The sequence below is a fragment of the Salmo trutta genome, chromosome 34, assembly GCF_901001165.1.
Source record: "Salmo trutta chromosome 34, fSalTru1.1, whole genome shotgun sequence".
Lineage (NCBI taxonomy): Eukaryota > Metazoa > Chordata > Actinopteri > Salmoniformes > Salmonidae > Salmo > Salmo trutta.
Window position 1 is genome coordinate 21,140,336 of NC_042990.1, and position 288,358 is coordinate 21,428,693.

At 43.8% G+C, this 288,358-nt stretch overlaps 7 protein-coding genes across 18 annotated transcripts in view; 5 read left to right on the plus strand and 2 right to left on the minus strand.

Moving 5' to 3' along the window:
• Positions 1 to 33,546: 33,546 nt before the first annotated feature.
• On the plus strand, positions 33,547 to 158,282 carry LOC115173784 (retinoic acid receptor beta). 2 transcript variants are annotated; one of them, XM_029732180.1, is made up of 8 exons: positions 33,547 to 33,832; positions 89,114 to 89,262; positions 110,469 to 110,610; positions 133,479 to 133,639; positions 147,704 to 147,880; positions 155,708 to 155,912; positions 157,011 to 157,169; positions 157,309 to 158,282. In XM_029732180.1, exons 1-8 carry the CDS (start codon positions 33,589 to 33,591, stop codon positions 157,539 to 157,541), a joined length of 1,470 nt encoding a protein of 489 aa, XP_029588040.1. In that variant the 5' UTR covers positions 33,547 to 33,588; the 3' UTR covers positions 157,542 to 158,282. The 2 variants fall into 2 exon arrangements, with proteins under 2 accessions (XP_029588040.1, XP_029588041.1); XM_029732181.1 differs by lacking the exon at positions 33,547 to 33,832 and adding an exon at positions 70,183 to 70,994.
• Positions 158,283 to 162,202: 3,920 nt separating this feature from the next.
• LOC115173783 (DNA topoisomerase 2-beta) lies at positions 162,203 to 192,374 on the minus strand. 5 transcript variants are annotated; one of them, XR_003871664.1, is made up of 37 exons: positions 191,538 to 192,374; positions 188,510 to 188,749; positions 188,136 to 188,226; positions 182,357 to 182,420; positions 179,502 to 179,647; positions 179,146 to 179,243; positions 178,489 to 178,701; positions 178,070 to 178,243; positions 177,727 to 177,828; positions 177,444 to 177,581; positions 177,053 to 177,191; positions 176,707 to 176,864; positions 176,270 to 176,395; positions 175,868 to 175,978; positions 175,546 to 175,651; positions 175,214 to 175,323; positions 174,826 to 174,918; positions 173,786 to 173,900; positions 173,309 to 173,430; positions 171,580 to 171,728; positions 171,116 to 171,347; positions 170,650 to 170,784; positions 170,216 to 170,416; positions 169,614 to 169,809; positions 169,424 to 169,515; positions 169,149 to 169,304; positions 168,762 to 168,845; positions 168,274 to 168,471; positions 167,852 to 168,017; positions 167,384 to 167,545; positions 166,214 to 166,504; positions 165,946 to 166,038; positions 164,101 to 164,139; positions 163,632 to 163,772; positions 163,203 to 163,303; positions 162,782 to 163,080; positions 162,203 to 162,629 (listed from the first exon to the last, which is right to left on the minus strand). XR_003871664.1 is itself a non-coding variant. In XM_029732178.1 (36 exons), exons 1-36 carry the CDS (start codon positions 191,577 to 191,579, stop codon positions 162,892 to 162,894), a joined length of 4,995 nt encoding a protein of 1,664 aa, XP_029588038.1. In that variant the 5' UTR covers positions 191,580 to 192,374; the 3' UTR covers positions 162,203 to 162,891. The 5 variants fall into 5 exon arrangements, 4 of the variants coding, with proteins under 4 accessions (XP_029588038.1, XP_029588037.1, XP_029588036.1 ...); XM_029732178.1 differs by having other exon boundaries at positions 162,203 to 163,080; positions 188,510 to 188,731; XM_029732177.1 differs by having other exon boundaries at positions 162,203 to 163,080; positions 163,632 to 163,769.
• Positions 192,375 to 195,477: 3,103 nt separating this feature from the next.
• LOC115173787 (peptide-N(4)-(N-acetyl-beta-glucosaminyl)asparagine amidase-like) lies at positions 195,478 to 197,738 on the minus strand. 3 transcript variants are annotated; one of them, XR_003871666.1, is made up of 5 exons: positions 197,382 to 197,738; positions 196,977 to 197,052; positions 196,507 to 196,674; positions 196,011 to 196,194; positions 195,478 to 195,739 (listed from the first exon to the last, which is right to left on the minus strand). XR_003871666.1 is itself a non-coding variant. In XM_029732186.1 (4 exons), exons 1-4 carry the CDS (start codon positions 196,889 to 196,891, stop codon positions 195,678 to 195,680), a joined length of 498 nt encoding a protein of 165 aa, XP_029588046.1. In that variant the 5' UTR covers positions 196,892 to 196,896; the 3' UTR covers positions 195,478 to 195,677. The 3 variants fall into 3 exon arrangements, 1 of the variants encoding a protein (XP_029588046.1); XR_003871665.1 differs by lacking the exon at positions 197,382 to 197,738 and having other exon boundaries at positions 196,977 to 197,249; XM_029732186.1 differs by lacking the exons at positions 196,977 to 197,052; positions 197,382 to 197,738 and adding an exon at positions 196,808 to 196,896.
• A 231-nt stretch (positions 197,739 to 197,969) lies between these two features.
• On the plus strand, positions 197,970 to 206,167 carry oxsm (3-oxoacyl-ACP synthase, mitochondrial). 4 transcript variants are annotated; one of them, XM_029732182.1, is made up of 6 exons: positions 197,970 to 198,178; positions 202,418 to 202,610; positions 202,841 to 203,416; positions 203,617 to 203,849; positions 204,015 to 204,242; positions 204,492 to 206,167. In XM_029732182.1, exons 3-6 carry the CDS (start codon positions 202,880 to 202,882, stop codon positions 204,892 to 204,894), a joined length of 1,401 nt encoding a protein of 466 aa, XP_029588042.1. In that variant the 5' UTR covers positions 197,970 to 198,178; positions 202,418 to 202,610; positions 202,841 to 202,879; the 3' UTR covers positions 204,895 to 206,167. The 4 variants fall into 4 exon arrangements, with proteins under 4 accessions (XP_029588042.1, XP_029588044.1, XP_029588043.1 ...); XM_029732184.1 differs by having other exon boundaries at positions 202,515 to 202,610; XM_029732183.1 differs by having other exon boundaries at positions 202,528 to 202,610.
• A 15,846-nt stretch (positions 206,168 to 222,013) lies between these two features.
• LOC115173788 (leucine-rich repeat-containing protein 3B-like) lies at positions 222,014 to 235,836 on the plus strand. Its single transcript, XM_029732188.1, has 2 exons — positions 222,014 to 222,209; positions 232,987 to 235,836. Exon 2 carries the CDS (start codon positions 233,186 to 233,188, stop codon positions 234,005 to 234,007), a length of 822 nt encoding a protein of 273 aa, XP_029588048.1. The 5' UTR covers positions 222,014 to 222,209; positions 232,987 to 233,185; the 3' UTR covers positions 234,008 to 235,836.
• A 6,942-nt stretch (positions 235,837 to 242,778) lies between these two features.
• Positions 242,779 to 245,055, plus strand: LOC115173187 (DNA-directed RNA polymerase II subunit RPB1-like). Its single transcript, XM_029731109.1, has 2 exons — positions 242,779 to 242,838; positions 243,364 to 245,055. Exons 1-2 carry the CDS (start codon positions 242,779 to 242,781, stop codon positions 245,053 to 245,055), a joined length of 1,752 nt encoding a protein of 583 aa, XP_029586969.1.
• A 24,987-nt stretch (positions 245,056 to 270,042) lies between these two features.
• The window catches only part of LOC115173789 (septin-7), a 50,541-nt gene continuing 32,225 nt past the window's right edge, over positions 270,043 to 288,358 (plus strand). For both annotated transcript variants that reach the window (XM_029732189.1, XM_029732190.1), the window contains exons 1-3: positions 270,043 to 270,208; positions 270,787 to 270,788; positions 278,337 to 278,439. In XM_029732189.1, coding sequence (XP_029588049.1) covers positions 270,154 to 270,208; positions 270,787 to 270,788; positions 278,337 to 278,439 — 160 coding nt within the window. In that variant the 5' untranslated portion in view covers positions 270,043 to 270,153. The remainder of the gene's footprint in view (positions 270,209 to 270,786; positions 270,789 to 278,336; positions 278,440 to 288,358) is intronic.

The following is a 288,358-nucleotide window of genomic DNA, read 5'->3' on the forward strand; positions in this document are numbered from 1 at the left end:
TTGATAGGCTTGAAGTCATAAACAGCACAATGCTTGAAGCATTGCAAAGAGCTGTTGGCAAACGCACAAAAGTGCTGTTTGAATTAATGCTTACGAGCCTGCTGGTGCCTACCGTCGCTCAGTCAGACTGCTCTATCAAATCATAGACTTAATTATAACATAATAACACACAGAAATACGAGCCTTTGGTCATTAAAATGGTCGAATCTGGAAACTATCATTTCGAAAACAAAACGTTTATTCTTTCAGTGAAATACGGAACCGTTCCGTATTTTATCTAACGTATGGCATCCCTAAGTCTAAATATTGCTGTTACATTGTACAACCTTCAATGTTATGTCATAATTATGTACAATTCTGGCAAATTAATTATGGCCTTTGTTAGGAATAAATGGACTTCACACAGTTCGCAATGAGCCAGGCGGGCCAAACTGCTGCATATACCCTGACTGCTTGCATGGAACGCAAGAGAAGTGACACAATTTCCCTAGTTATAAGAAATTCATGTTAGCAGGCAATATTAACTAAATATGCAGGTTTAAAAATATATACTTGTGTATTAATTTTAAAGAAAGGCATTGATGTTTATGGTTAGGTACATTGGTGCAACAACAGTGCTTTTTTCGCAAATGCGCTTGTTAAATCATCACCCGTTTGTCGAAGTAAGCTGTGATTTGATGAAAAATTAACAGGCACCGCATCGATTATATGCAACGTAGGACAGGCTAGATAAACTAGTAATATCATCAACCATGTGTAGTTAACTAGTGATTATGAGTGATTGATTGTTTTTTATAAGATAAGTTTAATGCTAGCTAGCAACTTACCTTGGCTTCTTGCTGCCCTTGCGTAACAGGTAGTCAGCCTGCCACGCAGGCTCCTCGTGGAGTGCAATGTAAGGCAGGTGGTTAGAGCGTTGGACTAGTAACTGAAAGGTTGCAAAAATTAATCCCGAGCTGACAAGGTAAAAATCTGTCATTCTGCCCCTGAACAAGGCAGTTAACCCACTGTTCCTAGGCCGTCATTGAAAATAAGAATTTGTTCTTAACTGACTTGCCTAGTTAAAATAAAAAATGTTTAAATTAAAACAAATCGGTGTAAAAAAATACCGATTACCGAGTATTATGAAAACTTGAAATCGGCCTTAATTAATCGGCCATTCCGATTCATCGGTCGACCTCTAATAGAGAGAGTTAGAGACAAAGTTAGAGACAGAGTTAAAGAAATAGTTAGAGAGACAGAGAGACAGAGAGAGAGAGACAGAGAGAGAGAGAGAGAAAGAGAGAGAGACAGAGAGAGAGACAGAGAGAGAGTTAGAGAGAGAGAGAGAGAGACAGAGAGACAGAGAGAGAGTTAGAGAGAGAGATAGTTAGACTGTTGGAGACAGAGTTAGAGAAATAGAGAGTTAGAGAGACAGAGAGAGTTAGAGAGAGAGAGTTAGAGATAGTTAGAGAGATAGTTAGAAAGTTGGAGGCAGAGTTAGAGAAATAGTTAGAGATTTAGAGAGAGATATAGAGTTAGAGAGACAGAGAGAGAGTTAGCGAGATAGTTAGAGAAATAGTTAGAGAGAGTTAGAGAGAGAGAAAGGGGAGAGGGAGAAAGACAGCTCTGACAACTGGGTGACTTCTGCATTAGCAAAAATAGCAGTTAAGTGGCTCGTGTGCTGCAAACGCACGCCCACAGCCTATACATTTCCTCCATCTTTGATCATCATGATTATTATTATCTGTTACTCCTCTCTGCTGTGTACAGTAGATAATGTTAATCTGCATCACATCATGTTCTTTTTGTCTCTTAATAGGACAGAACAACAGAACCATGGAATGGAATCATTATCTTTATGTTCCCTCCTAATCTCTCCATGCTCTGACACCTTCAGAAGGATCCTTGCTATGGTTACGGTGCATGATGCTCATTGTGCTGTGTTTCATCACCACCATCACCCTCGGCCCAGTTTACTATGCATCACTAATCACTTACCCTGTTTGTTTGTTTGTTTAAATTGTTCATGGTTATAATCATCTACTCAGGTGTGATAAATGTGGTAGTCCTAAAGATCATCAGTTGCTCATTCAATGGGAGAATTAATCTATTTAACATGATCATAGAAGACCCAGCAAATGTCCCTACCACTGGCCAATGTCATCATCTGCAATGTTAACCACTGTCCATCTAAAATACTTTAGGTCTGAATACCAGCTTTTTTTGGGAGGGGGGGCAGGTAAAATCCAATACCACAAAGCATACTTCATAAATAATGGTCAGAATTTCAATATTATATCTAGCTATTGACATGGTTGAAATTTAAGGTGTTCTGGAGAAAATTGTGTTGAATGAAAACCTGGAGATGTGTTCAAATACTCATACTAACCGCACTAACCATACTATTTGTGATGTAATTTGAGTATGTAGTATGATTATATAGTATGCAGTATATACTCATTAGGTATGTAGCAGAGGTGTGACCAAGTCATTGTTTTACAAGTCACAAGTAAGTCTCAAGTCTTAGCACTCAAGTCCCAAGTCAAGTCCCAAGTCAGACAGGCAAGTCCGAGTCAAGTCTCAAGTCAAGACCGTCAAATATCAAGTCAAGTCTCAAGTCAAACTTGGAGTTTCAAGTCATAATGTGCTCTTCACCAAATGTAATACCATTTTATATTTTTAACAAGAGTAACAGTATATTACATTTACGCAAATCATGAATGCTTTTAAAAATATCTATATATTTATTACTTTCCAAATAAACGTTATATTTCCATGGAAATACATGGGTAGCCATGAGAAAGAACCCCCCCCCAATAGTGATCGACTATCGAGGATCGCTATGGGGCGCAATCAGGCGATGTAGGCTTGTACACAATTGCCCAACCTTAACACACACACACACACACACACACTCTCTGTGTGGTTACAGTAGGCTAACGTATGTCAATGGTTTTAGGAACAGCAGTAACATCAGGCAGGATTTAGGCTACCAACTGTCCAGCCAGTTGTAGCTCAATCTTGAGTGCAATGATCACGTTCCTGCACTGACTGACTGTGTGGAGGCTCATTGATTTAACCTTACGTTAGCCTACATGATACACCAGTAAAGTAATAAAATATATAGCTGTCGGCTATATTAGCCACAACTTACCGTTTTTTGTGCAGATTCAAATGTCGAACAAAGTTGGAAATTTTTGCTCCTCCGTCTGTAATTTTCTTCCCGCATATTTTACAAGTTGCAATCCGTTTTTGTTGATACAGCGTTATCTTTATATCCGAAAGTATACATTTTGGGTATCATATTTCCAAGGGCTCCATCTGAATTCACCCGCCGACGTTCCTCTGCACTGCCACGCACAACTTTTTCTCAGCTGGCACAATTTGATTGGCTGCTGTCCGATTCAAGCTGTAATCCATTAAATGAAGAGTTGAAAAGTTGCACACTTTTTTTAATAGCATAATTTTTAATATTTGGGCTTGGGGAGGGTATCAAGTCAGGTCGAGTCATAAGTTTGAAGGTGTTAAAGTCAAAGTCGAGTTGCAAGTCGTCATATTTGGGACTCGAGTCTGACTCGAGTCCAAGTCATGTGACTTGAGTCCACACCTCTGGTATGTAGTATAGTGTATGTCAGTATGGGTATTCGAACACAAAAGATCACATTTGTTAATGTTGACAAATAACTCCACACACACACACACACACACACACACACACACACACACACACACACACACACACACACACACACACACATCCTGGACACAGTTTGTTCTACCCACTCCTTCTCTCTCTGAAGCCCAAGCCTAGCTCAAAGCCAGGACGGGCCATTAGCTGTCTTGCCAAGGTTGTCTTTTCCCAATTTAAGGTTAGACACTAAGCTCTCACCTCTGGCCTAGCTGCCTCAGGTAAATCTATCTTAATATTAGCAGCCTGCTGAGTCCCTGGCTGGTTGGTGTAGGAGGGGTTGGAGGGCACACAGCCCTGCTAAACTGGGACTGAGACTGTGGCAGTATCTTTCTCTCTTCGTTCTCTCTTCCACTATATTTCTCTTTATTTTTCTCTCCCTCTATCTTTCTCTCTTTCATTCTTTCTCTCTTCCTTTTTCTATCTCTCTCTTTCTTTATATTTCTCTCTCTTTCTCTCTTCCTGTATCTATCTCTCTCTTCCTCTATCTTTCTCTCTTTCTTCATCTATCTCTATCTTTCTCTATATTTCTCTCTCTTTCTCTCTTCCTGTATCTTTCTCTATCTTTCTCTTTCTCTCTCCTTATCTTTTTCTCTATCTTTCTCTTTCTCTCTATCTATTTCTCTCTCACTCGCTCTCACTCTTTCTTTCTCACCTTCCTCCTAGGGATCTCTCTACGGTGACATGCTTTAGTTATCATAGGACCACCATCTGTTGTTTCAACCCCCTGCAGGGACCTAGCGGTCAACTGGCCAAGAGGACCTCTGGCCAACCATGAACTTCACTTAATAATGTGCTTGGAAAAAGTCAGTGTGTGTGCGTGTGCATTTGTGTGTGCATAGTTGAATGTGTTTGTGCATGTGTATTTTTTTGTTGTTTTTCTTCCAAAATCCTCAGGAGAATACAGTGTATTTAGAATTCAGCTGATGGCTTTTCATCTCCGTTAATTTATTTCCACTCTGGTCTCCTGATGATGATTGTGATGTGCTCTCACTCTGTTGTCCACACTAGGCCACTGGGGCTGATAGACGGGTCCTTCTAGCACTCTTGTGCAGGGCTCGACATTAACGCTTGTCCAGGACAAGTAAAAAAAAAAATGGCCGGACAATAAGATTTAAGTTGTCTGAATAGACAAGCATTCCAGGCCACTACCTCATGAAGCTGGTTGAGAGAATGCCAAGAGTGTGCAAAGCTGTCAAGGCGAAGGGTGTCTATTTGAAGAATCTCAAATATAAAATATTTTTTGATTTGTTTAACACTTTTTTGGTTACTACATGATTCCATATGGGTTATTTCATAGTTTTGATGTCTTCACTATTATTCTCCAATGTAGAACATAGTCAAAATAAAGAAAAACCCTTGAATTGGTAGGTGTGTCCAAACTTTTGACCGGTAGTGTTCATGAATAAAAAAGTCTACATGAGTGAAGTACAGTGCCTGTTGCACACCACGCATCACCCACCTTGAATCTGAAAATAGGCACACAACATTTTGAAACAATTTAACCATAAATGTAATTGTTTAAAACCTGGACGTTTTATGTTTTTTTACAAAGCTTGTCTTACCTTGCTTCAAAGTAGCCTAGCCAAAATACGACCATAGAAATGTTGAGGGAATTATTTTCTAAACACTTAAATGCCATTGAAACCAGCATTTCTCTCATGTTCTATTGGTTTTCAAATCAACGTTCTTTAAGTCCTGTTCACACTGCAGGCCTTAATGCTCAAATCAGTTTTGTTTTTCAAATCCGTTTTGGAATACTGACTGTCCAAACAGCAACCCACTGAGCAGACGTCAGTTCAACATCTATTTTTGATTTACATTTGGTTGAGTTGTCAACTAACCTGAATTCAATGTGAAATCAACAACCTTTTTGATTTAGGTTAAACGTTGGATGAACAAAATAAAATGTAAAAAAAATAAAAGTTTTCCATGTTGATTCAACGTCATCACATCGTTTTCCCCCCAAATGACATAGAAACAACTTTGATTCAAACAGTGTTTGCCTCTAAGGAATTTACAAGTGATCAAATTGGATTTGAACGTGTTCAGACTGTAGTCATTTACTGACAATGGCGGTGTCACGTCCTGACCTGAGAGAGTCGTTTTTCTCTGTTTGGTTAGGTCAGGGTGTGACATGGGGTGGGCATTCTATGTGTTGTATGTCTATGTTGTTTTTTCTTTATTGGCCGAGCATGGTTTCCAATCAGAGGCAGCTGTCATTCGTTGTCTCTGATTGGGAATCATACTTAGGCAGCCCTTTTTCCCACAGTCAGTTGTGGGATCTTGTCTTTGTGTTGCATGTGTTTGCACGCATAGCTTTTCGTTCGCTGTATTGTTTATTCTTTTTGCTGCACATTTAAAATAAAGTATGATGAACCCAACTCACGCTGCGCCTTGGTCTACCTTTAATGACGGACGTTACAGAAGATCCCACCACCAAAGGACCAAGCAGCGTGGGCCGATGGACTGGACATGGGAGGACATCCTGGATGGCAAGGGATCCTGGACGTGGGAGGAGATCCAGGCCGGAAGGGATCGCCTCCCATGGGAACAGGTGGAAGCAGCGAGGGAGGTACAGCGACGAGATCAACAGGCAAGGCAACAACGGAGGCCCGAGAGGCAGCGGCAAAACGTTTTTTGGGGGGGGCACACGGGTAGATTGGCTAAGGCGGTTTTAAGACCTGAGCCAACTCCCCGTGATTACCATGGGGAGCGAGTGACTGAACAAGCACCGTGATATGCGGTGATGCGCACTGTGTCATCCAAGCGCACTCACAGTCCGGTGCGCTCGGTACAAGCTCATCACCGTTGCCGTGCTTGAGTTTGCCGTCAACCAGGAAGAAGTGCGCCGGCTCAGCGTATCTGGTCTCCAGTGAGTCTCTACGGCCCAGGTTATCCTGCGCCTGCTCTACGCACGGTACCCCCCGTTCACCAGCGCAGCACAGTTCGTCCTGTACCAGCGCCCCACCCTTGCTGGGCTACAGTGACCATCCAGCCAGGACGGGGTGTGCCAGCCCTGAGCTCCAGACCTCCGGTGCGCCTCCACGGCCCAGTGTGCCCTGTGCCTGCACTGCGCACCCAGTCTCCTGTGCGTCTCCCCAGTCTGGTGAGACCGGTTCCAGCTCCACGTAGGAAGCCTCCAGTGATGATCAATGGTCCGAAGCCTCCAGTGATAATCCATGGCACGAAGCCTCCAGTGATGATCCATGGCCCGGAGCCTGTAGGGATGATCCATGGCACGAAGCCTCCAGTGATAATCCATGAGCCAGAGCCTCCAGTGATGATCCATGGCACAAAGCCTCCAGTAATGATCCATGGCGCGGAACCAGTAGTGATGAACAATGGCACGGAGCCTGCAGCGAAGGTCCCCAGTCCAGAGCCTCCAGCGACGCTCTCCAGTCCGGAGCCTCCAGCGACGCTCCTCAGTCCGGAGCCTCCAGCGACGCTCCTCAGCCCGGAGCCTCCAGCGACGCTCCCCAGTCCGGAGCCTCCAGCGACGCTCCCCAGTCCGGAGCCTCCAGCGACGCTCCCCAGTCCGGAGCCTCCAGCGACGCTCCCCAGTCTGTAGCCCCGAGTCTTCAGCAACGGTCTGCAGCCCCGAGTCTTCAGCGACGGCGCTGATCCACGGTCTGGTTCCTCCGGTGACACAAAAGCGGAGGGATCAGCGGGCGGAGTGGGGGCTACGCCCCAAACCAGAGCCGCCACCATGAGTAGATGCCCACCCGGACCCTCCCCTATAGGTTCAGGTTTGCGGCCGGGAGTCCGCACCTTTGGGGGGGGTACTGTCACGCCTTGACCTGAGAGAGTCGTTTTTCTCTGTTTGATTAGGTCAGGGTGTGACATGGGGTGGGCATTCTATGTGTTGTATGTCTATATTGTTTTTTCTTTATTGGCCGAGTATGGTTTCCAATCAGAGGCAGCTCTCATTCGTTGTCTCTAATTGGGAATCATACTTAGGCAGCCCTTTTTCCCACAGTCAGTTGTGGGATCTTGTCTTTGTGTTGCATGTGTTTGCACGCATAGCTTTTCGTTCGTTGTATTGTTTATTGTTTTTGCTGGTTCACATTGAAAATAAAGTATGATGAACCCAACACACGCTGCGCCTTGGTCTACCTTTGACGAGGGACGTTACAGGCGGGCGTTTGTGCAGTGGCGTAGAATGATTGGTGGTGGTGCTTATGCTTCCTATCACTCAGAAGTTGTTGTGTAGTAAGCTAAGGTGACAACAATACCTGCAATGGAAGTCTCCCAGTTGCTTTGAATGTTCAAAATCATAGTGTAAGAACACTTTTATAGAGTGACTGAATTTACTGATTCCGAATGCATTTCTCTATTACTCATGAAGAAATAGAGATTTCAGTCTTGGGGGTGTGGTTCGATGTGGCGGTTACTGATGTTTCCCCCATGAGACACCATAGTAACAAAGCCAGTACCACTTCCAGAAAAGTTTCAGAATAAATTTAAGATATTTCAAGAAATCAAATCTGTTATTAATTTTGACGTTTTTGCCGAGAAGTTTTAGTCGCTCAATTTTACATCTAGTGTTTGGTGCGACATGCTGTCCTATGTAAACAAAGTCAGATCTGTTGCGCTGATGGGAATATCTGTCTCACTGTCTGTGTGTTCTGGATTGGATAGAGTGCAATCACTGCAGCTGTGTATCCTGTGTCAGTGGGCAAGTGAGCATTATCGAAATCAAAACCCAACCCTCAAGTAAGTGCTGACAAACACTTGTTCTCAAATCTCACAAAACTCTGTTTTGGAAGACACTGACTTTATGACCAAAATGTACCTACTTACACTTTTTAGAACATTTTGGCATTGGAATAAATGTTTCTGACTAATATCGATGTCACATATGCTGTTTTCAACTAAGTGTTCAAAACAAGTTATTTTAAGCTAGCCACAGCAATCAACTAGCTAGCTTGGTAGATGTTTAGCTTGCTAGCACATTCACTCATTTCTTTTCAAACAATTAACAAGCTACCTAGCTACCACATGTGCTTGTCAAGCTGTCAACAGAGTAGCTAGCAAACAACAAGGTATGCCAAATAACAGTCTAAAAATACTTGAGGACAAATAAATCAGACTTGAAGATTCAGACACAAGTCACATGGCCAGGAATCAGATTTATTTGAAGGTGGTTAGAAATGTGGTTTGAAATATCTGATTCCATGTGCCTTTTGGCTGTTCAGACTGCGGATATGCAATTGTTTTTATTTGAGTCACTTCAATTTGCCAGTGCAAACAAGGCTTTATTGTCCAGCAGCCAAAGGCACAATCCTAGTCATATTAGTGACCTATGCTAGTTGATGCATCTTTGGACAGATATTCTACAGATATTTCCATCTCTGTCACATGAAAACATTTGTGCGTGCGGTAAGGTACAGTACGCTTTTGAGAACAGTGTTTTCCCGCTAATTGCATTTTGGAACATTTGCACGTAGCCTACAGCCATGTGCGCATTGCTGAGCTTATAATATGAAGATAAAAACTATGAAACTTTTAAGCTAAATGGTCTGATCTGTTAGATCAGCCTAGTTGCTTTTAAAATTTTTGGGATGTGCAGTGGTTGTATGAATTTTTGATCTATCGTCCCAGAACTGTCCCAGAGTCTGTTTTTTGAACCATGCTAGGCATATTGTTTTGAGACAGGTTTGAATATGCAAAGAGCCTACATTTTTGTCTGATTCTCTAAGGTAAAAAGATAGTAATGCATTTCATTTTTTGAAGTGTTTCCTTTCATCATGTAAAAATTGTGTTACAGACCTTTATTGGGGGACTTGAGCTTTCGGACAAGTAAAAAATATGTCCTACTTGTCAAAAGTACAAGTGGCAAAAAAGTGAATGTTAAGCCCTGTTGTGTCATTAGTACAACCACAGACAGGGTTCACACAAGGTGCTTGAGGTGCATAAAGTACTTGAATTTGGCACTCTGAAAAAAATAAACATTTTTTTTAAAGTACTGGAATACCTTGAAAATCAGACATTTTCTCAAGTTAGCACTTGAAAAGTATTTGAATTAAAATGAGAGGAGAACAGAAAATGATAACATATGTTTATATGAAAAATATTTGAAAAATGTATAGGTGTAGTAGAGTGATGTTGTTCCCCTAGATTATGCACCAAGTTGCACGCAAGGACAGTTAAAGTAGGCCAGGTCAAGAGGGGATGTTAATAAGTTAATAACAATAATAATAATTCAATGTGTTTTCTTTATTTAATTACAGCAGCATAGTTAATGTTATTTTTCGGTGTACAAACATTTTTTGATATCTATATTGTAAATACACCTAATTGTAAAAGTTTGTATATTTTGGTTTGGTCCATCGCGGGTTATCCGTACTTACGTACCCTTTTATCGTTCTCTTTTGCCGGACCTTCAACTAGCAAGGTGCCCAAGAGCTGTGACTGCACCGAGGGCTAACATATTGTGTTGTCTCTTCGTGTGCAGGTCAAATAAAAATGATTCTACCATCAGAATTCCAGTTGTGGCAGTGTCCTAAATAAAAGTACACAACGCAGAACGAACCACGCTACATAGGCATTAATTTCCAGGCAGACAACTGAGTTTTATTTTCTCACGTGTTTGGCATTCTGGTTGCCAGGTGAGCTCACTCATTCCACCCACACATGTCACTCAGCGAGGGAGGTACAGAACTGACTGATTAAGCGTCGCCAAATGTCACATCGATAGCTAAAATGCCAGGCAAATGTAGATACAATTTTGCCTGGCAGGATATTTATGTTTATGAAGGGTTTTGCCAGACCCAACCAGGGATGTAGTGGAGGTTAAATGCACGTAGATGCCGTTTACTCACCTTTTTATTTTGTTAATGATCATTTACCCACTTATTATTGCATTCCCAGCATTGATCAACACACAGAAGGCTTCTTGTTCTGAGTTCTAATCGCGCCTACTTCTGAGAACGAGTGGAATCATGAATGATTCACATATGCTCGTTACGTTCGCCTGATGCCCTGGATTTGCCTTGTTAGCAGCGCATTCAATCACCACTCTCCAACTGGATACTCCGCCCACGACATACACCGAGAGGTGAAACAAACCACCTCAGCCCAGACCTACAGTACAGTGGCAAGTAGCTGAGAGACATCCCGCGACTCCTGCCGAGTCAGCAGACATCCCCCAAATAAACCTCCCCTGACTCTCTGAAAAATGAGGGTACATCTGGTAAATAGTCACTGATATTTCAGTTAGATGTGTAGCTAGCTAGGTACCTCAAGGGCTCCGCTATTAGCCAAGTAGCTAGCTATAGCTAGCTGGCTGGCTAGAGCAGTTGACTGAAATTAAGCTAGCTATAATCAAAAGATGGGCTACTATACCTTCTCATAACAAAATACATTTTATTTACAGAGAGTAGTGAGACAGACAGTGGTGAGTCAGGCTGCAATGAAGGAGGCAAAAGAGAGGAAGCATTGAAGCAAGCAGGGAGAGAGATTAGTAGTACAGTGGTTCCCAAACTTGGGGTCTGGAACCCATGTGGGGTCCCATGAGAGAGTCTTTAATCTTATCAAACACATTAATAACTTGTTTCTCTTCAAATGGGTTGAGAATACAACATTTTAGTCAACTAAAGGCCTTTTACGCTGTCAGAAATCACTTTCATTTTATTATGTGTTATTGTGTGTTGGGACAGCCTGTGAAACCTAAAATTGAGTGAAATATAAAGACAATTTTAATATAAAGACAATTTTATATTGTGTACACTGAACAAAATGTAAATGCAACATGCAACAATTTCAAATATTTTACTGAGTTACAGTTCATTTAAGGAAATCAGTCAATATCATCAGTCCTGACTTACCACTCATGTATGTAGTAAATAAGTAGTGAAGCACATACTATTGAGTAGAACTTGTAAGGTAGTGATGAATAGTAAGTCAGTTGTTTTTTTTCACGAATTTGTGGCGATATACTGCCATCTGTTGGCGACTAGATACAATTGCATAATAGGAACTATTACAAATTGATGGTCTTTGAAAATACATATTAGTACTTGAACAAGTATTTGAACGTCCTTGAATTTGACTGCCACTGTCTGTATGAACCCAGCACGGAGTACCAAAACGCATCTTGTTCATATGAAGAGAAAGACATTTTGATCAACATTTTGATCAACATTTTGATCAATTCAATCTCAGAGGGTTCCCGAGTGTTCCCGAGTGCCCTGATGCCACAACAAAGTAAGGTGCCCCTTGTCCTCTTTAGCACTGTAAATGATGACAGTAAGAGTGCAGGAGGCTGACACTTTCTCAATTAATCTTTCCTTGATTCCTTGCCTCCTCATATTGGAGGAGAAAGTCCAAGGTCCCTCCACTCAGATGCTCTTCTCCATTGCATTTTGAGTAGTAGATGAGTAGAGAACATACGAGGAATCGAGGAAAGATGAATTGAGTAAGAGCTCCAGTTTCATACAATACCTTATGACTGAAGGTTTTCAGAAGATCTTATTTTTCCATGAAGAACAGTATCCACAACATCTTTTGTGGGTATAGAAGATAAAAGGATTCCTTCTCTGTCCTTCTCAAATCGAACAATCTTATTGAACAAAATAATGATTTTGTTGTGAAAAGAGAATATTTTCTGCACAGGGATCTAGAGGGCAGACGATTACAGTACACTTTTTGAGAAGGATGACATTGCCAATGAGGATCAACCTTGGACAAGGACAAATTATGATAGTTTTGTTTTGCCCCCCTTGTTAGTGCACTTTTGTGGACTGAATGTTCTGCACAGGGGTTTGACTTCGACTTAGTATGTTTTTCTCATCAGAAGAACCATATCATATCATGTCATTCAGCATGCTGAATCAAAACACAAACTCTCGAGAGCTGTCTATGTACAGTATGTGTGTATATATTTGTGTGTGTATATATTTGTATTTGTGTGTGTATGCATGCGCATATGCGTGTGTGTGTGTGAGTGAGATAACGGTCGGCCTCAATGTGCTTCCATGCTCGTGACCATCGTGTGACCTGCTGTTTGCATGGCATTACATTAGGCTTGAGCACCAGCGATCTTTATCAATACAAATCCCGAACAGAAAACCCTCAGAAAAAGCCCAGTCCTTTTGTGCTATAATAAAATCAACAATGCCCCAGCAGTATTTTCCAGCTGTAGCTGTACCACTGTATCACTGTTCACGCCAAATGCCCAGCAAGAAACTCCAGTTGTCTTCTGAGACTTTGAATTTGTCCAAAATGGCACCCAATTCCCAAAATAGTGCACTACTTTTGACCAGGGCCTCAGTGCCCTATGTAGGGAATAGGATATGATTCCGTGTTTAGTTTGAATCAAACCACGGGGTAATATAGTAGATGTAGTGATTTTATCATCAGCTCGGCTACATAACTTCTCTTTCCAAGAGGAGATTAGCAGTTCTGACACACAGGTGACAGCGCCTTTATGAGTTAGTTGACATGTAATATAGTGAGCATAATGACTGGTATGTATTTCATCCAGGGTTTGAAGGGCAGGGTCATTATAATAGGCTAATAAGCTGGTTTTGGTATGAAAACGACAGATAAGAAGGGATAAGAAGCCAATAAATAGAGAAGAGAATGTAAGCACAGTGTAAAACGCCTGGCAACGCAGGGAAATTGTCACACTCTGATCTGTTTCACCTGTCTTTATGATTGTCTCCACCCTCCTCCAGGTGTCGCCCATCTTCCCCATCATCCCCTGTGTTTTTATACCTGTGTTCTCTGTTTGTCTGTTGCCAGTTCGTCTTGTTTGTCAAGTCAACCAGCATTTTTGTTCTCAGCTCCTGCTTTTCTCAGTCTCTCTTTTCTCGCCGTCCTGGTTTTGACCCTTGCCGGTCCTGACTCTGAGCCCGCCTGCCTGACCACTCTGCCTGCCCCTGACCTCGAGCCTGCCTGCCGACCTGTATTTTTGCCCCACCTCTGGATTATTAAACCTTTGTTAATTCAACGTTGTCTGCATCTGGGTCTTACCTTCACACCTGATAGGAAATAAGCCCCTTTTATGCTGGAAAAGCAGCGCTGGAAAGACAAGCTATTACAGTTACAAAATCAGGCAGTGTTTTCATAAACTCCCTGCCACCCGAGTTCTGCCTGCCTGTCCCCTCTGTCACTGGGCTTGGAGCCATGACAGGCATAATATTGTTTTATTTCTCTCTCTCTCTTCAAGGCTCCGGATGAAAGAGGGCTTATCTGAAAGTTTTACCCCGGCTCTACACACATATGTGTGATCGTACGCTCACAAGCATGCACAAACTTAATGCTTTTTGTCCTCAGAAAATATGTGTGTGTGTGTGCGTGAGTGAGTGTGCAAATGTGCATGCTGCTTATGTGCATGTGCTTGTGTTTTGAACATGCTCCCATCACTGTTACTGGAGAGTGTCTGCCTACAGTAATATGGACCTAGGTAATAGAGGGTAAATCCCTGGCTGTAACGCTACGCTCCTCTGAAGTAGTTATCACAGCCAGCCTTACCTCTGTGATTGTGTCCCGAGGCATTGTGTGTGTGTGTGTGTGTGTGTGTGTGTGTGTGTGTGTGTGTGTGTGTGTGTGTATATGTGTTTGTGTGTGAGTGTCCTTAGGAGCCAGCTGTCTCAGCTGGTTGGTCACACTTAGTATGATTATGGGGAGATTTAAGTCTCACTCACAAATAGAGAGAGAGAGAGAGAGAGGGTGTGTGAGAGCGAGAGAAAGTGTGAGAGGTGTGTGTACAGTGTAAATATGCAGTACACATGTCAAGGACAGTGTGTTTGTGTATGTGTCTGTATTTAAATAGTGCTGTAGTATAACATTAACAACTGACACACATCCCCTGAAGCACAGATTTATGGGTAGGGTTATGCATTGTGCTATGAGATCTGTTTGCTCCGCCAGTCCATTAATCCTCCGTGCACAACATGAACCACATTCACACCAGTCATGTCTAGCAAGTTGAAAAAGTGACCTTATTCATTCATATACTGTAATGGACAGCTGGCTGGAGGGAATAGAGTCCTTGGTCGCTAGATGGATAATGAACCCAACGTGTTTGCAGCACAGTTCGTTTGATTTGGTGTTTGTGCGGGCGGGCTCCGTGTAGTGTGTGCATGCAGATTGCGTGTAGTGTGTCTGCGTCTACCATATATTAGTCCATTAAGGGTGTGATCCAGGGCCCTTTGATTTGCCGGCGGGGCTCTGAAATGATGCGTAAATGATTTGGGAATTGATCCCTAGATGATGAATCTAGGATCAATCATTGTCATCCTGCTGTCGGGGCCAGAGGCTATTTGATTGATGATGCTGTCGATACCTGTAATGCCATTCACTTCTATTGACCTTTCTCTCCCAGGCTTGTTAAAGGTAGAGAGTAGTGTAGAGCTCTGGTCGTTATGGCTGGGGTCCAGAGGCTAAGGTGTGTGTGTGTGTGTGTGTGTGTGTGTGTGTGTGTGTGTGTGTGTGTTTGTGTGATTGTGTGATTGTGTGTGTGTGTGTGTGTGTGTGTGTGTGTGTGTGTGTGTGTGTGTGTGTGTGTGATTGTGTGTGTGATTGTGTCGTGTGTGTGCGTATGTGTGTGTGGTTGTGTGTGTGTTAGAGCTCGCCAACAGGGGACGTTGAGAGCATCACACTGCATGTGAGAGCTGCCTCAAACTGCTGTTTTCCCCACAATGGTTTGTTTATTATGTTTGTTATATATTCCATTCTATTTATACTTCCTACTCTCTCATTGTTATTGGGTTGCTATGAAGGTAAATGGAGGCAGAAACTACATATCCAAATGAAACCTCATAAATTATTCCTCCACTAAACTTCCCATTGTGCCTTTCTCTCCCTGCCACTCTCTATCTCTCTCTCTCGTTCTCTCTCTCTTTATTGCTGCCTATATCTTTCTTTCTCTCTCCCTCTCTCGCTCTTTCTCTCTATGTTGCAGAAGTTTTTGGACAGTTCTGAGATTCTAAGTGTAGTTCTGAGAGTCTAAAAGAACAGAGATAGAATAGTACAATGGAAAGCGAAAGAATGATAAGTATTGGATCTCCTCTGCTACATGGTAAAATCTACTCAGTAGTTGTTTTGCAGTTGGCATGGGTTCCACTTCTATCCCCTAGGAGTCATCTTGTCAGATAGGAGTTAAAAGCTTTTTTTCATTCCAAGTAGCTCTCTATTTCCCCCTCCATTCAGTTTTCAATTTCCAGTCCAGATTGTATGTTTTCTCTGAAAACATTTTAACCAGTATGTTTCTTCTCAGTAATTGCGGGTGCTTTACCAAAGTGAAGTAACCAAGCAGAGATAGGCTAGATGCATTAGCCTAGGCTTTTTAGGACTATTTCTGTCATCATGAGTGGTCAATTTGACTGGTACTGTGTGTGTGTAACTACTACAGTAACATGAAATGCAATTACTACTAAATCTCAGGTACGCTAAAAGCATATCACTAAGTCATTGTCTCTCTGGCCCCCATTGACGTCTTTACTGCTGTGTACAAACATGTGACCGTATCAATATGCCGTACTGTATGTTGCTCTGGAGAAGAAAATCTGCTAAAGGACTAGGGTTGCAAAGGGTCGAAAACTTTCCAGTACATTTCTGGAATATTTCTGCAATTCTAGGTCTTGTGGCATATTTTGGTTAAACTATCCCCAATTCAATCAACACTCTGCATGCACAGCGCATTCTTCCATCACATGTACAGCTGATTCTCAAGATCTTGCACACTACTATGAGATGCTATTGAGCCCACACTACTTCACTGTCTGAGCCAAGGACTACATGCTTTCTGGTTGGTTTTGTTTACAATACTGGGTGGGGTGAATATATTTTATATGACATACGTGATTTTTTGTTAACTAGTAAATAGTAGCCTACAGAAAAGTGTGTTTAACTAATTTCTAAGTTAACAATTTCTGCTAGTTAGTTTTTGCAACCATGTGGGTTTTAGCCTGCTTGAGCCTGTTAACTGAGGAGTGTTAATTCACCTGTTTCCGTACATGGGGCGGCAAGTAGCCTAGTGGTTAGAGCGTTGGACTAGTAACCTTAAGGTTGCAAGGTAAAAATCTGTCTTTCTGTCCCTGAACAGGGCAGTTAACCCACTATTCCTAGGCCGTCATTGAAAATAAGAATTATTTCTTACCTCACTTGCCTAGTTAAATAAAGGTAAAATAAATAAAACATGTTTCATTTTAAAACATTTATCTTACAAAGGAGTTGTTTAATCTAACTGCTTAAATATTTATCTGTACATGGAATTGTATTTGTTGTTTTTTTAGTCATTTTTTTCAAATCTTTACAGGAAAATGCCACGGCACTATCTGATGAGTGGAGACATTTCACTGCAGCTAATGTAGAAGGAAAAGCTGTGTACATTTACAAATACGGTGCCAAACCACATGTAAAGAATGCAACAAAGATGCAGAATCATCTGGCCAAGTGCATAAAGTTCCCTCAGCGCTCACAACAAGCAACCTCTGACAAAGTCCCTCTACTTCTATTTGAGGTGAAAATGATGAATCAGACACCTTATCGATAGCAACAGCTCATGGTCCTCCTGGAATCAGAAGTTTTTTGACTCAATGGAGGAACGTAGTCAGAGAAATGCTGATGAATGTCTTGCTCGAGCTGTGTATGCAACTGGTTCACCTCTGATGCTCACAGTCAATGTGTATTGGAAGAGATTTCTGAATGTTCTTCACCCAGCATACACCCCTCCAACCAGACATGATTTATCTACTCATTTTCTGGATGCAGAGTTCAACAGAGTTCAAGTGAAGGTCAAGCAAATCAGAGAAAGCAGACTGTATTGCAATCATCTCTGATGGGTGGTCGAATGTTCGTGGGCAAGGAATAATCATCTCCACCCCTCAACCAGTATTCTACAAGAGCACAGACACAAGGGACAACAGACACACTGGTCTCTACATTGCAGATGAGCTGAAGGCAGTCATCAATGACCTTGGACCACAGAAGGTATTTGCACTGGTGACAGACAATGCTGAGAACACGAAGGCTGCTTGGTTTAAAGTGGAGGAGTCCTATCCTCACATCACACATTTACATTTTTACATTTACATTTTTACATTTAAGTCATTTAGCAGACGCTCTTAACCAGAGCGACTTACAAATTGGTGCATTCACCTTATGATATCCAGTGGAACAACCACTTTACAATAGTGCATCTAAATCTTTTAAGGGGGGGGGTTAGAAGGATTACTTTATCCTATCCCAGGTATTCCTTAAAGAGGTGGGGTTTCAGGTGTCTACGGAAGGTGGTGATTGACTCCGCTGTCCTGGCGTCGTGAGGGAGCTTGTTCCACCATTGGGGTGCCAGAGCAGCGAACAGTTTGGACTGGGCTGAGCGGGAACCGTGCTTCCTCAGAGGTAGGGGGGCCAGCAGGCCAGAGGTGGATGAACGCAGTGCCCTTGTTAGGGTGTAGGGCCTGATCAGAGCCTGAAGGTATGGAGGTGCCGTTCCCCTCACAGCTCCGTAGGCAAGCACCATGGTCTTGTAGAGGATGCGAGCTTCAACTGGAAGCCAGTGGAGAGAGCGGAGGAGCGGGGTGACGTGAGAGAACTTGGGAAGGTTGAACACCAGACGGTGTACACCCATTGGCTGTGCTGCTCATGCATTGAATCTGCTCCTCAAGGACATCATTGCACTGAAAACAATGGATACACTCTACAAGAGAGCCAAGGAAATGGTTAGGTATGTGAATGGTCATCAAGTTGTAACAGCAATCTACCTCACCAAGCAAAGTGAGAAGAATAAGAGCACCACATTGAAGCTGCTCAGCAACACCCGTTGGGGTGGTGTTGTCATCATGTTTGACAGTCTCCTGGAGGGGAAGGAGTCTCTCCAAGAAAATGGCCATATCACAGTCTGCCGATATGGACAGCCCCATTAAGAGGATCCTCCTGGATTATTTATATTGGGAGAGAGTGGTAAGCAGCCTGAAACTCCTGAAACCTAACCTATGCACTGATTTAGGGAGACAATGCCTTCCTGTCTGATGTACAGACTCTGCTTGCAGATGTAAGAGAAGAAATCTGTACTGCCCTGCCCACTTTACTGTTGCTCCAAGCAGAGGAAACTGCAGTTCTGAAATACATCTAAAAGCGTGAAGGCTTCTGCCTGAAGCCCACACACGTCACAGTGTACATGTTGGACCCCAAGTATCCCGGCAAGAGCATCCTGTCTGGTGTAGAGATCAACAGGGCCTATGGTGTCATCACTACCATGTCTCGCCACCTTGGCCTGGATGAGGGTAAGGTTCTTGGCAGTCTGGGGAAGTACACTTCCAAGCAAGAGCTTTGGGATGGAGATGCAATATGGCAGTCGTGCCAAAATATCTCATCAGCCACCTGGTGGAAGGGACTTTGTGGATCTGAGGCTCTTTCCCCTGTTGCCTCCATCATCCTCCAAATCCCACCAACATCAGCCGCCTCAGAGCGCAACTGGTCCTTGTTTGGGAACACACACACAACAAAGCATGCAATAGGCTGACCAATACAAGGGTTGAAAAATTGGTGGACATCCGGGCAAATGTGAAGGTTTTTGAGCCTGACAATGAGCCATCCTCAACAAGGTTGGAAAGTGACAGTGAAGATGAGGCCTCAGAGTCTGATGTTTAAGAAGTGGACATTGAGGTCTTGGGAGAAGACTGGGGACTGAGAGGAAGACAACCAAAGCTTTAGACTATCATATTACAGATGATTGTTGAAAATGTTTTTGGGAGATGCGATGGATCATTGGGATCATTGGGATCAATATTCCCTTTCTTTTGTTGTTCAGTGAAATCATCCCATGTGAAGAGTCAACTCATTTAATTAATGTTCAATTCGTAACTAAATAGTTTTTTTTATTTCTATTGGAAGGATTTAATCATTTGCAATTATGTCTACTTATGATAAGGTAAAAGGTTTATGTTTCTGTCTCCATATGATATGGTAAATGTATCCAATGCAAAAAACATCTACATTTAAATGGTATTAATATTAATTTGCATATATTTCTGTTAATTCCCATATATTCCCGTTAATTCCCACGGAAAGTTTCCACCTCTGAATATTCCACAAAATAGGCCTCCCTATAAAGGACTGAAATGTAATGGCAATTAAGTATCCAGCTATATGGACATTCAAAGTTCATTAGAGAGTAATTAATGAACAGAGTCAGCAGTAATTAACAGAGAAGGCAGGTAGCCTAGTGGTTAGAGGGTTGGGCCAGAAACCATAAGGTTGCTAGATCAAATCCCCAAGCTGACAAGGTAAAAATCTGTCTTTCTGCCCCTAAACAAGGCAGTTAACCCACTGTTCCTAGGCTGTCATTGTAAATAAGAATTTGTTCTTAACTGACTTGCCTAGTTAAATAAAGAAATAAAACCAATATTCAATTATGATCATTATTTTGTATGTGAATACAAAAGCAGTAAATGTTCTACAATGCTCTTTGTAACTTGACGTGAGTACGAATAACATTGTTTTTAATTGTTCACCTTGTAAAAAGCATTGTAGAATGTTATCTGCTGTTGTATTCATGTTGTGTTGATGACCCATTTAAGATAATAGGTTGTCTGAGTGAACATTACCATGACAATGTGAAAATGTTGTTTATTTGCTACAAAAACACAGTTGTTGAGGAAAGAAAAAACATCTAATTCAGGTCTATGAATGTTGAAATGGAGAAATAAAACCTTGAAACCTTTTTAGAAGCTGTATCAGAGAGGCCCCCAGGGGAGAGAGCAGCTTCGTGAACCAGACTGACTGATAAGCAGCTCAATGACTAGGAACTATCTCTTATCTTATCCCCCCTCTCTCTTTCTCTTTCTCTCTCTTCGCTCTCTCTGTCTCTCTCTCTCTCTTCAACCTGTTATTGACAGTGTCAATGATTCCCCTCCTTACCATTGCCAGGGGCCTTGAAGTAGTGGCAGCTGCAGCATCAAACCTCTTAGGATTTTCTACATATTCTGCATTTTCCCCTCCAGCCCTCCAACCTCATATCTCTGCTCTCTCACATGTAATGGCGATGGAGTAAAACGAATGTGACAATATTGATGTTATTTCAACAAAGCTCATTGGAGCAGACAGGTCTCCTCACAGGCATCTTCTCTCTCTCTCTCTCTCTCTCTCTCTCTCTATCTCTCTCTCTATCTCTCTATCTATCTCTCTATCTATCTATCTATCTATCTATCTATCTATCTATCTATCTATCTATCTATCTATCTATCTATCTATCTATCTATCTATCTATCTATCTATCTATCTATCTATCTCTCTCTCTCTCTCTCTCTCTCTCTCTCTCTCTCTCTCTCTCTCTCTCTCTCTCTCTCTCTCTCTCTCTCTCTCTCTCTCTCTCTCTCTCTCTCTCTCTCTCTCTCTCTCTCTCTATATATACACAAAAGTATGTGGACACCCCTTCAAATTAGTGGATTCGGCTATTTCAGCCACATCCTTTGCTGACAGGTGTATTAAATCGAGCACACAGCCATGCAATCTCCAGAAACAAACATTGGCAGTAGAATGGCCTTACTGAAGAGCTCAGTGACTTTCAACGTGGCATCGTCATAGGATGACACCTTTCCAACAAGTCAGTTTGTCAAATTTCTGCCCTGCTAGAGCTGACCCGGTCAACTGTAAGTGTTGTTATTTTGAAGTGGAAACGTCAAGGATCAACAAAGGCTCAGCCTCAAAGTGGTAGGCCACACAAGCTCACAGAACGGACTGCAGATTGCTGAAGGGCATAGCGGGTAAAAATCTCACAGAACGGACTGCAGATTGCTGAAGGGCATAGCGGGTAAAAATCTCACAGAACGGACTGCAGATTGCTGAAGGGCATAGCGGGTAAAAATCTCACAGAACGGACTGCAGATTGCTGAAGGGCATAGCGGGTAAAAATCTCACAGAACGGACTGCAGATTGCTGAAGGGCATAGCGGGTAAAAATCTCACAGAACGGACTGCAGATTGCTGAAGGGCATAGCGGGGTAAAATCTCACAGAACGGACTGCAGATTGCTGAAGGGCATAGCGGGTAAAAATCTCACAGAACGGACTGCAGATTGCTGAAGGGCATAGCGGGTAAAAATCTCACAGAACGGACTGCAGATTGCTGAAGGGCATAGCGGGGTAAAAATCTCACAGAACGGACTGCAGATTGCTGAAGGGCATAGCGGGTAAAAAATCTCACAGAACGGACTGCAGATTGCTGAAGGGCATAGCGGGTAAAAATCTCACAGAACGGACTGCAGATTGCTGAAGGGCATAGCGGGTAAAATCTCACAGAACGGACTGCAGATTGCTGAAGGGCATAGCGGGTAAAAATCTCACAGAACGGACTGCAGATTGCTGAAGGGCATAGCGGGTAAAAATCTCACAGAACGGACTGCAGATTGCTGAAGGGCATAGCGGGTAAAAATCTCACAGAACGGACTGCAGATTGCTGAAGGGCATAGCGGGTAAAAATCTCACAGAACGGACTGCAGATTGCTGAAGGGCATAGCGGGTAAAAATCTCACAGAACGGACTGCAGATTGCTGAAGGGCATAGCGGGTAAAAATCTCACAGAACGGACTGCAGATTGCTGAAGGGCATAGCGGGTAAAAATCTCACAGAACGGACTGCAGATTGCTGAAGGGCATAGCGGGTAAAAATCTCACAGAACGGACTGCAGATTGCTGAAGGGCATAGCGGGTAAAAATCTCACAGAACGGACTGCAGATTGCTGAAGGGCATAGCGGGTAAAAATCGTCTCAACCAATGTTCCCTCTTTTCTTTTTGGCCACTGAGCAAAGGTCTGCTGAGCGCAAACTTGAATGTTGAGAAAATTCTGTTCAAAAGTTTTAACAGTTGCCAAGTATCATATCTTTGTACTCCCTGACAAAGGCCATACAGCCGAAACGCGTTACCGTTTTTAAACTTTGTTTCCATTGAACATGCTATACAAATAAAGCCATTTAAATTCATTATATGAAGAGTGCCTTGGTCCTCCTTTCTTTTTGAAGGCTACTGGGGCTATTTGATCATAATGTAGGCCTACCATAGTGGCATACCATCTAAAACAATGGAGAAAATGCATCCCATAACATTTTAACATGGAAATAACTATTCTATCAGTTAGCCTACAGCAGCAGCCAATGTGTGGTGTTCAATGTAGGCCTACATTCCATAAAAACCATGCAGGGCTTGACATTAACTTTTTTATCCACTTGTCCTTCAGACAAGGAGGTGACTGAAAATGTTGTTGTGTTGTTTGATGCAAGAAATCACTTTACAAAATAAAATGCATTATTATTCCCATACCATTATTACATTGAATCAGACAAATTATGCCACCCTCTGCCTATTGGCTACTTAGCTTATTCAAGCCTGTCTCAAAATACAACACTGCCCCTTTAAGACAAAAAAAAGATCCTTACTTAACTTGCTTTTCAAAGAGCTTTTCAAAGACATCTAGAAATGTACTTGATTTGTGCTCTTGTAGTAAGCAATCACTCCCCGTTTGCTGACTACAAATGATCTATAACTGGGCTAATAACTCAAAACTATCAGATATGAACAAAATGTGCACATGTAGCTTTCGGTTTGTTCTGAAAACAAGTGTATCTACTCACAACTGCTAATGCTGTAAACACTGTCCAGTTCAAATTAAATGGCACAGATCCATATATGGCAATAGTCTATTTGCATATAGGCCTACTGCAGCTCTGATTGTTTATGTCGCACCGGTCTTTGTAGTGTACGGGCAGAGTAGTGTGTGTCATTGCATAGTTAATTTTATTTTGTTATGTTTTTCTTTTCTTAGTCAACCTTGTTCTTTTTCTTTGTGTTCTGGAACGTAGCCCTGTTTCTTTGTGTTCTTGAACGTAGCCCTGTTTCTTTGTGTTCTTGAACGTGGCCCTGTTTCTTTGTGTTCTGGAACGTAGCCCTGTTTCTTTGTGTTCTGGAACGTAGCCCTGTTTCTTTGTGTTCTGGAACGTAGCCCTGTTTCTTTGTGTTCTGGAACGTAGCCCTGTTTCTTTGTGTTCTGGAACGTAGCCCTGTTTCTTTGTGTTCTTGAACGTAGCCCTGTTTCTTTGTGTTCTGGAACGTAGCCCTGTTTCTTTGTGTTCTTGAAAGTAGCCCTGTTTCTTTGTGTTCTGGAACGTAGCCCTGTTTCTTTGTGTTCTGGAACGTAGCCCTGTTTCTTTGTGTTCTTGAACGTAGCCCTGTTTCTTTGTGTTCTTGAACGTAGCCCTGTTTCTTTGTGTTCTGGAACGTAGCCCTGTTTCTTTGTGTTCTGGAACGTAGCCCTGTTTGTGTTCTTGAACGTAGCCCTGTTTCTTTGTGTTCTTGAACGTAGCCCTGTTTCTTTGTGTTCTTGAACGTAGCCCTGTTTCTTTGTGTTCTGGAACGTAGCCCTGTTTCTTTGTGTTCTGGAACGTAGTCCTGTCTTTCATTTTTGTTCATTGGTTTCACCTGTGTTCGTTTCTCACCTGGTCTCATCAGCTCCCTATTTAGTCCAGTTCTTTCTGTTTGTATGGTTGTGAGGTATTGTTTGTTTTTGACTGCCTACCTGTGTTTGAGCATTGCCTGCAAGTGACCACGATTCCTGCCTTCTGCGAAGGCTTAATAAACATCTGCCGCGCTCTGCGCGTGAATCTACACCTTTTTCTCCCTGAGTATTCATTACAGATGGTGCCTGTATCTGATAGTCAGTCTCAGCGAAGGGAGAGAGCAGCAGACTGAGGATCCGCCTCTCAAAATCCCTCCGCTCTCCCTTTCCTCCACAGACACTGACTAAAAAGTCACACCGTCCTCCAGCTGTTGGCAAAAGTCGAGTCGCATCGCAATATTTCTGCCTCATGCACAAATTCATGTTGTTACTCCTATGAACAGAGAAAGTTAAATATACTGCTCAAAAAAATAAAGGGAACACTTAAACAACACATCCTAGATCTGAATGAAATAAATTATCTTATTAAATACTTTTTTCTTTACATAGTTGAATGTGCTGACAACAAAATCACACAAAAATAATCAATGGAAATCCAATTTATCAACCCATGGAGGTCTGGATTTGGAGTCAAATCCACTCAAAATTAAAGTGGAAAACCACACTACAGGCTGATCCAACTTTGATGTAATGTCCTTAAAACAAGTCAAAATGAGGCTCAGTAGTGTGTGTGGTCTCCACGTGCCTGTATGACCTCCCTACAACGCCTGGGCATGCTCCTGATGAGGTGGCGGATGGTCTCCTGGGGATCTCCTCCCAGACCTAGACTAAAGCATCCGCCAACTCCTGGACAGTCAGTGGTGCAATGTGGCGTTGGTGGATGGAGCAAGACATGATGTCCCAGATGTGCTCAATTGGATTCAGGTCTGGGGAACGGGCGGGCCAGTCCATAGCATCAATGCCTTCGTCTTGCAGGAACTGCTGACACACTCCAGCCACATGAGGTCTAGCATTGTCTTGCATTAGGAGGAACCCAGGGCCAACCGCACCAGCATATGGTCTCACAAGGGGTCTGAAGATCTCATCTCGGTACCTAATGGCAGTCAGGCTACCTCTGGCGAGCACATGGAGGGCTGTGCGGCCCCCCAAAGAAATGCCACCCCACACCATGACTGACCCACCGCCAAACGGTCATGCTGGAGGATGTTGCAGGCAGCAGAACGTTCTCCACGGCGTCTCCAGACTCTGTCACGTCTGTCACGTGCTCAATGTGAACCTGCTTTCATCTGTGAAGAGCACAGGGCGCCAGTGGCGAATTTGCCAATCTTTGTGTTCTCTGGCAAATGCCAAACGTCCTGCACGGTGTTGGACTGTAAGCACAACCCCCACCTGTGGACGTCGGGCCCTCATACCACCCTCATGGAGTCTGTTTCTGACCGTTTGAGCAGACACATGCACATTTGTGGCCTGCTGGAGGTCATTTTGCAGGGCTCTGGCAGTGCTTCTCCTGCTCCTCCTTGCACAAAGGCGGAGGTAGCGGTCCTGCTGCTGGGTTGTTGCCCTCCTACGGCCTCCTCCATGTCTCCTGATGTACTGGCCTGTCTCCTGGTAGCGCCTCCATGCTCTGGACACTACGCTGACAGACACAGCAAACCTTCTTGCCACAGCTCGCATTGATGTGCCATCCTGGATGAGCTGCACTACCTGAGCCACTTGTGTGGGTTGTAGACTCCGTCTCATGCTACCACTAGAGTGAAAGCACCGCCAGCATTCAAAAGTGACCAAAACATCAGCCAGGAAGCATAGGAACTGAGAAGTGGTCTGTGGTCACCACCTGCAGAACCACTCCTTTATTGGGGGTGTCTTGCTAATTGCCTATAATTTCCACCTGTTGTCTATTCCATTTGCACAACAGCATGTGAAATTTATTGTCAATCAGTGTTGCTTCCTAAGTGGACAGTTTGATTTCACAGAAGTGTGATTGACTTGGAGTTACATTGTGTTGTTTAAGTTTTCCCTTTATTTTTTTGAGCAGTGTATTTCTCGATATAAAAAAAGACCCAAGCCGCTAATAATAACAACAACGCAAGCCTATAGATACACTTTCCTACTCATTCATAACTGCTGCAGTGCTTGTTGTAGCGCTGAGTGGAAATAGAAAGAATGTGCATTTTATGTCTTATAAAAGTATTGAATACAGTTGACCGTGCTGTATTCATTGACAGTCTCTCTAGTCATGGTTTAAATGTTTTATGTCTTATAAAAGTATTGAATACAACGTGTTGACCGTGCTGTATTCATTGACAGTCTCTCTAGTCATGGTTTAAATGTTTTATGTCTTATAAAAGTATTGAATACAACGTGTTGACCGTGCTGTATTCATTGACAGTCTCTCTAGTCATGGTTTAAATGTTTTATGTCTTATAAAAGTATTGAATACAACGTGTTGACCGTGCTGTATTCATTGACAGTCTCTCTAGTCATGGTTTAAATGTTTTGAAATCTCACAGTATCAACTTTGCTGTAGCTTTCTTTAACGCCTGCTACGTTACTGCAGACATGGTAATCTGAGCCTTCTGATTGGCTAGCGGTTGGCCTATAGTGCTCTTGAATTACTTAGGAACATTGGTCGCAACTCAACAATCATCTAATTGGTATTTGCAGCTAGAAGCTAATGATGCTCTGTGGCCAAATCATACTTTCTGGTGTAGTAGCCTATTTTGAAAGATTTTTTGTATTTCTGTATGGACAGGAGGAGTAAGCTAATTAGGCTATATAATTTGGACAATTTAATAAAATTTACTTTAGGGAAGCTTAGCATCCCCTGGCCTTATGGACACACCGCCTATGCCTTTAAAAGTGGCATAAACACAACCAGTCATGATGTTTTCTTCTGATTGTCAAATAATCACTTAACAAAGGTGCTCCTGTAGACTACTTGTACACATTCGTTCACTCACAAAATAATGTCAGTATCCAAACCCCAACAGTGCGCTGTGCAGCCGCAATGTGATGAATGGAAAGAGACAGCTGTTATAAAACACCATGTGTACTGTAATGACGTTCTGGGATTGTCGTTAGGCCTATACTTGTAGCCTGAATTGATGCATCCACTGTTGCCCACACGCGCCTCGGTCTTATCTCCGCCTTGTCCGCGAGCGTCTAGGCCACTCATCTCCGCCTTGATAAAATGTAAGTGTTCTCCTCAAACCACGTACTGCCGCTGTGTATTTGACAACAGATTATGCCTGTAAAATATACTGCCTCAGCTGAAAGGAGCACGCTAAATTAATTTCATTACAGGCCTAACCCGCTAACCTGTTTGTGTGTTTGTTTGTGTGTGAGTGAGTGTGTGTATGTTTATAACATTAATCTAACATGAAAAATGCCACAAGGGATCTGCTGGAATCTCTCTCTCTCTCTCTCTCTCTCTCTCTCTCTCTCTCTCTCTTATATATATATTTATATCTCCTTTTCCCAACCCTCTCTCTCTCTCTCCCTCTCTCTCCCTCCCTCTCTCTCTGTCCATCCCCCCTCCTCTCTCTCTCTCTCTCTCTCTATCTCTCTCTCTTTCTTCTTTTCCTCCATCCCTCTCTCTTTCCCTCCTCCTTCCTCTCTCTCTCCCTTTCCTCCGACAGTGCAGACCAGGCAGTAAGACTACGAGGGGACATTATCAGTCCGCCAGGTCGTTCATTATGAAGTGTTGTTCTACATTACTTTAACAGTACCCTTACTGTAGATTAGTGTTTTATGACCGCCATTATCCTGCAGCAGTGTATAACTCCGTTAAAGAGGATTTAGCACTAGGCCTTGATGGCTCCTCCGCCTCATCTCCGCTCCTCCATACTTGTTTCCTACAGTACTCCTCATCCAGAGTGAGACAGACTGGGGAGGAGGGAGAGAGACTGGGGAGGAGGGAGAGAGACTGGGGAGGAGGGAGAGAGACGGGAGGAGGGAGAGAGACTGGGGAGGAGGGAGAGAGACTGGGGAGGAGGGAGAGAGACGGGAGGAGGGAGAGAGACTGGGGAGGAGTGAGACAGACTGGGGAGGAGTGAGAGAGACAGGAGGAGGGAGAGAGACTGGGGAGGAGGGAGAGAGACTGGGGAGGAGGGAGAGAGACGGGAGGAGGGAGAGAGACGGGAGGAGGGAGAGAGACGGGAGGAGGGAGAGAGACTGGGGAGGAGGGAGAGAGACTGGGGAGGAGTGAGACAGACTGGGGAGGAGTGAGAGAGACAGGAGGAGGGAGAGAGACTGGGGAGGAGGGAGAGAGATGGGAGGAGGGAGAGAGACGGGAGGAGGTAGACAGACTGGGGAGGAGGGAGAGAGACTGGGGAGGAGAAAGACAGACTGGGGAGGAGGGAGAGAGACTGGGGAGGAGTGAGAGAGACTGGGGAGGAGGGAGAGAGACGGGAGGAGGGAGAGAGACTGGGGAGGAGGGAGAGAGACTGGGGAGGAGTGAGACAGACTGGGGAGGAGTGAGAGAGACTGGAGGAGGGAGAGAGACTGGGGAGGAGGGAGAGAGATGGGAGGAGGGAGAGAGATGGGAGGAGGGAGAGAGACGGGAGGAGGAGAGAGATGGGAGGAGGGAGAGAGACTGGGGAGGAGTGAGACAGACTGGGGAGGAGTGAGAGAGACAGGAGGAGGGAGAGAGACTGGGGAGGAGGGAGAGAGACTGGGGAGGAGGGAGAGAGACTGGGGAGGAGTGAGACAGACTGGGGAGGAGTGAGAGAGACAGGAGGAGGGAGAGAGACTGGGGAGGAGGGAGAGAGATGGGAGAAGGGAGAGAGACGGGAGGAGGGAGACAGACTGGGGAGGAGGGAGAGAGATTGGGGAGGAGAAAGACAGACTGGGGAGGAGGGAGAGAGACTGGGGAGGAGGGAGAGAGACAGGGGAGGAGGGAGAGAGACGGGAGGAGGGAGAGAGACTGGGGAGGAGTGAGAGAGACTGGGGAGGAGTGAGAGAGACTGGAGGAGGGAGAGAGACTGGGGAGGAGGGAGAGAGACGGGAGGAGGTAGACAGACGGGAGGAGGTAGACAGACTGGGGAGGAGGTAGACAGACTGGGGAGGAGGTAGACAGACTGGGGAGGAGGGAGAAAGACAGGGGAGGAGGGAGAGAGACAGGGGAGGAGGGAGAGAGACAGGGGAGGAGGGAGAGAGACTGGGGAGGAGGGAGAGAGCCTGGGGAGGAGGGAGAGAGACTGGGGAGGAGTGAGACAGACTGGGGAGGAGTGAGACAGACTGGGGAGGAGTGAGAGAGACAGGAGGAGGGAGAGAGACTGGGGAGGAGGGAGAGAGATGGGAGGAGGGAGACAGACTGGGGAGGAGGGAGAGAGACTGGGGAGGAGAAAGACAGACTGGGGAGGAGGGAGAGAGACTGGGGAGGAGTGAGAGAGACTGGGGAGGAGGGAGAGAGACGGGAGGAGGGAGAGAGACTGGGGAGGAGGGAGAGAGACTGGGGAGGAGTGAGACAGACTGGGGAGGAGTGAGAGAGACTGGAGGAGGGAGAGAGACTGGGGAGGAGGGAGAGAGATGGGAGGAGGGAGAGAGATGGGAGGAGGGAGAGAGACGGGAGGAGGGAGAGAGACGGGAGGAGGGAGAGAGACTGGGGAGGAGTGAGACAGACTGGGGAGGAGTGAGAGAGACAGGAGGAGGGAGAGAGACTGGGGAGGAGGGAGAGAGACTGGGGAGGAGGGAGAGAGACGGGAGGAGGGAGAGAGACTGGGGAGGAGGGGAGAGAGACTGGGGAGGAGTGAGACAGACTGGGGAGGAGTGAGAGAGACAGGAGGAGGGAGAGAGACTGGGGAGGAGGGAGAGAGATGGGAGAAGGGAGAGAGACGGGAGGAGGGAGACAGACTGGGGAGGAGGGAGAGAGATTGGGGAGGAGAAAGACAGACTGGGGAGGAGGGAGAGAGACTGGGGAGGAGGGAGAGAGACAGGGGAGGAGGGAGAGAGACGGGAGGAGGGAGAGAGACTGGGGAGGAGTGAGAGAGACGGGAGGAGGGAGAGAGACTGGGGAGGAGGGAGACAGACTGGGGAGGAGTGAGACAGACTGGGGAGGAGGGAGAGAGACAGGAGGAGGGAGAGAGACTGGGGAGGAGGGAGAGAGATGGGAGGAGGGAGAGAGACGGGAGGAGGTAGACAGACTGGGGAGGAGGGAGAGAGACAGGGGAGGAGGGAGAGAGACGGGAGGAGGGAGAGAGACGGGAGGAGGGAGGCAGACTGGGGAGGAGGGAGACAGACTGGGGAGGAGGGAGAGAGACTGGGGAGGAGGGAGAGAGACTGGGGAGGAGGGAGAGAGACGGGGGAGGAGGGAGAGAGACGGGGGAGGAGGGAGAGAGACGGGAGGAGGGAGAGAGACTGGGGAGGAGGGAGACAGACTGGGGAGGAGTGAGACAGACTGGGGAGGAGGGAGAGAGACAGGAGGAGGGAGAGAGACTGGGGAGGAGGGAGAGAGATGGGAGGAGGGAGAGAGACGGGAGGAGGTAGACAGACTGGGGAGGAGGGAGAGAGACAGGGGAGGAGGGAGAGAGACGGGAGGAGGGAGAGAGACGGGAGGAGGGAGACAGACTGTGGAGGAGGGATAGGGCAGGGGAGGAGAGAGACTGACTGGGGAGGAGGAGAGGGCAGGGGAGAGCAGGGGAAAGGCAGCCTGCAGCCTCAGGGAGGAGGGAGACTGACTGTGGAGGAGGGAGACTGACTGGGGAGGAGGGAGAGGGCAGGGGAGGAGAGAGACTGACTTTGGAGGAGGGAGACTGACTGGGGAGGAGGGAGAGGGCAGGGGAGGAGAGAGACTGACTGGGGAGGAGGGAGACTGACTGGGGAGGAGGGAGAGGGCAGGGGAGGAGAGAGACTGACTGTGGAGGAGGGATAGGGCAGGGGAGGAGAGAGACTGACTGGGGAGGAGGAGAGGGCAGGGGAGAGCAGGGGAAAGGCAGCCTGCAGCCTCAGGACCAGGGCTTTGGGCTGGAAATCAGAGGTTTTAATGGACTAAATATCAAACTTCTTTTGATGTTTTTTCTTGTCCCTTGCCTGTTTTTAAAAAAAGGTTATTATTCATCTTACCATCTACTCATAGGATGTGTGCCCTTGAAAGTTTTGTACAAATATTATCTGCTATTTTCACATTTAGTTTGAATGAAAAGGTACTTGAAGTTTCACACGATCGATACTCAACGCTAAATGAACTTGGAGGATATGAAAAGATGAGAGAAACTATCACAATTCCAGTGGGTCAGAAGTTTACATACACTAAGTTGACTGTGCCTTTAAACAGCTTGGAAAATTCCAGAAAACGATGTCATGGCTTTAGAAGCTCCTGATTGACTCAAATTATGTCAATTAGCCTATTGGAGGTGTAGCTGTGGATGTATTTCAAGGCCTACCTTCAAACTCAGTGCCTCTTTGCTTGACATCATGGGAAAATCAAAAGAAATCAGCCACGACCTCAGAAAAAAATGGTAGACCTCCACAAGTCTGGTTCATCCTTGGGAGCAATTTCCAAAGGCCTGAAGGTACCACGTTCATCTGTACAAACAATAGTACGCAAGTATAAACACCATGGGACTAAGCAGCATTCATACCGCTCAGGAAGGAGACGCATTCTGTCTCCTAGAGATGAACGTACTTTGGTGCGAAAGTGCAAATCAATCCCAGAAGAACAGCAAAGGACCTTGTGAATATGCTGGAGGAAACAGGTACAAAAGTATCTATATCCACAATAAAACGAGTCCTATATCGACATAACCTGAAAGGCCGCTCAGCAAGGAAGAAGCCACTGCTCCAAAACCGCCATAAAAAAGCCGGACTACGGTTTGCAACTACACATGGGGACAAAGATCGTACTTTCTGGAGAAAAGTCCTCTGGTCTGCTGAAACAAAAATAAAACTGTTTGGCTATAATGACCATCGTTATGTTTGGAGGAAAAAGGGGGAGGCTTGCAAGCCGAAGAACACCATCCCAACCGTGAAGCACGGGGTGGCAGCATCATGTTGTGGGGATGCTTTGCTGCAGGAGGGACTGGTGCACTTCACAAAATAGATGGCATCATGAGGGAGGAAAATTATGTGGATATATTGAAGCAACATCTCAAGACATCAGTCAGGAAGTTCAATCTTGGTCGCAAATGGGTCTTCCAAATGGACAATGACCCCAAGCATACTTCCAAAGTTGTGGCAAAATGGCTTAAGGACAACAAAATCAAGTTATTGGAGTGGCCATCACAAAGCCCTGACCTCAATCCTATAGAAAATGTGTGGGTAGAACTGAAAAAGCGTGTGCGAGCAAGGAGGCCTACAAACCTGACTCAGTTACACCAGCTCTGTCAGGAGGAATGGGCCAAAATTCACTCCACTTATTGTGGGAAGCGTGTGGAAGGCAATTTAAAGGCAATGCTACCAAACTCTAATTGAGTGTATGTAAAACTTATGACCCACTGGGAATGTGATGAAAGAAATAAAAGCTGAAATAAATCATTCTCTCAACTATTATTCTGACATTTCACATTCTTAAAATAAAGTGGTGATCCTAACTGACCTAAGACAGGGAAATTTTACTAGGATTAAATGTCAGGAATTGTGAAATTGAGTTTAAATGTATTTGGCTAAGGTGTATGTAAACTTTCCGACTTCAACTGTATATGCGTATGAGGGGCGTGGGTTGACCCATTAACATTGGTTTGAGAGAACATTCATTTTCTTTCACTAAAATCTCAGCTGTATCCTTTTAAATGAAAGCAGAACCACAAGTGGTTGAGAGAAATGGGAGGATGAAAAGTAGAGAAACCGAAAAGCGGAAGTATATGTGTATAAGGGTCCATTAATATTGTTTGGAGAGAACATTGGGGAGAGGCTTTTGTTGTTGTTGTTGCTGTGTGTTAATTCTGCTGCATTGGTTGGTATTGAACAGAAAAATAAACTCTCGCTATTCACCAGTCATACTATTCAATCATAGCATATTGGATGTACAGTATTATATATCGTTTTTTTCTAGGGCCCATAGGCAATTTGTCCAAGTAAGTACATTTAATAGGTTTTAACGCTTACATTGAGTGCACCTACTTTACAAACGTTTCAGTAGGAGTTTGATTCAATCAGTGCCATATGTACACAATAAGAGATTTTGCAGAAGAATAGTAATTTTCTACACGTGTTGTGTTTTCTACGCTGACTGTATTTCCTGTTACCTCTAACAGTTTTCCATAATTTCTGTGTCTCTATTCCAGATCCTTAGTGGATTAATGGTTAAACGGCTCGGACTGTGAATGAACCAGACGTGTGCCTCTATTCTCCATCATCATCCAGAATGCATCGTAGGAGAACCATGAAGGGGCTCGCCCCACAGACCCCAGCCCAGGAACAGTAACCTCCGTCTGGGTCCCACCCCACCCGGATGGCCTCCCAACCCCCCTGTGAGGCAGCTCGCCCCCGCCCAGCAGAGGAGCAGCCGAGGCTCTTGACCCCCATCTCTCCCCTCGCTCCAGCCGTAGCTCCAGCCCTCGCTCTGCTCTGTCCATCTCTGGAATGAAGACAGCCAGTAGGGCCAGGCCCCGCTCCCCTAGCCCCCGGCCCCGACCACCACGCTCCCCCAGCCCTGGCCCTCAGCTCGTCCAGATGAGACGCTACAGGCCTGGGGTTGGGGTGTACCCTTTCCTGTTCCCCTCGGTCATCAGCGCTCTGCCGCTGGCTAACCGGTCGGGTTCTCCCCCCGCTCCGAGACTGCAGGTTCAGCAGCCCTCCAGCAGCGTTAATACTCCATCGCCTGCAGGTGAGTCCTGTCTGCAGACTGCAGCGCAGGGTCCTGTCCGGTTTGGGGCTTTCAGTTAAGAAGCAGCCACTTAGGTAGAATGGATTGAGGTAGTTTAGATAGTTTAGTTGATTAAGTAGCTTTATATGCAAGCCCTCCTCAGCTTCTTCTAAATTATACATCAGTCTATTTTTCTGAATTCACTGGTAAACTAAAACACCCAATAAGGCCCGAGGAGGTGTGGTATATGGCCAATATACCACAGCTAAGGACTGTTCCTATGCACGATGCAACGCGGAGTGCCTGGACACAGCCCTTAGCCATGCTATATTGGCCATATACCACACCTCCTCGGGCCTTATTGCATAATTATCTACTTGCTGATATGTTTATCAGTCTGCCTGATTTCCTCTACACTCTCTTCTCGTTCAACTCATATACCACAAACCCACGAGGTGCCTTATTGCTACTATAAACTGGTTACCAACATAATTAGAGCAGTAAAAATACATGTTTTGTCATAGCAATGATATGGTCTGATATACCACGGCTGTCAGTATTCAGGGCTCGAACCACCCAGTTTATAATCCTGATTTAGACGCAGAGCCGTAGAGCAGCAGATTATATTCACACTGTAATTGGCCCCTAGTGTCTCTCTGCACCACACCGATGACACACAATCGGTTTCTGTGTGTGTGTGTGTGTGTGTGTGTGTGTGTGTGTGTGTGTGTGTGTGTGTGTGTGTGTGTGTGTGTGTGTGTGTGTGTGTGTGTGTGTGTGTGTGCGTGTGTGTGCGTGTGCGTGTGCGTGCATGCGAGCGTGGGTGGGTGGGTGGTTCAAAATATCACAGTTGCAGGAACATTTTGACAGTCAGTTTCCTTGCATTGTGTTCCCCACCTTTGTGCCACTGTTTCCTAAACCTTCTCCTCCACTCTGATCCTCTGAACCCACAACCCTGCTCCAACATTGACAACATCTGGCAGCTCCAGCAGCACCACCCCAGGGGGAAGCTCACTCTGCCAACCCAGAGAGGAGGCACTCTGAGGCAGCCTGAGCCCGCTCCTTTCTCCCTCTGGGGTGTGGAGCTCCAGTGAGCTCTGACTGTAGTGTAAATAATAATAACAGCATGGGAATGTCATGTCACTGCAATTATTTGGAGTTCATTCTCTTACTCTCTCCATCTCTCACTCTCCCTCTCTCACTTTTTCTTTATTTCTCTCTCCCTCTCACTTTCCATCTCTCTCTCTTTCTCAGTAGCTACATGTTCTGTTTGTCAAGCTGTTCATACTGTTACATTTATGCTAGCCAAACAAAGGCTTTTTAGACAACTGTTTATTCTCTTTATCTGTATTCAAATGTAATGGTCACCTGTGCAGAACTTGATAATTAAATCCTCAAAATGAATTATACAAATATGATTGAAAGCAGCATTATGTTATGTACTGGGACAGCAAGTTAGGAGATGTAGGCCTGTATGAAATTCATATAACATTCAAAGGTAAAGTCAATGGTCAGACAAAGTTGAGATGAAGAATGGGGCAACAACAAACATCAAACCATGAAAAATAGAGGACGTAACAGATAAAACAGCTCTAACTCTGGAGTCTTCCTTTATGTCAGTGATTGAAGCTCAAAAACAAAATGTTAGACACCGTTTGGAGAAAAATGAACATACACAACAACCTCTTTCTGATATAAAATGCGTCTGAACTTTTGACGTTGAGTGAAGTGAGATGAGGTTCTACTGTCATCAGTCTAGTTGTTTATTGCCAGACTCCCTTGGGAGGATCTCCAGATCGACATGTACTGTTGTTTGTACTCTTGTTTGGTGGTGGTCAGGTACTCCCTCTGGACCCCTTCTCTCTATCTCATGTACCCCTACACTAAACCTCCCCCTCTCTCTCTATCTCATGTACCCCTACACTAAACCTCCCCCTTTCTCTCTATCTCATGTACCCCTACACTACACTAAACCTCCCCCTCTCTCTCTATCTCGTGTACCCCTACACTAAACCTCCCCCTCTCTCTCTATCTCATGTACACCTACACTAAACCTCCCCCTCTCTCTCTATTTACATTTAAGTCATTTAGCAGACGCTCTTATCCAGAGCGACTTACAAATTGGTGCATTCACCTTATGATATCCAGTGGAACAACCACTTTACAATAGTGCATCTATATCTTTTTTTTTGGGAGGGGGGTTATTCCTTAAAGAGGTGGGGTTTCAGGAGTCTCCGGAAGGTGGTGATTGACTCCGCTGTCCTGGCGTCGTGAGGGAGCTTGTTCCACCATTTGGGGTGCCAGAGCAGCGAACAGTTTTGACTGGGCTGAGCGGGAACTGTGCTTCCGCAGAGGTAGGGAGGCGAGCAGGCCAGAGGTGGAGGAACGCAGTGCCCTTGTTTGGGTGTAGGGCCTGATCAGAGCCTGAAGGTACGGAGGTGCCGTTCCCCTCACAGCTCCGTAGGCAAGCACCATGGTCTTGTAGCAGATGCGAGCTTCAACTGGAAGCCAGTGGAGAGAGCGGAGGAGCGGGGTGACGTGAGAGAACTTGGGAAGGTTGAACACCAGACGGGCTGCGGCGTTCTGGATGAGTTGTAGGGGTTTAATGGCACAGGCAGGGAGCCCAGCCAACAGCGAGTTGCAGTAATCCAGACGGGAGATGACAAGTGCCTGGATTAGGACCTGCGCCGCTTCCTGTGTAAGGCAGGGTCGTACTCTGCGAATGTTGTAGAGCATGAACCTACAGGATCGGGTCACCGCCTTGATGTTAGCGGAGAACGACAGGGTGTTGTCCAGGGTCACGCCAAGGTTCTTAGCACTCTGGGAGGAGGACACAATGGAGTTGTCAACCGTGATGGCGAGATCATGGAACGGGCAGTCCTTCCCCGGGAGGAAGAGCAGCTCCGTCTTGCCGAGGTTCAGCTTGAGGTGGTGATCCGTCATCCACACTGATATGTCTGCCAGACATGCAGAGATGCGATTCGCCACCTGGTTATCAGAAGGGGGAAAGGAGAAGATTAATTGTGTGTCGTCTGCGTAGCAATGATAGGAGAGACCATGTGAGGATATGACAGAGCCAAGTGACCTGGTGTATAGCGAGAATAGGAGAGGGCCTAGAATTGAGCCCTGGCGGACACCAGTGGTGAGAGCACGTGGTGCGGAGACAGATTCTCGCCACGCCACCTGGTAGGAGCGACCTGTCAGGTAGGACGCAATCCAAGCGTGGGCCGCGCCGGAGATGCCCAACTCGGAGAGGGTGGAGAGGAGGATCTGATGGTTCACAGTATCAAAGGCAGCAGATAGGTCTAGAAGGATGAGAGCAGAGGAGAGAGAGTTAGCTTTAGCAGTGCGGAGAGCCTCCGTGACACAGAGAAGAGCAGTCTCAGTTGAATGACCAGTCTTGAAACCTGACTGATTTGGATCAAGAAGGTCATTCTGAGAGAGATAGCAAGAGAGCTGGCCAAGGACGGCACGTTCAAGAGTTTTGGAGAGAAAAGAAAGAAGGGATACTGGTCTGTAGTTGTTGACATCGTTGGGATCGAGTGTAGGTTTTTGAGAAGGGGTGCAACTCTCGCTCTCTTGAAGACGGAAGGGACGTAGCCAGCGGTCAAGGATGAGTTGATGAGCAAGGTGAGGTAAGGGAGAAGGTCTCCGGAAATGGTCTGGAGAAGAGAGGAGGGGATAGGGTCAAGCGGGCAGGTTGTTGGGCGGCCGGCCGTCACAAGTCGCAAGATTTCATCTGGAGAGAGAGGGGAGAAAGAGGTCAAAGCATAGGGTAGGGCAATGTGAGCAGGACCAGCGATGTCGTTTGACTTAACAAACAAGGATCGGATGTCGTCGATCTTCTTTTCAAAATGGTTGACGAAGTCATCCGCAGAGAGGGAGGAGGGGGGAGGGGGAGGAGGATTCAGGAGGGAGGAGAAGGTGGCAAAGAGCTTCCTAGGGTTAGAGGCAGATGCTTGGAATTTAGAGTGGTAGAAAGTGGCTTTAGCAGCAGAAACAGAGGAAGAAAATGTAGAAAGGAGGGAGTGAAAAGATGCCAGGTCTGCAGGGAGGCGAGTTTTCCTCCATTTCCGCTCGGCTGCCCGGAGCCCTGTCGAGGGAGCTCGCAATGAGTCGTCAAGCCACAGAGCAGGAGGGGAGGAGGATAGGGGACATAGAGAGTCAAAGGATGCAGAAAGGGAGGAGAGGAGGGTTGAGGAGGCAGAATCAGGAGATTGGTTGGAGAAGGATTGAGCAGAGGGAAGAGATGATAGGATGGAAGAGGAGAGAGTGGCGGGAGAGAGAGAGCGAAGGTTGTGACGGCGCAATACCATCTGAGTAGGGGCAGAGTGAGTAGTGTTCGAGGAGAGCGAGAGTGAAAAGGATACAAGGTAGTGGTCGGAGACTTGGAGGGGAGTTGCAGTGAGATTAGTAGAAGAACAGCATCTAGTAAAGATGAGGTCAAGCGTATTGCCTGCCTTGTGAGTATGGGGGGACGGTGAGAGGGTGAGGTTAAAAGAGGAGAGGAGTGGAAAGAAGGAGGCAGAGAGAAATGAGTCAAAGGTAGACGTAGGGAGGTTAAAGTCACCCAGAACTGTGAGGGGTGAGCCATCCTCAGGAAAGGAACTTATGAAGGCGTCAAGCTCATTGATGAACTCTCCCCTATCTCATGTACCTCTACACTACACTAAACCTCCCCCTCCCCCTCTCTCTCTATCTCATGTACCCCTACACTACACTAAACCTCCCCCTCTCTCTCTATCTCATGTACCCCTACACTACACTAAACCTCCCCCTCTCTCTATCTCATGTACCCCTACACTAAACCTCCCCCTCCCCCTCTCTCTCTATCTCATGTACCTCTACACTACACTAAACCTCCCCCTCTCTATCTATCTCATGTACCCCTACACTTCACTAAACCTCCCCCTCTCCCTCTATCTCATGTACCCCTACACTAAACCTCCCCCTCTCTCTCTATCTCATGTACCCCTACACTAAACCTCCCCATCTCTCTATCTCATGTACCCCTACACTACACTAAACCTCTCTCTCTATCTCATGTACCCCTACACTACACTAAACCTCCCCCTATCTCTATCTCATGTACCCCTACACTGCACTAAACCTCCCCCTCTCTCTATCTCATGTACCCCTACACTAAACCTCCCTCTCTCTCTATCTCATGTACCCCTACACTAAACCTCCCCATCTCTCTATCTCATGTACCCCTACACTACACTAAACCTCTCTCTCTATCTCAATAACCCCTACACTACACTAAACCTCCCCCTCTCTCTAGCTCATGTACCCCTACACTAAACCTCCCCTCTCGGTCTATCTCATGTACCCCTACACTAAACCTCCCCTCTCGCCCAATGTCATGTACCCTTACACTAAACCTCCCCCTCTCTCTATCTCATGTACCTCTACACTAAACCTCCCTCTCTCTCTATCTCATGTACCCCATACACTACACTAAACCTCCCCCTCTCTCTATCTCATGTACCCCTACACTAAACCTCCCCCTCTCTCTTTATCTCATGTACCCCTACACTACACTAAAATCCCCCTATCTCTATCTCATGTACCCCTACACTGCACTAAATCTCCCCCTCTCTCTATCTCATGTACCCCTACACTAAACCTCCCTCTCTCTCTAGCTCATGTACCCCTACACTAAACCTCCCTCTCTCTCTATCTCATGTACCCCTACACTTCACTAAACCTCCCCCTCTCTCTATCTCATGTACCCCTACACTAAACCTCCCCCTCTCTCTCTATCTCATGTACCCCTACACTACACTAAAATCCCCCTATCTCTATCTCATGTACCCCTACACTAAACCTCCCTCTCTCTCTAGCTCATGTACCCCTACACTAAACCTCCCCCTCTCTCTCTATCTCATGTACCCCTACACTACACTAAACCTCCCACTCTCTCTCTATCTCATGTACCCCTACACTAAACCTCCCTCTCTCTCTAGCTCATGTACCCCTACACTAAACCTCCCCCTCTCTCTCTATCTCATGTACCCCTACACTACACTAAACCTCTCTCTCTATCTCATGTACCCCTACACTACACTAAACCTCCCCCTCTCTCTATCTCATCTACCCCTACACTAAACCTCCCCCTCCCCCTCTCTCTATCTCATCTACCCCTACACTAAACCTCCCCCTCCCCCTCTCTCTCTATCTCATGTACCTCTACACTACACTAAACCTCCCCCTCTCTATCTATCTCATGTACCCCTACACTACACTAAACCTCCCCTCTCGGTCTATCTCATGTACCCCTACACTAAACCTCCCCTCTCGCTCTATCTCATGTACCCCTACACTAAACCTCCCCCTCTCTCTATCTCATGTACCTCTACACTAAACCTCCCTCTCTCTCTATCTAATGTACCCCATACACTACACTAAACCTCCCCCTCTCTCTATCTCATGTACCCCTACACTCCACTAAACCTCCCCCTCTCTCTATCTCATGTACCCCTACACTAAACCTCCCCTCTATCTCATGTACCCCTACACTCCACTAAACCTCCCCCTCTCTCTATCTCATGTACCCCTACACTAAACCTCCCCTCTCTATCTCATGTAACCCTACACTACACTAAACCTCCCCCTTTCTCTCTATCTCTCAGTGGGTGTTTGCAAGGAATTCCTCTCCTCACTCCACACCCTAGGGAGCTCCAATGACACAGTCAAGATCAGAAGTGTGAGTGGAGTATAGAGAGAGATCATAGTCAAACCAACTCACATAGACACTTTCCCTTTTAGAGGTTTTTTTCTCCAATTTCCTTTATTTTGTCAGCTATCTGTCCTTTATTTTACCAGGTAAGTTAATTGAGAACAAAATATACACACTTGTCCATGCTCTTGTACGCTAAATCATGTATTGCTTCAGGATGGATTGAGTTCGGTGTTAAAATGTGGCTATTGATACTGTAGCCTGGTGGAACCGCTATGGGCTTCAGTATGGTTTAAAAACAAGACAATTCTCAGCATGTTAAAGGCGGAGGTCTGGATCCTGTCTTCTCCAACATTATATACTGCTCAAAAAAATAAAGGGAACACTTAAACAACACAATGTAACTCCAAGTCAATCACACTTCTGTGAAATCAAACTGTCCACTTAGGAAGCAACACTGATTGACAATACATTTCACATGCTGTTGTGCAAATGGAAGAGACAACAGGTGGAAATTATAGGCAATTAGCAAGACACCCCCAATAAAGGAGTGGTTCTGCAGGTGGTGACCACAGACCACAGACCACAGACCTATGCTTCCTGGCTGATGTTTTGGTCACTTTTGAATGCTGGCGGTGCTTTCACTCTAGTGGTAGCATGAGACGGAGTCTACAACCCACACAAGTGGCTCAGGTAGTGCAGCTCATCCAGGATGGCACATCAATGCGAGCTGTGGCAAGAAGGTTTGCTGTGTCTGTCAGCGTAGTGTCCAGAGCATGGAGGCGCTACCAGGAGACAGGCCAGTACATCAGGAGACGTGGAGGAGGCCGTAGGAGGGCAACAACCCAGCAGCAGGACCGCTACCTCCGCCTTTGTGCAAGGAGGAGAAGGAGGAGCACTGCCAGAGCCCTGCAAAATGACCTCCAGCAGGCCACAAATGTGCATGTGTCTGCTCAAACGGTAAGAAACAGACTCCATGAGGGTGGTATGAGGGCCCGACGTCCACAGGTGGGGGTTGTGCTTACAGCCCAACACCGTGCAGGACGTTTGGCATTTGCCAGAGAACACCAAGATTGGCAAATTCGCCACTGGCGCCCTGTGCTCTTCACAGATGAAAGCAGGTTCACACTGAGCACATGTGACAGACGTGACAGAGTCTGGAGATGCCGTGGAGAACGTTCTGCTGCCTGCAACATCCTCCAGCATGACTGGTTTGGCGGTGGGTAAGTCATGGTGTGGGGTGGCATTTCTTTGGGGGGCCGCACAGCCCTCCATGTGCTCGCCAGAGGTAGCCTGACTGCCATTAAGTACCGAGATGAGATCTTCAGACCCCTTGTGAGACCATATGCTGGTGCGGTTGGCCCTGGGTTCCTCCTAATGCAAGACAATGCTAGACCTCATGTGGCTGGAGTGTGTCAGCAGTTCATCATGTTCATCATCATTTCATCATGAGACATCATGTCTCGCTCCATCCACCAACGCCACGTTGCACCACAGACTGTCCAGGAGTTGGCGGATGCTTTAGTCTAGGTCTGGGAGGAGATCCCTCAGGAGACCATCCGCCACCTCATCAGGAGCATGCCCAGGTGTTGTAGGGAGGTCATACAGGCACGTGGAGGCCACACACACTACTGAGCCTCATTTTGACTTGTTTTAAGGACATTACATCAAAGTTGGATCAGCCTGTAGTGTGGTTTTCCACTTTAATTTTGAGTGTGACTCCAAATCCAGACCTCCATGGGTTGATAAATTGGATTTCCATTGATTATTTTTGTGTGATTTTGTTGTCAGCACATTCAACTATGTAAAGAAAAAAGTATTTAATAAGATTATTTCATTCATTCAGATCTAGGATGTGTTATTTTAGTGTTCCCTTTATTTTTTTGAGCAGTGTATTTTCTACCTCTCTTTATGTCTGTCAGAGTTTCCTTGCTCTGGGCACTTTCTCTCTCTCTCCATCCCTCCATCTCTCCATCCCCACTCCACCAGGCTGACAAGTGGGTTACCTTATCTCTCTCACTCTCCGTCTATTTACTTTCTTATTCAACTGAAAGCTCTATCTTCTGAAGTGCACCAGAACACCTATTGGTTGTTGACCTTGACTGTTTGGAAAGGGTTTTGTCACACTGCGGTAGTCTTTGTGCTACTAATAGTTGGGGTCTTGGGACACAGTCGGTTACTACAGGTATTTCACATATACAAGTTACTTTTCTCATGAGATGGTGTTTGCACGGGGGGGGGGGGGGGGGGGGGCATGAGCTCTGCGGGTCCCCCAACCCCCCCAAAATAGTACATTTCTCTCTGCCTTATGGCAAAATGTGAAGAATAGAATGAGATTAGCTATAACACGGGGGCGCCTCACAAAACTGCTGTACGCCACTAAGTAGAATAAAGTGGTAATAGCCCAAGGAATAAGTATGACAATCAGTTAACATTGAGAAATGCTCAAGGTTAAAGAAGCATTTTGAAAAGGAGATTTAATCAAGTTGAAGAATGCCTCGACACTGGCAATTCATAGTTCAATCATCTAAGCCATGTGTTGAGTTACTTTTCAAATCAATGTTTTCTAGATTAGAAAGTGCATGAACAAAATACACTTTGTGATGCTATTACAAAAGAGGGCCTTTTTAAAGGATATTATCTTTTCTTCAGACAAATTAAAAGGCTTTAATTTTCTTATAAAAAAATGTCCCTACACAGCGACCTCTGGCAACATTATATCCTTCCATCACGGTTTCCGTCCTTGATGGACTCCTGGCCCTGAATTCATAAAGCGTTTCAGAGTATAATGAATAAGGTTAAATGGACATATAGGACCTGATCCTAGTACTCCTACACTGGGATGCTTTATGTTCAGGGCCCTGGGCCTGTAGCTGTGATCTTACTCCTTGACTGAAGCCTCCACTGACTCCTCTGACTCACTGCTTTGACTCTCTTGATTAACACGTCCTTCTGTGTGACTGTCTTGCCTTCTCTTGTCTGATCAGGGCCCCGGGCCTGTGGCTATGCTCTGTGATCTCTCTCCCAGAGACTCAAGCCTCCTTGACTCCTCTGACTCATTGCTTTGGCTCAATTAAAACACCCTGCCACAGTCAGTTTAAAGTAGCCAGACTCCAGACTCTAGCTAGGATGACTCATTCACCCAGAGACTTGTGTGTGTGTGTGTGTGTGTGTGTGTGTGTGTGTGTGTGTGTGTGTGTGTGTGTGTGTGTGTGTGTGTGTGTGTGTGTGTGTGTGTGTGTGTGTGTGTGTGTGTGTGTGTGTGTGTGTGTGTGTGTGTCAGACAGAAATACTGTGCATAACTCATAATCTATTTACATTCAGAAGAAGCCTGCTCAACTCTGTGTTTCACCATAATGGAGTACATCTGCACAGCACAGTCGCTCACACACACACAGATGCAGGAGTCTCTTTGAGTGCCTCACGCAGTGCCAGGCCCTCCACACACATGCACAGTCTTGTATAACTAACCTTGTACAGACACACAATTCAGTCCCATTCAGACACACAATTCAGTCCCCTTCCATAAACCCTAACCCAAACCCTAACCTTAACCCTAAAACCTAACCCTAACCCTAAGCCTAACCCTAGTTCGTAACCGTAACCCTAAAATTAACCCTAGCTGCTAACCCTAACCCTAATTTTAACCCTAACACTAATTCTAATGTTTGTTTGTTTACTATTCTAGTGGGGACTTTGTCCACACACACACACACACACACACACACGGGCAGAGCATGAATAATGTAAAGTTCTCTCATTACACCGCCGTGCGCTACAGCTAGCTAACCCTCTGTATTGAAAATCAATGCGCTCTGAAGTTACTGCAGATGGCCGTGAGTAGAGAGAGAGAGAGAGAGAGAGAGAAGGAAGGAAGGAAGGAAGAGAGATCTAGAGATAGCTGAATAGGGAGAACACAATGTCTGAACACACCAACAGAGAACAGTGTCCAGGTGGTTCTTCCTTCACCTTGTAGAAGAAACTCTTGCTCCTTTGCGTCAACTATTGTTGTCTGTCTGTTTGCACAAGGCTCTTACTCAGCCTCAGTAGGCAAACACAACAGGCTAGACCAGTTCAGTTCTCTGCAAACAGAACACACTAGCTTCTCTTGAGAGAACAGAACAGCTGTGGTCATAATGCTCTGTGTGTGCAGTGATTGTATGTACACTACCATTCTTTCCTCATGAAGCTGGTTGAGAGAATGTGCAAAGCTGTCATCAAGGCAAAGGGTGGCTACTTTGAAGAATCTCAAATATAAAATATATTTGGATTTGTTTAACACTTTTTTGGTAACTACATGATTCCATATGTGTTATTTCATAGTTTTGATGTCTTCACTATTATTCTACAATGTAGAAAATAGTAAAAATAAAGAAAAACCCTTGAATGAGTAGGTGTGTCCTAACTTTTGGCTGGTACTGTAAGTATTCAGACCCTTTGCTATGAGACTCGAACTTGAGCTCAGGTGCATTCTGTTTCCATTGATCACCCTTGAGATGTTTCTACAACTTGATTGGAGTCCACCTGTGGTAAATTCTATTAATTGGACATGATTTGGAAAGGCACACACCTGTCTATATAAGGTCCCATAGTTGACAGAGCTGGCCGCAAAGTCAGTTAAGAACAAATTCTTATTTACAATGACGGCCTACCCCGGCCAAACCTGGACGATGCTGGACCAATTGTGTGCCGCCCTATGGGACTCCCAATCATGGTCGGATGTGATACACCCTGGAATCGAACCAGGGACCGTAGTGACACCTCTTGCACTGAGATGTAGTGCCTTTTTAAAACAATTTAATCCATTTTAGAATAAGGTTGTAACGTAACAAAATGTGGAAAAAGTAAAGCATTCTGAATACTTTCTGAATGCACTATATATATATATATATATATATATATATATATATATATATATATATATATATATATATATATATATATATATAGTGCATTCAGAAAATAGTAACACCCAGCGGGAAAAAATATATATATAGTGCATTCAGAAAATAGTAACACCCAGCGGGAAAAAAAAAAAAAAAAAATATATATATATATATATATATATATTTTTTTTTTTTCCCGCTGGGTGTTACTATTTTATACATTAACCCTTTTGAGAGTCTATAGACTGTTTCTCTATGCAGCCCTAGCGGTACACTATATATACAGAAGTATGTGGACACCCCTTAAAATTGGTGAATTCGGCTATTTCAGCCACACCCGTTGCTGATAGGTGTATAAAATCGAGAACACAGCTATGCAATCTCCATAAACAAACATTGGCATTAGAGTGGCCTTACTGAAGAGCTCAGGGACTTTCAACTTGGCTCTGTCATAGGATGCCATCTTTCCAACAAGTCAGTTCATCAAATTTCTGCCCTGCTAGAGCTGCCTCGGTCAACTGTAAGTGCTCTTATTGTGAAGTGGAAATGTCTAGAAGCGAAACAGGCTCAGACGCGAATTGGTAGGCCAAACAAGCTCACAGAACAAGACCGTTGAGTGCTTAATCGCGATGCAAGTAATAATCAGCTGTCCTCGATTGCAACACTCACTACCGAGTTCCAAACTGCCTCTGGAAGCAACAATCGCACAATAACTGTTTGTCGGAGCTTAATGAAATGGGTTTCCATGGCCGAGCAGCTGCATGCCAAGCATCACCATACTCAATGCCAAGCATCGGCTGGAGTGGTATAAAACTCGACGCCATTGGACTCTGGAGCAGTGAAAACACATTCTCTGGAGTGATGAATCACGCTTCATCATCTGACAGTCCGATGGACGAATCTGGGTATGGCGGATGCCAGGAGAACGCTAATTGCCCAAATGCATTGTGCCAACTGTAAAGTTTGGTGGAGGAGGAGTAATGGTCTGGGGCTGTTTTTCATGGTTCAGGCTAGGCCCCTTAGTTCCAGTGAAGGGAAATCTTAACTAGAGGTCGACCGATTATGATTTTTCACTGCCGATACCGATTATTGGAGGGCCAAGAAAAGCCGAAGCCCGATTAATCGGCCGATTTTTATATATATATTTGTAATAATGACAATTACAACAATACTGAATGAACACTAAATTTAACTTAATATAATACATCAATGAAATCAATTTAGTCTCAAATAAATAATGAAACATGTTCAATTTGGTTTAAATAATGCAAAAACTAAGTGTTGGAGAAGAAAGTAAAAGTACAATATGTGCCATGTAAAAAAGCTAACGCTTAAGTTCCTTGCTCAGAACATGAGAACATCTGAAAGCTGGTGGTTCCTTTTAACATGAGTCTTCAATATTCCCAGGTAAGAAGTTTTAGGTTGTAGTTATTATAGGACTATTTCTCTCTATACCATTTGTATTTCATAGACCTTTGACTATTGGATGTTCTAATAGGTACTTTAGTATTGCCAGCCTAATCTCGGGAGTTGATAGGCTTGAAGTCATAAACAGCTCAATGCTTGAAGCAGAGTGAAGAGCTGCTGGAAATTGCAGTAAAGTGTTGTTTGAATGAATGCTTACGAGCCTGCTGCTGCCTACCACCGCTCAGTCAGACTGCTCTATCAAATCATAGACTTAATTATAATATAATAACCCACAGAAATACGAGCCTTAGTTCAAAAATATGGTCAAATCCGGAAGCTATAATTTCAAAAACAAAACGTTTATTTTTTCTGTGAAATACGGAACCGTTTCATATTTTATCTAACGGGTGGCATCCCAAAGTCTAAATATTGCTGTTACATTACACAACCTTCAATGTTATGTCATAATTATGTACAATTCTGGCAAATTAATTATGGTCTTTGTTAGGAAGAATATACCCTGACTCTGCATGCACAGAACGCAAGAGAAGTGACACAATCTTTCTAGTTATAAGAAATTCATGTTAGCAGGCAATATTAACTAAACATGCAGGTTTAAAAATATATACTTGTGTATTGATTTTAAGAAAGGCAATGATGTTTATGGTTAGGTACACATTGGTGCAACGACAGTGCTTTTTTCGCGAATGCGCTTGTTAAATCACCCGTTTGACGAAGTAGGCTGTGATTCAATGATAAATTAACAGGCACGGCATCAATTATACGCAACGCAGGACAAGCTAGATGAACTAGTAATATCATCAACCATGTCTAGTTAACTAGTGATTATGTTAAGATTGATTGTTTTTTATAAGATACGTTTAATGCTAGCTAGCATTTTACCTTGGCTCCTTGCTGCACTCGCATAACAGGTAGTCAGCCTGCCACGCAGTCTCCTCGTGGAGTGCAATGTAATCGGCCATAATCGGTGCCTAAAAATGCAGATTACCGATTGTTATGAAAACTTGAAATCGGCCCTAATTAATTGGCCATTCCGATTAATCGGTCGACATCTAATCTTAACGCTGCAGCACACAAGGATATTCTAGATGATTCTGTGCTTCCAACTTTGTGGCAACAGTTTGGGGCAGGCCCTTTTCTGTTTCAGTATGACAATCCCCTCGTGCACAAATCGAGGTCCATACAGAAATGGTTTGTCAAGGTCGGTGTGAAAGAACTTGACTGGCCTGCACAGAGCCCTGACCTCAACCCCATCAAACACCTTTGGGATGAATTAGAACGCTGACTGCGAGCCAGGCCTAATCGCCCAACATCAGTGCCTGACCTCACTAATGCTCTTGTGGCTGAATGGAAGCATGTCCCCGCAGCAATGTTCCAACATCTAGTGGAAAGCCTTCCCAGAAGAGTGGAGGCTGTTATAGCAGCAAAGGGGGGACCAACTCCATATTAATTCCCATGATTTTGGAATGAGATGTTCGACAAGCAGGTGTCCTCACACAGACCGGACAGTCTGCTCACACACACACATCTGACAGACTTCTGGCTCGGGCTAATGAGGGGGGCTCCGTCTTTTCACTCTCTGAGTCTCGGCCATCAATCTGCTCTGTTCACCACTTGTCAAGTGACATCAACTTGTTATTTTTTATTCATCGTTAAACTTCACTGACAGGGGTACTGTAAATGATAGCTAACGTGATAAATTCATAAACATAAGATGTGATGAACATTTCAAAACTCAATAAATAAACTGAATATGAATGGGGAGCAACAAGCTTTCAGTCCCTCCACAGATAAATCCTCTGTGTGATTTATATTGCTACTGTATAATGACAGAGCCTTAACATCTCTCTAAAGCCATGTAAATAAACACATTGGAGATTCCTGGCGAGGTGTATTCCTGCTTCCTCTACGGTTGGTTAATGTAACATTGTTGTCAACAAAACAGGACATAATTAGTTGTATTTCTCATGGACACCCCATCATCTCATTCGTCAGAAAACAAGTCTCAAACTCATTGGAGTTTCCTGGTGTGTAGCGTTGGCTTCCTGAACTGTTGGTTATCAGATGTTGTATTTCTCTCTACAACACTGACACCAGTATGGTCTCATTAGTCTCTCAGTGTTAATGGTGTCAGTTAGTAAAACAAGCTGTGTCAGTGTTAATCTATAGCTCCTAACCCTGGCCTGTCCTGGCCTGTCCTCTCACTAGGATCTCCATGGTTACCACACATAAATCATTAAAATGGACTCTTTTGTCCGTTCGTTATTAGGCACAACATGCATGCATACAAAAGCCCTAACTATTCTCTGAATGGACGTTAATTGAAAGCCGGCACTTTTTGAGGGCAGTATTCTTATTCTGGCCCTGTAGCAGCTTGTCTGCCTGTCCCACCTCAGATTTATGACCCCTTGAAGATGAGACCATGAAAAAGCATGTATTGAGTGACTCGCGGTTACAAAGTTGTGTGTGTGAGAGAGAGACAGACAGACAGAGAGAAAGAGAGAGGCCTGCTGTTACAAAGCAGTCCGGAGAGGAAAGGGAGCATCACATGTGTGGTGGTAGGTGGGTGGAGGAGCGGGTTCTACCCATAAGGGTATATTTCATCAGGGAAGGAGGAGGAAAGGGAGCATCACATGTGTGGTGGTAGGTGGGTGGAGGAGCTGGTTCTACCCATAAGGGTATATTTCATCAGGGAAGGAGGAGGAAAGGGAGCATCACATGTGTGGTGGTAGGTGGGTGGAGGAGCGGGTTCTACCCATAAGGGTATATTTCATCAGGGAAGGAGGAGGAAAGGGAGCATCACATGTGTGGTGGTAGGTGGGTGGAGGAGCGGGTTCTACCCATAAGGGTATATTTCATCAGGGAAGGAGGAGGAAAGGGAGCATCACATGTGTGGTGGTAGGTGGGTGGAGGAGCGGGTTCTACCCATAAGGGTATATTTCATCAGGGAAGGAGGAGGAAAGGGAGCATCACATGTGTGGTGGTAGGTGGGTGGAGGAGCGGGTTCTACCCATAAGGGTATATTTCATCAGGGAAGGAGGAGGAAAGGGAGCATCACATGTGTGGTGGTAGGTGGGTGGAGGAGCGGGTTCTACCCATAAGGGTATATTTCATCAGGGAAGGAGGAGGAAAGGGAGCATCACATGTGTGGTGGTAGGTGGGTGGAGGAGCGGGTTCTACCCATAAGGGTATATTTCATCAGGGAAGGAGGAGGAAAGGGAGCATCACATGTGTGGTGGTAGGTGGGTGGAGGAGCGGGTTCTAACCATAAGGGTATATTTCATCAGGGAAGGAGGAGGAAAGGAAGGCTTAAGAATTAAGAGAAAACTGAGTCAAACACAGGACAGCGCTTGCTAACTGCAGTTGATGGGTTGATATCATTGTGTTGGTGTTATTTTAGGCTATATTTATCAAGTATTGGCATTGTCCTTGAATAAATATAAATGTAATTAAAAGGATATTTTTTTAGCAACATACATCTGCATTTAGCTAACTCTGTATTAGTAGGTCATACTGGTTTTCTACTTGTTAATTATTGAATATGGTTCAAATAGAGTTTGATCATCAGTGGTGATTTTAGCATGTAAATCTTGGTGTGGCTAAAACAAAATGTGGAATGCATGCCAGCAAAGCCGTTACACAACACAACACTAAACAACACATTAATTGCACTATAACGGTGACAAACAGTGCCCACAAACTGTTAGGGCCTACATAAAGCTGTCCCAACAGCAGAGTCCCAACATCAGTCCCAACACCTTATCACGCTACACCTGGCTACACCTGGAGCCTTGTCTGGCTGTGAAACAGTTCATTCAGCCTCATTTACTACCACTCATTGTTGAATTTGCGATTTTCCAACTTGTTGTGTAATGTTTGCGTCCAATGGCTGATGAGCACCGATACGTTTTATCTATTATTTCTCTTAATGTGACAAGGATTAAAAATAATTTACCAGTAGATTGTTGACTTGATTGATGATGATGCTAGGTAAGATTTTGAAAGTATGATGTTGATGATGTATGATGTTGTCCAATCATAGCTAGAGTAGATATATCGGGATTTGACGTCATTTTATCGGTGGCCAATGACCTTGAGCCTTCTTGGATGGGCACTTCTAATGTAACTCTATGGCAGCATCCAAGGGGCTTGAATTTTCGAGGTCTGCCCATAGACTTGACGGTGACGTAGTGTCCCCATGAGTGACAGAACACTGAGCCAATCACCGAGGGAACTAGAGAACATTACCAACACCTACGCTATTTATTTTCCGCTGGCTTCCCCACCTCCACAGAAAGCACTGAGCTAGGCTAAAACACCTGCATTTTGGAGCTGCCTTACTCAAGAAAGCAAAAAAGAGACCAAGTTTGTATGTGCCTTTATTAACTCAGTTATTATTATTTCTTTTTTTACATTGTTTGCAAACTGATATGTGACACGTATTAATGCCAAAAAGAACATGCAAACAGGCCTGCCCCACATTCAGGGCTCTGCCCTACATTCAGGGCTCTGCCCCACATTCAGGGCTCTGCCCCACCTTCAGGGCTCTGCCCCACATTCAGGGCTCTGCCCCACATTCAGGGCTCTGCCCTACATTCAGGGCTCTGCCCCACATTCAGGGCTCTGCCCTACATTCAGGGCTCTGCCCCACCTTCAGGGCTCTGCCCTACATTCAGGGCTCTGCCCCACCTTCAGGGCTCTGCCCTATATTCAGGGCTCTGCCCCACATTCAGGGCTCTGCCCCACATTCAGGGCTCTGCCCCACATTCAGGGCTCTGCCCTACATTCAGGGCTCTGCCGTACATTCAGGGCTCTGCCCCACATTCAGGGCTCTGCCCCACATTCAGGGCTCTGCCCCACATTCAGGGTTCTGCCCCACATTCAGGGCTCTGCCCCACCTTCAGGGCTCTGCCCCACATTCAGGGCTCTGCCCCACCTGCCCTGAATGACTGGTCACCACTGTTGATCATTACTGTAAAATAACCTTTTGCTTTATGTGAGGTTTTACCTGATAAAATACAGCTATAGGCCTCTGAAGTGGCACCACAAATAGAACCCTGTTGTTATGGCACTGTATATACGGTGTGTGTGCTGTTACAGGCAGAGAAAAAGCTTCTGTTGTGAAGAGCAAGTTTTTTTCTGCATTTGATCTAAGAAATGGAAAAAAGGTGGCATATAAGTAGTATTCCTAAGCTCCTCACAAAATAGGTTTTAATGCTATTTTCTGTGTATGAAACCAGCAGCTATAGTGTGTGTGTGTGTGTGTGTGTGTGTGTGTGTGTGTGTGTGTGTGTGTGTGTGTGTGTGTGTGTGTGTGTGTGTGTGTGTGTGTGTGTGTGTGTGTGTGTGTGGAGAGCCTCTGTAGGTCTGCTCTCAGAGATAAGTAGGGGAGATGTTTCCCCTCATTCAGAGAGGAGGAGAGGGATTCACTCTGGTTTGAATGTAGTGAATAGCCCTGATACCCACAGAAAAAACACACTAACCAAACCTGCAAACACACATTTGAAAATACACTCATCAATGTTTATGTGCATAAGGTGGACACCTACTGTATGCACGCCAACACCCCCCCCCCCCCCACCACACACACACACACTCATTCTTTCTTCCCAGTGCATCAGTCATACAGATGTCATATGGTCAGTGTCTGTTCCAAATAGCTAGTTCCCACAGACTGTCTAAGCCCTGCTGTCTGTCATGTGATTGGTCATGGTGGGGCTCACACACACACACGCTGTGTACACCTCCGCAGGCCCTGTCAGAACCTTGAATACATACTTGGCAGACACACACTCACACAAACACACACCAACCACAGTGAGCTATATTTAGCCTCTGGCCACACTGGGAGTTCAGCTCATCAATTAGATTCCTGTGTAACTGTGCAGTGTGTTCTTTGCTCAACAAGGCTGTGTGTCGTGGAACTGGCCTGGAGACCGTTGGCAAGAAGGTGAAAAGGAGAAGGGCTCAGGGTTATCATGGCTGCTGTGTGTGGGCACATACACTCAGTGTACAAAACATTAGGAACATCTTCCTAATATTGAGTTGCACCCCCAGCAAGGTGTCGAAAGCGTTCCACAGGGATGTGTCAAGTTGGCTGGATGTCCTTTGAGTGGTGGACCATTCTTGATAGACATGGGAAACTGTTGAGCGTGAAAGACACAGCAGTGTTACAGTTCTTGACACTCAAACCAGTGCGCCTGGCACCTACTACCATACTCCGTTCAAAGACACTCAAGTTTTCTCCCTTGCCAATTCACCCTCTGAATGGCACACATACATAATCCATGTCTCAATAGTCTCACTGCTTAAAAATCCTTATTTAACCTGTTTCCTTCCCTTCATTTACACTGATTGAAGTGGATTTAACAAGTGACATCAATAAGGGATCATAGCTTTCACCTGGATTCACCTGGTCAGTCTGTTATGGAAAGAGCAGTGAAATGTTTTGTACACTCAGTGTATATAGAGGCTATTTTCTTAACATTCCTTTTGCTGGAGTGCACACACACAGTGGCTGATTTCCACCAGCACACACATAGGATGAACAGACCCTTGTAATTGAGTGAGTTAGTCTTGGTTGGACTCCAACTGACTGACTGTGGAGCGGGACGAACAAAAGACTGTGTGTGTGTGTGTGTGTGTGTGTGTGTGTGTGTGTGTGTGTGTGTGTGTGTGTGTGTGTGTGCGTGCGTGCGTGCGTGCGTGCGTGCGTGCGTGCGTGCGTGCGTGCGTGCGTGTGTGTACAGCAGTACAAACAGAAGGATTTAGGTAACAATGGCTAGATGAATGAAACAGTGTTGGACAATAACAACATAAGTAAAAGACAGACAGAGGAGTGACAAACAGCTTGGTAACATATTGATGGGTTGGCTCTCAACAACAACGCCAGCAACAGAAACATTGATTAATCCAACCTTTAACTCATTTGTTGTAAATGTCACTAAACAAGCAAACCTCCATGAGTGATGAATAGCAGAACACTGTGAATATCACAACAAATGTTCTATTGATTGAGTTGTCTGTGTCTTTGTATCACCATACCTTCAGACCTTCAGTACACAGTACAGGCCATACAGGTCAATATGATATTCAGAATACAATTCATTATTCTGCCGACTGAAGTTAAACTCTCATTTACGTAGCATAGCTGGATCTCTCTCTTTTTGTTTCTATCTTTCTCTCTCTTGTCTCTTTTTCTCTCTGCCCCCCACCCCCCCTCTTTCTCTGCCTCCCTCTCCCTATCTCCCCTTCTCTCTCTTTCTCCCTCTCTCCCTCCTTCTCTCAGTCTGCCTACCCCTTCCTGTCTCTCTCTGCACCTCTCTCTCCCCCTTCTCTCTCTCTCTCTCTCTCTCTCTCTCTCATCAAAAGACCTGACCTGGTGCCCTACACCAGCTGAGCAGTGAGAACGCTCTAACAACACATTTACTGGGTCATTGGTGTAACCTGCAACAGTCATAGAACGAGCTGAGAGCTCTGTGCTTTTCAGCCCCCGATGTTTGTTGTTATAGTAAATTACAGAGAGATAGGGCAGGGGGAGATGCTGAAGAAAAACAAGGTGGGGGATGGAAGAGAAGAGGGAGAGAGAGAAGTACAAAACAGATGAGCAGAACAAAAGAGAGGAGTTGAAAGTAGGGTGGGGTTGGGGAATACAAAGTGAGAAAGACTGGAAAGGAGAAGGGAGAGCTGGAGGGAGGAGGATAGAGGACAGAGCAGGGAGAGAAAGGGGGAAGGGGAGAGAAAAATGGGATTGAGAGAAAAATGGGGAGAAAGAGAGAGGGGGAAAGCCTCCCCTCTCCTCCACTCTTCCCCTCCCCTCCTCTCCTTTCCTCTCCTCTCTTCTCTTCTCCTCTCCTGTCTAGACAGAATCATGGTTGACCGACAGAAAGTAAAGAGAGAGAGAGAGGGAAGAGCAGTGGACAGGGTATTATCTTCCTCTCCTCCTGGGCAGTGGGCAGGTTGCTTGGCCCACAGGAAGGGCCTCTTGCCTCCTCCTGTCTCCTGCATCCCTGTCCTCTGGGTGACCTCCAGAGAGGGTATACTAACTAACAGGAGTTATTGGTAAATCAGCTGCTGTCAGCGCCGTGGTTATGCTACATGGACGCAGGCCAGTAATGAGAATGGGACTGGTAATAGCACCTGATGAAAAGTAGCAGAAGATTGAGCCTGAGTTTTTCTTTCTCTCAATTTTTTTCTCTCTCATTTCTTTGGGCCCTTCCCTCCTTCCTTCCTGAGGAGGTTTGTATTCTGTTGACGTTCTGTCGATCATCAATGCCGTTACCTTAAATTCCAAAACACAGGACAGCAAGCTCTTTCTTTTGTCTCTCTCTCAGACCCCTCCCTTTCTTTCGCTCTCTCACTGTCACTCTCACTCCTCTTCTTATTTCTGTCCCCTCTCTCTTTTTATAGTTATCACTTTTCTTTTCTGTCAGGGATGGTGAGACTGGCTGACTAACTGACTCAGGGGATGAAAAAGCAGTAGCCTAGGACCTTTGTGTGTATGTATGTGTACAGTATGTGTGTGCATGCACGGCTGCCTGACATGTATTGATTCTCTGGCACCAGCCTGCCTAGATTTAGAAATGCCAATACTAGCAACCCCCCAACTCTCTGGTTCATGTTGAGTTCACTTGTCATTTTCTATAATTCTGATAAAATCAAGATGCTTAACAATGATGTAGTTATCCAGCCAGCCAGGCAGGCAGGCAGGCAGCCAGGCAGGCAGGCTGTCCATGAGCTACCTAATATCTGATGGAATTGTTATTTTCCTTTTGGACATTAAGCTGTATGATCAGTTACAGGCTGTGTCCTAAATGGTGCCCTATTGCCTATATAGTGCACTACTTTTGACCAGAGGCCTATAGGCTCTGATCAGAAGTAGTGCACTAAAGGGAATAGGGTGCCATTTGGGACGCAGTCTATTTTCCCTTTCTCGGATGTCAGACTTTAAATTAGTGTTCTATAACTAGTGTTGTTATTGTCTGGAAAGGAAGTGTGTAGGTTGTTTGCGTCTTTGTGAGGTAGAGCAACCATTTCTGAGTGCGTGGGGTGTGTCTTATCTTGTTAGTGTGTGTCTAAAGGATAATTCAGAGTCCACAGACGCAGAGACACGATAGTCCGGCGCCACATTGTAACATAGCTACGCGGCTCTGAGACCACCATCCTGCGGGGGACGCACAGCCCTAACCTCCCCAAAATCCCCAGACAACTCTGTGTACGTGTCTTGTATTCATTTGAATGTGTTGACAGTTGGAGAAATAGCTTTAGCTGCGCTGAGAATTACAAAAGAATGAAAGCCAACGGTCCAATATTCTAGAACACTGCTGTGCGGACGCGTACACATTTTGGACTCTTATAGACCCTCAAGTGTGCGTCTGCATTTGAGATGACCATCGATACAGGGAGTACTGAGGGAGAGCTTAGGAGACTTTGAGCACTAATCTGTGTGAAATCACAGGCCTCAGGGGCGTTGCGGGGCGAGGTGTAGAGAGGTGTAGGGAGAGATGGGTGATAGTAATGCTACTCTCTGATCAGAGGGTCCGGGGCTCACTGTGCGAAGCCGTCTGAACACCACTAATCCCCCCAGAGCCAATCAGAAGCTTGCAGGGCTGATCGTGAGGCTGTCTGGCTGGAGGATGGGGAGACTGAGGCTCCTTCACACCTCCACAGCAAACAGGGGGAGGATGGAGGAGAGAGAGGACCTGGGAAGGCAAGCAGAGGGAGGTTAAGAAGGAGGCTGGAGGGTTTCTGTGTGGAGGAAAGGCTCAGGTGTGTCTCTAAGTATTTTCCCGTAAGGAATATTTATTTTCTAATATTATATTACAGCCTTTTTGGAGGGTAGGCTCAAGGAAAGAAAAAGTCATCTTTTATTTGACAGATTCCAGAGAGGAGACTGATTAGGTTTGGATGAATGCTTTGCTTCCTGCCTCTTCTCTTTCTCTCCCTTTTTATCCTCTTTTCTATTGAGGTAGTTCAGAGAGCTTTGTTAGTGTGATGAATTCACAGCCTTTTTAACCATTGAAAATTACATTTAGAGTTATTTTTAAAGTTACAATATCGTTGGTAAAAAAATCTGTCGATAAGCCCTTGAGCAAGGTACTGCCACTAGAGTAAAAGTGTGAGTTTTTGCCACTAGAAGCCATTTGTGAAGGTTTGAAGGTTCCCCTTAATTGAAAACTGAATTGACCCCAACCCTGGTAGGCTGGGATGTTAATATGACTTCTGCGGGTATTAGCAACATAGCTAATCGGAATAAACAAATGTTTGTAATTAAAGTAGGCGTGTGTATCATTCTTTTTATTTACTGCATTTAGCACGTTAGGAGGACTATTAGCAAAAATACAAATTTGTTATACAAATGCTCTTATTAACTGTAATGACCTCTAATGGTTTACACACATGCGCGCACGAGCTCGTGCGCACACACACACACACACACACACACACACACACACACACATGTTGCTTACTGCTGATGAAAATGAGTCCAGTGGCACTGCCAGTTCTTTGTATGGGAGAAGTGTGCAAACAATGAGTGAACTCACATTAAGACACTTAGTGTAATTATACCATCTATATTGACCCTAATATCCACCAGGGGACCCATTGCATTGCTGTGGTACTTAAACTGCTTTCTCTAAATGAGCGTGTGTGTGTGTGTGTGTGTGTAAAGGAGCCGACTTTATTGCCTGTTAGTTTGTAATGTAATGTCTCTCTCCACCCCTGGCCCCTGCTACACTGCTAAACGTCCTCATAAACCAACCAAGCTCACCCGCACAGATATCAATGTTTATTAGCTATTGTCCTGAGAGGAACAAGGTTGTAATGTGATACTTGAGGTTCTAGAATGACCTCCAATGAGGTGGGAAATTTTAAGTGCTCAGTTATACATTTTACAATCACAGTGATTCCCTGTCTGTCTCCACTGTTCTGTTTTTTTAATCATATATCATTCTCTCTCTCTCTTTCTGTCTCTCTCTCTTTCTCTGTCTCTCTCTCTCTTTTTCTCTCTGTCTGTCTTTCTCTCTGTTTATTGTGTGAAGTCATCCATTGTGAAGCTAAAGTACACTAACTACACAGTCTCAGTTCATCTAAGGATAGTAAAGAATGTTGATACTGTGAATTTCTATAGACATTGATCCATGCTTTGGATCGTTGGGTTGAACTGAGACGTTGTCGTCAAAGCAAGAAAACTTAGAGAATGCAAGAATGCAAATGCAAATAGAATGCAACTACTCAATCAATGTGTCAGTGTCAGACAATGCATTCTCCATTGTATTCTTACACATAGTCCTCTCACATGGAATTAAATAAGTACCATTGCTTGTACAGTATTATCTGTAGGCTATGTTTTAGCAAACGGTTATGAAACAACTTCCAAACATCACACTATGGTTGCATCCCGAATGGCATCCTATTCCCTATTTAGTGCACTACTTTTGACCAGGACCTATAAGGCTCTGGGCCCTGGTGAAAATAGAACACTACATAGCGAATAGGTTCCATTTCGGGATGTAGCCTATATTTTTAACAGTTACAGCATACAGAGCACTTGAACGCTGATCGGAAAAATATTTTACTTGTATTTTAATAGTGTTTTCTTGGGAAGTTTGTTGGAGATAAGAATATTTTGTGCGGGAATGGTTTGTTGTAACAGAATAGATCATAAAGTAGGGGGCAGTTTGGTGTATTTAATGTGTGTGGGGTTTTTGTTGAGTGAGCAGGAGGAGAAAACAGAATGCCCCAAACAGTGTCAAAGAGTCACAGAGAACTGGAGAATATCAGCCTTCAAAACGCTTCCTTTTTTTCCCTTATAGATGACGGATACTATTTAGACCGCCATCACAGCCACACAGTGCAAACTAAGACACAAACTGTGGAAAGACATGTACTAACAGAGAGAATGAAAACATGTGGCCTTAACTGTGCAAAAAAGAAAGAACGAGAGAAGGTGCCAAAATAAGTGGCGAAAAGAGAAGGGGAAAATAAATGGATCTTTCAGCACTTTTGGGGTTTGTGTGGTTTTGTTTCTCTGTTGGTGTGTTCTGTTTGCTCTTTCCACACTTCTCTCCTTCTCTCCTTGTATCCATCTCTCCTTCCACACCTCCATCTCTGTCATTCCACCTCTACACCCCTCCATTTCTCCCACCCTTCTCCCCTCCTCTCCCTCCATTCCAGCCACCTCTTCACAACTTTATCCACATGGAGTCCAATACATTTTCTCTGTTCTTTGTCAGGGAGCTCAGAATAATAGGATATCGTATGAAACATACAATCGAGAGACAGGAGCAGAGGGAAAACTGCTGGTAGGCTTGACGAAACAAAACAAACTGGCAACAGACAAACAGAGAACACAGGTATAAATACATAGTGGTTAATGGAGAAAATGGGCGACACCTGGAGTGGGGTAGAGACAATCACAAAGACAGGTGAAACAGATCAGGGTGTGACACACATTTAATATTGAGTGTTGGCAAATACTGTTGGGCAAGACTTGAGAGACAAGTTTAAAAATGTACTTCCTCTCCAATGAGCTTCTGAACAAGCATGGACATAACGGTCATTTTCATCCTAATAAACACCTTTTCAAATACAGTATATACATTATTTTCATTATTTTCTCAATAAATAAAAATGAAGGGAAATTAAAGCGTCAAAAAGGTATCTATCAGACAACGTGATAACTGAATCCTTAAAGCTCAGGCACAAAAACAGAAAAAACTCATCAAATTCATCTTGATCTTTATTTTCTGCGTATCACATTACTTCCTAACCAGAGAATCCCGAATGTGTGCGTTGGCATGATCTCTAATTCCAGTGGAAAATGAGCTACCCGCCATATTCCTCTTTAGTCATGCGGCTTCAATTAAATAAGTAGAATGCAACTAAATATACCTATCTGAACGCTGAGCGACCCAAGCAGGATTTACTGCCAGCGCTATAAACAGATCCTCCATCCTCCCCATTAATATGCTAGCAAAAGTTTTACATGAAAAATAAATGGGAAATACTGTAAAAGATACCTGAAGTTGCAGAACGTACATGCAGTGGTAATGCTATCCTCCCTCTCTCTCTCTCTCAAGTGCACGCGCACTTTATGCAATGATTGAAAGTCTCTTTCCAGAGCTCCAACTAGATAGCCACAATGGCTACTACCTGCTACCTGTCCTGCATGTCCCGAATGTGTAGCCTAAACGTCAAGCTTTGCTGCTTTGTCCGGCCTTATTAAATGATGTGCTGTAGGACTTTTTTATGGTCTTGGCCCACTGGGTTTTTGGCAGCGAGCTCAGGGAGCTACAAGAGCTGCAGGAGCACTGATGCCAGAAAGTGTCTTATCTTGATAGACAGGTTCATTTTCACCTTCTAATTACAGATGGATCTAATCCAGGTGGATTCATTACATGGAAGGGCCTGGCTTATGGGGTAGATGGGGGGGGGGGTGAGGGCGGGGTGGATGTGGGTTATTTTTACAGTGGGGTGAGCCAGGCGTGGGTGGCAGATGGTTGGTGCAGGTAGGTTACTGTTACAGTGGGGGGTGCAGGTGGTGTAACATGGAGAGGGGCTGAAGGGTTCCTAATGTGGTAGTGGAGGGAGGGGTGTGTGTGTGGAGAGGGAGGGGGGGATGCAGGCACAGGTGGGTTACTGTTACAGTGGGGCGAGCCGTAGGGGGGCAGTTGGTGTATCCTGTACGTGGAGGGGGGTTCTTTTTCAGCTCTCCGCTCTCTCCAGTCTCTCGGCTCTGCTACATTATTCATCAGCATCAAGGGGATAAGTCTCTCCTCCTTTGTAAAAGAGAAGAGCACAGCTGAACCTCCCTGAAACTCTCTGTAAAACATGTTCATCCCATCCACACAACATAATCACAAGTTATGACAAGAACTCATCAAGTCTTCTTCAGTGTTTGCTGTTGAAGCCTTCAGTGTTTGGCTACTTTGCCAAGTACTTTCAGTAAGACAATAGCTATTATGTTGTTATTGATAAGCACCCAGTATCAGTGGCAGGCTGTTGACTTTGACTGTTTCTAAACATACAACAGAATATGTAATCAGTGCTGAAGTCCCCTTGAGGTTGTGGAAGGGTTGGGGGTCACTTCACTTTTCATTTTAGTCAAGCCAGCTGGTGAAATAAAGTTCACCCATTTGTCACTTAGGATTTTTCAATTTTTGAATTAAGTCAATTCAATTCACTTCACGTCCTCAATTGAAAAATGAATTTAAAAATGAATTGACCCCAAACCTAGTTTGTAATTGAGCTTATATTATAGTTGAAATTACATGTAAAATAGAAATACTGACTTTTTTATGGTGCTTTAATATGATAATCAGGCACATTTTAAGACAGGATATTTTAAGTCACCAAGTTGAAGGAATGCCTAATGAGCTAATTATTATTTTGGAGTGGCTGCGGATCTGACTTCTCTGGACCCCTCTTCTCGACAGCTAGGTCCAAAGATTCTGCGCATGTGTGGGATTCTCTACTTCATGCACAGTCTCTGCTCTACACGTTCGACTGCCAAGAAAACAGGCTACTCTGGTGAATGGTATTTGTTTCATAAAGTTAGGTTAAAGCTGAATCATTGTCTGCAAGAGCACATAATGATAGTATTCTACATAACAGAACTGAATATAATAGCATAGTATAACGTTATGATTCTACCACAACGGATCACCCGCCCACTAGGGTAGTACTGTATAATGGGCTCATTAACAAGCTACACCTCCTCCCTCAACATTCAAGGAAGTACAGCTCAGAAGTTGCCTATAGCAGGATAATGAATTAGACCCTAAGCAACTCCGGTACAACAAGGAAATCATTATATTTTTATAACGATATTAGCTTAAAGGTGTTATCTGCAATAGTTACTGTTGTCAATGGCTATTTCTATTAATGATTTATATTCACAGAAATATGAATTACGGATTGTAGCTATAAAAACAGAGAGAGACGTGGGGAGCAGGGACATTAGTTATGTTGGGTCTCTGAAGGGGTTGGTGTGTGTGTGTGTTCACAGGAGGTTAGTGGCACCGTAATTGGGGAGGATGGACTCGTGGTAATGGCTGGAGTGGAATGTGTGGAATGGTATTAAACACATGGTTTCTATGTGTTCATTGCCATTCCATTCGCTCCGTTCCAGCCATTATTGTGAGCCATCCTCCCCTCAGCAGCCTCCACTGTGTGTGTGTGTGTGTGTGTGTGTGTGTGTGTGTGTGTGTGTGTGTGTGTGTGTGTGTGTGTGTGTGTGTGTGTGTGTGGGGCATATTTCATGTATGGTCATTAAGCATATTAGACAAGAGGAAATGAGAAGACAGGAAACTGTGAGGAAGGGTGCATGGACACAATATAAAGAGATGATCAGAGAGATAGCAGGATCAAGTGTGTGTGTGTGACACATGCAGGGTTAGAGAGATGGTTAATGGGATGTTTAGATTCCTACTGCTCACAATTTCGTGACAGAGAGAGGAGAGAGAGAATTTGAGACAAAAGGAGAGAAACTGACTCTGATTTTAGGATCATTTTGCACCCCCTTCCCCAAACAACCACAAAGGACCAATACTTCTTATACTTCCTAAAGATTTTCTCTGAACTGTAGGACGAGTTATTTCAATGCACATTGGTCATTTTTGAAAAACATAAATTCCACAAATTTCATAGTTGAGTGTATCCTCTTCTTTTGATCACAAACAACATAACGTGTCAAACACTCAAACTACAGTATTATTCATATTTTATAAATTACAAACTTATTTTAAACAATGATAGGATTTAGATAAATGTAAATGTCCCTGCCTGTAACAGTGCACATAATGCATACATTAAGTAGCCTAGAAACAAATCGAGTCATAAAGATTCAGATTCAACTTTCCTAATTCAACTACGGATTTCAAATGGTAGTTCAATCATTTTTATTGCTGCTCTTGCACTAATGCACATGTGAGATTAACAACGGACACGTTACTTTATCAGTTCTGTTACCCACATGCCTGTTGTTTTCATGTCAACATAACCATTTTTCAAGTAACTATTTGTCATAAAATCATAATAAAATAAAAAAACAGAAGCGAAGTCGGCTTTTTGCTTTTGCAGTCAAAAGAGCCTAGGCTCATAGCCTACGTTAAGTAGGTTTGGAGGTGGAGGTGGATGCAGAAAAAAACATTGCCCATGCTGAAGACGTTTATATCGGTTCTGCTAATACAGAACTAGTAAAGGCCCAGCGCATTACTTTTGTGAATTCTTTTTAAACAAAATATATTTGAGTGTTTACCAGCATTTGTAACTTGAGTCTGACAATTATCTGTACAAAACAGTTAATCAGATAATACTTGTGTAGTATAAAAATACTTCCTCGATATATGTTTTCCAGTTTCTTGAAATACTTTGCAAATGCAACTTATTTCTATGAAAACTGAAATGGTCCATTCATTCCTTTTCCATTTTAGTAGATGCTCTTATTCAGAGCAACTTACAGTAGTGAGTGCATACATTTTCATACTAGTCACCCGAACCCACAACCCTGGCATTGCAAGTACCATGCCCTACCAACTGAGCCACATCATCACATCACATCATCACAAACCACATGATGTCTCAATGTACTCAATTACTGTATTGTCCATTGTTTTTCTTCGTGGTGATGGAAAGTCTACAGGTACAACCCTAGATGACCAGCCTATGTACAATACAGTAATGTATATTTACATTAAGTGGTTTGTAAGGATGACAAATTAATACTGCACAAAAAGTGGTTGTTTTCCATGTTATTTGATCAAGAAAAATATTTAATTTGATGTGGATATTTTGTGTCTTTGCCTATATCTTTGCGCCTTTTGATGTAAATGTTTGATGACAGGGTTTTGTTCTTACGGGATTATATTAGAATGACAATCGCACAGAAAGGGACAGGGCAACAACTCTTACAATTCCAACTATTGAATCCTGCAAGATACTGTTCTTAATTATACAACTACCTTTTTTGCCAAAGTGGAGATGCTGAAAATATGCTTTTTCCCCATGCTACAGACAGGGTTTTTCTTTATTTTTACTATTTTCTACGTTGTAGATGTAACGGGTGTCGTAATGATCAGACCAAAACGCAGCGGGAACGTGTATACTCATCTTCTTTTTAATGTTGAAGAAGGAAAACAAACCACGGATACAAAACAAACGACACTAACAGTCCTATCAGGTGCTCAGACACTAAACAGGAGACAACTACCCACAAAATCCCACAGAAAAACACCTCTCTTAAATATGACTTTCAATTAGAAGCAACTAGGAGCAGCTGCTTCCAATTGAAGGTCAACCCCATTAACTAAACATAGAACTAGACATACTAGATGAACATAGAAATATACTAACATAGAACATAGCCCAACAAACACCGAAACACTCTAAACAAACACCCCTCTTACATAATAACATAACCCAACAAACCCCAAACCACATAAAACAAACACCCCCTGCCACGTCCTGACCAAACTACAATAACAAATAACCCCTTTACTGGTCAGAATGTGACAGTAGAATAATAGTGAAGACATCAAAACTGTGAAATAACACATATGGAATCATGTTGTAACCAAAAAGTGTTAAACAAATCAAATATTTTTTATAAGTAGCCCTCCCTTTGCCTTGATGACAGCTTTGCACACTCTTGGCATTCTCTCAACCACCTTCATGAGGTAGTCACCTGGAATGCATTTCAATTAAGGTGTGCCTTGTTAAAAGTTAATTTGTGGAATTTCTTTCCTTCTTAAGGCAATCAGTTGTGTTGTGACAAGGTATGGGTGGCATACAGAAGATGTTTGGTAAAAGACCAAGTCCATATTATGGCAAGAACAGCTCAAATAAGCAAAAAGAAAAGACAGTCCATCATTACTTCAATAAGACATGAAGGCCAGTCAATGCGATACATTTCAAGAACTTTGAAAGTTTCTTCAAGTGTAGTTGCAAAAACCATTAAGCACTATGATGAAACTGGCTCTCATGAGGACCGCCACAGGTAAGGAAGACCCAGAGTTACCTCTGCTGCAGAAGATAAGTTCATTAGAGTTACCAGCCTCAGAAATTGCAGCCCAAATAAATACTTCACAGAGTTCAAGATACAGATACATCTCAATGTCAACTGTTCAGATGAGAATGTGTGAATCAAGACACAAGCAATGGACATTAGCCCGGTGGAAATCTGTCATTTGGTCTGATGAGTCCAAATTTGAGATTTTTCGTTCCAACCGCCGTGTCTTTGTGATACGCAGAGTAGGTGAACGGATGACCTCTGCATGTGTAGTTCCCACTGTGAAGCATGGAGGAGGAGGTGTGATGGTGTGAGGGTGCTTTGCTGGTGACACTGTCAGTGATTTATTTAGAATTCAAGGCACACTTAACCAGCATGGCTACCACAGTATTCTGCAGCGATACACCATCCCATCTGGTTTGCGCTTAGTGGGACTATAATTTGTTTTTCAACAGGACAATGACCCAACACACCTCCAGCCTGTGTAAGGGCTATTTGACCAAGAAGGAGAGTGATGGAGTGCTGCGTCAGATGACTTGGCCTCCGCAATCACCTGACCTCACACTGAGATGGTTTGGGATGAGTTGGACCGAAGAGTGAAGGAAAAGCAGCCAACAAGTGCTCAGCATATGTGGGAACTCCTTCAAGACTGTTGGAAAAGCATTCCTCATAAAGCTGGCTGAGAGAATGCCAAGAGTGTGCAAAGCTGTCATCAAGGCAAACTTTGAAGAATTTAACATCTATTTGGATTTGTTTAACACTTTTTTGGTTACTACATGATTCCGTATGTGTCATTTCATAGTTTTGATGTCTTCACTATTATTCTACAATGTAGAAAATAGTAAAATAAAGAGAAATCCTTGAATGAGTAGGTGTGTCCAAACTTTTGACTGGTACTGTATATCTGTTCGCTAATAATAGTAAAGGCCCAGTGCACTACTTTTGTGAAAAATAAAATATATATATTATTATTTTTCAGGGGGTGCTGCAGTACTCTCAGCACCCATACTTCCTGTGGCTATGCCTAGGCTACATAGCTTTGCACTATATGTTCCCAAGATGGCGTAGCAGTGCAGACTTGTTTTGTTCGTCCTCTCGTGTACTTTTGTATTTTTCATATTTTTTGTATATATTTCAAAAGTTATTTTCAATCTCTTTTCCATTTTAATTCAATTATACCTTCCGGTATCCTGCCTCACCCAATGTGATACGGAACCGCTATTATTTTAAATTTTTAGACCTTATAGCAAGAACCACCTAGCCATCAGAAGCTAACCAGCTACAAGCATTGTTAGCCACCGCTAGCGTCCTTTACCCTTCTGCACAGATACCAGCCCTTTTTTTAGCCTGGATAATACTCGCCAGCCTACCAGTATCGGACTGTCTCTCCACTACAACGCCGGATTCCTGCCGTAATCCCAGGACCATTACTCCTAATCTTCACAGCTAGCTAGCACCCACCGAGTTACCTAGTACCACGGAGTTACCTTGTCCCCAACGCTCTAGGCGACCAGTTTTGATAGCCTTTAGCCGTACTCTCATCCTACTCCTCCTCTGTTCCTCGGGTGATGTGGAGGTAAACCCAGGCCATGCGTGTCCCCAGGCACCCTCTTTTGTTGACTTCTGTGATCGAAAAAGCCTTGTTTTTATGCATGTCACCATCAGAAGCCTCCTCCCTAAGTTTGTTTTACTCACTGCTTTAGCACACTCCGCAAACCCTGATGTCCTTTCCGTGTCTGAATCCTGGCTTAGGAAAGCCACCAAAAATTCGGAGATTTCCATACCCAACTACAACTTTTTCCGTCAAGATAGAACTGCCAAAGGGGGAGGAGTTAGCCTGCAAAGTTCCGTCAAACTTTCCAGGTCTATACCCAAACAGTTCGAACTTCTAATTTTAAAAATGTATCTCTCCAAAAATAAGTCTCTCACTGTTGCTGCCTGCTATCGACCCCCCTCTGCTCCCAGCTGTGCCCTGGACACCATTTGTGAATTGATCGCCCCCCATCTAGCCTCAGAGTTCATTCTGTTAGGTGACCTTGAACTGGGATATGCTTAACACACCGGCAGTCCTACAATCTAAGCTAGATGCCCTCGATCTCACACAAATCATCAAGGAACCCACCAGGTACAACCTTAAATCCGTAAACATGGGCACCCTCATAGACATTATCCTGACCAACTTGCCCTCCAAATACACCTCTGCTGTTTTCAATCAGGATCTCAGCGATCACTGCCTCATTGCCTGTATCCACTATGGGTCTGCGGTCAAACGACCACCCCTCATCACTGTCAAACGCTCCCTAAAACACTTCTGCGAGCAAGCCTTTCTAATCAATCTGGCCCGGGTATCCTGGAAAGATATTGACCTCATCCCGTCAGTCGAGGATCCCTGGTCATTCTTTAAAATTAATTTCCTCACCATCTTAGATAAGCATGCCCCGTTCAAATAATGCAGAACTAAGCACAGATATAGCCCTTGGTTCACTCCAGACCTGACTGCCCTTGACCAGCACAAAAACATCCTGTGGCGGACTGCAATAGCATCGAATGGTCCCCGTGATATGCAACTGTTCAGGGAAGTCAGGAACCAATACTCGCAGTCAGTCAGGAAAGCAAAGGCTAGCTTTTTCAAGCAGAAATTTGCATCCTGTAGCTCTAACTCCAAAAAGTTTTGGGGCACTGTAAAGTCCATGGAGAACAAGAGCACCTCCTCCCAGCTGCCCACTGCACTGAGGCTAGGTAACACGGTCACCACCGATAAATCCATGATAATCTAAAATTTCAATAAGCATTTCTCAATGGCTGGCCATGCCTTCCTCCTGGCTACTCCAACCCCGGCCAACAGCTCCGCACCCCCTGCAGCTACTCGCCCAAGCCTCCCCAGCTTCTCCTTCACCCAAATCCAGATAGCAGATGTTCTGAAAGAGCTGCAAAACCTGGACCCGTACAAATCAACTGGGCTAGACAATCTGGACCCTCTCTTTCTAAAACTATCCGCCACCATTGTTGCAACCCCTATTACCAGCCTGTTCAACCTCTCTTTTGTATCGTCCGAGATCCCTAAAGATTGGAAAGCTGCCGCGGTCATCCCCCTCTTCAAAGGGGATGACACCCTAGACCCAAACTGTTACAGACCTATTTCCATCCTGCCCTGCCTATCTAAAGTCTTCGAAAGCCAAGTTAATAAACAGATCACTGACCATTTCGAATCCCACCGTACCTTCTCCACTGTGCAATCCGGTTTCCGAGCCGGTCACGGGTGCACCTCAGCCACGGTTGAAGGTTCTAAACGATATCATAACCGGCATCAATAAAAGACTGCACTGTGCAGCCGTCTTCATCGACCTGGCCAAGGCTTTCGACTCTGTCAATCACCGTATTATTATCAGCAGACTCAATAGCCTTGGTTTTTTGAATGACTGCCTCGCCTGGTTCACCAACTACTTTGCAGACAGAGTTCAGTGTGTCAAATCGGAGGGCATGTTGTCCGGACCTCTGGCAGTCTCTATGGGGGTACCCCAGGGTTCAATTCTCAGGCAGACTCTTTTCTCTGTATATATCAATGATGTTGCTTTTGCTGCGGATCCACCTCTACGCAGACGACACCATTCTGTATACTTCTGGCCCTTCCTTGGACACTGTGTTAACAAACCTCCAAACGAGCTTCAATGCCATACAACACTCCTTCCGTGGCCTCCAACTGCTCTTAAACGCTAGTAAAACCAAATGCATGCTTTTCAACCGTTCGCTGCCCACACCTGCCCGCCCGACTAGCATCACCACCCTGGACGGTTCCGACCTAGAATATGTGGACAACTATAAATACCTAGGTGTCTGGTTAGACTGTAAACTCTCCTTCCAGACTCATATTAAACATCTCCAATCCAAAATCAAATCTAGAATTGGCTTTCTATTTCGCAACAAAGCCTCCTTCACTCATGCCGCCAAACTTACCCTAGTAAAACTGACTATCCTACCGATCCTCGACTTTGGCGATGTCATCTACAAAATAGCTTCTATTACTCTACTCAGCAAACTGGATGTAGTCTATCACAGTGCCATCCGTTTTGTTACCAAATCACCTTATACCACCCACCACTGCGACCTGTATGCTCTAGTCGGCTGGCCCTCGCTACATATTCGTCGCAAGACCCACTGGCTCCAGGTCATCTATAAGTCTATGCTAGGTAAAGCTCCGCCTTATCTCAGTTCACTGGTCACGATAACAACACCCACCCGTAGCACACGTTCCAGCAGGTATATCTCACTGATCATCCCCAAAGCCAAAACCTCATTCCGTACAGTTCTCTGCTGCCAGTGACTGGAACGAATTGCAAAAATCGCTGAAGTTGGAGACTTTTATTTCCCCCGCCAACTTTAAACATCATCTACCTGAGCTGCTAACCGATCGCTGCAGCTGTACATAGTCCATCTGTAAATTGCCCACCCAATCTACCTACCTCATCCCCATACTGTTTTTATTTTATTTACTTTTCTGCTCTTTTGCACACCAGTATTTCTACTTGCACATCATCATATGCTCATTTATCACTCCAGTGTTAATCTGCTAAATTGTAATTATTCGCTCCAATGGCCTATTTCTTGCCTACCACCTCATGCCTTTTGCACACACTGTATATAGACTTTCTTTTTTTCTACTGTGTCATTGACTTGTTTATTGTGTTATTGGCGTGTTTATTGTTTACTCCATGTGTTGTTGTCTGTGTCACACTGCTTTGCTTTATCTTGGCCAGGTCGCAGTTGTAAATGACAACTTGTTCTCAACTAGCCTACCTGGTTAAATAAAGGTGAAATAAAATAAATACAAATAAAATATATGGAATTTCTATAATCACATACTTCTTCACCAGGTATCCCCCTTTCCTTTCGTTTCGTGTTTCATGTCCTTTCTGAAGTAGGCACGGACCAAACGTACATGACACTTGACTTGAGTTAATGCAAGATGTCTTTGAATAACTTTTCGATTTCAGTGTATTACAAACATTGTTACAATGTTGCAATTACCCATAGTTGATTGCAGTAGAATTAAACACAATTTGTGTTTTTAAAAAATATTTTTCTTTATCAGTTTGCTTAGTTTCGTTTTTATTGAAACATAAAATGTATTGTCTTTGAAACATTTGTAGACTTCATTTTGCTCTGATACACTGTAAAAGCCTAGGTGGTAGGCTAGATCGTGAACAAATCGAAGTGAGCTACTTGGACGCTTCATTTGAGATTCATAAATTAAATGAAACTTTTCATGAATCTAGAAATGTGTTTTTATCGCAAGAAAATATAGTGTATAGCGTTCTTTCGAGGGAAAAGAACGTTACGCGCTGTGAGCTCGAGCTGCCCGCCTTTTATCTTTGTGCCTGGCTCGCGCTGCTGCGCTGCTGCTGGTTGTGAGGCTCGCGCTGCACGGTGTGTGAGAATCCTGGGACTTGGTGATGTCAAACTGGTTGGGTCATTTGAAGGTTAGCTGCCTCGGATGGGTTCATAGAAGGTTCACTCGCATATATTAGGCAATTCAATCTTTCATTCTCTGTGTCCAAACTAGTAGGAAATGAGCTGCATGGAGGCAGGATAACCCATTCGTTATCCGAACGGGGAGACGTGGTTTTAAAACGCGATCTGTGATATTTATAAGATAAATATTTTCAATACGGCGAGCTCGAGCGAGGACCGTGTTGTTAATGGCACGGGACGGGACGGTGCAAAACATTTATACGATAAACACGTTGGGACGTTACGGAGCTGACTGACATCTTTTCATTGCAACAACCGGACTCCGGAGGAAATGGCAAATCATAATTTGGGTCAATTACAAGCTTTTAGCGGTGTTGTCTGTCATAGTTCTTGATTGTTTTAGTCTAGGAAGAAGACCAAGAATTTACGTGCCAAAAAAGGGTCAGAATTTGATGGAGTTGTGTGCACTTATGTTTGCGATTCTTATCCAAACCTCAAGGACCCTTTAAAGGCACACAATAACAGGGTGACTGTTGCGACTAAGGGACATCATGTTTGACTGTATGGATGTGCTAGCGGTGAGCCCGGGACAAATGTTGGATTTCTACACTTCGCGTCCCTCTTCGTGCATGCTGCAAGAGAAGGCACTGAAAGCGTGCTTCAGCGGGCTCGCTCAGAGAGACTGGCAACACCGCCGGAGCGCACAGTGTAGGTTCACTTTTGTTCCCTTTCATTTCATGTGTCTACAGCCTAGTAGCCTAATAACTGTAGCCTATCATAACAATGACATAATCAAATTATAATAGCCATGATGTGCCTGGCTTGTCCACTTAATCCCGCTATCTCTTTGATCATCTCTTTATATTGTGTCCATGCACCCTTCCTCACAGTGTTTCCTGTCTTCTCATTTCCTCTTGTCTAATATGCTTAATGACCACACATGAAATATGCCCAACACACACACACACACACACACACACACACACGCACACACACACACTTCACTTGTGACTCCCACACCCCCATCATTGCCTCCTACACCCTAATGTGCCATAAAGAGTGTTGTAGGGTGTACCTGTCTCTGAGTGTTAAGTGACTAGTTAGATAACTTCTTCAAGAATTAAACAATAGAATAGATACTTTATAGGCCATCATTTTTTTTACAGAAATGTTCTCAAATGACTTGTAGAGCAGCCATTGAGTTCATTTGTAACAACTATTTTTTTGTACTGTCACTGTGACATGGCCCTATGCTTGAAGTGTTCCTCCTAGTCCTAGCCATGTCATCTTTCATCTGTACACACTTGGTTAATAAATTCTGGATGTGGAAACAGCTCCCTACAGCAGGCTGATGTATGTTCAGGTGTGATGTCTCAAATGCCACCCTATTCCCTACATTGTGTATTTCTTTTGACCAGAGCCCTATGGGGAATAGGGTGCCATTTGGGACGCAGACCGTATGTGATCCCCAGGTCCCTACACGGGGTTGAGGAATGTACAGAGTAAACATGGGCAGGCTGTGCCTTGACACCTCCCTCCCTCTGCTTCGACACCTCCCTCTCACCCTCTGCCTTTACACCTCCCTCCCTCTGCTTCGACACCTCCCTCTCACCCTCTGCCTTGACACCTCCCTCCCTCTGCTTCGACACCTCCCTCTCACCCTCTGCCTTGACACCTCCCTCCCTCTGCTTCGACACCTCCCTCTCACCCTCTTCTTCGACACCTCCCTCTCACCCTCTGCCTTGACACCTCCCTCCCTCTGCTTCGACACCTCCCTCTCTCCCTCTGCCTTGACACCTCCCTCCCTCTGCCTCGACACCTTCCTCCCTCCCTCTGCCTTGACACCTCCCTCCCTCTGCCTCGACACCTCCCTCCCTCTGCCTTGACATCTCCCTCTGCCTCGACACCTCCCTCCCTCTGCTTCGACACCTCCCTCCCTCTGCCTCGACACCTCCCTCTCACCCTCTGCCTTGACACCTCCCTCCCTCTGCTTCGACACCTCCCTCCCTCTGCCTTGACACCTCCCTCTGCCTTGACACCTCCTTCCCTCTGCCTTGACACCTCCCCCTGCCTTGACACCTCCCTCCCTCTACCTTGACTCCTCCCTTCCTTTGCCTTGACACCTCCCTCCCTCTGCCTTGACACCTCCCTCCCTCTGCCTTGACACCTCCCTCCCTCTGCCTCGACACCTCCCTCTCACCCTCTGCCTTGACACCTCCATCCCTCTGCCTTGACACCTCCCTCCCAGCATGAGAGAGATGACAGGGGGCAAATCTTGCAGCTGTGATGGCACACTGTGGTATTTCATCTAATAGATATGGGAGTTTATCACGATTGGATTTGTTGGGCAGTGTTTTTACAGCTAATGCCGGTTTGCCTGAGGCTGATGCCGTGCAGGTGTTTGTACACATGCATATACACACACTCTCATTCAAATAAATGCATACAAGAACACACACATATATGTAATAGTGCCAGACACACAAACATATACAGTTGGCATTACTGTTCTGATTTTAGTTACCCTTGATGTCCTTTGTTTTTTCCCCTTTTTTTTGTCTTGGTTGTTGGTGCATTGGGGGTGGGGAATGGAATTAATTGTATTTTTATAGATGTTTTTTCTTCTGGGGGGGACTGTAGGAGGGGTCTCGAATGGTTGAGGCACAGCTATTGGGGAACTGTGCGGGGATCTTGGAGGGTTCGGGTTCACGTTTTTTGGCCTGGTGGGAGATCTGTCGACGTGCCCTTGAGCAGGGCATTGACCCTGGTTGCTTCTGTGTGTCGCTCTGAATGGGAATCTGCTGGATGACTGGATGATGTAGTTATTGAGCGGCTTCACTGCAAGTACATTGTATGTTTCAAATATTCAATAAAAAATAATACAAAAAATGATTGGATTTGTTTTCAAATTCATTGTGGGTCTGTGTAATCTGAGATAAATATGTGTCTCTGAAATGGTTTCTCTCTCTCAATTCAAAGGGCTCTATTGGCATGGGAAACATATGTTAACATTGCCAAAGCATGTGAAATAGATAATAAACAAAAGTGAAATAAACAATCAAAAATTAACTCTCTCTGTTTATCTCTCTCTGACACTGAATTAGATAAATGTCCTTTTCAAAAAGGTTAGCCGGCTACAATTGTAAAATGTCAACCTGTGCATTCTGAACGGCTTGTTCCAAGGCTATAGACAGACCTGTTTTATACGGTCTATGAGAGACCCTTTTTTTCTGACAAGAATGATGGCACACAGCACACACTCTCTTTATACACTTCATATACAGAACATTGCTAAAAAAGCATTTTCTTTACAGACTGACTCACAGAAGTAGGCTAGCCTGTCTATCCTATCACGCATTCAAGTCAGTGGTTTGCAGCTAGATAATAACCTTAGGTTATGGAATACTTAGCTAATCTGTGTGCGTTTGCCTGAGCCACCTCCAAAAAGCACGATCTCCGGCAAGTCAAGTGTTTGTTTATACTCTCCCCCTGGCCCGGCCCCTACACTTGATTTATTTTGATAGTTTAACGACCAGAGAGCAGATAATGTTAAGCTGCCATGCTGTCTGTCACTTCACAACACTTCCCAGGACGCGTTGGCTAGAGGCACAAATCACAGCGAAGTGGCCCTTATCAGTAGCAGCAAAAGTGGACAAGGTGGCTACTGCTACTCACCACACTTCACTGCGCTCCTACAGTAGGCTATTCTCTCCATTGTTTTTACTAAGCAATTCATCTCCTATACAAGAATATCAATAGCCTCTCTTTATTTGTTTAATTAGATGTGTTTGTATTTTGTCTTTTTATGCCATATCAAATATTGCTAATTTGTTTATCTGGCAAAGCATATTTAATCCCACATAAAATATATTCCTATTTATAAAACAATAATCACTGTAATAATACATAATGAATGAAATGATAATAAATCAATATATCATATTTAAAATAATAACCATAATTTACAGGTTTTTTTCTTCATTTTAAATGGTTTGTAGATGCAAATTTCAGTTCTACATTTGCACCATCTAATGCAATTTGTCTGCAGTGAAAACCGTAGGTATGGCTTTGCTTTCATGACATTGTTGTTAAATCCTCATAAATCAGTTTCAACCTCATTTTGATCCTCTCAATTGATGATTTAGCTGAACTGTTATATGTTCGGACTGCATATATCGTAGGAAAGGTTTGTGTGTGTGTGTGTTTGCCTTTGTGTGTGTGTTTGTCTGAACACCTTACATGAGAGAAAACAGAGAATGCAATAACTGTATTCCATGGATTTATAATATTCTCCAGGTGTAGTAGCCAGGGCAGTGTACCATTTGTCATTGATAATACTTATCTGTGGTGTGATCACTAATAGAAAAGGTCATAAGTGAGTGTGTGTGTACGCGGGTGTGTGTGCTACGTAATTAAATCATCTTGAACATTAAAGTATAAGTAACTCATCATGTTCATTAATCACCACACACAAGGTGCATTTGATTAGCATTTCAATGCAATTAGAACACCATTTGCCATTCATGCACAGAGGGTGTGTGTGTGTGTTGCAAATTACCCTGATAACAGACTCGCTTGAATTCATCACCAAGGCAATGGAGCGAAACAAGATAGAACCGATTGTGGTTTTCTTTATCTCCCCCACTATTTCATATGCATAGACTGCACATTAGCCTTGTGGCATTGGACTCGTCTTGCAACACTTTGACCTGTCTCATGTAAGGATCAGTTAAAATTGGACTTTGATTTGAAGAGCTTCCCAAAGAGGTCCTTGAAACTTTGTTTTTTATTAATTAATTTATTCAGTACAATGGAACCCACAAGGATTTCAATTAAATCTATTCACTATGAGCTGCGCTCCATACACACACACACACACACACACTTGTGCAGGCACGCACAAGCACATTTTTGTTGTGCGAAGGATACAATGAGAAGGGGTTGGTGTGCATGTGTATTTGTGTGTGTTTGTGTGTGTGTGTGTGTGTTAACGTAGAGGAATCAGTGGCATTGTGTTGAACATGAGATGATGAATACAGAAATGATATTATGTGCAATACATGCTCTAAAAACATAGACACACATAGAAATCTTTTCAAAATGTATAGCTTAGTTTTATATTAAGGACATTGTTATTTTTATTTGTTGGTTTTACATCATATAATAGACATCCAGGACAGTAATGTACAGCTATTCGTTACCATAGGTACTACTGTATTATGTATAGGCCTATAGATTTTAAGGTTATTGGAAAATGCAAATACTTTTTCTATTAACTGAAAATTACAATATGAGAATAATCTTTGAGAAAGTTGAGAATATTGTACGTATTCAGTCCTTTGAAAGGAATAGTAGTCATAGAATTCTAACAGTTCACGACAGTACAATATGACTGTTTACTTTTTCTGTAATCGATATTGCTGTGGCTTTGGAAGCTGTAATCCCAAGGCCTTTCGGGACTTGAATGCCGATGAAACATTGAAACGATTCACGTGTTCACTTAAAGGGTCTAAGGGCTAGCCATTGTCAAATTAGTAAAGCACAATATTGATGGTAATAAAACTTGTTCAGATATTGCTAAGGAGGTTAGTTGACTCCCATCCTATTGTCCTCTTATTCTTCTAGTGAAGTAGGTTATACAATGAATTGCTGATTTGTATTGCATGGATTGTATATGACTTGGGCAGGCATAATAGTTCCTAAAGATTGTGTGTGTGTCTTTGTGTCTTTGTGTTTGTGGGTGTGTTTGCGTGTTTGTGTGTGTATGTGTGTGCGCACTCACGTGTTTGTGTGTGTGCCTGCCTACTTAAGTGTGTGTGTGTGTGTGTGTGTGTGTGTGTGTGTGTGTGTGTGTGTGTGTGTACACGTGTGCTTCCATACACATGTAACAACAGTCTCATGTTTTTTCTGCAGTTTCATCCTTGTAGCTGAACAACAACAAATACACATCTGTCCAATGCCATGTTCTCCCTTTGTTGTAAACAGTGAGCAGACAGTCAGACCATGCTTCAGATAACATTGTGATATAATATACAACTACAGCCTGTCATATGTATTCATTAGGCCCTGTTCCTGTTTTTCTCTTAATGTGATTCAGATAGGGACATGAAAGACCATGGTACAGCTTTCACACCAAGCTGATTCAGCGGGCATGTGAAACGAGGTTTGAGGGGTATGGATGGGGGGATCAAATGGAGGGTAACAACTATGAAACGAAAGGGAAGCTGTCGGATGCTGGGTTGTGTTTAATGGAGATGAGTAGGGAGTTTTACTGGACCCCCGCTTTGAGACAGGAGGGACAACAGTCAGCACCACGTTCAGCGCGCCAGCGACGGGGACAGGGGCTGCAGTGCTGGAACACCACATCACACCACTGCCTGCTGGTACCAGATCTGTCAGGCCATTCTCACTGTTTGGCACTGACAATGACCATAGGAATTGGCTATACAGCACAAACAGATCTGGGGCCAGGCTATGCCACCCAAGGGGCCAGGGTTCCGGTTTGGTAGCACGGTTTCGACTGATCCTACAGTCTTGCTTCGGTACTGCAGTTTAACTAACATCCGGCCCAGAAAGACAGTTTCCATAGACATCCCCGTAGAGAAGTCAAATTTGAACATTTCTAATAGGTCACTTTAGTTGTCACCTTTGTGCACAAAACACCCATTTAATTATTCATATAGTTGTCGCTGAGGACGATTTTTTAAAATGAGATATTAGCATTTTATATTCATCCAATCTCTGCCATGATGACATGATGACATTGTCGCTGCTCGCGCTGCTCCCGGTGCGCACTCAGTGCTAGTGCGCATGTGAAGCTGGGTCATGTAAACCTGATGGAACCCAGATATACCGTAGACGGTCCATGAATCGTAGATTACTTTGAAAAATGGTCGGACATCTTGGATGCAGTGCACTTACTCTCCCGAGGAAGAAACTCCCATTGTTCTTGAAGAGGGTTGAGAGAAGGCTGGAAGGCTGCTTTTATTTTATTTCACTCTTACATTTGTCAGATGTCACTCTGACATGATGTATGGTGACTCACTTTTATATGGCTGCTAAAAATGAACAATTAGCAATAAATGTATTTTGACATTTGCGACCGACCGGCTCAATTTGGTTTTATGCAGCAACATTTTAAGTTGTGTTTTTTTTTATACATTGGATCAAAGTATAGACTCAGAGCTAGAAAATGGTAAATCATACACTACCGTTGAGTAACAATGGGAAAGGATTTCAGCTTTGAAAGTTCATCAACTTGTAACCTCACTTTTGAGAAAATGGCCCTTGAATATTTGGGAACAACAGGAGAGCTTTTCTTGGTCTACACCCATTCAGCATCATCCACACCCTCTTAAGCTTTAACCTCACCCATCTCTTTAAGGATTCACATGTGAGGCCATGCTTTATTTTATTTTATTTTACCTTTGTTTAACTAGGCAAGTCAGTTAAGAACAAATTCTTATTTTCAATGACAGCCTAGGAACGGTGGGTTAACTGCCTTGTTTTGTACCTTGTCAGCTTGGGGATTTGATCTTGCAACCTTTCGGTTACTCGTCCAACGCTCTAACCACTAGGCTACGCTGCCGCCCCGCCATTTACTAAACAACCAAAGATTTCAAGACTAAAGGCTGGTTTATACTACGGGTGTGTTCCTAAATTTCATCTGGATTGCCAGAGTGTGCTCTGGGCATTCATAAACTCAGATCGTTGTCAGATAGTCTGTTCGTAAATTCAGAGTGTTTCCCTCTCTGAGCTTTCAGAGCGCACACTGGACTATTTCGCCGAGAAGTAGGGTTGATCCGAGCGTTCTGACCTAACAACATCAGTCAAGCACCCAAACTAGCTGGCTAACATTGGCTAGCTTGCTAGCTACTTCCAGACACAAATGAGAGAACAGCTCACTCTGACCATTTTACTCGCCCTAGCAGAGCTGGTTAGACTGTTATGTTATCCAGAGCGTTGGTGACTGTATTGCTGCTGGCAACAATTTATTACACATTTTTGCCAACGTTTACTGACACTGGACATATTCAACTGGTGTTGAGCGGTCAAAAATGCATCAGTTCCTAAGCCAGGCCTTTTATCCTTTACTCCACCAAGAAAGCTCTCTCTTGTGACCCACCACCTGGATTCAGTCCTATGTAGCAACATTTGAAATTGTGTTTTTTACATTGGATAAAAGTAGACTGAGGGCTAGAAAATAGTAAACAACCAAATATTTCAAGACTAAAAGTGGTAAAAGTAGTAGCATACAATAAGGGAAAACTCCAGGTAAAAATATACTTTATCTATTCCTTGGCCTATATCCTAATCTGACTTTGGTGCAGGTCATGTTGTTCTTCACATTACCGTCTGTGGTAAACACACACTATATGAAATAAAAGTTTATTTGTCAAATGCACAGGATACAGAAGGTGTAAATGGTATAGTGAAGTGGTTACTTGCATAGTAGCAATATCAAAAACAGAAAGTGTCCAGATACAAATATTTTATAAATATTTTATAATTATTAGATGACGCTTATCTAGACACACTGGTCTAACTTGATGGGTCATGTGAAAGAAATGCTATAACCACCCCCAGCCACATCTAGTGAAGTGGATGGGTCACTATTGTCTAGACATGTACACATGTTGATGAAATAAACTCATCAAAAAAAGAAACAGCCCTTTTTCAGGACCCTGTCTTTCAAAGATAATTCGTAAAAATCTAAATAACTTCACAGATCTTCGTTGTAAAGGGTTTAAACACTGTTTCCCATGCTTGTTCAATGAACCATAAACAATTAATGAACATGCACCTGTGGAACGGTCATTAAGACACTAACAGCTTACAGATGGTTGGCAATTAAGGTCACAGTTATGAAAACATAGGACACTAAAGAGGCCTTTCTACTGACTCTGAAAAACACCAAAAGAAAGTTGCCAAGAGTCCCTGCTCATCTGCGTGAACGTGCCTTAGGCATGCTGCAAGGAGGCATGAGGACTGCAGATGTGGCCAGGACATAAATTGCCATGTTCGTACTGTGAGACGCCTAAGACAGCGCAACAGGGAGACAGGATGGACAGCTGATCGTCCTCACAGTGGCAGACCACGTGTAACAACACCTGCACAGGATCAGTACATCCGAACATCACACCTGCGGGACAGGTACAGGATGGCAACAATGACTGCCCGAGTTACACCAGGAACGCACAATCCCTCCATCAGTGCTCAGACTGTCCGCAATAGGCTGAGAGAGGCTGGACTGAGGGCTTGTAGGCCTGTTGTAAGGCAGGTCCTCACCAGACATCACCGGCAACCATGCCGCCTATGGGCACAAACCCACCGTCGCTGGACCAGACAGGACTGGCAAAAAGTGCTCTTCACTGACGAGTCGCGGTTTTGTCTCACCAGGGGTGATGGTCGGATTCGTGTTTATCGTCAAAGGAATGAGCGTTAAACCGAGGCCTGTACTCTGGAGCGGGATCGATTTGGAGGTGGAGGGTCTGTCATGGTCTGGGGCGGTGTGTCACAGCATCATCAGACTGAGCTTGTTGTCATTGCAGGCAATCTCAATTCTCCCTCATGTGGTACCCTTCCTGCAGGCTCATCCTGACATGACCCTCCAGCATGACAATGCCACCAGCCATACTGCTCGTTCTGTGCGTGATTTCCTGCAAGACAGGAATGTCAGTGTTCTGCCATGGCCAGTGAAGAGCCCAGATCTCAATCCCATTGAGCACGTCTGGGAGGGCCAGGGTGAGGGCTAGGGCCATTCCCCCCCAGAAATGTCCAGGAACTTGTAGGTGCCTTGGTGGAAGAGTGTGGTAACATCTCACAGCAAGAACTGGCAAATCTGTTGCAGTCCATAAGGAGGAGATACACTTCAGTACTTAATGCAGCTGGTGGCCACACCAGATACTGACTGTTACTTTTGATTTTGACCCCCCCTTTGTTCAGGGACACATTATTCCATTTCTGTTAGTCACATGTATGTGGAACTTGTTCAGTTTATGTTTCAGTTGTTGAATCTTGTTATGTTCATACCAGTATTTACACATGTTAAGTTTGCTGAAAATAAACGCAGTTGACAGTGAGAGGACGTTTATTTTTTTGCTGAGTTTACAATAGATGGCTGTAATCACCCCAAACACACCTGTCTAACTTGATGGGTCATGTAATCATTTGGCGAGGTGGAGTCTTTTGTTTAGACATGTAGCTAGCTAGCTAATCAATGAACTGGAATAATCCCAACTCATAGTACTACCAATACAAACATTGTCATATTTAAAAATATATATATGTTATTTAACCTTTTTTTAACTAGGCATGTCAGTTAAGAACAAATTCTTATTTACAATGACGGCCTACCGGGGAACAGTGGGTTAACTGCCTTGTTCAGATTCATAGCTATAGTATGAATCTGCAGGTAGCTAAAGCTAACCACCTAGGTTCAATGTTAGCTAGCTAACATCAGACCATAACTAGTAATGCAAATAGATTTCTGATTCAAATAATATTACTACACTTACTACACAGATCATACACGTAACGTTAGCTAGTGAGCCAGCAAGCTAACATTCGCTAGCTAGCAAACAGTATGCTTTAAATTAGAAACTTATAGTGTCTGAAAATGTAGCTAGACTCTTACCCGTATACATGTATGAACGGTTTACAGCAGACTGGAACCATTTAACTCAGTTTTGTTTGTATTTACATCTTATTTGGCCAGTGTTGTGTCAAGTCACTCTGGTTCACACTGACTGTGGCAGAAAGTAGCCCATCAGAACTTTTTGCAACTGATTTGTCGATAGCGCCTACTAAATTCAATGTTGTTGAGAAATGTAGCAAAACATTTGTAGTTCTCGATGGCTAACGTTATATTTTTAAAAAATGCCGTGGTAAAAGGGCTATCAACACATACTGAGCAGCTCACGTTATAGACAGGAGCGTGCTACTTGGCAGACCAATCCAAACTCATCTCCCTGCATGTCCAGCCCATCATTTATCTCAGCCAATCATTGCTAGCCGGCAGGTTCCTGACTTTTTCCATGGCTAAACCAACTAGGTTTGAAATGTAAAAAATTGGAATACAAGTTTGTTATTAATGTTCCAGAAGGCATTTCTTTAAAAAAACGCCTTTTGGTTAAAAAAAAGTTGTTCAAATGCCTCTCCTGTGAAGTAGTGACATGTGACATACGACTAGCTTCCTGAAATGGGTCACACATATTTTTTCAGTAAATAGCCATGGCGGTATGGTCAATCAGGAATTCCATCATGCTTCCTTTTTAAAGCCCGTGTATGTCTATATCACCTTGTAGTGGGCAAAATCCACAAATGCGAATTGCCATTAAATCTGGAGAGAAACATAATGGGGATGTATTCCAATCTGCTTTCTTATGCTTTAAGGAACTAGACATTTGCATGTTGAGAATGTGGTAATATTAGGTAAAACTTGAATATAACATTTTCTAAATGTTCTTGAAATGTTCTGAGGACCTCAAAGACAAGGTAAACATGTATATTGTCTGAAAGTCAATGGAATATTATGTTAAACCTAGAACAAATATTCTATGAACGTCATAAGAACTGACTTATTTGGAAAGTGTGGAACATTGTGTAACATTGTTCTGTGCAACCTCTTAAGTACAATATGTAAACATCACAAGAATATTCTTTCAACATCCCAGACAAACCCCATAACTTAAATAAATGTTTCTGGGAACCTATAAAGAACTTAGACCAAGTATTCTGTCAACATTCTTACAACATTAAGGGAATGTCCTGTGCAACCTAACTTAAACATTATATGAATGTCATCTGAGCATATTTTGTGCTTTGGGAACCTATCTCTTGTAATGTACCCACATTGTTCCCACAACCTAATTACATGTTCTGGGAACCTTTAAATAAGTGTGCACCCTGGTACAAACATTATCTGAATGTCAGCACAACTGGAAAGTTTTAGTGTTTTGGGAATCTATCTCTTGTCATATCCCCACAATGTTCCCACAACATACCGTAATTTCCGGACTATTAAGCGCACCTGAATATAAGCCGCACCCACTGAATTAAAAAATATATATTATTTTGAACATAAATAAGCGGCACATGTCTATAAGCCGCAGGTGCCTACCGATACATTGAAACAAATGAACTTTACACAGGCTTTAACGAAACACGGCTTGTAACAAAAATAAATAGGCTTTAATGAAACACGGCTTGTAACAAAAATAAATAGGCTTTAACGAAACACGGCTTGTAACAAAAAAATAATAATTAGCAGTAAGCTTTAGTTGTCTTTTTGCACTGAGTCAATTCCTCACGCTGCTGTTTCCAACGTCTTATCATCGACTCATTAAGACCAAGCTCCCGTGCAGCAGCTCTATTTCCTTTTCCAACAGCCAGATCAATCGCCTTCAACTTGAAAGCTGCATCATATGCATTTCTCTGTGTCTTTGCCATGATGAGGGTGACAAAATGACTACCGTAATCAGAATGATGGGAAGTTTGAGAGCGCTCGATTTAATCTAAACAGTAAACAAAAAAGTTCTTTGACCTTAACCCGTTCGGCAATTTCATTGGTCTAATGAAAGCTTCATGCCGCCAAAAAACTGAGCACGTCACAGAATGTGTTTTTTGGAGAAAAAAAAATTGAAAGCGGGAAAAATCCATATATTAGCTGCGTCATTGTTTAAGCCGCGAGGTTCAAAGCCTGGGAAAAAAGTTGCGGCTTATAGTCCGGAATTTACGGTAAATACATGATTTAGGACCTTTTTAAAGAACATAAAAAATGTGTTCTGGTTACATTCTTGTAACATCAGGTGGATGTTTTTTGCACCCTAAGAGAAACATTGTATAATCATCCGCACAACTGGACAGTTCATCTTTTATGATGTCCCCACAATGTTACCACGAGACTGTTCCCACAACCTAATGAAACATTCTGAGAACCTTTAAAGAACAGACAAAATGTGTTCTGGTAACATTCTTGCAATATCATGCAAATGGTTTATACAAACATCAGCACTACTGGATGTTTTTGTGCTATGAGAACATTTGCCACAACCTAGCTAATGTTCTGGGTTACTTACAGAGAGACGCTTTAGATTTTAGGGGGGGAGCATTTTAGTGAATGTTCAGAGAATATTTCAATAATATTTCATTAAAAAAAATATATATGTATTTGAATGTTTTTGAGATGTTATCATCCTAATGTTAGATAAAACCCTAAGGTAGAACTTAATGGGAATCTTAGCTAATGTTCTGGGAATGTTCCCGGTTAGCTGGGTTGTCTATAGCTCAGAGATGTTTAATGCAGGTCTAATGCAGGTCTCCTTTACTGCTAAGAGCTGACGTCTGGATCATATGACCTCTTAAAGTGCTTGCCGTGGAGTGGAGAATCATAACAACGTTGTCAGGCTCTTAGGGAAAGAATTTCTAAAGATTAAAAATAAACTTGTCACATTTCTTCCTCTCTCTCTATTTGAAACCTTCTCTTTCCCTCTATCTCTCCCTCTCTCTCTCTTTCCCCCTCGTCTCTCATTTTTTCTTGTTGCACTTTAAGCTTTGAAGTGTCTCACACCTGTTGCGTTGCTCGGTCCCCAGTGTAGAGCGTAGCAGTGAGAGCTCTGGCTCTTTATACGCCCTCTGTCTCCATTTGACCTTTGACCTCAACAGATCACAGGGGGTCGCCCAGAGGTCAAGGCAGGAAGGGCGGCTTAGAGGTTAGCCGCAGTCACATGACTGGTATGAACCATGAACCTCTGACCCATACTCAAAGTGACATTTAGTGGTTCAAACCAAGGTCCAGATCCACACCCTGACACCTCTGGATAATCCCCTTTAGAAGCTGTGTCCCTTTAACAAATCCGTTTCAGTGGCTTTTCTAGCTGCAGTTTGATTGGTTCCCCCTACTGGGAGACACTTTTGCACTTGACATGTGTCGTCTTGAAGACTGACGAGACAGACTGTTTCCCTGTGAGTTTTCAGCACCCCCCCCCACCTCTCAGCACCCCATGACCTCAGTCTGCCGGCCATTTCACTCCAGACCAGCAGCACAAGTATAACTTTTTCCTCGTCTTTCTCTAGACAAGACATACAGTTAGATGACTGGTTTTTTATTGTTTCTATCTTCTCTTCCAGTTAGTGTTTAAAGAATGGAATTAAATGTGTACTACAGCCAGTGCTGCTCCCTCTCTCCCTCCCACCACAAAGCTGCTTCTAATTTGGTGTACTTTGGGCGAACTTTGACCGTTTCCTATTGACTCTCTTTCTCCTCCCGCCTGGTGTATGTGAGTTGTTTGTCTGTGTGTGAGTGAGTGTGTGTGTGTGTGTGTGTGTGTGTGTGTGTGTGTGTGTGTGTGTGTGTGTGTGTGTGTGTGTGTGTGTGTGTGTGTGTGTGCTCTATGTGCTCCCTGCTCCTGCAAATAACCCAGAGGAAGAAGGGGAGAAAAACACTTCCAGCTTCGATAAACTACCAGCAGAGAGGTGGAGTTGTGAAGGGAACTGGCGCTAAAAGGCTGTACTGTGGTATTGGCAGGACAGTTGCTGCACTGTGCGTGCAATACGGCGCTGTAGTGTCTACTAGCGATAGTAACCTGCTGTCTCGTTCTACCTGTTTATTCTCTTTCTGTTTGTTGAAGGTAGGGTTGTTGTAAATGGATCGCTGCAGTATAACAGTCATTTGGACATAACTGTGGTCTCATGATTACAGGGTAGAAACAGTCCATGTCCTGATTCCATGTCATTGTGATATTGTACTGTGTGTGTGTGTGTGTGTGGGGGGGGGGGGGGGGAGAGAACAGATCTTGCCTTAGGTACCTCCCTCCTAGCCATCTGTGAAGTTTGTGGACGTCACAGATTGTTTTCTTTTCATGTCACTGGTCATCTAGCTATCTGACCCTCAGTGTGGGGACAATGTGGTGAACGGGGTAGGGACAGGTGGACACAGTGAGGATAGACATGGTTGATTGGCCCACAAATTATTTTTAACTGACCTATAGGACCCTCTTCACTTCTAAAGCGTTCTTCTTCTTCTACTTCTTCTGCTTCTTCTTCTTCTTCTACTTCTTCTGCTTCTTCTTCTTCTTCTACTTCTTCTGCTTCTTCTTCTTCTTCTACTTCTTCTGCTTCTTCTTCTTCTTCTACTTCTTTTACTTCTTCTTCTTCTTCTACTTCTTCTGCTTCTTCTTCTTCTTCTACTTCTTCTGCTTCTTCTTCTTCTTCTACTTCTTCTGCTTCTTCTTCTTCTTCTACTTCTTCTGCTTCTTCTTCTTCTTCTACTTCTTTTACTTCTTCTTCTTCTTCTACTTCTTTTACTTCTACTTCTTCTACTTCTTCTACTTCTTCTACTACTTCTTCTATTTCTTGTTCTTCTTCTACTTCTTCTTCTTCTTCTTCTTGAGGCGGCAGGTAGCCTAGTGGTTAGAGCGTTGGGCCAGTAACCAAAAGGTTGGTAGATTGAATCCCCGAGCTGACAAGGTAAAAATATGTCTTTCTGCCCCTGAACAAGGCAGTTAACCCACTGTTCCTAGGCTGTCATTGTAGATAAGAATTTGTTCTTAACTGACTTGCCTAGTTAAATGAAGGTTAAATAAAAAATCTTCTTCTTCACCACCACCCACAGCAAGCCATAGCCATAACAAGGCTCCTTCCTAACTCAGCCTCTGTGTTTTCCATTAGTCTTTCCCCCCATTCAGAGATTGCCCTCCCTTCCTCCTCCTCCAGGCTGGGTGTGTTTTCCTGTCTGACCCTGCTGGCTGGTTCAGCAGGGGGTTAAGAGTTCAGCAGAATAAGCTTTGAGACATTTTTTTCATACACACAGACACACTATCACACGCAAACACACACACAGAGTATACGCACACTGACACACACTGCTCCCACCCCTTGGCTCGCCTGGTCTGTCGCTGGTCTGTAGTCTCTGTAATGGTGCTGGTGTGTAGCTATGTTAACATGCAGTGAAGACAGTTTGCTGCAGAGCCAATGCCAGAAAATGGAGCAAAGGCTCCCCAGCGCCCGATAGGGCCTATACAGCGCTCTAGACACACAGTTACACACACACACACACACACACACACACACACACCACCAAAGGGGGAAATGCATCTGCCTTTATGTGCTCCATCTGTCTGCAGGTAGCCACACTCCCAGAACCAACCATGAGTTTCAAATGGGCAGCGCCGGGCAGAAGTGTGTTGTTTGTGTGTGTGTGAGTGTGTCTACTGCTCTCCCTCTTTCCCATGTGTAATGATCCAAGGCGTTGGAAACACTCTGAAGGCCTATTCTATCAGTTCCAATGTGTTGTATTCTACACAACATGTAGTAGCATCTGTAGTGTTCAGTACTGTACCAGCTGGGAAGACTGGAATACATTTCTATCATGGTCGTTGTGCCACAGCTCCCTGATGTGAACACGCCATAGCTTGTTTTACATATTACATGTCATACATGTCGCCATCCGCACACCTTTACATATTACATCTGATACAACATATGATACGGGTCCCCCCGCTGTCTCTGGCCCTGCACGGCTTGTCTCTCTCCCTCATGTTACATATTAAAGTGGTGGATCGTATCTCCCTTCCTGTGACAGTGTAGTCTGCGGCTTCAGACTGCATTTTGTAGGCTATAGTGAGCTAGTTCACACACACACACACACACACACACACACACACACACACACACACACACACACACACACACACACACACACACACACACACACACACACACACACACACACACACACACACACACACACACACACACACCTAGCTGACCTGACTTAAATTATTTTTCTGTCCTGGTTAATTATACCAGGTTCCAGGAAGAGGGTGTTTGTAAGTCAGAGAGAGAACTTTTTTTTTACCCCTTTTTCTCCACAATTTCATGGTATCCAATTGGTAGTTACAGTCTTGTCTCATCGCTGCAACACCCGTACGGACTCGGGAGAGGCGAAGGTCGAGAGCCGTGCGTCCTCCGAAACACATCCCAACCAAGCCGCCCTGCTTCTTGACACAATGCCCACTTAACCCGGAAGCCAGCCGCACCAATGTGTCGGAGGAAACACCGTACACCTGGCAACCGTGTCAGCGTGCACTGCGCCTGGCCCATCATAGAAGTCCCTAGTGCGCAATGGGACAAGGACATCCCTGCCAGCCAAACACTCCCCTAACCTGGACGACGCTGAGCCAATTGTGCGCCGCCCCATGAGTCTCCCGGTCGCGGCCGGCTGCAACAGAGCCTTGATTCGAACCCAGAATCTCTAGTGGCACAGCTAGCACTGTGATGCAGTGTCTTAGACCACATGGCCACTCGGGATGCCTGAGAGATAGAACATTAATGACTGTTTTAATTTATTTACGCTCAAGTAATTTAATGACTATTTGGACTAACATACAGTCAGTGAACAAGCACTATTTAAATCCTAAAGATCCATCAGCGATGTGTGCGTAGTACGATATTGATTACTATCAGCATCAAACTGCATACAGATGATAGCAAAGTGACTCACTCCAACTGACGAACCAGTTGCACTAGTTTCTGTTTGCTTTGGGATTTGATTGACGAATAACATGTCTGTTTGATTCACCAGAGGGGAAGCAGAGGTCACTGTGAATCATGCAGTAGCACTAATATTCACCGTCATGGCAGTTCTACTCACACTGTCCTTTAGTACCACAAAGAGATTGGCAATATACTGTAACAGTTAAACAAACTCACAGAAACACACATACACACACAATGAGTCAATTTGACCCATATTTGACCAATCTACTGTAATGTGTCAAATTGACCCAGGACACCTTTTTGAACATAATACTTGGGTAAGTTGAACCTCAGGGGAATTCTGCATGGGGTCAAGGGTCAGGAACAGATCACGGGGTTGCTCTCTAATAGATGTAGAATTCAGCTTGAGCTGATAAAGTATGGAATAATGTAATCTAATCAACCAACCAACAAACCTGCTGCCAAACAACCAGCCAACCAACCAATCAACCAACCCTGCTCTGCTCTGCTCTGCTCCATGCAGATAGATCTATAGATGGGCAGGCCCTGGACAAGCCACATATATTCCTGAGTAGGGTTGCAGAATTCTGGGAATTTTCAATACGTTTTCTGATTTTCTCTAAATTCCGGTTGGAGGATTCCCAGAAACAGGGAGGAATAAGCAGGAAATCCGAATTCCTCCACCCTGGAAAACCAGGGAATTTATTGAATGTTTTGCAACCCTACTCCAGAGCTATATGGGAGCAAGGCGCTAGATAAATTGGTTGCTGGTAGGCTATAACATGATGTCATCACAGCCTATTTCCACTTTAATATAAAAACATTTTTATCAACCTTTTAACCTTTGTGTTTAAACTCAGTCAAGCCACAGGTGGACTTTTCAAAACCTATTAGAAAGAAACCCACTGGCTCAAAAGTTTGTTTTTGTTCACTCTGAATGGCCGCTGTATCAATCAGGCCAAAGATGTAGTTCTGAGAACTCATTCCAGGGTTCTGGAGGTTCTATATCAACTCATTAAATATCACAAAGTTTGTGTTTCTGTTCCAATAACATCAAAATAGAAATAAAGTGGCCACTCAGACCCACTGTTGGATGAGTATGTGGACAGAGTAATTGTATGCCAAAGATTCTGCCCTGATTTCAGTTAATTCAGTACCTTTAGTTCACTCACTCAGGAAATGGGTTTTGAATGCCCTATCATTACCACATATCCTGTCCCATACTAAAACTTGAATCATCTTCTTCATTACGCAATTTTTCTTCCAATTGGGACGAATAAAGAACTACCACATCTTCTTCATCATCTTCTTCTGTTGTGTCTCTCTAGCCATCGAGACCCAGAGCACCAGTTCTGAGGAGCTTGTCCCAAGCCCCCCGTCCCCCCTGCCCCCGCCCCGCGTCTACAAGCCCTGCTTCGTGTGCCAGGACAAGTCCTCGGGGTACCACTATGGTGTCAGCGCCTGCGAGGGCTGCAAGGTAAGACATACACATCAAAACCAGCAACATTCACACCCAAACCAGCAACATTCCCACCAAAACCATTAACAAACACAGCAAAACCATCAACATACACACCAAAACCATCAACATACACCAAAACCACCAACATAAACCAAAACCAGCAACATACACACCAAAACCAGCATCATACTAGAGGTCGACCGATTATGATTTTTCAGCGCCGATACCAATGCCGATTATTGGAGGGCCAAAAAAAAGCCGATACCAATTAATCGGACGATTTATTTATTTATTTGTAATAATGACAATTACAACAATACTGAATGAACACTTTTATTTTAACTTAATATAATACATCAATAAAATCTATTTAGCCTCAAATAAATAATGAAACATGTTAAATTTGGTTTAAATAATGCAAAAACAAAGTGTTGGAGAAGAAAGTAAAAGTGCAATATGTGCCATGTAAAAAAGCTAATGTTTAAGTTCCTTGCTCAGAACATGAGAACATCTGAAAGCTGGTGGTTCCTTTTAACATGAATCTTCAATATTCCCAGGTAAGAAGTTTTAGGTTGTAGTTATTATAGGAATTATAGGACTATTTCTCTCTATACCATTTGTATTTCATATACCTTTGACTATTGGATGTTCTTATAGGCACTTTAGTATTGCCAGTGTAACAGTATAGCTTCCGTCCCTCTCCTCGCCCCTACCTGGGCTCGAACCAGGAACACATCGACAACAGCCACCCTCAAAGCATCGTTACCCATCGTTCCACAAAAGCCGCGGCCCTTGCAGAGCAAGGGGAACAACTACTTCAAGGTCTCAGAACGAGTGACGTCACCGATTGAAACGCTATTAGCGCACACCCCGCTAACTAGCTAGCCATTTCACATCGGTTACACCAGCCTAATCTCGGGAGTTGATAGGCTTGAAGTCATAAACAGCTCAATGCTTGAAGCAGAGCGAAGAGCTGCTGGCAAACGCACGAAAGTGCTGTTTGAATGAATGCTTACGAGCCTGCTGCTGCCTACCACCGCTCAGTCAGACTGCTCTATCAAATATAAAATCATAGACTTAATTATAACATAATAACACACAGAAATACGAGCCTTAGGTCATTAATATGGTCAAATCCGGAAACTATCATTTCGAAAACAAAACGTTTATTCTTTCAGTGAAATACGGAACCGTTCCGTATTTTATCTAACGGGTGACATCCCAAAGTCTAAATATTCCTGTTACATTGCACAACCTTCAATGTTATGTCATAATTATGTACAATTCTGGCAAATTAATTACGGTCTTCGTTAGGAATAAATGGTCTTCTGTCATGTCCTGACCAGTGAGAAGGGTCATTTTGCCATAGTAGAATGGTCAGAGCGTGGCAGGGGGGTTGTTTTGTGTGTTTTGGGGTTGGTTTGTTTCTAGGAGAATTTGTTCTAGTTTTCTGTTTCTATGTTTAATTTTCCATGTGTGGCCGAGTATGGTTTCCAATCAGAGGCAGGTATCTTTCGTTGTCTCTGATTGGAAGCCATACTTAGGCAGCCTGTTTTTCTTTGGGTCTTGTGGGTGTTTGTTTTCCGTTTTCCGTTTAGTTGCTGTACCTGACGGAACTGTTGGTCGTTTGGTTATTTTTGTTTAAGTGTTCTCATATAATAAATTAAGAATGAGCACTATCCACGCTGCGCCTTTCGACGCCTGTGACAGTCTTCACACAGTTCACAACGAGCCAGGCGGCCCAAACTGCTGCATATACCCTGATAGCTTGCACGGAACGCAAGAGAAGTGACACAATTTCCCTAGTTATAAGAAATTCATGTTAGCAGGCAATATTAACTAAATATGCAGGTTTAAAAATATATACTTGTGTATTGATTTTAAAGAAAAGCATTGATGTTTATGGTTAGGTACATTGGTGCAACAACAGTGCTTTTTTCGCGAATGCGCTTGTTAAATCATCACCCGTTTGGCGAAGTAGGCTGTGATTCAATTATAAATTAACAGGCACCGCATCGATTATATGCAATGCAGGACAAGCTAGATAAACTAGTAATATCATCAACATGTGTAGTTAACTAGTGATTATGCTAAGATTGATTGTTTTTTAGAAGATAAGTTTAATGCTAGCTTGCAACTTACCTTGGCTTCTTGCTGCACTCGCGTAACAGGTAGTCAGCCTGCCACGCAGTCTCCTCGTGGAGTGCAATTTAATCGGCCATAATCGGTGTCAAAAAGTGCTGATTACCCATTGTTATGAAAACTTAAAATCGTCCCTAATTAATAGGCCATTCCGATTAATCGGTCAACCTCTACAACATACACACCAAAACCATCAACATTCACACCAAAACCATCAACATCAACATTCCCACCAAAACCATCAACATTCACACCAAAACCAGCAGACCTCTAGAGCCAGACATCTTCCCCACAACTTGACATAACCAGAAATGAAGGTCACTTCGTGAGGAAAAACCTCTGATTGATGTTGTCCACAGTCTATCAACGCAGCTGTACCTGACTGTGCATACTGGATGTACCAGTGTACTGTACGTACAGAACATACAACCCGTTGGTTCAAACTCCAGTCCAGTGTGGTTTTGGAGGCTGAATATGCATCTTCATTATCTCTCTCCTGCTACAACTGGAATGTCAGGAATCCTTTGGAGTTTAGGCCTGGGGGGAGGAGGGGGGGAATAAGACGCTATAAGCCCCAGTGTGACCCCGTACCTACAGCCCTGTGACCTGCGAATACCACCTAGAGGCAGACATACTGCAAATATATACAGTACCATGGAGGTATAGTTAAGCAATAAGGCCCGAGGGGGTGTGGTATATGGCCAATATACCACGGCTAAGGGCAGATCGAATGCACGATGCAACGCGGAGTGCCTGGTCACAGCACTTAGCCATGCTATATTGGCAATATATCACAAACCCACGAGGAGCCTTATTGCAATTGTTGCTTATTGCTGATATACTATCTGATATACCATGGCTTTCAGGCAATCAGAATGCAGGGCTCAAACCACACAGTTTATACTAGACCACCATACCACGGGTATGACAAAACGTGTATTTTTACTGCTCTAATTACTTTGGTAACCAGTTTATAATAGCAATAAGGCACCTCAGGGGTTTGTGGTATATGGCCAATATACCACGGCTAAGGGCTGTATCCGGGCACTACGAATTGCGCCGTGCGTAAGAACAGCCCTTAGCCATGGTATATAGGCCATATACCACACATCCTCTGGTCTTATTGCTTAATTAGAACATAGCTACAGAAATAGGGGGAAGTCAATAGGAAACACTAACAAATGCATACGATCACACACACTTCAATAGAAAACACACTCACACACGTGCGCATGCACGCACACACACCAAACATAACTATTTAATTAGGCCAAACACATTCCTTCCACTACTGCACCCTGACTGGACTGCAGATGGTATTCCTTCCTTTCTGTCTCTCTTTCTCCGCTGAGTGGCTGGTAGCAGGATGTAGAAATAGTAGAATTCATGCTAGAATAGCTTTGATTTCTGTGACATCTTGCCTCGGAAGGGATTAGACCAGGGATTATGCTTTTTCTGTGTTGTATTCCTCTCCATGGCCAGGGCATTGTTGTCATGGGGTGTGAGGGCCGAGCCCCTCTATTGGACAGAGTCAATTGAGCGTGATCGTTCTCTCAAATCAAATCAAATCAAATGTTATTGGTCACATACAGATGTTTAGCAGATGTTATTGCGGGTGTAGCGAAATGCTTTTGTTTCTAGCTCCAACAGTGTAGTAATATCTAACAGTAATAGCTAACAATTTCACAACAATACACACAATACACACAAATCCAAAGTAAAGGGATGGAATATATAAATATTTGGGCGAACAATTTCAGAGCGGCATAGACTAAGATACAATAGAATAGAGTACAGTATATACATATAAGATGAGTAATGCAAGATATGTAAACATTATTAAAGTGACTAGTGTTCCATTATTAAAGTAGCCAGTGATTTCAAGTCTATGTATATAGGGCAGCAGCCTCTAAGGTGCTACTGATGGCTATTTAACAGTCTGATGGCCTTGAGATAGAAGCTGTTTTTCAGTCTCTCAGTCCCAGCTTTGATGCACCTGTACTGACCTCGCCTTCTGGATGATAGCGGTATGAACAGGCAGTAGCTTGGGTTGTTGTTGTCCTTGATGATCTTTTTGGCCTTCCTGTGACATCGGGTGCTGTAGGTGTCCTGGAGGGCAGGCAGTTTTCCCACAATGATGCGTTGGGCAGACCGCACCACCCTCTAGAGAGCCCTGCGGTTGCGGGCGGTGCAGTTGCCGTACTAGGTGGTGATACAGCCCGACAAGATGCTCTCAATTGTGCATCTGTAAAAGTTTGTGAGGGTTTTAGGTGCCAAACCAAATTTCTTCAGCCTCCTGAGGTCACCACACTGTCTGTGTGGGTGGACCATTTCAGTTTGTCAGCGATGTGTACGCCGAGGAACTTTCCACCTTCTGCAGTGCGGTCCCGTCGATGTGGGTAGGGGGGTGCACCCTCTGCTGTTTCCTGAAGTCCACGATCAGCTCCTTTGTTTTGTTGGTGTTGAGTGAGAGGTTATTTTCCTGGAACCACTCTCCCAGGTTCCTCACCTCCTCCATGTAGGCTGTCTCATCATTGTTGGTAATCAGGCCTACTACTGTTGTGTCGTCTGCAAACTTGATGATTGAGTTGGAGGCATGCGTGGCCACACAGTCATGGGTGAACAGGGAGTACAGGAAGGTATATAGCACGCACTCTTGTGGGGCCCCTGTGTTGAGGATCAGCGAAGTAGAGGTGTTGTTTCTTACCTTCACCGCCTGGGGACGGCCCTTCAGGAAGTCCAGGACCCAGTTGCACAGGGCTGGGTTCAGACCCAGGGCCCAGAGCTTAATGATGAGCTTGGAGGGTGCAACGGTGCTGCTCTATAGTCAATGAACAGCATTCTTACATAGGTATTCCTTTTGGCCAGATGGGATAGGGCAATGCGATGGCGATTGCATCGTCTGTGGATCTATTGGGGCTGGTAAACAAATATAAGTGGGTCTAGGGTGTCAGGTAAGGTAGAGGTGATATGATCCTTAACTAGCCTCTCAAAGCACTTCATAATGACAGAAGTGAGTGCTACGGGGCGATAGTCATTTAGTTCAGTTACCTTTGCTTTCTTGGGTACAGGAACAGTGGTGGACATCTTGAAGCAAGTGGGGACAGCAGACTGGGATAGGGAGAGATTGAATATGTCCGTAAACACTCCAGCCAGCTGGTCTGCACATGCTCTGAGGACGTGGGAGGAGAAAAATGGAGTCGTGATCAGATTTGCCGAAGGGTGGGGGAGAGGCTTGTAGGCATTTAGAAAAGTTGAGTAGCAGTGTTCCAATGTTTTTCCAGAGCGAGTACTACAGTCAATGTGTTGGTAGAACTTCGGTAGTGTTTTCCTTAAATGTACTTTGTTAAAATCGCTAGCTACAATAAATGTGGCCTTAAGATATGTGGTTTCCAGTTTGCATAAAGTCCAGGGTAGATCTTTGAGGGCCGTCGTGGTATTGGCTTGAGGGGGAATATACACGGCTGTGACTATAATTGAAGATAATTCTATTGGGTGGTAAAACGGTTGGCATTTGATTGTGAGGTAATCTAGGTCGGGTGAACAAAAGGACTTGCGTTTCTGTATGTTATCACAATCACACCATGAGTAGTTAATCATGAAACATACACCCTGCCTTTCTTCTTCCCAGAGAGTTCTTTATTCCTGTATGCGTAATGTACTGAGAACCCAGCTGGCTGTATGGACGGGGACAGTATATCCGGAGAGAGCCATGATTCCGTGAAACAGAGTCTGTTACAATCCCTGATGTCTTTCTGGAAGGAGATCCTCGCCATGAGCTCATCTATTTTATTATCCAGAGACTGAACATTAGCGTGTAATATACTCGGAAGCGGTGTATGGTGTGCACGCCTCCTGAGTCGGACTAGAAGTCTTCACCGAATACCTCTTCTCCGCCGGTGGTGTTTTGGACCAGTCTCTGGAATAAGTTAAATTGCCCTGGGGGATACGAACAAAGGATCCAATTCGGGAAAGTCGTATTCCTGGTCGTGATGCTGGAGAGTTACCGCCGCTCTGATATTTAAAAGTTATTTCTGGCTGTATGTAATAACACAAAAACATTTCTGGGCCAATAATGTAAGAAATAACACATAAAAAAATAAAATACTGCAAAGTTGCTTAAGAGCTAGAAGCAGAGCTGCCATATCTGTCGACGCCATGTCAATCTCAATGTGTCTACTCTGATTTAATAAAGGATACAAAATATACATGCCTGTTGAATTCCCCTTGAAAATAAATGCCCTTAGATACACCCTTTTGTCACACACATCGGTCATTAGACGACTCCCCTGAATACATATGCATGTAATGAGAGAGATGAGAGAGAAACACCAGCAGATGAGGAAGAGAGACACAAGAAGAGAAAACAAAGACTACGGCAGATGTGATCCGCGTCTTTTAGACGTTTTCATAGCAGAACACACTCAACTCATTTACATCATCTGACACCAGCAACGCTCGCTTTTGTTTGATATCTGGAGGAAAGCTGATTTGAATTGGTAAATCAGTGAGCAGACATATGGGCTTCCATAAGTACATGCATATGCAGTAGTAGTGGTGCGCTAGGGGGGTTACTTGTCATGGGTATTCGGTGAAAGTCAAGACGTCTCAAACCAAAGGCAGCCTCCTCTACTGTTCAGAAGTGACAGTTGTGTCCTACACCTTAGTGACATCACCCCTCTGGGGGTTCTGAAACTGTTCCCACAGAGAGCGATGAGGACCAACTCAACACAGCACACAGCATTGAACCAGACCTGGGTCAAATACCTTTGAGTACTTGAAACAGTGAAACTTGAAACAAAAACAAAAAAACTTCAAACCACACAGTTTCTTAGAGTTTGCACTTTGGGGAACTATTCTGATGGTTCCATAGTGGGGAAACCAGATAAAGAGTAACTTTAAGAGTTTGAAAGTGTACCAGTCAAAAGTTTGGACACACCTACTCATTCCAGGGTTTTTCTTTATTTTGACTATTTTCTACATTGTAGAATAATAGTGAAGACATCAAAACTATGAAATAACACATATGGAATCATGTAGTAACCAAAAAAGTGTTAAACAAATCCAAATATATTTTAGATTCTTCAAAGTACCTACAGCCTTCCCTGTAGCTCAGTTGGTAGAGCATGGTGTTTGCAACACCAGGGTTGTGGGTTCGATTCCCACGGGGGGCCAGCACAGAATTTTTTTAAAAAAAAAATAAATAAATTGTATGAAATGTATGCATTCACTACTGTAAGTCGCTCTGGATAAGAGCGTCTGCTAAATGACTAAAAATGTACCTTGATGACAGCTTTGCACACTCTTGGCATTCTCTCAACTAGCTTCACCTGGAATGCTTTTCCAACTGTCTTGAAGGAGTTCCGACATATGCTGAGCACTTGTTGGCAGCTTTTCCTTCACTCAGCTGTCCAACTCATTCCAAAACATCTCAATTGGCTTGAGGTTGGCATCTGATGAAGCACTTCGTCACTCTCCTCCTTGGTCTAATAGCCCTTACACAGCCCTAACACAGAGGTGTGTTGGGTCATTGTCCTGTTGAAAAACAAATGATAGTCCCACTAAGCGCAAACCAGATGGGATGGTGTATCGCTGCAGAATGCTGTGGTAGCCATGCTGGTTAAGTGTGCCTTGAATTCTAAATAAATCACTGACAGTGTCACCAGAAAAGCACCATCACACCTCCTCATCAATGCTTCACGGCGGGAACAACACATGCAGAGATCATCCGGCTACTTTATAAAATGCGTCTCACAAAGACACGGCGGTTGGAACCAAAAATCTCAAATTTGGACTCATCAGACCAAAGGACAGATGTCCACTGGTCTAATTTAAATTACACAAGCAAGTCTCTTCTTCTTATTGGTGTCCGTTAGTCGTGGTTTCTTTTCAGCAATTCAACCATGAATGCCTGATTCAAGCAGTCTCCTCCTTCAAACAGTTGATGTTGAGATGTGTCTGTTACTTGAACACTGTGAAGCATTTATTTGGGCTGGTAACTCTAACGAACTTATCCGCTGCAGCAGAGGTAACTCTGGATCTTCCTTTCCTGTAGCGGTCCTCATGAGAGCTAGTTTCATCATTGTTCTTGATGGTTTTTGCGACTGCACTTCAAATTTTCCGTATTGACTGACCATGTCTTAAAGTAATGATGAACTGCCGTTTCTCTTTGCTTATTTGAGCTGTTCTTGCCATAATATGGACTTGGTCTTTTACTAAATAGGGCTGTCTTCTGTGTACCACCCCTACCTTGTCACAACACAACTGATTGGCTCAAATGCATTAAGAAGGAAAGAAATTCCACAAATTAACTTTTACCAAGGCACACCTGTTCATTTAAATGCATTCCAGGTGACTACCTCATGAAGCTAGTTGAGGGAATGCCAAGAGTGTGCAAAGCTGTCGTCAAGGCAAAGGGTGGCTTCTTTGAAGAATCTAAAATCACAAATATATTTTGATTTGTTTTACACTTCTTTGGCTACTACATGATTCCATATGTGTTATGTCATAGTATTGATGTCTTCGCTATTATTCTACAATGTAGAAAATAGTAAAAAATTAAGAAAAACCCTGGAATGAGTAATTGTGTCCAAACTTTTGACTGGTATTGTATGTATTTTACTTATATCTGTCGAGCACACAAACTTTAGGCCATAATCAACATAGTGTACCAGAGTTCCCAAGGCCAATAGACTAGGCCCAGTGCCTCTTTCGCCTACAAACCCATAATATTAATAAAATGCTGATTGGTTAAAACCGCATTCCAGCCTGTGTCTATTCCACAAATTACCACCGGCTAAATCTATGTCGTTAAAATCCCTATTTACTCTGTGCAATCCACTGTCTCATCAGCCCAGCCAAGCAATTTATTAACTTGATCTCCACTATAAAAAGCATCTAAACATTATATCACATTTCTTTTAGACTAACATTTAGTTTTCAACAGCGGAGATTTGTATAAACCTTGCTGTCTGTCTCTCCGACATTTGCAACATTGTTTCAATATTCAATCTCCAGCTGTCCCATAGTAATGAACGTGTAGGGAATCAGCATGAGACAGACAGACAGGAAGCTTTTCTCAGCTAGTCGAAATCATGAATCAGCGTAATTTTTATGGATACATACAAAGAACTATCAATAGAAAACAGATCAAACGAAATGAAGTGCAGCTAGTTTGCTGTCTTTCCAGCTTCAGTTTGAAGTGATTGTGTAAGCTGTGTTGTTGGCTAGCTCCTATGAACAGTGTCTTGATGAGAGACCACATTTTCTATGCCAGGCGAAATTGCGCATCATTAACTCATTATTATGGATGTATGCAAATAAATGTCACTAGAAAACAGCTTAAACAAACGCAAATGCAGCTACATTGCTATTATTTGACGTGACTGTAATTTAGCCGTAGTTGGCTAGCTAGCAAGCAAGGGATAAGAATGTTGCCAGCCAGTATGGCAATGGAACATATAGAACGAACGACTGGGTCACGTCCATAGATACAGAACAAAAAGACTGAACGACTGAGTCGCGTCTCTGTCAACCGAACCGATGGGACGACCAGCCGGCTTGGGTAGCAACCCTAGATTTGTGTCTGGACTATATCTTGTGGAGGGATGAATAGTATGAATAAATTCATCAAAATAACTTTTTTAATAAAAGTATTTCAATCATTATTTGAATATGTTAGTAACCCGTTGTATGAAAGTGATAATGCCCTCGAATGTGGTGTTTGGAGGATATATTGGCATGGTTTGCCGGTCTTCGACTTCGTCTCAGGCCTAACAACACCCATGCCAATATATCCTCCAAACACCGGCTTTGAGGGCATTTGAGGGCATTATCACTTAAATAATGCACGCTCTAGAATGCCCTTAAAGCCAATCAGAAACAATTCAACAATGCCAGGGTATCATGTGTTCTAATTATATTTCTATGAGGTAAGGATTATATTATATCACTTAACCCCACTTAATAACATGTATAGAATGTTCACTCCAATGTTCCGCCCCAACATTCTGATTCAGTGTTCCGCCACAGGGATGGAACCTTTTAACATGTTGTCATATCTGACAGTTCCTTGGCAGGGATGTGAATTGGTTTGGAATGAACCCTTTTCCTCTCTGTTCCGGTCTTTTCTTCTCCTTAGTTCCGTAGCATTCTGCATAACAGGATTGGTTTGATTGAACCAGTTTGATGAGCAGAGAGATGTAGAGCAGTAGTTTTCAACCTGTGGTCTGTGGGGGGTACTGCAGGTGGTCTGCAAATTTGTATTTTTTGTATGATTTTTTTCCTTCTTCCAAGAATAATAACAGTTGAGGGTATTAAGGGTATTATAAGCAATTTTACGTTACTTTTCACAATGCAAATTGTTAATACTAATATTAACAATAGGCTTTTACATTCAGTGATCAAACTCTAAATTTGACCACCAAGATATTTAATGTAAAAAAATTCGGTGATTCCGGGATGGTGGTCTTCGAGAGCTTTTGACGGTAATTTGGTGGTGCCCAGAACAGAAGATTGGGAACCGCTGAGTTAGAGGAGGTAGACAACATACACTCTGGATAACACACACACAACGCATGCACTCACACACACACTGTGTGCTGCTCCAGTCTCCCCTGGTCTCCCAGGGTCCAACTTGTCCTCTATGTGTTTTTAATGTCTTTATTTACCTCCAGCTGTCTGATGGTAATGTCAGGGAATGATCTAAAGACCTGTTAGGATGACAGTTCACTTCACAGGGAGAGAGAGAGAGAGGGGAGTGGGAGAGAGAGAGAGAGGGGAGAGGGAGGGAAAGAGAACAGAGAAAAGGAAGGGAAAGAGGGGAGAGAGGACATGGAGCTGTGTAGCCCTCAGTCTAAACTACCCTCAGAGCAGGACAGAAGCTGCTAACACACACACACTCACACACACACACACACACACACACACACACACACACTCACACACTCACACACACACACACACACACACTCACACACTCACACACACACACACACACACACACACACACACACACACACACTCACACACACACACACACACACACACACACACACACACACACACACACACACACACACACACATATACAAACACACACACACACACACACACTCACACACACACACACACACACACACACACATACAAACACACACACACACATATACAAACACACACACACACACACACACACACACACACACACACACACACACACACACACACACACACACACACATATACAAACACACACACACACACACACACACACACACACACACACACACACACACACACACACACACATATACAAACACACACACACACACACACACTCACACACACACACACACATACAAACACACAAACGTAAACACACTCATGTTCAGATACACACACACACACACTGCTAACACACAGTCCGTAATGTGATTTGTCAAACGTTCTACAACATGAAAGTGCTTCATTTCTAATAGAGGCAGAAATCAAATGCAGGAGGTCAATGTGGCTCAGCACACAGAGAGGTGTGACTGAAAATTGATCTGATTATGTTAAAGGATGAAGGGATGCCATTTTCTCTTCCTTTTTCCTTTTGAAATCCCTCGTTCCCCTAGTTGAGTTGTTTTGTCTCTTTTGTTAGTGGATTATTATGTGTTACTTCAAGTGTACTTTAAGTCAATTATCTGCCTGTCTGTCTTTGTCTAGGTGTGCGTGGGTGTGTGTGTGGTGTGTGTGTGTGCGTGCGTGCGTGTGTGTGTGTGTGTGTTGGAAAGTGTGAAGAACAATCTATTGAAATGAAGTGTGTGATTTGATACATACTGGAGTGGAAATGAGGAGTTTCCTTTTCTACTGAGAAGTGAGATTTGATTCTGCAGACTGTATTTCCTTGGTTTATTCGAATGACATGGTGAATGATTTACCTGTTGGATTTACATAGGAGTTTTAGATTAGTTCATTGTTTGACAATGCTTTCAACTAAACTGAAATACAAAAAAACACAAAAAGGTAGCTTGTGTAATGCAAAAAAGGAAGAGTTTAAAGTAATGAGATGAAATGCATGTAACTAGTCATTCAATCACTGTACGCAAATGTCTAAATGTAATCCTCATCTAAATTCTTTATACAATTCTCCCTTCACCAATACAGATATAGTGTCTTAATTTGACCAGTGTTGTCATAGCAAATTAATCCTGCAGCAGCAGAATTTGAACGTTTAGTCCATAATGTTGCTTCATCGGTGTTTAGGATATTATATAAGCTGGTCAAAAGTAGACTGCATGAAAAGTGAAATACTGTTAATTTAATCGTGTGTTAGTGCAGGTTTTCTGTGAATTTATGTAAATCACGAAGCTCATCTGCATATCCTGCAGTGCAGGATAATAATTCTCAGCAACTAAAGATCCTACATCTGTACATTATTCACAACCTCACTACTGTGTTCCTGCGTATATAATGACAGTCTTCCAGCTTACAACTCATCAGGCCTGTTAACATGCATCCTGTGTCTGAAATGTAGTCAGACAGGAGTTGCCTCCGGCCTCTGTCTCGGCCTAGGGGAGATGAGAACACAACACTACTGTCTGACTGTCAGAGAGTTGGAGTTCAAAAGACATTCCGCTACGTTGGTATTCTTGAATACTACACAATCAATCGCACACACGCACATACACACACTTCCCTGATGTGTCTGTCTACCCCAGCTGGCAGTCATCATAGCTCCAATTCTAATAATAGTCATTACACTCAGAAACAGAGAACATGACCCAGATGAGCCTGTGTGTGTGTGTGTGTGTGTGTGTGTGTGTGTGTGTGTGTGTGTGTGTGTGTGTGTGTGTGTGTGTGTGTGTGTGTGTGTGTGTGTGTGTGTGTGTGTGTGTGTGTGTGAGTGTGTGTGTGCGCGCGTGTGCGTGTGTGTCCATGCATGCATGCATATGCTTTGTGTGTGCGTGCGTGCGTGCGTGTGGTGTGTTTGTGTCCATGCATGCATGCGTATGCTTTGTGTGTGTGTGTGTGTGTGTGTGTGTGTGTGTGTGTGTGTGTGTGTGTGTGTCTGGGTTGGTTCTTCTATCCTTGTGGGGACCTAAAATTCCCATAAGTCCCCATAAGGATAGTAAAACAAGGACATATTATCCCTCGTGGGGACATTTCCTACATCCCCATGAGGACAAAGGCAAATTTAAGCTTAGTGGTTAGGTTAAGGGTTAGGGTTACAATTAGGGTTAGTGTAAAGGTAAGGGGTTAGTGGTTAGGTTGAGGGTTAGGAGTTAAGTTTAGGGTTTGGGTTAGGGTTATGGGATGAGGAAAATAGGATTTTGAATGAAACATTTTTTAGGTCCCTACAAGGATAGAAGAACATAATGTGTGTGTGTGATTTGCTTTGCTTAAAAAAGAATCATAAATTTAAAAAATCAGCATATCTGCTTGAAATTTGTTGGCTTAACGTTGACTTTCATATAAATCACGCATCAATGATAGATGCACTAAAACAAGCTATGAACACAGATCTCCAGTTATAATTCAAAACAGTACAAGGCTTCATTGAGATGTCAGCCTCTTTCTCCACTGTCCAGCCTAGTTAAGAAGCCTGCTGCTTTTCTTGAATAGGGACGGTCAGCCGATCCTGTGTGTACGTCAGAAGCTTAGTGTAGCAGAGTGTTACAATCTGCTGAGAGAGAAGAGAAGACTGAAGATATCTGCTGGGTGCCCGCAGGCCAGCACCAAGACTGGGCCAGAAAGACAAGGGCTGAATAGGAAAGAGAGAGAGAGAGAGAGAAGGGGGAGGAGGTGAGATAGATTGGAGAGAGAGAGATAGAAGGGGGACGAGGTGAGATAGATTGGAGAGAGAGAGATAGAAGGGGAGGAGGTGAGATAGGTTGGAGAGAGAGATAGAAGGGGAGAGGAGGGGAGATAGGGTGGAGAGAGAGATAGAAGGGGGAGGGGGAGATAGGGTAGAAAGAGAGAGATAGAAGGGGGAGGAGGGGAGATAGGGTGGAGAGAGAGAGAAATACAGTGAACATAGCCTTGCTATTGAGAAATGCCGCCGAAGGCAGAGCTGGCTCTGAAGAGAAGACAGGCTATGTGCACACTGCCCACAAAATGAGGTGGAAACTGAGCTGCACTTCCTAATCTCCTGCCAAATGTATGACCACATTAGAGACACATATTTCCCTCAGATTACACAGATCCACAAAGAATTCGAAAACAAACCTGATTTTGATCAACTCCCATATCTACTGGGTGAAATACCACAGTGTACCATCACAGCTGCAAGATTTGTGACCTGCTGCCACAAGAAAAGGTCAACCAGTGAAGAACAAACACCATTGTAGATACAACCCATATTTATGCTTATTTATTTTTCCCTTTTGTAGTTTAACTATTTGCACATCATTACAACACTGTATATAGACATAATATGACATTTGAAATGTATTTATTATTATTTATTATTTTGTAATATTTACTATTCATTTTTTATTGTTTATTTCACTTTTGTTTATTATCTATTTCACTTGCTTTGACAATGTAAACATGTGTTTCCCATGCAAATAATGCCCCTTAAATTGAAATAGTGAGAAAGGGGGAATACGGGAGAGAGAGGGGAGGGAAAGAGCGAGAGAGAGATAGAGGGAGGAAACCTGAAGAATGGGGCCGCTATGGGTCGTCTGTGGGTGGTGGGTGATCTGAAACCCATCGGGGGGCTCTCCTCATTCTCTGCTCCATCCTCTCTATCCAGTCTCCCTCTCTCTTTTTCTATTTTCTCTACCCCTCTGTCTCTGTCTCTCTATCTATTCAGGCCATGCTGGCTGAGTTGCTTCTTGTTTGAAAGGCTCCGACTCACTCACTGTCTTTCTTTCTCCCTCTTTATTTGAACCTCTCCTGCTGCTGTGGTAGCACACTGGTAATTCACCTAATAGATGTGGGAGTCTCTCTCTCTTTCTCTCTGTCTCTCCTATCTTCTTGTTCTCTCTGTCTTCTTCCTCTGTCTCTGTCGCTCTCTCTCTTTCTCTCTCTGTCTCTGCTCTCTCTCTCACTCTGGCTCTCCTATCTTCTCGTTCTCTCTGTCTTCTTCCTCTGTCTCTGTCGCTCTCTCTCTTTGTCTGTCTCTCTCTTTCTCTCTTCTCTCTCTCTCTCTCTCTCTCTCTCTCTCTCTCTCTCTCTGTTATCTGCTGAGGTTTCATGATTACTAGGGCAACAAAGCCAGTCTTTGTGCCATGCGGAGCTCCTTTCTTACTCTCTTATTTACTCTGCCTTTTCAATGTCACCCAACCCTGGTCCAACCCTGGTCCAACCCTGGTCCAACCCTGGTCCAACCCTTGACCAACCCTGGTCCAACCCGCTCTGCTCCTCACCTCTCCCATGTTCTACAGAGGAACACAAATCCCACACAATGGTGAACCGACGAAAACATTATTCTCTCCCCTCCTTGCACCTTGTAACACAACTCTGGCCCCCCTCTCTATCTCTCCATCGGTCCATTCATCCCTCCCTCCATCTCTCCACTTCTCTCTCTCTTTTTCCTCTTTCTTTCTTTCTTTCTTTCTTTCTTTCTCTCTCTCTCTCTCTCGCTCTCTCACACACACCATCTATCTCCTGCTCTCTCCCTCTCTGACCCTCCATCCCCCATTCATCCATCCATCCATCTATCTATCCCTCACTCTCTCTCTCTTGCTCCCCCCCTCTCTCTCTGTCTCTCACCTCTCTGGTGAACTGCAGTTGTAAGTAATAGCCAAGGGTAATTGTCCCCCCACCCCCTCTCCTCCTCTCCTCCTCTTCTTTCTGGAGCCCCCTAGGGTCTCTGGTGTCCTCTTGGCTTTCCACCGCGGTGATAAGATGTCCATGCTATTAAGAATGAAAGCTAATCCCTCTCTCTACCTCTCTTCCTCTCTTGTAGTGAATACTCAGGCAACACAAAACACCTCAGTCACAGGGAAGGGCAGGGGGTTGGAAGAGGGGAGGCTGGTAGAGAGAGAGAGGGAGGGGTAAATGAAGAGTGGGAGGTGAAGCGAAGGGGTTGAGTTGTGTGGGTAAATAATTGATGTTCGGCACTTTCGTTTTTTAATCTGTAAATGAGACGTCCACTAAGATGCCTCCTGGGTCCTGGACTCAGTGTGTGTGACACTCTATCGGTGTGTGTGTGTGTGTGTGTGTGTGTGTGTGTGTGTTTGTGTGTGTGTGTGTGTGTGTGTGTGCGACACCCTATCCCTCCTCCCATTAAGGATAACAAGATGGAGGATAATGATCCAGTTGAGAGAGTGTCTGTCCTGTCTGTCTCCCAGGTGGATCACATCATGTCCCCTGAGTGGTGTCTACCTGCCTGTGTGTGTGTGTGTGTGTGTGTGTGTGTGTGTGTGTGTGTGTGTGTGTGTGTGCGTGTGCGTGCTTTAGAGCTGAGCGATATGGAGCTGGGCAAAATGTAATTTTGATATGGACAAAAATCCATATTGCGATAAATTGACACATTTTTTGCGATAAAGATAAATCAGCGCTAAATTATTTTTAGGGGGAGGTGGGTGATATGGACGAAAAGTCATATCACGATATACTGTATTAGTGTTTTATTAGTTAGAATTGTTCTTCCACTTTAACATTACAGAGTAATGTGTGTAGATTGTTGACAAAAAAATGACGATTAAATCCACTTTAATCCCACTTTGTAACACAATAAAATGTGGGAAACGTCAAGGGGTGTGAATACTCTCTGAATGCGCTATTCACCAACTGAGGAAGTGGGAACTCAAAACTAGAGGTCGGCCGATTAATTGGAATGGCCGATTAATTAAGGCCGATTTCAAGTTTTCATAACAATCGGAAATCGGTATTTTTGGACGCCGATTTGGCCGATTTTTTTTGTATTTAAAAAAAATGTACACCTTTATTTACCTAGGCATGTCAGTTAAGAACACATTCTTATTTTCAATGACAGCCAAGGAACAGTGGGTTAACTGCCTTGTTCAGGGGCAGAACGACAGATTTTTACCTTGTCAGCTCGGGGATTCAATCTTGCAACCTTACGGTTAACTAGTCCAACGCTCTAACCACCTGCTTTACATTGCACTCCACGAGGAGCCTGCCTGTTAGGCGAATGCAGTAAGAAGCCAAGCTAAGTTGCTAGCTAGCATTAAACTTATCTTATAAAAAACAATCAATCATAATCACTAGTTAACTACACATGGTTGATGATATTACTAGTTTATCTAGCCTGTCCTCAATACACAGAAGTATATATTTTTAAACCTGCATATTTAGCTAAAAGAAATCTAGGTTAGCAGGCAATATTAACCAGGTGAAATTGTGTCATTTTGCATTCATTGCACGCAGAGTCAGGGTATATGCAACAGTGTGGGCCGCCTGGCTCGTTGCGAACTAATTTGCCTGATTTTTACGTAATTTTGACATAACATTGAAGGTTGTGCAATGTAACAGGAATATTTAGACTTAGGGATGCCACCCGTTAGATAAAATACGGAACGGTTCCGTATTTCACTGACAGGAAAAACGTTTTGTTTTCGAGATGATAGTTTCCGGATTCAACCATATTAATGACCTAAGGCTCGTATTTCTGTGTGTTATTATGTTATAATTAAGTCTATGATTTGATAGAGCATTCTGACTGAGCGGTGGTAGGCAGCAGCAGGCTCGTAAGCGTTCATTCAAACAGCACTTTCGTGCGTTTGCCAGCAGCCCTTCGCAATGCATTGCGCTGTTTATGACTTCAAGCCTGTCAACTCCCAAGAGTTAGGCTGGTGTAAACGATGTGAAATGGCTAGCTAGTCAGCCGGGTGCGCGCTAATAGCGTTTCAAACGTCACTCGCTCTGAGACTTGGAGTAGTTGTTCCCCTTGCTCTACATGGGTAACGCTGCTTCGAGGGTGGCTGTTGTCGATGTGTTCCTGGTTCGAGCCCAGGTAGGAGCTAGGAGAGGGACGGAAGCTATACTGTTACACTGGCAATACTAAAGTGCCTATAAGATCATCCAATAGTCAAAGGTATATGAAAATACAAATCGTATAGAGAGAAATAGTCCTATAATTCCTATAATAACTACAACCTAAAACTTCTTACCTGGGAATATTGAAGACTCATGTTAAAAGGAACCACCAGCTTTCATATGTTCTGAGCAAGGAACTTAAACCTTAGCTTTTTTACATGGCACATATTGCACTTTTACTTTCTTCTGCAACACTTTGTTAATGCATTATTTAAACCAAATTGAACATATTTCATTATTTATTTGAGGCTAAATAGATTTTATTTATGTATTATATTAAGTTAAAATAAGTGTTCATTCAGTATTGTTGTAATTGTCATTATTACAAATAAATAAAGGTAAAAAATTGGACGATTAATCGGTATCAGCTTTTTTGGGGGGGGGGGGTCCTCCAATAATTGGTATCGGTATCGACGTTGAAAAATCATAATCAGTCGACCTCTACTCAAAACACTTAGCTTAGAAAGCTGTGACTCTCCTCTCCTCTCTCATGTCGGTCATTTTCGGTTTATCGTCACCTGCTGGTGGTTAGATAAACACCTTTGTAAAATGCCCTGCTCAAGGCTGTGCTGTGATATCTCATTATGAGTTTCAAACAGACTCAACAAGCATCATAGTGGCTGCTGGGAAATATCACATGGACACCATTGTCACAGGCCAGCTCTGTACACTGAAATGCAAGAGAGAGATCGAGAGAGAGAGGTAAGTAGGTAGAGAGAGACAGATTGGTAGAGAGAGACTGGTAGGTAGAGAGAGAGGGAAAAGGGATGAGAGAGAAAGAAAGAAGGAGCGAGGGAATCAGTTTGGTAGAGATAGAGAGCGAGGGAGAGAGGAAGAGGAGAGAGGGCAGATGTGATGATTAAGTCTGAGTGTGTCAGGGTGTGTGTGTGATTGTGCGTCCCTGGAGGAACGCAGAGATGAAGGTCTCCCAGAGTCATGGCATCTGTTGACTGCTGCTGCTAGTGAAGAATCGCTTCACAAAGACTCTGAGGCAGACACACACCGATGCATGCACACACACTCACCGATGTATGCACACGCACACACACCGATGCACACTCACACACTCCCCGCTCCAAGGGCAGCCAGCTGCCTCTAGAGCCTGTTTTCCTGGCATGCATGGTCACGTGTGTGTGTGTGTGTGTGTGTGTGTGTGTGTGTGTGTGTGTGTGTTACCTATCTATTAGAACAGACAGGTAATTTATAAGAATTCTCTCTGCTCAGATCAGGTAGGATGAAGACACACAAAAAACACAAACACAAACACGTAGATCAGCCAAGAATAAAGACCTCTAATAAGAAAATGAATAACACCAGTCGAGGGGAGGTGACCCCCGACAGGTCACATGGTGTTGAGATCTTAGACATGATTGGCTAGTTGTTGTGGTTGCCATGGCACCAATGGGCAGTACCGGTATGTTGACGGATGTTACACACACACACAAGCTACAGCGTCAGCCGTTTCAGCCCTGTGTGGGCGCGACCTAATCTGTTACCCATCATGCATCCTGCTCCCCTAATGAAAACGCAAGGTCCCATCCGTCACAGGAGCATATGGCAAATAGAAATTGAACCACACACACCTTCTCAGGCAGAGAGAGGGACGCCCAAGAGGGTCTGGATGATGGAGGATCATTGAGAAGGACCCCAGAGCCATAACAAATGAATAACAACTGAAACTTCTTTAAGGAAGCTGCTTGAATTCCTCCTTTTCTCCCTCGGATACCTCTCATCTCTATCCCCCTGCTTTGACTGTGTTGATAGGCAAACGCTGTGACTGATTGTATAGAAGCAACTGGTACAAAACAGTGACAGCATAGTTATTTTTGGACACACTGTAGACTTAAACCATGTTTTTTTTGGAGGGGGGGGGTTCATTCTCCTATTATATTCAATTACACCAGCATTCATAGAAAGTCACGCCACTTCACCGAACATCACTTAGCTTGGCTTCACTTAACATTCCATGTTAACATCCTCTACAACTCTCCCTCTGATTGTCTCTCACACTCACACACACATTGCTCTGATTCACTGTCACTATGTCACTTGGTGCATCCTGAGCTGAAAGCAGTCAAGCAATATTTCAGTGGAGGCTCCTCAGAGGAGGAAGGGGAGGACCATCCTCCTCAATAAATTTTTTTGCTAAAACTATAATAAATATCACCAAAAATGTTATTAAAACACACTATTTTGCAAAGAATGTCTACAGTAGCCTCAGCAGCACTCTGTAGGGTAGCACCATGGTGTAGCCGGAGGACAGCTATCTTCCATCCTCCTCTGGGTACATCTACTTCAATACAAAACCTAGGAGGCTTATGGTTCTCACCCCATTCCATAGACTTATACAGTAATTATGACAACTTCCGGAGGACGTCCTCCAGCCTGTTAGAGCTCTTTCGCCTGGTCACATAGAGCTGATGTGTTGTGCATTGAAGTCCACAAGCGAAGGGAAGAGGTGAGAGGAGGAGAGCGCATAGATGCAAGAAGGAATACAACGTGGCTGCTATGAAAGTTAACTGTGTTTACGCGTGATCAGGAGTGTATTCATTACGCCGATTCTGTTGAAAAACATTTCTTAAACGGAACAAAATAGGGATAAACATACCTGAATTTGTCCAATAGAAACTCTCGTTTGCACCTGTTGGACTAATGATTACACCCTATATCAGCTAGATGTAGGCAAGAGTGTGCAAGCCTGTATTGAATGTCACTGTCTGTCCTCAAATATGTCTCGACCTGTGTGCACCTACATTGTAATCTTTCCTTCATAGGCTAGGTTGTAGCAACCTCATGATGGGTACAGGGAAAATTAGAGTATCATGTAGTAGCCTAAACCTACCACTGTTACATTGAACTGGGTGAATGGAATATGAATGATAGCTATCCAATATGCTGTAATAGAAATAAGGCCATGTGACTTAAACGGCATCAACTGCCTCTAGGGTGTTTATTTATTTTATTTGACCTTTTATCCGGTGTGAGAAATGTAGTCATGACTCATGTAACCTTGTTTTAGCAGAAAGACTGATACCTTTCTTTTTTCTCTCTGTCTCTCTCTCTCTCTCTCCCTCCCTCCCCCTCAGGGTTTTTTCCGTAGATCCATCCAGAAGAACATGGTCTACACGTGTCACCGGGACAAGAACTGCAACATAAACAAGGTGACCAGGAACCGCTGTCAGTACTGCCGGCTCCAGAAGTGCTTTGGCGTGGGCATGTCCAAAGAGTGTGAGTCTCAATCACACACACGCCATCCTATTCATCCTCTAGTGGATTTAAACACACAGACACACACGCCATCCTATTCATCCTCTAGTGGATTTAAACACACAGACACACACGCCATCCTATTCATCCTCTAGTGGATTTAAACACACAGACACACACGCCATCCTATTCATCCTCTAGTGGATTTAAACACACAGACACACACGCCATCCTATTCATCCTCTAGTGGATTTAAACACACAGACACACACGCCATCCTATTCATCCTCTAGTGGATTTAAACACACAGACACACACACGCCATCCTATTCATCCTCTAGTGGATTTAAACACACAGACACACACGCCATCCTATTCATCCTCTAGTGGATTTAAACACACAGACACACACGCCATCCTATTCATCCTCTAGTGGATTTAAACACACAGACACACACGCCATCCTATTCATCCTCTAGTGGATTTAAACACACAGACACACACACGCCATCCTATTCATCCTCTAGTGGATTTAAACACACAGACACACACGCCATCCTATTCATCCTCTAGTGGATTTAAACACACAGACACACACGCCATCCTATTCATCCTCTAGTGGATTTAAACACACAGACACACACACCATCCTATTCATCCTCTAGTGGATTTAAACACACAGACACACACGCCATCCTATTCATCCTCTAGTGGATTTAAACACACAGACACACACACGCCATCCTATTCATCCTCTAGTGGATTTAAACACACAGACACACACGCCATCCTATTCATCCTCTAGTGGATTTAAACACACAGACACACACGCCATCCTATTCATCCTCTAGTGGATTTAAACACACAGACACACACGCCATCCTATTCATCCTCTAGTGGATTTAAATCCTTCAGCGCTCTGCTCTTGCACTTTTTAACTTTTTAAGTGGATTGCATTTCTCACTTTTAATAATATGGTGTGTGTGTGCGTGCGTGCGGGTGTGTGTATGCGGGTGTGTTGTTGCTATGCTCAGCAGGGTTATATCCAACATGCTGTATCAGGTGATTACCACTCCAGCAACAGCAGAACTTTTCCCAAGTCTGTTGAAATTAAAGTAGTACTTGTTTGATTCCTCCATCTTACCTTGATTTCTGACAGAAATCCCCCAGCATCCACACACTGTGCCCTTCAAGAGGGTTGATCCTATAGTGTCTGTGCCTGTATGTGTCTGAAGTACAGAACTGGCTGGTGGGACTCTCTCCCAGGAGAAAGATGGATGGATGAGAGGAACTAGTGCAGGTGAATGATAAAGAGTTTTCTTTGGTGGTTAAATTCTCAAACACGATCCGCGTACTTCCTACACACTTTAAGGCCCTTTGAAACACATCAGCGACAGATTTACCCTTGAATCCATTACAATTACAAAGATTCATTCATTCTGAAAGGTGACATTTAAATTGTAATTTGCGATATACATATTGCAATTCCATCCCATTGAGAAGGGTATCCTTGACGACCTGATTAGAAGACACCTCCACACATAGTACACTGTCTCCTTTTTTATTAAATGATCAAAGTATTACAGTTTGACACGAGGACATGAGAACTGTTGCAGGTGTTGCACATGGAAAAGGTAACAGTAACATGATAACCACTGGTGAATCATGCTGTGAAGGTAACAAGTACTCTTGTCCAAAAATTGTAAAACCACTGTCCTTGAAATCAACGACTTGATGTGAGTGGCATGCATCATCACCCAACCCGCTAAAGAACCGAGTATGTTCAGCCATTGGAGTGTGTGTGTATGTTTGTGTGTGTGTGTGTCTTAGCGATCATGTTCCTCCATTCCATTGTCAGCGACGGGAACAGTTTGCATTTCACAGGTTATTGCCGCTTTTTGATTGCATCTGCAGTTAGGGTGCCCGTCCACTTCACGCTCCATTAGCCCTGAGGGAAAGAAGCCATTGCTCTCTTTTGTTTTTTTCTCTCCTCTTTCTCCCCCATAGACTCACAGAGAAGGTGCTGCCTCTATTCTCCTGTACACCTGGTCTGGCTTCCCCATAGAGATAGTGTATAATGTATATAGTGTTCCATTTCATTCTGTATGTCTCCCCCACTGAGCACAGGAACCATTCCCCTCCTCCGTGTGTTGCTGTGATGAGGTTGTGTACCTTACCTTACTCCACTCCTGTAGCTGCTAGCTAACCCCAGCAGGTACCCTGTCCTTCCTATAAAGTGTGCCGCGATGCTAATGTAGTGTTGTTTACTGGTGTGTTATTGAAGAGGGAGCTAGGTACTGTGGGTCCGGTAGCACTTTATTTTACGGTACTGCTTCTGTTGATATTTCTATGGTATTTTAGGAAATTCTCTCCTCAGTCAGAGGGAACCAGGCTCAGGAGGCCCATGCTTCATCTTTTGCCTCGCAGATACCCTTACAGAAGAAAAAAAAACAAATGAAAACCACAAAAACACGTTTTCATGTGATCTTATGTGAAGTTAATGTGATAATGTGTGACAACATGTAAACCATGGAAATACACGTGACGTTTTCTAAAAACACGTGTTTTCACATAATTTCACGTGAATTTTCATGTGAAATCATGTGATTTTCCATATGTGATATCATGTGTTTTTTCAGTAAGGGTAACCAGCCCCATGTTCAGAGTTCAGGCACAAAGGAGTGTATGTGGGTTTGGATTTGTGTGTGTAGGTGTATATGTGCGTGCATGCATGTGTCTGCGTGGGGCCAGTTAGTGATGTTACAGAGTATGATATGGAGCTGATATGGAGAAGTCATTTCAGGTCACTGGCCCCTACAGTCACATTTCCCCTGCTCTGGTCTCTGACGTAGAGAGTTCAGAAAGCTGGCTGGCGTAGCATCAGCTGTGTTTCACTGCTGTCTGACCACACACTTTCTCCACTGGGGCATGGTATGAGGTTGTATGTGTGTGTGGAGGGGGATGGTCATATATCACAGGCTCCCAGAGAAGAGAGGGGGGGGGGGGGCGAGTTGGTCGGTGTGTCCCATGGGTCGGGTATGGGGGGGGGGGGGGGGGGTGATTAAGGAAGAAATGGGTATTCATGGCGAGGCGAACACTAGGAGAGAACGCCCCCAGGACAATCAATTACCCAGCACTCCAAACAAATGGCCAGGAGCAGATATATCCCAGTGATGCATCAGACAGCAGGCTGGAGGAGGAGGAGGGAAGGATGGACGGAATACATCTAGTCTATCCTTCATCTCATCATCACCTCTTCAAACTACAGATATTATTGCTTCTCTTTACTCCCAAATGAACGAGAGAAAATATTCCCTCATTCTATGAATAAGTATTTTCCTCTTGAATAACTTTTGATTTGATTGACCCTGAAGGTCAGGTGTTATGTAAAGGACTGGGCCTTAGGGGCTCCATTTAGAAATAACAATGTATTAACATGAGAACACATACTTTTATTGCCAGTTAAAGACAGACTGTGTTTACACAGGCAGCACAACTCTGATCTTTTTAGACACTAATTGATGTTTTGACCAATCAAGTCAGCTCTTTTGCCACTAATTGATTAAAAGATCAGAATTGGACTGCCTTTGTAAACGCAGCCAAAGACACCATAGACTGTAGTCTGTAGTAGAGTGTGTAAAATATGGTGGTGTACACTATGCTCCTGAGTGGCGCAGCGGTCTAAGGCACTGCATCTCAGTGTTAGAGGAGTCACTACAGACCCTGGTTCCATTCCAGGCTGTATCACAGCGGTCTAAGGCACTGCATCTCAGTGTTAGAGGAGTCGCTACAGACCCTGGTTCCATTCCAGGCTGTATCACAGCGGTCTAAGGCACTGCATCTCAGTGTTAGAGGCGTCACTACAGACCCTGGTTCCATTCCAGGCTGTATCACAGCGGTCTAAGGCACTGCATCTCAGTGTTAGAGGAGTCACTACAGACCCTGGTTCCATTCCAGGCTGTATCACAGCAGTCTAAGGCACAGCATCTCAGTGTTAGAGGAGTCACTACAGACCCTGGTTCGAATAAAAGTTTAAGTAAATGCAGTATGACCCTGTTGGTAATCTAGGGTGGAGTGTGTATTACTATAGTAATCTAGGGTGGAGTGTGCACTACTGTGATAATCTAGGGTGGAGTGTGTATTACTATAATAATCTAGGGTGGAGTGTGTACTACTATAGTAATCTAGGGTGGAGTGTGTATTACTATAGTAATCTAGGGTGGAGTGTGCACTACTGTAGTAATCTAGGGTGGAATGTGCACTACTGTGGTAATCTAGGGTGGAGTGTGTACTACTGTGGTAATCTAGGGTGGAATGTGCACTACTGTGGTAATCTAGGGTGGAGTGTGTACTACTGTAGTAATCTAGGGTGGAGTGTGCACTACTGTGGTAATCTAGGGTGGAATGTGCACTACTGTGGTAATCTAGGGTGGAGTGTGTACTACTGTAGTAATCTAGGGTGGAGTGTGCACTACTGTAGTAATCTAGGGTGGAATGTGCACTACTGTGGTAATCTAGGGTGGAGTGTGTACTACTGTAGTAATCTAGGGTGGAGTGTGCACTACTGTAGTAATCTAGGGTGGAATGTGCACTACTGTGGTAATCTAGGCTGGAGTGTGTACTACTGTAGTAATCTAGGGTGGAGTGTGCACTACTGTAGTAATCTAGGGTGGAGTGTGCACTACTGTGGTAATCTAGGGTGGAGTGTGTACTACTGTGGTAATCTAGGGTGGAGTGTGCACTACTGTAGTAATCTAGGGTGGAGTGTGCACTACTGTGGTAATCTAGGGTGGAGTGTGTATTACTATAGTAATCTAGGGTGGAGTGTGCACTACTGTGGTAATCTAGGGTGGAGTGTGTATTACTATAGTAATCTAGGGTGGAGTGTGTATTACTATAGTAATCTAGGGTGGAGTGTGCACTACTGTAGTAATCTAGGGTGGAGTGTGTATTACTATAGTAATCTAGGGTGGAGTGTGCACTACTGTGGTATTCTAGGGTAAAGTATGTATTACTATAGTAATCTAGGGTGGAGTGTGTACTACTATAGTAATCTAGGGTGGAGTGTGTATTACTATAGTAATCTAGGGTGGAGTGTGCACTACTGTAGTAATCTAGGGTGGAGTGTGTATTACTATAGTAATCTAGGGTGGAGTGTGTACTACTATAGTAATCTAGGGTGGAGTGTGTATTACTATAGTAATCTAGGGTGGAGTGTGCACTACTGTGATAATCTAGGGTGGAGTATGTATTACTATAGTAATCTAGGGTGGAGTATGTATTACTATTGTAATCTAGGGTTGAGTGTGTACTACTATAGTAATCTAGGGTGGAGTGTGTATCACTGTAGTAATCTAGGGTGGAGTGTGTATTACTATTGTAATCTAGGGTGGAGTGTGTATCACTATAGTAATCTAGGGTGGAGTGTGCACTACTATAGTAATCTAGGGTGGAGTGTGTACTACTATAGTAATCTAGGGTGGAGTGTGTACTACTATAGTAATCTAGGGTGGAGTGTGTACTACTATGAAGTTTTCAGCTGAAGTAATCTTGGCCTCCGTGTGAAGAAGCTGTTAAATTAAGACATTTCATTGTCGGGCCCTGTGCCATGCTGCGACACACACACACACACACACACACACACACACACACACCCTTCACTTTCAAGCACGCTGCCACGCTTTATAGGACCACTGCTCTCCAGGACACTCACACGCTAATCCTCATCTGGTCAATGAGCTACGTACTGTCTTCCCTCCGTCCCTCTCTTCTTCCCTCCCTCTCTCACTTCCTCTTTCTCCCCCCCTCTCTCCCTCCCTCCTGTCCTCCATCCGTCTCTCCCTCCCTCCTGTCCTCCCTCTCACTCCCTCCTGTCCTCCCTCCCTCCTGCCCTCCCTCCGTCTCTCCCTCCCTCCCTCCTGTCCTCCCTCCCTCTCTCCTGTCCTCCCTCTCCCTCCCTCCTGTCCTCCCTCCCTCTCTCCTGTCCTCCCTCTCACTCCCTCCTGTCCTCCCCCCCTCTCCTGTCCTTCCTCCGTCTCTCCCTCTCTCCTGTCCTCCCTCTCCCTCCCTTTTGTCCTCCCTCTCACTCCCTCCTGTCCTCCCTATCTCCCTTCCTCCTGTCCTCCCTCTCACTCTTCCCTCCGCCTCTCCCTCCCTCTTGTCCTCCCTCTCACTCCCTCCTGTCCTCCCTCCCTCCTGTCCTCCCTCCCTCCTGTCCTCCCTCCCTCTCTCCTGTTCTCCCCTTCCCTCCTGTCCTCCCTCTCACTCCCACCTGTCCTCACTCCGTCTCTCACTCCCTCCTGTCCTCCCTCCCTCCGTCTCTTCCTCCTTCCTGTCCTCCCTCCGTCTCTCCCTCCTTCCTGTCCTCCCTCTGTCTCTCCCTCCTTCCTGTCCTCCCTCTCACTCCCTCCTGTCCTCCCTCTCACTCCCTCCTGTCCTCCCCCTCTCCTGTCCTCCCTCCGTCTCTCTCTCCCTTCTGTCCTCCCTCTTCCTCCTTCCTGTCCTCCCTCTCACTCCCTCCTGTCCTCCCTCTCACTCCCTCCTGTCCTCCCCCCTCTCCTGTCCTCCCTCTGTCTCTCTCTCCCTTCTGTCCTCCCTCTCCCTCCCTCCTGTCCTCCCTTTCACTCCCTCCTGTTTTCCCTCCCTCCTGTCCTCCCTCCCTCCTGTCCTCCCTACCTCTCACTCCCTCCTGTCCTCCCTCCTTCCTGTCCTCCCTCCCTCTCACTCCCTCCTGTCTTCCCTCCCTCTCACTCCCTCCTGTCCTCCCTCCCTCTCACTCCCTCCTGTCCTCCCTCTCACTCCCTCCTGTCCTCCCCCCTCTCCTGTCCTCCCTCTGTCTCTCTCTCCCTTCTGTCCTCCCTCTCCCTCCCTCCTGTCCTCCCTTTCACTCCCTCCTGTTTTCCCTCCCTCCTGTCCTCCCTCCCTCCTGTCCTCCCTACCTCTCACTTTTTCCTGTCCTCCCTCCTTCCTGTCCTCCCTCCCTCTCACTCCCTCCTGTCTTCCCTCCCTCTCACTCCCTCCTGTCCTCCCTCCCTCTCACTCCCTCCTGTCCTCCCTCCCTCCTGTCCTCCCTCCCTCTCACTCCCTCCTGTCCTCCCTCCCTCCTGTCCTCCCTCCCTCTCACTCCCTCCTGTCTTCCCTCCCTCTCACTCCCTCCTGTCCTCCCTCCCTCTCACTCCCTCCTGTCCTCCCTCCCTCCTGTCCTCCCTCCCTCCTGTCCTCCCTCCCTCCTGTCCTCCCTCCCTCCTGTCCTTTCTCTCTTTCTCTCTGGCTGCTGGAGTAGCTGACAGACAGCTTTCTGGGCTGGTGGATGCCCAGGATAACGTTAACACACACAGCCTTAACGTTTCGTAGAGAGGACCGCGGGCTGGACCATCTGTGTCATCCCAGCCTCCACCCGGCACCATGGCAACCTAACAGATGCACCAGTAAATAAACAGTATATTTCTCCTGGCGACCAGTTGCCACATCCCATAATACCATGGCAGCCTTTAACACCCACCAGGTGGGGAGCGATGAACGACACATAACTCTACCCACGCTAGCTGAGAGTTGCAGCTAATGGTGGTGTGTGTGTGTGTGTGTGTGTGTGTGTGTGTGAGTGTGTGTGTTTGCATGTGTGTGTATGTGTGTGCATGTATGTGTGTGTGCATGTATGTGTGTGTGCATGCATGCGCGTGTGTTTGTGTGTGTGTGTCTTGGCTGGGAGACACCTGGACAGTGATGTTATGTATGACCTTGCAGCAGGGTGGATGATACAGTAGTTAAGCCAGCTGAGCTACCAGCGGTAACACAGTGGTACTGTATACGGCCAGCAGTGGTACTGTATACGGCCAGCAGTGGTACTGTATACGGCCAGCAGTGGTACTGTATACGGCCAACAGTGGTACTGTATACGGCCAGCAGTGGTACTGTATACGGCCAGCAGTGGTACTGTATACGGCCAGCAGTGGTACTGTATACGGCCTGCAGTGGTACTGTATACAGCCAGCAGTGGTACTGTATACAGCCAGCAGTGGTACTGTATACAGCCAGCAGTGGTTCTCTGTACTGCCAGCAGTGGTACTGTATACAGCGAGCAGTGGGACTGGATACAGCCAGCAGTGGTACTGTATACAGCCAGCAGTGGTCCTGTATACAGCCAGCAGTGGTACTGTATACGGCCAGCAGTGGTACTGTATACAGCCAGCAGTGATTCTCTGTATGGCCAGCAGTGGTACTGTATACAGCGAGCAGTGGTACTGTATACAGCCAGCAGTGGTACTGTATACAGCCAGCAGTGGTACTGTATACAGCCAGCAGTGGTACAGTATACAGCCAGCAATGGTACTGTATGCAGCCAGCAGTGGTACTGTATACAGCCAGCAGTGGTACTGTATACGGCCAGCAGTGGTACTGTATACAGCCAGCAGTGGTACTGTATACAGCCAGCAGTTTTACTGTATACAGCCAGCAGTGGTACTGTATACAGCCAGCAGTGGTATTGTATACGGCCAGCAGTGGTACTGTATACAGCCAGCAGTGGTACTGTATACGGCCAGCAGTGGTACTGTATACGGCCTGCAGTGGTACTGTATACAGCCAGCAGTGGTACTGTATACAGCCAGCAGTGATTCTCTGTATCGCCAGCATTGGTACTGTATACAGCGAGCAGTGGTACTGTATACAGCCAGCAGTGGTACTGTATACAGCCAGCAGTGGTACTGTATACAGCCAGCAGTGGTACTGTATACAGCCAGCAATGGTACTGTATGCAGCCAGCAGTGGTACTGTATACAGCCAGCAGTGGTACTGTATACGGCCAGCAGTGGTACTGTATACAGCCAGCAGTGGTACTGTATACAGCCAGCAGTGGTCCTGTATACAGCCAGCAGTGGTACTGTATACAGCCAGCAGTGGTACTGTATACAGCCAGCAGTGGTTCTCTGTACTGCCAGCAGTGGTACTGTATACAGCGAGCAGTGAGACTGGATACAGCCAGCAGTGGTACTGTATACAGCCAGCAATGGTACTGTATACAGCCAGCAGTGGTCCTGTATACAGCCAGCAGTGGTCCTGTATACAGCCAGCAGTGGTACTGTATACGGCCAGCAGTGGTACTGCATACAGCCAGCAGTGGTTCTCTGTACTGCCAGCAGTGGTACTGTATACAGCCAGCAGTGGTACTGTATACAGCCAGCAGTGGTATTGTATACGGCCAGCAGTGGTACTGTATACAGCCAGCAATGGTACTGTATACAGCCAGCAGTGGTACTGTATACAGCCAGCAGTGGTACTGTATACGGCCAGCAATGGTACTGTATACAGCCAGCAGTGGTACTGTATACAGCCAGCAGTTTTACTGTATACAGCCAGCAGTGGTACTGTATACAGCTAGCAGTGGTATTGTATACGGCCAGCAGTGGTACTGTATACAGCCAGCAGTGGTACTGTATACAGCCAGCAGTGGTACTGTATACAGCCAGCAGTGGTACTGTATACGGCCAGCAGTGGTACTGTATACGGCCAGCAGTGGTACTGTATACAGCCAGCAGTGGTACTGTATACAGCCAGCAGTTTTACTGTATACAGCCAGCAGTGGTACTGTATACAGCCAGCAGTGGTACTGTATACAGTCAGCAGTGGTACTGTATACAGCCAGCAGTGATTCTCTGTATGGCCAGCAGTGGTACTGTATACAGCAAGCAGTGGTACCGTATGGCCAGCAGTGGTACTGTATACAGCCAGCAGTGGTATTGTATACAGCCAGCAGTGGTACTGTATACAGCCAGCAGTGGTACTGTATACGGCCAGCAGTGGTATTGTATACAGCCAGCAGTGTTATTGTATACAGCCAGCAGTGGTATTGTATACAGCCAGCAGTGGTACTGTATACAGCCAGCAGTGGTACTGTATACGGCCAGCAGTGGTCTCTGTATGGCCAGCAGTGGTATTGTATACAGCCAGCAGTGGTACTGTATACAGCCAGCAGTGGTACTGTATACGGCCAGCAGTGGTCTCTGTATGGCCAGCAGTGGTATTGTATACAGCCAGCAGTGGTACTGTATACAGCCAGCAATGGTACTGTATACAGCCAGCAGTGGTACTGTATACAGCCAGCAGTGGTACTGTATACGGCCAGCAGTGGTCTCTGTATGGCCAGCAGTGGTATTGTATACAGCCAGCAGTGGTACTGTATACAGCCAGCAGTGGTACTGTATACGGCCAGCAGTGGTCTCTGTATGGCCAGCAGTGGTATTGTATACAGCCAGCAGTGGTACTGTATACAGCCAGCAATGGTACTGTATACAGCCAGCAGTGGTACTGTATACAGCCAGCAGTGGTACTGTATACAGCCAGCAGTGGTTCTCTGTACAGCCAGCAGTGGTACTGTATACAGCCAGCAGTGGTACTGTATACAGCCAGCAGTGGTACTGTATACAGCCAGCAGTGGTCCTGTATACAGCCAGCAGTGGTACTGTATACAGCCAGCAGTGGTACTGTATACAGCCAGCAGTGGTACTGTTTACAGCCAGCAGTGGTATTGTATACAGCCAGCAGTGGTACTGTATACAGCCAGCAGTGGTCCTGTATACAGCCAGCAGTGGTACTGTATACAGCCAGCAGTGGTACTGTATACAGCCAGCAGTGGTACTGTATACAGCCAGCAGTGGTCCTGTATACAGCCAGCAGTGGTACTGTATACGGCCAGCAGTGGTACTGTATACAGCCAGCAGTGGTCCTGTATACAGCCAGCAGTGGTCTCTGTATGGCCAACAGTGATTCTCTGTATGTCCAAGCATAATCTCTGTTAACCCAGAACTAAAGTCTTGCATAATTGATCATATGCTCGATTAAGTTCTGGGTCCATACATGTTAAGAGAAGAGATGCCTGCTCATTCAGCCCAGGGTTCCGGTCTAGAAGCAGGCTTTCCACTGTGCTCAGAGGGCACTTTCGATGCTGCAGTTTAGCTGCAGCCGAGCCCAGAAAGACAATTCTGGTAGACGGACCAGGAGAGAAGTTCCTAAAATTCCTAAAAAGACCCTTTTGTTATCACCTTTGTACCAAAAATATGCACTGAATATATCCAAGATATATTTCCCATTGTTTAACATTTTATATGAATCCAGTGTCGGACATGCTTCTGCATGACGTGATGACGTTGTCGCTGCTCAGGCTTGCTCCAGAGAACATGAGTAGACTGCTTAGCGTGGTTGTTAATATATAAACATCATTTTTCCCTGCATAGGTATTTCATTTGGAACAATAAGGACATTTTGTATACAAATAAGTCTTTATTTTTTTAGAACTGGTTCAATAATCATATCCTACTGGTGAGTCAACTTTTTAATGCAGAAGGATTGTTACTCAATTATGAGGAATTTTTATCTCGTTACAATATCCCTGTAACACCTAGAGAGTTCGCCATAGTCTTTGATGCTATTCCATCTGGAACGCTCATGTTATTTAGAGGTGTAGCCAGACATCACCACATCACCTTCTTGACCTACCCTCACTTAATCCAGTTGACTCTCCAATAGGGAAAATATGTTTCTCCTTGCTCCCTCAGAACAATAGGTCTATACGTGTTTTATTTCAAAGGGATATTGTATCCATTCCTTATGTCACAAGTTACTGGAATACATTGGTCACTAATATCTGTTGGGAAAAAGTCTGGTTATTACCACACAAACACTTGCTTGTTAACAAGGTCAAATAGGTCTCTTTCAGAATGATCCATAAGTATTACCCTGCGAATCATTACCTGAAGAAACTCAAAAAATACATTAACATTGATTGTACTTTTTGTGTTGAGCATCCAGAAACAGTTTCACATTTATTTTGGCATTGTCTACATGTAAAACAATTATGGAAAGATATTCACAGTTTTATAATTGTTAATATTCTTGATTACTTTTGTTTTTTATGGGAAAATGTGCTGCTCGGTTTCCTTAACCATAATAAAGATAAAGAAAAAAATGTTACCTTATAAATCTAATTGTGCTAATGGAAAAATTTCATATTCATAAATGTAAATTCACTAATAAAAAACACTCTTCTGTGTTTTCTAGAAGGAATTCGAGCAGTACATTAAGACCATTATACATTCTTCTAATAAGAAAGCTGTTAAAACAATCAATATGTGTGCATCTTTTAAGGCCTTTGTATAATGTGTAATTTGTTGTACCCCCTAGCATATGTTATCATTGTCTGTTTGTATACTTCTTGTATGTATACTGACTAGTTGAAGACAACGAGCGTCCATCTTGGAAGCAGTTATTTATACCTCAGTGATTCAGCCAGCCAGATTCCTCTCTTGCTTTCATCATCAGTGTAGGCCTGTTTGTTAATTAACGCCCAGGTAGAAGATGAACCTAAGCACCACATTCGTTCTGGAATTCTCAGGGGACTTCGTAAAAAGCCAAAATATCCTTGTGCTCATGCATTAATTCTCCTCTGTGTGTTTGGATTAGTGTTGGACGGTATACTGGTACCAAGGTAATATCACAGTACCAAAATGTCATGATACTTATGATACCAACATTTCAGAATACCGTAGTGCCGTTTCATATGATACTACAAAATGTTTCCGCCCTACTAATCTGAAGAAACCGCTGGCGCCTGTTATAAAATGTTAATAAAGTTAGTTTTGTTTATAAAATCAGTTGAATTTTTTTAAGCTACAGCCACTAGTTGCTTGTAAGCGCCGGTCCAGTAATGTCCACTTCACTTCCATGTGCATATCATATCTATAATCCTTAACCAGGCATCACTCACTCTGTTCTCTCCGTGCGCTCTTCCTGCGCATCGACTCCTCAACCAGCTTTTTAAATATAATTTAGCCGTGATGGCGAGCGGGGATGCAGTCCCTGATGCGTCTTCTGTTGTTACATTGAATACATTGGAGCAGCGCACAGAGCTGATATAATAACCAAGAGCACAGGCCAGTCAGAGTAGGCTTTGCGAGTTCGCTGTCATGCAGCATTCAAATGCCAGGGTGGACAAACAGAGCACAGCTTTGAAACATGCCTGCTTGCAGCTTTACAGCAAAGAAAATGGTGTGTCTCATATTACCAGAGCTACCTTTTTTCTTCCTGCGCGATTTCACACACATTTATAGAATTTCAAAAACCATGTCGCGGGATGTTTTAAACTAATCGTGGTTTAATAACAAACAACGTTGTTCAGTCATCTTACCTAGCTAGCTAACAACCTGGTAACTTGACAATAGGTCTAGGCTAATGTGATTGGCCCAGGAAGAAAGGAAAAGGGTCTGCTTCACTACATATGCTTCAAAGGTAGGATTCATATAGACCTAATGTAGGCCTGAACTATATCAAACATCTCTCTCTTTCTGGTGCTCCTTCAATTCTGTTTGGTGCCTAACCTTTTAAAGTTGGGAGCAGTGTGAGTGTGTGTTTGTGGGAGAGAGGGAGACAGAGAGAGTGGTGTGTGTGTTTGTGGGAGACAGAGAGAGTGGTGTGAGGTAGGGAGAGAAGGAAGGAGAGTCTATGTCGGTGTGTTTACTGAAAAGTAAAGGTTTCATGCAGTGTTTTCCCCTTACTGCCAAAATGAGATGCAGATCATTCTGCATGTACAGTATATTCCTTCCTCCCATTCCTCCAGCCAGATCACAGGTAGGCCTTTGCAAACAGGAGCAAATCAGCCATTCTATGCAGTATCTATTATACAATGTAAAGTTAAATTCTATGTGTTGTATTGAGTATATTATATATATTATATTTATGCTGTGACTATTTTATTGAACGCCATTTTTCTTTTTTGGGGTATTGGATTGTGAATATCAGTGACAGGTTTTTTTTGTGTAGCACATGTGCATAACATTTAGAAAACAGGAACAAGCGTCGGTGGGACAGGGCAAACAGGACGCTAGATTTTTTTCCCCGTGGTATCGCAATACAATGTTTTTGTTTATTTAACCTTTAATTAGGCGAGTCAGTTAAAACCAAATTATTATATACAATGACGGCCTACCAAAACGCAAAGGATCTGCGGGGCCGGGGGCTGGGATTAAAATAAAAATATAGGACAAAACACACATCACGACAAGAGAGACACCACAACACTTAATAAAGAGAGACCTAAGACGACAACATAGAATGGCAGCTGTACTGAGTACGCTGAGAGTCGGGAAGCAAGTTCAGGGAGTGAGTGTTTTAATAAATAAACAAAACAATAAACACAAACAACGCACCGACATGAAACAGAGTCAATAACACCTGAGGAAAGAACCAAGGGGAGTGACAGATATAGGGAAGATAATCAGGGAGGTGATGGAGTCCAGGTGAGTGTCACGAGGTGCAGGTGTGCTTGACGATGGTGACAGGTGTGCGGGATAGTCAGCAGCCTCATGACCTAGAGGCCGGAGAGGGAGTATACGAGACAGTACCCCCTCCCCGACGCACGGATCCAGCTCCAGCCATGACAGCAGCAACACGACAACACAGCATTGTAGCAACACCACATGACAACAACATGGTAGCAACACAACATGGCAGCAGCACAACATGGTAGCAGCACAAAACATGGTACAAACATTATTGGGCACAGACAACAGCACAAAGGCAAGAAGGTAGAGACAACAATACATCACGCAAATCAGCCACAACTGTCAGTAACACTGTCCATGATTGAGTCTTTGAATGTAGAGATGGAGATAAAACTGTCCAGTTTGAGTGTTTGTTGCAGCTCGTTCCAGTCGCTAGCTGCAGCGAACTGAAAAGAGGAGTGACCCAGGGATGTGTGTGTTTTGGGGAACTTTAACAGAATGTGATACTTGGTATGGTATCGTAAGTCAAATTTGGGTGTCGTGACATCACTAGTCTGTATACATAAAACCCATGCAGAACCAGACAGATGGCCTGATACAAAGCTGTAAAAGGTTGGTAGTCCTGCTTCTACCCAGACTGGCTTCATACCATTACCCCCCTGCCTCCCCAAGGCCCAGCCTTAACACAGCCTAGCCAAGTCATCTTTGAATCATTCAGTTTGGTTCAATCACTGGGCAACCATCTGCCGCTCCGACCCTAACCCCCGACCCCGGCTTTTGATCACTACCGTTTCAGTCTCTGGGAGATGAGGAGAGAAATAGAGCGAAGCCAGACAGAGCTGGCTGCCACTAGTCTTTGTTCCTCGAAGTCCTCTCCTATTGTGCTCCAGAAGAACGTCCCTTTTGTTTACTGTTGTTTACTGTTGTTAATTACAAATGCCATCCATTTTTACATTTACATTTGGGTCATTTAGTAGACGCTCTTAACCAGAGCGACTTAAACTCTGGTTGACCATTCCAGTCAGAAAGAAATGTTTAGGGTTTTTCATTGTCTTTTCCTTTTAGAAATTGAACACACAATCTTGCCGTTACTATCGCTACGCTCTTACCAACTGAGTTGGTTGAGAATAGAAAAAACATTGAAAATATGTCCCTTTCTGGGAATGTATTTTTGTTGGTTTTGGTTGTTCTGCTATTGCTCTGACAAGGCCAAATTTCAGCCAACTCATCCTCCATGACGCACCATGTCATCATCCAGAACGTCCACCAGACCTTCGGGAGACATTGCAGAATTGTCCCTGACGTTTGTGTGAAAGGAAGATTCATAAAACAAACCTTCACAAAACAGGAAAAACTGCCCTTTTTTAACTGGTTTGTATTCATTTAAGTTCAGCAGAACTGTGAATCATATTCAGAAAGTCCTTCAGTTGACTGGCCATGTTGTTTTCCCCCACAAAGCAGACCCAGGTTTTATAGCTACTGACTGTCATCAGGATTATTGTTATGACCCCCTGCCCTCTGTTTCAACACGTGCAAACACACACACGCACACCACACAGCTTACACTCATGTTAATTGTTATTCTATAGAGCTGTGAGTGTCTATGGAGGTCAAAGTTGACGTGTTGTCATCCTACCTCTCCGATTGTCTCTCTACTCGTTAGTGAAATTACCATCAACAATGTTATGTGTGTGTGTGTTTCTTGATTTAATGACCTTAGCAGCTGATTAAGTTGAGTGTTTATATATTTTAGGGCTCGTTACTTACACGTGATGTCACATATAGGGCAACAAATCAACATTTATTGGTTGAGTATACAGATTTGCAGATGTTATCACAGGTGCAGCGACATGCATGTGTTTCTATCTCCAACAGTGCAGTAATACCTAGCAATAAATAAATAAAAACAATACAGACATTATATAGGATGAGCCATGAAGTGGGTGAAACAGTATGTAAACGTTATTAAGGTGACCTGGGTAGAATACCGGGTGGTAGCCTGCTAGTAACAGTCTCTAAGGTGCAGGGTAGAGTACCGGGTGGTAGCCGACTAGTAACAGTCTCTAAGGTGCAGGGTAGAGTACCGGGTGGTAGCCGGCTAGTAACAGTGACTAAGGTTCAGGGTAGAGTCCGCCCGGCTAGTAACAGTGACTAAGGTTCAGGGTAGAGTACCGGGCGGAGGCCGGCTAGTAACAGTGACTAAGGTGCAGGGTAGAGTACCGGGTGGTAGCCGTTTAGTAACAGTGACTAAGGTTCAGGGTAGAGTACCGGGCGGAGGCCGGCTAGTAACAGTGACTAAGGTTCAGGACAGGGTACCGGGCGGAGGCCGGCTAGTAACAGTGACTAAGGTTCAGGACAGGGTACCGGGCGGAGGCCGGCTAGTAACAGTGACTAAGGTTCAGGGCAGGGTACCGGGCGGAGGCCGGCTAGTAACAGTGACTAAGGTTCAGGGCAGGGTACCGGGCGGAGGCCGGCTAGTAACAGTGACTAAGGTTCAGGGCAGGGTACCGGGCGGAGGCCGGCTAGTAACAGTGACTAAGGTTCAGGGCAGGGTACCGGGCGGAGGCCGGCTAGTAACAGTGACTAAGGTTCAGGGCAGGGTACCGGGCGGAGGCCGGCTAGTAACAGTGACTAAGGTTCAGGGTAGAGTATCGGGTGGTAGCCGGCTAGTAACAGTGACTAAGGTTCAGGGCAGGGTACCGGGCGGAGGCCGGCTAGTAACAGTGACTAAGGTTCAGGGCAGGGTACCGGGCGGAGGCCGGCTAGTAACAGTGACTAAGGTTCAGGGCAGGGTACCGGGCGGAGGCCGGCTAGTAACAGTGACTAAGGTTCAGGGCAGGGTACCGGGCGGAGGCCGGCTAGTAACAGTGACTAAGGTTCAGGGCAGGGTACCGGGCGGAGTCCGGCTAGTAACAGTGACTAAGGTTCAGAGTAGAGTACCGGGCGGTGCCCGGCTAGTAACAGTGACTAAGGTTCAGGGCAGGGTACTGGGTGGAGGTCAGCTAGAACAGTGACTAAGGTTCAGGGCAGGGTACTGGGTGGAGGTCAGCTAGAACAGTGACTAAGGTTCAGGGCAGGGTACCGGGTGGAGGCCGGCTAGTAACAGTGACTAAGGTTCAGGGCAGGGTACCGGGCGGAGACCGGCTAGTAACAGTGACTAAGGTTCAGGGTAGAGTACCGGGCGGAGGCCGGCTAGTAACAGTGACTAAGGTTCAGGGTAGGGTACCAGGCGGAGGCCGGCTAGTAACAGTGACTAAGGTTCAGGGCAGGGTACCGGGTGGAGGCTAGTAACAGTGACTAAGGTTCAGGGCAGGGTACCGAGCGGAGGCCGGCTAGTAACAGTGACTAAGATTCAGGGCAGGGTACCGGGTGGAGGCCGGCTAGTAACAGTGACTAAGGTTCAGGGCAGGTTACCGGGCGGAGGCTAGTAACAGTGACTAAGGTTCAGGGTAGAGTACCGGGCGGAGGCCGGCTAGTAACAGTGACTAAGGTTCAGGGTAGGGTACCGGGCGGAGGCCGGCTAGTAACAGTGACTAAGGTTCAGGGCAGGGTACCGGGCGGAGGCCGGCTAGTAACAGTGACTAAGGTTCAGGGCAGGGTACCGGGCGGAGGCCGGCTAGTAACAGTGACTAAGGCTAAGGGCAGGGTACCGGGCGGAGGCCGGCTAGTAACAGTGACTAAGGTTCAGGGCAGGGTACCGGGCGGAGGCCGGCTAGTAACAGTGACTAAGGTTAAGGGCAGGGTACCGGGCGGAGGCCGGCTAGTAACAGTGACTAAGGTTCAGGGTAGGGTACCGGGTGGAGGCCGGCTAGTAACAGTGACTAAGGTTCAGGGCAGGGTACCGGGCGGAGGCCGGCTAGTAACAGTGACTAAGGTTCAGGGCAGGGTACCGGGCGGAGGCCGGCTAGTAACAGTGACTAAGGTTAAGGGCAGGGAACCGGGCGGAGGCCGGCTAGTAACAGTGACTAAGGTTCAGGGCAGGGTACCGGGCGGAGGCCGGCTAGTAACAGTGACTAAGGTTCAGGGTAGGGTACCGGGCGGAGGCCGGCTAGTAACAGTGACTAAGGTTCAGGGCAGGGTACCGGGCAGAGGCCGGCTAGTAACAGTGACTAAGGTTCAGGGTAGGGTACCGGGCAGAGGCCGGCTAGTAACAGTGACTAAGGTTCAGGGTAGGGTACCGGGCGGAGACCGGCTAGTAACAGTGACTAAGGTTCAGGGCAGGGTACCGGGTGGAGGCCGGCTAGTAACAGTGACTAAGGTTCAGGGCAGGGTACCGGGCGGAGGCCGGCTAGTAACAGTGACTAAGGTTCAGGGCAGGGTACCGGGCGGAGGCCGGCTAGTAACAGTGACTAAGGTTCAGGGCAGGGTACCGGGCGGAGGCCGGCTAGTAACAGTGACTAAGGTTCAGGGCAGGGTACCGGGCGGAGGCCGGCTAGTGGTGCCTGTGGTGAGACATACACAGCAGGTTAGTGACACCTCAAACCCAACCAGACTGTTTAATTCCCTTTAATAGACCCTATTTTACCCTGCATGCTGTATGCTGTCATTATGGTGGGACCTAGGATTGAATTGATTGGACATTAATGTCACTGGACTGGGGAGGAGAGGGGGAATGGAGGTGAGAGGACACATACTGTTGTCCTATGAAGGAATCCTTCAGTTATATAAGGAATTCTTGGAATATATGTTAGGATTGTTGTCTGTATTTCCCAGTACTCAAAGAGCTGAAGATCGAAGACAGACAATCAGACAGATAGCAGACAGAGGTGGAGACAGACACATAGAATGGATCTCAAATGGCACCCTATTCCCTTTTAACCAGAGCCCATCAAGGGAATAGGGTGCCATTTGGAACACAACCATAGAAGATAGAAGCAGACATCCTGTCTGTCAGTAAAGATAGAGGTACAGTAGATGTAGTTTATAATCTATATATCTTGTTGACTTGGTCGTCCTGTAAAGGACAATTACTCTTCCACATAGACTTAACACAATGCGTCTTCAAGGATGCTGGCAGGAAGGATACAAACTGAACAAACAAACTATTCTGAAGGCTTCACAGTCTCTTTGCACAAAATCGACCCTCTGGGTTGTGTTCATCAGGCATCAAATGGAAAAAACAGACTGGAACAGGGAGAGACTTCCTGGTCCAATATGAAACACTGTTTTCTGTTGCATGCCCTAATGAACAGGGCCCTGTATTGAGTCAACATCTATCTCCTCTAGCTGGTATGTTTGAGGATTCTCAGAACCTCAGAATCTCCCTCTGTGTCAGACATCAAACACCAACATCTCCTCCCAATCCCAGAGCTCCGTCACAAACTAGGGGTTTTCCAGGACACCACGCAGGGGGTCCCGGTGTTCACTCTGGTTTCATTCTGTACTTCCTGTAACGAAACCTCTATTTTCACCTTTGTCATTAGAGTTTTATGAGACAAGGGAAGTATAGCAAGGTGAGAATCTCCTATATCAGAATGGACAGTTAAAGTATCCTGGTTTACTGCATTCTATCTGCTCCAAGGTTTATATTCAATAGATACAGACAAGGACTCACTTCTCTTTCATAACAGTCAATACAGTAGAACAAACGGCAAATGTTTTTTTTGTTATGTTTTTAAAAACTTATACACAGCTCGAGCAAGACATTCATCAGCATTTCTCTGACTACGTTCCTCCATTGAGTCAAAAAAACTTCTGATTCCAGGAGGACCATGAGCTGTTGCCATCGATAAGGTGTCTGATTCATCATTTTCACCTCGAATAGAAGTAGAGGGACTTTTGTCAGAGGTTACTTGTTGTGAGCACTGAGGGAACTTTATGCACTTGGCCAGATGATTCTGCATCTTTGTTGCATTCTTCACATATGATTTGGCTCAGTATTTGCAAATGCACACAGCTTTTCCTTCTACATTAGCTGCAGTGAAATGTCTCCACACATCAGATAGTGCCATGACATTTGTCTGTAAAGATTAGAAGAAAAAAAAATGTAAAAAAACCCCAAATACAATTCCATGTACAGAATTGTTAGATTAAACAACACCTTTGTAAGATAAATGTTTTAAAATGAAACATGTATGGAAACAGGTGAATTAACACTCCTCAGTTAGCAGGCTCAAGCAAGCTAAAACCCACATGGTAGCAAAAACGAACTATCAGAAAATGTTATCAAGTTAGAAATGTTTTAAACACTCTTTGCTGTAGGCTTGCAGCCTACTAGTTAACAAAAAATAATCTATGTCATATAAAATACAGTTGAAGTCGGAAGTTTAAATACATTTAAACTCAGTTTTTCTCTCTCTCTCTCTGTCTCTCTCTTTGTGTCTCTGTCTCGCTCTCTCTCTCTCACTGTGTCTCTCAATTCATTTCAATATAAGGGCTTTATTGGCATGGGAAACATATGTTAACATTGCAAGTGAAATAGATAATAAACAAAAGTGAAATAAACAATAAAAATGTACAGTAAACATTACACTCACAGAAGTTCCAAAAGAATAAAGACATTACAAATGTCATATTATGTATATACAGTGTTGTAAAGATGTGCAAATAGTTGAAGTACAAAAGGGAAAATAAACAAACATAAATATGGGTTGTATTTACAATGGTGTTTGTTCTTCACTGGTTAACCTTTTTTTGTGGCAACAGGTCACAAATCTTGCTGCTGTGATGGCACACTGTGGTATTTCACCCAGTAGATATGGTAGTTTATCAAAATTGGGTTTGTTTTCAAATTCTTTGTGGATCTGTATAATCTGAGGGAAATATGTGTCTCTAATATGGTCATACATTGGGCAGGAGGTTAGGAAGTGAAGCTCAGTTTCCACCTCATATTGCGGGCAGTGTGCACATAGCCTGTCTTCTCTTGAGAGCCAGGTCTGCCTATGGCGGCCTTTCTCAATAGCAATGCTCACTGAGTCAAAGCTTTCCTTAAGTTTGGGTCAGTCACAGGGGTCAGGTTTTCTACCACTGTGTAGTCTCTGTTTAGGGCCAAATAGCATTCTAGTTTGCTCTGTTTTTGTTTATTCTTTCCAATGTGTCAAGTAATTATCTTTTTGTTTTCTCATGATTTGGTTGGGTCTAATTGTGTTGCTGTCCAGGGGCTCTGTGGGGTCTGTTTGTGTTTGTGAATAGAGCCCCAGGACCAACTTGATTCTCTGTAGGTGATGGCTTTGTTATGGAAGGTTTGGGAATCGCTTCCTTTTAGGTGGTTGTAGAATTGAACAGCTCTTTTCTGGATTTTGTTAATTAGCGGGTGTCGGCCTAATTCTGCTCTCTGTCTCTCTCTCTGAGTGTCTGTCTCTCTCTCCATGTACGTGCCTCAGTGGTTAGAGAGATGGCCTTGATGTTGCTGTTTCTCTCCTGCTCTCTCATTGAATGAGAGAAGATGAGGAAGGAAAGGAACATCTCAACCTCCTTTGTCAGAATGCACACACACAAACGCACACCGAATCCCAACAGCCTCCACACATAAACACGCCATCACATGGAACTGCCCTCGGGATTGCCACAGCAATCGCCAGTGGGCGTTACTCCGAGACGAGGCCAGGGCCATCAGAAGATCAGCCTCTTTCATCGTGTTGAGATAACGCCTGGCCAAATTAAACACTTGTTCTGAAGGTCTAGCTGACTTTTTTAAACACTTTGAAGATGCACTATGCAAAAATCCCTCCTCTATTTCCTGGTTGCTAAAATGTCAGTTTATGTGACAAAACAAGCAAGTATAGTGTAGAGAATCATTGTACCATCTTAACTGCTGTGAAATATATTTTAAATAACCTAAAAGATTGTATTTACGGCTGTTTGAAGCTGGTGTACCAAACCAAAAGTTAAAAACTAAACTTAAAAATGGGAAGCAGGGCGGCAGCGTAGCTTAGTGGTGATAGTGTTGGACTAGTAACCGAAATGTTGCAAGTTCAAATCCCCAAGCTGACAAGGTACAAATCTGTTGTTCTGCCCCTGAACAAGGCAGTTAACTCCCTGTTCCTTGGCTGTCATTGAAAATAAGAATTTGATCTTAACTGACATGCCTAGTTAAATAAAAGGTAGAACAGAACTACTGCTTCCTAGACTTGCTTTCACTTAGAATGACAGATCTATAATGTTTCTATGTATGTCGGGTTGCCCAAAAAGTTCCATATTGTAGCTTTAATGTTGTGCAGTGATGACACTAAGCTGACAGAGAAAGACTTAGTGACAGAGAGTTTAACCATTTGTGTTCTGTGGCTGGTGGTGCTGAAGATAGATACTGTGTGCTTAAATGCACAGTTGTCATGGCAGAAGATAGTTACTGCATGGACTCGGTCTCCTTGTCGTAAGTGGTGTTGTATATTTTAGTACAGTGTGCAATTCCAGACAACTCACATCTTAAATCACACGTTGTGAATAACTGCCTTTAACTGCCTTAATTTTGCTGGACCCCAGGAAGAGTAGCTGCTGCTTTTGCAGGAACTAATGAGGATCCATAATAAATACAAATACAAATGCAGCCTAACGTCAACACTGTGCTGAATGGTTGATATGTCCAAAATGTGTAGGATGCTTTTTAGGCTTCAATTCACTTTTTATTGTTGACATTTGTTAGTTAACCTTCTCCCATTCCTTTCTTTTCCCCTCTCTCAGCTGTCCGGAACGACCGCAATAAGAAGAAGAAGGAGAGTCCCAAGCCAGAGCTGACAGAGAACTACGAGCTGAGTGCAGAACAAGAGGCCATCATAGAGAAGATACGCAAGGCTCATCAGGAGACCTTCCCATCGCTCTGCCAGCTGGGGAAATACACCACGGTTAGTAATGTAGCACACAGACACACACACACAGGCACACACACACAGTCACACACAGAGACACACCCACATAGTGAATAGAATAGAAGTATACTACAGGATATTGTCATTTTCAGATCACAGAAATTCGTAACCCAACCCCTCGAGAAATTCTCACACAAACCCTGAGGGGTTGGAAGCCAGGGTCAGCCACTGTGCAGTTTAGAGGTTTGCTCAAGGGCACAGCGACAGGAGATTAGCATGCACACAGACACACTTATATTTAGTTGTAGTTAATTCTCCAGGCACAGTTTGCATCAATGTCAGTGTAGTGAAGGTCTGGCTAACTCAGACATCGATAGATTATTGTCTACATGTCCCACTGACGCACACCACAAGCATGTATCTCTAACCCTCTGTTGACACACTGTCTGTTTCATTTTGTGTGATAGTGTACTTCTGACTGGCGGAGCCCACAAAGGAAATCGATCCTATGTACTGTACTGCAAATCCCCCTCTAATGCAGTAGCCAGAACTCAATTATAAGATAAATCCTCCCCAACACAACTCAATAACCTCTCCTGTCCATGCAATTCCAGGACGGTTGGATAGATTTAGAATGGAAATCCATGACAATCAAAGGAGGTTAGGAGCGGTCTTTAGGGCAGGTGCTTCATGTCAACTGATGATCAATATCTGGAGAGTGTCATGAGAAGATAGACATTCTACACTAGTCTTTAGAGAGCCTTGATAGGTTCCACAACTGAACAGTGGTCCTGTGCTCTGCTGTTTCCAGCCTATTTCTTTTATTTTTTATTTCACTTCACCTTTATTTAACCAGGTAGGCCAGTTGAGAACAAATTCTCATTTTCAATTGCGACCTGTCCAAGATAAAGCAAAGCAGTGCGATAAAAACAACAACATAGAGTTACACATGGGATAAACAAATGTACAGTCAATAACACAATAGAAACATCTGTCTACAGTGTGTGCAAATGAAGTAAGGAGGTAAGGCAATAAATAGGCCATAGTGGCGAAGTAATTACAAATTAGCAATTAACACTGGAGTGATAGATGTGCAGATGAGGATGTGCAAGTAGAAATACTGGTGTGCTGAAGAGCAGAAAAAGAAATATGGGGATGAGGTAGGTAGTTGGTTGGATGGGCTATTTACAGATGGGCTGTGTACAGCTGCAGCGATCAGTAAGCTGCTCTGACAGCTGACGCTTAAAGTTAGTGAGGGAGATATAAGTCTCCAACTTCAGTGATTTTTGCAATTCGTTCCAGTCATTGGCAGCAGAGAACTGGAAGGAAAGGCGGTCAAAGGGGGTGTTGGCTTTGGGGATGACCAGTGACATATACCTGCTGGAGCGCGTGCTACGGGTGGGTGTTGCTATGGTAACCAGTAAGCTGAGATAAGGTGGAGCTTTACCTAGCAAAGACTTATAGATGACCTGAAGCCAGTGGGTTTGGCGACGAATATGTAGCTAGGACCAGCCATCGAGAGCATACAGGTCACAGTGGTTGGAAGTATATGGGGCTTTGTTGACAAAACGGATTGGACTGTGATAGACTGCATCCAATTTGCTGAGTAGAGTGTTGGAGGCTATTTTGTAAATGACATCGCCGAAGTCAAGGATCGGTAGGATAGTCAGTTTTACGAGGGTATGTTTGGCAGCATGAGTGAAGGAGGCTTTGTTGAGATATAGGAAGCCCATTCTATATTTAATTTTGGATTGGAGATGCTTAATATGAGTCTGGAAAGAGAGTTTACAGTCTAGCCAGACAACTAGGTATTTATAGTTATCCACATATTCTAAGTCAGAACTGTCCAGAGTAGTGATGCTAGTCGGGCGGGCAGGTGCGGGCAGAGATCGGTTGAAGATCATGCATTTCGTTTTACTAGCATTTAAGAGCAGTTGGAGGCCACGGAAGGAGTGTTGTATGGCATTGAAGCTCGTTTGGAGGTTTGTTAACACAATGTCCAAAGAAGGGCCAGATGTATACAGAATGGTGTCATCTGCGTAGAGGTGGGTCGAAGAATCACCCGCAGCAAGAGCGACATCATTGATATATACAGAGAAAAGAGTCGGCCCAAGAATTGAACCCTGTGGCACCCACATAGAGACTGCCAGAGGTCCGAACAACAGGCCCTCCGATTTGACACACTGAACTCAATCTGAGAAGTAGTTGGTGAACCAGGCGAGGCAGTCATTAGAGAAACCAAGGCTGTTGAGTCTGCCAATAAGAATACGGTGAAGACGGCTGCACAGTACTGTCTTTTATCGATGGCAGTTATGATATCGTTTAGGACCTTCAGCGTGGCTGAGGTGCACCCGTGACCAGCTCGGAAACCGGATTGCATAGCGGAGAAGGTATTGTGGGATTCGAAATGGTGGAAATTTGTTTGTTCACTTGGCTTTCGAAGACTTTAGAAAGGCAGGGCAGGATGGATATAGGCCTGTAACAGTTTGGGTCTAGAGTGTCTCCCCCTTTGAAGAGGGAGATGACGGCGGCCGCTTTCCAATCTTTAGGAATCTCAGACGATTCGAAAGAGAGGTTGAACAGACTAGTAATAGGGGTTGCAACAATCGCGGCAGATCATTTTAGGAAGAGAGGGTCCTGATTGTCTAGCCCAGCTGATTTGTAGGGATCCAGATTTTGCGGCTCGATCAGAACATCAGCTGGCTTGGGCCAGTTGCTGCGGGGGTTGCAGAGCTGTTGGCTGGGGTTGGGGTAGCCAGGTGGAAAGCATGGCAAGCCGTAGAGAAATGCTTATTGAAATTCTCGATTATCGTGGATTTATCGGTGGTGTCGGTGTTTCCTAGACTCAGTGCGGTGGGGAGCTGGGAGGAGGTGCTCTTATTCTCCATGGACTTTACAGTGTCCCAAAACTTTTTGCAATTAGTGCTGCAGGATGCACATTTTTCTGCTTTCCTAACTGACTGTGTATATTGGTTCCTGACTCCCCTGAAAAGTTGCATATCGTGGGCACTATTCGATGCAAGTGCAGTACGCCACAGGATGTTTTTGTGCTGGTCAAGGGCAGTCAAGTCTGGAGTGAACCAAGTGCTATATCTTTTCTTAGTTCTACCTTTTTTGAAAGGGGCTTGTTTATTTAAGATGGTGAGGAAAGCACTTTTAAAGAACAACCAGGCATCCTCTACTGACGGGATGAGGTCAATATCCTTCCAGAATACCCGGGCCAGGTCAATTAGAAAGGCCTGCTCGCAGAAGTGTTTTAGGGAGCGTTTGACAGTGATGAGGGATGGTCGTTTGACCGCAGACCCATTACAGACACAGGCAATGAGGCAGTGATCGCTGAGATCCTGGTCGAAAACAGCAGAGGTGAATTTAGAGTGCAAGTTGGTCAGGATGATATCTATGAGGGTGCCCATGTTTACGGATTTGGGGTTGTACCTGGTAGGTTCCTTGATAATTTGTGTGAGATTGAGGGCATCTAGCTTAGATTGTAGGACTGCCGGGGTGTTAATCATATCCCAGTTTAGGTCACCTAACAGTACGAACTCTGACGATAGATGGGGGTCAATCAATTCACATATGGTGTCCAGGGCACAGCTGGGAGCTGAGGGGGGTCTATAACAAGTGGCAACAGTGAGGGACTTATTTCTGGAGAGATGGATTTTTTAAAGTAGAATCTTGAACTGTTTGGGCATAGACCTGGATAGTATGACAGAACTCTGCAGGCTATCTCTACAGTAGATTGCAACTCCGCCCCCTTTAGCAGTTCTATCTTGACAGAAAATGTTGTAGTTGGGGATGGAAATTTCAGAATTTTTGGTGGCCTTCCTAAGCCAGGATTCAGACACGGCTAGGACATCAGGGTTTGCTGAGTGTGCTAAAGCAGTGAATAAAGCAAACTTAGGGAGGAGGCTTCTGATGTTAACATGCATGAACCCAAGACTTTTACGGTTACAGAAGTCAACAAACGAGAGCGCCTGGGGACACACAGGGCCTGGGTTAACCTCCACATCACAAAGAGGAACAGAGGAGGTGTAGGATGAGGGTACGGCTAAAGGCTATAAGAACTGGTCGTCTAGTGCGTTGAGAACAAAGAATAAAAGGAGCAATAAAAGGATTTCTGAGCGTGGTAGGATAGATTCAGGGCATAATGTACAGACAAGGGTATGGTAGGGTGCGAGTACAGTGGAGGTATACCTAGGCATTGAGTGACGATGAGAGAGGTTGCATCTCTGGAGGCGCCAGTTAAGCTAGGTGCGGTCTCCGCATGTGTGGGGGGTGGGACAAAGGAGCTATCTGAGGCATGTTGAGGGTCCAGTTATAAGGAATAAAAATAGCAGATCCGTACCACATTGGGTGAGGCGGGTAGCAGGAAGGTATATTTAATCCAAAAATGAAAAAAAAGAGATTGAAATATATTGAAATGTATACAAAAAAATAAAAAAAATAAAGAATATTTACATGGGACAAAAACAAACACATCTTACTGCTACGCCATCTTGGATTTATCTGTTCACTGTGTGCATTATTCTACTCAATATTATTGTCAGAAATCTCTACTACGTTACCTTGTGAGCATGTATGTAGTATGCACTTCTACAGATCAGATGTTTGTTTGCACATTCATAATGTCTGTTCTACAACCAGGGGATAGACCATTCATAATGTCTGTTCAACAACCAGGGGATAGACCATTCATAATGTCTGTTCTACAACCAGGGGATAGACCATTCATAATGTCTGTTCTACAACCAGGGGATAGACCATTCATAATGTCTGTTCTACAACCAGGGGATAGACCATTCATAATGTCTGTTCTACAACCAGGGGATAGACCATTCATAATGTCTGTTCAACAACCAGGGGATAGACCATTCATAATGTCTGTTCTACAACCAGGGGATAGACCATTCATAATGTCTGTTCAACAACCAGGGGATAGACCATTCATAATGTTAGTACAGGGCCTCTATTCAATCCGTATCTCTGAAGCATTACAGACTCTGATAGAAATGTAAAGGTCCTTTCCCATTGAGCTGACATATGCAGCGTTTACCGTGAATGCAGTCTCTGCTAACGCCTTTAAATCACACTGTAATGCTGACCTTCTGCGATATGGATTGAATAGAACTCCATAATGTTGGTACCAGACCCTGTTGGTTAGGAACATCCATAATGTTGGTACCAGACCCTGTTGGTTAGGAACATCCATAATGTTGGTACCAGACCCTGTTGGTTAGGAACATCCATAATGTTGGTACCAGACCCTGTTGGTTAGGAACATCCATAATGTTGGTACCAGACCCTGTTGGTTAGGAACATCCATAATGTTGGTACCAGACCCTGTTGGTTAGGAACATCCATAATGTTGGTACCAGACCCTGTTGGTTAGGAACATCCATAATGTTAGTACCAGGCCCTGTTGGTTAGGAACATCCATAATGTTGGTACCAGACCCTGTTGGTTAGGAACATCCATAATGTTGGTACCAGACCCTGTTGGTTAGGAACATCCATACTGTTGGTACCAGACCCTGTTGTTAGGAACATCCATAATGTTGGTACCAGACACTGTTGGTTAGGAACATCCATAATGTTGGTACCAGACCCTGTTGGTTAGGAACATCCATAATGTTGGTACCAGACCCTGTTGGTTAGGAACATCCATAATGTTGGTACCAGACCCTGTTGGTTAGGAACATCCATAATGTTGGTACCAGACCCTGTTGGTTAGGAACATCCATAATGTTGTTACCAGACCCTGTTGGTTAGGAACATCCATAATGTTGGTACCAGACCCTGTTGGTTAGGAACATGCATAATGTTGGTACCAGACCCTGTTGGTTAGGAACATCCATAATGTTGGTACCAGACCCTGTTGGTTAGGAACATCCATAATGTTGTTACCAGACCCTGTTGGTTAGGAACATCCATAATGTTGGTACCAGACCCTGTTGGTTAGGAACATGCATAATGTTGGTACCAGACCCTGTTGGTTAGGAACATCCATAATGTTGGTACCAGACCCTGTTGGTTAGGAACATCCATAATGTTGGTACCAGACCCTGTTGGTTAGGAACATCCATAATGTTGGTACCAGACCCTGTTGGTTAGGAACATCCATAATGTTAGTACCAGGCCCTGTTGGTTAGGAACATCCATAATGTTGGTACCAGACCCTGTTGGTTAGGAACATCCATAATGTTGGTACCAGACCCTGTTGGTTAGGAACATCCATAATGTTGGTACCAGACCCTGTTGGTTAGGAACATCCATAATGTTGGTACCAGACCCTGTTGGTTAGGAACATCCATAATGTTGGTACCAGACCCTGTTGGTTAGGAACATCCATAATGTTGGTACCAGACCCTGTTGGTTAGGAACATCCATAATGTTGTTACCAGACCCTGTTGGTTAGGAACATCCATAATGTTGGTACCAGACCCTGTTGGTTAGGAACATCCATAATGTTGGTACCAGACCCTGTTGGTTAGGAACATCCATAGCTTTATCTCTGCCCGTAACGATACATTTTGTTTACGCCAGTGTGTTTCATGTGTAGCAGCAATAAACCTAATGGTGGGAGGAGTAGAAAATAGATGTCAGCAACAGATGACTTTGCTTTGCTGCTGCTGAAAACATCAAAAGCACATCAGAGAAATGTTTCAGAGCTTGGGCGCCATTACGTGTGTGTGTGTGTGTGTGTGTGTGTGTGTGTGTGTGTGTGTGTGTGTGTGTGTGTGTGTGTGTGTGTGTGTGTGTGTGTGTGTGTGTGTGCGGGCATGCACGTGTGCGTGCGTGAGTGCGGAGAGAAGGCAGAGGCAGCGACGGACGGAAACATCAATCTGGGTGAGAGACGAAGACGTGGAGACTTTGGGGACGACCGAGTGCGTCTTCTCTTCCGTTTCCTTGCCTTCTTTCCTGACACTTGTGAAAAGTGGAATAAATGTGGCGTATATCAAAGGGTCGGGAGGAGGAGTGGCGGGCACACACACACACACACAGATACACAATGCGACAGGGCGTAGCTTAGTATTGTAAATGACTGTCAGTCTGTTTGAGGGCTTTATTTACACCAGTCATCTATCAGGTGTCAAGGTTGATTTGGAGGCTGGAGCCTTTCCTCTTTCTTTCTCTCTCTCCCTCCTTTCTTTTCACCACTTACACTCCCCACTGCCTCCATCCCTTCCTCTCCCACCCTTCCTCCCCGTCGACTCCTTCCCCCACCCTCATGTTAACAGACAGACAGACATCGGAGGATCTGTTGGTTTGGTTCTATACACTGAGAGCCTTCCCTCCAGAGAGCGAGAGAGGCCCTGCCCTGACGGGTAAACTCTGACATGGACAGAAATTCAACCACTTAAGATCAATTCGTCATGTTGCTGTTCAGGTTTCACGGTCTTCTAAAGTCTGACCTTGAGCGTTTGGTATTGAGCTAGCTATGGCCTCTAGCTGGCTTGTACAGGGATAGAGTATAGGGTATTTGGGCATTGCCAAAGATAATACATTTTTTTGTTAGGATATAATCTTGATCCATAAAGTTGAAAAACAGAAAGGCCGAAGATGGGACTCAACGTTCAGTCTCTAGAAGTCTAAAAAAGCATTGTGCATACCACAACAAAAGAGAGAGAGAGAGAGAGAGAGAAAGAGAGACAGAATTTCAAGTTTCATGTTGTAATGTCATATGCACAAAGTAAAGTGAAATGCCTTGTAAACTCAAAACCCAAAGAGAGAGACAGAGACACAGAGAGAAAGAGAGATGAGACAGGTCTCTGAGCCTGGATGTGGAGGCAGCTCTCTGCTCCCAAGCATCCCTCCGAGCAGGGGTCAAGGTTCACAGAAACCCGGAGCAGCAAAACCTCCTGAGACAAATAGCAGAATCAGATATGTACTGAGCTATGGTATGTAGATAGACTGCCATGCCAGATTGATAGAGCTTAGCTAGTTTTGGGACATTTTGACAGGTAAATGTGAGATTGTAAATGTGGGATAGTGAAATTGTTCTTGAGTGATTGATAGTTTTATAGCAGGTTGATATAGGGATTTGTTTGATTGACAGCTAGGCATAGCAACGTTGTACAGGCAGTTTGACAGTGTCTAACACTGTTTGTTTTTAGACTGATAGACTGACTTACATATAGATCGAGCTCGGCGTGAGGTAGTGGGTGATTGACACCGGAGCTTTGCGAACGACGTACTGTTGGGAGGGTTGTGGAGCAGAGCAAGGGAATATTTGTGGTAGACAAGTAGGAACTTACACACACCTCAAACTTATCTGGAGGCTTGGGGGAGTTTCATGTCACCTATCAATCATTCTGGCTATGTTCATACAGTTTAATAAACAAACAAAGTGGAAGACACCACGGCACTGGCACACCCTCTCTTAAAAAACTAAATATATAACAACGGTAACAATCATTACCATTTTTTCCCATGGTGGATGTGTGACATTGAGATTATAACTAAAGCTAATCAGTAGTGATTTAAGCCTTCAACATTGTAAGTATTTGTAAAGGCTTTCCCTGGTTAGCAACAGCTCTGAGGGAACAGTTACCATCAGTTCACGGTTTGCGCTACATTACCTTGAAGATTATTTGTCCTTTTTCTGTACAAAACACAAGTTTAGGAATGTCCCACAATGTCCCACTACCAAGTAGTAGTACAATTCACTTTCAAATTCAAATAGAAATGCCCCTTTCCTTAAATATACAGTTGAAGTCGGAAGTTTACATACACCTTGGCCAAATACATTTGCAGTTTTTCAAAATTCCTGACATTTAATCCAAGTAAAAATTCCCTGTTTTATGTCAGTTAGGATCCTCACTTTATTTTAAGAATGTGAAATGTCAGAATAATAGTAGAGAGAATTATTTATTTCATCACATTCCCAGTGGGTCAGAAGTTTACATACACTCAATTAGTATTTGGTAGCATTGCCTTTAAATTGTTTAACTTTGGTCAAACGTTTTGGGTAGCCTTCCACAAGCTTCCCACAATAAGTTGGGTGAATTTTGGCTCATTCCTCCTGACAGAGCTGGTGTAACTGAGTCAGGTTTGTAGGCCTCCTTGCTCGTACACGCTTTTTCAGTTCTGCCCACAAATCTGAAAAACATACTTTTTTAGTTCTGCCCACAAAAGTCAATACCTTGACTTTGTTGTCCTTAAGCCATTTTGCCACAACTTTGGAAGTATGCTTGGGGTCATTGTCCATTTGGAAGACCCATTTGCGACCAAGCTTCCTGACTGATGTCTTGAGATGTTGCTTCAATATATCCACATAATTTTCCTTCCTCATGTCGCCATCTATTTTGTGAAGTGCACCAGTCCCTCCTGCAACAAAGCACCCCCACAACATGATGCTGCCACCCCCGTGCTTCACGGTTGGGATGGTGTTCTTCGGCTTGCAAGCGCCCCCCTTTTTCCTCCAAACATAACAATGGTCATTATGGCCAAACAGTTCTATTTTTGTTTCATCAGATCAGAGGACATTTCTCCAAAAAGTACGATCTTTGTCCCCATGTGCAGTTGCAAACCGTAGTCAGGCTTTTTTATGGCCGTTTTGGAGCAGTGGCTTCTGCCTTGCTGAGCGGCCTTTCAGGTTATGTCGATATAGGACTCGTTTTACTGTAGATATAGATACTTTTGTACCTGTTTCCTCCAGCATCTTTGCAAGGTCCGTTGCTGTTGTTCTGGGATTGATTTGCACTTTTCGTACCAAAGTCCGTTCATCTTTAGGAGAGAGAACGTGTCTCCTTCCTGAGCGGTATGAAGGCTGCATGGTCCCATGGTGTTTATACTTGCGTACTATTGTTTGTACAGATGAACGTGGTACCTTCAGGCATTTGGAAATTGCTCCCAAGGACGAACCAGACTTGTGGAGGTCTACAATTTTTTTCTGAGGTCTTGGATGATTTCTTTTTATTTTCCCATGATGTCAAGCAAAGAGGCACTGAGTTTGAAGGTAGGCCTTGAAATACATCCACAGGTACACCTCCAATTGAGTCAAATGATGTCAATTAGCCTATCAGAAGCTTCTTAAGCCATGATGTCATTTTCTGGAATTTTCCAAGCTGTTTAAAGGCACAGTCAACTTAGTGTATGTAAACTTCTGACTCACTGGAATTGTGATACAATGAATTATAAGTGAAGTAATCTGTCTGTAAACAATTGTTGGAAAAATTACTTGTGTCATGCACAAAGTAGATGTCCTGACTGACTTGCCAAAACTATAGTTTGTTAACAAGAAATTTGTGGAGTGGTTGAAAAACGGGTTTTAATGACTCCAACCTAAGTGTATGTAAACTTCCGACTTCAACTGTATATATTTGTAAATAATAACCAGTTCCCACAGTCAGTCAGTAATGTAATATTTATAAATCATTATTCAAAATGACAGAACACTGTGGCTTTAAATAAAAGAAGAGTTAGTCAGTCATGTAGGCCAGATGCGTACTGCTGTGCTGCTGTCAGTTCTGTCACGGCAGTAGCAGTAGGCCTGTACTTAGATAAAGCCTTAATCTGGATCACTAGTAATTATGTTGGCTCTCAGACTGAGAACTTCCTCATTATTACAAGCAATTGGTTCCTGACGCGCCTTTTGAACGTTGCTCCTCCTCAGCCCTCTCTCTCTCCCCCTCTCGCTTTCTCTCTCTCAGCTCCCTAGATTAGGTTAAAGCTCCAATTATGTGGTGAAATATTCCAATCCTAGTCCTGGGTGATTTAGGAGTTCACTGCTGGGTGAGGGGAGATAGTGGAGAGAGAGAGGGTGAGTGAGAGGGCTTAAGGCGTGACAATGAATAAGGCTTCATTGACAGTGATGGTGATGAAAAATGGCCCTGGCACTTTAAAAGACAAAATAAAACATTAGGGATATGTGGCCCTCAGCTTCAAGGAGGAGAAGTGTGTGTGTGTGTGTGTGTGTGTGTGTGTGTGTGTGTGTGTGTGTGTGTGTGTGTGTGTGTGTGTGTGTCTGTGTGTGTGTGTGTGTGTGTGTGTGTGTGTGTGTGTGTGTGTGTGTGTGTGTGTGTGTGTGTGTGTGTGTGTGTGTGTGTGTGTGTTATATAGTCCAGTCAGCCATTGACTATGAGCTACATTATTACTGCTATACTCTACTGTCATTATCCTTCACAGGTACTGGATAATAATACTGCCAAGAGTCTTTTATTCTTTTGTTATGCCTACACATACACACACCCCGGCCGGTGAGGAATACGGAGCGTTGGTTTCTACATTGGCAGCTTATTTTCTAACGTCGCAACTTGTCTAATTTGTTTGGATAAATGCCTTTAAAGGAAATTAGAACTCCCAGGCCACTTCCTTGTTCAGCTCTATTGAATTATAGAACTGAGGTAATTGACTGAGATTGCAGTGTGAGAGGGGGATGGGGAAGGAGAGGGAATCAAACTGTGAATCTACCTCTTCCGCCCTCTCCCCTCCTCCCTTCTTCGCCCATGGGAGGAACAAGATGAGTGGCTTTAATATCAGAGACTCCGTCTTCATCCCCGATCCGTCCATCCCTCCATCTCCAACTCCTCTCCTCTGTCCTCCCACCATCCACCCGTCAGAAGCAACACACAGTACAGTGTTGTCAGTGACACACAGTCCAGTAGTATCTGTTGTCAGTGACACACAGTACAGTAGTATGTATTATCAGTGACACACAGTACAGTAGTATGTATTATCAGTGACACACAGTACAGTAGTATGTATTGTCAGTGACACACAGTCCAGTAGTATGTGTTGTCAGTGACACACAGTACAGTAGTATGTATTATCAGTGACACACAGTACATACAGTAGTATGTATTATCAGTGACACACAGTACAGTAGTATGTATTGTCAGGGTCACACAGTACAGTGGTATGTGTTGTCAGTGACACACAGTACAATAGTATGTGTTGTCAGTGACACACAGTGCAGTAGTATGTATTGTCAGTGACACACAGTACTGTAGTATGTATTGTTAGTGATACACAGTACAGTGGTATGTGTTGTCAGTGACACACAGTACAGTAGTATGTGTTGTCAGTGACACACAGTACACACTGTAGTATGTATTGTCAGTGACACACAGTACAGTAGTATGTATTGTCAGTGACACACAGTACAGTAGAATGTATTGTCAGTGACACACATTACAGTAGTATGTTTTTTCAGTGACACACAGTACATACTGTAGTATGTATTGTCAGTGACACACAGTACAGTAGTATGTATTATCAGTGACACACAGTACAGTAGTATGTATTTTCAGTGACACACAGTACAGTAGAATGTATTATCAGTGACACACAGTACAGTAGTATGTATTATCAGTGACACACAGTACAGTAGTATGTATTTTCAGTGACACACAGTACAGTAGTATGTATTTTCAGTGACACACAGTACAGTAGTATGTATTTTCAGTGACACACAGTACAATAGTATGTATTTTCAGTGACACAGTACAGTAGAATGTATTATCAGTGACACACAGTACAGTAGTATGTATTATCAGTGACACACAGTACAGTAGTATGTATTTTCAGTGACACACAGTACAGTAGTATGTATTTTCAGTGACACACAGTACAGTAGAATGTATTATCAGTGACACACAGTACAGTAGTATGTATTATCAGTGACACACAGTACAGTAGTATGTATTTTCAGTGACACACAGTACAGTAGTATGTATTTTCAGTGACACACAGTACAGTAGTATGTATTATCAGTGACACACAGTACAGTAGTATGTATTTTCAGTGACACACAGTACAGTAGAATGTATTATCAGTGACACACAGTACAGTAGTATGTATTATCAGTGACACACAGTACAGTAGTATGTATTATCAGTGACACACAGTACAGTAGTATGTATTTTCAGTGACACACAGTACAGTAGTATGTATTTTCAGTGACACACAGTACAGTAGTATGTATTTTCAGTGACACACAGTACAGTAGTATGTATTTTCAGTGACACACAGTACAGTAGAATGTATTATCAGTGACACACAGTACAGTAGTATGTATTTTCAGTGACACACAGTACAGTAGTATGTATTTTCAGTGACACACAGTACAGTAGTATGTATTTTCAGTGACACACAGTACAGTAGTATGTATTTTCAGTGACACACAGTACAGTAGTGTGTATTGTCTCTCTCTTCTCTTTATCCCTTTTTATTTCCTTTTCCTCTCCATGTCTCTACTTTCTCCTTCCTCCTCTCTCTCTCCTCACCTCTCCTCTCAGTGTGTTAGTGTAGGGCCTGGTACATATAGATACTTCACCTCTATTCCTCTCACTTCAAAGTATTCCCTGCTACCTGTCACAGCTGTATGGCTGATTCCTGTCCTCCTCCCACTCTCGCTCTCTCTCTCCCCCCCACTCTCTCACTACCTCTCTCTCCCTCTGACTTTCTCTCTCTCTCCCTCTCTCTCCCTCTCTCTCTCCCTTGCTCTCTCTCCCCCCACTCTTTCTCTACTGCTCTCTCTCTCTTCCCCCCACTCTCTCTTCCCCCAGTTTCTCCCTCCCTCTCTCTCCCTCTCTCTCCCTCTCTCTCTCCCTTGCTCTCTCTCCCCCACTCTCTCTCTACTGCTCTCTCTCTCTTCCCCCCACTCTCTCTTCCCCCACTTTCTCCCTCCCTCTCTCTCTCTCTCTCTCTCTCTCTCTCTCTCTTCCCCCCACTCTCTCTTCCCCCACTCTCTCTCCCTCTCGCTCTCTCTCTCTCTCTCTCCCACTCTCTCGCCTCTCCTCATGCTCCCTCTCACTCATTACTGCGCCCTCAGCTCAGCTTTATTTACGACATCAACAACAACCTCGGCTATAGATATATAGTGTCATGGTGGAGTGTCTATTATTTATATACAGTGAGATAGAAAGTGTGTGGGGGAAGACTGGATCTGTGTCTCATGATGACGGTGCCTCTCAGCCTCTCGCCTTACTCTCTGTTTGTCTTTATTTCTCTGTGTGTGTGTGTGTGTGTGTGTGTGTGTGTGTGTGTGTGTGTGTGTGTGTGTGTGTGTGTGTGTGTGTGTGTGTGTGTGTGTTTGAGTATCTCCGTGTGTTGGCATGCTTGCTAATGCATGAGTCTGTGTTCTCTTTCTCCCCTCCAGAAGTCGAGTGCGGAACAACGCGTGAGGCTGGACCTGGGGCTGTGGGATAAGTTCAGTGAGCTGGCTACTAAGTGCATTATAAAGATCGTGGAGTTTGCCAAACGAGTACCTGGTTTTACAGGACTCACCATAGCTGACCAGATCACGCTGCTTAAAGCTGCCTGCCTCGACATACTGGTAAGGACTGACTGTCGCACACGCACACAGGCACACAGATCTCTCACACACACACAGATCACACACACACAGATCACACAGATCAAAGCTGCCTTCCTTGACATAGTGGTCCGTATCAGTAGTTTGAAAAGTAGTACATCTCTTATGTACATAGTTAGTGCATTCATTCCTATGTAGTAAGACTAGTTTTATTCCTTCATATCAGTGTTCCTCAACCTCTGGGCCCTAATGGTTAACTGACACTGATTAAGTCACTTCTACAGGATAGTTATAATGTAAATGGACATCCAAGGAGGGATAATGTAGTAGTTTACCAATCTGTGGCACAGGAAGAGTTGAGACACAGCCCTACTACTCAGTGTTCATTTTTGCAAATGTAATCACAGCAGTAATTGTGCTCGCCTGACGAATGACACAGATTAGTACTGTGAATCACAGCAGTAATTGTGCTCGCCTGACGAATGACACAGATTAGCACTGTGAATCACAGCAGTAATTGTGCTAGCCTGACGAATGACACAGATTAGCACTGTGAATCACAGCAGTAATTGTGCTAGCCTGACGAATGACACAGATTAGCATTGTGAATCACAGCAGGAATTGTGCTAGCCTGACGAATGACACAGATTAGCACTGTCAATCACAGCAGTAATTGTGCTAGCCTGACAAATGACACAGATTAGCATTGTGAATCACAGCAGTAATTGTGCTAGCCTGATGAATGACACAGATTAGCATTGTGAATCACAGCGGGAATTGTGCTAGCTAACAAATGACACCGATTAGCATTGTGAATCACAGCAGGAATTGTGCTAGCCTGACGAATGACACAGATTAGCATTGTGAATCACAGTGGGAATTGTGCTAGCCTGATGAATGACACAAATTAGCATTGTGAATCACAGCGGGAATTGTGCTAGCTAACGAATGACACAGATTAGCATTGTGAATCACAGCAGGAATTGTGCTAGCCTGACGAATGACACAGATTAGCATTGTGAATCCATGCAGAAACACATAGCGTACCTTTACCACATGAATAGGTTTCTATTTAATGACAAACGGTTTGGCCTAATTCCATCTGTACTGTTTAGTGTGTAAAGATCTCTGAGAACTGGGTTTGCTCTCTCCACTGAGGTAGCTAGGCAATACGCTAGTCTTTACGCTATTCAATACGCTAGTCAATACGCTAGTCAAGACGCTAGTCAAGACGCTAGTCAATACGCTAGTCAATACATTAGTCGATACGCTAGTCAATACACTAGGCAACAGCTAGTCAATACGCTAGTCAATACATTAGTCGATACGCTAGTCAATACACTAGGCAACAGCTAGTCAATACGCTAGGCAACACGCTAGGCAACACGCTAGTCAATACGCTAGTCAATACGCTAGTCAATACGCTGAAACCTCTGAACTTCCTCCCTAGAGACCGGTCCTTAGACCTTATTGGTTGGTTTGCACAGCCAGCCAATTGAAGAGAAGGTTAATTGATCCTGACAGTCGATCAGTATGTGGAGGAGCCATCCTTAATCAGAGGACATTAGGTTAGTGTTTCAGATGTAACTCGGCTCCAAATCTAATAAAGGATTGAAATGCTTGTGTCTTTCTGCAGTGAAGTTGTTTTTGTTCATATTTGTCTGGGTTGCTGTATGTTTTTCTGGAGCAGGGGTCTGAAATACGGGGGATCACATTGTTAGAAGATCGCCCCTGGCTGAGTGCTGTTTGTTTATATATTTGTTTATTTAGGAGTAGTGCAGGCGCGTGCTGTGATAATATAGCCTCAATAATGAGAGAGAGAGAAGAGAATGAAGAGGCGGGAGAGAGAGAAAGGGAAGGGAGGGGGAGAAAGAAAGAAAGAGAGGAGAGAGGGGTGGATTGTGTCAAGCTCCAGACTCATGTGTCTCTCTCTCTGTCTCCACGGGGTTATCCTCAGTCAGCTCCTTACCTCTCTCTCTGTCTCCACGGGGCTATCCTCAGTCAGCTCCTTACCTCTCTCTCTGTCTCCACAGGGTTATCCTCAGTCAGCTCCTTACCTCTCTCTCTGTCTCCATGGGGTTATCCTCAGTCAGCTCCTTACCTCTCTGTCTGTCTCCACGGGGTTATCCTCAGTCAGCTCCTTACCTCTCTCTCTGTCTCCACGGTGTTATCCTCAGTCAGCTCCTTACCTCTCTCTCTGTCTCCACGGGGTTATCCTCAGTCAGCTCCTTACCTCTCTCTCTGTCTCCACGGGGTTATCCTCAGTCAGCTCCTTACCTCTCTCTCTGTCTCCACGGGTTATCCTCAGTCAGCTCCTTACCTCTCTCTCTGTCTCCACGGGGTTATCCTCAGTCAGCTCCTTACCTCTCTCTCTGTCTCCACAGGGTTATCCTCAGTCAGCTCCTTACCTCTCTGTCTCCATGGGGTTATCCTCAGTCAGCTCCTTACCTCTCTGTCTCCACGGGGTTATCCTCAGTCAGCTCCTTACCTCTCTGTCTCCACGGGGTTATCCTCAGTCAGCTCCTTACCTCTCTCTCTGTCTCCACGGGGTTATCCTCAGTCAGCTCCTTACCTCTCTCTCTGTCTCCACGGGGCTATCCTCAGTCAGCTCCTTACCTCTCTCTCTGTCTCCACGGGGTTATCCTCAGTCAGCTCCTTACCTCTCTCTCTGTCTCCACGGGGTTATCCTCAGTCAGCTCCTTACCTCTCTCTCTGTCTCCACGGGGCTATCCTCAGTCAGCTCCTTACCTCTCTCTCTGTCTCCACGGGGTTATCCTCAGTCAGCTCCTTACCTCTCTGTCTCCACGGGGTTATCCTCAGTCAGCTCCTTACCTCTCTGTCTCCACGGGGTTATCCTCAGTCAGCTCCTTACCTCTCTCTCTGTCTCCACGGGGTTATCCTCAGTCAGCTCCTTACCTCTCTCTCTGTCTCCACGGGGCTATCCTCAGTCAGCTCCTTACCTCTCTCTCTGTCTCCACGGGGCTATCCTCAGTCAGCTCCTTACCTCTCTGTCTCCACGGGGCTATCCTCAGTCAGCTCCTTACCTCTCTCTCTGTCTCCACGGGGCTATCCTCAGTCAGCTCCTTACCTCTCTCTCTGTCTCCACGGGGTTATCCTCAGTCAGCTCCTTACCTCTCTCTCTGTCTCCACGGGGTTATCCTCAGTCAGCTCCTTACCTCTCTCTCTGTCTCCACGGGGCTATCCTCAGTCAGCTCCTTACCTCTCTCTCTGTCTCCACGGGGCTATCCTCAGTCAGCTCCTTACCTCTCTGTCTCCACGGGGCTATCCTCAGTCAGCTCCTTACCTCTCTCTCTGTCTCCACGGGGCTATCCTCAGTCAGCTCCTTACCTCTCTCTCTGTCTCCACGGGGTTATCCTCAGTCAGCTCCTTACCTCTCTCTCTGTCTCCACGGGGTTATCCTCAGTCAGCTCCTTACCTCTCTCTCTGTCTCCACGGGGTTATCCTCAGTCAGCTCCTAACCTCTCTCTCTGTCTCCACGGGGCTATCCTCAGTCAGCTCCTTACCTCTCTCTCTGTCTCCACGGGGTTATCCTCAGTCAGCTCCTTACCTCTCTCTCTGTCTCCACGGGGCTATCCTCAGTCAGCTCCTTACCTCTCTGTCTCCACAGGGTTATCCTCAGTCAGCTCCTTACCTCTCTGTCTCCACGGGGCTATCCTCAGTCAGCTCCTTACCTCTCTCTCTGTCTCCACGGGGTTGGGGTTATCCTCAGTCAGCTCCTTACCTCTCTGTCTCCACGGGGTTATCCTCAGTCAGCTCCTTACCTCTCTGTCTCCACGGGGTTATCCTCAGTCAGCTCCTTACCTCTCTCTCTGTCTCCACGGGGTTATCCTCAGTCAGCTCCTTACCTCTCTGTCTCCACGGGGTTATCCTCAGTCAGCTCCTTACCTCTCTCTCTGTCTCCACGGGGTTATCCTCAGTCAGCTCCTTACCTCTCTCTCTGTCTCCACGGGGCTATCCTCAGTCAGCTCCTTACCTCTCTCTCTGTCTCCACGGGGCTATCCTCAGTCAGCTCCTTACCTCTCTCTCTGTCTCCACGGGGCTATCCTCAGTCAGCTCCTTACCTCTCTCTCTGTCTCCACGGGGCTATCCTCAGTCAGCTCCTTACCTCTCTCTCTGTCTCCACGGGGCTATCCTCAGTCAGCTCCTTACCTCTCTCTCTGTCTCCACGGGGCTATCCTCAGTCAGCTCCTTACCTCTCTCTCTGTCTCCACGGGGTTATCCTCAGTCAGCTCCTTACCTCTCTCTCTGTCTCCACGGGGTTATCCTCAGTCAGCTCCTTACCTCTCTCTCTGTCTCCACGGGGTTATCCTCAGTCAGCTCCTAACCTCTCTCTCTGTCTCCACGGGGCTATCCTCAGTCAGCTCCTTACCTCTCTCTCTGTCTCCACGGGGTTATCCTCAGTCAGCTCCTTACCTCTCTCTCTGTCTCCACGGGGCTATCCTCAGTCAGCTCCTTACCTCTCTGTCTCCACAGGGTTATCCTCAGTCAGCTCCTTACCTCTCTGTCTCCACGGGGCTATCCTCAGTCAGCTCCTTACCTCTCTCTCTGTCTCCACGGGGTTATCCTCAGTCAGCTCCTTACCTCTCTGTCTCCACGGGGTTATCCTCAGTCAGCTCCTTACCTCTCTGTCTCCACGGGGTTATCCTCAGTCAGCTCCTTACCTCTCTCTCTGTCTCCACGGGGTTATCCTCAGTCAGCTCCTTACCTCTCTGTCTCCACGGGGCTATCCTCAGTCAGCTCCTTACCTCTCTCTCTGTCTCCACGGGGCTATCCTCAGTCAGCTCCTTACCTCTCTGTCTCCACAGGGCTATCCTCAGTCAGCTCCTTACCTCTCTGTCTCCTCTCACCCTCAGATCAGGGGTCAGCCTGACCTGAAAAGGCCCTTCTCTCTCTATACTGGTAGCTCACAGCACAGCAGCTACAATAGTCTCACTATTCAGTGCCCAGGGTTAGTGCGGAATCATGTATCATGGGGGGGTATTTAATAAAGTAGTGTTACATTTTTCATAGATTTAGTCAAGTAAATGTCATGATGAATGTTATCATAATGTGATGTCTGTAGATATGTTGTTCTGTCCAGAGACTGCAGTGTATTCTGAATGGATAGATGTTATCCTACATATCAGTAGTGTTATTGGGGTTTCTGGTGGTCTACATTAGTAGTGGCTGTATCACACTATCATTAGTAGTGGCTGTATCACACTATCATTAGTAGTGGCTGTATCACACTATCATCTGGTGTGATGAGAGCTGCTGCCACACTGTCCGGCTGTGTGAGCGAGATAACAGGACGTGCTACTATCCCTGTGCTCTTAGCACTGATTAGATGGGGGATGTGCAGTAATGCTAGATGGATTTGTTTGTTATGACTAAGTGGTATTTGTCAAATGGGACAAGTCACTGGGGTTGAAGAGGTGAGAAGTTCAAGTCCTGCTCTCACAGATACACACACACACACCTGGATGAACGAGTGTATGAAGAAGGAACAAACGGTGTGTGTGTGTGTGTGTGTGTGTGTGTGTGTGTGTGTGTGTGTGTGTGTGTGTGTGTGTGTGTGTGTGTGTGTGTGTGTGTGTGTGTGTGTGTGTGTGTGTGTGTGTGTGTGTGTGTGTGTGTGTGTGTGTGTGTGTGTGTGTGTGTGTGTGTGTGTGTGTGTGTGTGTGTGTGTAATGAAGAGACAGACAGTCTCAGTCTTTGAAGCCAGTTGAGTGGGCTGGCACTGACAGCTAGTGTGTGTCTGTACGTGTGAGTGCACGTTGACAGTGAGTGGCAGGAGCGTCCACAACATGAAACAGAATAAAACATGGAGGCTGGCAGAGATTCACACACCGGCTGGCCAGACACACACACACACACACACACACACACACACACACACACACACACACACACACACACACACACACACACACACACACACACACACACACACACACACACACACACACACACACACACACACACTGTATAGTAGAAACCAGCAGCAGGCATACAGAAACACTGTGAGGTTCCTCCTCAAGGTCATAATCATAGAGGTGGTTTCTCTCTCTAGTCGTTGTTGGCTGTGAAACATGTCAGTCCTAGCTACAGGTATATAGTATAACTAGTGCATGGCCTTGTCCCTAGCTTCTCTCAGTGGGCTTCACTTTGAGTTTGTCTACTCTTTCCCTCACTGTCCCTCTCTCCTCTTCTCTCCTCACTGTCCCTCTTCTCTCCCTCACTGTCCCTCTCTCCTCTTCTCCCCTCACTGTCCCTCTTTTCTCCCTCACTGTCCCTCTCTCCTCTTCTCTCCCTCACTGTCCCTCTCTCCTCTTCTCTCCCTCACTGTCCCTCTTCTCTCCCTCACTGTCCCTCTCTCCTCTTCTCCCCTCACTGTCCCTCTTCTCTCCCTCACTGTCCCTCTCTCCTCTTCTCTCCCTCACTGTCCCTCTCTCCTCTTCTCTCCCTCACTGTCCCTCTCTCCTCTTCTCTCCTCACTGTCCCTCTTCTCTCCCTCACTGTCCCTCTCTCCTCTTCTCCCCTCACTGTCCCTCTCTCCTCTTCTCTCCCTCACTGTCCCTCTCTCCTCTTCTCTCCTCACTGTCCCTCTTCTCTCCCTCACTGTCCCTCTCTCCTCTTCTCCCCTCACTGTCCCTCTCTCCTCTTCTCTCCCTCACTGTCCCTCTCTCCTCTTCTCTCCTCACTGTCCCTCTTCTCTCCCTCACTGTCCCTCTCTCCTCTTCTCTCCCTCACTGTCCCTCTCTCCTCTTCTCTCCCTTACTGTCCCTCTCTCCTCTTCTCTCCCTCACTGTCCCTCTCTCCTCTTCTCTCCTCACTGTCCCTCTTCTCTCCCTCACTGTCCCTCTCTCCTCTTCTCCCCTCACTGTCCCTCTCTCCTCTTCTCTCCCTCACTGTCCCTCTCTCCTCTTCTCTCCTCACTGTCCCTCTTCTCTCCCTCACTGTCCCTCTCTCCTCTTCTCTCCTCACTGTCCCTCTCTCCTCTTCTCTCCTCACTGTCCCTCTTCTCTCCCTCACTGTCCCTCTCTCCTCTTCTCCCCTCACTGTCCCTCTCTCCTCTTCTCTCCCTCACTGTCCCTCTTCTCTCCCTCACTGTCCCTCTCTCATCTTCTCTCCTCACTGTCCCTCTTCTCTCCCTCACTGTCCCTCTCTCCTCTTCCTTCCCTCACTGTCCCTCTCTCCTCTTCTCCCCTCACTGTCCCTCTTCTCTCCCTCACTGTCCCTCTCCTCTTCTCCCCTCACTGTCCCTCTTCTCTCCCTCACTGTCCCTCTCTCCTCTTCTCTCCCTCACTGTCCCTCTTCTCTCCCTCACTGTCCCTCTCTCCTCTTCTCTCCCTCACTGTCCCTCTCTCCTCTTCTCTCCTCACTGTCCCTCTTCTCTCCCTCACTGTCCCTCTCTCCTCTTCTCTCCCTCACTGTCCCTCTCTCCTCTTCTCCCCTCACTGTCCCTCTTCTCTCCCTCACTGTCCCTCTCTCCTCTTCTCCCCTCACTGTCCCTCTCTCCTCTTCTCCCCTCACTGTCCCTCTCTCCTCTTCTCTCCCTCACTGTCCCTCTCTCATCTTCTCTCCTCACTGTCCCTCTTCTCTCCCTCACTGTCCCTCTCTCCTCTTCTCCCCTCACTGTCCCTCTTCACTCCCTCACTGTCCCTCTTCTCTCCCTCACTGTCCCTCTCTCCTCTTCTCCCCTCACTGTCCCTCTTCACTCCCTCACTGTCCCTCTCTCCTCTTCTCTCCCTCACTGTCCCTCTCCTCTCTTATCATTTCCTCTCCCATACTGTGTGCATACATAATGTATATTTCTCTCCTCCTCTCCTTTCCCCTGTCATATAGATTCTACGTATCTGTACCCGGTACACTCCGGACCAGGACACCATGACGTTCTCAGACGGGCTGACCCTGAACCGGACCCAGATGCACAACGCAGGCTTTGGCCCGCTCACCGACCTGGTGTTCACCTTCGCCCACCAGCTGCTGCCCATGGAGATGGACGACACAGAGACTGGCCTGCTCAGTGCCATCTGCCTCATCTCTGGAGGTACACTACACTTTCTGCAACACGTCTGATACAGTGGTCAGTGACAGAGACAGAGAGGTGATTTAAGAACTGGTCAAAGTTGCCCAGAGTCTAAGGTGACAGATGTAAAACTTTAACAAGTCATTAGAAAGGCAGTCAAAGTCCAAACACATTTGATACAGACTTAGGCTGACAGACAGACAGACACAAAGTCTGTAATCAGGTCCTACACAGGTCCATCTCTGTGAGGCAATGTATGAGACAGTGTGTGTGCGTGCGTGTGTGCGTGCGTGCGTGTGTGTGTGCGTGCGTGCGTGCGTGCGTGTGTGTGCGTGCGTGTGTGTGTGCGTGCGTGTGTGCGTGTGTGTGCGTGCGTGCGTGTGTTGGACTGTTCCATTCAGCCTGTTTCAGCACACAACACATCCGTACTTCTCCCTCTGCTGGGACAGGACAGGCAGACATGAATTCAAACACACACCCAGTGATCTCTGCATTCTGGCATAATGCAGTTATAAATACACTCTGACACACGCTCCTCCCCTGCGGTGTATAACTGGTGTATTGGGGAAGGTTTCCATTCCAAGGTGTGAATCCCCAGAGCCTTGCCATATATTGCATGCTGTTGTATAATCCCCAGGGGAGGAACTAAGCACTCTGCTGTGTCTCTCAGTAATGTGAGTCTGTGACTGGCAGGCCTCAGGTCCTACAGCAGGAGCTGGTGCTTTCAACGCACTCACACACTGACCCCGAATGGACAGAAGTGGTACTGCAAGCTTTACAAGTCATAATGTCAAAATAAAATGATACAAATGTCATATAGGACTACTGGCTTTAGAGAACTGTGCGATATTAAATAAAAAGAAGTTGGTGGAATTTGATTTATTTTTCATACTCCGTTTTTGACGCCCTTTTAATGTTCCATGGAAACCGTTCCAGTCGGATTACTTCTAACCAAGTTTCTAGACATTTACAGCACAACTCCTTTTATGCCAAACTATATCAAAGTCCAAGCTCATGGGGCCTATGGCCTGGTAAAGGCCTGGCTACGTGTTGCCCTACTCTATGACTCTGCTGTGTCTTTCCAACTCCTTGGTCATACATAGCCTATCTGTCTCTCAGACCGGCAGGATCTGGAGGAACCCTCTAAGGTTGACCAGCTCCAGGAGCCTCTACTGGAAGCTCTGAAGATCTATGTGAGGAAGAGGAGGCCCAGCAAGCCACACATGTTCCCCAAGGCCCTGATGAAGATCACTGACCTCCGCAGCATCAGCGCCAAAGGTACAGACAGAGACTCATATACTAATGAAACTGAGTAGAAATGAGCACACTATAGATTCAATTGCATTTCAGTAGGCAAACTTTGTACACAGATGCCCTATAAAATCGTTTTGCAATATGTCCTTTCCTCTCCCTCCAGGTGCGGAGCGGGTCATCTCGCTGAAGATGGAGATCCCTGGCTCCATGCCTCCTCTGATCCAGGAGATGCTAGAGAACTCAGAGGGACAAGACGGCCAGAGCAGCTCCCAGGGCGAGGATGGCAGCAGCCCCAAGAAGGGCACCCCTAAGGGGGGTAAATCCTCCCCTGTGTCCCCTGACCCCTCAGACAGCGATGGGCCCACAGTGGCCCCTGAGGAGGAAGAGGACCCCTAGGTCCCCGTGGAACTCAAGGCCTCTCAGACAGACACTCTCTATCTGACATTCCTTTGCACAAAAAAAAAAAACGAAAAATAGGTCGACAGCCAGGCATGGTGGACCCCCTCTCCTCCTCCCCTCAGGCCTTCGGTCCCTTGGTGACCACCACCACCTTTGCTTGTTCTTATGTTTTCCTTTACGTTTGTTTTTTCCTTCTCTCTCTTTATCTCTTCATTTCCCCTTAAAAAACGACAGCACTAAGGCCTAAATGGCCCAGTTGTTGGTTTGTGTATAATTCTAAATTGATTGAGGTTGTGTCTCGGGACCCTGGTGTGATTGGTCGAGTTGGGTTTGACCCCGCCTGGCCACACCCACTTACCTGTACACAAAGGTCATAGGTCATCCACCTCAGGTCTCCTGTGTAAATTCATCCCTGCATGACGGGCTTGCCGAGTTTAATGCGTGGTTTTAATCTCCCTCTCTCTCTCTCTCATATTGTTGAATACATTGTACATACCATTGTATGGTTAGAAATCTCTGTTTCTATGACGAATTTTGTGGTGCTTTTTTCATTGTCTTAAATATTATAGTTTGAGGCGAAACAGTACATACATGACAAGGTTTAAAGGGGGGCTAAAATATGAAGTCCTTTACAAAAAGAGTTACATAGAATGTTCTTGCATATAGACAGTCTGGAAGACTAATACTTTATATTTGTTCCTATATTTAACATTTGTTTTTTGGTCTTTTATGACTCTTTATGTTGATGTCTCGTTGAGTGTACATTGCATTCACCATAAAGCCAGTGCTAGAGGCTTCTCTCCCTTATCAGCGGCTGCATCTCTTCAGCTGTTTCCTCAAGGGGGGAAGCCAGACTGTAGAGGCCATAGATATACAATGACTAGATTGAATCTAGATGTTCAATTACTAGATTGGATCTGTCTACCGCAGATAACAGCTTGTAATGTAATGTACAGGGTTTCTGAGGCTAAAAGGCTTCTGAGATTTTATCAGAAAATGACATTCCAGGAGACAAACCAAGCAGTCTTAACCAGTGAAATCTTTCTGCTTAAAGATAAGGGTTGAGCAACACTCATTGACAAAGATGTTATTTAACCCAAACATGGACCACTGAGAAATCAAACCGTTGTTTTAAAATTAATTTGGTTATACAGTATATTTGAAGTTCCCTCGCAATTCTCTTGAACATTCTCCACCATCTGTGCAGAGAAATGCATTGTTATTATAGTAAAATCTAAACTGTTTCTCTGATGCAGTTTCAATCTAGTAAGTGTACATTTATGGCTAACGACAACTACAAGCATCTGGGCAACACAAAACGCACATTGGGTGCTGGGCAAGGGTTTCATAGGAGTACCCCCAGAATCACTACCTACCCCTTATATACATACAGAAGTGTCTTGTTTTGGCAGTAAACCACGGGGACATTGCAATCCTTAAAATACATATTCATGAGCTAACCACATGGCCGGGAAGATTGTACACTAGACTAATGTAAGGGATTCTAGAACCCACTACGCATTCCTAGTTCTAGTTCTACAGACAGAATGACTGACTGTTGCCTTGTTCCTCAGACGGTCTCGTGCAAAACCACATTGATGCAAATGAGATTCTTTACACATGACCCTTAGCCCCTAAAACGTGCAGTAAGCTCGGGTAGCGTTCATTCGGGGTGTTCAGATAGAAATATATTATGTAGACATGCGCTTCTCTGTCATGTAGAATAGGGAATCATGTCAGTTCTGTAACAACAAGACATTTCTATCTGTAACGTTACCTCCTGAATGCAGCACTGTTTTCTGTTTTGTCCCACATCGGCCACTGCAACAGCCCTCCTGATCTTATGAATATATTCTTAGTAAAGCTGCTTTTCTTCAGCGCCAAAAGGGATAGATTCAATCCGTAGCGCTGAAGATCTGTGGTATACTGGGATTGAAATTTAAAGGCAATGTTCCCGCGTTTGCGGAGACTGCATTCACGTTAAACGCTGCATATGTCAGCTCAATTGGAAATTACCTTTAACTTTCAATTGTGTTATATGGGGTGGCAGGGTAGCCTAGTGGTTAGAGCATTGGACTAGTAACCGAAAGGTTGCAAGTAAAATATACCATGGATCTTCAGCTCTATGGATTGAATCTAGCCATAAATCACTGAGTAGAATTTGGACACTATTTAGAAAGTTAATAGCCTGGAATACACATTGAATATTGCTCGGTTTGTTCCTTTGTTGTGAAGTGAAACAGAGTGATATTCAGTGTGGAAGCCAGGCTAGGAAGTTAATACTACAGCTAGGAAGAACTAGGACCTCTTCAGTCCCTTATCACCTGTCCTAGCCTGGTATCACTTGTGTTTGAAAGGATAAGGATAGATAATATTGTTTACTCAGATGTTGACTCGTTACTCAACTGTAGCACGAAGGCAATACTTCTCATAGCACTTAGAAATCTTGAATATGTAGCCAATACAATGTTAAGGGTGATGGTAATATACAATATTCTTTCTCACTCTTACAGGTAATAATAATTTGGCATAAACTATGGGTGATTATTGAGTCATTCATCACAGAGGTATACTGATCAGAAGGTTCTTTATTCTGAATGAAGGCAAAAGTCATTGTTGAACCACAAGGGAATAGATGACCACTATAGTCAGTCAGCTAGAATCAAGGTTAGGGTCAATTCCAATTTAATTCTTCCAGTTTAGGAATGGACTGACTTGATATGGAATTGACCCCAACCCTGGCTAGAACCCTCCAGAAACATCTCACAGACAACCATCTCCTCCATATCTGTCCCACACGATCATATCTTAAGGGGAAAACAAAACTGTCTCAGTTTACCATGTTTGAATGTGAATATGTTGTCAAGGAGTTACATAGGAATGATATGCAGTGTTAAAGGAATACTTACTTTAAAGCAGCGTTTCGTCAAATTCATTGCATCTCATAGTATGTATGAAAAAAAGGAAATGCTCTCTTTCCCTCTCTTTGTAGGAGAGAGAAGGATGTAGGGGGAAACAATCCTGGTGGCTCATCACAAGAGCAGTGTGGGTGAATCTCAATAGTCTTCCCCACATTCCTATCCAACTTCTCAAAACACATTGAAGGAAAGGGTGCAGAACCTCAGACCTTCTCCGCCAATGTGTGTTGTTGAGGAGGTGAGGAATCAACAAAAGACTTTTTGAGTTTTACCCTGAGTGTCTTTGAAGCTGGAAAAGTTATTTCACAGCTGAAGAATGTCTACATCCAACTCCCTGAAGTGTCCACAGCGCTGCCTACAGGCACCAGGTGACACGGCAGGGAACTCGATCCATTCCACAATACTGAATTTACTACGTTGATTTCTGTTGAATGTTGTACCGATGTAACTGTTAATATTTACTACTACTATCTCACTGCAGACTTCTCCATGTATTAGATGGTGTGTGTGTGTAGTGTGCATTGCGTTTCAATGAATGGCAGCGCTTAGCTACCTGACCTCTGAGCTTCATCTCATAGCCAGCCCCTCTTGGCTAGCAGCTGCTCACCTCCACACCATTTAGGACCAAGTGGTCTCAGAACCTGAGCATGGTTCCCAAAATGCCCTTTTTTTTAAGGAATCATGGTTGGAGGTTTTTCGGATTATGGAGTAATAAGCTAAAGGAAATTCCAACATGGAACACTTTTTGCTTTGTTTTTTTTTTACGGAATTTTGAAACCCTAGTTGCCCCCAATGTCATCGCTGATCAAACGACAGAGATGCTTTCCGCTCTTTAGTTGGAATGCCAAGCAGCTGTCACAATCAACCAATCAACTGACAGCAATTTGGTTAAGTCAATAACGGAATAAGATCAATACATGTGGATCGCATTCAGGAAGGGGGCAATTTATTAAACATCGCAGATAGAAATACACTGAATAGAGCTAGCAGGATGATTCCATACTCTACAAATCAGTTCTATCCGAATGTACCACAATGCTGTGTGCCCTACTGAACGCGGCTCATGATCCAACTATTCCGTAGAAGCCAGAGAGAACATGATTGTGAACCTCAAAAAATGTCACCAACGAAAGCAGCTCTGTTGTTATGCCTGTTCAAAAAGTGTCAATGTTCAAAAGTTTAACATTTACAGATAATGTATATGATTGCCATTGGTATGAGAAAAATACCATAGTCATCATATATGCAGTGTTGTATAGTTATTATGAAGAGACATGATCAGATTATGGTTGAGGTTTCTTTGGCTTACTGGACTTGAGGGTGGGCGGGGCAGCAGGGAGGGGTTGTCATGGTGATAATACATTTACCCAGAACCTCCTGCTGGCCTGGTGGGAAGAGGGCAGGAAGTCCTTATAAGGAGTTTTACAGTGAGCTTCTATCTTGTTTTCATTCTCCATTTTCAATATTGTCTGTACATTAACAATGCTTTTTATGTTAATATACTGTTTAACTTTACCATGAAATGTCCTGGCAAAGTAACACAAATATATTTATTTTAAAATATATAATGCGTGGATGTATTATAACCTGAATATTTTTGATTTGCTGTAGCCTCGAAGCCTTGAATACTGTGTGCGTGTGTATATATCATGTTCCTAAGGTTCTGCTCTGCAGGAAATAGAGTGAAGTTAATTAAGAAAATCACATTAAAAAAGGACAGAAAACCCAACGGCCAGAGAATAATTTACATTTCATTGTTTACTTCCAAGTTCTTGTTCAAAAAGGTACATTGTCTCTTTGACTTTTTAACAGTTAAAATGTGCTGAAGCACCGCGTTCCTAACTTCTAAAAGCTGCTTAGGACAAATACAGAACATTTCCATGGTAATAATAAAAAACAAAATTGTATTGTATGTATAATAAAAAGTGTAAAACACCTACACAGTAGAAAGCATTAAACGTCACCATTAAAATAAAATAAAAGAGAGGGGGGGGGGATGTACAAAAGTCTGCAGCACGGGTATTTCCACGAGCGTGTGTCTGGTCCTGGTTGAATACTTCAAAACGAAATCCTTCCTTTCTACATTGAAATAATCACTGATTGGACATGACTGGATAGGTACACCACCACTGCTTCCACCTATCCCCCACCTCTCAGATGATTTCTTCTAGGAAGTGAAGAAGGAAGGATGCACGTTAAAATTACTCAAGCGGTGTGTAAATAGCTCTGTTCAAATTGTTTAAAAATCCATCCTTCCTGATTTCCTAGAGGTGGTCACAGAGCATAAGTGATTGGATAGGTGACAGCAAGGGTACCAACCTATTACTTTCCCCAGTCCAACCAATGAAGATCTGTCATTACTTCAAGGGAGGGAGGAAGCATTTAAATAGCACTGGAACAGAGCCTGTGTGTGGGAAGGATTCCATGATCTAGTCGAACATGTCGTACTGATCATCGTCTGACCCTGACTCAGCAAAGTACTTCACTTCCTTCTTGGCCCTGCCTCTGCCCGGTCGTTCTCGGGACGCCACGCTGGATTGGCTGAAACGGTTGGAGTCCACATCATCATCATGATCTGACATGGGGGGCGGGGTCACAGCTGCTTTCTTTGATGGCTTCTACACAGGGGGAAGACAAGAGATGACACTTAAGTATCTTGTTGTATGGTTATTACAGTCTTAGATTTTTCAGTATCTTCCTATATCCTACATGATTCAATGACACACACTCTCTCTCTTACCCTGCTGGCAGGGGTTTTGGGTGATTTCCCAGGTGTCTTCTTGGGACTGAAATCATCCTCTTCAGATCCAGACTGCTTCCTCTTCCTCCCTCCGCTTTTACCTGCACAGGTCAGGAGAAACACCCAGGTTACAATCAGAACAGATTATATGTCCAGGGTTTTTCAACATTTCGGTCCTGAAGAGCTACTGGGTGTGCAGGCTTTCATTCAATCCCTGCAGTAACACATCTGATTCAGACTAAAGGGGAATAGGTGAATATTTTAAAACAGGCGTGCTACTGAAGAGCTGGATTATAAACCTGCACAGCCAGAAGCTCTCCAGGATGGGAGTTGGAGACCCATGTTATAGTCAGTTTACACTGTTTTTATATTCATGGAGAATTGTATGGTGACTGATACTCCACTGGTCATTGTGAGGTAAGCCTGTACCTTTAAGTGCTGTTGAAGGCTTCTTGGAGCCGGTATCGGAGTCAGAGTCCCAGACAGACGTGTCAAGCTTCTGTTTTGGTGGTGTTTTGGGTGCTGGTGCTTTCCTGGGTTTAGGAGCTGCATCCGACAGCTTCTCAGCTGCTGTGAGTAACAGAGTGAGCCAATCAATATCACCAAGACACCATGACTGCGTCTAAAAAGGCAGCCTAGTCCCTATATAGTGCACTACATTCAGCAGCATCAACATTATCAGTATCTTTTTAACCCCCCTTGGTAGTGAGGTTTGCATTAGTGCTCATTCTAGTGGCAGATGGAGTTAGAGTCATAGATCAACCTGTCCTCAGGGAAATTCGTAAGATTTCAGTCCCTCCATTTAGTATATAATATGTTACGTTAAGAATGTAATAGCGGCCATAAAATATCGTAGGAATTGGAGGACGTAATGTATCATACATCTTGGAGGACTTACAGTATTGTGCATCTTGTTGAGACCGGGCTGCTTCTTGTCCTAACGATAAAGGTTAGGAGGATTTCCGTAGAAGGTAATGAGAATTAGGTTATGGTAAGGAAAAGGGCTAGGGGAAGGGGTAGCTAAAATGCCACAGTTGTCCCCGACGCTAGACGGTCGCGGTATACACCCACCCATCCTCCCCGACCAACCTCCCTATCGTTCTGTTTTAATAACCAGACCATTATTTAATATGAAATGTAACATTACATACACTTAGGTTAGAGTCATTAAAACTTGTTTTTCAACCACTCCACAAATTTCTTGTTAACAAACTATAGTTTTGGCAAGTCAGTCAGGACATCTACTTTGTGCATGACAAGTAATTTTTCCAACAATTGTTTACAGACAGATTATTTCCCTTATAATTCACTGTATCACAATTCCAGTGGGTCAGAAGTTTACATACACTAAGTTGACTGTGCCTTTAAACAGCTTGGAAAATTCCAGAAAATGATGTCACGCTTTAGAAGCTTCTGATAGGCTAATTGACATCATTTGAGTCAATTGGAGGTGTGCCTGTGGATGTATTTCAAGGCCTACCTTCAAACTAGGTGCATCTTTGATTGACATCATGGGAAAATCAAAAGAAATCATCCAAGACCTCATAAAAAAATGGTAGACCTCCACAAGTCTGGTTCATCCTTGGGAGCAATTTCCAAATGCCTGAAGGTACCATGTTCATCTGTACAAACAATAGTACGCAAGTATAAACACTATGGGACCACGCAGCCTTCATACCGCTCAGGAAGGTATGACGAGATGAACGTACTTTGTTGTGAAAAGTGCAAATCAATCCCAGAACAACAGCAAAGGACCTTGTGAAGATGCTGGAGGAAACAGGTACAAAAGTATCTATATCCACAGTAAAACGAGTCCTATATCGACATAACCTGAAAGGCCGCTCAGCAAGGAAGAAGCCACTGCTCCAAAACCGGCATAAAAAAGCCAGACTATGGTTTGCAACTGCACATGGGGAGAAAGATGGTACTTTTTAGAAAAATGTCCTCTGGTCTTATGAAACAAAAATAGAACTGTGGGGGTGCTTTGCTGCAGGAGGGACTGGTGCACTTCACAAAATAGATGGCATCATGAGGGAGGAAAATTATGTGGATATATTGAAGCAACATCTCAAGACATCAGTCAGGAAGTTAAAGCTTGGTCGCAAATGGGTCTTCCAAGTGGACAATGACCCCAAGCATACTTCCAAGGTTGTGGCAAAATGGCTTAAGGACAACAAAGTTAAGGTATTGGAGTGGCCATCACAAAGCCCTGACCTCAATCCAATAGAACATTTGTGGGCAGAACTGAAAAAGCGTGTGCGAGCAAGGAGGCCTACAAACCTGACTCAGTTACACCAGCTCTGTCAGGAGGAATGGGCCAAAATTCACCCAACTTATTGTGGGAAGCTTGTGGAAGGCTATCTGAAATGTTTGACTCAAGTTAAACAATTTAAAGGCAATGCTACCAAATACTAATTGAGTGTATGTAAACTTCTGACCCACTGGGAATGTGATGAAAGAAAGAAAATAGGAAATAAATCATTCTCTCCTATTATTCTGACATTTCACATTCTTAAAATGAAGTGGTGATCCTAACTGACCTAAGACAGGGAAATTTTACTAGGATTAAATGTCAGGAATTGTGAAAAACTGAGTTTAAATGTATTTGGCCAAGGTGCATGTAAACTTCCGACTTCAACTGTACACTATCATGCTTAATGGAGGTAGACAAATGTACACTCCAAAGTCTGTTTAATGTGGCCAGGCTGTAGATGGAGATACATTATATTGTTCTGTGTGTTACCTTTCTTAGCTGGGACAGGTTTGTCGAAGGCAGAGCTGCTGGGGAATGAGGAGAAGGCCTTGTCTTCCTCGTCACTGTCCAACTTCAGATCGTCTGGAAGAGAAGAGTAACAGACATTAACCCTCAGATGAACACTGAGACTAGGAGCTTATGTACAGACAAAGTCCTTTTTCATAGACAAACACACAAGACTGGCAATAATGACAAGATGTTAAACATGAAAGAAACACGACAAGGCAAACATGCTGAGCTTGTTGTGTGAACTCACCACTGTCATTGCTCTTTTCAGAGGCTGATTTGGAGGAAGAGAATATACTCTCTGGTTCCTTCTTCTTTGCAGGTGAGACGGTGGTGGTTGCCTGTTTGGGCGGGGGGAAGATATCTTCATCATCCTCGTCGCTGTGGTCGTTGTATCGGTCTTTAGTCTCGGAGGAGGCGGTGAAGTCGTCTTTGCAGGGCCGGACGGGCGAGGACGCAGCATCTTCATCATCCTCCTCCTCCTCTTCCTCTCCTCCATCCTCTTCCTCACTGAAATCAAAGGTGTATTTGGGCTTGGCCGCTGAAGAACAGACAAAGTTCATTATAAGTGTGTGTTGTGTGTTTTTTTGCTGAAGAACCAACGCATTTCGGCATTATTCAGGGGTTTTACACAAATAAGAAGGAACATTTAAACATTCCAAAAATCACAAAAAAGATGCAAACAAAAACATGATGCCATTGGTTAAAACAGTTGAAGAAAGATCAACCAATCGACCATGTGACCAGACCAGGAAAAACTCTGGGCCCAGTTAATCAGTGGTCCCGGTGTTTGGGTTATTCGTCACTGGTTATTTGGACATTTCACGATTTTGTAGGTGTAAGAATCTTTCAAATTTCAGAAGGGGACACTCAGCCCATAACTTGCAGAGAGAGAGGGAGCTACTCGTCCCGGTTCCGCTCCTCGTTCTAGCATCTCTTCATCAAATCAAATTGTATTTGTCACATGCGCCGAATACAACAGGTGTAGAGACCTTATCGTGAAATGCTTACTTACAAGCCCTTAAGCATTTCACTGTAAGGTCTACTACACCTGTTGCATTTGGCGCATGTGACAAATAAAAATGGATCTCTTCTCTTAACATGTATTCACCCAGAACCTAATCGAGCAGCTGGAGAATTATGCAAGACTTTAGCCGGGTCTTTAACCGAGATTAGGGCCTAGTTAACTGATGTGGTCAAGAAAAATGTCTGTCCCTAGTCCTAACAGATACACGAAAATGAAGAAAACCCCCAAAAACAGAGTGAAACAGGGAGCTACTGACTTGCCTAGTTAAATAAAAGTTAAATAAAATAAATAGAAATAAAACTGTCTGAACTTATCCCCCCCAAAAAAACACTTGTTCACGCTTTCCATTTTAAATGGCGTGCCGTAATGAACACAATCCAGGTAAGTGGTTACCTGAGGCTCGTTGTGACTTGGTGTCTCGGGGGATGACTACAGGTTCACTGTCCTCCAGGTCGCTCTCTGATTTGGACTCGTCCTCCGACCAGGGGTTACGCTTCTTCACCTTCCTACCAGACGATCCTTTGGGTGTTGGGGGTTTCCTGGCTCTGGGAGTACCTGGTATAGAGAAAACGGTTTATTCATTCTGATGTTTAATCTTTCATTTAATAGCCATGAAGTCCTGAAACTGTGTCGATGTGTCTTAGTTCATGTGTGATTAAAATAAATAAATGAGTTCGGTGTAGTGGTAGCACTTCTGACTCCCATATACAAATTGCCCCAAGAGGGGGGGGGGGTAAAATCCTTGGGTCCACCAACTTCCTCACTGTGTATCCCTCTGTCTCCCCCTCTCCCCTAATTCATGACTGAACCCATCTCACTAAGATGACAGACACATGAAAGGAGAATGGAACATCTGCTGACCTGGCTCCTTCTTCTCTCGTTTGACCCGGGGGGCCTTGGGCTTGGCTGGGGTTGGGGCTGGTGTATTAGAGGAGGAGTTGAGGGAGTTCTCCCCTGTTCCTCCATCTGATCCCAGTACTCCCATCTCATCATCAAACTCCAGCTTCATCACCAGGTCCGCATCACCCTGAGAGGACAACACACACACAATGATACGTCATGTGTACAGCCTGAAAACACACTGAGACCTGTGCAAACAATGGAGTTTTATTTGGTGATGGAGTTATACAGCTGAACTAAGCTCATAAGGCATTGATAAGTGATATTCTTCAAGAATCAATGGGTATAAATTAACAAATTAAATGAGCAAAATTGTCATAAAATACCACAGACTGGGCCTTTAATAATGAGGCATAATCCATTTTAAAAACAAAATATGTTACCTTCTTCTTCTTGGTCATCTTCTTGGAGGCGTCAGTCTTCATGGCCTGTGTGATGGTGGGTACGACCCTGCGGCCGAACGGCGAGGGTAACGTCTCCTCCAGGTGGAGTTTCTTCACCTTGGGCTTGCCCACCTTGCCCTTCACCAGCTTGGTGCCTTTACCTGCACATATGTCTGCCTGCTCCTGGGCCTCGATTTTCTGTCACACAGACGGGGAGAGAATTTACCCGTCACCTTTTGTAAATCGTGTAAGTCACTTATATTGAGGTGACATCAATGTTGACGGTTTACAATGAAAGGAGATAATAAAAGCCAAACAAAATAAATGACTTTTCTACAAATAGATCTGGCTTTAGTAAGGCCAGGAGAAAGAAACCCTGAAGGTAACCGACCTCCTCAACAAAAGCAGGTATAAATCACAGTGGTCTCTTCTTAAGCAGTGACTCAGAGATGAGTGGCACCACTGCATGTAGAGCTAGTAGCACTCACATCCAGTTCTTCAATGAAGACCGCCAGGTCCTCCTTCCACAGGTCCTCTGGAGACTTCCTCTGCAGCTCATTCAACTCTCCTTTCTGTTGAACAACACACACTCAGTTGATAAAGGATGTGGTGCTAGCAACACCAAGGTTGTGGGTTCATTTCCTACCAGGACCACATACACATACTACAAAAGTACTGATATGCCCTTACTATGCCCCAAGAACAGAACACACACAACCGTTAGAATACCTTGCCTACTTGTGTAATGTTGTGTAATGGTGTGTAATGTTGTGTAATGTTGCTGCATATGAATAGCCTTTTGGGGACGATAAAGATCTATGGAATTGAAGTCCTTGACAGTCAGGTGTCTACACCCTTCCTCTCTGAGTCAGTACCTTGATGTCTCTCTGTCGGAGCAGCTCGTCCACCTTCTCCTTGGACAGGCACCACAGAGGCATGTTGAGGATGTAGTTGAAGTTTGGTCCCGACGACGACCCAGAGTCCACAGAGCTGTCACTGTTGTTACCATCACGATCGTCCTCCTCCAGAGCCTATAGGGAGAGACCAGGAAGACACATAGTCCCAATCAGAATACAGGGTATTGAAGTGTCAAGCAGTCTCAGCCAATCACAGGGCTGAATGGTGGACAGTGGCAGGATGCTAACAGTACCTTTTCCTGTGCCTTGGTCCATGCCGCCACGGGGTCCGACTCAAAGCCTTTCTGCACCAGCATCCTGATCAGTTCCCTCTTCGACTTGTTCTCTGTAGACAGACATTAATATATCAGTATTCTATACCAAATTGCAAACTGAAATAAAGAATCCTTCCCTTAGAGAGAGACATGCAGGTAAAATTCTCACCAATTGTGATCTTTCCTTCGATCTTCTCCAGCACAAATCGTGCCTGATTGGACAGTTTGGAAGCCTCCGCCCCCAGGCTCCCCACTAGCCAATCCTTCCTCAGCTTGTAGTAGTTCAACCGCAGCTCAAAGAACTCCTTGAGAATGTCCTGGACCGAGTCATACCTCTTCAGACAGCCCATGTGGTCAAACAACACCTGAGGGGAGAAACTTCTTCAGATACCTCTCCTTTCCACAATACAAACACTAAAACTGGTTAAAACCATGGAACACTTCAAAATGTTCCTCACTTTAAGATGAAAGATTCATTCCAAAGAATCCCATCATCCCAGACAGATTCCTATAAGAGGAGTCCTCTATATACACACACAAAACAGCACTTCATCCAAACAGGTGTGCATAATGAATCAACAATGTGAGTCAATACAGGTATCAGTTCAACTCAAATACAGAGTAGGGACTCGTATAGGGCACACCGTAGCAAAACGTTTTGCAACGGATAACGAAAATAAGCGTTTATCATTGGACAAGCTCAGGTAGTTTCTCCCTGTTTCAGTCCATGTTCTTAGTGAATAGGAGCCAGATTTGAAGAGGGGTACTAACCATGGAGTTGCAGGTGAGGCTGGACTGTAGCTTGAAGACTTTGTGTAGTCCAGCAGCCTCAGCCTGGGCCAGCTTCTCCTCTGACATGCGGACTACAAACTTGACGGTTTGGTCCGTGTGGTACTCCTTATAGTCATTAATCAGAGCTGGAGTCTTCTCTGTCCCCTGGAGCATGGGCTCTAGCACCGACTCCTTGTAGGCCTGGAGGGAGGGAGGGAGGGAGATAAAGGGAGAAGGAGAGAGAGGGGAGGAGAGAGGAGGGGAGAGAGGGAGGGAGGGGAGGGAGGGAGAGAAATCCATTACAAAAACGAACAAACAATATCACAGCACAGAAACAACATGTCAATATATCCTTCATTCATTTCTGAATTCAGTCAAAGCAACAAGATGACCAGAAGTGCTGGACAGGTGTGATGTATCCTGCAATAGTGTACCTGTGTCCAGGTGCGAACGGGCAGCTCAGTGATCTCAATGGTGTTCTTGTCCAGGACAGAGATCTCTCCACTGACCATGTACTGGTTCTGACCCAACTCATGGATCACTCCTTTAAAGTTCTTATAGCTGGGCAGCTGGGAGAGGAGAGAGGTAGGAATACTCAGTCACCCGTTATTATGATACAGTACATGACCTACTCATTATAGGATTACATCTGATTATAACTGACCAACAGCAGACACAGAAAGTTGGTGGTTTATCCAATTCTACTCAATAATGTGTTTTAGCAAAATGTTTAAATGTATAACGGTATCAATCTACACAAATATCTGGGCTGATATGTTTTCAGCAATAAAACCCTTACAACAGTGCTGCTTGTATGTCCAAGACACATTTCCCCTCTGGGACAATACAGTTGATCTTATCTTATGCAATCAATTAAGTTTCAAACTTCCAAATGTTCACCATGGGCAGAGGGTCCTGCATGTTGAGCATGCGATACAGGTTGTTGACTATCTCTCTGTGGTCGTAGTTGGGGATCTTGCAGGCCCAGCCCGTCCCGATGCCCTCGGCCCCGTTCACCAGCACCAAAGGGAGGATGGGGATGTACCACTCTGGCTCCACCTTCTGGTTGTCATCAAACAGGAACTTCAGCAGGCTGGAGTCCACCGCTGGGAACAACATCTTGGCCAGGGGACTGAGGAAGTCACATTACTTCATAATAAATACATGTTTTAAGCATTTTGAGTGTGATTCATGAAAGGTGATGTATAAACAAAGTTGACATTAAATGTATCATTAACCATTTTTTATTTTTTATCAAACAGGTATTACTGCACTTCAGGATGGCCCATACAAATCATACAAGTAGTAGACATCAAAATTGCTAGCACAATTATGTTTTGACCTTTGACCCTGGGAGGCTTTACCTGAGCATGGTGAAGATGTAACGGGGGCTGGCAGCGTCCTTGCCCCCGTTGATGCGGGTACCAAACTGACCCAGCGGCTGCAGGATGTTCACGTTGTTGCTGCCCACAAAGTTCTGGGCCAAGTTCACAATCGTCATCAACAGGGATTGCTGGATGATCACACACAAACAGAGGCACACGGGTCAAAACAATGTTTTTGTACCCATTATCTGTAAACAGTATTGATTTAAAGTGGAAGATAACTACGTATATTTCCTATAGCTGTGTAAGTATATTTCCAATAGCTGTGTAAGTATATTTCCTATAGCTGTGTAAGTATATTTCCTATAGCTGTGTAAGTATATTTCCTATAGCTGTGTAAGTATATTTCCAATAGCTGTGTAAGTATATTTCCTATAGCTGTGTAAGTATATTTCCAATAGCTGTGTAAGTATATTTCCTATAGCTGTGTAAGTATATTTCCTATAGCTGTGTAAGTATATTTCCAATAGCTGTGTAAGTATATTTCCTATAGCTGTGTAAGTATATTTCCAATAGCTGTGTAAGTATATTTCCTATAGCTGTGTAAGTATATTTCCTATAGCTGTGTAAGTATATTTCCTATAGCTGTGTAAGTATATTTCCAATAGCTGTGTAAGTATATTTCCTATAGCTGTGTAAGTATATTTCCAATAGCTGTGTAAGTATATTTCCTATAGCTGTGTAAGTATATTTCCTATAGCTGTGTAAGTATATTTCCAATAGCTGTGTAAGTATATTTCCTATAGCTGTGTAAGTATATTTCCAATAGCTGTGTAAGTATATTTCCTATAGCTGTGTAAGTATATTTCCTATAGCTGTGTAAGTATATTTCCTATAGCTGTGTAAGTATATTTCCTATAGCTGTGTAAGTATATTTCCTATAGCTGTGTAAGTATATTTCCTATAGCTGTGTAAGTATATTTCCTATAGCTGTGTAAGTATATTTCCTATAGCTGTGTAAGTATATTTCCTATAGCTGTGTAAGTATATTTCCTATAGCTGTGTAAGTATATTTCCTATAGCTGTGTAAGTATATTTCCTATAGCTGTGTAAGTATATTTCCTATAGCTGTGTAAGTATATTTCCTATAGCTGTGTAAGTATATTTCCTATAGCTGTGTAAGTATATTTCCTATAGCTGTGTAAGTATATTTCCTATAGCTGTGTAAGTATATTTCCTATAGCTGTGTAACTATATTTCCTATAGCTGTGTAAGTATATTTCCTATAGCTGTGTAAGTATAGTTCCTATAGCTGTGTAAGTATAGTTCCTATAGCTGTGTAAGTATAGTTCCTATAGCTGTGTAAGTATATTTCCTATAGCTGTGTAAGTATATTTCCTATAGCTGTGTAAGTATATTTCCTATAGCTGTGTAAGTATATTTCCTATAGCTGTGTAAGTATAGTTCCTATAGCTGTGTAAGTATAGTTCCTATAGCTGTGTAAGTATATTTCCTATAGCTGTGTAAGTATATTTCCTATAGCTGTGTAAGTATATTTCCTATAGCTGTGTAAGTATATTTCCTATAGCTGTGTAAGTATAGTTCCTATAGCTGTGTAAGTATATTTCCTATAGCTGTGTAAGTATATTTCCTATAGCTGTGTAAGTATATTTCCTATAGCTGTGTAAGTATATTTCCTATAGCTGTGTAAGTATATTTCCTATAGCTGTGTAAGTATATTTCCTATAGCTGTGTAAGAGTGTAGAACCTCTCCATGATGGTAGGCAGACATCTCTGCCACTGAACCAGCCAGCTGAGCCACCTTCACCTCCCTCTTATCATTCCTCTTCATACAGGTGAAGAGTACCTTTCTCTGACCTGGCTTCAGACCTGCACACAAGATATCATCAAAAGGGGACCACCCCCCCCTCCCAACACACACACACACACACACACGTCTTCAAAAGGGAATCACAAGTGGACCGCAGGAGGAGTGGGTGTTGCAACAAAACAGCTAATGGGGATTGAAATAAACAAATAATTCTACACGCCATCATCAAAAGGAGACCACATCACACACATAAACAAAGCATCCAGAGGACAGTGAAGAATTCTGTTAATGACGAGTTTCCAGGCATTTCAGTTCCCTTAAACTTCAAAAGCCATTTGACAACAAACACAACAAAAGCTAGAAAGACAGAACGTCCAGGGAGATAGCTAGTCTAGTGCATCGCTGCATACCTACCGTCCACTAAGGATGGGATAGATCTCTCGTTGTCAGAGTTGGAGAAGAGGATGAGTTCTTTGTTGATGAAGTCGTTGTAGGAGAGGTGTTTGGCCTGCGTGCCGTACAGGTATTGCTGAGTGGGGATGATAAAAGAGATTCAGGGCTATGATGTTGCTGTTGTCTATCAGCACCACATGGGAGAGCGGTGTCTACTTTGCATCAGCGACCGACAGCAACAGAGTCAATTACAGAACGCTGTTCCGTACAGGTATTGCTGTAGGATGAGAGAGAAATGATCAGCGCTGTGATGGTATCAGTGTCAGACCAGGCTATGATGGGATTCACATGGGGAAAGCAGCTGCTACTTTACATCAGTAATAAACAGTAGAGTCATTTTACTAAACATCAACAACATAACTAGGCTGATTGGCGTGTTTTTGTGGAATATTTCCATTTCCATGCTTAGGATATGTGAGGAACACTGACAGCAGAAATCATCAGATGCTTGTGAATCAAAGGAGCCAGCTAGAAGACTCTAAACAAGCTGTGCTACATCATGGTCCAAGTAACTCCCATGGTGGAGAGATGCCTGTTTGAAAAGACAGATCTAAACAGTCTACGTCCTCTTCCTTTAATCAAACTCCAATATCCAAGTCTCTCACAGGGTGCATCTCAATAGTCTGTTGCTTCCTCTCCACGCCTCCTTTCCTTCATCTGCTCTGATGTGAATGATCTGGACAGTCTCTCACAGTGCAGATGGAACCTAGCACACTCGTGTGCTGAGTAACCACTGTAGAGACCTGAAGATTTACTCTATAGGAGGTATGCAAAACGTGTTATAGTGGCTGTATTTCAGCCTGCTTGAAATGGTGAATGGCACAGATACACATGAAAACATGAAATGACCCCGGGAATCGACAGAATATCACACAGAGATGCACAAATACGATATAACATTAAAAATGGGTGAATCTTTTCTTTAAGGAAGGTGGGCTAACAGTCTTCTGGCATGCAGGAGACCCAGGTTTCAACCCAGTCGGTCAGTCAGTCCCACTCACCTCTGGCAGGCCGTGCATCCTCCTCTGTCTCCTGTCCTCCATGAAGTTGGTGAGCCACTCCTTCCTGTCGTCAGTCTTCTTCTTACTGAACGCCTAGAGACAGGCAGCAATGGATAGATCACTGTCAGTCCCCCCTCCATTTGGTAAGGATTTCCCAAGCAGAGCACAGACAAATAAAAGTCCAAAACCATCTTGTGTGAGTTGATAGAAGGTTGGGTAATACATTTTGTGTGACGGCAAAACTAGCTTGATGAATATATTCGTCTAGCCATTTTTGAATTTAATTCCTAACTTTTCTAGCTATTTTCTGTATATTTAATGAGAAAGTATTGAAAGGGAAACCATGAGAGGGAAAAAGGAGAGAGGGTGGTGTCCATGGTAAACCCACCAGTGTGATGGCAGCATCGTCCTCTGTCCCGGCGTATCTAAACATGATTCGGTGTTTCTCCATGTCTGCAAAGTACTCCTTGGCCTCCTTGCTTGTACTGGTACCCAAACCTGGAACATAAATAAACACTCAAACCTTTTTCACACTATTATGCCAACCCAAACTGTACTGAGCTGGCTCAGATATGTTCAGCATGGTCCAGCAACTATGGTGGACGTATATTCAGGCCAGCAAGAACAGTTTGGCTCGAATTGTCTCGGTAGTGTGAAACAGAATAGCTTGGTTAACGATAATGGTTAGTTTGGAGGATTATCCACATGTGATGAACAAACCTTTGTAGTACTTTATATGCCAGGTTTTAAAGTTGACCGTCTGTTTCTTCCATTCGTCAAACTCTGGAATGCTGTAGAAAGCATGCTCCTGTTTATTCTTGTTCACCTGCAGGAAAGAGTTAAAAGCAGCATTAGAACCATGCTTGCTAGCCTTAAGCCAAGCCAATCTAAACATTGTTTGAAGTCAGTTGCCATAAGCTGCCATCGGCAGTCACGACTGTGTCATGTAGACAGTGTAGATCTGCAAACACTGAAGAGTTCGGGCCAAGGGGAAATGGTAGGGAGAAAATTGGGACCAGCTGTACCAATGTATGAGTCTTACTTTGACGATAGGCGTGATGAACTCCTCCAGGAAGGTGTGTTTGAGCAGGGATGGCCAGTTGTGATGGAAGAAATTGATGAGCAAACCCTTGATATGGGAGCCATCCTGATCCTGTCAGCAGATCATCAACACAAAGAAACATTCTATTAGGATGGATTGTTATGACCCAAGGGTACATCCAAAATGATACCCTATTCCATATATAGTGCACTACTTTTGGAGCACTACACCATACTATAATAGGGAATAGCACCCCATTTCAGATGAACCTTAAGAGCATGGATAATGAATGAAAGATGCTTTACGCTCATAGTTATTACAATTATTGATTATGATGATAATTGCAAGACATGGGTCAATTGTAGACGTCAGGCGTTGGTGGGATTGATTAAGTGTTAGAACCTGATCGGTCATGATCATGATCTTGCCGTAGCGTAGGGATCTCAGAGACTCTGGGTCTTCGTAGCTCTTCTTGTACTGCAGACCCACGATCTTGATGATGTTGTTGATCTCTGCGTTCTCCATGATCTGGTGGGATACAGAAACATGGACGTGTCAGTGTTTCCCCTACCTGACTAAGGCAGGATGGGCCATCTTGGCTCTGGTGGACTCAACCAAAAAGAGTTTGGCTTCAGCTGATCTTAATAAAACTGTTGATAGGAATGGTCCTTGCGCCACCTTTGGGAAACGATCTATGTAAATCCCTTGAGTATTTATTTGTTTACAAGATTATTTATCATTTTTGTGTACGGTCGAGACATTAATCATTTCGATTGTAATCACTCATACACAATCCCAGCCCAATCTAACCACTATCTAGACACTAACCTGACACTAACCTGTTTGTGTGTGGCCTCTCGTACGTTCAGAATTTTTCCTCGTAGTGGGAAGACACCATAGCGATCTCGCCCAATGACACCAAGGCCGGAGACGGCCAGGGACTTGGCCGAGTCTCCCTCAGTCAGGATCAGAGTGCATTCTGACGAGTGTTTACCACCTGGGGGTGAAGACGGAGGTAAGACGCGCAGTTCAGTGTGTGTTTAAACAATTTAGTGTTTCCCCTCATTTTTTATAAAAAAGGGGTGGGCCCAACAACCAAGCTCTGTTCCCCCATCCTAATTTAAAGTCTTCAACTAGTTTCAATATAAATATTGGTAAAAGAGGCCCTCTTGGTAGATGTCTTACCGGCATCGTTGGCGTCGTCCAGCTTGGGGATGCCTTTAATCTTGCTGTACTTCACTGAAGAACACTTCTTGTTGAGTTGTGTCTGGGCCTTGAACTTCACCCAGTTCAGGATACTCTCCACGATACCACAGTTGGTCGCCTGCAGACAAAATAAATAATTGAATATGATATATCATTGTTTAATATTCCAGGTGAACCGAGAACACAAGAAAGGACCTGGAACTGATTTTAGAGATCCTATGATATCAATTCAATGTAAATAACTTGACTTTCTCTGTGAGGAAACAGTGTATGTGAAGAGTGAAGGCCCAACATCACATGTATACATTTAGGAGATAGTGATATTTCATTGTGGTTAAGAACAGCCATTTATTAAGAAGAATCTCCTTACTGCTCTGATGAACTTCTCAGACAGAGGACACTTAGAACCAAAGCTCTTGGTCTGGAGGGTCATGTTCTCCTTGGTCTGGGAGTCAAAGGTCGGGTTCTCGATCAACGCATTCACAAACACCCAGATGTGGTTCTTCACCTGAGTCAGACAAAAGTAAAGCACTATGATTGTAGCAGAACGTTACAATAATTTGCTCTTATCCCAGTTCACTAACAATGGAATTACTAGTAACACTATTGTAGTAACACAGTAATAACACATGAATAAGATGGTAATAAATAACCTGGAAGGGTTTGACTGAGACACCAGCTTTGTTCTTCTTCTTCACCACTTCTATCAGCTTGGCTACGATCTGGTCCACCACGTAATCAATGTGTCTGCCACCCTGAATGACACAAAACAAGCAGAGTAGTACATAAAACATGTCTGATGTGGTTGAAAGTCATACTACAACACGTGAATAGCATCAAAATGAACACACGTCCCAGTATATATACACATACAAAACGCACTTCATTTCTGTCCATTATTCCTAGACTGGTCAAGTGGTAGTTTTCCAAATCAAAGGCTATAGTTCTGGTAATATAAGACTGTTTTAACAACGTAATTCCCTGAGGGGATGTTACCTTGGTGGTGGCGATACTGTTGACGAAGCTGATCTGTTGGAATCCCTTCTCACTCATGGTGAGACAGACCTCCCAGCGCTCGTTGACCGACTCGTTGACCACCTTCAGGGCCACGCCCACCTCGTCCAGCTTGTCCTTCACGTACAGGTCCACATAGCTGCGGAACCCTGTCACCTGGGAGGAGGGAAAGGACAGGTGAGAAGAGCCTAAACTGGGTTTGGATTGTGGCTCCGGTTCTGGAAAGGTTATTAGCAAATGACACTGTATTGAAACAGGTGTAGTGAAATGAGCCGTTTTATTTCATTTCAAAACGTTTCGCCCAGGGTCTTCCAAGACTTGGCACCTTATGTACAGCATGTATTCTGTGTATATGGGACAGCCCATCTTACTATGTGTTGTTAAATGGGGGGGGGACTTACAGGGAGTTTCTTCCCGTTGAGCATGACTTTGACGCCCTTGCAGGACCCAGCGATGTCATAGGCCCTCTTGGTGAGCAGAGCCACGATGTCCTTGTCCAGCTTCTCCATCTTGAACTTGGACAGGTCCGGCTGGAAGGTCACGCACGTGAAGTCGTCCCCGTCAAAGAACTTGATCTTGGGGTCGCTCGTCTTCCCCATGTTGTTCTGCCAAGTCTAGGGAGAGGGAGGAAAAAGGGGGAGAGAGATTGTCATGAAATGTACTACATTCTTCACATGTTAAGGAAACTAGAATGAATCATGAGGTTGTATTGTGAAATTCCATCAAAGAGTTAATAAAAAGCCTTGTGAAACTGATTGAACAAACTAATTTGCTGAGTCATTTCACTGAAAGTGACAATTGTAGGACAAACCACCTGGTTTATGAGAAATTACAGAAATCCCCCAAAACTATGTAGAATCCTACAATACCAACGTAGAATCCTGTGAGACCACACCTGAGAGTGAGAATCAACTCATACTCACCCCCTCACATGTTTACAAGTCACATACTGTACACCTACAAAACATCAAATGGTGCTCAGCTGTTTGAAGAATGCTCTTTTCAAGGTTGACTGAACAACAAATCTCAATCACGCTGTGCTTTCTCGTTGTGTGTACCTGTTTGAAGCTGTGTTTGTACTCCTTGCAGGCGGTTTCCACTGTGAACTTTGTGCTGAAGATGTTGCAGAGTTTAGCACCGTACCCGTTCCTTCCACCTAGGAGGAGAACAGAGGGAAGACGTGCTTTCATCCGTGGAGAGACTGACCTACAGTCATTCACTAACTCCTGTGTAGTGTTACTAAGCACTGCTAGGGGAACTACAAAACTATTCAGCTATTCAGTAGCTAAACATTTCAGGTTAGACGTTCTGTCTAAAGCTTTATCGAAACCATATGAAATGTGATTACATAAAAGGGTCAAAGAATAATGAATAAATGAATTAGATTCTTATTTTCAGAGGGATTTTTTCCCACCTGTGACTTTCTTCTGCTCGTCGTCGTAGTTACTGGAGGTGAGGAGGTGTCCGAAGATGAGAGCGGGAACGTACATCTTCTCATCTTTGTGTTCCACCACGGGGATGCCTTTACCATTGTTCCAGATGGTGATGGTGTTGGACTCACTGAAGGAAGAGAGGAGGAGGATGATGAACTTAGGAATAAACAGGTGGAAGAACTTCACAGGACAGCCAGAATCAGCTGTACTAACCTTTACATTAACATCAAAAATAAAATATTTGTAAATAAAAAAACAAGATTAAGATGTAAAATTATATTTAGTTCAATAAACATAAATCTAGCCAGACCTTTCTGACATGTAAACATCAACATTTTACAATACTGCAACTAATCCCCATTTGCCAAAGCAGTGGATTTAGGGCTGTGATTTTAAACATACTGTAGAGCAACACAGCAAAACTAAATAAGCCCAACGTGTGATGATTTAAGCTCTGGAACGGGGCTCCAAAATTCATATAAAACCATTATAAATTCCAGCCCTTGAGAGCAACAGAGGAGAGGAAAGGAGAAAGCACAGAGAGATATGACAGGGCAGGGTGGTAGAGAGAGATATGACAGGACAGGGTGGAAAAGAGAGACAGGCAGTCAGGCCTGGCCTCACAGGGAGGAGACAGGGAAGCTCTCTGAAGGACACTCTGACGTTCAGCAGTCTGCTGTGTGTGCAGATTGCTGTGGATGTCGTGCCGTAGGTGAACAGCATGTTAAATGAGCTCCCTGAATTGCAGAGCCGACTGTTCATTAAGACCTCTCTCTCCCCAGAACTCTATCAGCCTCCACCACAACCCCCTGCTGCTACCTAACACTGTGCCACAGATCACCGTATGGGTAAATACCCCGCAGAACCGTGCACAACGCTGGCTTTAAAACACACACACACACAGACAGACATCACAGTGGGCAGATCACTTAAACAAAATGGATGCTCCGCATTTTTCAAATACATTCTCCCACAGAAACATCTGCATGCCTTGATAGTGCCTTCAGAAAGTATTCACACCCCTTGACCTTTTCCTCATTTGGTTGTGTTACAGCCTGAATTTAAAATGGATTAAATTGAGATTTTAGTCACCCATAATGTCAAAGTGATATGTTTTTTGTTTTTTTAATTGTACAAATCAATAAAAAAAAGCATTTCTGAAATGTCTTGAGCCAATAAGTATTCAACCCCTTTGTTATGGCAAACCTAAATAAGTTCAGGACTAAAAATGTGCTTAACAAGTCACATAATAAGTTGCCTTGACTCTGTGTATAATAATAGTGTTTAACATGATTTTTGAATGACTACCTCATCTCTGTACCCCACACATACAATTATCTGTAAGGTCCCTCAGTTGCGCAATGAATTTCAAACACAGATTAAACCACAAAGACCAGGGAGGTTTTCCAATGCCTCGCAAAGAAAGGCACCTATTGGTAGAACAAAAAGCAGACATTGAATATCCCTGTGAGCATGGTGAAGTTATTAATTACACTTTGGATGGTGTATCAATACACCCAGTCACGACAAAGCTCCAGGTGTCCTTCCTAACTAAGTTGCCGGAGAGGGAGGAAACTGCTAAGAGATTTCACCATGAGGCCAATAGTGACTTTAAAACAGTTACAGAATTTAATGGCTGTGATAGGAGAAAACTGAGGATGGATCAATCACATTGTACTTAGTTCACAATACTAGCCTCCTAACTGACAAGTGTACAGAAAAAAAATATTCAAAAACATGCATCCTGTTTGCGACAAGGCACTAAAGTAATACTGCAAAAAATGTGGCAAAGCAATTGTCCTGAATACAAACAGTTGTTTGGGGCAAATTCAATACAACACAAGCATAGTGGTGGCTTTCCACCAGACACTGGGAGATAAATTCACCTTTCAGCAGGACAATAACCTAAAACACTGGAATTGCTTACCAAGAATACAGGGAATGTTCCTCAGTGGCAGAGTTACAGTTTTGACTTAAGTATGCTTGAAAATCTATGGCAAGACTTTCAATTTGACAGAGCTTGAACAACCAATTTGACAGAGCTTGAAGAATTTTAAAAGAATAATGTACAATCCAGGTGTGCAAAGCTCTTAGAGGCATACCCAGAAAGAGTCACTGCTGTAATTGCTACCAAAATGCGATTCTAACATGTATTGACTCAGGGGTGTGATGTGAATACTTATGTAAATGAGATATTTCTGTATTCCATTTTCAATAAATGTGCTAAAAACAAATGAAACATGTTTTCACTTTGTCATTATGGAGTATTGTGCGTAGACGGATGACATTTTTTTTCAATTCAGGCTTCAACAAAATGTGGAAGAAGTTAAAGGGTATGAATGTATATTTAGAAGGCTACTTAATGAGCTGAACTACTGGGCTGCAGGCTTATTTTATTGGTCAACCCGAACCATTTCCATGGTAACTAACTCCGTAATTTTATTTTATCAATCACTGAAAAGCCAGTCTAGAGAGACCTACATTCTAACAGCAAAAATGGTATTTGGCTGGGGGAGCCGTTGTTTTCCAATGACGAGAAGCCGCTGCACCTACCAAGACAGCATGCACTGCACAATTTTTAGGGGGGGGGGGTGGAGCTGCTATGCTCAAATGACTTTTCCAACACTGCTACGCAGGACCTCAAGGGGAGCAGACGGCTTTGCCGTCATAGAACAGGCCTGTTAAACAGAACTTATGATAATGACGGATAGATGGCAACTAACTGCCACAGAGGGAAGCTGCTGTGCCAACCTATGCAGCGTGCACAGTAGGGTTTTTAGGCTCAAACTGGACTTGACTAATGATTGACAACTGCTTACTGTGCATGTGTACTTACGGATCAATGGAGATCTTTATGGTCGACATGTTCTTATCCCGCTGTTTGTTGTCGGCTGCGTTGACTGTGGAGTAGAGAAAAACATGTTCAAATGAGAAGTAGACTGCGGGAATTTAATTGTGTTGATAGATTATCGAGAAGATACTGACATTTTTATCAAGAGCTTTAGACACACTTGAGAATCAATAGCCTAAATGTTGCCTGGCCTATAAAATCCAAAACCACATCCTTTCAAGTCTCTCATACTGGAAACATATTGAAAAGTCAAATTGCCTCAGTCAAGTCTCCTGTCGGTTATACGGTTTGGTTGGCCTGTTTCATGTCAAGCTTTTGCTTGGGTTGTAAGGTGACATTATGTGTGGACTGACCCTGTGAGTTATGTCTAGTCAGTAATTATATAGAAGTGGTAGGAACTAGTGAATATTTGAGCAGCGAGGACAGACTGCTGTCATTACTTTATCACCACTATAAAACAACTAAATTAACACTGTGCGGAGCAAAAAACTCTCATCTCATGTCTTCTTCCATTGCATACGACTGATTTCCAGTTGCTTGATCACTCAAGGTAGTGCCTGGTATAAACATATTATTTCAGGACAGGGTATTCATCTGTTCATCAATGCAGAAGCCTGACATTTTGCAATACAACAATTGGTTGTACCCCATATTGAATGTGCCAGTCAGCCAAACACATAACATAGACCAGCAATGGATGCTGCTGCCGCTTGTCTTACTCAGTGTGTAACTGACAACCAATAAAAGATTTCATCAGACGGCTCTTCATTCCAGACAAATGGCTACATGAGTAAGAGCAAGGAGGAGTCCACAGAATACACAGGAACAAGTTATCTCCTCTACACAACAGGTTAAATCTAATACATGTTTCAGATATATTGTTGGACCAGATAAAAGGCTTGTTTTCATCTCTAGTCACTGGGCAGGAGTACAAAAATGATATCATCCTACCTACAACAACAGATTTACTGAATGTACTGTAAGTCTGTCTGGAAAAGAGTCTGCTAAATCAGGGCTTCCACTGTTCATGACACAAACTGTTCATGGCACAAACTGTTCATGGCACAAACTGTTCATGACACAAACTGTTCATGACACAAACTGTTCATGACACAAACTGTTCATGGCACAAACTGTTCATGGCACAAACTGTTGATGGCACAAACTGTTCATGACACAAACTGTTCATGACACAAACTGTTCATGACACAAACTGTTCACACCCCTGTTGGTGGTGGAGAAAATTTTGTAGGTTTAAAGCTTATTTCCTGCAATTCTACACAATTTGTCATGGGGTGCAGAGAAAATGTTGCAGTTTTAAAGCAAATTTTCTTGCAATTCTATACATTTTGCCATGTCTAATATTTGTGTGATTTGAGTGACAAAAAAATACAACAATATCTATGGGCTAAAAACCTAAATAAAAAAATGTTAGCTGACATGGACTAGTTGATCTGGATATTTCTGACAAATTATAAATAGCTCTCGAAGGTATGCAATGACTAACATGACAAGAGGAACTGATGATACACTACCCAATTTACAAATGACACCTTGTGCATTCTACTATTACAACTTGAAAGAGATTAAGTTTAAAGCAGGACGGAGTTCCTTTAAAAAAATATATACACTAACAATATACACGACCGTTGAAAAGTTTGGGGTCACTTAGAAATTCTTGTTTTTTTAAATAAAAAATGTCCATTAAAATAACATGAAATTGATCAGAAATACAGTGTAGACATTGTTAATGTTGTAAATGACTATTGTAGCTGGAAACGGCTGATTTTTTATGGAATATCTACATAGGCGTACAGAGGCCCATTATCAGCAACCATCACTCCTGTGTTCCAATGGCACGTTGTGTTAGCTAATCCAAGTTTATCATTTTAAAAGGCTAATTGATCAAACCTTTTTGCAAATAGCTGAAAACGGTTGTCCTGATTAAAGAAGCAATAAAACTGGCCTTCTTTAGACTAGTTAAAGATCTGGAGCAACAGCATTTGTGGGTTTGATTACAGGCTCAAAATGGGCAGAAACAAAAGGACTTTCTTCTAAAACTCGTCAGTCTATTCTTGTTCTGAGAAATGAAGGCTATTCCATGCGAAAAATTGCCAAGAAACTGAATATGTCGTACTGTGTACTATTCCCTTCACAGAACAGCGCAAACTGGCTCGAACCAGAATAGTAGGAGGAGTGGGAGGCCCCGGTGCACAACTGAGCAAGAGGACAAGTACATTAGATGTCTAGTTTTAGAAACAGGCGCCGCCCAAGTCCTCAACTGGCAGCTTCATTAAATAGTACCCGCAAAACACCAGTCTCAACGTCAACAGTGAAGAGGTGGCTCCGGGATGCTGGCCTTCTAGGCAGAGTTGCAAAGAAAAAGACAGTTTTATTGCTTCTATAATCAGGACAACCGTTTTCAGCTGTGCTAACATAATTGCAAAAGGGTTTTCTAATGATCAATTAGCCTTTTAAAATGATAAACTTGGACTAGCTAACAACGTGCCATTGGAACAAAGGAGTGATGGTTGCTGATAAATGGAGATATTCTATTAAAAATCAGCTGTTTCCAGCTACAATAGTCATTTACAACATTAATGTCTACACTGTATTTCTGATCAATTTGATGTCATTTTAATGGACAAAAAAATTTGCTTTTCTTTCATAAACAAAGACATTTCTAAGTGACCCCAAACTTAGGAATGGTATTGCATTATTACACACACAGTACCAGTCAAAAGTTTGGACACTCCTACTCACTAAAATTGTAGAATAATAGTCAAGATATCAAAACTATGAAATAGCACATATGGAATCATGTAGTAACCAAGAAAAGTGTTCAACAAATCAAAATATATTTTATATTTGAGATTCTTCAAAGTAGCCTTGATGACAGCTTTGCACACTCTTGGCATTCTCTCAAATAGCTTCATAAGTTAGTCACCTGGAATGCATTTCAATTAAAAGGTGTGCCTTCTTAATAGTATATTAGTCAAATTTCTTTCCTTAATGCATTTGAGCCAATCAGTTGTGTTGCAAAAAAGTATGGGTAGTATACAGAAGATAGCCCTATTTGGTATAAGACCAAGTCCATATTGTGGCAAGAACAGTTCAAATAAGCAAAGAGAAACGACAGTCCATCATTACTTTAAGGCATGAAGGTCAGTCAATCCGGAATATTTCAACAACTTTAAAAGTTTCTTCAAGTGCACTTGCAAAAACCATCAAGCGCAATGATGAAACTGGCTCTCATGAGGACTGCCACAGGAAAGGAAGACCCAGAACTACCTCTGCTGCAGAGGATAAGTTCATTAGAGTTACCAGCCTCAGAAATTGCAGCCCAAATAAATGCTTCACAGAGTTCAAGTAACAGACACATCTCAACATCAACTGTTCAGAGGAGACTGTGAGTCAGGCCTTCATGGTCAAATTGCTGCAAAGAAACCACTACTAAATGACACCAATATGAAGATACAAGGACATCCCTGCTGGCCAAACCCTCCCCTAACCCGGACGATGCTGGGCCAATTGTGCGCCGCCCCATGGGTCTCCCGGTCGCGGCCAGTTGCAACAGAGCCTGGACTCGAACCCAGAATCTCTAGTGGCACAGTGCCTTAGACTCCACTGCGCCACTCAGGAGGCAAGAAGAAGAGACTTGCTAGGGCCAAGAAACACGAGCAATGGACATTAGACCGGTGGAAATCTGTCCTTTGGTCTGATGATTCCAAATGTGAGATTTTTTGTTCCAACCGCCGTGTCTTAGTGAGACGCAGAGCAGGTCAGCGGATGACCTCCGCATGTGTAGTTCCCACCGTGAAGCATGGAGCTGGTGGTGTGATGGTGCTTTGCTGGTGACACTGTCTGTGATTTATTTAGAATTCAAGGCACACTTAACCAGCATGGCTACCACAGCATTCTGCAGTGATATGCCATCCCATCTGGTTTGGGGGGACAGCAGTGGAGAAGGAGAAAAGTTAAGTACCTCTGCGTATACATCACAGACAAACTGAAATGGTCCACCCACACAGACAGCGTTGTGAAGAAGGCACAACAGCGCCTCTTCAACTTCAGGAGGCTGAAGAAATTTGGCTTGTCACCTAAAACCCTCACAAACTTTTACAGATGCACAATTGAGAGCATCCTGTCAGGCTGCATCCCCGCCTGCAGCACCCACAAGCACAAGGCTCTTCAGAGGGTGGTGCGGTCTGCACAACGCATCACCGGGGGCAAACTACCTGCCCTCCAGGACACCTACAGCACCCGATGTCACAGGAAGGCCAAAAAGATCATCAAGGACAACAACCACCGGAGCCACTGCCTGTTCATACCGCTATCATCCATAAGGCGAGGTCTGTACAGGTGTATCAAAGCTTGGACCGAAAGACTGAAAAACAGCTTCAATCTTAAGGCCATCAGACTGTTAAGAAAGCAATCACTAACACAGAGAGGCTGCTGCCTACATACAGACTGGAAATCATTGGCCACTTTAATAAATGGATCAATATCAATAGTCACTTTAATAATGTTTACATTTCTTGCATCACACATATATGTATATAATGTATTTTATACCATCTATTGCATCTTGCCTATGCCACTCTGTCATTGCTCATCCATATATTTATATGTATATATTCTTATTCAATTCCTTTACTTAGATTTGTGTGTATTAGGTAGTTGTTGGGAAATTGTTAGATTACATGTTAGATATTGCTGCACTGTCAGAACTAGAAGCATAAGCATTTCGCTACACTCGCATTAACATCTGCTAACCATGTGTATGTGACCAATACAATTTGATTTGATTTTCACTTGGGACTATCATTTGCTTTTCAACAGGACAATGACCCAAAACACACCTCCAGGCTGTGTATTGGCTATTTGACCAAGAAGGAGAGTGAAGGAGTGCTGCATCAGATGACCTGACAACCACAATCACCCGACCTCGACACAATTGAGATGGTTTGGGACAAGTTGGACCGCAGAGTGAAGGGAAAGCAACCAACAAGTGCTCAGCATATGTGGGAACACCAAGACTGTTGGAAAAGAATTCCAGGTGAAGCTGGTTGAGAGAATGCCAAGAGTGTGCAAAGCTGTCATCAAGGTAATTGTGGTTACTTTAAAGAATCTAAAATAGATTTGGATTTGTTTAACACTTTTTTGGTTACTACATTCCATATGTGTTATATCATAGTTGTATTCACTATTATTGTACAATGTAGAAAATAGCAAAAATAAAGAAAAACCCTTGAATGAGTAGGTGTGTCCTAACTTTTGACTGGTACTGTGTGTGTGTGTGTGTGTGTGTGTGTGTGTGTGTGTGTGTGTGTGTGTGTGTGTGTGTGTGTGTGTGTGTGTATATATATATATAAAAAACTGTTTGGGAACCACTGTGCTAAATGACTCAAATGTAAAATGCAGATTGGTCGACTGACATAGCAAAGTACACCTAAAATAAAATCTAACTCAACCAAAAACATTTTAGTCAATTAGCAGACGCTCTTATTCATAGCGACTTACAGGAGCAATTAGGGTTAAGAGCCTTGCTCAAGGGCACAGACAGATTTTTCACAGTCGGCTTGGGGAATCAATCCAGCTGCTTTTTGGTTCACCGTTATTCTACCTTGAGGGAAGTCCCATCAGAGGCCATCACAGTAATAACATATAGCATAATAAAAATGAACTGAGGGCTTTAGCTAGTTCATAATGACCACTTTGTCACCTGTGTATGTTCTGTTTTAAAAGATCCTGATAGACTTACCAAGAATTTCATCAAAGATTTTGTATAATCCAGGGACATAAGTGATTTCTCGTAGATTCATCCCAAGGTCTTCATCGAAAACCCACATTTGCTGAAAGGGGAGAAATAAATATCTTTATTGATTAACCATTCATAATACTTCACTACACATCAACAACAAAGAGCAACACCAGATTTCTCTGTTAGATCTAGGTACAGAACTGGATGTTGTTGTGACTAATGGTGTTTAGAAAATGAGTCTTCTGTAGGCACAAAACAGGAGTGAAACAGGAAGACGTTACCCGCCCCCAAAAATGTTGGAGCACAATTTTGTTTTCTGTTGCACCCTCCTGAACACAAGCTAGACGTCTACAGACATGATGAACCTAACCCACCTGGGTGACCGGTTCCACAGAGCCGATGTAGGTGTCAGGCCTCAGTAGGATGTGCTCCAGCTGGGTCTTCTTCTGGTAAACCCTCTCCACTGACATCTTATCTCCTCCCTTCTTCTTGGCTCCTCCACCTCCTCCCTCCGCCTTGCCCCCATCACCCCTGCCGTTCGCAGCCGCCGCCGCCGCGGCTGCTGCTGCCTCCTCCTCCCTCTTTTTGGCAGCATTCTTCTTATCAAAGAGGGTCTGGTATTAGACACATGTGCACAACTTTGTTAAAAATTACACTAAAGATAAATAATTGAACTCTGTATCTGCAGGCACTAGCAGCTGATTATCAGAGCTGCCCATTAGAAAAGGCACAGCAGTAGCCGTTTTTTCCCCCACTTCTGTTTGGATAGTCCGACTAGTCCAGCGTAGCCTCAAATTTTTCCTTCAATGCTCCTTTACGATATGGTTGGTTGCTCGATTAGTGGGTTGGTTGCAACTTGGAAGGTTTACTTGGTTAGGCTAGTTGCCCAGCACACACGCACACAGAAGACACCATTGTTTAAGGCAGTGGATCTCATTGTTAAATACTTAAGATTGCACCTAAGGAGAGGCCATAAAAGTGACAGCGCCTGAGGAGCAAACTTTATCAAATAAAAATGTAAATATTGCAAGCATGGGAAAATAGAAATCAGGGTTCCCCAACTGGCAGCCTGCGGGAACAATTTGGGCCGCAGGGGATTTTATATCCCACCCCAAGTTCTGAGCAAAAATAACTACTTTAAAATAATATATATTTTCGTAAGTTGTTGGACATAAAAGATTTAAAACACCAGCTCCAAGTATTCCCACGCATAATAGCGGTACTGTATATGTGATCGTATACATATGTTAGTAAGATTTGAAATTATTATGTTTTAGTCAAATATATCTGTTTGGGCTTATTGCGGTCAATTTTTTTGTATACAAATTATTTGTAATTATGTTCCGGCCCCCTGACCATCCGCTCAAGAAAATAAAAACGTCCCGCGGCTGAATCTAGTTGATGATCCCTGATCTAAAGTGTATTTGTGTGGTAAGGTATACAACTGATCCAGAGCCCTTGAGAATGCAATAGGCATATATAAATTGTGCAATAAACACAGTGGTTGAGAATAATGCAGTCCCTGTCACCTGTGGCCCTTGAGACCAGTTTACATTTCTCTACGGGGAGGTATCTGAGCAACAGACCCTCACAATGCTCATCAACCTTTTAGTAACAAACAGTGGACCAAAGAAAGTTCACCCAATATAGTCTATGGTTCACCCCAACTCTCACAGCAAGTCAATCATCTTATCAAGCCAAAGCATCCATTTAACTCACGATAGTCCACCACTCTGGGATAGTTGCTTTGATAAGATGACTACAAAAAAGCAATATTGAGAGAATTAAATACTGTCTGCTAAGAACCTAATCTTGGTTGCTTAAACGATCTGAAAGAATCCTGCATGACCTCGAGAAGGCATCCCTGCCTGCATCTCACGGAGGATGTGAAGACTCCAGGCATTAACTCATGAAGCAGGGTGTAAAACTTGTTTTGATTCAACTAATTTATTATATTGAATGTAGGCTCCCTATTATGTGTGTCCATGTGTTAAAAAATGCCTTGGCTGAGAGGGTAGGCTACCGGCAGTGGTGTAGGCCTAGTGGAGGGTAAACGCCTTGTACCCACCTTTTTCCGAAAAAATGTATTAAAATGATAGGGAGCGTTACTTTTTTCACTGACTTTCTTTGGACTTTATATGCCAGCTGGCAACCAACTTTAAGGTGCATTACCACTACCAACTGGACTGGAGTGTGGACGTCAGTTAATCTTTCATCACCCACGTGGGTATATACTCCTAAAAACCAATGAGGAGATGGGAGAGGCAGGACTTGCAGCTCGTCAAGCGTCACAAATAGAACCAAGTTGTATTTTAGCGCCTGGCTACGCAGACGCTCGCGAGCAGTGTGGGTGCAATGATTGTATAACATGCACGTGTACATTTATTTTGGAACGTGAGCGGTGTGGTCAGCATGTAACACACAAAATAGACTGACTGGAAAGGTGATTTCCCACAAAGTCCTGCCATAAGAGCGAAGATGCTAATATTTATGTAATCTCTAGACAGTTGTGTTCTGTGAGTGTCACTGAGTAGGCTGATTCCCCATTTCATGGGTACAACATCAATAGGTTAGGCTGTACAGTGCATGCGGGTATGCCCCCAATGCAATTCTAAAGTCAACCAAAAACATTTGTCAAATTAACTTTGTCTTTTGTTTAATTTCTAGACCAAATACGGCATGATTCCACTATTTGCATCCGTTTGAATCACTTTCAATGGTGGACTTTTATTTTGAAGACGAACTGCAAATTCCACTATTGTGGCTAAATCCTTATGTGACTAGCTTCGCACAGGTCCCAAATTGTGCGGCTGTATTTACGGGCTGGAAGCTGCTATAGCTAGCTGGCCAAATGTCGTGCAAATACATTTAAGGAATATGTAAGCATATTTTTTAATATAGATTAGGCTACCTACGAATACCTGTATTTTGAGACACATTTAAGATTCTACATTCAAACGGCGTGCATGCAAAATATGCAAACTGACTATCAATCACACTTGACGTGTATTGCAACAAAGAACTTTTTGGGGCATTGCCATTGGCCAAGTGGCTCATTCACCTGTGCCTTGCAGGAAAGCAATGTTGCCTAATGACATCATCATGTTTACAAAAACCAATGTATCTTCTGACGTTGTTGGACCAATCTGTGATTGTATTTGTGCCGGGCAATCATAGCTAAATGAATATACCAAAGTATGGCCCGTCTTTAAAAGGCGCATGCTAGTTTAAAGGGGTGTATTAGCTGCTGGCTAGTTAGCATCATCACTGGCCATTTTAGAATGTCCAGCTCGTGACAAACTGGAATTTCTCTCGTGCATCGTGGTAAAATGATGAACGCTACCTGGAGCGATAAAGTAAGCCTGTCCAGTAATCCAACATTCTAACAAAATAGTAACTTACCACCCAAGTCAGACCCCCGCTTCCTGCTGCGCCGTTGGACATCTTCCTTTTGTTTCCCTAAATTTTCGTGATGCTACTAGTAGATAAAATACTGAAAAGTCCTGCATAGAATATAGTCCATAAACTCAGGAATTATTTCAGTCAACGGACCACATTGAGATATGTTCTGTGTTCGTACCAGTTGAAAAATGTCTGTCAAAATAGTTCCGGAAGAGGGAGTGTATCGCGGCTATTGTTAAAATCGACGAGCGGTGGTTAGAACTAGGCCTGAAATCCTCAACAAAGCTTGCTTGCTACTTGCCTAGATTTATAAATTACTGTACAAAATCCAAACGTTAAATAGTTTCACATTTCATGTAGTACAAAATCAATTGAAATAATGTATAAATAAAATTGTTTTTTAATACGGCTGTAATTTAATACCCTAAATGTTCATTCAGAAATAAAAACACCGCCGCCTGCCTCCATCCGGCTCCACCATCCGCACGGCGACAATCCCAACAGCGTAACCCACCAATCCGGTGCTCGCTTTTCGAGGCGCCGGTAATTCAGCCAATGAAAAGATACATGTACTTGCAATTTGTAACCAGTAGGTGGAAGTAGAAACACACCAACAGCAGAACTTTTTCTTAACAAGGCACCCATGTCGTCCAGGCATAAACTGTGTATGAAACCACATTTCATCTGTAAAAAAAATACATTTATTATACCGATTGCACAATTTACATATTTGAACAAGAACACATTAACTCCAAACAACAACCTCTCCCTCAATGTGATAAAGACAAAGGAGATGATTGTGGACGACAGGAAAAAGAGGACTGAGCACGCCCCCATTCTCATCAACGGGGCTGCAGTGGAGCAGGTTGAGAGCTTCAAGTTCCTTGGTGTCCACATCACCAACAAACTAACATGGTCCAAGCACATCAAGACAGTCGTGAAGAGGGAACGACAAAACCTATTCCCCCTCAGGAGACTGAAAAGATTTGGCATGGGTCCCCAGATCCTCAAAAGGTTCTACAGCTGCACCATCGAGAGCATACTGACTGGTTGCATCACTGCTTGGTATGGCAACTGCTCGGCCTCCGACCGCAAGGCATTACAGAGGGTCGTGTATACAAGGTTAGTGTATATTCTATACAAGGCGGTGTCAGAAGAAGGCCCTAAAAATTGTCAAAGACTCCAACCACCCTAGTCATAGACTGTTCCCTCTGCTACCGCAGGGCAAGCGGTACCGGAGCACCAAGTCTAGGTCCAAGAGGCTTCTAAACAGCTTCTACCCCCCAAGCCATAAGACTACTGAACATCCAATCAAATGGCTACCGAGACTATTTGCATTGCCCCCCCCCCCCTCTTTTACACAGCTGCTACTCTCTGTTGTTGTCATCTATGCATAGTCACTTGAATAACTGTACCCACGTGTACATATTACCTCAACTAACCGGTGCCCCTGCACATAGACTCTGTACCGGTATCCCACTGTATATAGTCTTGCTCTTGTTATTTTACTGCTGCTCTTTAATTACTTGTTACGTTTATTTCTTATTCTTATCCATATTTTTTTTTAAACTGCATTGTTGGTTTGGGGCTTGTAAGTAAGCATTTCACTGTAAGGTCTACACCTGTGGTATTCGGTGCATGTGACTAATACATGCATTTACCACAAATAAATGTAGAATACCGGTATACCCATAACCATAAGTGGATACAGACATAAAAACGTATCAATAGTTACATGGCTTTCTGGTGTCCATTCAAACATTACATTTAACAATTACACATATTGGTTTCTTCAAAAGACGAGTGGAAACTCCATAGCAGATGGACTTTAGGCTCACAGGTCATATATCCCTATTCTGTGTCAGGAGCCAGAACCTTGTTATGGCAGGGAGTTGCAGCCAGGCCATACTAATCCATAGTCCCCTTTGAGGTGGAAAGCCATGGTGGACGCCATGTGCTCCCAAAGGTTCAAAGAGGATTAAGTCAAGTAAGTAACTCCTCTTTTGGCAGAGACAGTCTAGATAACAAAGGCTTTTGTGTTATTCAGAAGCTGGGTCTGGGTCTCACGACATTACTGGCAGAAAATATCCAAGCAGCATCATTACAAGATCTGTAATCAATACAATATTATTGATTCAAGACACACAGATCCCAAATGATTATTGGACTACCTTACCATCCATCCATCCATACCCACAAAAAATATCACCAAACTACTACTCCTCCGTTTATCTCATCAGCACCAAGATGCCTATGAATATGCACACTATACAGTGAGGGGAAAAAGTATTTGATCCCCTGCTGATTTTGTACGTTTGCCCACTGACAAAGAAATGATCAGTCTATAATTTTAATGGTAGGTTTATTTGAACAGTGAGAGACAGAATAACAACAACAAAAATCCAGAAAAACGCATGTCAAAAATGTTATAAAATGATTTGGATTTTAATGAGGGAAATAAGTATTTGACCCCTCTGCAAAACCTGACTTAGTACTTGGTGGCAATCACAAAGGTCAGATGTAGTTGGCCACCAGGTTTGCACACATCTCAGAAGGGATTTTGTCCCACTCCTCTTTTGCAGATCTTCTCCAAGTCATTAAGGTTTCGAGGCTGACATTTGGCAACTCGAACCTTCACCTCCCTCCACAGATTTTCTATGGGATTAAGGTATGGAGACTGGCTAGGCCACTCCAGGACCTTAATGTGCTTCTTCTTGAGCCAGTCCTTTGTTGCCTTGGCCGTGTGTTTTGGGTCATTGCTTGCTGGAATACCCATCCACGACCCATTTTCAATGCCCTAGCTGAGGGAAGGAGGTTCTCACCCAAGATTTGACGGTACATGGCCCCGTCCATCGTCCCTTTGATGCGATGAAGTTGTCCTGTCCCCTTAGCAGAAAAACACCCCCAAAGCATAATGTTTCCACCTCCATGTTTGACGGTGGGGATGGTGTTCTTGGGGTCATAGGCAGCATTCCTCCTCCTCCAAACACGGCGAGTTGAGTTGATGCCAAAGAGCTCAATTTTGGTCTCATCTGACCACAATACTGTCACCCAGTTGTCCTCTGAATCATTCAGATGTTCATTGGCAAACTTCAGACGGGCATGTATATGTGCTTTCTTGAGCAGGGGGACCTTGCGGGCGCTGCAGGATTTCAGTCCTTCACGGCGTAGTGTGTTACCAATTGTTTTCTTGGTGACTATGGTCCCAGCTGCCTTGAGATCATTGACAAGATCCTCCCGTGTAGTTCTGGGCTGATTCCTCACCGTTCTCATGATCATTGCAACTCCACGAGGTGAGATCTTGCATGGAGCCCCAGGTCGAGGGAGATTGACAGTTCTTTTGTGTTTCTTCCATTTGCGAATAATCGCACCAACTGTTGTCACCTTCTCACCAAGCTGCTTGGCGATGGTCTTGTAGCCCATTCCAGCCTTGTGTAGGTCTACAATGTTGTCCCTGACATCCTTGGAGAGCTCTTTGCTCTTGGCCATGGTGGAGAGTTTAGAATCTGATTGATTGATTGCTTCTGTGGACAGGTGTCTTTTATACAGGTAACAAACTGAGATTAGGAGCACTCCCTTTAAGTGTGCTCCTAATCTCAGCTCGTTACCTGTATAAAAGACACCTGGGAGCCAGAAATCATTCTGATTGAGAGGGGGTCAAATACTTATTTCCCTCATTAAAATGCAAATCATTTTATAACATTTTTGACATGCATTTTTCTGGATTTTTGTTGTTGTTATTCTGTCTCTCACTGTTCAAATAAACCTACCATTAAAATTATAGACTGATAATTTCTTTGTCAGTGGGCAAACGTACAAAAACAGCAGGGGATCAAATACTTTTTTCCCCTCACTGTACATGACTATGCACAGAGTCAGTGTATTCAAGGTGATTATCTTAAGCTAGGCACTGAGCAGAATCACTGATCTATACATCATGTTGCATCCCAAAATAACTACTCATTGCTTTATTAAGATTAGCAAACCAACGTAGCACCTTGCTCAGAGCGATCGAACACACTCATTAAGCGTAGTCCTCCTCCATCTTGACGAGGATTTCAAACGAGGATTCCTTCAGCTCATTCAAAGCCCGCCGGAACATCTGGGAGTGTTGCCATGACGACTCTCCCTCTCCTCCGGCTAGCTCCGCCTCCATGACCAGCTCCAAGGATCAAGAAAGACCCGGAACAGAATGCATCTCCCTGTTTGTGTTAAAAAACGTGGCAAAACAATAAAACTGTTTAGCTGTTGTTATGCAAGATAAGGAAGAAAACAATGCTGATCAGTTAAGTGCACATGCAAATCAACGTCACAGCTCTCTGACTATGAAATAATAATATATCTCTATTACATTTACAAATCACTAAGTATCAGTTTACAATTTGCACTTTAAATTGAATTTGAAAAAAGGCTTCCAACTTAATCCTGAAAAATATGGGTCACATAAACCAGACAAAAATCTATCAATCATACATCCACCTCCTGAGAACGATGTTGTGTTCTGTCCAGACTGCAGACCCCAGCGGCCGGTTCCACAGTGAAAGGTCTGGCTGCATGTTCTGACTGAGACCGTCTTTATCTTCATCCCTACAGGAGCACAGTCCAATTTCCATCTGATGTTCCCTGATGATGAGCCCTCTGTACGAGCTAGATACACCTGACAGGACATAACGCGCATTTACTGACAGGAAAAAGACAGCATAAATATGGAAACATTTACAGTTGATATACACATATCCTATAGAAGCAACATATCCAAAGTTTGGATAGATTGATAAATGCTCAATAAATAATTGATTATTATTTCTGCTAAAAAGTAATGCCCTTGCTTTAACAATCACAAAGACTGACCAATAGAAAAAAGACAGAAAAGCAACACAAAGTATCCCATTGATGTGTCATTATAAGAACTGCATTGAATCATTAAGAGCATGGCATCTTATCGTTTATAACATGGATGAAAACAAACCATCTGCCAGTCATTCTTCAGCTTCCTGAACACACTTTCCTCCACACAGTCTTGTCCCTGGATGTCCTCATTGTCACTGGACACCCTGCAGTAGTGATCCTTGGTGGAGTTGTACCGCAGATGAAATACTCTCCCACTCGGAACAAACACAAACTCTGCTGCAGCAGCCTGGGAGAGAAAGAGAGAGGAACACAAACACATTGTTTAAAAAAAGCAGTTGCCCCCATTGAACTCAAAGTTCAAAGACTCCAAGAACCATTAAAGTGAATAATAAGATACAGTAATAATATATGCAATTTACACTGTCATCCAAAACAACTATAGTGAAAGCAAATACAGTCAAAGCGAATACAGTCAAAGCAACTACAGTCATGTGTGCAAACATTTTCGTATCAGTGATCCCAGTTGGTCAACAAACATGCAATGAAGTAAGCAGTTATTTGACTCAGAAAAACAGCTGTATATCTCACCAATGGGGCAGTCCCTGGTCCTGTCCCCCATCTCTTGAGCTGACTGGCAAATTCAGGGCCATTAAGCAAATCAAATCTAGTTTAAAAAATACATTTAACATGCCTCTTGAATGACAGTTCTTGTATGTTTACAATCTAACGTACCAGGTGAGAGGTCTCTGCACACATTTCATAAGGTATATGCTCATAACAAGTGAAGCATTATACATATTTTCACATACAGTGCATTCGGAAAGTATTCAGACCCCTTGACTTTTTCCACATTGTTATGTTACAGCCTTATTCTAAAATGTATTAAATATTTTTTTCCTCAATACACAATACCCAATAATGACAAAGTAAAAACAGGTTTTTAGACATTTTTGAAAACGTATTAAAAATAACAAATTGAAATATGACATTTACATAAGTATTCAGACCCTTTACTCGGTACTTTGTTGAAGCATCCTTGGAAGCGATTACAGCCTCGAGTCTTGGGTTTGACGCTACAATGAAATTAAACGACAAGTCAATCTCGCAAATAGGCCATTTATAACGGTTTGTAGTCTTAACGTAACAGCACAATTGTCAGAAAATAGCCTAACATTCGTTTTTAAAAGTTTAATAAAGCTGATTTATCTTTTCTATTGCGACATATTCAAATTCCTTTATTAGTTACATTATCTAGCAATACTAATTATTTTGATGGCAAACCAAATGTAGCTTATTAGGTCGTTAGAAGGGAAGTCGATATTCCTTCTTAACTCGTTCGACTACGTTATTGGAAAAAGGGCCTAGTTTTCAGGGCTTTGGGCGGGTTTTGAGTACTCATTGTGTTACAAAAGCAGCCAAACCTGGCAACCCTGAGCAACAGCAACCTCCAATCAAAATAGATGCCTTTGCAATGCCTGAACAAATTATAACTATTCACTAATCAAATTTACTTCAAAATCAGCTAATGATATTTAATAAAATACACTATTTCCTTGAATCTATGTATACATTGATAATATTCTGTTATGGAAAAATTGTAATCTACATTTCTCTGAGAAATGTATGGGAGCAGGCAATTGGATAGTTTCCCCCTGAAATGAACTCAGTTCGTCAGTTGCATGGATTTTGTGAGTGTGTGAACAAGACTTATTTTTTTATTTGCAGAGGATTTCAGAGGTATAATGACTATATTTGTAATCGCTTGAGCTATCTATCATAGCGTTCACAAGGTAAGTGGCAAATAGATGATTCAAGGAGGTTTATTTCATAGTTAGACAAATTGGACGCTTGGAGTTTGTTGTCATGTGGTGAGGAATCAGTTCTAAAAACAATAAGTCGCACACTATGTATAAACTCCCAGTAATTTATTGGGTTAACCACCAACGTTTCAGCGTCACTGTGCCTTTTTCCTGGGTATTGCCGTTAATGTTTGAACCAGGTTATGTGGACAAAACAGTGCAATTAGTGCAACCAAATAAAATCAAACTATTTGTCACATGCGCCGATTACAACAAGTCTAGACTTTACCGTGAAATGCTTACTTACAAGCCCTTAACCAACAGTGCAGTTCAAGAAGAGTTAAGAAAATATTTACCAAGTAGACAAAAATAAAACATTTATAAAAAATAATAATAAAGTAACACAATAATAATAACAATAACGAGGCTATACACAGGGGGCACCGGTACCGAGTCAGTGTGCGGGAGTACAGGTTAGTTGAGGTAATTTGTACATGTAGGTGGGGGTGAAGTGACTATGCATACATAATAAACAGCGAGTAGCAGCAGTGTACAAAAGGGAGGGGGGGGGCAAATGTAAATTGTCCGGTGGCGATTGTATTAGTTGTTCAGCAGTCTTATGGCATGGGGATAGAAGCTGTTAAGGAGCCTTTTGGTCCTAGACTTGGCACTCAAGCGGTAGCAGAGAGAACAGTCTATAACTTGGGTGACTGGATTCTGACAATGTTATGGGCTTTCCTCTGACACCGCCTGGTATAGAGGATCTGGATGGCAGGAAGCTTGGCCCCAGTGAAGTACTGGGCTGTTCGCACTACCCTCTGTAGCGCCTTACGGTCAGATGCCAAACAGTTGCCATACCAGGCGGTGATGCAACCGGTCAGGATGCTCTCGATGGTGCAGCTGTACAAGCTTTTGAGGATCTGGGGTGCTATGCCAAATCTTTTCAGTCTCCTGAGGGGGGAAAGGTTTTGTCGTGGCCTCTTCACGACTGTCTTGGTATGTTTGAACCATGATAGTTCGTTGGGGATGTGGACACCAAGGAACTTGAGACTCTCGACCCGCTCCACTACAGCCCCGTCGATGTTAATGGGGGCCTGTTCGGGTCGCCTTTTCCTGTAGTACATGATCAGCTCCTTTGTTTTGCTCACATTGATGGAGAGGTTGTTGTCCTGGCACCACACTGCCAGTTCTCTGACCACCTCCCTATATTAGGCTGTCTCGTCTGTGTTCAGGCCTACCACTGTTGTGTCGTCAGCGAACTTAATGATGGTGTTGGAGTCGTGTATGGCCACGCAGTCGTGGGTGAACAGGGAACACAGGAGGGGACTAACTACACACCCCTGAGGGGCCCCAGTGTTAAAGATCAGCGTGACAGACATGTTGTTGCCTACTCTTACCACCTCGGGGTGGCCCGTCAGGAAGTCCAGGATCCAGTTGCAGAGGGAGGTGTTTCGTCCCAGAGTCCTTAGCTTAGTGATGATCTTCGTGGCACTATGGTGTTGAACGCTGAGCTGTAGTCTGAACAGCATTCTCACATAAGTGTTCCTTTTGTCCAGGTGGATTGAGATTGCGTCATCTGTGGATCTGTTGGGGCGGTATACGAATTGGAGTGGGTCTAGGGTGTCCGGGAGCATGCTGTTGATGTGAGCCATGACCAGCCTTTCAAAGCACTTCATGGCTACCGAAGTGATTTCCATGGGGCGGTAATCCTTTAGACAGGTTACCTTTGCTTCCTTGGGTACAGGGACTATGGTGGTCTGCTTGAAATGTGTCGGTCAGGGAGAGGTTGAAAATGTGAGTGAAGACACTTTCCAGTTGGGCCGTGCATGCTTTGAGTACACGGCCTGGTAATCCGTCTGGCCCAGTGGCTTTGTGATTGTTGACCTGTTTAAAGGTTTTGTTCACATCGGGTACCAAGAGCGTGATCACACAGTAATCCAGAAAAGCTGGGGCTCTCGTGCATGCTTCAGTGTTGCATGCCTCGAAGCGAGCACAAAAGCCATTTAGCTCGTCTGGTAGGCTCGCGCCACTGGGCAGCTCGCTTCTGGGTTTCCCTTTGTAGTCCGTAATATTTTAAGCAGCGTTACCCATACAGAGCAAGGGGAACAACTAAACGCTATTAGCGCGCACCCCGCTAACTAGCTAGCCATTTCACATCGGTTACACCAGCCTCATCTTGGGAGTTGACAGGCTTGAAGGGGTGGGTATAATTTGTGGAATGTTCCAACAGGAATCTGTTCCAAAAAACGTATAGTAAAAGGTTGCCAACCAACAACGCATACAAAGTAGCAACGCATACAAACCTAGCTAACTAGCTGCCGAATAGGCATCAACTCACCACGTAGCTTATTCTTAATGTTTGTCCATAGGCAACCAGCGTGAGGACAGACATTTTTCAGAATAAACGCGATGAGTGAAAAACGCAATGAAATAGACCACTCACTACCCGGTTACTTATTCTGCTGCTATACAACTTTGTATGCGTTGTTTTTTGGCAACCTTGTTATTTCCGAAGTTTTTGGAATAGATTCCTGTTGGAACGTTCCACAAATTATACCCATCCGGGTTGAAGTCATAAACAGCGCAATGCTTGAAGCACAGCGAAGGGCTGTTGGCAAAATGCACGAAAGTGCTGTTTGAATGAATGCTTACGAGCCTGCTGGTGCCTACCGCCGCTCAGTCAGACTGCTCTATCAAATCATAGACTTAATTATAATATAATAAACACACAGAAATACGAGCCTTAGGTCATTAATATGGTCGAATCCGGAAACTATCATCTCGAAAACAAAAGTTTTTTTCTTTCAGTGAAATACGGAACCGTTCCGTATTTTATCTAACGGGTGGCATCCCTAAGTCTAAATATTCCTGTTACATTGCACAACATTCAATGTTATGTCATAATTACGTAAAATTCTGGCAAATTAGTTTGCAATGAGCCAGGCGGCCCAAACTGTTGCATATACCCTGACTCTGCGTGCAATGAACTCTAGAGATGTGACACAATTTCATGTTAGCAGGCAATATTAACTAAATATGCAGGTTTAAAAAGATATACTTGTGTATTGATTATATAGAAAGGCATTGATGTTTGTGGTTAGGTACATTGGTGCAGCGACAGTGCTTTTTTTTCGCAAACGCGCTTGTTAAATCAACACCCGTTTGTCGAAGTAGGCTGTGATTCAATGAGAAATTAACGGGCACCGCATCGATTATATGCAACGCAGGACACGTTAGATAAACTAGAAATATCATCAACCATGTGTAGTTAACTAGTGATTATGTTAAGATTGATAGTTTTTTTATAAGATAAGTTTAATGCTAGCTAGCAACTTACCTTGGCTTCTTTTCTGCCCTCGCGTAACAGGTAGTCAGCCTGCCATGCAGGCTCCTCGTGGAGTGCAATGTAAGGCAGGTGGTTAGAGCATTGGACTAGTAACCGAAGGTTGCAAAAACGAATCCCCCCTGAACAAGGCAGTTAACCCCCGTTCCTAGGCCGTCATTGAAAATAAGAATGTGTTCTTAATCTGACTTGCCTAGTTAAATAAAGGTGTAAAAAAAATAATATTATAATTTTTAAAAGATTAAATAAATAAATCGGTGGCCAAAAATACCGATTTACCGATTGTTATGAAAACTTGAATTCGTCCCAAATTAATCGGCCATTCCGATTAATCGGTCGACCTCTACTTTGTACGCGTCTCTGTGTGTGGAGTTTTTTTCCCTCTGGTTGCACATTTAACATGCTGATAGAAATTTGGTAAAACAGATTTAAGTTTCCCTGCATTTAAAGTCCCCGGCCACTAGGAGTGCCGCGCCTGAATGAGCGGTTTCCTGTTTGCTTATGGTAGAATTCAGCTCATTGAGTGCAGTTTTAGTGCCAGCCTTGGTCCGTGGTGGTATGTAGACAGCTATTAAACATACAGATGAAAACTCTAGGTAGATAGTGTGGTCTACAGCTTATCATGAGATACTCTACCTCAGGCGATCAAAACCTTGAGACTTCCTTAGATATCGTGCACTAGCTATTGTTTACAAATATGCGTAGGCCCCCCGCCCCGTGTCTGACCAGAGGCTGCTGTTCTGTCCTGCCGATAATGTATAATCTGCCAGCTGTATGTTCTTAATGTTGTCGTTCAGCCACGACTCCATGAAACATAAGATATTACAGTTATTAATGTCCCGTTTGTAGGATATACGTGCTTTCAGTTCATCCCATTTATTTTCCAGCGATTGAATGTTAGCTAGCAGAACGGAAGGCAAGGGCAGATTAGCCACTCGTCACCTAATCCTCACGGCATCCTGATCTCTTTCCGCAAAACCTAAGTTTCTTTTTTCAGCGAATCACGGGGATCTGGTCGGGTGTCCGTAGTATATCCCTTGCGTCCGACTCATTGAAGAAGAACTCCTCGTCCAATTTGAGGTGAGTAATCCTAGTTCTGATGTCCAGAAGCTCTTTTCGGTCATAAGAGATGGTAGCAGCAACATTATGTACAAATCTTGTCAGCTAATCAGCATTCAGGGCTCGAACCACCCAGTTTATAAAAGCATTTGTACTACGTACATACCATACTGTATTGACATGATTGGTGGTATGTATGTGCTCAAGAATGAGTTATGCTGCTAAACTGTTTATTTTTCTCTACACCACAGGATCCACTGTGGTAGATAGCAGAGAAATAAAACAACAGCATGTCATCGTGTTGGCCAAAGCTGCTGTTATATTTGGCTTCACAGCACACAACCAGAACACTTCTCAACAAGAGCACTTCTGTTTGTTCTTCGATCCCCAATCTGAGACACTATACCTGTGGAAAGAATCCGTCCAGGAGGAGAGTAGCAATCACTGGAATAGGGCTTGTCTCTCCTCTCGGCACAGGGACTACTCTACCCTGGAACCAGCTGATTAGTGGTGCCAGTGGGATCGTCGCCCTTCACTCTGAGAGGTATAAGACAGTTCCCTGTAAAGTGGCAGCCCTGGTGCCCCGAGGGGATGGAGAGGGCCAGTTCAAGGATGAGAGATTTGCCACACGTGGGGAGATCAACAGTATGTCACCAGCCACTGTCATGGCTCTCGGTGCCGCCCAGCTGGCACTGGAGGATTCTGGGTGGTATCCCAGCAGCCCTGAGGAGCAGCTGACCACAGGGGTGGCGGTGGGGATGGGCATGGTTTCTCTGGACGAGATCGCCAAGACGTCGGCCATCTTCCAAGCGAAAGGTTACAGTAAGGTCAGTTATGGGGTCCGCTGAAGTGTGCTGTGGTGCTTCCGATCTCTCAGGTGTTTGTGCATGTGTGTGTGGCAGGGTTGGTAGGTACGAGTGTGTCCTATTTGCAGAGCAGGGTTGAGAACCTGGGATTAAATAAGAACAGACTGCAAATAAAACATTTTGATAGATTTAATAAAAGCTGTATTGTATTTGTATTCAAGGTCAGCCCCTTCTTTGTGCCTCGTATCCTGGTCAACATGGCTGCCGGTCACATCAGCATCAAGCACAAACTGAAAGGTCCCAACCACGCCGTTTCCACCGCCTGCACCACTGGAGCCCATGCCCTCGGTGACGCAGCCAGGTTCATCGCCCACGGAGACGCCGTCGCCATGGTAGCGGGTGGGACAGAAGCCTGCGTGGGACCTCTGTCAATCGCGGGGTTCGCCAGGGCGAGGTCAGGCTTGATGATCCCAGGATATTTTTGTTGTTTGTGTTATTGTTGTTAGTATAGATCTAGTCTGTCATTTGATCAATTTTTACATATGTGTTAAGACGTATGTCTATGCTATTTGTATTGACTACTATGGGAGTGTAATTCAACTTGAACTTTTACTTGAAGGGCTCTGAGTACCCACTGGAACGACCAGCCCAGGCTGGCATCGCGGCCCTTCCACCCAGAGAGGGATGGGTTTGTGATGGGTGAAGGGTCTGCGGTGGTGCTCCTGGAGGAGTGGGAGCATGCTGTGAGGAGGGGGGCCAGGGTGTATGCTGAGGTGCTGGGGTACGGCCTGTCAGGGGACGCCAGCCACATCACAGCCCCCACTGCTGATGGAGACGGAGCCTTCAGGTAGTAGACATGGATGGGGTTGATAGCACTCTTTCACCAGGTGCTTACTATTTGTGTTAGGAGTTAAGGAACCATTGAGATGTACTGTAGGTTGTACCATTATCTATCAACTTGACCATAAGATAAATATTAGTAAAAAATGTTAGCCTATTTCAAAACGATTCTGACTTTTTAAAATGAAATGGTGAACATATTTGAAGCCATGACATTTTTGCAGTCCATTTGCATTCCCCTCCTGATCTCTTCCAGGTGCATGTCTGCAGCACTCCGAGACGCCGGTGTGGAACCAGCCCATGTGACATACGTGAACGCACACGCCACCTCTACACCACTAGGTGACGCTGCAGAGAACGCCGCCATCAAGAGACTGTTCCAGCAGCACGCCGCCGCCCTGGCTGTCTCCTCCACTAAAGGGGCCACGGGGCATCTCCTGGGGGCTGCCGGGGCCCTGGAGGCAGCCTTCACTGCCCTGGCCTGTTACCACAGCACTTTGCCACCCACCCTCAACCTGGACCGCACCGAGCCAGAGTTTGACCTGAACTATGTGCCCTGCACAGCACAGCAGTGGAAGACAGAGGGCAGGCGGGTAGCTCTCACTAACTCTTTTGGGTTTGGGGGGACTAACGCGTCCCTGTGTCTCGCCAGTGTCTGAAAAGCTTGTCTGAAGGATTCACTTCTTACTGGTTTTGTGTTGATTTCAGATTCTTTATAGATTCCTAGTATTTCAGTTTCAAAATGTTCTCAATATTATATTGGGACATGTAATGCAAACATCAATCATACAATTCTGATCAAAGTTTCCATTTTGATCATTCAAATACAGATATGCTTTGTGTACTTGAATACAGCAGTATGTTTATTTATCACCAGCAGATGGCACTGTCTCACATGGAGGCTACACTGGAGAGGCTTTGGGTTATTACCTTTATACAGTCTACACAGGCAGTTCAGATCTAGCCCCGAGGCCTTTATTGTAGTAGAAGGCTGTGCTGGTTGGTCATAAAGTGTAATTTCCCAAGATCCACCTTGAGCATAAACATCAGTCACTGATTTGGGTCTCAAAAGCCCTGGTTTGCACTTTCTGTCCTCCAAAACAGGGTTTTTATTGGTGGAATTCAGAGGTTCTCAACCTGGGGTACGGATAAACCAGGGGATACTTGGGAAGACGCATAGGAACATAGGCCTGCTGATATATTGCACATGAGGGGGTACTCCCGGGTTACCCCAGGCTGAGCAAAATGTCATTGCGGATACAGTAACTGAAGAGCCACTGGTGTAATTCTACAGCCCCATTTAGCACTGTTTATTGGAGGAGTGATGATCTAACATTTCCAATAATCTTCTCTCTTTCTGAAAGTGCTTTAGTTTTGCTTGTTAAATCAGCAATGCATCCAATTAGTGAATTTTGTGTATTTCCTGGTAGTTAAGGGGTTCATCCATTCAGCCCTGTAAAATATATTCTAGATACTGTGGTGGCTGGTTTCCAGGAAACAGATTAAAAAGCCTAGTCCTGGACTAAAAAGAGCTTTCAATGGAGATTCTCAGAGAAATTGTGAGGTTAAATGGCCTTCAATGTTTTGGGCTTTGTGTGAACAACATGTCATCAGTACCGTAGGACAAAAGGAGAGGACTGGAGTGATGTGATCGAGGGGAAGGACATCTGGCCTTATCTATGTCCCAAATGGCACCCTATTTCCCCTTGCACACTACCTTTGACCAGGACCTATATGTGTGTGCTCTATAGGGAATAGGTTGCCATTTAGGACGCATACATTATCTCAAGGGAGACATAGAGGTAATGGGTAAAACATGGGGGGAATAAGCTTTCACATTTTGTTACTCTTCTTCTCCACTCCGATGTGTGAAAGCAGTAAACAGTGCTAGTCGCTCTTCTGTGAAAAATAAAAATTGAGTTCTTGAACCAACCTGAGGGAGACGTGAAATGATTGCCAACCCGAGGGAGACGTGAAATGATTGCCAACCCGAGGGAGACGTGAAATGATTGCCAACCCGAGGGAGACGTGAAATGATTGCCAACCCGAGGGAGACGTGAAATGATTGCCAACCCGAGGGAGACGTGAAATGATTGCCAACCCGAGGGAGAGGTGAAATGATTGCCAACCCGAGGGAGACGTGAAATGATTGCCAACCCGAGGGAGACGTGAAATGATTGCCAACCCGAGGGAGACGTGAAATGATTGCCAACCCGAGGGAGACGTGAAATGATTGCCAAACCGAGGGAGACGTGAAATGATTGCCAACCCGAGGGAGACGTGAAATGATTGCCAACCCGAGGGAGACGTGAAATGATTGCCAACCCGAGGGAGACGTGAAATGATTGCCAACCCGAGGGAGACGTGAAATGATTGCCAACCCGAGGGAGACGTGAAATGATTGTGTATGAAGGGTGATTTGGGGGGGGATCTCTTATCCTCTTAATATTCCCTCTGGCTCACTGGATGTGGGTTGCTCAGTCTGAGTTAAAGCTCAGACTGAGCAACCCACAGCAGACGAAGACATTCCTTTTTGCCGCGTTCAAAACAACTGGGAACTGAAAATACGAGGTCAAAACATGACGTCAGTGATCTTAAGGTTGGAAAGTCGGAGGTCTAGAAAGAGGCCGGAATACCCAAATTGGAATTCCGAGTTGGATGAACGTTAAATCGATTTTTCCCAGTTGGTGCTAGTTTTTTTCGCTGAGCTCCCAGCTGTTTTGAAAGTGGGAATAGAGGTGTAGACTACATATGAAGTACTAGTAGTGTATTTTACTGTAAATATTGACTGGTAAGAACGTCAGTTAATATGAACAAATGCAGGCTTTCTATCAATTTATTGGAAACGTACAAAACACTCTTCAGTGTATGAATGCTTGAATACTTGACTCACGAGTCATGACTGAAGTGAATAGCAGATGCAATACGTGAAAATAATTAGCATGATGAATTTCAGGGGGATCTCTTTCTCAAGGCCATTTTTAGAGATGAAGTTTTATTAACTCTTACAGGATGTCATCTTCCACTAATGAATAAATCAATTATTAATTTGCTTTTTAATTAGATATAATTTGATATGGATAAATGAGATGGGAAGCTTTTTTCTAGTTCGAAGGAAGAAATCCCTTATCTGTGTCTTGAACCTTTTTAGAGTTTCGTTTTTTAGTTTTACAACTGATCTAACCCAGCAGCAAAGTTATTTGTGGAAGTTAACCCCCTCCCCTGGCTATTGCTACACAACGAATTTGGGCGGCAGTGTCGGTACGAGATTAGTGGAAAGTGGACATAATGCAGGCTATCAGACAAAGCACAGTAAGAAAAGATTCACTGTAGGCAGTCTCATTCAGTGATGACCTGACGTCCCCCTCAACGGCTGCCATTGCATTGCCATCCATCATGTATCAAAAGTACTGACACACTGCAGTATTGTGCTGTTATGACTGATTGTTGATCAAGAGATGCTCGTGATCTATTCCAAGTATAGTATAGACAGGAATGTGAGATCACAAGGTCACAAATATGGTTTCCAATCGACTTTCTCTAAGGTCCATCTGTTGTTTTTTCTGACAGAGGAGAGCTGCAGCAAGTTGTAGGTCTCCTCATTCCATTCTGCAATGCTGCTTTTTGGTGCATGAAATTGGAGATTGACATTTACAGTTCCATTTGTTTTTATAGCGTTATACAAAAGGCTAGCTCCCGCCTACTGCCAGAAGTAGGTGTCCCTGCCTGCCTTCGTACCTCACAGCACTGGTACTGTAATGCACTCACACTGCCAGTTATTTCACAGAACGGGAGGTGTTAAAACATTGACAGCTAGAGGGAGGACCCAGAGTATGTAAATGATCTGTGGCGTACAGTACGTTCAGCTTCCAAGGATTTCTCTGCCTAGCCTTTCTACTGTGAGTGGCAATCATCTAAGTGAACGGCTCCTTCGTTGATCTGTATGAACCCCCTCCCTCCCCACTGTCACAAGCATCTTCTGATTCCTCCCCATTCGCCTATCGATACTGCCACAACCCGAGCACTGCACTAGGCCAGGAACAATTGCATCCTATTAATGATGATGATCCGATTCATATTTTTTCTCTCTTTTCTCCTCTCCATCCATGCTTTCCAATTAGGAGACATCCAAGCTGAATTGCGCTCACCATGGCAACAGAGTCGGCATGTATTCCCTTTGATATCAGGCGGAGCAGACTGACCGTCCCACAGGAGAGCAACTGGTTTTAGTTCATCTACAGACACACGTACACATGCTAAAATTAGAGCTTCTCTCTCTCGGCTATAACTTGATGGCCGTTCACTGGAGCCTATTGCTGGTTTAATGAGGGTCAATATAAAGTAGCACCTGATGTAACCGAATCTCACAACCACAGGCAGAGCCGTTTATATTCGGGTTAAAAGGCTCTGGAGTATTATGACAAACTAGAGAGGACACAGGGAGGGTGGAAGACCATGCACATTCTTCAAAAGGCATAGTTCAGATTATGACCTGTGTGTTAGCCTAGAGATTTTTACTACAGCGTGGTAATATATAGAGAAGAATATAAAGAATGGCCAGAGATGTGTTCCACTAACCTCATAAAGATACTAATGAACCGGGGCCTCCCGAGTGGCACAGCGGTCTAAGGCACTGCATCACAGTTTGAGGCATCACTACAGACCCAGGCTGTGTCGCAGCCGGTGGTGACCGAGAGGCGCACAATTGGCCCAGCGTCGTCCGGGTTAGGGGAGGGTTTGGCGGGCCGGGATTTCCTTGTCCCATTGCGCTCTAGCGACTCCTTGTGGCGGGCCGGGCTCCTGCAAACTGACTGTGGTCACCAGCTGGACGGTGTTTCCTCTGACACATTGGTGCGGTTGGCTTCCGGGTTAAGCGAGCAGTGTGTCAAGAAGCAGTGCGGCTTGGCAGGGTCGTGTTTCGGACCTTCGCCTGTCCCGAATCCATAGGGGGGAGTTGCAGCGATGAGACAAGACTATAACTACCAATTGGCTATCACAAAAAATTGTGGAGGGGAAAAAAAGGGTTTTACAGTATAGTGTGAGGCTCTTGCTGTGTCCCTGGGCAGAGTTTCCCAAACGGTGGGTAAGAACCCGTTGGTGTCAGTAAGTTATTTTCCTGGTTTAATTAATAATGGCTTGGCTACAAACACTGGTTTTGTTGACTTGATTGATTTTTATTATCCTGTTAAAAAAAACACACACAGTACATACATTTTAAATACATGACAGGGATATTACAAAAAACTCAGACTTATTGCCATTGTGGTCCCTGAACATTACGACATTGCATAGATACATTACATATATAGATACAGACATTAACATTTATTTTATTGCCCGATCATGAAGTTATGGTCTGCATGGATTTGAGTGACTGTGGTATTTGTGCCACTCACCAGCGCCGGTATATTAAAAGGTGAGACTTGCAGGGTCACATGGAAACTCCAGAGGTGTTGCTCTATTACCTCAGTGTTTCTCAACCCATTTTGTACCAGGGACAGGCAAACTATGTAATGCGTCCTCCTTGGAGCACTACTGACGTAAACTAGTACAAAGCTGGTTGAGAAACGCTTGTCTACCTCTGCAGCTCCAATACTCCCAATGACCAGCCAATGGCGTCAGTGAGAAGTCCCTATGTGAGTTAGTAGCATAAACTGTAATTCATGTCCTGCAAAACATATTTGATTGGCCAAACAGATGGCTGAACAAACCATGCTCTCACGGGGCTATAGTGAATAGTGTCCGACACATTGTTGTTGAACATCTGTTGAGTAGCATTACAAAGCAATATGTTTCCCTGACGTAGACTAAGCCTACAGTGTTTACTCTTGGAGATTCTCCAGCGAGCAACCCACAATGATAATACTAAGCATATTAGTATCCCCACGTAATGATCTGTTTTATATTTATAACTGGATGTGACTGTGGAAGTGTTTTAGTTTAACTGGTAAGAGCATCAATTAAAGAAAGTATATTATACTGTGCATTTATTCTATGATCATTCAGTAGCTCTCTCTGTCTTGTGTTCCTCAGAAACAGAAGGGTCCTTCCACCAATTCTGTGCCTTTTTGAGAAGTATAACTTGGAAATGTTTTTGTTTTGTTGATTTTACTTAATTTTAACATTCTGTCATAAAGACCACATGTTCAACTTAAAAACATGTTTTCCCATCTCAAGAGGTTAAATTAAAAAATACTATAGTAAGTGCTTATTAAGTGCCATATAAAGTAACACGGTTGACTGTAACAGGATTGACAATGTCTTCTTAAATCAGCCATAAATCCCCTTGTGACAGGGGAAATGGAAACTTGCAGTGTGCTACAGGGAGTGGCAATTGAATGCATGCTTCACCTAAAAAAAGGTAGTTAAAACATTTCTAGCCTGTCTATCTATGGGTAACAGTGTTGACATGTTATGCTCGACCCTCTGTTTTTCATCACAAAACACCAGAAATTGTCCAAAAAGAGTAGAACCGGCTCACCTGCTTACTCTTACTCTATGATTTGACTATTAGATGTTCAATGTTTCTTTTGAATAAAAATGTTGTTTTTTTTTTAAAGGAATAGTTTCACCATATTAAAACGAGAGTTCAGTTCACATAACAGGATTGACCTTAAAATGAAGGACAGATGCAGGGCCGGATTAAGAAATCATAGGCCCCGGGGCTTCGTTTTTTTTATTGCCAGAGTAAGAGGTTCCAAAACCCTTCTATGGATTATACTGTATGTCTATGGCCACAACGCAACAAGCTGCCCAAACTGGCTTATCTGACTGTAGGCATACCAGTAACTGCCAAAATAAAGGAAACACTTAAGTAAATGAGGGATCCAAAGCATATGTTATGGTGTGGGGTACATTTTCCTAGCATGGTTTAGGTCCACTTGTAGAATCTATGCAAGTTGCATTGAAGCTGTTCTGGCAGCTCATGATGCAGCAACACCATTTTAAGAGACGTTATGTTTCCTTTATTTTGGCAATTACTTGTATGTGCTTGTGATAACTTAATGCACGGTTATTTTTTTTAAACTATTGATCCTCTGTGGCTAAATTATGCTCTCTGTTCTGTCCTGTTCAATGTAGTCCTCCTGTGTAAATTGATGTAGTTTCTGTCCTCTCTGCATGTTCTGATGGGTTCCACTGAAGGTGTTTATTTCTCAGAATCAAGAAGTGTCTCCCCCTCACCCCCGTCGTCGTTGTGCTGCTGTAGATTACAAGGTTGTTCTAGGAAATCATACATTCAGACCTATTCTGTGTATTATAATTTACATTTACATTTACATTTTAGTCATTTTGGCAGACGCTCTTATCCAGAGCGACTTACAGTAGTGAATACATACATTTCATTTAAAAAAATTTTTTTCTGTGCTGGCCCCCCGTGGGAATCGAACCCACAACCCTGGCGTTGCAAACACCATGCTCTACCAACTGAGCTACAGGGAAGACTGCACAGGAGGATCATTTTCTCAACTGATTTCTAAGAACTGCCCATATAGTTTACTCCAGATGTAGGATCTTAATTTGATCACATTGTTGCAGGAAAATACATGTAGTGTATTTCAGGTTTAAAAAGGTTTCTGAAGTTTAATTTCCACTTTTACATTTCAGACTTGATTATAAGAAAAATGAATCAACCCCTTCAAAAATGTCCATTAATTATCATCCACATAATAATATACATTTCCTGTTGCTGCAGAATCCTTTTCCTGCTGTAGAAAACTGGCTCAAATTAAGATCCTACATCTGTAATTCAACCCTCTTCATGCCTATGAATATATGACTTCCACACACAAAGCTGCCCTTCTAGATATTGTGTTCAATGGTAGGCCACAGACCTTCACCTGCCTTTCCACTATTCCCCTCTGTTTCCTTAATTTGCTTCTCCACTATTCTCCTCTGTGTTTCCTTCCTTTTAGGACGGCTAATGACCTATGCTCTGTTAAGTGGCGTTATTAATAGCCTCGAGGTAGGAGGGTCCATCTCCATTCACTGTGATTTAGCGGGGATCAAAAAGTTCAAGTTTCACCTGAATATTAGAAGCAATTTCCTGTCAAGCAGAAACCTCTGTTTTTCCACACTGCACAATGGTCTTTGTCTATGAAGTGTAGGTGGCTATTCACAAGTTTCTCAACATTCAAGGTTGTTATAGTTATATGGTTGTACATTTCCTCTGTAGCCTTCTCAGCTCTGTTGTTATGAAACTCTAAAATTACATATTATGAAACTTCTTGGTCAACAGTGATGTTTCTGTCTCCAAACCATAAAGTTGGAGTGCATTTCTTGTGTTCAAATATCAGACACATTGTCACCGTTTTTTTGTTGTTGCAATATAGATACCATTTCTGCCTTTATTTTCCCCAAGGACAGGAAAAGGTGTTGACTCTACTTTAAGTACAAAAAAAGAGTGGAGAGAGAGAGTTTCTTTAGAGGAGCAGAGAGCTGTTTCATTGCGTGATTTTTTGTTATTTTTCCTGGAAAGTGTGTTGCATCTCATTCCCTCTGCATATCTCATTCTAAACTTTCCCCACTTTCCTTATCCATCTTTCCCATCGCTTCACAATCCCTTACCTGTGTCTCCTTTCCAGTTCAATGTCTCATTCATTCCCCTCTCCCTCATCCTCTCTCTGGGACAGTTCCAATGATTGTGTGTGTGTGAGAGTGTGAGACAGAGATATATCCTTGGTACCTGATGAGATGTTCAGCTCACAGAGAGGCTGTTGTTTAGACTTGTTGTTGCAGAGTTTGTGTTCAGTTTCAATGTGAATCGAATCATCTACAAGGACAACCAGGCCACACGGTCCCCACTCACTCCTCAGCTAGTTAATAATAATAATAATAATAATAATTTATTTGGCAGATGCCTTTTAGGACACTAGGCCTACAAGTCCAGTTCATAAAATGAAGTGCATATTTGTATGTGTAACTGTTAGGATTAGATCTCGCCTGTCGCTGGTCAACTGACCAACAAATCATCTCCTCTACATATGCACCTAGGAAACATATCAGAGATTAACAGCACCTATTTCCATGCATATTCCCTCTCCGATCTAGCCATTGGAGATTTATATGAGGTCTGTTGGAAAAATTGTCCCATGGCATTTTAATGACCTGAGACTAGAACAGCAGTGCTTGACTTGAGCCGGTGCTCACTGGTACAGAGTATACAGACACCCTGAGTTTTCTACGGCTTGAGTACCGGCACCTCATAGAACATTGCCTCAGAACATTGCCACTAAAGTTAAAATGAGTAGCCTACTGGCACCTAAAATGAGTACCGTACACCTTTTTCATTCCATCCACTTGAAGCCCTTGCTAACATGGAGAAAGGGTAAGGGTGGAGGGGGTGTGGAAGAACAGGGGCAGAGTACAGAGAGAGAGGGACAATGAGAAGTGAGAATATTTCCTAAAGAAGAATCTTGGAGCTCCTGTGGATTCTGGAGTCACAGAGCGGTTAGATAAATGTCCTCATCCCTGTTAAGTCCTTTCTTAGTTGGATGGGAAGAACTTCCCCAAAATAACTCATGGACAATTATGCTATCTCCTTAAAGATTCCTGGAATCCTTCTCTCTAAAATAGAGTTTTCCCAGAGTTGGAGTAATTACCCTCAAATGCCATGTTTGCTGAATATGTGAAATATGGGTTTTGACATGAAATTATTGAGAAATGTGTAATTACTAGCCCTTTTATGAATTCCTCTGGTGGAAGGCATGAGAAGGAAATGTAATATTCTGAGTATCCCTCTCCATCCATGTCTGTGGAGGCTGTATCTAGACTTCTATGTTTTATACATGAGAAGCCTGGCTTGGATGAAGGATTCTACTTATAATGAAGAGAACATCGAAATGCCGACATTTAAAGCAGAGAGACCTTTCAAAGCCCTGCGTTCCGAGAGAGGGTGGCATGGGACTTGCAATGCATTCCAGGGAAGAGAGAGAGACCGAGGCATCAACCCACTCTATCCCCGTTCCCCTCGTTGTTAAAAGAGCCCATCGTGTTTCAAACCTTACGTTACAAAGAGGCAGAAAGAACCAGTGGATGAAAATGTGATGGACAGTAACTTGGTTGTTCAGCTCCATTATAGTTCTCTCCATTGACTGCCTTTATTCTTCCTATTGCATGCTGTTTGGTTCAAGTGGTATTTCACTACTCTGGTCTGTGTGTTTCAAACGCTCTGTATGTTATGCCGGGTGTCCACAATGCAGTATAGATTTTTTCTGTGGATATCTGGCACATTATTCGATAAGGCTTGTTTCTCCAAGAGAGAAAGAGAGGCAGAGAGAGAGAGAGGCAGAGAGAGAGAAAGAGAGAGAGAGAGAGAGAGAGAGACACTTCTTAAAAAGATACAGGAGCAGGCACATCTGAGCTCAGGCAAACCCCACAACCTTCATTTTGGGATTCAATGCATTGGAACAGATTTTTGATCAGAGTTGATTTACAGAAAAACAATTACATATTGTAGTTATTAGTGAGTGCATTACTGTTTATGGTTTGATTGATTAAACAATTGTGGCAGACAGCTGTGAGGGTGAGAGACATGACCTCGCTCTTGTTGTGAATAACGTAATATTGAATCTGTATTGAGCATCTGTACATTTGTTTGACAGGCAGGCAACTTGACGTCTCTACTGTACATACGATCAACTAGACACGCTAGGTTAGGTCTATATGGGACTACTGGCTGCTGACACTACCGCGATTAACTCTGGTTCACTTCATTTGGTGCCATTGATATTAACATCTACATATTTACATTAGTCATCCTCTCCCTCCCTCTCTTCCTCCTCCCTCATCTGTTCCTCCCTTCTATCTCTCCCTCCTTCTCTTCCCTCACCTACTCCTCCTTCTCCATCCTCATCCACCTCCCTGCTCATCCCCCTGTCTCATCCTCCTCCTCATCCATTTTGGCACCACACTCCACAAAGGAAGTCCTGCAGGCTCTAGTTTTATCTTATCTTGATTATTATCCAGTCATATGGTCAAGTGCTGCAAAGAAAGACCTACTGTAGTTGAGCTGCAGCCGGCCCAGAACAGAGCTGCAGGCGGCCCAGAACAGAGCTGCAGCCGGCCCAGAACAGAGCAGCACGTCTTGCTCTTCATTGTAATCAGAGGGCTAATATTAATACTATGCATGTCAGTCTCTCTTGGCTAAGAGCTGAGGAAAGACGGACTGTCACTTCTTGTTTTTATAAGAAACATTGTGTTGGAAATTACAAATCGTTTGCATAGTCAATTTACACACAGCACAGACACACACTTACCCCACCAGACATGCCACCAGGGGTCTTTTCACAGTCTCCAGGTCCAGAACAAATTTAAGGAAACACAGTATTATACAGAGCCATGAATGCATGGAACTCCCATCTATAGCGCAATTGAACAGAGAACCTGGTTTCAAAAAACAAATAAAGCAACACCTCAAGGCACAACGCCTCTCCCCCATCTGACCTACTTGTTGTGTGTATGTACTGACATGTGTAACTGATACATGTACACAAACTACATGTTAATGTTTTTAAATGTATGAAAATTGTTAAGTCTATTGTCTGTAATGTCTTTTTTCGTTATGTGTCAGACCCCAGTAAGACTAGCTGTCTCCATTGGCGTTGGCTAATGGGGATCCTAATAAATCAAATGAAAATCTCCACACTCAATGTGACATTGACAACAGTGAGGACCCAAGGGCATAGAGCTGTTGGTCAATTCAAAGACAGTAATTGGCTGATCTAAACTTGAACACATCTCAACATTGAATGTATCAGTAAATATGATTATAAAGGGATGAAAGGACTGAGGGATGGAGAGAAGGAAGAATGAAATGAGGGATAGAAGGAAGGAGTGATGGAGGGATGATGCAGAGAGGGATGGAGGAAAGAAGAGGTGGAAGGAAGGAGTGATGAGGCAAGGAGTGATGGAGGGAAGGAAGGTTGAGGGATTAAAGGAATGAGACCCCAGCTGCAATTTACAGTGCACTCAGTCAATGCAGACAGAGAGTATTACAAAATGATATCAAGGCAAGAGAACGGCCCGATCCTGGCAAACTCCAGAAACCATCGAACATGACACAGTCAGACAAGTGGCTACACAAACACACACACACACACAGCGACAAGTGGCTACACTCTAGGGTTATGATTCCAAGGTCAGTGATTCTCTTCATAATGTCCACAGGGTCCCAGACAGACAGACTGGGGATGAAGATGTTTAAAAGGAGAGGCTTCGGAGTCACTGTCTGCATCCCAAATGGCACCCTATTCCCTATGGGGCCTGGTCAAAAGTAGTGCACTATAAAGGGAATAGGGTACCATTTGGGACGAAGACAGTGACTCAATCTGATGTGGCCTAGAGCAGGGAGAAAGAGGCCATTTGAACTGATCTAATACAAACGCAAAATGGTAATTACCTTATCCACTGAGATTAGATAGCACTCTGCCATGCAGATTAGGAGGAGAGATAGAACAGCCCATAGTTTTTATGTCAATTCAATTTGATCCTCTCTCTGGCTAATGGAGTAGATCCAGTGTATTTCATTTAAGTGTATGCTTTCTAAGTCATTAGTTAAGTTCTGTCTAAGCTCTTCAAAGGCTAGCTTTTAGGCTTTCTAGGAACCATGCATAGAGATTGGGTTTGTTCTTAACTGTGCACACAGAACTGGGTTCTCTCTCCATCCTTGTTAGAAGGTATAATTTGTTGAGGTCATGACTTGAGCCAGCCACAGAGTTCTTCTCAACAGGAGTACTGCAGCACATAGTCCACCATTAAGTATAACGGAGATGTTTCATTTTATTTAACTAGGCATGTCAGTTGAGAACAAATTCTTATTTACAATGGACGGCCTACACTGGCCAAACCCGGACGACGCTGGGCCAATTGTGCTCTGCCCTATGGGACTCCCAATCACGGCCGGATGTGAAACAGCCTGGATTTGAACCAGGGGCTGTAGTGATGCCTCTTGTGCTGAGATGCAGTGCATTAGACTGCTACGCCACTCGGGTTTAGTGAACCAAACTCACGTGAATTACTTTGCCTCACATGTGAAGGCTTCCATTAGCTCTCCAAGCTACTACCTAACCCATTCTGCTGTGGCGTGCAGATCCCACAGGTTGTTGAATGGACTCTCAACTCTCCCTCTACGCAGATGTTCTTGCAGCTTACGCTGGCACTGGACCTTTGAGCTGGATAGGAAAATTTGCCACATCTATAGGAATTTTCCCCTCCTAGTGTAGAAGCATGAAGAAGAGGAAGCGGTCTTCCCACTCCCTCCACATGAGGAATCATAGGACATTTCTCCAATTGTCACGTCTACTCCCAGTTTATTCATTATTACGCACACCTGCCACCATCGTTACTCGCACCTGCGCTTCATGAGACTCACCTGGACTCCATCACCTTCCTGATTACCTCCCCTATATCTGTCACTCCCTTGGGTTCTTTCCCCAGGTGTTTCTTGTTTTGTTCCATGTTCATTTATTTACTAAATTCACTCCCTGTACTTGCTTCCGGGTTATTAGCGTACACGTTGCACAAATAAGTCTCCCTTAGTCACTTACTATTGCTAAGTATTGGCTCTACAAATACAGTGAATATCACTCTAGATGTTTCAGATTCATTAGAAAAGTCCCCACACCAATTTCAAACACACAGTGTCATCATATTAGTCTGTATCTTGTATGAAAGCCAGAAGACCCCAATGGAATATGTTGTTAAACTTTATTGTGTTAACTTGATTGTGTATTAACCCATTATCACACTCTCAATGATGAGCTTCTATATTAAGTTCAAAGGCACTTAAATCTTCTGTCTTGCCCATTCCCCCTCTGAATGGCACACATACACAATCCATGTCTCAATTGTCTCAAGGATTAAAAATCCTTCTTTAACCTGTCACCTCCCCTTCATCTACACTAATGAAAGTGGATTTAACTGGTGGCATCAATAAGGGATTATAGCTTTCACCTGGATTCACCTGGTCAGTCTACAACGTCATGGAAAGAGCAGGTGTTCCTAATGTTTTGTACATGCAGTCTATATGAAATGACAGGCTTGAGAAAATGATTTCTTTAAGGCTTAAACATTGCATTTGAGGAATTATATGTATTGGTAAGCATTACATGGCAATTGAGGAATTATAGGCCCATCTCATGACATTTAAATAAACATGATCTGTGTTGCGTGCGGAGTTTGATCGCTGTGGTTACCCAGAAAGGCTAATGGCCTGATAGATATGCTTAACAGGTAATATACCTAACCATTCATCATTCTTTCCCCTCCAAATCATCCATCAGATAACTTCTTATTGGCTGGAAATAATTAAACACTCAGTATGCAAATAACCGTAACAAAACATAACCTTTTAATGGCGAAAGGAAAATGTCTCTTGTCGTGGAGGCAGCTAGACCCAATCAAATTAATCACTGGATGATTTGTGTGTGGTTGATATACCTCAGCTTATCACTAACTGCTTAATATGAGTAAAGGACTGTTGCATGTAAATACAGTGCCTTCGGAAAGTATTCATACCCCTTGACTTATTCCAAATGTTGTTGTGTTACAGTCTGAATTCAAAATGGATGAAATCGTATTTTTTCTCACCCATCTACACACAATACTCCATAATGTTAAAGTAAAAAAATGTTTTTAGAAATTTTTGCAAATTTTTTGCTAATGAAATACAGAAATATCTCATTTACATAAGTATTCACAACCCTGAGTTAATGCACCTTTGGCAGAGATTACAGCTGTGAGTCTTCCTGGGTAAATCTCTAAGAGATTTCCACACCTGGATTGTGCAACATTTGCCCATTATTCTTTTCAAAATTCTTCAAGGTCTGTCAAATTGGTTGTTGATCATTGCTAGGCAACCATTTTCAGGTCTTGCCATAGACTTTAAAGTAGTTTTAAGTCAAACTGTAACTCGGCCACTCTAAGCTACTCCAGTGTAGATTTGGCCCTGTGCTTTAGGTCACTGGGAGCAGGTTATTGTCCTGCTCCCAGTGAGTGGACTGAACCATGTTTTCCTCTAGGATTTTGCCTGTGCTTAGCTATATTCAATTTCTTTTATATCCTGAAAAACTCCCCAGTCCTTAATGATTACAAGCATACCCATAACACGATGCAGCCACCACTATGCTTGAAAATATTGAGAGTAGTACTCAGTAATGTGTTGTATTGGATTTGCCCCAAACATAACACTTTTGTATTCTGGACAAACATGAATAGCTTTGCCACATTTGTTGGAGTATTAGTGTCTTGTTTCAAACAGGATGCATATTTTGGAAAATTTCAATTCTGTACATGTTTCCATCTTTTCAATTAGGTTAGTATTGTGGAGTAACTACAATGTTGTTGCTCCATCATTAGTTTTCTCCTATCACAGCCATTAAACTATGTAACTGTTTTAAAGTCACCATTGGCCTCATGGTGAAATCCCTGAGAAGTTTCCTTCCTCTCTGGCAACTTAGTTAGGAAGGACTTTGTAGTGACTGGGTGTATTGATACACCATCCAAAGTGTAATTAATAACTTCACCATGATCACAGGGATATTGAATGTCTGTTTATTCTTATTTTTACCCATCTACTAATAGGTTTCCTTCTTTGCGAGGCATTGGAAAACTGGTCTGATGTTTGTGGTTGAATCTGTGTCATAACAAGGGGGTTGAATACTTATTGACTCCACAGAGGAACACATGAGCTCTGTCAGAGTTAGCATCTGGCGGCCAGCTCTCAGAAGAGTATTGGTGGTTCCAAACGTCTTCCATTTAAGAATGATGGAGGCCACTGTGTAGTTGGGAACCTTCAATGCTTCAGAAACTGACAATTCCTTTTTGCTCTGACATGCACTGTCAACTGTGGGACCTTATATAGACAGGTGTGTGCCTTTCCAAATCATGTCCAATCAATTGAATTTACCACAGGTGGACTCCAATCAAGTTGTAGAAATATCCCATGCACCTAAGCTCAATTTCGAGTCTCATAGCAAAGGGTCTGAATACTTATATAACTAAGGTATTTCTGTTTTTTTTATATATATATACATTTGGTAAAATGTCTGAAAACCTGTTTTCGCTTTGTCATTATGGGGTATTGTGTGTAGATTGATGAGGAAAAACATTTATTTAATCGATTTTATGATAAGGCTGTAACGTAACAAAATGTGTAAAAAGTGAAGGGGTCTGAATACTTTCCGAAGGCACTGTAACTCTTGAGTCCTAAATGTCATTTTAAACTCTACCCATGGTTGCCTGGCCAGGCTATGACCAAACTTAGAAGTCACTTGATGTCACGTGGTGTCTGGCCCCCAGTGAATCTCTAGGGCCCCTCATGTCATCACCACAGTTGGGTGTCCCCAGTCCTGACCATCCAGTGAGTGCCTGCCTGCCTGTTATGTGAGAGAGTGAGGGAGATCCTGCCTGTTATGTGAGAGAGTGAGGGAGATCCTGCCTGTTATGTGAGAGAGTGAGGGAGATCCTGCTTGGCCAACGTGGTCATGGTGGCTGGTGGACACCATGGCCATTTTACATTTTACATATACAGTCACATGGCAGTGTGACAGCTTCATATGACTCTTAAATACCATGGTAAATGTGGGCTACACATTAAGTACCATGGTAAATGTGGGCTACACAGTAAGTACCATGGTAAATGTGGGCTACACAGTAAGTACCATGGTAAATGTGGGCTACACAGTAAGTACCATGGTAAATGTGGGCTACACAGTAAGTACCATGGTAAATATGGGCTACACAGTAAGTACCATGTTAAATGTGGGCTACACAGTAAGTACCATGTTAAATGTGGGCTACACAGTAAGTACCGTGGTAAATGTGGGCTACACAGTAAGTACCATGGTAAATGTGGGCTACACAGTAAGTACCATGGTAAATGTGGGCTACAGAGTAAGTACCATGGTAAATGTGGACTACACAGTAAGTACCCTGGTAAATGTGGGCTACACAGTAAGTACCATGTTAAATGTGGGCTACACAGTAAGTACCATGGTAAGTGTGGGCTACACAGTAAGTACCATGGTAAGTGTGGGCTACACAGTAAGTACCATGGTAAATGTGGGCTACACAGTAAGTACCATGGTAAATGTGCGCTACACAGTAAGTACCATGGTAAATGTGGGCTACAGAGTAAGTACCATGGTAAATGTGGACTACACAGTAAGTACCATGGTAAATGTGGGCTACAGAGTAAGTACCATGGTAAATGTGGACTACACAGTAAGTACCATGGTAAATGTGGACTACACAGTAAGTACCATGGTAAATGTGGGCTCCTGATCACATTACGTAGGCTACCTGTAGGCCACTTGCTGTGTGAGCAGACTCATAGTCATAGAAAAGTCTAGTATAGGGTATTTTTAAATGCAGACCAATGTGATAGACTACAATTCAAACGTGAATCACTGAAAGAGCAATATTATGGATAATATTTCTACCATTACCTGATTGAAGTGTTATGCAGATAGAGTGGGATGACTGACAGCGGACACAAATCCAATCCAATTTTATTAGTCACATGCTTCGTAAACAACAGGTGTAGACTAACAGTGAAATGCACCTACAATTTGTCTTAACTCAACAGCTCTCCTTTTAGTTTTACGACGACGCAAAATACAGAACGTATCTGATGATATATTAGAAGTGGATTGAATTAGAAGAAGAACCCAACAGACACTGGGGCAACACCTACTGTCTGTCTGACCGTTCATCCCCGCGCGCGCTCCGGGTGAACACTGTCGCCTTCAATGCTCGTCTCGCAAACCCCTCCCTTGCCAGCTTGAGCTCAGTCACACTCCTTTCACGTTCAATACTGAGCAGCAACTAGCAATTGTAAAAATGTGAATTTCAACTGCGCTATTCCAACATTTTTGACGAGGAGAGGAAACTACTGGAGAAGGAAGATTGTGTTGGAACGATCCGTTTAGAATGTCAAAGTCGGAAATTGAAAGACTGACGGTTGTTTTTATTGCAGGTGAGAATAGAAACATATGTCGCCTGTTGCTCCGCAGCTCCGCTACACGCGCAGCACACACACATACGTATGTATGAGCTCATTTTCATGCTGGCTTTCCACCTTTCTTTTTCTTTTCACTTGGTGATTGTTGTTAGTCAGATTATATTTTTTTTTTAAAGGAAAATAGATGGGTTTGTGGTCGTCATGTATGTCATTTTTTGGGGTTATTTCAAAATCCACCATGTTTTAAATTAATATTATTATTCATGTGTCGTGACGATTCAATTTGTTGCTTCATAGCTACATTCATGTTCTCTGATCACTCAAATATTGTTTATTGTAGGTAGGTATATCGAATGTATTGTTATTACTCTATTAGAATGATGGTATTATGGGATAACTGAAATAACATTGCTGTTATGTCCTTGGTAAATACTTGAACATGACATAGTTCCATGGGTGACATCTTTACCTGAATGCCGCAATGAAATACTGTAGTTTAATCATGGCAGTGATTTTTTTACATGTATAAAATAACAGCTGCGCGGGTCAGAAAGGGGAGCAGGGTACCCTGTAGTACGTCGCATTCAGGCGCGGAGCTCGAGAGCAGGGTTAACGGTTGACGGTTGAGACACGGAGTGCGCTATAGGAAGAAATTCACATTGATGACGAGCAGGCTCACACTGCGGGGTGGCCTCCTTATCATTAGTGTTCATATGGAAATTGTTCAGCAGATGTTCACTCATTATATCATATCAAAAATCATACTATAATAATATAATCTAGGAAAATCATAATGATAATATATAACCGATAAACTAAAGGCATACATGCAGACCTATAGTCCTACCTAAAAAAGTTTACAACTTTGTGTATGCTTGGCTACTCATAAATCATATTCTTTACCATGGGGCATGGTCTATTTGTTTGGGAAATGCTATGCCATGCCGTTTATAACACTTTTGTTTGAGGAATAGTTTGGCTATTATTGGTTCAGGCCCATTTCTATGGTAATTCGAAATCCCCAGATCCAGCTCAAGACTATTTGCATAAATAGTTCATCCTTAATAAGGATGTTTATTTAATTATCACAAAATGTATCAAGTGATGTAGGACTATATGGGTCAAGAAAACACAGTAGGCAAGTCCGCTTTAGGTCTAAATTTGCATCCCAAATTGCACCCTATTTCCTATGTAGTGCACCTGGTAAAAAAGTAGTGTACCATGTATGGAATAGGGTGCCATTTTGGATGCAGACACATCTGTGTTGAATTTCATGTTGATGCTAACCCATAAATATGGCCTTGACAGGAACATGAAACTTAAGTAATAGAATGGCCATATGCTATGACAAATGATAGAAATATGGTCACGTTTTGTCAAAATACATTTCAACTCCAAGTCTCTGACCAATCAAATTACTCTGCCTTTTAATACAATGATGATTTACATCACATTTCTCTAATACCTGTGTAGTAGCACTAATTATTACAGTAATAACATTGATGTTACATAATATTCTAGTGATTGTTTTGTAAATGTACAGTAATGAGACAACGGACATCATTTATTCTCTGACCTTATGGTGGGGTCATATCCAAGAGGTATCTTATTGAACTTTGGACCATTCATTTGTCTTTAGGCTAATACTTCCAGTCTGACAGTGTTGTGCGATGGATGACTTTACTTTTCTTTACTTCATGGTTCATCCTTACTGCCATGTTGAGATTTGTCATAGGAAATAGCCTGACATGTAAGCTTTGGTTGACATCCCTGGAAGTCAAAGCTCTTACAAATCAAATGTTATTTTTCACATGCGCCGAATACAACAGGTACAACAGGAGACCGCATCGTGAAATGCTTACTTACCAGCCCATTGGGTAGAAAATGATTGAGCAGCCACTACATAGCCTAAGTGCTATTTACAAAGCCCATGCATGATTGTAGTTGATTGGGAGTCCATCCCAGTTCTAGAGTGCGTGCTAGATTGTGATTACAGACCAATTTACACTGAACAAAAATATAAATGCATCATGTTTACATTTTTGTAATTTAGCAGACATACTTATCCAGAGCGACTTACAGTAGTGAGTACATACGTTTCCCCCATACTGGTCCCCCATGGGAATTGAACCCACAACCCTGGCATTGCAGGCACCATGCTCTACCAACTGAGCCCCACACATTACCTTTTTTCATGCCCTGAAACAAAAGATCCCAGAAATTGTCCATATGCACAAAAAGCGTATTTCTCTACAATCTTGTGCACAAATTTGTTTACATCCCTGTTAGTGAGCATTTATCCTTTGCCAAGATAATCCATCCACTTGACAGATGTAGCATATCCAGAAGCTGATTAACCCCCTAGAGTCGGTTGACGCACCGGTAGGTCAATCTAATACATAACAAAAAAATCCCCAACAAAATCCATCAATTTAAATTAGAGATATCTGCTTTTATTGCATTGGATGCATCTCAATCCACTGCATCCACCAGTGTAACACTTCCTCATCTGTGGTGAAAGTTGGCAGAGCTAGAGCGGTGTTTGTCAGACCATGAGACATCCTGAAAATTGGTAAATCATGTAAACGACCCCCACAAGTGTCACGGGACTCATCTGAAGGTAACCGGTACCGGTTTAAAAAAAATAATGGAAGTACAGTGCATTTGGGCAGTATTCAGACCCCTTGAATTTTTCCATGTTTTGTTACATTACAGCCTTTTTCTAAAATGTATTAAATCATTTTCCCCCTCATCAGTCTACACACAATACCCCATAATGACAAAGCAAAAACAGGTTTTTAGAAATTTTTGCAAATGTATTAAAAAAATAAATAATGAAATATCACATTTACATAAGTATTCAGATCCTTTACTCAGTACTTTGTAGAAGCACTTTTTGCCAGCGATTACAGCCTCGAGTCTTCTTGGGTATGACGCTGAAAGCTTGGCACACCTGTATTTGGGGAGTTTCACCCATTCTTCTCTGCAGATCCTCTCAAGTTCTCAGGTTGGATGGGGAGTGTCGCTGCACAGCTATTTTCAGGTCTCTCCAGAGATGTTCGATCGGGTTCAAGTCTGAACTCTTATCCCGAAGCCACTCCTGCGCTGTCTTGACTGTGTGCTTAAGGTCGTTGTCCTGTTGGAAGGTGAACCTTCGCCCCAGTCTGAGGTCCTGAGTTCTCTGAAGCAGGTTTTCATCAAGGATCTCTCTGTACTTCTCTCCGTTCATCTTTCCCTCAATCCTGACTAGTCCCCAGTCCCTGCCACTGAAAACATCCCCACAGCCTGGTTTCCTCCAGACATGACACTAGGCATTCAGGCCAAAGAGTTCAATCTTGGTTTCATAAGACCAGATAATCTTGTTTTTCATGGTCTGAGAGTCCTTTGGGTGCTTTTTGGCAAACTCTAAGCGGGCTGTCATGTGCCTTTTACTGAGGCACATTCTGCCATAAAGGTCTGATTGGTGGAGTGCTGCAGAGATGGTTGTCCTTCTGGAAGGTTCTCCTATTTCCACAGATGAACTCTGGAGCTCTGTCAGAGTAACCATTGGGTTTTTGTCACCTCACTGACCAAGGCCCTTCTACCCCAATTACTCAGTTTGACCGGGTGGTCAGCTCTAGGAAGAGTCTTGATGGTTCCAAACTTGGAGGTGGAGGTCACTGTGTTCTTGTGGACCTTCAATGCTGCAGATCTGTGCTTCAATACAATCCTGTCTTGACACACAACACAATGCCTCAAGTTGAATGTCTCAAGTTGAATGTTAATTTCTCTACCATAAGTCACCTTAATCATAGTTTTAGAGAATTTGGCAGTATGTCCAACCGGCCTCACAACCGTAGACCACGAGTAACCACGCCAGCCCAGGACCTCCACATCCAGCGTCTTCGCATGTGGGATCGTCTGAAACCAGCAACCCAGACAGCTGATGAAAGCTGTGGGTTTGCACAACCAAAGAATGTCTGCACAAACTGTCAGAAATCATCTCAGGGAAGCTATCTGTGTGCTCGTCGTCCTCCCCAGGGTCTTGACCTGACTGCAGTTCGGCGTGGTAAAAGACTTCGGTGGGCAAATGCTCACCTTCGATGGCCACTGGCATGCCGGGGAAGTGTTGTCTTCACAGATTAATCCCGGTTTCAACTGTACTGGGTAGATGGCAGACAGTGTGTATGGTGTCGTGTGGGCGAGCAGTCTGCTGAAGTCAACGTTGTGAACAGAGTGCCCCATGGTGGCGGTGGGGTTATGGTATGGGCAGGCTTAAACTACGGAGTATTAACACAGTTGCATTTTATCGATGGCCATTTGAATGCACAGAGATACCGTGACGAGATCACCTCATGTTTCAGCATGATAATGCATTGCCTCATGTCAAAAAGATCTGTACCCAATTCCTCAAAGCTGAAAATGTCCCAGTTCTTCCATGGCCTGCATACTCACCAGACATGTCACGAATTGAGCATGTTTGGGATGCTCTGGGTCAACATGTATGACAGCGTATTCCAGTTCCCGCCAATATCCAGCAACTTCACACAGCCATTAAAGAGGAGTGGGGCAACATTCCAGAGGCCACAATCAACAGCCTGATCATCTCTATGTGAAGGAGATGTGTCGCACTGCATGAGGCAAATGGTGGTCACACCAGATACTGACTGGTTTTCTGATTCAGGCCCCTATCTTTTTTTAAGGTATCCGTGACCAACAGATGCATATCTGTATTCCAAGTCATATGAAATCCATAGATTATGGCCTAATTCATTTATTTTAGTTGACTGATTTTCTTATATGAACTGTAACTGTAAATCTGATTTTTGTAAAGGATTGCTCTTTTTCCAGTAATGGTAAAAAAAATCTATTGCCCAGCCTCCACCCCTTAAAATCATATGATGACAGATATTTATTTTACAAAAATGTAAGTTGACATTGATGACATGGTACACTACATGTATGGCCCTCACTTTGTGCACGGTAGCATTGTCATGCTGAAACAGGAAAGGGCCTGCCTCAAACTGTTGCCACAAAGTTGGAAGCACAGAATCGTCTAGAATGTCATTGTATGCTGTAGCATTAAGATTTACCTTCACTGGAACTAAGGGGCCTAGCCCGAACCACGAAAAACAGCCCCAGACCATTATTCCTCCTCCACCAAACTTTACAGCTGGCAGTATGCATTCGGGCAGGTAGTGTTCTCCTGGCATTTGCCAAACCCAGATTTGTCCGTCGGACTGCCAGATGGTGAAGCGTGATTCATCACTCCAGAGAATGCGTTTCCACTGCTCCAGAGTCCAATGAAGGCAAGCTTTGCACAGTAGTGAGTGTTGCAACCGAGGACAGACGATTTTTACGCGCTACGCGCTTCAACACTCTGCAGTCCCGATCTGTGAGCTTGTGTGGCCTACCACTTTGCGGCTGAGCCGGTGTTGCTCCTAGATGTTTCCACTTCACTATAACAGCACTTACAGTTGACCGGGGCAGGTCTAGCAGGGCAGAAATTTTACAAACTGACTTGTTGGAAAGGTGGCATCCTATGACGGTGCCACGTTGAAAGTCACTGAGCTCTTCAGTAAGGCCATTCTACTGCCAATGTTTGTCTGTGGAGATTGCAAGGCTGTGTGCTCAATATTATACATCTGTCAGCAACGGGTGTGACTGAAATAGCCAAATCCACTCATTTGAAGGGATGTCCACATACTTTTGTATATATAGTGTAACTGGTCAGATTTTTCACAATTTTCAAAACCATACTGCTAACCAATATGATAATAGAAAGACTGCATGTATAAAGTAAGCACTTTATTCAATTTATTAACGTTTTAATGGTTCCACTGAATCTGAATAACAGGTCAATCATGTTCTTCTTGATTTGTGAAATGAAAATTTCTGTGGTGCCAAAAATAGAAATGGTCGCTGCCTCGCGGCTGAGTTCACAGGTGCCTATTTTAACCCAGTATGTGAACAACCTTGTACACTGTGACCAGAGACAGGAGAGGGCCACCAGCTGAATTCAGCCAGGTCATTACTGGCTGAATTGAAAATGATGGTATGACTTCAGTCAGTCAGTCATTGGACTTGAAAGGACTCAAAGCTCACACGCTCCCAGTGACACACAGACTGTATTCTCCCCTCCAAGGGCCTCTGAAGATGATGCATTCAAAATCCCTCGTCACCGCGGATACCAACTGTCACTTGTGTTGCTTTGCCATTTTTCTACTCGTCGATGATGGATGACATGCCTGCATGCAATTCAGCTTTTTGGCAGTTGACATTTGAACCTAGACTCACTTGAGCCCCTGTGCCTGGTGCTCACGGGGGAGACGGCCTCATACAGACAACTCAGATGCTTCCCTATCTCCATCACTCTGTCTCTCTCTAAACCTTTCTCTCTCTCTCTTTCTCTTGCTCTCTTTCTCTCTCCCTCTCTCTCTCGCTCTCACTCTCTCTCGCTCTTTCTCTTTCTCTCGTCATCATAGGCTCTATTGAACAACACAGGCTGTGGGGAGAGATAGGGCTGCTCCCTCAACCTACATAGGTTATTATTATTTTATTGGTTATCAGTATCTCTTTTTCCCAGAAATGGGCAGACGCCCATGTCCATTAGCAATCACTGCATTCTAGAGCGTTCTACAATGCCTCCCGTCAAGCTGCTGGGCAGTATAGTAAAGCTGTACATAATCTGATGCAGAATTAATCATATGTCTTAAGTGGATACATTTTTCAGGATCTTATCCTGTTCGAGCTCGGTAATTAATGTGTTTTTATCAACACCTCAGGGAGACCTGACAGACATATGTTAGCAGTGCTTAATTTGAGCCGGATCCTGCCGGAACAGGATCCGGCACCTCTCAGATTTGACTTTGTTCATTCCGGCACCTATTTGCCCAGATCCGGTACCTCTCACAGCATGATTTATTCATTGTTTCACTGTTCGCACTGTAAACATTCTAATAAAGCGATCAGTGTTAAATCAAGTTGCCTTGTTATTTCTCCCGCCCCCCAGAAAGACCATCATGTAAAAGCGTGGTGATCCTTCTGTGTAATCATCCTATCCTGACACACTGATTCCAGACCTGCTCTCTTATTTGTACATAGAGGTTATGGGGAGGTTGGTGGAGTAAGTAACTGATCTTGACACAGGTCTTGGTAGTGGTGGTCAGCTAGTGAAGAGGTCCCTACGTAATCACATCACGTAGACTAGGCTAGTCGTCTCCCTACTGAATTTGAAATGTGGGAAAGACAAATAAAACATTTGTTAAAAAAGGCAATCAAGTTTGATTACGTTTTTCAAGTCTAAAAATCCAGAGAAAGATGGTGAATGGAACCCAGAACGAGCCAGAGAACTGTCAGTGCCGGAGGAGAGGAGTGAGGGTCAAACTGTTCCTGATGGCGATGCCTGAGCTAGCAGCGCTGCTAATCCCGCCAGGTCAGCATCACCACCGGCACCTCCACTAGTTAGTAGGCCTACTAGCGAGTCAGACTCAGCGGGAGAGGGAGACGGGGAGCTGGGGGGCGGGGACAGTGCATCCAACAACGAAGTGCTTGAAGCAGGTGCAATTTGCAGTTCAAGAACAACAAACGTATAACCAAGGGCTTGTCATGCAGAATTCAAAGCTGGGCTGTACAACATGCAAAAAGGTAGGGAGCTTGGGTCTAGAAACAACTGGAGGGATTAAACTAGCTAGCAAAAAGAGGGTGGAATGTACAGTAACATCCTCTGCCTTTGACAAACAATAACAAAGAGCCCTCAGAATTATTTATTTTTTAATATGCCTGAACCAAGGCGCATTTGGTGGCAGCAGGCCTTGTAGACGAGGCTGAAGAGGACACCCAGGTTATAGTTAACCCTCAAAATGAAACAAATAGACACTACAGCCAGAGTCTTCAAAACAGCCTTAGAAGGAGGCTAAACGTCACAGCCACAGGCCCGCTCATGGCTTTGAGCAAGATATTGACTGTCAGGAGTTAAATGAACTTGACATGAGTCACTGTGGGAGGTTTTGAAAACTAAGGTGTTTTCCTTTACAAACTTGTTTTGTACTGTGAAGGTAATCTGAACATGTGCTTCATATTATCACATAGGCAGAAGGCCTATTTATTCTCATATGTGTGTTCTGCTGTAGTCTACAGTAATTCATTTTATTTGAAGTTATATTCTGATATTGTGATATTTGTTCTACTGCTACATTGATGTCTGGAAAATGATATGACATTCGGTTTTTGTAAGCCCCACAGCTGACTGTGTTCGTTTGCACTTGGCGGGTGTTCTGCAGTGACGTCTGAAATGTTGCTGTCCACTGATTCAGACTTGTGTAAGCCCCACAGCTACACTCATATATGTGGGCATACTGCAGTGACGTCTGAAATGCTTTGAATGAATCAGCACCTTGGAGAGGGCTGTCCGTTTAACCACCATAGACAGTAGGCTACATGGCTGTTTACTCTGTCTGCTGAGCTGCCACATTGTGTTAGTCACTTTTTTGCTCAATGTTTTCCAGTACCTCAGAGCCCCCCGGGTAACCCCCCCTCTCGCGCTCACTATGTGTTCCGGGACCTCCCAATTTACAAATTAAGCACTGCATGTTAGCATGTGTTTATAAACATGATAGGTAGGATCTCGATATGGGGAAAGTTATACGACAGAAAATAATTGCATAGCATTTTTATGATTGAATAGGGTTGTATTGTACAGTTTGGTTAATGTAGAGTTCCTGTACTGTAAGTGAATTTCTTCCCTATGTGATGTTCTGCAGACAAAGATCTGTTATGAGAAAGTGACATTACAGTGTGACAGAGGGAGAATGAGTGGAGCTTGATAAAACCAGCCTGCTGCACTCCACTGTACTTAGCACTTATCAGACAGTGGCCCAAATAGCACCCTATTCCCTATGGACCCTAGTCAAAAGTAGTGCACTACATAGGGAATAGGGTGGCATTTGGAACCAATGTGGTGGTGTTATCCACAGTACACAAGCTTACAATAGAGTAGGTGTGTGTTTGTTTTACTAACGATACCAATCATATGTCATGAATGGGAACATAAGTAAACATTGCTTCCCTTGTCCTATCTAACTGCCCGTTACTGTGTACTTACTATATTCTCACTCTTACACAGATAATAACATGTACATGTCACAACAAATGTAAATGTGAATCTGTTCTTAATTTACTAAATAAACAACATAGTTTGTAGCTGGCTAGTGTTTGATTGACAGGAGGATTCATAGGTCCGTGCTTATTGTCGTCTCAGTAAAGAGTGTGTGTGTTCATAAGGATGTGTTGTTGTAGCCCTTTCCTGCAGTTGAATCACCCTCTAGTGGCCTCATGGGTGGAATGTTATTAATATTTTTATAATTTCATAATGAATAAACATATTTCTTAAATAAACGCAGAAAATCCTGTGTTTCTATGTCAAACGGATTTGTTTTATATTTCATTCTTCTGTGATGTACACTACATGACCAAAGGTATGTGGACACCTGCTCGGCAAACATCTCATTCATGAGGATTAATATGGAGTTGGTCCCCCCCTTCGCTGCTAGTTGGAAGCACAGAATCGTCTAGAATGTCATTGTATGCTGTAGCATTAAGATTTCCCATCACTGGAACTAAGGGGCCTAGCCCGAACCAAGAAAAACATCCACAGACCATTATTCCTCCTCCACCAAACTTTACAGTTGGCACTATGCATTCGGGCAGGTAGCGTTCTCCTGGCAAATCCAGATTCGTCCATTAGACTGCCTGATGGTGAAGTGTGATTCATCACTCCAGAGAACGCATTTCCACTGCTCCAGAGGCCAATGGCGGCGATCTTTACACCACTCCAGCCTGCACTTGGCATTTCGCATGGTTATCTTAGGCTCCCGACAAACAGTTATTGTATTGACGTTGCTTCCAGAGGCAGTTTGGAACTCGGTAGAGAGTGTTGCAACCGAGGACAGACGATTTTTACGCGCTAAGCGCTTCAGCACTCGGCGTTCCCGTTCTGTGAACTTTTGTGACCTACCAATTTGTGGCTGAGCCGTTGTTGCTCCTAGATGTTTCCACTTAACAATAATAGCACTTACAGTTGACCGCGGCAGCTCTAGCAGGGCAGAAATTTGATGAACTGTCTTATTGGAATGGTGGCGTCCTATGATGGTTGAAAGTCACTGAGCTCTTCAGTAAAGCCATTCTACTGCCAATGGCTGTGTGCATTGCTGTGTGCTCGATTGTATACTCCTGTCAGCAACGGGTGTGGCTGAAATAGCCTAATCCACTAATTTGAAGGGGTGTCCACATACTTTTGTATATATAGTGTATATAAAATGTAATATTGGGATGCAAACTCAAAATGGAATACATTTCAACTCTATCTGACATGGTACAGATGTCTTCTTCTTTTTAAACCCATAACCATGTGTGTGAGGTATATGCTTCTGTTTCAAAGTAGATTTGTTTAAGACTACCAAGAAACACTCTGTGTGACCCTGATTTAGCCCACTGCAGTAAAAGTTTATTAAGGTATTAAGGACAGTGATTCACTGTAACCTAGATTAACCTTATCATGTGGCCTAGTATGCCATAAATATAACAAGTTGTGCAATATCGTTTCTATCAAACGGAACTCGGTTATGATGAGATTATAATGATGTGAATATAACAGAGTGGTTTATTTTCACTTACACACCGTGGTGCTCCTGTTTTGTCTTTTTGACTTCAGCGAAAACCAAAAGTTCCACACTAAACAAGTAGTTCAAAGAACTTACAGTACTTCATTAAGCAGTTTTTATATTGTTTAATGCTTCTATCTGTTTTATTTCAGGTGTGATTACAGCATGAATCCAACTGGTGACAGGCCCTGCTAGGCCTGAACAGACCAAGTGTGTTGGTGGAGGCTCATCAGTCTCCAGTATGGAGTGTTTGGTATGAGCCGTGGCCGGTCCGTTGCTTCTTGGGTCGGTCCAGTGGTGTGGTGTCCCTGTCTCTTGGCGGGATGCTGAGGGCTGGTGGTCCCCACCAGTATGACTCCCCTGGACATGTGGCTGTCCCGCTCCATCCCCATGTGCCTGCTCCTCCAGAGCCTGGTCCTCATGGCCCTGTGCTTCCCCTCCGCCTCCATGTGTCCCAAGGGATGCGTCTGCCAGCGGGCCCGACCCGACCCTGGCCTCCACCTCGGCCCTGGGCCCCTGGGGCTCCTCCTTGGCCTCAACGTCACCTGCACCGGGTCCCGGCTCAAAGAGATCCCCCCGGACCTGCCTCCAGACACCGCCGTGCTCCGCCTCGACCACAACCAGATCATGGCCGTCCCCGACCACGCCTTCCGGGGCCTGAGGCTGCTGCGGGAGCTCAATCTGTCCCACAACGCTGTGGAGACGCTGGGGGAGGGCGCCTTCAGTGGCGTGGAGGCCACACTGCAGGTCCTCGACCTCTCACACAACCGCATCACTAGTGTGCACAAGGATGCATTCACCCGGCTCAAAGCACGAGTCCTGGTGGACGACAACCCCTGGCACTGTGACTGCACCCTGCAGCAGGCACTGGGTGGCATGGCCCACAACCACGAGGCGGCTGCACGTGTCCTCTGCCGGAGCTCCGAGCTCCAGGAGCAGGAGGGACGCCATTTCCTGGCGGTGGACACGGACCTGTGTAACCTGGCCAAGAGGACCACGGACTACGCCATGCTGGTGACGATGTTCGGCTGGTTCGCCATGGTCATCTCCTACGTGGTGTATTACGTACGGCAGAACCAGGAGGATGCCCGGCGACACCTGGAGTACCTCAAGTCGCTCCCCAGCAAGCCTGTGAAGCCCAACGAGGTGGAGGACATCAGTACTGTGGTGTAACATGATATCGTCACTACCGGATACTATAGGACATCAGTAGTCTGGTGTGACATCCCTATAGTGAGAACTGACTGTATACCATAGAATTAGATTGTCTAATTAGTTCTAGAATTAGAATGACTAATTGATTCTAATTCTATGCATGAACAGCAGAAGTTACGACCTAAACCCGGAGATAGGACCCATATTTCTAGTGTTTACAACTGGTTCCAAATTTCAAGATGGATGTAACGTCTTCTGTTGTGAAAATGTTTTTATTTTGTCTTACCTGTGGTGAACTTAAAATAAATCATGATAGATTAAACCTGGATCCTTGTATTTGAAGCTTCACACTCAATATGTGTAAATTACAAAGGTAAACATTGAGAAAACCCAATTTTTAAAAGAGGAGAAATGCTTTAAACGTTAGCGTTTGTCTGTAGGCATCAATCTAAAGTCAAGCATTTTGGAATGCACAGCGTACATGTCAGAACATAGACAACGGCAGTTAGTTCAGATCAGAGTAACAGAAAGGTATAGACTATGGGTGTAACACAGATGGCTTCATTGAGATCTGCTCTGAGATCTGTTCTGAGATGTGTTCTGAGATCTGTTCTGAGATCTGTTCTGAGATGTGTTCTGAGATCTGTTCTGAGATCGTTTAAAAAAATCTGAATCTCAGGTTAAAATTTTGATAGGTTGATAAGTCTTTTTTAGAGCAAAATCTGGAGAAATGGTTTGTTGGACTAGTCTTTTGTAAGGTAATCTGAAGAGTGTTCTGTGTTTGTGCATCCAACTGCATACTTTGTTTAATTTTATTTGAACAAATAACGGGCCCCAAACATCAATCATGAAAATGACCTTCAATTTTCATATGTGAAATAATGGAATCAATGATTTGTTAAAATGACGACGACATCACACTGTTGAAAGACTACTGATGTGCTGTAAAAATACTACAAATTTCTTCATTCATTTTGTCAAGTCCCTGTACTGTATGTTGTTGTTGTCTTGAAACGACAAAGTTGATACATTGCATCTTAGTAGATTTGTGATGGTCAGATAATGTAGCACAATGTTTTTGGGGGTAGATATCAAATGAACCACAAAAGACTCGGTGGATTCAAGTGATTCGTATGTGTGTCGTGATTTACCAGTACACTAGTAGTGTCCAAGTTCTCATGTCCTGAGTCCGAACAAGCTTGTCGTGTTACATGTTAACACAACAACACCCAACAACAATACTGTGCATTTGGTTATTCTATAAAAAAACATTTGCTATGATTTTTTATGACTCAGTCTATGCTTCCTGAAATAGAATACATATTCATATTCAGAGGAATGTATCTCACACAAAGCTTCCTCTCTCAGCCAAAATGTAGATATTAGTTTGTGTCCCAAATGGCAACCTATTCCTTACATAGTGCATAAAGCCCTATGGACCCTGGTGGAAGTAATGCACTATGTAGGGAATAGGGTACAATTTGCGACGCAGCCTTAGCGTCACAAACCTGTCGATGGGAAGACTGTAATAATTTCAACACAAACATCCCCTTTCTGTTCAACCTCATGCTGCGTTCAGAATGCAGATAGATGCATGCATCATTTACCTTGCCTTTAAAAACACTGTGTGTACAGTTATACCCCCAGCAAAGTGAGAAGAGCAAATTGCAGCTGTCATTCATTTAAATGGATTTTACTTCCATCACAGTGACAAGGGTTCACTAAAACATCCCACAGAGAGAGAGATGGAGAGAGAGGGGAGGGCTGGTCAGAGAGGGAGAGAGAGGGAGAGAAAGCGAGAGAGAAAGAGAGAGGAGAGATAAGTGAGGGAAGGAGCGATATGTGCAGGAAAATGAGAGAATGAGAAAAGTAAAAATTTCTTTCCATATTTAATGCGGATAAAAAATGATGTATTTTGAAAAGGAATGTTTACAAAGTTGAGTTTTTTCCCCCAGAGCTGCAAGGTGGTCAGTTCATTTGGGAGGATTTGATGATACGATGAGCACAGGTAGTTACAACATGCAGTTACAACAGATAGTTACAACATGTAGTTACAACAGGTAGTTACAACAGGCTGTTACAACAGATAGTTACAACATGTAGTTACAACATGCAGTTACAACAGATAGTTACAACATGTAGTTACAACATGCAGTTACAACAGATAGTTACAACATGTAGTTACAACAGGTAGTTACAACAGATAGTTACAACATGTAGTTACAACATGTAGTTACAACATGTAGTTACAACAGGTTGTTTAAACAGGTAGTTACAACATGTAGTTACAACAGGTAGTTACAACAGGTAGTTACAACATGTAGTTACAACATGCTGTTACAACAGATAGTTACAACATGTAGTTACAACAGGTAGTTACAACAGGTAGTTACAACAGGTTGTTTAAACAGGTAGTTACAACAGGTTGTTTAAACAGGTAGTTACAACATGCAGTTACAACAGATAGTTACAACATGTAGTTACAACAGGTAGTTACAACAGGCTGTTACAACAGATAGTTACAACATGTAGTTACAACATGCAGTTACAACATGCAGTTACAACATGTAGTTACAACATGTAGTTACAACAGGTAGTTACAACAGGTAGTTACAACAGGTTGTTTAAACAGGTAGTTACAACATGTAGTTACAACAGGTAGTTACAACAGGTTGTTTAAACCGGCTGTTACAACAGATAGTTACAACATGTAGTTACAACAGGTTGTTTAAACAGGTAGTTACAACAGGCTGTTACAACAGGTAGTTACAACATGTAGTTACAACAGGTAGTTACAACAGGTTGTTTAAACAGGTTGTTACAACAGATAGCTACAACAGGTTGTTTAAACAGGTAGTTACAACATGTAGTTACAACAGGTTGTTTAAACAGGTAGTTACAACATGTAGTTACAACCGGCTGTTACAACAGATAGTTACAACATGTAGTTACAACAGGCTGTTACAACAGGTTGTTTAAACAGGTAGTTACAACAGATAGTTACAACAGGCTGTTACAACAGATAGTTACAACAGATAGTTACAACAGATAGTTACAACATGTAGTTACAACAGGCTGTTACAACAGATAGTTACAACAGGTAGTTACAACATGTAGTTACAACAGGTTGTTTAAACAGGTAGTTACAACATGTAGTTACAACCGGCTGTTACAACAGGTAGTTACAACATGTAGTTACAACAGGTTGTTTAAACAGGTAGTTACAACAGGTTGTTTAAACAGGTAGTTACAACATGTAGTTACAACCGGCTGTTACAACAGATAGTTACAACATGTAGTTACAACAGGCTGTTACAACAGATAGTTACAACATGTAGTTACAACCGGCTGTTACAACCGGCTGTTACAACAGATAGTTACAACATGTAGTTACAACAGATAGTTACAACATGTAGTTACAACAGGTTGTTTAAACAGGTAGTTACAACAGGTTGTTTAAACAGGCTGTTACAACATGCAGTTACAACAGATAGTTACAAGATGTAGTTACAACAGGTAGTTACAACATGTAGTTACAACAGGTTGTTTAAACAGGTAGTTACAACATGTAGTTACAACAGATAGTTACAACATGTAGTTACAACAGGTTGTTTAAACAGGTAGTTACAACAGGTTGTTTAAACAGGTAGTTACAACATGTAGTTACAACCGGCTGTTACAACAGATAGTTACAACATGTAGTTACAACAGGCTGTTAAAACAGATAGTTACAACATGTAGTTACAACCGGCTGTTACAACCGGCTGTTACAACAGATAGTTACAACATGTAGTTACAACAGGCTGTTACAACAGATAGTTACAACATGTAGTTACAACAGGTAGTTACAACAGGTTGTTTAAACAGGTAGTTACAACATGTAGTTACAACAGGTTGTTTAAACAGGTTGTTACAACATGCAGTTACAACAGGCTGTTACAACAGGTAGTTACAACATGTAGTTACAACAGGTTGTTTAAACAGGTAGTTACAACATGTAGTTACAACCGGCTGTTACAACATGCAGTTACAACAGGTAGTTACAACATGTAGTTACAACAGGTTGTTTAAACAGGTAGTTACAACAGGCTGTTACAACATGCAGTTACAACAGGTAGTTACAACATGTAGTTACAACAGGCTGTTACAACATGCAGTTACAACAGGTTGTTTAAACAGGTAGTTACAACAGGTTGTTTAAACAGGTAGTTACAACATGTAGTTACAACAGGCTGTTACAACATGTTGTTTAAACAGGTAGTTACAACAGGTTGTTTAAACAGGTAGTTACAACAGATAGTTACAACATGTAGTTACAACAGGTTGTTTAAACAGATAGTTACAACAGGCTAAATAGTTACAACAGGCTGTTACAACAGATAGTTACAACAGGCTGTTACAACAGATAGTTACAACAGGCTGTTACAACATGCAGTTACAACAGGTTGTTACAACAGATAGTTACAACAGGTTGTTACAACAGATAGTTACAACAGGCTGTTACAACAGATAGTTACAACAGGCTGTTACAACAGATAGTTACAACAGGTTGTTACAACATGCAGTTACAACAGGTTGTTACAACAGATAGTTACAACAGGTAGATACACAAGTAGGCCTAGTCACATCAAACTAAATGCAAATAGGTAAATTGTTGTTGTGTGTGAGAAGGAACTTGAAATCCCTTTAAATCGTTGTATTTGAATGTTGTGCTACTGTACAGCCTTTTGCACTGTCTTGTCCTGTAGAGCGGAGGCCATGAGTTCATGTCTCATGGATTTGTAATGGGTTTAGGAGAGGAGACTTTTTCTTTCAATACATGTACCGTACTGCAAATGAAGAAAGCACAGTGTAGCCAAGCCAAGGAGTCTGGAAGAATATTTAAGTGCCTGAAATACTTATCTCACATTTTCTGTTTCTCATTTTAACCAAATAATTTCACATTCAGAGTCGGTGTCTGGACATGAAAGAAGAAAGCATAGCGTTTCACAGACAAAGGTTTATGTGTTTTGGAATCCTTTCATGTCCAGGATAGTGTATATAGAACCAACACAAAGGAGAAATTAACTCTTTACTGTTTGCTTTGAAAGAGCTGATAGAAGTGAAATTGACTTTGATATCCTAGTTTTCCACTGTCTCACTGAAACGAAGACGTGAAAGTAACATAAAACAGAGAGAATGTGGTTGTTGTCTTTCTTCTCTGCCTGTCAATTGTCTTTTCTTTTTTTTAGGGAAAAAAGCTGAAGTTTTGTGATAAAACTCAAGACCTAGCACTGATAAAACCATCCATACATTGTAAAGGCATGTCATAAATCGAAATAAAGGAAATATGGACACTCTCCTCGTGATTTATTGTCATTTAGCTTTGGATGGTCACCACCGTTCAAAACTTTGGGGTCACTTAGAAAAGTCCTTGTTTTTGAAAGAAAAGCACTCATTTTTTGTCCATTAAAATTACAAATTGATCAGATATACAGTGTAGACATTGTTAATGTTGTAAATGACTATTGTAGCTGGAAACGGCTGATTTTTAATGGAATATCTACATAGGCGTACAGAGGCCCATTATCAGCAACCATCGCTCCTGTGTTCCAATGGCACGTTGTGTTAGCTAATCCAAGTTTATCATTTTAAAAGGCTAATTGATCATTAGAAAACAATTTTGCAATTATGTTAGCACAGCTGAAATCTGTTTTCCTAATTAAAGAAGCAATGAAACCGGCCTTCTTAAGACTAGTTGAGTATCTGGAGCATCAAATCAAAGTTTATTTGTCACGTGCACCGAATACAACAGGTGTAGACTTTACAGTGAAATGCTTACTTACAGGCTCTAACCAACATTGCACAAAAGGTATTAGGTGAACAATAGGTAAGTAAAGAAATAAAAACAACAGTAAAAAGACAGTGAAAAATAACAGTAGCGAGGCTATATACAGTAGCGATGCTATATACAGTAGCGAGGCTATAACAGTAGTAAGGCTACATACAGGCACCGGTTAATCAGGCTGATTGAGGTAGTATGTACATGTAGATATGGTTAAAGTGACTATGCATATATGATGAACAGAGAGTAGCAGTAGCATAAAAGAGGGGTTGGGGGGGGGGGGTCACACAATGCAAATAGTCCAGGTAGCCATTTGATTACCTGTTCAGGAGTCTTATGGCTTGGGGGTAAAAACTTTTGAGAAGCATTTTTGTCCTAGACTTGGCACTCCGGTACCGCTTGCCATGCGGTAGTAGAGAGAACAGTCTATGACTGGGGTGGCTGGTGTCTTTGACAATTTTTAGGGCCTTCCTCTGACACTGCCTGGTGTAGAGGTCCTGGATGGCAGGCAGCTTAGCCCCAGTGATGTACTGGGCCGTACGCACTACCCTCTGTAGTGACTTGCGGTCGGAGGCCGAGCAATTGCCATACCAGGCAGTGATGCAACCAGTCAGGATGCCCTCGATGTTGCAGCTGTAGAACCTTTTGAGGATCTGAGGACCCATGCCAAATATTTTTTGTTTCCTGAGGGGGAATAGGCTTTGTCGTGCCCTCTTCACGACTGTCTTGGTGTGTTTGGACCATTCTAGTTTGTTGGTGATGTGGACACCAAGGAACTTGAAGCTCTCAACCTGCTCCACTACAGCCCCGTCGATGAGAATGGGGGAGTGCTGGGTCCTCCTTTTCCTGTAGTCCACAATCATCTCCTTAGTCTTGATTACGTTGAGGGATAGGTTGTTATTCTGGCACCACCCGGCCAGGTCTCTGACCTCCTCCCTATAGGCTGTCTCATTGTTGTCGGTGATCAGGCTTACTACTGTTGTGTCATCTGCAAACTTAATGATGGTGTTGGAGTCGTGCATCAGCATTTGTGGGTTCGATTACACACTCAGAATGGGCAAAAACAATTAACTTTCTTCTGAAACTCATCAGTCTATTCTTGTTCTAAGAAATTAAGGCTATTCCATGCGAGAAATTGCCAAGAAACTGAAGATCTGGTACAACGCTGTGTACTACTCCCTTCACAGAACAGCGCAAACTGGCTCTAACCAGAATAGAAAGAGGAGTGGGAGGCCAGGATGCACAACTGAGCAAGAGGACAAGTACATTAGAGTGTCTAGTTTGAGAAACAGATGACTCACAAGTCCTCAACTGGCAGCTTCATTAAATAATACCCGCAAAACACCAGTCTCAACGTCAACAGTGAAGAGGCGACTCCGGGATGCTGGCCTTCTAGGCAGAGTTGCAAAGGAAAAGCCATATCTCAGACTGGCCAATAAAAAGAAAAGATTAAGATGGGCAAAGAACACAGAGACTGGACAGAGGAAGATTGGAAAAAGGTCTTATGGACAGACGAATCTAAGTTTGAGGTGTTAGGATCACAAGGAACGTTCATGAGATGCATAAAAAATGAAAAGATGCTGGAGGAGTGCTTGATGCCATCTGTCAAGCATGGTGGAGGCAAAGTGATGGTCTGGGGGTGCTTTGGTGGTGGTAAAGTGGGAGATTTGTACAGGGTAAAAGGGATCTTGAAGAAGGAAGGCTTTCACTCCATTTTGCAATGCCATGCCATACCCTGTGGACGGCGCTTAATTGGAGCTAATTTCCTCCTACAACAGGACAATGACCCAAAGCACAGCTCAAAACTATGCAAGAACTATTTAGGGAAGAAGCAGTCAGCTGGTATTCTGTCTATAATGGAGTGTCCAGCACAGTCACCGGATCTCAACCCTATTGAGTTGTTGTGGGAGCAGCTTGACCGTATGGTATGTAAGAAGTGCTCATCAAGCCAATCCAACTTGTGGGAGGTGTTTCAGAAAGCATGGGGTGAAATCTCTTCAGATTACCTCAACAAATTGACAGCTAGAATGCCAAAGGTCTGCAAGGCTGTAATTGCTGCAAATGGAGGATTCTTTGACAAAAGCAAAGTTTGAAGGACACAATTATTATTTCAATTAAAAATCATTATTTATAACCTTGTCAATGTCTTGACTATATTTCCTATTCATTTTGCAATCATTTCATGTATGTTTTCATGGAAAACAAGGACAAACTTTTGAAAGGTAGTGTCACATATGCTCCCTCTCCGGCCTCTAGGTCACCAGGCTGCTCGTTATGGCGCAGGCCTGTCACCATCGTTACCCGCATCTGCGCATCGTCAGACTCACCTGGACTCCATCACTTCCCTGATCACATTCCCTTTTTATGTCACTCCCTTTGGTTCCTTCCCCAGACATCATGTCTGTGTGCTGTTAGCTCCTCTTGTTTTGTATTATGGTCCATTTATTTTTTTAAAACACTCACTCCCTGAACTTGCTTCCTGACTTTCAGCGCATATCGTTATAGGTAGTGTATGTTGTAGCCTTTCTTCCCAATACTAGGAGAGAGTGGAGAGGGTAACCATATCCCTGTGAAGTCAAGTCAACTTTATTTAAGTGTATTGTCATAAGGTTTCAATACACTTTACAGAGGGACATTTGTCACATGCTGATAACATTTTCACACAACACGCAACCTACAGTGCTTCATCAATGACTCGTTCACGTTTTAGCTAAACAAAATGTTTCTCTTTGAATAATGAGCTTCAGTATTCATACAGTATGTTTATTTGCATTTGTCCTTAAAGCTGGAATCCTTAATGGTGAAACAGCCATGTCCGTTTGCGATATTACAACAACAAAGAAGTTACTGCAAACAACAAACACAGTTTTTTCCACTCTGACCGCGATAGAAGAGCACGATATGTACTGTCATTTTCTTAACCTGCTGCATGTTGCTCCGTTGCTAGGCAACAAAAACAATAGCAATGGTGGGGCGGCCAGTGGCGCTGTTTCCTTCTACCATGGATTCCATCTTTAAATGCAAGGTATGACAGATCATGATAAAGGCATGTTCAGAACACACACACACACACACAGGGAGCAAATCAGGGATAAATTGAAACAGACAAACAGTGTTTGAAGTTGAGACTAGAGGCGGCTTATCAACGGTTTGCTAAAAGCACAGATGAACAAACGGTGACTGCCATACATGAGTGCTCCTATCTGTCTCAAAACAATTACTCGCTTCTTTCTTCCCCTCGACACCACAGCTAAATCTGTTCAATGGCTCTCCCCTCCCTCCCTCCATCCGTCTGTATTTAAGGCTGGGATAGGGATGTCCAACTGTTCTGAATTGTCTTCTGAATTATAAACTGACACAGACTAAAATTTGATCCTAAATTAGATCTATTTTTAAACTCAAGGTAGACCCAGAGTAATACCTCATGGTCTCTGGCAACACTCCTCAACTCCTGCAACCTCTCCCCACCAACCACCTCCTCCGAGCTGTCGCCCGACCATCTGCACCCAACTAACCCCCAACTCTCCCAGCTACACCCCAACACTCCCAGCTGCACTCCAACTCTCCCAGCTACACCACCACACTCCCAGCTACACTCCAACTCTCCCAGCTACACCACCACACTCCCAGCTACACCCCAACACTCCCAGCTACACTCCAACTCTCCCAGCTACACCACCACACTCCCAGCTACACCCCAACACTCCCAGCTACACTCCAACTCTCCCAGCTACACCACCACACTCCCAGCTACACCCCAACACTCCCAGCTGCACTCCAACTCTCCCAGCTACACCACCACACTCCCAGCTACACTCCAACTCTCCCAGCTGCACTCCAACTCTCCCAGCTGCACTCCAACTCTCCCAGCTACACCACCACACTCCCAGCTACACCCCAACTCTCCCAGCTACACCACCACACTCCCAGCTACACTCCAACTCTCCCAGCTACGCCACCACACTCCCAGCTACACCCCAACACTCCCAGCTACACTCCAACTCTCCCAGCTACACCACCACACTCCCAGCTACACCCCAACACTCCCAGCTACACTCCAACTCTCCCAGCTACACCACCACACTCCCAGCTACACCCCAACACTCCCAGCTACACTCCAACTCTCCCAGCTACACCACCACACTCCCAGCTACACCCCAACACTCCCAGCTACACTCCAACTCTCCCAGCTACACCACCACACTCCCAGCTACACTCCAACTCTCCCAGGTACACCCCCACTCTCCCAGCTACACCACCACACTCCCAGCTACACTCCAACTCTCCCAGCTACACCACCACACTCCCAGCTACACCCCAACACTCCCAGCTACACTCCAACTCTCCCAGCTACACCACCACACTCCCAGCTACACCCCAACACTCCCAGCTACACTCCAACTCTCCCAGCTACACCACCACACTCCCAGCTACACCCCAACACTCCCAGCTACACTCCAACTCTCCCAGCTACACCACCACACTCCCAGCTACACCCCAACACTCCCAGCTACACTCCAACTCTCCCAGCTACACCACCACACTCCCAGCTACAACCCCACACTCCCAGCTACAACCCCACACTCCCAGCTACACCCCCACTCTCCCAGCTACACCCCCACTCTCCCAGCTACACCCCCACTATCCCAGGTACACCCCCACTCTCCCAGCTACACCACCACACTCCCAGCTACACCCCCACTATCCCAGCTACACCCCCACTCTCCCAGCTACACCACCACACTCCCAGCTACACCCCCACACTCCCAGCTACACCCCCACACTCCCAGCTACACCCCCACTCTCCCAGCTACACCCCCACTATCCCAAGTACACCCCCACTCTCCCAGGTACACCCCCACACTCCCAGCTACACCCCCACACTCCCAGCTACACCCCCGCTATCCCAGCTACACCCCCACTCCCCCAGCTACACCCCACTCTCATAGCTACTCTCCCAGCTACACACCCACTCTCCCAGCTACACCCCCACACTCCCAGCTACACCCCCACTCTCATAGCTACTCTCCCAGCTACACACCCACTCTCCCAGCTACACCCCCACACTCCCAGCTCCACCCCCACACTCCCAGCTACACCCCCGCTATCCCAGCTACACCCCCACTATCCCAGCTACACCCCCACTCCCCCAGCTACACCCCACTCTCCCAGCTACACCCCCACTCTCCCAGCTGCACCCCACTTTTTTTATGACTGGTATACGCGCAAACCATTCTGTTGATGGAATACGCCCACACCATTCTGTTGATGGAATACGCCCACACCATTCTGTTGATGGAATACGCCCACACCATTCTGTTGATGGAATACGCCCACACCATTCTGTTGATGGAATACGCCCACACCATTCTGTTGATGGAATACGCCCACACCATTCTGTTGATGGAATACGCCCACACCATTCTGTTGATGGAATACGCCCACACCATTCTGTTGATGGAATACGCCACACCATTCTGTTGATGGAATACGCCCACACCATTCCAATACTGAAAGCATACTTAATCACAATTTTTTGGGATGCAAAAATAACGGCTTTAAACTATAGCTGACCAATGCACAATCATAACAGGTCATTTAATGCTTAAACTAAATCAGATTGAATAACAAATCCTGTGAAATGACGACAACACATACTGGAGGAGTTACTGGCTAGCTACAAGTGGCTAGCTTAGCTAATAAACTAGCTAAGTCTATTGCAGCGCGCATGACCAGAATGACACATTGATGAACCAGCAAAAACACACCACATTTCGGTTTGAAAATTTAGAAAGAGGAGCAGTTGGACTGTTTTTTGTGGCCAAAGTCGACCGTTAAAGCTAATTTCATGCAATTTTACACATTTTGCCATTGCTTATGACGTGTTCCTATACTATCTGCCCCCCCCCCCCCCCGATACTCCAGGGGGCCCCCAACCATTTTGAAGAAATTATTTGGGGGACGAATTGACCTGTTCTAACATGTCCCCACATTCCCGTGGTAATTTAGCCTATGGGTCAACTTACTGAACACATTGAAACTGCTCAGACATATGTGGCTCCATGGACCAGGATAAGAGGGTTTGATATATTATTGAAGAGTGCAACATAACTACTGTCTCAGATGTGAACATGGAGAAATTCAAAGAAGGACTTCAAAAGATACAGAGAAGTACTGTCTCTCCAGAGGGGTTGGGTTAGGCACTGAGTCCCAAGGTGAATCCTAACTTCCACTTAGTCTAACACTGACATCAATGCGTGACTACATGAACATTGATCATTTGCGTTTGCCCTTTAGTGATTGGATCAGCTGTCCCTTGACAATCAGAAATACTCAGACAAGAATGTCCCTGTTTAGCCTGGTCCCATACTGAAGGCTATGTGTTGTAGCCAACTCTTCTATCATCGTCGAAGCATACACAAAGGCATCTTTGGTAAGGCAATTGGAACACAGAGAGGAGTTGGCTAATAGCACACACAGGAGCATAGACTGGACCACCAGGTTATAGTGCCTGTCCACCCAGTGAGGCACCAGGCTTGTAGCACCACAACTCAGACAGAGACCTGACCAGACTGAGCCTGTTAAAACAGACCGTGAGCCAGCACTGCATGGGGGTGACGTGTTTTCATTTCCTCCTGGTGTCTGAGGGAGGGAGCTGGCGATGATTTCTTACCTGTCTCTGCATATTGCTCAGCATTAGCCATGCCAACAGTACCTGCAGTTATCACACTTAATCATTCTCCTTGAGACAAGACTCATCTTAAGTTTATAAAGTCAGAGCCATTGAAAGTGATCTTTAGGGGCATCAATTTATGTTAATTCAAGGTACTGTCCTCAGGGACAAGGTCTGTTTCTGTCTGAGTTTTATACAGAAAACATCAAGGGATGATATCCCAGACTCAGATTAAACCTCCAGATGAAATAAAAAAGTATATGGAAAATCTTAATTGAAAGTGCCCAGGAATAAGCTTCATCAGCTTCATATTCTCGATAACATATATTTGATTTCTGCTTTGGCAATCAGAAACATTGTCCCTCCATTTTCTGTTTCGACTAAATGATTTCCTCCTGTATTAGACTAATCCTGGTATCTCCTTAGGGTTATTACAGAAGATGCTGTATCTCTTGTCTTTCTGCTTTATCATAACAGTCTGGTCTACCGTCGTCTGGTCTGATATGGTTGATTAATGGGCCTGTTGCCGATGTTCATTATTGAATTGAGTTTGAATAAACTAAGAGATTAATATTGAATGATAAAATTGGGACTCGCTCTCTCTCTTTCCCTCTCTCTCTTTCCCTCTCTCTCTTTCCCTCTCTCTCTTTTCCTTTCTTTGAACACACAGTAACGTACAACAGACAGACAGTGTATCCCACACTGCTGTGATTTGTTTACCTTTCTCAGGGTGCACACACACACACACACACACACACACACACACACACACACACACACACACGCACACACACACACATATACGCACGAACATACACACAAACCCCTTCAGGGAATCGCATGACATTCACACACGACCGGTTCACTGACATCACCTGCCTGCCTAGTGAGCCCATGACCTTTGGATACCGTGGTTTCCTTCCTGGGGTTGCCTTGACTCTTTTTCTATCAGTGGAGGCTCCTCGGAGGAGGAAGGGGAGGACCATCCTCCTCACTGAATTTCAGATACAACTATACTAAATATATTCACGTCACCAAATCATTTATTAAAACAGACTGTTTTGCTACGAAGGTCTACAGTAGCCCCAGCAGCACTCTGTAGGGTAGCACAAGGGTGTAGCCGGAGGACAGATAGCTTCTGTCCTCCTCTGGGTACATTGACTTCAATATAAAACCTAGGAGGCTCATGGTTCTCACCCCCTTCCATAGACTTACACAGTAATTATGACAACTTCCGGAGGACTTCCTCCAAGCTCTTGCAGCATGAACTGACATGTTGTCCATCTGATCAAAGGATCAGATAATTCATCTAGTACTGAAAGCATAAGCTACAGCTAGATAGCACTGCAGTAGTGCATAAAAGGAGGTGAGTAGTTGACTCAAAAAGAGAGAAAGACAATAGTTGAACAGTTTTGAACAAATGTATTTCTTCCAAAATGAAGGTGATGCAAACACAACCCAAACAAGCCGCACTGCTTCTTTGACACAATGGAAGCCTGCCGCACCAATGTGTTGGAGGAAACACCGTACACCTGGTGACCATGTCAGCGTGCACTGCGCTGAAGCAATAGATCGAGGGAGAGAGAGAGAGTGAGAGAGAGAGAGGGAAAGCTATATTTCATAGTATATCTTTTTTTACTTTAACTTTCCCTTAGCTAGTGTCAAATGCAGCTAGCTAGTTTAGCCTACACAAACACCCAGCTCAAACAGAGAGGGATGCTATGTTAGCTAGCTGGCTATGGCTATCCAACACTGGAACTCTTCCAAGTCAAGGTAAGCTTTTGGTTTTATGGATTTTTTTGCAACCGTGTAACTGCTAAACCGATTGCTGCTGACTACTGTCACATCTGCTCCTGCTACGCCCTCTGGTGTTCATCCGGTGTCTTCTTGACCTGCAGTTACTCCCCCTGTACACACTCTCTCTCTCTCCCTCTCCCTCTCTGTGTGATTGTGTGGTTGGAGACAGGTGTGCTGGAGTCAGAGCAGATCCCTACCAGCTGCAACTCATTCCATAATAAAGACCTCTACAAATACTCAGTCCTGCCACTTCCACTCTGCCAGATCGTAATCTCTGCTCAGTCAGTTCATGATTCTAGCCATTTATGATTATTTAAGCTCCTGCTACTCTGCTGTGCCTGTTTCCCTGCATGACACCGTTTATCCTCCCATTGCAGTTACCGCTCTGTCTCTGGCTCCTGTCTCCTGTTGCACATCTCACCACCCAACTACATTGCTCTGGATTTTACTCACCACCACTACCTTGGATTCCCCTCAGGACCTGTTTACCCTGTTCTACTCAGCTAACTCCAACCTCAGTCTCCACATCTGTGTTTGCAGATGCACTCACACCTGCCTGCTGCCATTCCTGAGCAAGCTCTGTACTGGTGGTACCCCGATCCTGCAGCTGAGTCAACTTTAGGAGACGCTTGTGGCGCATGCTGGACTTTCTTGGGCACCCTGAAGCCTTCTTCACAACAATTGAACCGCTCTCCTTGAAGTTCTTGATGATCCAATAAATGGTTGATTTAGGTGCAAACTTACTGGCAGCAATATCCTTGCCTATGAAGCCTTTTTTGTGCAAAGCAATGATGACGGCACGTGTTTCCTTGGAGGTAACCACGGTTGACAGAGGAAGAACAATGATTCCAAGCACCACCCTCCTTTTGAAGCTTCCAGTCTGTTATTCAAACTCAATCAGCATGACAGAGTGATCTCCAGCCTTGTCCTCGTCAACACTCACACCTGTGTTAACGAGAGAATCACTGACATGATGTCAGCTGGTCCTTTTGTGGCAGGGCTGAAATGCAGTGGAAATGTTTTGGGGGATTCAGTTCATTTGCATGGCAAAGAGGGACTTTGCAATTAATCGCAATTCATCTGATCACTCTTCATAACATTCTGGAGTATATGCAAATTGCCATCATACAAACTGAGGAAGCAGACTTCGTGAAAACTAATATTTGTGTCATTCTCAAAACTTTTGGCCACGACTGTACATTACCAGTCAAAAGTTTGGACCTATTCACACCAGGATTTTTTTCTTTATTTTGACTATTTTCTACATTGTAGAATAATAGTGAAGACATCAAAACTATGAAATAACACATATGGAATCATGTAGTAAGCAAAATATATTTTATATTTGAGATTCTTCAAAGTAGCCACCCTTTGCCTTGATGACAGCTTTGCACACAGTGTCAGAGTATCACAGAAGAGATAATCCTTCCTGAAACCTCATCAGAGGACTCTGACCAGGAGGTAGATATGTCAAATGTTCCCCCTCCATGGTTAAATTGGTCCCCTTTGACACTCTACTTCCCCCTGTGAGCAATGTTCAGTTTCATCGAGACAAAATTAATTAACATTGCGGCACAAATGGCACCCTATTCCCTACATAATGCATTAGTTATGCCCAGGGCACATTAGGGTGCCATTTGGGGTGCATACTAGGACTACCGGTAGAGGAAGTCCTTATTTTAGCCCAAAGTCGCTTCTTATGGTGGAAGTGCACCTCTCATGATCAGAGGTACTGGAGAAGGTTAAGTGGTTGGTTGGCTCATACGACAACCATTACTGTGGCTTTGGTCAGGATTATGGTCATATAAAATAACAGAACCCAGCCACCAGACAAAGATTTTTAGACTTTCGGAGTGGATTTGGTGCAGGTTTAATGTCTTAGACAAAACCATCAACAAAACATTACACTTCTCTACCTGTTTTACCCAGTGTACAGCTATTTCTGATGACACACAAGAGGCTGCTTTCCTTTACAGTGTATGTATGATGATATCAAATGAGGATCTCCTGTCAATCTGTCTTCCTATGATTATTATTATGATATCCTTTTACGCAAGCTATTAGCTCATCCACAGGCTAAATTGCTAATTTAATAACGCTTAATAAAGCAATGTGTTCTTGTGTGCTATTGTAAATGAGGAAATAAGACACAAAAAACAGTGAAGCCATCAGGCTAATGTAGGGAATTATCAGTAATATGTGTTGGCAGACCCCTACTTTTCTTTACCGTAATTAAGTCTTTGTTATGTTTTCATTTTTTGCTGCAAATTGGGAATGTTAAAGTAATTTCCCCTGTGTTTGGTTTCGATTCCTAACATAGATATTTTTGTTCAAGTCCACCATTTTAAAATAACACCAGTAAGACCATCACCTAAGATGGATGTGCCATCTACAAAGCCTATACAGAGTGTTTATAAACAGTTAACATATCATGAAAAAGTAATTCACAGATCATGAGTTAACTTTTATTTAAGCAATGAATAACATCATGTATCTTGCTAAAGAGTGACACTGATAAATGACTGCTGTCCATGTGAAAATGTCACACATTGTATTACTCAGACAGTCCTTTATGGAAAAAAACATGGTAAAAAATGATCAAATCTGTCATTAACAGTCGTTATTACACCTTTGATAGCAAAGCCAGTAATGCATTGATGAGACCATAGGACAATTATTTAACTTCCTGTGTCATCCTCTGTGATGCCAGCGGCCCAGCCCTGTGATTATCAAAGGTCGAAGTTCACAATGAAGGCCAGAAAGGTCTTCAATGAAAACCCTATATTTTTTGGGTCCAAACATAGCAATAACCCACTCAATGACACCACAAGTTATGTTACCTGGCCATTTGCAATTTCTCTTTCTGTCTATTTTACTAATGTAACCATGCAAGGTGTATTAGGTATTAGGTATGAACCAACACAGCCATTAAGCTGATGATAACACAGGCAGTGTGAGCGTAAATAAAACCATAGGCAGTGGCGGGTGGTGCCGTTTAAGATAAGGGAGGACACACATTTTCTTTTGAGCATGACCTTATTTCTATTACAGCATATTGGATGACTTTCGTTCATATTCCATTCACCCAGTTCAATGTAACATCGATAAACTTAGGCTACTACATGATACTCGAATTTCCCTATACCCATCATGAGGTTGAGAAGTTGAGAGACTTTTTTGTAATCAAGGTGACAGATAGTAACTCTTGCCTGCATCTAGCTGATCTAGGGTGTAATCATTAGTCCAACAGTTGCAAACAAGAGTTTCTATTGGACAAATTCAGGTATGTTTATAACCGTTTTGCTCCGTTTGCTTCCGATTAAGAAATGTTTTTCAAAAGAATTGGCGGAATAAATACACCCCTGATCAAGCGCAAACACAGTTCACTTTCATAGCAGCCACATACTGTACAAACAGCATGATCACTTTGCTCATTGTAATTCCTTCTCACATCTACACACTCTTCTCCTCGCTCACCTTTTACCTTTGATTGTGGACTTTAGTGCACAACACATCAGCTATCTGTGACCAGGTGATAAAACCTTTCCAAGCCAAACCTTCATATCATAACTGCTAACCGTTACACACAGCCTACATCATTGTCACCATATTATCTAACATCATAGTCAACATAGCTAATAGAACTAACACATTAGTAAACCTGCTACAATCATGCAGTACAGTGTACAGTCAATAAGCACTTGAGAGGTTACACCGGCTTTCAATAAATGTATAAAAAAATAAATGTATAAAACCAAAAGCTTATCTTGGCTTGGAAGAGTTCCAGTGTTGGATAGCCATAGCCAGCTAGCTAACATAGCATCCCTCTCTGTTTGAGCTGGGTGTTCAGGCGTTTGGAAATCGCTCCCAAGGATGAGCCAGACTTGTGGTACTCTACAACGATGTCAAGCAAAGAGGCACTGAGTTTGAAGGTAGTCCTTGAAATACATCCACAGGTACACCTCCAATTGACTCAAATGATGTCAATTAGCCTATCAGAAGCTTCTAAAGCCATGACATCATTTTCTGGAATTTTCCAAGCTGTTTAAAGGCACAGTCAACCTAGTGTATGTAAACTTCTGACCCACTGGAATTGTGATACAGTGAATTATAAATGAAATAATCAGTCTGTAAACAATTGTTGGAAAAATTACTTGTGTCATGCACAAAGTAGATGTCCTAAACGACTTGCTAAACTATAGTTTGTTAACAAGAAATTTGTGGAGTGGTTGAAAAACGAGTTTTAATGACTCAAAGTGTATGTAAACGTCAGACTTTAACTGTAAGCCCTTCAAATGGCAAGGAGATGAAAGCCACAGTGTAATACGTCGACAGGACCGCTCCCTGTGTGTGTGTGTGTGTGTGTGTGTGCGCATGTCTGTGCGCGCGCGCGCGTGTGTGTGTGTGTGTGTGTGTGTGTGTGTGTGTGTGTGTGCGTGTGTGTGTGCGTGTGTGTATATGTGCAGTCAGGACAGCTCTCTTCTCCACCTTATCAGAGTGAAGCAGCCAAGGCTCAGTGTTGCTAAGCCAGCCTAGAAGAGACGTCACATGAACCTGCATGCGTTTGAAGACAGGTGTCGTGCAGGTGATTACAAACCTGCTTTGGGTAGCCCTATAAACCAGCTTGAACCAGGTATTACTGTACCTAGCTAGGTTCTGAAACCTGTGTGTTTTACATGAAGCCTCATTCTGGTTGCAAATGTAGCCTCGTACCAATGATTTTCCTGGCATGGTCAAACAGACCTACCCAATGCTAGATACTACAGTATGTGAGTGAGTTTTATAATAATCAGGAATCAAAAAACCTTTAGCTGGGAGTTTCTGGGATTCTTGATAACTTTAATCATACCAAACCAGATGTCACGTCCTGACCAGTAAAGGGGTCATTTGTCATTGTAGTATGGTCAGGGCGTGGCAGGGGGTGTTGTTTTGTGTGTTTTGGGGGTTGGTTTATTTAGAGGGGATTTGTTCTAGTTTTCATTTTCTATGTTCGTTTTCATTGTGTGGCCGAGTATGGTTTCCAATCAGAGGCAGGTGTCTTTCGTTGTCTCTGATTGGAAGCCATACTTAGGCAGCCCTTTTTTCATTTGGGTTTGTGGTGGTTGTTTTCGGTATAGCCTATGTGCCTTACGTAACTGTTTTGTCGTTTGTTTATTTTGTTTGAGTGTTCTCTCTAAACAAAGTAAGAAGATGAGCACTATACCCACTGCGCCTTGGTCTGTCCCTTACGACGCATATGACACCAGACCCCTGAAACTACAAATTCATACCACAATCCAGTTCCAGGGTAAGACACCCCTATACACAGACATAAACCTTACAGGAGCAGTTAAAGTGACAGTCATGTATGCGTAGCAACTTATTCCCTCTCCACAGGACTGGATATACACAATAGTATACGCTTCTTTGTCCACCGCTATAGAAATATCACAAAGGCCCAGACTCTCTTTTCTGCTTAAATACCAGACTGCTTTTGAAGATTTTTTTTTGTCTGGATACTCAGAAATTCGTACTGGAGTTATTGTCTTCTCTCACACCATGTTCCCTCCCTCCCTCCCTACCCCCCCCCCCCCCCCCCTCCCTACCCCAGTTATTGTAACTCTGTCACTTACCCTAAAATCCCCAGCTCACCACAAATGTTGCAAATTGCATAAATCTCTTGCAGGCCAAAAAGAAAAAGAAATATTTTAAATCTTACTAACTGTACATTACTGTATCACAGCTGACCTGGAAGAACCTCAAAATGGCACGCCTGTGGAGGGATGCTGTTTTTAGTCTTCTCTCACACCATGTTCCTTCCCTCCCTCCCTACCTCCATCTCTCCTGGTTTCTTTCACCCTCTCATGTTCATCTTCACAACCTCTCCCCAAGGCTCTGGAGGAAATCAAAGGTGTGAAACCTCATTACAATAATCAGCTCAATTTAGCATGACGGAGATGGTACCCTCAAGGTGGTGCTGTGCTATAGGAGAAAGCAAACATGAGAAAGTGAATGACCATTCACAACCACATGATGGTCCTTGCTGTATGTAGGGATACTGACAACTATAAGGTAAGTGATTTATATGAAAAAGAGATGTGTATGGTGAATTTGGCAAAGAGGAGAGTCTAAGGTAAGTTTTGTAGTTCCTCAAGGCTCTGTTTTCGGACTACTGTTCTGATGATATACACTGATTATACCAAACATCAGGAACACCTTCCTAATATTGAGTTGCACCCCCCTTTTTTCCCTCAGAACATCCTCAATTCATCGCGGAATGGACTCTACAAGGTTTCGATAGTGTTCCACAGGGATGCTGGCCCATGTTAACTCCAATGTTTCCCACATTTGTGTCCTTTGGGTAGTGGACCATTCTTGATACATACTGTTAAGCAGTAAAAAAAAACAGCAGCGTTGTAGTTCTTGACACAAATCGATGTGCCTGGCACCTACTACCATACCCCGTTCAAAGGCACTTTGACATCAATAAGGGATCATAGCTTTCACCTGGATTCACCTGGTCAGTCTATGTCATGGAAAGAGAAGGTGTTCTCAGTGTTTTGTATTCTCAGTGTGTGGTGCTACCTCTCTCTCACTGACTTCTAGGAACTTGTATCCTTCAGGAAACTCTTCAGCTGGTCCATTATGGGGTAATTAGACTTGATCTTCTGGAACATATTCTGAGTTGAGGTTTTTAGTGCTAATGAATGCCCCAAAGCACCATCTTTTAAGTTTTATTTTGTTTCACATTTTCAAACCAAACACCATTCCGTCAAACACCATTACTTCCCTGTGAAGTAATTTATATCAGATAATGCTATTTTAAAGCGTGGAACAGGTGGTGTCAAAGTCAGTAGAAGCCTCAGTCTCAGTCTTTCTCTCCCTGAATAACATTAGCAAGGTTCAGCTTCTTACAAAGTGATAGTGATGTGGAAAATGCCAATTCCTCTCCTATTTGATAGCAACATATAAGAAGCATTTCCCATTACTGGCTCTGACAATGTTTCTGACAGCTGAGCGTTGTCCTCCTCAACATGTGGACAAGACTCAGATATTCTTCTTTGTAATTTTTGTGGTCTCGTTTCAGTGTGTTGATCATTCGTTTCTCGACAGACTTCAGGGTCTCTTCTCATCTAGAGAGGCTGGAATATGTAAATGCAGCCAGCTAGCTAGGGCCATGGTCTGTCTGTTTGCTTTTATGTGTGATTTGGGCTTGTTAGCGGAGTAGAGCTTACACATCACAAAATAAAACTTTGGCAGGCAGTTGGCAGAGGTCTCTGACAATTCAAGGCTTTTTGCTTAGGAACGGAATTCTCATTCTGATTATTTTCCCTATACTGGGTTTATTGTGTTGAGTTGTATCTTCTTTGCTTGGAAGGGAAGCCACGGTTAATTATTCCTCAATGACAAGTAGATGTCAGCCTCATTAGGAAGGTAAATGTAAAACATTTGGGAGTTTGTCATGTATAACACTACGTCAGGGTGACAAGAGAGCAGACAACAAGGGTACAACAATGTTAGATGTGAAAACATTAAATAAATGAAATTAGCTGTCTACCTCCATATGCACGCTTCGCATGTGTGACACTGTCGATAGTGATATTAGCATACTACCTATTGACATGTTGGCAATGTAATCTATTTGTTTTTCTCATCATTTGATGTCTCTAATCTAATCCATTTGTATGTTTTTCAAGGATGTATAGGACATTATAGGACACATAGTATATACTGTTACAGTCTTAAAGTCAAATGAGAGACAGCAAAATACAACTCAACACAATGAACACAGTATTGGACCCCAGGAGGAGTAGCTACTGCGACTGTATCAACTAATGGGGATCCAAACAATTGACAATATTACTGTAGTAGCACATCAGCAGGCAGATGTAGCAGACTGACGTCCAGAAACGTGTATCCTATAGGAGCATACCCTCTCCTCTCCCCTGGCCTGCAACTCTCCCCGGGCTGTTGATGTAAATGAGGATGGGTTCTCATCTTTGTTAGGTTAGGATAAAGGTTAAGGTTAGGTTTGGAGTCAGTAGATAGTTAGTTGAAATGCTACTGATTGTCTGTAGATAGTTCATCTGTAGATGCTCGACAGACTATCCAAATAAAGTGGTACCAACTTACCTAGTAAAATAAAGGTTATAAAACCATGTGTTCAGTTTGTGAGTGATTGCACTCCACATTACCATACTCACATGATTTCCTCTCATAGGGCCAAATGAGACATGTGTTGCCCATGTTTCCTATAAAAAGGATCATGCTAAGCTGTGTTTATCCTTGTTTCAGCATGGAGCTTATGCCCTGATGCTATCTCTACTCTCCCATGTAGGATAGAGGCCAGGGGAGACTAGGCTGCATGAAAATAGTCAGTTCTCCAGAAAGAGAGAGAGACTAAACCAATGTCCTGTATGCTCATACAAGGGATAAAGACAAACTGAAGAAAATAAGACTTAAAAACACAGGCAATGCTTACTTACTCTTTGTGGAGGGATGTCTTTATAAAAAATGTCTTTATATGTTACGTTTTCTTAAACATGTGTAGCTATTGGTGCCAGTGAATCACAACTAATTTGGTGTTGGATATGAGGAGGGCCTTAGCAACGCAGCATCTGGAGAAATAGGAACTTTTTCACTTGGATGGCCTATTACCCTAACTTTCCAGTATCCATGCCCATCGATGGCTTACAGGCCCTCTCTCCCTACCCACTGCACCCCCTCCCCTATATTCCAAAGCGTCTAAAAAGGTATTTAATTCAGATGAAGAATGGTTATATGCAATTATTCTTTAAAGAAGATCTGAATATGCTAATGGTTTTCCCAGGACACCCCTGGGTCTTTAATCATACTGAAGAATGTGGAACACCCCCGGGCATCTAGGATTCATGTCTTTCCTGGAACACCCCCGGGCATCTAGGATTCATGTCTTTCCTGGAACACCCCCGGGCATCTAGGATTCATGTCTTTCCTGCAACACCGTCGGATATCTAGGATTCATGTCTTTCCTGGAACAGCCCCGGGCATCTAGGATTCATGTCTTTCCTGGAAAACCCCTGGGCATCTAGGATCCATGTCTTTCCTGGAACACCCTCCGATATCTAGGATTCATGTCTTTCCTGGAACACCCCCAGGCATCTAGGATTCATGTCTTTCCTGGAAAACCCCTGGGCATCTAGGATCCATGTCTTTCCTGGAAAACCCCTGGGCATCTAGGATCCATGTCTTTCCTGGAAAACCCCTGGGCATCTAGGATCCATGTCTTTCCTGGAAAACCCCTGGGCATCTAGGATCCATGTCTTTCCTGGAACACCCTCGGATATCTAGGATCCATGTCTTTCCTGGAACACCCTCGGATATCTAGGATTCATGTCTTTCCTGGAACACCCCCAGGCATCTAGGATTCATGTCTTTCCTGGAAAACCCCCGGGCATCTAGGATCCATGTCTTTCCTGGAAAACCCCTGGGCATCTAGGATCCATGTCTTTCCTGGAACACCCCCGGGCATCTAGGATTCATGTCTTTCCTGGAACACCCCCGGGCATCTAGGATTCATGTCTTTCCTGCAACACCGTCGGATATCTAGGATTCATGTCTTTCCTGGAACAGCCCCGGGCATCTAGGATTCATGTCTTTCCTGGAAAACCCCTGGGCATCTAGGATCCATGTCTTTCCTGGAACACCCTCCGATATCTAGGATTCATGTCTTTCCTGGAACACCCCAGGCATCTAGGATTCATGTCTTTCCTGGAAAACCCCTGGGCATCTAGGATCCATGTCTTTCCTGGAAAACCCCTGGGCATCTAGGATCCATGTCTTTCCTGGAAAAACCCTGGGCATCTAGGATCCATGTCTTTCCTGGAAAACCCCTGGGCATCTAGGATCCATGTCTTTCCTGGAACACCCTCGGATATCTAGGATCCATGTCTTTCCTGGAACACCCTCGGATATCTAGGATTCATGTCTTTCCTGGAACACCCCCAGGCATCTAGGATTCATGTCTTTCCTGGAAAACCCCCGGGCATCTAGGATCCATGTCTTTCCTGGAAAACCCCTGGGCATCTAGGATCCATGTCTTTCCTGGAAAACCCCTGGGCATCTAGGATCCATGTCTTTCCTGGAAAACCCCTGGGCATCTAGGATCCATGTCTTTCCTGGAAAACCCCTGGGCATCTAGGATCCATGTCTTTCCTGGAAAACTCCTGGGCATCTAGGATCCATGTCTTTCCTGGAAAACCCCTGGGCATCTAGGATCCATGTCTTCCTGGAAAACCCCTGGGCATCTAGGATCCATGTCTTTCCTGGAAAACTCCTGGGCATCTAGGATCCATGTCTTTCCTGGAAAACCCCTGGGCATCTAGGATCCATGTCTTCCTGGAAAACCCCTGGGCATCTAGGATCCATGTCTTTCCTGGAAAACCCCTGGGCATCTAGGATCCATGTCTTTCCTGGAAAACCCCTGGGCATCTAGGATCATCTAGGATCCATGTCTTCCTGGAAAACCCCTGGGCATCTAGGATCATCTAGGATCCATGTCTTCCTGGAAAACCCCTGGGCATCTAGGATCATCTAGGATCCATGTTTTTCCTGGAGCTTTTCATGTGAACAGTAGCTGGGTCTCGTGACTCCCATAGTTAAGTTAGTCCATGGAAGGTATTGCAGTGGAGGGTACAGGATCAGACATATCTCAGCTTACTGTAACTACAATGGTTAAATGTCACTATTATGACGTACAGTATTCTAATGAGAACATGTTGACAGGATAACTGTGTTGTTGTGGTTGTGACTGTATGCTATTTGAAGTCCATGGAAGTAGTGGAGTATAACTGTATGTTACTGTTGTCACTGAATGCTCCTCAGTCATCTCATCGTACTACTCACGTGTGCCAGCCTACTGTTGCCTGGAAGATGACACATAAAAGAAGCCTCAGCCTTGGGGGGGATCAACATCTTAACAGTGTATGAAGCACCAAAACTCCCACTGATGAAAATCAATAATGACAACAGGACTGTTTTATGTCCGACTCAAGGGAAACTTCAAAGCCAGCGAGGCTGCTGGAACCAGGTATACAGAAGCCAACAAGCTGCTGCAGTGACAGAGACAAATGTATTCACATATAGACAAAGTGGTGTCGCATGTGATGGGAACAAAACAGAGCGCATATTTCTTCCAGAAAAAACAATGTCTACGTGGAAAACACCTGCAGGTCCCAAAACAATGTTCTCTCTCGACTAAGCCTCTCATTTTTAAAAAATTGATTGATTTTCTCATGCAGCTTTTCAAGTCGACACTTTTGAGAGATCCAGGAGGATCTTGCTTTGTTGTTATGGAGGACGCCATGAAGACAGACAAACACACAGACACACAGACACGCAGACATACACAAGGACACACGTGTTGGAGTTAACAGTGTACTGTCGGCCTATCACTCCCAGTGCCCAGTCCTCGGGCAGCAGCTTATTCAAATGAAGCTTCTCAGAAGGCATAGTTGGGTTTGATTCCCATACAGCGCTTTCTGCTGGTATAATAGGCAGGGCTGTGTATATCTCGTTAACAGGACTACTGGCAGGCTCCATAGCTTCCTTAGTCATGGTCTGTCTGTAGCATTTCCGTACATTAAAACTGTAGGATGGACACACACACACACACACATCATAGCTACTAAAGTACCAGTTCGCTCCTGGGCAAAGAAACCCACTTTCTTTCTCTCTCTTTTCTTTATCTTGAGCTGTGAGCTTTGTTTCTTTAGGCTCCCTAATGAGCTATGGCTTCTATGGCTAAAGATGACAAGCAGTGTATCTAATGGCTTGTATTATAATACACACATGCACTGGCACACACACACACACACACACACCCCATGTTCATGCATGCATTACACCGATATACATGCCCACGCTAACGCCCACCGCATAAATCCATATTCAGAAGAGGATACATGTTTCATGATTTGATTTGACAATTTAAAATACATAAATATGTTACACCCAGCAACAGATAGTGTACATGTTCACTCGGAAGGCAACGGCTCAAACCATCACTACACTGGCAATAGTGACAATGGTTTGTGACAAAGCAGGGTATACAGTACAATAATTATAGACTAAGACAGTTTTGCAAGGGCAAGTACACACATGACATGAAGGACATGCATGCTCTGAATATCATTATTTCACTGACTACCAAAATTCTGTACTTCGTTGACTTAAATCTCAAAGTCAGGTTAAATAACATAGGAATGTAGCCTACAGTTACAACTTGCAATAAACTTTACTAAATAAATGAAAGGGTCCATGTGAAAGAATGAATGAATGAGCAATCGCCTCTCAGTTCTCTTATATAAAGCTTATGTAAATCATATCCATATAAACATACTACACACACACACACACACACAGTGTAATTCAGATGTTATAGAACTACTATGTGAGTGGAGGATATTGACTGAGCTCTGCTATGAGATGCTGTGGAGGGTTTCAGAAGAGTCTGAGTCATTACAGTCATTACTGCACTTAGATCAACTGTGAATGAATGGCGATTCTCCTTATGACTCAGACATAAACAGTCCTCTACAGGAGAATACATACTGAATACATCCTGAATCACATGGCCGTATGGTTGCATTTGATATCACCAACACTGACACCTTATGGTCGTTTCATGCCATAACTAATACTGTCTAGTTGAGTGCTATATTGAGAATATATTGTGCTATACATTGAGAATATGTCATATGCAAATGACAGGGTGTGTCTCTCAATGCAAATGAAAGTGTGTGATAATGCAAAAGAAAAATACTGTGTAACTAACCCGATACATTTGTCTACGTTACGTCATGTGTAACCTTTAACAAGTCATTCCTCAATGACATCATTGGGCAGCCCTGTCATTTGTCCGTTTTCTCACAGTAATAGACTCAGACTTCTCTATAATTGGTCAGAGTATTTGTTTATTTCCATGCCACAGTAATAACACACAGACACGCAGGGGGAGCAAAGTCAGTCATTCAGCCGATCATCTCTTTCATATCAGATATGTGAAGCGACATTCTCATTCCCTTATCCCATTTCATCTCAACACAGAGGTTGTCATGTGGTTAGTTGGTGTATTAAGGGTTTCAAGGCTGTTTAGGGCTCAATGTTACAGTCCAATTTTCCTCCTCTGTGTTGGTTATGATTTTAACAAAAGCCTGAGGGACTGTGACATCATCCCAAGGCTGCCACCAACGTAGATAATGTGTGGGACTTAGAATGGAGTAGGCAAGATGCTTGATCCAGTGACACTATGGTGATAGGGAAGGCATGCTATCTCGTGTGCCATAGATGTCAAGATCTCTTGGACGAAGATCCTGTTGTGTATATCGCAAAGTCCTTTCAATAAAGATGGGCCAGTTTGCCTCCTGATTATGGTTTATCTTTCATACTGTAACCGCTAGGTGGCACCATAGGTCATATGATCAATCCATGAACGAATCATTCCATCATAGATGGTATAGGATTCCATAAACCAACCATGGCATATGGCAGAAAACGTACCAAATGATACATAACCTACTTTAGCATAGACCTACTTATAGGTGATGTGAGTCAGTTATAATGCTGTTTGTAAATCAGGGTTCTAAGAAAAGAGTGATGATCCAGGACCTCTGCTCAATAATCTTTCTGGTGTGGTCCTAAAATCTTGCCATATGTTCCTCTCATTCCGTTCCATTGTTATTCACCAACGGTACCATAGCGATAGAAGATGCAACATTGTATCTGTCCCATTACGGTGTCTGTGCAGCATGGGGAGCGCCATTGAGGCATCTCCATTTTGAAGTAGTCAATTTTCTTCTTGTGCTAATTCTATGAGTTGGTTAACTAACTGAAAGGGTGAATACTGCCACCTGGAGTGTGTTGTTTGAGCAGGTATAAAGCCAAGTAGTGTAGTGGAGGTACACACCGTATCAATTAGATCATAATGCACAAGGCGGTAGGCCTACAGCACAGGAGGTTAGTGGCACCTTAACTGGGGAAGACGGGCTTGTGATAAAGGCTGGAGCGAAATAGGTGGAATGGTATCAAATACATCAAACACATGGTCTCCATGCCATGTGTCGTGTCTTTGGCATCATTAAAAGTGAAGACTTATTTTATCAAATCAGTTATCTGTAATTATTATTACGTGATTAAACGAATCATGTAAATGTAATTAACTCGGAAGAAGGGACATAATTTTCCCAAATATAACTCTTCAGGTATTTTAATATCTGATCAATTAGTCTTCTATTAATGAATTCTCCTTTACCCCACGCCAGTCTCATTCCAAACGTCGTAAATTGTTGGCTATCTGCACGAACCGAGCCTTGACTATGAATCATACATACACCAATTGGCTTAATCATTTATTTACTAACTAACTAAATAATCCCAGAAATGCATAAACAAACAACAGTAGACATATGTTACTAACAGGGATAGGGAAGATTCCCTAGTGGGCTAGCCAATATGACGGCTTGTTGGACAAAGGGAAGTGGGTGTGGACTGAGAACAAGCGGGAAAGACAAACGGGATCTCTACACACAGTTGATAATTATATTCATTGAAATGCTAATCCTTTGCACCTGAACGCTCACTCATTAGGGAATAATTGCAATCAATATATATTTACGCCCATGTGTCGTCGTGATCTCTGTTGGAATTGTCAGTCCGTCTGCTGGATAGTTCATCTGAGTCTCTCTCTCTCTCACTTTCTGTTTCCCTGAAGATCAAAGTCTTTCGTGGTTAGAATGGATACTTCAGAGTACCATTCAGAAATGTACTCATAGATAGATGTTATGGCGGTTGTCGGTAATCGCATCCCAGGTTTACATACTTTGTAGCTGCAGATTAGTAATTAATATCTAAGATTTGCTCTTATTCTGTAGGGATCGATAGTCTCAGAGATGAACCATTTCCTGCCGTGTAGCCAATGCTCCACGTGGTATGGTTAGGAATTCAATAACCATTCACAATCACAGCTCCAGGGGCGAAAATCTGATATCAACTTTGGAGGGGACAATTACATGACATTTTCTCAAGAGCAATTCCTGAGGGGGACACCAAAAGTAGTGCTGTAACACATAGCCTACATTGTAATATGGTAAATGTATATTGAGGAACCAAAGAAATAAGGTGTTTGCCGCTACCGGTACCCAATACTACACAACTAATCACAACAGCAATACCATTGCCTTTAACAAATCTTAGTTCAGTCACCAGTTTAAGTTGAGAGTGGGGGTATGTATCCATGGCATTTTCCAATTATGTTCCTATTTTACAAGTCAAAAAATTGAGAACCTTTCATAATGTTGCCAAACAAAGACTCAACAAACTTACCTGAGACTCCCTGTCTCTGCCAGTCTGTCCCTGCATATCTGTCCCCAACTCTGCTGTCTGTGTGCCATCTGTTGCCTGCTCTGCCTAATGACATCATTGTGAAACATTTCCATTAGAATTTAATTTATTTCTTATGAACATTTTATCAACTAGTCTTTGAGATATTAGGCTATTAGGGTTCTTACTATGCGTTTTGGTGTATTGAAAAATACTCTGATTGTCACGTCCTGACCAGTAGAGGGGGTAGTTGGGTCAGGACGTGGCAGAGGGAGTGTGTGTTTGTTATTGTTTCATTGATTTTGGCCGTGTGACTTCCAATCAAGCACAGCTGTAGAGGGTTGTGGTTGATTGGGAGTCACACATAAGGTGCCTACTTTGCCTTGTGGGGTTGTGGGTGGTTGTTTTTTTTACACTGCTTGTATTAGCCTGTAGAACTGTCACTGTTGTCACCCTTTTTGTTGTTAAGTGAATGCTCTACTCCTTTATTTGAAATTAAATATGAGTATTCACATACCTGCTGCGCCTTGGTTCATTTCAGAAGACAGCCAGTACAGAACCACCCACCAAACCAGGACCAAGCAGCAGAAGAGGAGGAAGCCACAGGAGAGAAAAAAGGAGGAATGGACATGGGAGGACGTCCTGGATGGCAAGGGAGCCTACACCTGGGAAGAGATCCTGGCCGGAAGGGATCGCCTCCCATGGGAACAGGTGGAGGCACTCAGGAGAGCGGAGGCAGCTGGACAGAGGAACCACCGGGAACGTTTCCGAGGTACACGACTAGTGTTCAAACCCGAGAGGCAGCCCCAAGATTTTTTTTGGGGGGGGCACACGGGTAGTTTGGCCAGGCCAGGGAAGAGCCGTAAGCCAGCTACCCGTGACTACAGGGAGGTGCGTATGAGGTGGAGGGCGCCATGTTACGCTGTGGTACGCACCATCTCGCCTATACGGACGCACAGCCCAGTTCGCCCAGTACCAGCGCCCCGCAGGTGCCAGGGCAAGGGGAGCATCGAGCCGGAAGGGGTGATGCCAACCCTGCACTCAAGACCGCCAGTGCGCCCTTTCGGTCCAGTGTTTCCCACTAGACGCACTAGCATGGAGGTGCGTGTCTCCAGGCTGGAAAGTCCAATACCAGCCCCACGCATCAGGAGTCTAGTGCGTCAGCCCAGCCTCGCCAGTCAACAGTCACCAGAGCTGCCCGCCAGTCAACAGTCACCAGAGCTGCCCGCCAGTCAACAGTCACCAGAGCTGCCCGCCAGTCAACAGTCGTCAGAGCTGTCCGCCAGTCAACAGTCGTCAGAGCTGTCCGCCAGTCAACAGTCGTCAGAGCTGTCCGCCAGTCAACAGTCGTCAGAGCTGTCCGCCAGTCAACAGTCGTCCGAGCTGCCCGCCAGTCAACAGTCGTCCGAGCTGCCCGCCAGTCAACAGTCGCCAGAGAGGTCAGACTGCGCTGAACTGCCGGAGTGGCCAGACTGCGCTGAACTGCCGGAGTGGCCAGACTGCGCTGAACTGCCGGAGTGGCCAGACTGCGCTGAACTGCCGGAGTGGCCAGACTGCCCTGTTCTGCCGGAGTGGCCAGACTGCCCTGTTCTGCCGGAGTGGCCAGACTGCCCTGTTCTGCCGGAGTGGCCAGACTGCCCTGTTCTGCCGGAGTGGCCAGACTGCCCTGTTCTGCCCGAGTGGCCAGACTGCCCTGTTCTGCCCGAGTGGCCAGACTGCCCTGTTCTGCCCGAGTGGCCAGACTGCCCTGTTCTGCCCGAGTGGCCAGACTGCCCTGTTCTGCCCGAGTGGCCAGACTGCCCTGTTCTGCCCGAGTGGCCCTCCTGCCCTCCGGCCCAGCCCGAGTGGCCCTCCTGCCCTCCGGCCCAGCCCGAGTGGCCCTCCTGCCCTCCGGCCCAGCCCGAGTGGCCCTCCTGCCCTCCGGCCCAGCCCGAGTGGCCCTCCTGCCCTCCGGCCCAGCCCGAGTGGCCCTCCTGCCCTCCGGCCCAGCCCGAGTGGCCCTCCTGCCCTCCGGCCCAGCCCGAGTGGCCCGCATGCCTTCCGGCCCAGCCCGAGTGGCCCGCATGTCTTCCGACCCAGCCAGAGTGGCCCGTCTGCCCGGCGCAGCTATCGGCGCCAACAAAGTGGGCGACGCCGAAGGTGGAGCGAGGTCCACGTCCTGCACCTGAACCACCTCCAGGATAGGTGGGTTGGGGAGGGAGGGTGTAGCACAGTGCCGTCGGTGACGGCAGCCACCCTCCCTTCCCTCCCTTATTGTTTAGGTGTTAAATTTTGTTGGGGATTTTCTTGTTTTCCTTTTTTTTAGGTGCATCCCGGCGTCTGCACCTTGAGGGGGGGGGTACTGTCACGTCCTGACCAGTAGAGGGGGTAGTTGGGTCAGGACGTGGCAGAGGGAGTGTGTTTGTTATTGTTTCATTGATTTTGGCCGTGTGACTTCCAATCAAGCACAGCTGTAGAGGGTTGTGGTTGATTGGGAGTCACACATAAGGTGCCTACTTTGCCTTGTGGGGTTGTGGGTGGTTGTTTTTTACACTGCTTGTATTAGCCTGTAGAACTGTCACTGTTGTCACCCTTTTTGTTGTTAAGTGAATGCTCTACTCCTTTATTTGAAATTAAATATGAGTATTCACATACCTGCTGTGCCTTGGTTCATTTCAGAAGACAGCCGTTACACTGATGTCCGTCTTTTATTTTTCTGCCATTTTTCTACCTGGCTGGCTGGCTGGCTACACAGTGTGTAGGTTATTTACAGTAGGAGATGGGCTTCTATCATCTTCAATCATTCTATTTGGGCTTCGATCTAAAAGGTAGCTAGCAAATGTGAAACGGATTGAAATGACCAGTTGACAGCTGTATGAGTTCACCATTTACACAACATATGCTGCAACCTTTTGTAATTTTAATAGTTTGTTTCATATTGGCTGGCTTCCAACAATAGCTGCATTTGCAAAGCTAGCGAGCACCAATTCAGTTTCAGTGCTGTTTGCTATAATCTTTGCTACCCGGGTTAAATAAAGGTGAAATAAAATAAATAAATAAAAGTTCCCTTGCGACAATTTAGCTTTTGCAACGAGACCATTAAATATATTTAAGACAATGGTAGAAGAGAGTGTAGATCTGTTCAGTTTGGATTTCAGTTTATCGCTAACCTTATCACAGGGACTTTGAAGCACTAACTTACATCATCTGCATGCTGATCTTGGAATAAATTGACGATAGTAAAGATTCCATCTTTGACGACGCCACATAAATGGAAAAGGTACTAGCTAGCTTAATAGTTAATATTTGCGAGCTAGCTCTGCATATTCAGCTAGTGTGTGTGCGCGATTGACTGGATTAACCTCACGTCAGTTACGTGCATTGAGTGCCTTTCAGACAGTAGATACGACCTCTCTGTTACCTTGCCAACTAAGGAACTGGCAGTGGATCAAACCATTGTGAGGTAAAGGGTAATCAGCACAATTGCTTTCATTGCGTATTATTAATATTATTTAAATTACATAGTTATGTTTCAGTGATATATTGGGGGGGACAAATCATATTTTTCCCAGGATGGGGGGGGTCGTGTCCCCCCCGTCCCCCCCGGGATTTCCGCCCCTGCACAGCTCACACTGGGTTTGCTTAGTCTTGGTACTCAAACCTGTGCCACCCCAGCTTACACTGAGGTATGCGTGGTCTAAAGAGGATTTCCTCAGGAGGGGGTTTTATTCGTGACAGTAGAAAAGGGCGGTTCCATGACGCCAGATCATGTCTGTGCTCACGGAGGCGTGGCCAATGACTTAGTTAAACTTTACAGTGAATACAATTCTCACATTAAAGGTTTAACATCACATTACATCATTTCACAAATAGTTTCATCTTTACTCATTCATTTTGTACAATAATTAGATGCAAACCTCATAAGAGGCACCAGTATAAACAGAGTTAGGGTAATGTGGCTGTATTGTCTTTCATGAGGTCACAAACATGAAACAAAACGGACCGGGTCGTAGCAGGCTTCTCCACCGACCGTTTACACATTCTCCAAAATATGGATATTGTTCCAGTCTCAAATTCTGGAATGTAGTAGAATTTGGCGGGAGTTCCTTTGTTCTACTGTGGAACTCTCTCTCCACACTGCATGAAAAAGGGGAGAGAGTCTCCGCCAGGAATTTACGAACTGAGATAACAGAACCTGGGTGTAGGAGAGAGTGAGAAGCCATGATCTATACCCAGAAAGGGCCACGTCATGACACATGCCATTTGCTCTGTTCCAGTCATTATTATGAGCCCTCCTCCTCTCAGCAGCCTCCACTGGCCTACATGCTAATGTTCCAAAATGCAATTTGCAGAAACACCTTTCTAAAATTCTAAAATTTGCAGGCGGTTTCATGGACAGAGACGAACATATCCGTTAGAAATTTAGAAAGAGAGGAAATCTAAAGATGCAACAATTAATTGTCTCCATATTTCTATAGTGGGATTTTGGCTACAGGCTACTTTGAACCAAAGTAAGACATGCCTCATAATACAGATGTAGGATCTTAATTTGAGACAGTTTGCTTCCGCAGGAAAATAATCCTGCAGCAACAGGAAATTTGAATTATTATGTGGATTATAATTTATAGATATTTTTTGTAGGGGTTCATACAGTTTTTGCTAGGGCAAATAAAGTCTGACCTTTTAAAGTATAAATTACAAACTTTAGAAGACTTTTTAAACACTACAAGTTTGCATTTTCTGTTGTACAGGAAAAATCTCATCAGCAAAAGGGTGATCAAATTAAGATCCTACATCTGTATGAAGTAAAACGTCCTGGTTTTAAACAATTAAGGAAAAGTAAAAATATAGCGATGGTAATGATAGGCCTAAACATCTTCTAGATGGAAAGGCTTTCCCAAAAACCTTCTCAATTAAATGTTAACTAGCTACAAAGTAGCCTATACCAACCTGGCAGAATTATAATAATTATTGGCATCAATCCAATGGCCATTTCTTTTGCAAACTCTGTCTGAACTTAGTCACTGTCACTAGCCGGCTACCACCCGGTTACTATTGCTGTACATACAGTTGAAGTCGGAAGTTTACATACACCTTGGCCAAATACATTTAAACTCAGTTTCACAATTCCTGACATTTCATCCTAGTAAAAATTCCCTTCCTTAGGTCAGTTAGGATCACCCCTTTATTTTAAGAATGTGAAATGTCAAAATAATAGTAGAGAATGATTTTATTTCAGCTTTTATTTCTTTCATCACATTCCCAGTGGGTCAGAAGTTTACATACACTCAATTCGTGTTTAGTAGCATTGCCTTTAGTCTTCCACAAGCTTCCCACAATAAGTTAGGTGAATTTTGGTCCATTCCTCCTGACAGAGCTGGTGTAACTGAGTCAGGTTTGTAGGCCTCCTTGCTCACACATGCTTTTTCAGTTCTTCCCACAAATTTCTATAGGAGTGCGGTCAGGGCTTTGTGATGGCCACTCCAATACCTTGACTTTGTTGTCCTTAAGCCATTTTGCCACAACTTTAGAAGTATGATTAGGGTCATTGTCCATTTGGAAGACCCATTTGTGACCAAACTTTAACTTCCTGACTGATGTCTTGAGATGTTGCTTCAATATATCCACATAATTTTCCGTCCTCATGATGCCATCTATTTTGTGAATTGCACCAGTCCCTCCTGCAGCAAAGCACTCCCACAACATGATGCTGCCACCCCCGTGCTTCATGGTTGGGATGGTGTTCTTCGGCTTGCAAGCCTCCCCCTTATTCCTCAAAACATAACTATGGTCATTGTGGCCATTTACATTACATTTTAGTCATTTAGCAGACGCTTTTATCCAGAGCGACTTACAGTAGTGAATGCATACATTTCATTTCATGCATTTTTAACTAACCAGAAAAGCAAGAGGAGTGGGAGGCCCCGGTGCACAACTGAGCAAGAGGACAAGTACATTAGAGTGTCTAGTTTTAGAAACAGACGCCTCACAAATCCTCAACTGGCAGCTGGCCCTCTGTATTTATGATCAATATGATGTTTTTTAATGGACAAAAAAGTTGATTTTCTTTCAAAAACAAGGACATTTCTAAGTGACCCCAAACTTTTGAACTGTAGTGTGTGTATATATATATTAGATTTGTGCCTATTGTTGTATATTGTTAGATATTACTGCACTGTTGGAGCTAGGAACACAAGCAATACAATCTGAAAGCTGTGTGTATGCAACCAATAACATTTGATTTGAGTGGGAATATATTTGTATATTTTATTTTGTAGTTTGTGTGGATTAATGTTATTTTTTCCCTTCCCTGTATGGAATTTAGTTACATTTTGTGATTTATTTTCACCCTTGTCCAGTTGGCGGCGACAAAACACTTGCGTGTAGTTCGCCATAAAACCTCAGCGAAGACGAAGTCTTTTAGGGACTAGAGTCCTCTATCTATTTCTATGTCTCCACCACATGCAGCAGACAGTGGACATTTTTGACATTACGCGAAATAAGTTGGGTACGACCTTTACAGTTTTGTGGTGTCCCGTGAGTACTTGAAAGGGAATGTCGAACGGTGCAAGATCTGTTAGTGAGGTGCATCGGAACGGCAATATTATGGGTGAGTTCTCTTACTCTGTCTGTTTTAATTCATTCGGGAACTTTTGCTATCGTTTATTTGCGTCCTCGGAGTTGTTACTAAAGAACTTTGTTAGAATTAGTTAACTAGTTACCCAGCTAGAAAAACGATAGCTAGTTGGCTGATTCTAATACATTTACACACCGCTCGAGAATGACCGCGAGTAACGTTACTTTGGCATTTCCTTTGTTTTTATTCGACTGTGAGTGGCTTTGTTACCTGGCACACAGTCGGCTAGTACAGTACCAGCAAACGATAGCTAACATTAGCTACCTATTGTTAACATGTTGAGATACAGTCAGAGAAGTTAATTACTGGCCAAATAATATGCTGTGTGAAGAATGTCAACTGAGTATAGTTTCTTCTTCAGATGCCAGTTGTGGTGGTTGTGATAAGTTGGCACCCCAACAAAAGCGCATCATAAATAGTTACGTTTCTAGCTAGCTAACAAAACTAAAGTTACCTAGTTAACTACTAGCACAGAGAACAATTACGTTTTATAGAAACCTTTACTACTAGCTAGGTAGGTTATAATGGAATAGTTGACGTCGCTTGCTAAGCTGTGAATGGCTGCTATTCCAAAAAGTCATTCCAAAAAGTCGACGTAGCTTGCTTAGTTTCAGATGTCAGAAACTAGCAGTGTTGGTCACATAACTAGTCATTAGTTAAAGTGGATTGAATCAATGGTAAAGTCAATGTGGGGGAAACCTGGAGCAAAGTTGTTATGAACCAAAACTTCCTCAAAAACACCTAGCAAGCTACGTCATCATTCGTTTGTCTGTCAAAATGTCAATCAAAAACTGTCATCTATCAGCATCAACTATGTTTTACTTGGAGTGGAGTAGGAGGACTGCAATATCCCCTTCAGAAAACGAAGTCCTGTATTGGTTCACATGACTGGATTAATACTGTGGTAATAATGTTGTAATTGCATGGGGATGCTCTTACTGAGTGACTCTGCCTGTCATTTATTCCTCCATGTGACCTGTAGCTGCAGAATCTGTCATGAAATGGTTTGCTGTGAGTATAGAGACCGGCAAAGATCCTCACCCTAGCCGTTCAAACCCAACAGTCTACCTACCGACAGACCATGTGAATGTTTTCTCTAGTCCCTATGGAATGCTTGCAATGTTATTACTTTAGCTTGAGTAAATACATTGTTTCCACCTTCTCTCTCAATTGTTATTGAACAATTGCTGTCTCTCCATTATTGTTAGTAACTTTTTGTGTGTCAGATGGTGGGGCCTGGGAATGCCAGGATGTCTGTGATGACACAGCTGACTAAGACAGCCCATAGCCTGGGCAGAGTTTGTTTAGGTGCCCATAAAAGTCCCATTTTGGATTATTCACCATCTTGGTGTAGTTTTTGTTCACTCCCCTTCAATGATTTAAAAGCATTGGATTGGTGTGTGAAATACAGTAGACACTCATGGGGAGAGAATTGGAATTTGGCCTCAGATGAACTGGGTATGTAGTGAAGGGAGAGTCGATCAGCTTTCCATGTAGACCACCGATTGTTATTCACCTCACTCTCAGGACTGTTTTACTCATACAGACTTAATATGATTCCTAAATGACAGTATAGAAATACAAATTGACTGTGATTATGACACTAAAGCATGTGTGGCAGACACAGACTCTGATGGAGAGGTTTGCAAAACTATAAATCTGGTGAAGAACGATCTGGGAAAATGAAGAAAGGTCGTGGGAGGGGTCAGACTTTCCGAAGTAGAACAACATTCTCTACCGTGTATCCTCCTCTAGTATTTGCAAGACGACATCAGTGTACTGTGCTAGGCCTTGCTCTAGGGTTAGCTGAACACTCCTCTTTCTAACCTCAGACTCTCTGAGGCAGACTAGCCTCAATCCCACCACTTCTTTTCCGGCAGTTTACCCAACACCAGCAAAGAAGAATAACACATCTAGTCTGCTTGAAGGGAGCATGTAGCAATGAGAGTGGACACCTACTGTATCGGTGCATTGGCAAAGAGTGGTGGTAGGCCCTAAGGAGGAAGCAAAGCTGCTTTCCTGGAGGTATGTAGTGGCCTTTGTTAAAGCCACTGTGTAAAGGTTGAGGTGAACATCCAAGACACAGATGTCCACCACGCTGGGTGGATGCCCTCTCTCCAACCTTGACAATGGTATTAGAAATATGTCATGGGTGTTGCCTTGAAAAATACCTGACTGACTTAAGTAAATTTCAACAAGCCGCTTATGCCTGCGATGAGTCAGGAAGTTGCAGTAGATGTAGCATATGTTTCACTTTTTCTTTTTTCATAAGCTGATGTTAACTTTTATGACCTTACCCTTGGACTAGTGGAAAAGTAGGGAAGGCTCTGAAGTGCACATCAAATGTTTCTCTCCTCAGTGGGAGCTAGCTAAGAGATCAGCATTATGATCATGATGCTGCTGTCTCAGCTATGTGCTGTGGTTGCCATGAAGTGTCTGATCAGCGACAGGCACCACTGACAGTCGTACTGTGTACGTGACAGATGCTTCTGCTCCAGAGCAGACTGACAGACACATAACATCAGGAGGAAGTGGCTTGGGCGGTGATGCATGCTACATCTGTCTACTTCTACACCCCCACCACACACACACACACCTGGCATTTGAACATTGAAACCCTCAAAGACGATGAGCTTGAGTGAAGGCATGTGGGGCAGATCCTCTGTGGAAGTGGTTCGTTAATAGCCAATGAGCTGAAAAACTGTCTGAAGCTGCTGGAAGGAACAGCCTCCTGCTATGATTTGTGCTTTACCGCCAAAAATGTATCCTCCGCTTAATAATCACTATTTGTGGCCCAACTGTCGGGGTCTGGGATAGTCTGAGTGAATGCTTAAATTCTTGCCACCCTATTGGTGGCTTTACACTAGGATTTTTGGGAGACGACATTATAGGAATCTGCTGTTTGTCAGTGTGAGGACTGAATCTAGCTACTGACTCAGGATTATCTGCTGTTTGTCCGTGTGAGGACTGAATCTAGCTACTGACTCAGGATTATCTGCTGTTTGTCAGTGTGAGGACTGAATCTAGCTACTGACTCAGGATTATCTGCTGTTTGTCAGTGTGAGGACTGAATCTAGCTACTGACTCAGGATTATCTGCTGTTTGTCAGTGTGAGGACTGCATCTAGCTACTGACTCAGGATGATCTGCTGTTTGTCAGTGTGAGGACTGAATCTAGCTACTGACTCAGGATGATCTGCTGTTTGTCAGTGTGAGGACTGAATCTAGCTACTGACTCAGGATTATCTGCTGTTCTTCAGTCTCTCCAACACTGAAAGCCGTGGGAAGAGGCCCGCTGGGCTGTCAGCCAATGAGATTACACGACTATGGGCTGGTAGCCAATGTGATTTCATTTTCACATCAGTCTCTGAAATGATGTATCGACACCTCTAAACTCCTGGATTAACCAATGACAGCTCTCCTATACAGATCTAAAATACTGTAGGAAGTTTGAGTTAGTTGTAACTCCTCAAACTGAAGCTCAAGTGAGTTGTAGGAGTGAGGATTAGGCAATTTGAATGCTAGGTAGGTTGATTTGCTGAATTATAAGTATCATTTTCTGTCTTATTGCTTCAGCCTAACTTGTTTGTCATTACAGTTGGCAAGTACATGATTTTTCTTGTCTTAACTGAGAACATTGTTTGGCTGCTGACTCCACACTCCTCTTCAGTAATGGCTGCTATCCTATTTAGGGAAAGACTCATTTTGGATGAGCTCTCATGTCACTTTACTGGCAGCCAGAGAGCTGTAAAAGAAGCTGAGGCGACAACCCTGTTCCAGACTAGACTGCTCGTAAATCTTGATCCATCTCTGTTCTACACCCTCAGAGAGCTATATACACACACACACAAAAGGATATCTGAGACGTTTATGCATGAGTTTGACGACAAATAACCTAGCCCTATAAAACAGGTAAAATCCCTTCAAATAGAATGAAGAAACTGAGTGAGAAAATACTTTTTCATACCTGCGGCGGATCAAATTGAATTTTTGGTGAAAGATGCAGGAACTAGCATTAACCAAGCAAACAAAGTACGCATACCACTAACACCAATCATCTTATCTGATTGAGTGCTATAGGACAAATATAATAGCAAGACCTATCAGTACACTGTAAAGGCTAGAAGTTAAACAACTAAGTTAAACTGTACCTCAGAAGCTATGCCTTTCTGACTACTAAATGAGTAGGCATACTTCTTGGTCATGATGGCACTTGCGTATTGAAACGGCGTCAAAGTGAGTTAGTCCTTCTGGGCTTTTATCTGCAGGCAGGCATGAATGTGTTATTCTGACACATAATGAATGGTCGACTCATTTGTCTGTGTTAACTGATTTACTGTATTTCTCATTTGTTTCCTTTATGGTGTGGTGGTGCTCCTGTTTACCGTGGACTGTGAATCATTCTGCATCTCCTCTCTTCCACCACCACCTCACTATCAACCATCCTGACCTGCACTCTCCAACTAAGCTGTAAGTATTATTGAGACTGATGACTTAGCGTCACTCCACTGTACCTTTAGGCTAAAATATTTACTTATTTGATGATAGGAGATGAGAACGTTAGATTGGATAAATTAATTCAATCAATTATCTGATGAATGATTGAGTCCATGTTGTAGGGCTGGGCGGTATACCGTATTTTACTAACTACCGGTATTGATGCACAGACAGGTTTGGGTTTTTAATTGACCTTCTATAACGGTATTTGAATGTTTGGTTTGTTAAATGTGATACGCCGTGTGTAACATCCATTTTTATAGGTTACTCTGCTACTTGAGTCATCTCAATTCAAGGGGCTTTATTGGCATGGGAAACATATGTTAACGTTGCCAAAGCAAGTGAGGTAGATAATATACAAAAGTGAAATAAACAATAAGAATGAACAGCAAACATTACACTCACAGAAGTTCCAAAATAATAAAGACATTACAAATGTCATATTATGTGTATATATACAGTGTTGTAACGATGTACAAATGGTTAAAGTACAAAAGGGAAAATAAATAACATAAATATGGGTTGTATTTACAATGGTGATTGTTCTTCACTGGTTGATATTTTCTTGTGGCAGCAGGTCACAAATCTTGCAGCTGTGATGGTACACTGTGGTATTTCACCCAGTAGATATGGGAGTTTATCAAAATTGTGTTTGTTTTCGAATTCTTTGTGGATCTGTGTAATCTGAGGGAAATATGTGTCTCTAATATGGTCATACATTTGGCAGGAGGTTAGGAAGTGCATCTCAGTTTCCACCTCATTTTGTGGACACTGTGCACATTGCCTGTCTTCTCTTGAGAGCCAGGTCTGCCTACTGCGGCCTTTCTCAATAGCAAGGCTATGCTCACTGAGTCTGTACATAGTCAAAGCTTTTTTCATTTCTCTCTGCCTCTCTCTACATGCTGCTTTCCACACAGACCTAGCCCTGCCCCTCCAGGAGCGCATTTGTTGTTCATCAACCACGATACACTTACGTTCAATCTGCATGGTCAATACAACAATGTTGATCACAACGATGCTGTTTTGACTTTACTTAATATAAATCCACTAGCGTTCTATAATTATACTATTAGTTTGTTTCTTGCATCTGCAAACAGCTAGTTTGCCTTAGCAAGTTGGGCCTAAATCTTGTTAGCTGCTAATCGCTAGTTAGCTGGCTAGCTAGCTAATAAATGTACTGAGTGATAGCAAACATAACTAGCTATACAGCCTGGTAATACCAGTGATTGTGTAGACCTAAATCAGTATGTTTGTGCAACAGTATCTTCTAAATCAAAGAGGAATACGCAACGCATGAGTATGTTAGCTAGCTAGATGAAGTAGCTAAGAGAGAACATTCAATGTAGTCAAAGATTATAGATCCCCTAGGAAACACTTAACACTTTGTTTCCTACCCTGTCACAATAACTTCCCCCAGGCATTTTCATTCGTTGTCATGTTAAACAACACTGCATTCAAGTGCCCACTATTCTATTTTAACTATAGAATTAGAATAATCATTCTATTTCCATTATTCCAACAGTTCACCCAAGTGTTTTGCTCTAAATTGCAAGTCAAATCGCAATTGCCACATTTGGTTAAAAATAAGGCCTAGATTGTTTGCCCGTAACGTGCATCCCTACCTGGCAGTGTGGAAATGATCTCAAATGAGTGCAGGAAATGGATAAATGCTAAACATTATTTTTGGTTGAATGGAACAGCATAAAACAATCAGAATGGAGAAGGACCCATTGAAATCAGTTAGAATGTACACTACCGGTCAAAAGTTTTAACACCTACTCATTTAAGGGTTTTTATTTGAACTATTTTCTACATTGTACAATAATAGTGAAGACATCAAAACTATGAAATAACACATGGAATCATGTAGTAACCAAAAGTGCTACAAATCAAAATATATTTCATATTTGAGATTCTTCAAATAGCCACCCTTTGCCTTTCACAGCTTTGCACACTCTTGGCATTCTCTCAACCAGCTTCACCTGGAATGCCTTTCCAACAGTCTTGAAGGACTTCCCACATACGCTGAGCACTTGCTGGCAGCTTTTCCTTCACTCTGCAGTCCGACTCATCCCAAACCATCTCAATCTGGTTGAGGTCGGGTGATTGTGGAGGCCAGGTCATCTGATGCAGCACTCCATCACTCTCCTCCTTGGTCAAATAGCCCTAACACATCCTGGAGGTGTGTTGGGTCATTGTCCTGTTGAAAAACAAATGATAGTCCCACTAAGTCCAAACCAAATGGGATGGTGTATCGCTACAGAATGCTGTGGTAGCCATGCTGGTTAAGTGTGCCTTGAATTCTAAATGAATCACAGACCGTGTCACTAGCAAAGCACTATCACACCACTTCCTCCATGCTTCACAGTGAAATACACATGTAGAGATCATCTGTTCACCCACATCTTACGAAGACACAGCGGTTGGAACCAAAAATCTCCAATTTGGATTCCAGACCAAAGGACAGATTTCCACCGGTCTAATGTCCATTGCTCGTGTTTCTTGGCGCAAGCAAGTCTCTTATTGGTTTCCTGTAGCAGTGGTTTCTTTGCAGCATGTTGACCATAAAGGCCTGATTCATGCAGTCTCCTCTGAACAGTTGATGTTTAGATGTGTCTTTTACTTGAACTCTGTGAAGCATTTATTTGGGCTGCAATTTCTGAGGTATGTAACTCTAATGAACTTTTCCTCTGCAGCAGAGGTAACTCTGGGTCTTCCTTTCCTGTGGAGGTCCTCATGAGAGCCAGTTTCATCATAGCGCTTGATGATTTTTGCGACTGCACTTGAAGAAACTTTCAAAGTTGTTTAAATGTTCCGGATTGACTGACCTTCATGTATTAAAGTAATGATGGACTGTCGTTTTTTTTTGCTTATTTGAGCTGTTCTTGCCATAATATGGACTTGGTTTTAGCCCTATTTGGTATATCTTCTGTATACCACTCCTACCTTGTCACAACACAACTGATTGGCTCAAATGCATTAAGAAGGAAAGAAATTCCACAAATTAACTTTTAACAAGGCACACCTGTTAATTGAAATGGATTCCAGGTGACTACCTCATGAAGCTGGTTGAGAGAATGCCATGAGTGCGCAAAGCTGTCATTAAGGCAAAGGGTGGCTACTTGAAGAATCTCAAATATAACATATATTTTGATTTGTTTAACACGTTTTTTTTTTGGTTACTACATAATTCCATATCTGTTATTTCATAGTTTGTGTTTGCTATTATTCTCCAATGTAGAAAATAGTAAATATAAAGAAAAACCCTTGAATGAGTAGGTGTTCTAAATGTGTTGCCACCGTAGGATCACCCACTACTAAAGCAAATGTACAACTTTTATTATTAAAAAACATAATAGTCACACCGTAATTATAGTTTTAAATACTGTGATATGATATTTTGTCCATATCGCTCAGCCCTAACATGTTGCTGTTTTTTGATATCCTGTACCTGTCAATTTTCATTAACTTTAAACAGTTTTTTTTATAAGCCAGTGATATCACAGCTATTGTGGCGAAGTCAACAGTATATCCAGTCTTTACTTTAGCCTTGTTACCTGCCCGGACAGTTGGGAAAAGCATTCATGTTTGGTTTTTGTCTACAGCAAGAGAAGCTCCTGGAAGGTTATGTGGGCTTTGCCAATCTCCCAAACCAAGTGTATAGAAAGTCCGTCAAGAGAGGCTTCGAGTTCACTCTCATGGTCGTGGGTGAGTAGAGATTTATTTGCAGCTCATTTTATGTCCTTTTTTCAAAATAAGACCCCACAGAACAGAACAAATGACCTGTTATTTATCTGTGAAAACAGGTGGTTTTACTGCTGTGTAAAAAGCTGTTTGCATATTACTTTATTAATCAGCGAAGTATGCATGAAAATTGCTGTTAGAGGCTCCACTGCGTCCCAAACAGCACCCTATTCCCTATGTATTGCACTACTTTTGACCAGAGTCCATAGCGCTCTGATCAATATTAGTGTAGTATGTGGGGAATAGGGTGCCATTTGGGATGCAGTCTCTGTTTGAATGATGTGGACACATCTGTGTAAGAAATGTATGTGGATATGTAATATAGCCTACATATGGCTGTCTGCCATAGACGTTCATGTGTCCAGTCCAGCAGTATTACATTTCAGTTAGGAACTTTATCATGCTACAGTGCTGGCAGTTGGCTGTTAAAATGCATTAGCGATGCTTTCTGTTGAGTTGGGATAACTTGCCTTGCATGTAAAGCAGGACTCAAAGAAACCATATTTTAAACAAATGTGCTTCAGCAATGGAGGGTAGTCAGGGTTTATTTCCTCCGTGGTGTGTGTGTGTGCGCGGGGTGTGTGTGTGTGTGGTGTGCCTTTTGGATTGTGGGTGGGAGGTTTCCTGTAATTCCATTCATGCAGCCAAAGTTGGAGCCTGAACAGCTGAAGGGAGAGCGGGATGGAGGGAAAGAGAGAGACGCAGGATGCAGGCACCATTATATCCCTGCCATTCTCCACTCCACTGTTCTCTCTGTTCCATAAGTCTTGCCCAGAGTACAGCGCAAACTGGCTCTAACCAGAATAGAAAGAGGAGTGGGAGGCCTCGGTGCACAACTGAGCAAGAGGACAAGTACATTAGAGTGTCTAGTTTGAGAAACACACGCCTCACAAGTCCTCAACTGGTAGCGTCATTAAATAGTACCCACAAAACACCAGTCTCCACGTCAACAGTGAAGAGGCGACTCAGGGAACCAGTTTGCGCTGTTCTGTGAAGGGAGTAGTACACAGCGTTGTACCAGATCTTCAGTTTCTTGGCAATTTCTCGCATGGAATTGCCTTCATTTCTCAGAACAAGAATAGACTGACGAGTTTCAGAAGAAGGTTATTTGTTTCTGGCCATTTTGAGCGTGTCATTGAATTCACAAATGCAGATGCTCCAGATACTCAACTAGTCTAAAGAAGGCCAGTTTTTTTTTATTGCTTCTTTAATTATCACAACAGTTTTTTACCTGTGCTAACATAATTGCAAAAATATTTTCTAATGATCAATTAGCCTTTTAAAATGATAAACTTGGTATTGGTGAAGCTGAGCTGATGTCATGCTGCAGGAAGGAGATACAGTATCTGATAGTGCATGTTAACCCTCTGCTGCTCCCTGTGGCGGGCGGGCTCTCGAGTCAACCCATGCCCACATGTCTCCGGGCCAGGAGAGCGGGAACAAGAGAAACAATGAGCGAGGAGAGCGGGAACGCCTGCCTGGTATTCCCGACCCATTGCTGTCAGTCTGAGTAGAGTTGAGCAGCATTTAAGTGGTCCCTTGCTGGAGTTTCCCCCTCTGCTGCGCTCTCAGGAAAAAGATGGTTATAAGTGCAATTTTGTGTGGAGCATTTAATTAGGATGGCAGAGTAATTGGTGAAGCTGAGCTTCTGTCATGCTGCAAGAGATGCAGTATCTGATAGTGTGGTGTGTTTCTCTGTGAATGTGAGTGTGTGCGTGTTTTCTTAATTAAAACTTCTTAGGGATAGCCCCCTTTCATTTTCGCCTAAAATGACATACCCAAATATAACTGCCTGTAGCTCAGGCCCTGAAGAAAGGATATGCATATTCTTGGTACCATTTGAAAGGAAACACTTTGAAGTTTGTGGAAATGTGAATTGAATGTAGGAGAATATAACTCAATAGATCTGGTAAAAACCAACAGTTTTTTTTCCTTTTCTACCACGATCTTTGAAATGCAACAAAGGTCCCACTTCTAGCCATCACTCTGGTTGTAATTCTGATGGTGTCCACAAGATGGCAGCAGTGTATGTGCAGTTTCAGACGGATATCTTGAAGTATGAGCGAACTACTTGACATTTAGTGTGAAGTCACACAGGTACATTTGGGCAAATCGTGAAGGAGACATTTGCATTCATATTACAAATTATATTATTTTTCTGCAAGAATATCATCAAATCTGTATACTTGGACTTTGATTTAGCTTTTTCAGTATTAGTAGCCGTATTTGAAGTTCAACATTTGCAAAACAACCAGTTTTCATAACTTCATAACTCTGAATATTCTTATAATTTTTGTCCAAAAGGAAAAGGCATGCTGTCGCACAAGGTTAGCAGCTACATTTTGCGACAGATACAGGGTTTCCGGATCCTCCCGTAAAGCCCAGCTCATTGGTTATCTTGCTAGCTTTGTTTGACCCCGATTTGGTGCTTATTTGACAAAGTTAGACGATCAAGTGAAGACCGCCCGCGTCATTGATGTACCATGAAGGCGTCGCTCTCTGACCAAATTTGGTGTCCTATAGGATATACTACACCCCAATGATATAATGAAGTCTGGTTACGTTCTAGGATCTCTGAGGAATACATACGAACGTGATTTGACTGGTTGAAACAACTTTTAGGGTTAGATTTAAACAGATTCCTTTCTTTGCAAATTGAAAGAGTGGAAATACAAAATCGATCGTGCATGCTATATGGACCTTTTTAGGTTATGAGAAAGGAATTTATCTAACAAAACGACACTTCATGTTATCTCTGGGACCCTATGGATGATAAATCAGAGCAAGATTTCAGAATGTAAGTACACATTTCACCTTCGAGGTGAATTTATCAAACCAATCGCTGTGAAAAAAGTGTTTTGTTGTTAGGAGCTCTCAAATAATAGCATGGCATTTTTTCGCAGTAATAGCTACTGTAAATTGGACAGTGTAGTTAAATTAACAAGAATTTAAGCTTTCAGCCGATATAAGACACAGTTATATGTACTGACATTTGTTGTTTCTCTAAAATCTGCGATCATGACACAAGGTGCTGCATGATTACGACTGTCCCTTTGACGGAACGCCGATCCGTAAGATTAATTACCAGGCAACTTATATAATGTCCCTGTTTGCATTTTGAAGTGTGCCAAGGTATTTCAAAGGCACCCTGCATACTAGGTTCAGTTTTCTCATAGCAGAACTCGGCTCGGCGACACAATCGTCTGTGCCTTACATACTTCTTTAAAAGACCTTCACTTGAAAAATGAGAACCATTTAGTACTGTTTGTCCCTCTTGAGATACCTTATTAATAGCATAGCCAGTATACACTTAATCAAAATAGTCCCAATTAATCTAAGATAAATCTGGAATCAACTTTGACGTTTGAAGAGGGCTTAGTTGTGCAATTTTACATATACAGTTGAAGTCGGAAGTTTACATACCTTAGCCAAATACATAGTAAAAATTCCCTGTCTTAGGTCAGTTAGGATCACCACAAGAATGTGAAATGTCAGAATAATAGTATAGAGAATGATTTATTGTATTTCTTTTATCACATTCCCAGTGGGTCAGAAGTTTATATACAGTCAATTAGTATTTGGTAGCATTGCATTTAAATTGTTTAACTTGGGTCAAACGTTTCGGGTAGCCTTCCACAAGCTTCCCACAATAAGTTGGGTGAATTTTGGCCCATTCCTCCTGACAGAGCTGGTGTAACTGAGTCAGGTTTGTAGGCCTCCTTGCTCGCACACGCTTTTTCAGTTCTGCCCACAAATCTTCTATAGGATTGAGGTCAGGGCTTTGTGATGGCCACTCCAATACCTTGACTTTGTTAAGCCATTTTGCCACAACTTTGGAAGTATGCTTGGGGCATTGTCCATTTGGAAGACCCATTTGCGACCAAGCTTTAACTTCCTGACTGATGTCTTGATGTTGCTTCAATATATCCACATAATTTTGCCCCCTCATGATGCCATCTATTTTGTGAAGTGCACTAGTCCCTCCTGCAGCAAAGCACCCCCACAACATGATGCTGCCACCCCCGTGCTTCACGGTTGGGATGGTGTTCTTCGGCTTGCAAGCGTCCCCCTTTTTCCTCCAAACATAACAACGGTCATTATGGCCAAACAGTTCTATTTTTGTTTCATCAGACCAGAGGACATTTCTCCAAAAAGTACCATCTTTGTCCCCATTTGCAGTTGCAAACCGTAGTCTGGATTTTTTATGGAGGTTTTGGAGCAGTGGCTTCTTACATGCTGAGCGGCCTTTCAGGTTATGTCGATATAGGACTCGTTTTACTGTGGATATAGATACTTTTGTACCTGTTTCATCCAGCATCTTCACAAGGTCCTTTGCTGTTGTTCTGGGATTGATTTTCACTTTTCGCACCAAAGTACGTTCGTCTCTTCCTGAGCGGTATGAAGGCTGCATGGTCCCATGGTGTTTATACTTGCATACTATTGTTTGTGAACGTGGTACCGTCAGGCGTTTTGGAAATTGCTCCCAAGGATGAACCAGACTTGTGGAGGTCTACAATTTTTTTTCTGAGGTCTAGGCTGATTTCTTTTGATTTTCCCATGATGTCAAGCAAAGAGGCACTGAGTTTGAAGGTAGGCCTTGAAATACATCCACAGGTACACCTCCAATTGACTCATGATGTCAGTTAGCCTGTCAAACTTGTAAAGCCATGACATAATTTTCTGGAATTTTCCAAGCTGTTTAAAGGCACAGTCATCTTAGTGTATGTAAACGTCTGACCCACTGGAATTGTGATACAGTGAAATAATCTGTCTATAAACAATTGTTTATAAAAAAAATACAAATAAATACTTGTCATGCAAAGTAGATGTCCTAACCGACTTGCCAAAACTATAGTTTGTTAACAAGAAATGTGTGGAGTGGTTGAAAAACGAGTTTTAATGACTCCAACCTAAGTGTATGTTAACTTCCCACTTTGAATGTAACTAAGATGTTTCGTGCAGAATTTCTCAAGTGAAAAAAATGTTGAATGACGACAAACATTTCATTGAAGAATCCCGTCTGTAGTTCCCACTCCAAGGAGTCGCACTGTTGACCAATCACAACGAATGGTCGTAGACAGGGCGTAAAACAAACTTTTGTATACACTGTGGCAGGTATTTTAAAAATAAAAAAATCTACCAGTCCAAATATTTTTGTTTTCCGTAACTACACAAAGAAACACAAACTGAGCATGCTTAGTAATTTTTCTAAAACAATACATGTATTACTAGTCAATTTAATATTCTGTGACCCTGAGTATTTAAAAAAAAAATACCAGATACAAAAATGTTTAGTTGCCCTAGGGTTGTACATTTTGGGGAATATTCAGAGTGGACACTTTAAAGTGGGAATTAATGGGAATACAGTGGCAAGAAAAAGTTTGAACCCTTTGGAATTACCTGGATTTCTGCATAAATTGGTCATAATCTGATCTTCATCTAAGTCACAACCATTGACAGTCTGATTAAATCAAACACACAAACAATTATACGTTTTATGTCTTTATTGAACACACCGTGTAAACATTCACAGTGCAGCGTGGGAAAAGTATGTGAACCCTTGGATTTAATAACTGGTTGACCCTCTTTTGGCAGCAATAACCTCAACCAAACGTTTTCTATAGTTATAGATCAGACCTGCACAACGGTCAAGAGGAATTTTGGACCATTCATCTTTACAAAATGGTTTCAGATCAGTAATATTCTGGGGATGTCTGGTGTGAACCACTCTTGAGGTCATGTCACAGCATCTCAATCGGGTTGAGGTCAGGACTCTGACTGGGCCACCCCAGAAGGTGTATTTTCTTCTTTTGAAGTCATTCTGTTGATTTACTAATGTGTTTTAGGTCGTTGTCCTGTTGCATCACCCAACTTCTGTTGAGCGTCAACTGGTGGACAGACAGCCTTACATTCTCCTGCAAAATGTCTTGATAAACATGGGAATTCATTTTTCCGTCAAAAGCAGCCCAAACCATGATGCTACCTCCACCATACTTTACAATTGGGATTAGGTTTTGATGTTGTGTGTGTACTTTACAATTGTGTGTGCTGTGCCTATTTTTCTCCACACAGTGTTTTGTGTGTGTGTTCCAAACAACTCAACTTTAGTTTCATCTGTCCACAGAATATTTTGCCAGTAGCACTGTGGAACATCCAGGTGCTCTTTTGTGAACTGCAGACGTGCAGCAATGTTTTTTTTTGTTTGACAGCAGTAGCTTCTTCCGCGGTGTCCTCCCATGAACACCATTCTTGTTTAGTGTTTTACGTATCGTAGACTCATCAACAGAGATGTTAGCATGTTCTAGAGATTTCTCTAAGTCTTTAGCTGACACTCTAGGATTCTTCTTAACCTCATTGAGCCTTCCTGCGCTGTGCTTTTGCAGTCAACTTTCCAGGACGGCCACTCCTAGGGAGAGTAGCAACAGTGCTGAACTTTCTCAATTATAGACAATTTGTCTTACCGTGGACTGATGAACATCAATGCTTTTAGAGATACTTTCCAGCTTTATGCAAGTCAACAATTCTTGCATCTTTCGTTCGAGGCATGGTTGACATCAGGCAATGCTTCATGTGAATAGCAAAATCAGATTGTGAGTGTTTTTATATTACAGGGCAGCTCCAACCAACATCTCCAATCTCGTCTCATTGATTGGACTCCAGGGTAGGCGACTCCTGACTCCAATTAGCTTTTGGAGTCATTAGCCTAGGAGTTCACATACTTTTTACAACCTACACTGTGAATGTTTTTAAATTATGTATTCAATATAGACAAGAAAAATACAATTATTTGTGTGTTATTAGTTTAAGCACACTGTGTTTGTCTATTGTTGTGACTTAGATCAAGATCAGATTACATTTCTTGACCAATTTATGCAGAAATCCAGGTAATTCCAAAGGGTTCGCAACCTTTTTCTTGCAACTGTATATGGGAATTAACGGAAAAATATGCAAATGAACATTAATACCATTTAAATTGATGTTTTTTTTACATTGGATATATTTACCATATCATATGGAGACAGAAACATAACCCTTGTACCTTATCATTATTATGATTAAATCCTTCCAATATACATTTTTAAAAACTATTTAGTTACGAATTGACCTTTAATTAAATGAGATGACTCTTCACATGGGATGATTTTCACTGTCACTTTCCAACCTTGTTGAGGATGGCTCGTTGTCAGGCTCAAAAAGCCTCAAATTTGCCCTGATAGCCACCAATATTTCAACCCTTGTATTGGTCAGCCTGTTGCGTGCTTTGGTGTGTGTGTGTGTTCCCAAACAAGGACCAGTTGCTCTCTGAGGCGGCTGATGTTGGTGGGATTTGGAGGATGATGGAGGCAACAGGGGAAAGAGCCTCAGATCCACAAAGTCCTTTCCGCCAGGTGGCTGATGAGATATGTTGGCACGACTGCCATATTGCAGCTCCATCCCAAAGCCCTTGCTTGGAAGTGTACTTCCCCAGACTACCAAGAACCTTGCCCTCATCCAGGCCAAGGTGGCGAGATACGGTAGCTATGAAGCATAGGCCTTGTTGATCTCTGCACCAGACAGGATGCTCTTGCCAGCATACTTGGGGTCCAACATGTGCTCTGCGGCGTGTATGGGCTTCAGGCAGAAGTCTTCACCCTTTATGATGTATTTCAGAACTGCAGTTTCCTCTGCTTGGAGCAACAGTGAAGTGGGCAGGGCAGTATGGATTTCTTCTCTTCCATCTGAAAGCAGAGTCTGAACATCAGACAGTATGACATTGTCTCCCTAAATCAGTGCATAGGTTTAGGTTTCAGGCTGCTTACCACTCTCTCCCAATATAAATAATCCAGGAGGATCCTCTTAATGGGGCTGTCCATATCGGCAGACTGTGATATGGCCATTTTCTTGGAGAGACTCCTTCCCCTCCAGGAGACTGTCAAACATGATGACAACACCACCCCAACGGGTGTTGCTGAGCAGCTTCAATGTGGTGCTCTTATTCTTCTCACTTTGCTTGGTGAGGTAGATTGCTGTTACAACTTGATGACCATTCACATACCTAACCATTTCCTTGGCTCTCTTGTAGAGCGTATCCATTGTTTTCAGTGCAATGATGTCCTTGAGGAGCAGATTCAATGCATGAGCAGCACAGCCAATGGGTGTACACCGTCTGGTGTTCAACCTTCCCAAGTTCTCTCACGTCACCCCGCTCCTCCGCTCTCTCCACTGGCTTCCAGTTGAAGCTCGCATCCGCTACAAGACCATGGTGCTTGCCTACGGAGCTGTGAGGGGAACGGCACCTCCATACCTTCAGGCTCTGATCAGGCCCTACACCCTAACAAGGGCACTGCGTTCATCCACCTCTGGCCTGCTGGCCCCCCGACCTCTGAGGAAGCACGGTTCCCGCTCAGCCCAGTCCAAACTGTTCGCTGCTCTGGCACCCCAATGGTGGAACAAGCTCCCTCACGACGCCAGGACAGCGGAGTCAATCACCACCTTCCGTAGACACCTGAAACCCCACCTCTTTAAGGAATACCTGGGATAGGATAAAGTAATCCTTCTAACCCCCCCCCTTAAAAGATTTAGATGCACTATTGTAAAGTGGTTGTTCCACTGGATATCATAAGGTGAATGCACCAATTTGTAAGTCGCTCTGGTTAAGAGCGTCTGCTAAATGACTTAAATGTAAAAATGTAAATGTAAAAATGTAAATGTGTGATGTGAGGATAGGACTCCTCCACTTTAAACCAAGCAGCCTTCGTGTTCTCAGCATTGTCTGTCACCAGTGCAAATACCTTCTGTGGTCCAAGGTCATTGATGACTGCCTTCAGCTCATCTGCAATGTAGAGACCAGTGTGTCTGTTGTCCCTTGTGTCTGTGCTCTTGTAGAATACTGGTTGAGGGGTGGAGATGATTATTCCTTGCCCACGAACATTCGACCACCAATCAGAGATGATTGCAATACAGTCTGCTTTCTCTATGATTTGCTTGATCTTCACTTGAACTCTGTTGAACTCTGCATCCAGCAAATGAGTAGATTAATCATGTCTGGTTGGAGGGGTGTATGCTGGGTGAAGAACATTCAGAATTCTCTTCCAATCCACATTGCCTGTGAGCGTCAGAGGTGAACCAGTTGCATACACAGCTCGAGCAAGACATTCATCAGCATTTCTCTGACTACGTTCCTCCATTGAGTCAAAAAAACTTCTGATTCCAGGAGGACCATGAGCTGTTGCTATCGATAAGGTGTCTGATACTTCTATTCGAGGTGAAAATTATGAAGAGGGACGTTTGTCAGAGGTTGCTTGTTGTGAGCGCTGAGGGAACTTTATGCACTTGGCCAGATGATTCTGCATCTTTGTTGCATTCTTCACATATGATTTGGCTCAGTATTTGCAAATGTACACAGCTTTTCCTTCTACATTAGCTGCAGTGAAATGTCTCCACACATCAGATGGTGCCGTGGCATTTTCCTGTAAAGATTAGAAACAAAGTGTAAAAACACCAACAAAAAAGCAAATACAATTCCATGTACAGATAAATATTTAAGCAGTTAGATTAAACAACTCCTTTGTAAGATAAATGTCTTAAAAGGAAACAGGTGAATTAACACTCCTCAGTTAACAGGCTCAAGCAGGCTAAAACCCACATGGTTGCAAAAACTAACTAGCAGAAATTGTTAACAAGTTAGACATGATTTAAACACACTTTGCTGTAGGCTACTATTTACTAGGTAACAAAAAATGATGCATGTTATATACAATCTATTCACCCCACCCAGTATTGTAATCAAAATTTACCAGAAAGCATGTAGTCCTTGGCTCAGACAGTGTAGTAGTGTGGGCTCAATAGCACCTCATTAGTGTGAAAGATCTTGAGAATCAGCTGTACATGTGATGGAAGAATG

Excerpts from the sequence above, each read along its gene's own strand:
- LOC115173784 (XM_029732180.1), top strand. The coding sequence starts at position 33,589 with ATGAAGACAGCCAGTAGGGCCAGGCCCCGCTCCCCTAGCCCCCGGCCC. Across the intron at positions 89,263-110,468 it reads GCGCCTGCGAGGGCTGCAAG|GGTTTTTTCCGTAGATCCAT; the intron begins GTAAGACATACA and ends CCTCCCCCTCAG. Across the intron at positions 110,611-133,478 it reads CGTGGGCATGTCCAAAGAGT|CTGTCCGGAACGACCGCAAT; the intron begins GTGAGTCTCAAT and ends CCCCTCTCTCAG.
- LOC115173783 (XM_029732176.1), bottom strand. The coding sequence starts at position 191,579 with ATGTCCAACGGCGCAGCAGGAAGCGGGGGTCTGACTTGGGTG. Across the intron at positions 176,865-177,052 it reads GGACGACGCCAACGATGCCG|GTGGTAAACACTCGTCAGAA; the intron begins GTAAGACATCTA and ends CTTCACCCCCAG. Across the intron at positions 173,901-174,825 it reads GGATGCACGGCCTGCCAGAG|CAATACCTGTACGGCACGCA; the intron begins GTGAGTGGGACT and ends ATCCCCACTCAG.
- LOC115173787 (XM_029732186.1), bottom strand. The coding sequence starts at position 196,891 with ATGTTTGCACACATGACTGTAGTTGCTTTGACTGTATTCGCTTTGACT. Across the intron at positions 196,195-196,506 it reads TGAAGAATGACTGGCAGATG|GTGTATCTAGCTCGTACAGA; the intron begins GTTTGTTTTCAT and ends ATGTCCTGTCAG. Across the intron at positions 195,740-196,010 it reads ATCGTTCTCAGGAGGTGGAT|GGAGATGCATTCTGTTCCGG; the intron begins GTATGATTGATA and ends TAACACAAACAG.
- oxsm (XM_029732182.1), top strand. The coding sequence starts at position 202,880 with ATGTCATCGTGTTGGCCAAAGCTGCTGTTATATTTGGCTTCACAGCAC. Across the intron at positions 203,417-203,616 it reads AAGCGAAAGGTTACAGTAAG|GTCAGCCCCTTCTTTGTGCC; the intron begins GTCAGTTATGGG and ends TTTGTATTCAAG. Across the intron at positions 204,243-204,491 it reads GATGGAGACGGAGCCTTCAG|GTGCATGTCTGCAGCACTCC; the intron begins GTAGTAGACATG and ends GATCTCTTCCAG.
- LOC115173788 (XM_029732188.1), top strand. The coding sequence starts at position 233,186 with ATGACTCCCCTGGACATGTGGCTGTCCCGCTCCATCCCCATGTGCCTG.
- LOC115173187 (XM_029731109.1), top strand. The coding sequence starts at position 242,779 with ATGGTGGGGCGGCCAGTGGCGCTGTTTCCTTCTACCATGGATTCCATC. Across the intron at positions 242,839-243,363 it reads ATTCCATCTTTAAATGCAAG|CTGCACTCCAACTCTCCCAG; the intron begins GTATGACAGATC and ends CAACACTCCCAG.